A 259,620-nucleotide genomic window follows, 5' to 3' on the forward strand; every position below is an offset into this window, starting at 1 on the left:
TTTTCAATCGATACGCATTGTTACATTCTACTTGGATGGACAATCTTGAAATATGGTTTCAGTGTCTTTAGTTTTATTGGAAGATAATGAAGTGATGATGGAATTATAATGAGTTCCGTATCAAATGGGGAAGTAATAGGTCTATTGTGTCCCTGGCGATACTCACAGAAGGCCGTTAAATACTCCCTGAAACGAGTACTGTCTCTATGTTGTAGTAGGCCAAAAAGAAAATGGTGTTCTAGGAACCAGTTATACTTCCAACACCACTGAAGATGATTAATACTATTACAAAGAACTGGCAACTAATTGATGCTTTTGTAAATAGCTTAGCAAATGGGTATGTAAGGTCCCTGGCGATACTCGCATAAGGCCAAAAAGTTATACTTCCAACGCCACTGAAGATGATTAATACTATTACAAAGTATTGACAGCTATTTGATGCTCTTGAATGAGATTTGGTGCAAATAAGTGAAATATGGAAACATTAAAATATTTGTAGAATAATTTGGGTACTGACTTAACGATAAAACATATCAGATTTATCAAAGACCAGTAAAAGTCCATCCAAATAGTTTGTTTGTGTTAAGAAGTTTCACAGACTAAATCAGCTAGAATTTGAATTAAATATTTTTACAAAATAAATTACTAAATAAATACTACCAATTCAGACTAAATATAATACTATGAAAACAATATAAGAAACAAACAATATAAAACAATATAAATATTTTTATTTGTGTAAAATAAAAATATATAATATATATATACAATATATAACATTGTATAAAGATTTTGCAAAAAACTAATCCGTTCATCCCATCTCGTTTGCATTGGGTCTAGGTTAACTGCCTGTTAAGCAAAGGTTCTTGTCATTGAGAAGCGAATTTGTTTTAATCTTACCAATAATCTATATAAAACATTCAGACATTTCATTATAAATTTCTGCAAAATCGTCATGATTATATGTTGATCTATTATACTAAGCTATAGTTTTTAATCAGTTAAATTCTATGAGGCTTTGCATGACGGTGGATTATATCGAAATTGCCGATATATTTTTTTATTGTCATTATAATTATAGGGTATAACATCTTGAACTTAAGATCCATTCCTCTTTATGGGCTTAGAGTGGTTGTCCAATTCGTACTTTCTCAAAACGTAAAAGTATTTGTCATAATTTTCGAAATGTTAGGTTGTTGTTAAGTTAAATGTATTCATCCACAGATGATGGCACCCTGTACTGATGAAGTCCTTCGTTTATGCATTAGTTTAGGTTAGGTTAGCACTTCCACTTGGAGGCATATATTGCCCATTGTGATGCCCTCGCAACAATTTTGTCGGGAGAGGTGAGTTACTAACCTTTTCTATCTTCTATCTTTGTTAAACCATTTGGTTTTCCAGAGGAAGTTATGAAGATCTGATAAGTTTGCTTTCGTTATCTCTTCCAAGCTAGTGAAAAACCTATCCCCAAGACATTGAAGTCGCATTGTCTACAGTCCTGGACAGAAACACTGGAATCAATTTCTGAATAATTCACTTGTTGGAACTCGCCAACGATGAAGTAAGCAGTAAGCTCGTTTCTGCATTAGTGCAGGGTACCATCCCTGCAAATGCTTCGACTGAGGATGCAAGTAAAATAGGTAGAAACTCATGCAGATATCAATCGCATGGAAAATTTTATCATAACATTAAAAATAAATAGTTGATAATTAATATGAAATCGGAAAATCGTTTATTTATATTTTCATTTCTCACAGAAACTAATTTATACTATCTAAAAACCTTTTATCCGACCAACCTCTTAACCGAAAAAGAATATATGAAACATTTGCCTACACATTCAATTTGATTGCAATTCTTTTCCAATGCTCTTAAATTTTCATTTCTCAATCATTTATAGGGAAAAACGCTTCTAATATCCTTCGAACTCATTCCATTTTATCCTTTTCATCCATTTTTTTTATTGTTTTTAATAACGAAATCATAAATCCTTTCGTGCTGACATGTTGACATGGCAGCGTTAAAAAATTAAGTGAAAATAATAAGAAATGATGAATTTATTAACATAATCGACATTGACAACAGCATCACAAGTGGCAACCAACGCCATGGCAACAATTACAGTAACAACAACAGTGGCAACTGAACCGGGATTCGCTTCCGAGCACCCAGGACATGACAAAATGGCTTCGTTGATGCTTAACATTTTCCCTTGCCCTTATTAAATTTGTATTGAAGTCTGGCATGTTTTTAAGTGTAAAGTGGGCATCAGGACTGCTAAATATGGAGGGGTGTGAAGTTCGCTAGAAAACTCTTTTAATATTAATTTCATATTAATTAATATAACATTTGCGTCCTTTTGTATTCTCCGTATTCTCAATGTATTGTATCCCTGCCTATGTGAAGGTGGGGCTTGATGGACTGGGATTAATGACGTCTGCTTGAGAATGTATTAATATTTGTTAACATTGCTATTAACAATTGTTATTGTGCAATACTCATTACTTTCATCTGAAAATTCCAGTTATTAGTTTAAATTATGTGCTTAAAGGTCAACTGCATGAAGTTTCGACTGAAATTGATTCTCAATAAATGAGTGGGAATTTCGGTCCCACTCATTAAAGTAAAGGGACAGGTATTGCGGGGGGAAGGCTGGTTTGTTTAAGGCGCAAGGCTTGAACAGGGTTTTCAGGGAGGGTTTTAGGAATAGCGACATAGGGGAGAGCTCGTGGAGACGAGTGAGGTACCTATGGGCGAGTGACAAAAAGAGGGTGAAGTGCTTGCCGTCAGGCTGGTGCTTGTACTTAGTGCAATCTCGAAGAAGCTTCTGCTTAAATATGTGGATTCTTTTCATTTGGGCGGTAGAGATTGCATGCCAAATGGGAAAAGCGTAGGGGAGTAGGGAGCGAATTAGCTGATTATAGTAAAGCAGCTGGATGTGTCTTTGAAGTGCATTTTTGAGTTGAATATGTCTAAGCCGGGCGTTTCGTATGGCATAATCAACGTGGGGAATGAGGTTGTGTGGTAAAGATAGGACAATGCCAAATTATTTTAGCTTGGATATGATGGGTAATATGATATACGAATGGCATTATTCGATCATCGCAAGTATACTTTGTACTTTCAAATTTTTTGACACACATGTCTCATATTAGGTCACATTGCATTGCTTTAAGTGTTTGATTGCAAAAGGATATCGTAAATATTTTGAAACGAATTTTACAAATACTTTTAGGTTCTAACCAATAAATAATCCGCAGAAAAGTTTGGGTTTTATAAAAGAAATTAATGGTTTTTCATTTGCAAGATTGTTAGCTGCTAATTTAATTAAAATTCTTCCTTCAATAATAATTTTCTTCATACTGGTTGTTAAATCCAAGAATCGATTATGAATAAGGATGTGGAAGCGAAATGAATTTATTTGATCGGATTTAATGATTCCATCTTCCATCTCCATATACACACTCATTAAAATTTTCGCAGTGCTCGTTCATCATTGGATGGTGTTAAAAAATCGTAAAAATGACATAAAAATTTACTAGCGCAGTTTTTATGAGAAGAATATAAAGAAAAGTGCCAAAATATGCAGACTCCATGACTTGGGATAAGATGACTCAAGTCGGAAAAACAGAATGCATCAATTTCTGCGGTAAAATTGAATAAAGATTAAATAAATTTTAAATTAAATAAATCTTTAAAATAAAAACATGCTTAAAAGTGTTGAGCTCATTGTTTTTAAACGCAAGTTCTTAAAATTTAAATCTTAAAGTTACTAATTAGGTAGGACGATAACTAGAAAGAAGTAGAAGTAGAAATCTAGCACCAGAAAAAATCTATGTTGGCTATTTAAAGAAAGTATACAAATACTTAGTCATACCTTGTGATTATTTTGTTTTTCCTGGGGATATGACTTAAATATGCATTAGTTCCGCCTCTTACTATACAATATAATTAAAGATGACTAAATCATTTAGGCTGGTCAAACCAGTCAGACATTTCTGAACGAATATTTTTTGTTCGGTGATAGAAACTATTAAATTTTATAAAAGCTTTTAAGATAAAATTTTTCAAAACAGCTTTTGTAAACGAAAATGCTCTGTGGTTATTATGATTCTTCAATACAAAATAAGGTTTCTTAGTTGACTGATCTGATCATATTCTCACTTAAGCTCTTTGTTGACATTTGTGAGAGAAAGCTCTTTTGTGTAGAATAGAGCTTTTCAATAATTGTGGACAAATTTTGTGCTTTCTGTGCCGGTTTAATTATTCAGTTAGATTATTCTAAAAATGCTCGATTGAACAACAAAATTTAACAGATCGAGAGTAATTCTAGATTAAATCCAGATTTACCAATCCAAAACGCCATAAGTTGATCTGATATTGTAAGTGTAAGCACATTGGGTCAATACTAATGTACTGACTTGCCTCTTGCCGCATAAATATTGCATTTTTATTACTGTTCTAATGTATATTTTTATTTTTGGTTATACGTGATTCATTTGATCTTAAAACACGGATTTCATTTCTTTCATAAGGAATCCTTTCGTTGGCGCAGATCCTTTGGTTGGTTGGTTGCAGTGGCAGGCCATTAAATAACTTCCACCACATTACTCTCAAGAACCTTAGTATAGGATAGTATAGTAGAGACTAAATCCATTCCGCCGAATTTAGATAATTTAATAGGTCTTTCGTCTTCACCGATGAACAGTCTGATAAACTATCAAAGAAATAACTTCTTAAGAATCTATATCTTCTGGACTTAAAAGCCGGGCATTCACAGAAAAAATGTATTATGGTTTCTTTTTCCTGTGGGTTTCCACTACTTCTGTAGTAAGAATTATGAGGAATGCGCAGTTTCTCTGCATGGGTTCCTGTACACCAATGACTGGAGAGAACTACAGTAAGCCTGGCAGTGTTCACTCCGTTTCTTTTGATGAGTTCCGAGGATCTATTTGTATTATAGGTGGCCCATGTTAACCTGACATATCCTTGAATAGTGACAAAAACATTTGGAGAAGAATACATTGAAGCACAAATCAGAGATATCTTCAAACAAATACTTGCCGTCAATCACGTATGGTAATCAATGGTAATCATTGGATTAATAGTGCATTCTATGGTATACAGAAAATTCTGAATATCATATTTAGAGATAACCGTTCTAAACATAATAAATTTCCAATAATTTTTTAATTACTCACAAGTGTAGTTATTTTGTGAATTCATAGTCTTTGTCTCCCTTCCTGTATGAGAAATAATTAGTTTCACTTTAATAAAATAATAACTTTCTTAAATATTAAAAATGCCTTTCCTTCAAAAACTTGTGCAAATCTATCAATATATGAGTACCTACATATACGAGTACGTACATAAATCCTTGTAAGAAACGGACTTTACGCGTATACAGAAGCACTTAGAAGGCCCAGAGAGAAAAGTAATTAAAACTTCAGAACATAATTTCTTAATTATTATGATTTTTCCGACACTTCTCGTCCTTTCCTCGATAAACTTTTTACATTCACAAAGTTTTTGCTTTTCCAAACGATTTCGGCTCCAAGTCGAAACTATGTTTCAATGTAATATTTTTCTCAGTGCCAATAGAGGAACGTTGCAGATAGTCGCTTGGGTGTGAGTATATCGATAAATGTATAGCGTTGACATAAACGCACAATTTATAACAATCATCGAGATTCCAGAGCAATCGACCTTTGATACAATTTATTGCCAATTCAATTTATCAGAAATACAAATAAAAATTACGCACACATAATAAATTGTGAAGTGTAAGCCGGAATATAAATTACCTTCGACACCGAAATACAGATACGTACGGATGTGCGAGTATCTATGCATGAAGCCACCTCAATATGTCGTGCTCACTTATCTATCAGATGAACTTGAATGTGTTTTTATGGAGACGGGTCGGGACGATTGCCAAATGTGAGTGCCACAAAGTGGAGGGCAATTCTATTGAATTTTGTGTATTTTTTAATTTATCTTTTGTTGTGTTTTGCAGCTCAAAAAGGCGTAAATTATTTCGATACTTTACACAATATAAAAATATTTCTGGCCACTACATGAGAACCGTAGGTACACTCAGAAATATTGCAAAACAAAAAAATACAACAATAGTCCATATACTTACTTAGTTAGTAGACTTACTGAGACTAATAAAACTAATAATTCTTCTAGGGTATAGTAGTTATATTGTTACGAAGAGGACGGTAAAATCACAAGACGAGATAAGTGACTGATCTGTGGAACTTTCATGTCGTACCAATAATGTTTATTATTATAATTGTTAGAGGATGTGGCACTGCGACCGTCGAATCTACTGAGCCCCTTCTAGGTTTAGAGTAGGTCTCTTAACCCTGTTACGTTAGTAAAAAGTAGTATAAAACCGACTTTACGGACTTTTATTGCCTCCTCCGTAAGAATATACATTCCCAGGAGTCTTTTCCGTATGTGTATTAGCGCAGGCCAGTCTAACATCACATATGTGGTCGATTCCTCATTTTCTTCACAGAATCTGCAGTTTATATCCGTAAGTATACCCAGTATTGCAAGGTGGTATTTTCGTTTAAAGTGATGATTGTAAGTTTTTCTTTTGCTGGGTTTATACAATCCTGGTATCTCTTATTGTTATACCATAGGTACCAATAAGTGGCTTGGATTGTTTAATTCTAGGTATATTTCCTAGTAAACCTTTTTATTCCGGTTCTTTTTTATTTAAAGCAATAATCTTTATATTAAACAATATTATTTATTAAAACAATTACAATGAAAATCTTTTTTAAACCAAGACAGTGTGTCTCTACTTCTTATGCTTTGTATTACTCGTATTATAATTGTTGACCTAGATTTACCGTCGTCTAAGATGCTTTTAATAAGTCAGGTATCTTCATGATTTAAATAAGGCTGTCTTAGGCCTTAAGCTCTTCCTTTATTTTGATTAGCTCAGTGTTATCTTTTGAAAGGTAGTCTGTAAGATTAGAAAAATCCAAGGTATCCAAAGAATAAGAATTGTTTTGGTAGAGTTGGTTATTAGAAATACCAAAGTTACGAAACATTTTTAAACCAATTATGAGATGTCTTCTCAAATGTATACCATGAGAAAATGTTTTCTCTGCAAAAATATTGAAACCTTTTAAATATCAATTTCTCTTAAGAGTTTAATTTAGTTGTATGAGATTAATGGATAACCACGAGAAAATTTTTTATAAGAAATTTGTAGAAGTTAACATAACTGCTCATCACTTGTGACGATAAAGAGTTATATACAGCTATAATATGGAATTTATAACCATAAGAAAGATCTTATTCCTAAGATTTCGAAAAATTGATTTAAAATTAAATTATCTGTCAAATAAAGTAAAACGACTCTAAGCTGCCCAATACACCGACTAGTAAAATGTACCGCAACGAAATGAGACGTAATGAAAGGCAATATTACTTGAGAAAAACCAGATACTGTTCTGTAGTTGCCGTTTTTATCTCTTAATAAAGTAAAAAATATTTAATATTTTTAATAAATTAGGTGGTTAGCAAGTAATTTATATATGAAAATAAATAAACTATATAATAGAAAACAAGCAAACCATGTAGTTCGATTAGAAACTTTTGCATTGAGATAAGAGCTACTTCTACTTTCTTGGTGTTCTTGGTGCATTTCAAAGGTGATCAATTGGAAATTTTTTTGCACAATTGTTTGGTTTAGACGTGTGAGTACGTTCTGTTTTTTTTTTCTTAATAAAATCTGTATTAAATGTTATATATATATTATATAATATATTGGATATTAGGAATATTAAAAATTCTCCTGTTGAAGGCAAAACCGAATTTGCCGAAATACATATAGGAATATACAAATATGTTTTTTTTAATGTTTTATAAATCATTCTTTGGAAAAAAGGACTGATTATATTACAGGAAAGGATGTTGATTTACAATAATGACTTCCAAATGGTTAGCGACATAGATGCTGAAGTTTAATCCACGAACATAAGGGAAAAGAAATTCATTATTCTTATTATCAACGCGAATCCATTTTAGCAGTTGCAGAAATATTTATTATCTTAAATCATCATTAAGTCTGCTTTCTCGCTGCAATGTTCTCAGCAGCCGATAGACGAGGTCACATCCTGTTCAATATAATGGAGACAGAATATGTATAGCTACCTATATTTTGGGTTACTGGTGCTATTTGTTACAGATAAGAAGCAATTCACGATCACTTTCTGTAACTAATCAACTGAAAAGAGCTGAATCTAACTACAACAGAGAAATTAAAAATAATATATGTCTTTATGAGATGCCTGACTATAGGAGAATGTAGGATTGTAGTGTATTTTATTATTTTAAATAATTTAAGTGCAATAGAAAAATTTTAGCTAAAAACAACAAAAACTACATTGTCATCGGTTTCACTTTATATTCTCCCATGATAGACTTAATTCACCTGCTACACAGAACCCTTTCGGCTCAAACATTACCATTAAAAAAACTTACTTAAGCCTCATTATACTCTTCGAAAATGGAAATGCTTGCCTTCCGGCTTAAGCCAACAATGCTGTCATTAAGTCCAATATCGAAAATGCACAGCAAATACACCTTATCAATCTCTGCGTGTATACATGTATGTACGTCATACGTACTCGTATCTGGAAGCTAAATATACGTATCCACTGAGTGGCTTGGATTTTACTATTGAACTTTATTACTGCACTAAAGTGGAAAATTTTTATCAGTTCACCACTGTTTGCACGCCAGTAGCATTAAGCATAGTTTTTTCCCAATTTTTTTGTATCCATTAGACTGCCAGGTAGTGTCTGCTATCTAAGTACATATTTTTATGTACATATCTGTGCCCATTAATATTGCCACATTGCACAGATAAATTAACTTCCATTCGAGGCAGCAATCACTCGTGAACACTTCAAGTCTGCCTAATCCCAGCACACTCCGCCTAATGTGGAGCGTGGCATTATTGGTTTGGGTAGTTTTGAAATTTTCCTCGTGGGCCTATGTTTAGTACTCGCTTGGGCATTCGTCCACAAAGATCAGAGTTCATATGTGTATAACCAACTAGAGGGGTAGTGCGGCGTACTGCGTGCTGGTGTTTTTGTCTAACTTTACTGATAATGAACTAAAAAAGGTTTCAAACAAATTGAATTTTTTCATTGTGCCAAATGATGATGGATGATGATTTCTGGCCATGGCAAGTAGAACCAAACCGAAGCACAATGGAATTGTGCAGGTAATGAAAACAATAATTTACTGATAAATAAACAAGCGCAACGACATAAATCTTAATATATAGAAATGATAATAAATAGCAAAATGTAGGCAGTCTAAGTAATATAACAAAAATATCATTCAGGAATAAATAAAATACGAAAACTGAAGAATGAAAATAAAATTTATTATTTTTTAATTTAATTTAATATTTGTTAAGAAAAGAATAAAGATATAAATGAGTATCTACTGAAGCAAATAAATACTCAAATACATTCTTCATAGAGTTTTTGATGTTTCTCTAACTTCGTCCCAAACACCTCAACAAACTTAATATGCTCTTTGGATATTATGTATTGGATAGTAAAAATAATTGTGGTGCACGACTGTCTTTCTTAATATTATTAGATCATTTCAACATATATATATGTATGTAAAAAGAATAAATTACTAACGGAGGGGAGAGAGGAATACATTTATTTCACAAAGTAGGAAAATAAATTTGATCCAGATCTTCAATGGGAGAAGTAGTTATTAAATGATCCTATGCTACATTGTTCTATTAACTAAAGATAGTACGTTGATAATCTGGATGGTTGGGAATATACATATATTATGTTATTATAACTTTCTTCCGTTTATTTTCATATTAAAAACATTAAAAATATTTATAATATATAATAAGAAATGTACTTAGAGGTAATATTAAACGAAATACCGCAATTAGGCAAAGGAACTTAGGAATTGCATGAAGATCTCAAAAATATTTTTGAGCCCAAAAATTTAACCTAACATAAGAAGATTTTTTTATAAAAAAATGTTTTTAATCTTTTTGTTGTAAAAGAAAGTTTTTGTTTTTCCACAGTGACAAACTTCCATTTGTTTTCTGTTTTTAATGGAAAAATTCCTGAAGAAGTTGTCAAAAAGTTTTCAACTGCTTTAAACTTTCTTGTGAAACACGCACAGAATGTACTGGAGAGCAACGTTTCCTACGTTGACCTTATTTTTTAATAAATATTTTTTAATAAATATTACTTGAACAAACCAAGGAAAATATTGGCAGTGCTTGGAGACACATGAATGCATTTAAATGAAAACATATTCGCCTACACCTTTTCGCCATTCACTTACACACCCCCTGCATCCCCACCTACTCTTGCATAGTATCTAAGGAAAATTGTGGGTATTACGAAGGTATTTGATATTTCTGAAAGCAGAACATACCTAATGACATAAATAAAAAAAAATATTATGAATAGAAGCTACATGTGTGCATGTGCACACAATGCAAAGCACATGCATTTACATGCATTTACTTGCAAATGCATGCACATGCAAGCACATATGCCAAGTGCCTGAATCACATTTCACGGTGTTGTTTTTGCTAAAAACTGTTCTATTATTGCAAAATTGTTTGCATTCCGGTTGTCCTTTCAGATTTTCTGCAAACTGAAGTTCAACAACATTGCTCTGCTCTATATGTGTGTGTTATATTTGTATTTGTCAAGGCAACATTCGGAAGGAGATAAACCAAAGATTGTCAATTCTGTAAGTAAACAGTGCAGCAGTGCATACTCTATCTTCGTACTAACCCTGAAGTAGCAATATTTTTAGTTTAGTATCGAATAAAATGCATAAAAAGTGACTGTAGCAGTTAGACCCAGCAGGGCACTCGTAGACCACTTCTCTGTCCGTGGAATGGGTCAACATTTGCAAAGCTGCAGAAAGACGGTTAAGGATGCTTGCGTGCTTGACCAAAAAAAATGTTGTGAAATATTTTGTCTTAATATTACTGAAAAATCGTATAAAGTTTCAATGTTTACTCCTTTTCTTTGGGGAGAAGAAGTTTTCAGAGGAGTTGTGTACACATTACAGTTGGGGTAAAAAGTATATTCACTTAAAGGATTTTTTTTTAAATCTGGAAAAATATGATTTATTAAAGCTGATGTTATTAAAGATTGTTGTTGAAAGAGGGTCGAGCGGAACAAAAATTCGAAATTGAAGCCAAAACGATGCAAGTTTTAAAAGAAAATGAAAAAATTTTGATGCACTTAAAGGAAAAAATTTAAGATTAAAGAAATTTTTGTAATACAAAAAGAGTAATAGAAAACTTAAAAAACTCCTTTTAAATTGAAATTATACATGAATCTCTTCTGTGAAATCTTCTTTTTTTCAACTTGCAACTAACTCTCGCTTAATCTCTGAATTCTTTCCATAACTCTCACTTTCCATTGTATCAACTCTAGAGTTCAATAAGGTTCATTTACAGGTCTTAAAGTTGAGCAATCCATTGCAAGATCTTAAAGTTTTTGCATTTCTTAATAACTAGTTTTAATTGCCTAACTAAAGGTAACAAAATCGTACAGTAAACATGATCCGATAATTTCCTCATAGGTGAGACTTAACTTTTTGATGTAAAGTACTCAACTTTTTGTTAAAAGTCAAGCCCAAGAATTTCATTATATCACTCCATTTAATTCTAGCATTATAAATCGAGAGCATTATAGGATTCTAAAGACGCTTACGAATTATGAAAATGGCTATTGTTTTATCACCATTTGAGTTTGATCTTCCATTTCTGAAAGAAATGAAAATATCTTGGCCATAAATATGCATCTGTAGAGATTTAGACATTTTAAATGTATCCACATCACAATACAGAATGCATGTGCTATACACAGATATCAAATTGAATTCCATCGAATGTCCTTGCTATAAAGCAAGTAAAGCATGAGAGAAAACGGAGAACCTTGCAGGACTCAAGTCTCTTTTAAACAGACGGAGGTATACAAGTAGCTTCTCATATTATATGTTACTAATCACACATTGTTGTCACTTTGTTCAGTAGTCAGTATAGAAGATACATGTATTCCACACTTCTCAAGAAGTTCATAAATAAATGTAAAGAACTTTCAGTATAGAGAGGATCGAATTCATTTCTAGTGCTTCAGTATTTAGTTCTTGAAGTTTCTCATATCGTATGACGGCACATTATTGCCACTTCTTTGCTCTGTACTTAATAGTGCGAATACTTAAACATTTCTCTAGAATTGCATTAACAATTGTAAAGAGCTTTCAATCTAAAATGAATCGATTTCACTTCTAACGTTGAAATAATGGTAACATGATTGGTACATATAACGCATCGAAGTGAGCGAAGTGAGCGAAGTGAGCCTTCGAACACCTACTAATGGAGTCTGCACATATGGATGATCTGAACCCAAAAGGTTTAAAGTAGAAATAAATTTCATAATTACAGAAAATGGTTTCGAAATTTTTCGAAAGGGCTCACCCTGAACTAGTAAAGTAAATTGAAATAGAGACAGACTTCGAGGAGTGATGTACCACTTCAGATACATTTACCTACAAACAGTTCTCTAAATATTTCATAGATTTTTTTATATATATTTAGAACAAAACATTTTGATAGGTTAATAGTATTTTACCTATAGAGAATAGAGATATAAGTCTGTATTTTTTTTAAATACAAGAATGAGGGCTGATGAATTTTTAACTGATCAAGTATTATGTCATTTAAATTGGATAACCTGATTAGAATACTATCATTTACATACATTCTATACTGAGAATTTATATATATTTATTTTTATTTTTATTTTTTTTCAGTTCGATTGAAGCTGCACAGCATCAACCGCAAAATCGCAATTAAAATCAAAATATTCTGGTAAGTCTGTTAAACATTTAACCACTTAATGTACAGCCCATAATCCTGACAATATGTGTTCCCAAAAATATACTACGAGTATTTGAATGCTGAATGGAGACAAGTGCTGACCACAGTAGCCACATCAGAAAAATCCTCCCGATAATAGGTCGGACGCGTGCAATTAAACACAGAAGCAGAAGAAGACGGGATCAATGCAGCAAATTTGTGATTGCAAGTGAAGTATTTGCGGCATGAATTCGAATGAGGCCATGAGCCAGTGTGTAGTAGGCGGGCAAAGGCTGTACCATCGAAACTTTATCATTTTCGTAGAAAATTAGAAATCGTAATGCTGCACGTTGTAATTCAGTCAAAACGTGTAATCACTAATGAAGCACGACTAAGTAAACACAGGAAATCGATATCAACAAATGAACCGGAAAGGAAATGAAATACCCGACAAAAACAACAACTCCGGGAAACCGGAATAAGCTTCTTCTAGTCAATTTTGGAATTGCCAACCAAAAGTTTGAAATGTGTGTGTATGTGTGTGTATTGATTTTGGGGAGTTTGAAATCGTCTTGATTTATTGCCGCAACTTAATTAAAATCTAAACTCAAGTACTCGATGAAATTTTAAAATGAAATGAAATAATTGCCAGAAATGGGATTAATTAATCAAGGCTGGCGGAGAGCAATGAGAAGATTCGAAATAATTCTAATTAGAAATTAAATTTCAAATTTCTGAATCTTAAATCTGTGAGCAGTCCTATGAAGGTCACTGCTGGCAGACGTTTCGTTGAGGACTGGCTTCAGTTGAAGACGTTTAGTTTAAAATGTAGATAAACCGCGACAATTAACGGTGTTTTTAGTTAAAATTTTTATGTTAGCTAGAAAAAAAATTAACATGTTAAATACTTTTGATTATCTAGCTTCCAGTTCAATACTGCATACAAAAAAAATAAACATGGAATACCAGGTACCAGGTTCGTGCATCAATAATTCATTCATTTTATTCAGTTTTTATGTGCAATCATTTCGAAAATTCGTAAAAAATATTTATAAAATGAAAAGGACATGATGATACAATATGAAATGGACGAATATTTTACGCAATATTTTGTTGGAATTGCACAAGGTCAGCCAATAAATTGTTTCACAAGGATATGTCAAATTTCCATAATTGATCCAAATGACATTGGTAAAAAATTTATATCCTGCGTGTGCGTTGAACTGACGGTGTCCATTATTACACGCTCTGACATTTATCTTACATAAAATACCTATTTGTTTCTGAATTTTAATAACGCATTTAAGTAATTCGCACTTAATACTTTAATCCGCAAAATGCGTCGCAGAACAAATTTCGAGGCACTTAATTGAATGATATCAAAGGACGATTGAGTTGGCAAGGTTTATCCTTGTACATATCCTTGTACATTATTTTAATGCTCAAACACAACATGTTAAACACGGCAAATGAACGGTTAAATAAATATTTAATAATTCCATTTTAAAAGTAATTTCTTTTAATTATCATTAAATGAAAGATTAAAAAATTTAATTTAATTTGCATATCCGGCCACAACTCACAACCGAAACCCAAGTCAATCTGCGGTCTGTCAAAGTTGTAGTCGTAGAAACACCGGCTGCTGTGCTACAAATTTGGCATTACATCAAGTTTGCTGAACCGGAAAATGACTAAAAAAAAAATTTTTAATATTGTCAAGTGTTCAGTTTTGGCAATATTATTCATTTCTGAAAATTAAAATGACAATTTTGACTAAAGGATTTTAACATATCCAACGTAACCCCGAACCAGACTGTATTCAAACATTGGTTCGAACTAAGAGACATAAAATGATCATTCAGATAAACGAGAACATGAAATGTGAAGCTTATATCTGACAATTTTATACTATCTTAAAAATCTCTTTAAATTTAAATACCTCAAATGCTGTGCTACAAAGTAGTTCTGAACCGCTTCAGTAATGGATTGTCCGAGTTTTAAGTATAATGAGACTAAACCATGAACGAAATCATAATGGTTTTGAAAATCCTGTCTGAAGACGCGAATGTGGAGACTTAATCAGCTAGTGCTTGAGCTCAACCATTGACTCTAAACATTAAATCCATTAATCGCATTTCAAACCCGCTAAATACTTTTTATGCGAAGACTAAATCAGCTGGTTCTAGAGTGTACTTAAATTTATAAAATCTCAATACTCTTATCATTAGATTCCCTAATCACTGATACATAAACATTTTAAAGTGTCAGTCACAGCATCATTTTCAGGTTCAGTGTTTATCAATTTTGTACTTTGCAAACACGAGTGCTCTATTCACAAGGAGTGAAAGATGATCCATTAACTACCAATGTACTTTCAGAAATACTAAACAAGTATGGTTGATGGACTGTTGCTGAGACTGCGCTTATCTGTTTGGACCATAAATGGTAGTGAGTGTATAAATGTTCTACTTGCAGTCACAGACATCATTTTCAGGTTCAGTGTTTATCAATTTTGTACTTTGCAAACACGATTTGTTGCGTTTCATTATTCACAAGGAGTGAAAGATGATCCATTAACTACCAATGTACTTTCAGAAATACTAAATAAGTATCCAGCTCTAAATATTTAAACTTGTTGAGGGAAACTGGAGCTCTCGGTTGCACTCCTATATTTCCGTAGTAGCCAATAAACCAAAATGGTTTGCTCAGTTTCTTTTAAATTTGTTATCCATTACCTCTAAAAAAATACTCTATAGAATTGCCGATATAGTAACCCTTATGGTTTTATTAAGAAGTAGTAGAATTTTTTTTTCTGTTGGTGATAGTAGCTTAAATAAATTCTTCTGTCGTTACACAGAATAAGTGATAAGTCTTTCCGATAAGTGATAAGCTTTACAATTACTTTTTAAAAAAATAATAACTATGATTAATCACTTATATTCTCTTTAAGGTCATTGTACCTATTAAAAACTATACGAGAGATGGTTACAACTAGAACTAAACTCAGTCTCTTGCCATCGAGTAGTGTACATGTATGTCGACCAAGCTCCAAGTTATTCACGCGTTAGAAGGAAGGAATACAGTCCTACAGTCAGTGAGATGGAAAGCGTTTTGATTTATATGAATTCAAATGAAAATTTCATAGTCAGTAGTACAAAGGTTAAAACTTGTTATTTTTTTGCTCCCGATGTTGTGGTTTACGTCCTCTGCATAATTTTTGTTCAAAATTAATGAAAATACTTTGGAACATTTTTGTTGGTTTCATTTTCAGACCAAAACTGCTTCTGGAACCGCAATGTGGAAAAACTTTGTTATTCTTTCTAATACGTAGATGGATACCTTTCGTACCCAAAACTCTCGTGGATGTGAATACACACACATGAGTGTGACTGTTGTGAACTGCACAGATTCGAGTCCGTAATAGTTTCATCCTGGCAAGTACAAAAGTTTTAATGAGCATTTATGCTTCTGAGCTATCGTGAAACTCAGTTTTTCGTAGCTTTTGTTTTCCATTTCGATGTGTTAATTTATTGAAATTACAGTAATGTTTACAAGTTCAGTTGATTTTCCATGAAATATGGATATTTTTCCATCATATCAAAATAGTGTGTGTTAGTGGTTAACTTCACTACGAAAGTTTTTCAACGAGCTTTCGACTAAAGTTACTTAATAAAGATAATTTTCGCAATTTTTTTTTTTTTTTTTTTAGTGGGCCATTACAGACGTGTGTCGTCCTTGGCCGCGTCGAGTAGCCTCCGCCAGTCAGCCCGATTAGTTGCTTTCTGAAGCCAGTTGGTAGTACCGAGCGTCCCCAAATCATTGGTCACCTGGTCCTTCCACCGAAGATGCAGACGTCCTCTACCGCGTTTTCCATCTGCTACCGAATCAAATACCTTTCTGCACTTTCTTCCATTCGCACGACATGATCTCCACTTAATTTTCGCAATTAAGTGGAGAAAATATTCTTTTAAATTTAATGAGAAGTGAATAATCAATCAATTCGTTAAATATGAATTATAAAAAAAATCCAAACAATTTTTCTTAATCCTTATACTGTATTATGTACTTTTATTTGATTTAGAATGTGCTTATAAAAAGTAAAATAAAAATAGAGTTTTTTCTACTTCATAATAATTTAGAATCAATTTTTGGTAAAGGTTCAATTTTAAGTGACTAATTTCATTTAATGATAAACCATCATGTTAACGAAATTATTGTAGTCGACCATGCCATCGCCAAAGAAATCAGCAAATCTCATCATATCTATTAGCTCTTCTTCAGTTAGGGGTTCGCCATAAGTCATCATAATATCTCGTAACTGAGCAACAGGCATATAACCACTTTCCTCCACGTCGAAATAACGAAAAGCTTCTTTGACCTCCGCCGCCCTGTTATTCATTTTGACTCTAAGCCATAAAAGCCTTAGGAAGGTGTCGCAGCTTATGTATACATGACCAAGGACTTCGACTTTTTCTATCATTATCTTCACATGAGGAATAGGAATTTTCAATTTGACAGCAAGAAACAGTTCTTGCAGTGAACTAGTTCTTATTTGGCCAGTTTCTTTTTCATCTATTAATTTAAACTGTTCGATGTAACCGGCAAGCTCTTCCTCTTCAAATTGGTGTTCTTCCAAATCATCGATGTTAGTTAGTAAATCCATATTTCAGTCTAAAGTTTATAATTAAGGAAAAGTGCAAGCGCTATAGTTCTAATTACAAAAAGAACTAAGAGAAAACGCTGCCAGAATTTTGTATTATTCGAATAGATGATATACTGTCGTAATTTTGATATCGGGATTAGGGTATAGATTTTGAATTATTTTATGTTTAAGCTTTTTTTTTAAATATATTAACTTTTTATTTTGATATATTATTTTGAAATCCTTAATTGCTCAGTTTAAATATATTTTTTTTAATATTACGTTGCAATATGATTTTGATAGGTCGGCGAAGTTTGAGCGGCCTCTTTTTGCAAGTCATTGCATCATAAAAGAACAACCATGCAACGATTTCAAATGATCTTAAAATGTCAAGTGTGTCCATTTGTGATGATTTGCGCTGACGTGGTATTTAATGATTGCTTTCCATTGCTGTTATTCGACCACGGCTTGAAGACTATGGGAATGTCCATCATAAAAATATTTCGGTTTTTTTATAATGGTTTTTATATATTTTTAATCCGGCTATAGGTTAAATAATTTAAAGTGTAATATTTTATTATACTCTATATTTGTTATACTCTATATTTCGACTCTGCTTGAGAGCCATCATCAGGATTACGATCTACGAAGATAATGAATTACTAACAAAAACGTACGTACCTACCTATAGCCGGATTAAAAAATATTTAAAACCATTATTTCGGAGATTGTTGCCAAAAATTTTCACTGTTTCACAAAGCACTCATCATTCACCATGTCTGAGGGATAATATACCCCACTTCATCACCATCGCAGTTTAGGCTTCACAGTCATCTGACGTTAACATGAACCAGAGTTTTGATGTGTTCAATAAAGCCAGTTTTTGTTTAATTCTGCAGGTTCACATTATAGCTGCCTTCTTTGAAGAGTTCAATTGGGTCAGTGTGTAGACGAAAATGTATGGGTATAATAAGATAAACAATAGCTGGTTTATGATTTCGTTCTAATATAAACACAGCAAGTGAATTTGTTAAGTACGGCTCAGTTGGATCAGTTGGTTAAGGAGCGCTGACTCTGAGCTTGAAATTTGGCAGGGCACGAGTTTTAATCTTGGTACTTGCAATGTTAAAAAAATTATTTACGAATAGTTAAATACAAAAACTATTTCCAAGATCACTGATGACGGGTATTTGGCAGTATTCGAAACAGCTGTATGGTTAGCCAAAAATTCAATTATTTAAAATAATATAAAATAAATTTTTGTTCTTGTAATTTACAACTGTTCGAAAAATCCTCTTTATAAACAATATAATATAATATAAAAACTTTAAATTGATCGGTGAGGGATTTGAACGATACTCATACTTATAATATAATAACATAAAAATATATATAATATAATATATAATAGGGATAATAATATAAAAAATAATTAGTCGATTTAGTAAAAATGTTAAATGAGTAACTTTCTATATTCCCCTATTCTTGCAGTTACATTTTAATGGCTTAATATTCCGCATGCATTGAACATACCCACATGGCCCACACTGGCGTGCCCACTGGTACATAATTGGCATGGGAAGAATGAAAGAAATGGAGCTTATAAAATTATTTTCGTATTTGTGTGTTGTGTGACACACTATCGGCGACAGCTGAGCCTGTGCATTGCTCAATTTCAGGAATTAGGCAAATTTATTACACTAATTTTGTGCTTTGCACTTCGTCTATTGACTCAATTTACACAAACGCACGGCCGCACCACCGCACACACACAAATTAATTGCCGGCTTCGCGCTGCATGCGATACAACCCCAAACTCGAATTGCCCAAGAAAAAGGAAAGGACTCATTCATTGGCGTGGGAGTTGCGGGTGCGAAGAACGGGTTTCACCATGTGTAGCAGCAGCAGCAGTTTTTTTATTTGCGACTCTGCTTTTGGTTTGATTTGATTTTGGCTTTGGCTTTGGCTTTGGTTTTTGGTTTTTGGTTTCAATGGTTATTCCTATTAATTTTGCATTTTGTTTCTGCTGTTGTTGTTGTGTTAGTTTTTGTTGTTAGTGTTTATTTACCTAAATAAACGTGAAAGTTTGTGAAAGGGAATGTGGGAATGAGTGGGAATGTGTGGGAAGGTGTGCGATATGCTGCATGCATAACGATTACTAAACTTGTTGTACTACTTCGACAATGGAGTTTTTATTACTGTTACTGCTGCTGTTATTGGTGTCAGTATTGGTGTTTTGTTGTTGTTGTTGACTTATTGGTTTGGTTGAAATTGTTGTTGCCTTTTATCACAGCTTCCCAGTTGGTCGCTTGCTCCGCTGACCTTCAGCACTGCTCAACACTATTCAACACTCAAACACTAACATATCAGTACATTTGTGTCTGAATGTGGTTAGGGCATGTGGTTGTATGTTTGTATGTGTGTGGGTGTGTAAGTATTGTGTTATTATTATTGCTGTTAAGCTCAACTAGGGCATCCTTAATTTGTTCTGCTATATTCCCTATGCAATGCGCGTCGCTCCTGTTGTTGTTTGTGTACGTGTACAGCTTCGCTTTTATTTTTCCCTTAGTAATTAACTCAGCACTTAAAGGGACTTAATTGTGGTTTTAATTTCAGGAAAAGAGCGCACAACAACAACAACAACAGCAACAACACCAACCACAATGAAAAAAACAATGCGAAATTGTTGTGTTTAGAATAGAATTTATTTTAAATTAACATTAATTTTTCCGACAAAACAATTTTGTATCTTTAAAATTGCGTTTCAATTTCATCTCAAGGAAGTTCACGTTACGTGATCTACGTAACGCTTATTGCGTGTTTCGTAAAACGTTGTTAACTACGTTTTGAAAAATGTATGAAATTTATTTATGCTGCAAAATAATTTTTCTGTTTAACAAATATTGTGTATTTTTCCATTATGTTTCATGGACAGTTTGCCGCTGTCATTTACCTTTCACACCCTGTCAGATTACTGCGAAAATTGTATTTTGGTCGGAATGCACGCACAGTGGGACAACTTAAGCAAAACCCTAACACAATGTATTGCACTTCTTTACTATGCAAAATGTGTTCATAAAATTTCACCTTTAGTTGAGCTAACCGGGGATCATAACAGTTATTGATTCAAGAGGTTTTTTCCGAACAGAAGTGAACTACAAGAACAAAAATTCATTTTTATATTATTTTAACTAATTAAATTTTTGGCTGACCATACAGTTGTTTTCAGTATTGCCAAATACTTATCATCAGTGGTCTTGCAAATAATTTTCGTGAATAATTTTTTTTGTGACTGCAAGTACCAGGAATCGAACTCGTGCCCTGCCAAATTTGACGCTTAGAGTCAGCACTCCTTAACCAATTGACCCAAAGCAGTATTTGACTTTTATGTTCGCACATTTTTCTGGAGTTTTTGTTAATTTGCTGTGAAAGTTTTATTAACAAATTCACGTGCTGTGTTTATATTAGATCGAAATCATAAACCAACTATAGAATAACTGAATTAATTAATTATATTATTTGTTTTTAATTGCTAAGTTTTAATACTATTCTGTTTGCCAGGTGTATGCGTAAGTTTTTTCGGTTTGTTTGGTAAAAAATATGTAATTTTTAAGATAATGCAATTTTTTTTGTATTTAAAATAATACACTTGGTATTTCAGAAATATTTTTTATAGAGAGTTTTCGAACAGTAATGAATTGTAACAAAAAATGTTTATTTAAATTAATTGAATTTTTAGCTGATCATACAGCTGTTTCGAGTATTGCAAAATAACTATTATCAACTGTCTTGAAGTTATTTCTTATAATTATTTATACCTGAATTATACCTAATTTTTTGATGCTGCATGTACCAAGGGTTTAACTCGTACCCTGTTAAAATTGAACCTTAGAGTCAGTGTTAATTGGCTAACCTAAAACCTTACTTAAATTTAATGTAGAAATAATTATTATTATTTATCTTTTACTTTTCCAGAAAGAAATATAATAACTTGTACATTTTACTTTTTATTTTAATATGCAATAATAAAAAAATGCTATAAAAACGAAGAACTTAAGAAAACCCATTATTTTTTAATAGAATGTATTTCGTATGAACATAGCCAGGAAGATAGGGGCGAGGGGACGCCACCAAATAACACTTTTTGTAATTCAAAATTATTTCAACTAAATTCATTCATTCAATCTAATAGAATTCTCCTAAATATTATTAACGCCCCATTGTACGTACATAATGTCAATATTTACTGAGATCTTCATATCTCGATAATTGCTGAAAATGAAATATGTTTTTTTTTACTTACATTAAAAGATGATAGAACACATATATGTAGCTACGTCAAAATTGGTTTAATTCTGTTGGCTCAAGGAATATAAAACTAAAATATAAAGTGGGAAAATTATAATACTTATAGTGGCACCTTCAATTTATAAAAACTTACACGTTCCCTTGTTCATTCTAAACATATTTTAATCACATATCTTATTTTTCATGTTGAGAATATTAAAGGTATCAAAAGCAGGGACTACATGAGCTTTAACCTATTTTAATGGTTCAACTACAGAAAATTCTGTAAATATAGTGTTACAACTAATATATAGAATAAGGTCTCTAATATGTTTGAGCCTTTTAGTTATAAATATTACATGAGTAAATTATAGATTCATTGCATTAAGATACTACTCATTTTCACCTATTTAATATACAATATATCTATATATATGTTCACTTACTGCTTTGTTCGTACTTAATGAATGCTCTAAGCTCATCTATTTTGTAATAAATTTATGTGCATCGTCAATCTTTCGCATTGTCTTGAACAAATCACCTCGGATATTCAGTCTCTGTTACAATTGTGCCGACTCAGCTATTTTTGCTCATATCCCACATCCAGTTTTCAGTACTGTTTGTCCATGAAGGCATTTGTTTGCAGATTTGCGATGATATGTGTTTAATGAAGAGTAAACATTGTGGATAAAATTATTAGTCAAAGATATAAATTCTAAATAAATGATTGCGGATAATCGCTTTGTACTTTAGTTTATCAAATTTAATAAGTACTAACTGGAAAAGATACTAAAAATACTAAAAGATACATTCTAAATAATATTCTATTCAGTTGGTTTTTAATTTTAAAGTATTGGAAAATGTAAAAAGACAAATTATTATAAAAATGTTTATTATATATCTTTGGAAAGCACATATATTGAAAAAAAATGGAATGGAGTCGATTCAATTATTCCTTGGTTTTATTACCTAACCTATAACCTAACTCCACTAGGAAACGGTGCTGCAACTGTTTGGAATCTCAATTTCATTTAAGAGAACTCAGAATGTTTGCTTCTGTGCCGAACTCTTTAAACTTTGATTAAAAAGTATTAGAAGTAGGTTATATATTTTGAGGAGAATTAGTATATTGAAATTGTTTTGTTAAAATTTTCCTTTATCTAAATGTAACTATTTATTTGGTTAATTTCTTTACTTGGTCTTTATAGAAGAAGAGACCAAGTTGTTTATCACTGAAAAGGATATAATAGTTAGTTGGATCTTAAGTGACTTAAAGTTTATTCTTACCATATAGTTTGAGGAACTGTTATTTATAAATGAAGATAGAACATGAAGTTCTAACTTGTGGTTTATGTTAATTATTGGGTTATTTAAAATTCAAAATTAAAATAAAGTACACAATATAGTATGGAGTATCAGTTTTATAAAATATATTGAATTTATAGAGCTACTACAATAAAAATATTTACTTAAAAATTCAACTGTGCCACAGGATACTGTCAACAACAGTTGCTGAGACTAAGTTGGGACTAAGATCCTCAAAATAAAACCATACAAACCTTAAAGAAATAATTGATCACAAAAATAATTACTTTCGACTCGTATTATGAAATTAATTATTAGTACAATATTATGAATTATGTGTTATGTTAATCGCATGATGTGGTAATAATTTTTGAGAAGTATTACGTTATGACAAAAAAAATCTACAAGGATTGAATTTCAAAAAATATAAGACAATTTCAATTGGGCGTCATAATTTAATAAATAAAAATAAACAAAGTTGGCGACAAAAATTTAAAAAAATCAATATCCCAAAATTCAACTCTTAAAAATTCATTTAAAATTATAAACTACAGAACGAAGTTCAGAATTTGTTCATTGTGTATTGAACATAATCATATATTTTGATACTGAATTAGTGATTTTGCACGCTTAATCGGGCTAAGTTGCTTAGTAAAAGCCTGTTTTGATTAATCGTTTGCGAACTGATCATATACCATTGGTTAGCAAAATGTCGGAACGTTTGACCAAAGATCAGTTAGACGCTTTTAAGGTAGGAATGCGGCAGAATGACCAGAATGGGTCTGGCGTAATAGCAACGAGTGATATTCCCACAGTCATTGCGGCTCTTGGGTACACTATTCCGGAGTCTGAAATAGCCAGCATTCTTTACGAACTCGATCCTGATGAAAGTGGTGTTGTAAATATGAATAGTTTTTTTGGTATGGTTTCTGAAAAACTCGCATCTCATACAACACTTGAACAAGTCAAAATGCTGTTCAACAGCATGGATAGAAATGGACATGGATATATATCAGTCGATGAGTTGCGTTTCATAACTCAAGCTATTGGTGTTAACGTTACGGATAGCGAAATCAAATTAATGGTCGAAACTCTAGATATTGACGGAGATGGTAAAGTGAACTTTGATGAGTTCGCCACACTTTTTAAACACATATAACCCATCCAAGTCTACAATTTAAAAAGACAGCAGACCACTTAACACCAATAAGTATAAAAACTGTTTAGAATTATTCAAACTTAAACACTTCTACTAAAGTCTATTATTTTACTTAATAGGGTCTGGTAATAACCAATAACGCATACAAAAAAACTGATATACACCAGCAAAGCCAAGCAAAGCCAAGTAAAAAAAATCAAGCACCACTAGCACAACGTTATCTAACTAAAGAAAACAAGTATTCCTATTCTTACAAAAAGCTACACCAAACTCTAGCCAGAAAACATCTTTAAAAACTAACCTAAAAACTAATTGAAAATTTATATGAAGAGCAAAAAAATAAAAAAATATATTTTTATAATTTGGCAAATTAAAGTTAAAAATTTATTAAATGTCAAAATATAATAAATAAAATAAACGTTAAAATTCTAAAATGTAAACAATTCAGTGTTGTATTTTAGAAGCTCTCAAGCTCACACAACTAAAGCTTTCTTCCGCATGAAATGGCTCGAAAAGTTTTTGTTCGTAATGAAAAAGTTTTGCTGAAGTTTTTTGCGAAAGTTCCGGTTTCACCTGATAACCAAACCACCGTAACCGAGAAAGCTTTCTATTGCTTTCTAGAGCAGTTCAATTTTATTTTCAATTTTAATTATCTTTGCAATTTTTGACATTAAATAAGAATACGACGCACTAAATAATAATGGACGGTGGTCCCATTAGGTAAGTTGCTGTTTATATTTTGATGTTTGCATCACGCAAGATGGCGTTGCGCTGGTTAATGTGTTTGTCACAGCACTTCCTCCTCAATAAGCACCTAATACTGTGGTGAAACCCGTCGTGCTTTATTTTAATGAATTTGCTGATGGTCTTGCTCAGCAAAAGTTACTGTGCGTACTTTATTGCTATGTCGTCGTTATAGTTGGGTTGTTTAATAACTCCAAGAATGACGGTTCTGTTGTCTGCTCATTGTCTGCTCATGTTGAGATGGGTCTTAATTGTTGCAATCTACGAAATTGGTTCAAATATTTTCCTGATTGAGTGGATCACCGTTATCGACGAAAAATTCGCCAGGTAATCGTAACACGGTGCCATAAACTAGTTCTGCTGCTGACGTGGCCATGACTTCTTTAATGCTGACTTATGGGCCCATAGAACTGATCGAAGTAACTGCAACCATGTTTGTTGGAGTCTGGCCATGAGAGCTGTTTTAAGCGTGCGATGGAATCGTTTTATCTGGATTATCTGGATTATCTGGATGTGCTGCTGGATGGTAAGAGAGAGCTCGAAACAAATACGCTTTAAACTAGGTGCCTTGATTGGTAAATAGTTTAGTTGCACCGAAGCATGAAACCCAGGTGGCAAAGAAACTTGCTGCCACTGTATCTGCTGCCATATCTTTGAGAGGTGTTACTTCCGGTCATCGACTGCATCTACCGGTCATTGTTAGAGCATATCAAATCGTTGATTTGTTTCTCGAAAGAACATTGAAGTTGGTTTAGTGTGTTTGTTGACCTTTGCTCTTTGACAGCATTGACAAAGACGAACCTATGACTTCACATCTTTACGAATTGATGGCTGAAGTTAAAACCAATAAAAATAATGCAGCTGAGAGTGGGAGATATGGTAATAAACTGGGAGGATAGCATAAAATATCTAGGCATCAAGGTGGACAAACGATTCACATGGCTTAAAAATGTTCAACTGAAAAGAATTAACTGTGCCAAAATTCTTCATCACCTCCAACCGCTATTCAAAACTGAAAATCTCAATTCTAAGAACAGGAAGCTGCTACATAATCAAATAATTCGACAGCCACTTCTATATGGATGTATAGCGTTTAGCAAGGCCTCACACACTACCATTCACCAGCTAAAAATTGCACAAAGCCAGAGTCTGAGAAGATTTTTCAAGGTACTGTGGTACATTAGGACGAATGACAATCTCAGGGACCGCAAGATTGATCCGATCAAAAAATACATCTATAAGGGCTCTATCCCTTATAGAGCCCAGAAATTATTTACGGAAACTGACAAGCTTAACAACACCGCGTTATCGAATCTCAGAATAATTACACGCTCCTCGGAGAGGTATGCAGAGCTGAGGTCAGTTATTGCTTAGTCCGATGAAGTGATAAACAATAATCCAGTTAAGGTTTTGAAAGGGGTTATAAAGAAACTATGCAGTTGATAGAGAGTAAAAATGCTTAAGTGACTCAACTAGCCTCAACATAATAATTAAACTGCTCACATATATTTTTATTATTATAATTTTTAATTTTTTATTGGCGTTCAGTGCTAGGCTCAGTAGTTGCAAAGATAATTAAAATTGAAAATAAAATTGAACTGCTCTAGAAAGCAATAGAAAGCTTTCTCGGTTACGGTGGTTTGGTTATCAGGTGAAACCGGAACTTTCGCAAAAAACTTCAGCAAAACTTTTTCATTACGAACAAAAACTTTTCGAGCCATTTCATGGGGAAGAAAGCTTTAGTAGCGTGAGCTTGAGAGCTTTTAAAATACAACACTGAATTGTTCACATTTTAGAATTTTAACGTTTATTTTATTTATTATATTTTGACATTTAATAAATTTTTAACTTTAATTTGCCAAATTATAAAAATATATTTTTTTATTTTTTTGCTCTTCATATAAATTTTCAATTAGTTTTTAACTTAGTTTTTAAAGATGTTTTCTGGCTAGAGTGTGGATACTAGGAATGATTGAAACCCTTTCTGGTGTAGCTTTTTGTAAGAATAGGAATGCTTGTTTTCTTCAGTTAGATAACGTTGTGTTAGTGGTGCTGGATTTTTTAACTTGGCTTTGCTTGGCTTTGCTGGTGTATATCAGTTTTTTTGTATGCGTTATTGGTTATTACCAGACCCTATTAAATAAAATAATAGACTTTAGTAGTAGTGTTTAAGTTTGAATAATTCTAAACAGTTTTTATACTTACTGGTGTTAAGTGGTCTGCTGTCTTTTTAAATTGTGGACTTGGATGGGTTATATTAATTATAGGAAGGTTTACATGCGTTTAAATAGTGTGGAAAATTCCTCAAAGCTTACCTTACCGTCACCATCCACGTCCAAGATTTGAACCATTTCGTTGATTTTTTCGTCACTTATATCAAAACCAGTGATCTCAGCTACGCGACGCATCTCTTGCGGTGTTAAATAGCCGTCCTTATTGGTGTCTAAAATATCAAATAGCTTTTGTATCTGTTCGACCCGCGCGTAGCTCTGAAACTTAGCTATGGCCATAGAAAGGAAAGTATGCATTTCAATGAGACCACTGTTATCAGGATCTATTTCGTGAAGAGCGTTGGTTAGTACCTCGTCAGGTACGTCATATCCTAAAGTCACTAAAAAGGCTGCTACGTCTTTAGTAGCAATTGTGCCAGTCCCATTCTCTTGATATTGCTCCACAGCGATTTTAAAAGCATCTAATTGGTCTTTGGTCAAATCAGTCGGCATTTTAAAAATTTCTATAGAACCCGTTCTCAAATGATTACAAAAAACAGTTGCTTATACAAAGCAATTCAGCCGTGGAGATAGTATTCTGATTTCTAAAACGAAAGTACAATTAAAGACGAGTTATTAAAATATATATGACAATATATTTATGCGATGAACAAACTCTGATGTTCGTTCTGTAGTTTATAATTTCAAATAAAAATTTTAAGAGTTGAATTTAGGGATATTGTTTTTTTTAAATTTTTGTCGCCAACTTTGTTTATTTTTATTTATTAAATTCTGATGTTTTATTTTTTTTTTTCGTTTTTACTATTTTTTAAAATTTTCTTCGTTTCTAAAATTATCAGTTTATGGAAAGAACACACAAACCGAGACTCTAAATCACTGAAATCTCATGCCGGCGAGACTATTACGAACATTATAGCATAGTGACTATAATTGAATAGAATATACTTTATATGCATGAGTCCGTATCTAAGAATCTAAGTACTACTCTACACAAATGTTTTATATGTTTCTATAAAATATAAGTCTAATGGTTTGTAACTTCAGCTATTCGCGTTTGTTAGTTGATTGGTTGCAGCATCAGTTCAGCAGATATCGTTCTACTACCTACAAAAAGCGACAACCCGACACTTTAGGACTACCTGCTGAAAACCCTGATGGATAAGACGCTAAACTTCAGTGCATTAGACATATTGCTTCAGACATACCAATCGATCTCTTAGCTGGAGAAAGGAAACAAAGTTGGGCAACGGCACAAAACAACTAAAACAACGAAGCTGGAGAAGCTAGAAGAGAAACCCTACAGCTTTGGCATGAACGATGGGGTACAGAGACACGTGGCAGATGGACAGTAAAATTGATTCCTGACATGAATGCATGAAAGAGCAGAAAATTTGGCAAAAATAAACTACTACACAACCCAAATGCTGTTACGGCATGGTTATTTTCGTAAATACGTTCAACAGCTGCCAGTTGTATATTCAGTGCTGCTGACGAAGACGATGCCAACCACATGTTTTTCCACTGCTCACAGTGGCGCAGTGAAAGGTCTGCGCTCAAGTGTAATGTCAGAGCATGCACTGCAGAAAATATTGTAAATAAAATGCTGCAAAGCGAAGATGCTTAGGACGCTGTCATGAGATGCGCCGACGCAGGCTATAAGCAAGCAAAAAGTATTGCAAGAAGCCAAGAAAAACAGATATCTCCCCAAAGTAATATGAAAGTGGTCCCAAAAAGGTCTCCCTGATGAAGAGGTATGTTGAGATGCCATCATCACAATGGGTTACACACTCCAAAAAAGAAATGTATGTCCAAAAAATATTATATATATATTTTATTAAATATTAAATATTTGTACAGAGAGTTCGTTTTTTGAACCGGATATTTACTATATCTGATATAATTATTTTAGATATGATGTGTTAAAGATTTTCGGGAACTTAATTACAACTCACTTCCATTGTTATCCTAATTGTTGAAATAATATGTGTTAATTTAATATCAATATGTTAGTTAATTTTATTTAAATCATTTTTGGATTATAAGTTATAGTCGTTGAAACGTACAGGAGCTCAGATGCTCTCTACAGAATTGAGTTCAGACGAATCGTCGACTCAGTAATAACTTTCATGATAACTCCATTGTGTTATTACAGAAATGTGAGCTAAATGTTAAATTTTTACTTAAATAATTAATAATAATTAAATTATTTGGCATATTTGCAATACCAAATATTTATATAGGTATATTTGTTATATTATATATATAGGTATATATATATATATATAGGTATATATATATATAGGTATATATATATATATTATATGTATAAAATATTAAGTTTACGGTTTACTTAACGTAACTGAAATGCACTTCATTTCTTTATAAATTTTGCTTTCGTCATGACATTTATTGAATTATCAAATTAAATTCCCCACCAATAATTGTGATTGTTTGTTGTTTTTAAATTGACAGCAATTTAATTGAATTGCTACTGGAATAAGTAACTATTTTACATATTTAAGCACATTTGTCGAGATAAAATGCCTCGAAGTTGTCAACAACTTGCGAGTCGCTGACGTCCGGAGACGTCCGGAGACGTGCGATCATCGTCGCATTTTACTTGGAGCATAAAATGCAATGCGAAATTCCTCGGCTGGGTTTAATTTATTGACTGAGTTTCGTGTGAAATCGCAGTACTAAAATTGCAAGTGTCAATTTAGCAATTTAGCAACAATTAAACGTGGCAGAAAGTGATTACAGGCTACAATGTTAACCGCAATCGCGCGATCGCCGCGGGCAGTCGGCTACATTCGCCTGCGCTCAGCTACATTTCAGCGTATCTAGATACTTCAGTAGTCGAAGCGTGCAAAAAACGATTTGACATTTTTTTCTGTTTCCGTCATATATTGACTTTGTCGCTATTTTGTTTCATTCTAAATTTTTAATGAGTTTAACAACTTTTTAGTTTTTGCTGCTCAGAGCTCAGACTCACACTTTTTACGACTTCTACATCATTTCAAATGTCCGGAGACTCATAAAGCGCTTATTACGTTTTCAGTGGTCAGCAGATAACATTCGTGGGATAAATCAGTATAGATTTTTTTCCTAAATATTTTGTTAATTTTACATGAATTCATTAATTAGTAAACAATCGATGCATGCCGCTCCTGAACTATTGTGGCGCTCTGGGGTATGATTTTAATTAGCACATAAAATCTTAAATCAATTTTACAAGCTGTATGATCGAGCGGAAGTTAGACAGTTCAAGAAGTTCAAGAGGTGGAAAACAGGAAATAAATCCACTTAAGATACTAGGAAGATGGATACAAAACAATAGAAATCCCTACCAATCCCTTATAGTAAGCTAGAAACTAGACAAAAAAAGGTAAAAACCAGAAGTATAGAGAATATTCTCTTTAACAAACACTCTCTTGGCATAAATTAACAACCCTATTGCTCAGTCTCAGTTTTGATTTTGCACACCCTTTTTTCAAATATACAGTTTTCTTAACCAAAAAAAATTACTGACTCTTACGATATCTGTTTAATAGAGTTCTTAATTCTCCTCCCAAATCTGGCAGGCTCACAGCTGTTAATGACTTTATGATCCACGATCCAGTCTTTACAAATGTTTAAGCATTTTAGACCCATTACTTTAGGTGTCTATTTTTATTTGTTTTCCATTTTTGAATAAGAATTATGAAGCAAAATCCCAATATGATATCCATAATAATCCTTTGTGTGATGGAAAATTTTCGTAACTTTCAAGAAATTTCAGTAACTATCTACTTTAATTTATTTCCATTTCATCAAATAGGATCTGTGAAATAAAACATCGACATAATGTTCCTATCAATAATTCGCGTTAAAAATTGATTACATTTTTAGATACGAAATAAGAAAGGTTTTGGAATTCGTGGAACATTAGATGTAGTCTCTGGACAGAATTAATGTGCAAGACGGTATCTGCTTTAGGGAGGTTTAAATTTATCTACCCAATATGAGATTTAACTTATTAACGATATTATAATCATGGTTAGATTTTCTAAGACACAGTCTTTAAGTAGGTTCCAGCACTTTCTTACTTAAGATGTCCTTTGTAATTGCTCTGTCGATTTTGTGTGAAAATTGTGCAAAAGAGCCCTTATCTAATATTCTAACTGAAACTTCGTCTTTTATCAATTATAAATACCATATTTTACTACAAAAAAATAAAGTCTTATTTGACAGTTTCGTACATCAACGATGGTTGATTCACTCTGAAGTAGATCACTACAACGAAGACATAGTATTCCTTAATATATAATCTATCAGACTGCCCCTTTTTACATATTTATTTGTGAAGACAATAGTTTTCTATTCTCATCGGATGAGTAAACCTGTGAGCCTGCAGCTTAAGGACTTGGTTTAGGCATGTCAAAATCTCAACGAAGACAAGATAACACTTAATTTTTTTTTAATGTTTTTGTCAATATCAAGACATAAAATACCAAAGATATTGCGAAAAACTTTTCTTTTGCATACTAGTTGAATTAAGTGGAAATTTTACTAACTTTGCAGCAATTGACAATGATGATTCTTCATCAAAATCTCGGAAGTAATATAATTATCGTCATTTAAAGTGGTTCTAAGAAAAATGAATTTCAGGACAGTTTTAAAGGATTCAATACATAAGTACTTTATTATATTTCCATTTGACAGCCGAACCTATTTGTGTAGATTGCCACGTCGTTTTTCTTTCTTTCTTTCTTGCCTCAAGAGAAATTGAGGGTAAAATATATTATCAGATTAATATTGTTTTCATCCTAAAGTGAGATTTGTTCCCATTTATAATACCTTCAATGTACTTAACTATAATCGATAGTCTATGTATTATACGCAATCCTTCCACCTTCCACCTTCTACTTTATTTTATGTGAGTTTGAAAACAAATCCTGCGCTAATGCACATACGGAATAGGCTCCAGGAAATATATATTCCAATAAAACTCTGTAAAGTAGGTTCTGTACTTCTTTCATTGATGCAACATATTCCCTAACGATGATAAGAATAGGAAGCAAATCTAGTGCATATATCTCCATTTACTCCTTTCAATCAAGAAATCTTGGTGTGATTGCAATTTGATTTAATTCGTAACATTAACTTTTATAAACGTGAGGTAATAAAAATGAATTTTGATATAGTTAGACGAGTATTTTCATTCATTTGAAAAAAAAAATTTTTATTTTCGTGTAAGTCTGTAAAAAGAAAAGTACTTTGTGTGTTTTTGTTGTCCAAGACTTCAACCAAAACATCAATTACAATTCAGCACCTCTTGAACAAACATCCTCCTCAAATTGAACCCGTGCTTATGGTTTATTTGTAGTCGATGATTCCATTTAACTCATTATATCATTGTAGCCCGACTCTGAAGTGTAGTACTCGTGCGGCATTTCATCATCATCAGCCGCACTAACCAGCAAGGTAAACAAATCGTTCAGCGCGTATCTAAAATGTGCTAATGTATCGCATCTGTTTTTTGTTTAGCTATAAAATGCGAAGAACAGACTTTTAATTCTTCATCAGAACGCTTGTTTACATGATTAGAATACTTCACGGATGGAAATGAATCACGACAGTAGATGACACGAAGTAGTACTGTTAAATCGGTGCTTAAGGAATTTTAATGCAGACTATGCAAAACAGACCACCTATACGATTGAGAGGTGCGGAGTCTAGTACTGTCACAGAAGAAATATGTAAATTGAAATATCTATTCTGTGTTCGAATTCAGTTGAAATATGCAGATATGAATTCTGAAAGCAGATTTCGGGTTACTTGAGTTTTTTGTGACAATATTTATCGCATAAATTTGTTGAAATTCTTAAGAATAAAATAGGTGCACACTGAATTAAGTAATTCACGACATTAAAATGTGAATATACAACTTAGTAGTTTGCATCACCACAATAGATGGAGAAACTCTTTCAAATGGGTAAGACCTGATCAGGGCTTCGTTAACCATTGATAATAAAGATGCATATCTTCTATTATGTAAAAGCTTTCATCATCTACTGTTTTGTGCATTTGTAAGAGATTTATATACTTTCCCAGTGACTCGGACTACCCACATTATGGCACTAGAGAAGTCGCGCCTGCTACAAAGATGCCTAGAATGGAGATTTGTGTCGACCCAAATACGATAACAAGTTATTATGACGAATTATGTAAGATACCTATATAGGACAGACCTAAACGACCTCATATAGTACTCCGATTTGAACCATTAATGCATTAATTAGAAACTCTCTTACTTACACAATGATACTCAAATTGTAAATGGATCTCTAAGCGTCCTATTGTCTTCGTAATAATTTTTTTCTTGATCTCAGTATTTATTTGACTTTATTCTGTGTGTATGACATACTCCATATACATCTTATCAAATGACAATAAAGAAACATGTGGCATTATTATTCACAGATCCATCTGCAATACATTAGCTTATTTGTTTTTTTTTTTGCTTTTGGATATATGACTATATCAAATATAGTCCAAACAAATAAATAAGTATTTAATGCGCCAAACAATTAATATTTACTGTCTGTTCCACCTGATAACGCCGAACCCCTTGCTGTGCTAGGCGAACTCATAATTTTGATGCGTTCTGAATATAAAAATATTTATTCATCCATACTTAAGGCAAATATTTGGAGAGTCGTGGGTAATAAAATTATAACTTTGGTTATTGCGATCACTACAGTTTATATTATAAATTTTAATAGCATTTTATATTTGTTTGTTAATAAATAAAATAATTAATTGAAATTTGTATATATACATATATATTTGCGGTGAATCATTAGAAACTCAAGTCATCACACCGAAGAAATTGCTTGTTAGAAAATTTTTTTATTGTAGCTATAAAGCAATTAATAGATACATTAATTAATAAAGTAATTACGAATTTTATAAAGAGTTTCACAAATCATTTTGAATTTTAATTCCGCTATTTAATTATTATTATTATCGTTATTATGATAACGTTGGGAATATTATGCACCGCAAACTCTAGTGGACTTTTGTGCTAGTCCTAGTTGTCTTAACAGATCCTACTATTTTGAATTACTTTAACTTTGAATTAGTAAGATACATTCTGTAATAGTGTTTTGAAAAGGCTGATGCAATCCTGCAATAGTTGAAGTAAGACCAACACTCTGGTAGAAAGCAGCAGAGGCACTAAACATCCACTACATCGTTAGGGGCGAAAAAAATAGCTTTAAAACGAGAAGACCCAATGCAACTGATAATACTCCACAAACAACCTCCAGGCCTGGAATAACCAGACCAGTTAATGTTGAGTGTTTCGCATTATTGAAACAGAATTGTCCGCTTGAATGAAACGAGGGAAAGTAACTAAAATTTCCCAACAGAAAAGGAGTTGTGTTCCATAATGATAATGCCGTGCCATACACATCTGGGGCAAAGTGTCAAAACTTGATTGGGAAGTTTTGATGCGTAGATCATATAGTCCTTAGTAATCTGGCATACTTAGGTTAAATTGGCACAACCAACACACGTGTTTTGAATTCTGTAAATAATTCCCTCCATGTGCTGAGTCTTTTGGTAATCTTATGTGAAATAGTCTGACTAAATGCTAATTGGTTTGGTGCGTTTTTAGATTTGTTTTTACTTCTTCATTACTGTAGTGACCACATTTGTTGATACGTTAAGTTTGTTCCCCGAACTTCAAGGTTATAAGTTGTTAACATCTTTTCAAAAACGACACTCAGACTATGCCTCACTGTGCTGCATCTTTCACACACAAAGAATACATGATATGCGTCTTAAGCTATATAGCGTTTCTGCTATATATACAGTAGGGAACGTGTTGGATGGCTAGAGTATGGGGACGTGTATGTTTGAGAAGTCTTATGTAATAATTAAATTTGAACGCCTCTTCATTTGGAATAAGCTTTTGTTCTATTTCTTGGTTTGGAAAAACTATTAAAAATGAATTGTTGAAATAACTTACAAATAAAAGGTTTATTATTTCAAAGTTTAATAATTTACTGAAAATATGCTCTAATCAGTCATTTACAAAAATTATACTCTGTGGCCCCTTTTCCTGCTTTCTCGTTACGTACCTGCGCATATGTGATATGAATTATAGGAATATGGTACTTATGATAGTAGTTAAAGTTACATTTCTAGTTGTTCGGAATAAACATATTTTAATTATTATTTCATAAAGAGGTGTTTTTTCGAATAGTAGTGAATTACAACAACAAAAATTCATTTTATATTATTTTAATTAATTGAATTTTTGGCTGACCAAAAGCTGTTTCAAGTATTGCCTAATACCCATCATCTGTGGTCTTGCAAATAATTCTTGTATTTAATTATTCGTGAATAGTTTTTGGAGATTGCAAGTACCAACAATCGCACTTGTGCCCTGCCAAATGCGAAGTTCAGAGTCAGCACTTCTTAACCAACTGACCCAAAGCCTTGACTTTTATGTTCGCACATTTTTCTGGAGCTTTTTGTTAATTTGCTGTGAAAGTTTTATTAGCAAATGCACTTGCTGTGTTTATATTAGAACAAAAGCATAACCAGCAGCATTATTTCATATAAAAATTGTTAAAATTATTAAACAAAATAATAAACATTTTTTCCTAAAATGCTTAACTGCTAATTTTTGCTCTATAAAATCTGTTCCTTTTTTGCTGTCACTGCAATTCGGGGCTTACAGTTCGGCATTAATGGTCGCTGGTCGTTTGATATTGGTTTGCGTCATCATAGCAGTTAACATATATGCACCTATGAAGTCATGAGTAGTGGTACCGATGTGTACCGAAGCTTGCGATGTGTAGTGCCTTGAAACAATTCCTGATTGCCCAACTGGCGAATTACCTAATTGCAAAAAATAATAGTGGAGAAGAAGGAATGAAAAAGTGTGCTGTGAATACTGCTCTCACTTCCCCAATGAAAGGCAGCGTTTAGCGTTCAGCATTTAGCATTCAGCGACCAGCGACCGCAAAACGATTTGAGTACATCCAAATGGTTTTGCTGCTTTTGCTGCTTTTGCTGCTTTTGCATTAAAATGAAATGGCAGCAACGATCAGTCTGTGCTCGCGAGTCACTGTGTCGAGGTGGAGTGAGTAAACGGTTGTTTGATTAGTTGGTTCTATAAATTGTTCTCGTGTTTAAAAATTTGTTTTAAAAGATTTGAATTAATTAATTTCAATTTGTTTATTCTGAATTGCGTGCTAAATTATTAAATGTCTTAACAAAAATAAATTGAATCAAACGAAATCCCAAAGGTTTGAGCTTTATATATTTTTATTTCTTATACGCAATCACAAAAATCAAAAATCAAGAAGATTAAGTGAAAGAAATAAAATCGCTTTAGCGTTCCAAAAAGTGGTAGAAAGGAGTACAACAAAAAAAACAAAAAAAAAACAAAAAAAAAAGGTAAGGAATACGAAATCAAAAAGAAATAAATACGTGCTTTTAACAAAAATTATTAAAATCAAATCGAGAATTAAATAAAAACACATTTACAAAAATTCACACTTCGTAAGTGAAACAAATTGCATTGCAAATTACAATAATTAAATAATTTCGGAATAGTTTGTAATTATTATTCTGTTGTCTTCACAAATGCAACACATGCAGAGCTGAGTTAACTAAAAAAAGCGGTTCCGTAATGGAGTTAATACCACCAACGTAAGTTTGTTAGTTTGCTCTACAAAAGTACATACGAAATTCATATACATATTGCCTTTGTAATTATGTAAAATAAAAAAATCCACTCCATGTCGAAGCGTGTGTCTTAAAGGTGAACAAAATAGTTCAGTTCAGCTTTAATAAATAAAAAATAATAATAATAATTTTAATAAATAAAATTCAAAAGTAAAAAGTTTGTAAAATAAGATTTACTTCAAGTCAGTGTTCAACTAAACTTTTACCCAAAAACTCTTTCCAAAAAAACAAAAAAAATAAAAAAAACCAAAAACGGTTTTAATTTCAATGCCACTGTTAGTTTTTTGTTTTTTTTATGCCCCAAATGTTGTAAATTAGCAACAACAACACAAACAACAACAACAACTTAATACACTAATTAACCAGCAAATACATCACTACAACAACAACACTAATACTGAGCTTCAAAAGCATAAGAAATTTGTGCTTTGTTTTCTTTTGGTTATAAACAAAAATAAAAACAATAACAATAACAAAAACAAAAATAAAAATAAAATCTTCAAAATTGAGCCAGCAAAAGAAGTAGCAGCGGTGAGAACAACAACAGCAACGAGAAATAAGCGCAAAGGTAAGTACAAGTACAAAAGCAATGTCTGAAGACATTTCTTAACGTAGCTGTAATTTCTAATGACTTTTTATTTTAAAAACTTTTCATCAAAAACTGATTCTCATCCTCACTGTTGTCTATTCATATATGTATATGTATGTGTGTGTGTGTTTGTGTTATTGGTGCTTTTTCGCTTTTTGGATGTTTGAATGTTTGTATGCTAAGTTTTAAGTTTAAAAAAGTACACAAAAATCGTCGTCTGTTCACAAGAATTCAGAGCCGTAAGCAGAGATATACGCTACACACAAACAATATAAATATCAGCTCATTTTTTCTTTTTGGAATATGCAAAAACAAAACAAATGACAAGTACAATTACAACAATAATTTTAAACAGAATAAGAACAACAATAACAATAAAAAAATGACTAGTTTCCATGTCAGTTTTCATGTGAGGAATTTATGAGAATGAGACACGAGTAAATATGTATTTATGTATGTCGGAATGTGCAGCAAATTAAAGGTAAAGTTGATAAGGTTGAAATAAATGGCAGACATACATATGAGTAACGTGTAAATAAGAATATGTATATATTTATGAAATATATATTTTAAAATAAATATATATGTAATATAATCTTTATATATACACATATCTATAACAAAAGAAAAATATAAAGAAATCTTTTTGCTATGTTAATCGCATTCTCAAATGGTGTACTTTGAAAAAAGGGTTCTCTTGTCGGCACTAGAAATTCTATTTAAGGAAAAAAAAATACAATACAAAACTGTTCCATGTCTCTGGAACCAAGCAATATGTACTTACTTATAGCATAGAGATAACAACACTCCTTTACAATGGCGAAATCTACTTGATTTCGCCATTGTCTCAAATTACAGTCCCATAAAAACCATTATATTGTCAAATATTGATATAGTGAAGTATCAGTTCAGATTTTCATTTTCTCCCAGTACTTTCAGTGAGAAATAGCAGATTATCTTCTATCGTTCAAAAACACTTTGTTGGTCTAGACACCCATAAAGCAGATAATAAAAAAGGAATTTCAAAAGGGAACGCATTGGTCAAGATATAATTGGTTTAAAGTACCAATTATCTTTTTCTCCAAGTACTTTCAGTAAGAAATAGCAGATTATCTTCTATCGTTCTATCGTACAGTTTGTTGGTCTAGACACCCATAAAGCAGATAATAAAAAAGGAATTTCAAAAAGGAACGCATTGGTCATGATATAACTAAGTTAAAGAAGTGTGAAAGAAGAGGCGATTGTTTGGGAACAAGATTGGTTGAACAAGAGGGATGACTTAAGTTTCTTGCAAATTTCTGCTTATCTTTTTTCAAAGAGTCCTACATTGTTTCACTATTTATATTAGGATTTTTATTTCAATTAAGTAACAAAAATGTTAATAAATGTTGTTCTATCTAACATGGGCCTAATGGGCCCATTACGTTACGTCAAAACTAAATTTTTATTACTTTCAATGTAAATTAAAGAACTGAGATTAAGAATAAAACCAATTGTCGCTTTAAATTTGGTCATGAGAGCCGAGACTATCTTTCAAAGTCGTGTTGTATGTATATACCTATGTATATATTTCATTTAAAATTTGGACATAACAAAAAACCCACAAAATTTTGTGCACCATATAGACCATTGCTGCTTAGAGTTTAAAGAACACTAAACTCTACAGGTTCTTTACAATAACTCCAAAAAGTGCAAAGGTTTTTAAACTCTGTTTATCAAATTTTGCAGCTCTTTTTCTAAAGAGAAAAAATCTGTCTAATATTAAACACCTGAACAATAAAATAATTTTTACATCTGTTTGCATAGGAAAGCTTAAGAAGTCGGTTAAATCTAACTTCCTTTAAGTGTAGCTTTAACAAAAAACAAATTTTGTTTAGATTTCCCAAATTTTATTTAAGCGGTACTACTTTTATTAAAATAAACGAGACAGCAGTTAGGCGTTAGGTCATTACCTTTCACTTCAATTAGATGTTTGGACTTAAAACTTAAACACATTAATTATTAGATTTTCAAGAAATATTGAACCAAAATTACTTAATATTGTATTCTTGTTCTTTGGGGTCTTATTGCTTTTTGTAATAATTTTATCTCGAAAATGTCATCAAATTCGGTACCACTATATTTAGCTCGTCCTAAAAGCATTTACTGCTTTAGTGTGTCTAACTTTTAGAACAACTAATTCTGTTATGCTGACCTTTTCTTCAGGGTTGAGTAATTCAATTGACATGTTAATGTGATCAGTGAAGGCTTTTTAAACAGAATTGGATCCGTGTCGTTTCAGGATTCGCAAGTCTTGTATACTGTATGCCTGATTATTATAAATAATGCCATAAAATTTTTTGCTTAGTCTAAGTTAGTGCCACGTACCTTTCTAAAAAATAAATTTACAAGATCTACAACATCCTTCATTGTTGAGTTTTCACACTATATAATGTCAGTCGTTATAAAAAGTTTTTGATTTGGCCTTCGTTCGCTAGCTAGAGCTAATAATGGAGTTACAAAAAGATAGCATTCGTTATACTAAATCATCATTGAATTATTGAATACTTTTATGTTTGTTTATTTTTATTCTAGTAATTGAGTTATTAGTTTTTAATATTCAAATGAAAAGTGGTACATATTAAATTATGCAAAGTTATTTCATTGCTTAGATATATCTTAAAATTATAGAGATAACATAACTAGTATGTGTGAAAGGTATTAAGATTTTAGTTTTCTTGGAGCTCCTTTATATAAGGAATTATTAGGAATTTATATAAATATATTATCAGAAATAAACATATATGTGCCCATATGCATATATGTATGTCAAAATTTCTGTAGCGTAAAAAAGAAAAATCAGATCCTATAAAATAATTATTTACATATATTCTTAATCTGTTTGGCATCATAAATCACTCTAGAATAATACATCTGCCTATCTGATTTAACGTGAACTAGTTTCTAAGTTTTTCTTTAGATAAATAAATTCCACACAGGTTTTTGGAGTGTGTTGAGCAAGATATGGATTGCTTATAGATGAATTAAAATAAAGTAAATGATAATGTTTCTGATAATGTTTTAAATATATAGTTGAAATTTTATTTGGGTTAGTTCAGATTTATATATGTATATATATATATATGGAATAAGCTAAAGTTTTTTTTATCGGGTAACTATTGTTCTATTTGACACTATTGTTTATGTCTTGGTTCATGTTAAAAATGTATTCCCCTCATGTACAATATTTTTCGCATGGTTAAGGAACCATTCCTGATATTTACAGACTATGCAACGACTTGTGCTATTTTTTATACAAAATCCATACAATATTTATATAAAAATACACGTATGCTAGAGGTTCGATAATAGTGAGAATGTAGTGAAATGGAAAATGTCGAACGGGTACTTTAGTGTGTATGTGTTGAATTTTGAAGAGCAGTTCATATAGAGTATTTTAGAGACAATTTCTGTTTATGCTGTTTTAAAGTAATATTCATAGATGATAGATGCACATCTCAAAAGCTATGTGATTTTATGTGTTTAGACTTTTATACTAAATGAGAGTGATGCCGATTGATGCTTGTATGCTTTATTATATATGGCTATGTGCATTGTAGATGAAAATTTCCCAAGACACCAAATACAATACTTATTGTCACAAATTCTGCACCTCTGCATCGTGAGTCGAGATGCATGCAATGTCACATCAAAGTAAAATGCAGTAATTTTATTCATTAAAGATCCGCAACAATCCCAGACAGATATAGATACTTTAGTGAATTGCTATTGTACCGCTTGTGTCGTAGTAAGAATAAAAATCTTTCGCTGATCAGTTTATCTATCTCTCCATCTGTCTATTTGTCTGTTCATCTGTCTATTTGAATTTTTTTTTTTTTTGGTTTTGTCTATTATTTTTGTACAATAATTTTAAATAAATGGCGCAATAAATATTTCAGCTATGGAGTTAGAGTAGGTGTGCAGTCTGGAAAGCTTACTTGAAAAGAATAACAGATACAATTCGCATTGACAATATGCATATGTATACCTATGTACATATACATTATAATGAATGTATGTAAAGGTAAATGATTGTAAAATTTCTCACATGATGATATAAATTTTGCAATTCAAATGCTTTCAGCGATTGTTTCTCGCACGGTTTGGTTTTGGTTAGCGTTGATCGCTCCATGTTGCTTAGCTCGTCTAAAGGTTAGCGCCATAAATTAAGAAGAATCTATAAATCATTGCAATTAACTTTCTAAAATTATTTTTTGTTGTTTTTGTTGTTTTTGTTGTTTTTGTTTTTCTAAATGTGTGAAAAAAAGGAATTAAATATGCTAACTCGCTACTCACTTCCGACTTTGATATTGAAAAAAAAACACGATTTTACTTCCTCCAAAGCACCTTCAAAAGCCGAAGCCGTCCATAGGTGCAAGTATTTTCCCATTCGACATATAAATATCTGAAGTTGTTTTTTTCGTTATTATGATTTTTTTTTACTTAATATTCACACAACAAAATTTATGTAACTCGTGAAAAAATTGCTTGTTTATTCGTATCTGCGCGCTTCAGAACGTGTTAAGAATTTTAATTATTGTATTTCGAACTGCTCGTGCATCTCAACTCTAGCAAATTAAAATTGTGGAAAATAATGCATTTTAAGTCTAATTGCCTGTAATTAGTTAAGCCATAAATTGTTTGCAATTAGATAAGAAATTACTTAGTTTTCTGATAATTAATTTTTGAAGTTTTTTTTTATATTTTTATTTTTCACTTTTTTTTTCGCAATTTGAACAAATGCAAAATTTAATTTTTGCCAATTTTACTGCAGTTTTACTACACTGCTAAGTGAAAACAAAAATACACAAAAGAGAAAAAAGACATGAAGATTGCTAGCACAAAATTGTGAAAAGATTGTAGCGCCTCAGTTAAACTAATTGCAAAACATTTAAAGTGCAAAACTTGTAGCGAAATTGCCCCGATGATTACCACATTTTGGTTTCTAAGACTATCTGCAGTTGTTTTTAATTTTTGAAAGCAACAAAACCAAAAAAATAAAGTCCACATTTCCATATCTTACAAAGTGATTGCGATGGTCAGCGCTTTACCTCTAGAGAGCAGCTAATCGACAGATACAGAAACTGATACTGAAGAGTTGAACAAGTAGGAGAACGGATCGCTTTAAAGTTGTCTTGATGTAAGAGATTATATACCGTAGAGCAATTGAATTCGACATAACAGATCCTTATATTACAGGTTTAAAGGAATTGGACAATCTAAAGATAACCGCAAAACAATAAGATTCAAAATAACAGATCATTGTATTCAAGATTTTTACAAGTTGGAAAATCTTTGGATCAACAGTTGTGTCGAAAAAAAAGAGATCCTATACCGTAATATAATTAAAGTTGACGTCATAGATAGTTGTGGGTTGGAAAATCGTGAGATCAAAAGTTGTAGCAAAGAAGAAGATTCTCTATCAAAGAATGGTTAATAGGCGACACAGAGTTTGTATATTGATTTAAGTTGGAAATAATTGGAGCAAAGGTTGTGAAGAGAAAATAGATTAATTATCAGAGAACAATTAGTTGACGCTACAAAGGCTTATATTGAAGACTTAAGTAAGGTGAAAAATGATTGGAACAAAAATTATGTCATTAAAAAAGTTTTACCATCAGAACAGCTATTTGACGACACAGTCGTGGTTGTGGAGTTGGACAAGAAGCCAAAGACAAGTTTTTATTATTTATTTAAATAGAAATTGACAATAATTTTGGGAATCTTAAAAAACTGACATGTATGCCAATGAGTTAGGGTATTCATATTTATCAATGATTTTCTTTGAAGATGGTTTAGTGCAGTTGCAGAAGATGAGTGTCGAACATGAGGATTTGCATGCGTCTGGAGTCTTTCTCTCGAAATTAAGGTGTATATTGATAAATAACTTCTTCAAGAGTTAGTAGATTTAGATCTTTGTAAAGGTTTTTGTTTTTGACATACCATACAGCGCACATAACTTGTCGGAGAATTTTATTTTGTACTCTCTGGATGTTTTCTCTGTTTGTGTTACACGCTAAACATCACAGTTCTATACCATAGGTCCAAATTGGCTTTAATATTAATTTGTAAATTAACAATTGGTTATCGAGACTGAGTTTAGAATTGTGATTTAGAAGATTTATGTAATTGGCATTTTTTGGCTTCAATATGACTTGTTGTCCACGTGAGTCTTCTATCTAAACGATATTTTCGCAGATATTTCACAGAATGTGATTGAGTTATGTCCACATTATTGATTTTAATTGACAAAAACAAGTTGGAGCTTAAAGAAGACAATATTGGAAAATATTAGTAACAATGTGAAGTATTATATTATTTTTAAGAATTTTTTGACGTCTTCTAATATATTATTTCAATCGACTATGTGTCGGAAAATTCTAACATATTTTACACAGAAATACTACTAGCTATTGATCGGTTCCCTAACAAGATACGTCAATAGCAATATATGAAGTAAACTTATTTTAGACTTAGTTTTCTTAAGCGGCTACTGCCGGGATTATTAATTTGTCTAGTTAAGATAATAGTACTATTAATAGAATGTAACTTATATCAAAAATGTATATCAAAAAGTGGGGATTGGAAACATATAAGAGAGATAAGAGTTAAGAGAGATGATTGTTTATGAGAATGTAGTTAAATGAAATAGGTAAGTGGATGCTGTATGGCAAGTATAACTGCCGCTATATTATTTTAAGTCTCTCAGAAAAATATACATTAAAATATTATATAGAATACGATCATTTTCAGAACCATTTGTCAATGCGTTTATGATTTTTGGAAATACTTTTTGGATTTAATTGTATGTACATTATTTTTTATAATGCAATTACCCGGTTTTGAACTAAGACGGTGCCTACTGACTCAAGACTTCGATAGGGAAGTCTGTCAAGTTCTAACTATGATATGGTTTTTTGACATCCTTTTTCGTGTTATATAAGACTAAAGCATGAACCAAAATTATACAATAATTGAAATAATTATTTATAGCAGTTCTATTCCCTTTATGTAGACATTGTTTTTATATATATTTTTTAATTTTTTGTATATAAATTCTTATTTAGGTGCCTAATAATACGGAGAAGTTGTACTAGTATTATGTATAAACAATATATTTTTTCAAATATGAGGAAGAATTTGTAGGTTCTAAGCAGCAGTAAATTATAATAATTAATTATTTTTAATTAATTAATTCACTACCGCTTTAGTCTGTAAGACTTAATGTGGTGATTAGTCTTTAAGACTTCCAGTTGTAGTTTTTATTATGCAGTAGTAACAGAGACATTATTTACAGAGCTGCCAGAATGTACTGTAGAAATAAATATAAGCAATAAACATGCGAGTATATCTCGGGGAGTAACAGCTAGATAAGTAGAAGATGTTCGGTCACGAGTATTTATAATTGTAATGCGAGAGATGAATTTATCGTTTGTTTTGTTCTTATATAAAAAATTCTATATATTTAAACAGGTTTTAATTTATGTGAAGTTATAAATCATATTTTTTTGTTTCAACATTTGAGAACTCTCTACAGCAGTTCAATAAACTTACATTTTTGTTTACATATCAGAAACAAGTGGAACGCGTACTTGATCAATTCAGTTTCATTTATTTTAACAAAAGATAAATAAAGTATATAAACATATATATATATAATTATATATTTTTACTTATATATCTAATACAATACAATATTTGAATTTCCAAAGTCTTGACCTTGTCTGAAATTTCGTTAAAATAAAAATTATGAAACATAAAATGTCTGAATGGATTATAAATTATATTTTAAATATTTATTTAATTATTTTTTATACATTACACTTGTCATATTAATTATAATTTTTAGATGTCTTTGCTTGAGTAGAATTTCCTTCTATATGGAAATTTCTCTCAAAACAGTGAGCATTTTTTACACTATTGATGTTCTCGTTTCACTAGTTTTCGATCGAAAAAAAAATTTAAATACACTCCAAAAAATTCAAAATTCAAAATATTGTTTAATTCCATAGAAATTTTGAATGTTGGTTCCAGTTTTATAATGAAAAAGTCACCAGACAATATTTGTCTTTCTTTCTTTCTTTCCGGTTCTCTTAAAGCAAGTCAAGCACAATAAAGCAAGTATATTGAACCCTTAAAATATTTTCACAAACCTTAAATCAATATGACAGACACACCTCTTCATTGTACCGAATAACCGATTTCAACTTCCGGTTAACGTCGGAAGTTAGCTTTGCTTTGGAAATCTCACCTTAAGCGACGCTTCCAAGTAAATAAGAAATGACGACATCCAACAGAACAGAATTTGCCAAATTCAATAAATAAAGAAAACGGAATTGGCTTCACTCATAGCATCTCCACTCGATGATTCATGCCCGGAATGACGAATTCTCTATGGAGTCTACATTGTTTTTTGTGTTCGAAATTTTTATTTTTTATTTTTTATTTTTTTTTGTTTTTGGTTTTTTGTTTTTCAAAATGTGATCATCACACAAGTATCTCTTTCAGATCATATATCGTTTACGTGAACAGAAAATTTCTTTTCAATGTTTGCTCGATTTTATTATAAAAAGATTAAGTGCCAAACAATCCATTTCCTTACTTTCGATCTAATATAAAATGTATTTAATTTACGGCTTTGATGTGCTAATTCCGAGTTCGCGTGCCCTCCGCACAAAGGTTCTTTCAGTCTGTTTTATATGCTAAACGATCATCTGCTGTTAGAGCAAACAAAAGAATGTATCGTATTTAAGCTCAATTAGCAGCTGAAAAGACGTCAGAGCTTAGCGTGTAAGTTTCCATTTAAATTTTATGAGTTCAGAGTAGTGTTACTTGCTGGTAGCGAAATATTCCATTAGAAAGTCTGCTTTATCGGCTTAGTTAAAAAGAATGTTATTACTAAGGGTTCCTCAGTCTAGATAAACCCTCTTTTTTATATCTATACGTGTTTAGGTAAATAATAGCCCATCTATATAGATCTTTGGTATAATTTTTTCTATTTTAATCGAAACTAAGTACGCCATTTGCTTACTTATTTATTATACGACTTAAAAAGCATTCGATTACATAGTAAGAATTGCAATATAGGTATTACTGAAGTTATTTAAATGTCTGACTAAACTCAAAATAAAACTATGATTTACTCTATGACTATCTTAATGAAATAAGAATATCATAATCTTACGTGGACAAGTTTGCAGAAACAACAAATAGATATTAAAAATTGAGAAAAGGCCAAAATTTGTATAGTGTTTCTTAGAATTGATTAGATATAACTACCTATGTCAGTGTTAATAAACGTTTCTTTCAACATCGTTGAAGTATTCTCATTCTCTCTTAATACAGAAATCAATCAAATATAATTACCGAAATCATGAATATATAGTTGTTGAATTAACAACATATTATGTTAAGAATATCAAATTATCATAGAGCATTACCTTTATTCCATTATTTCGTAGCCAAGCCTCGAAAAGGCAAGTCGTATAACAAATACTTGAGATTAATCAATTCATTTTACTTCTTTCAGCTTCAGCTTTAACCTCTGTGTTAACAGCCAAAAATGTGTATATACAACCAATACATCGTGGTATGTATATATAAACGCTACAAACATGAAACAGTTTAAAAATACATATATCTATATTATATTTATTGATCCGGATGTGTTAGTTGTGATTTTTGAATATCGTAGAAAACTGTATTATAGTATTATAGTAAACTAATGAAAATTTTTGGTATATATATTATCAGGGATAAACTGAGAAACACACCCTGGTGGAATATGGGGGTCTTGGTACAAAGTTTAAACACAACTTTTAGTTTATCACAAGAATATAAAACTTAAAACAGTATTTCTTTTATTTTTTGTAGAAATTGATAATATACTAAATATAGCTCTTAAATAGATAAAGGTTAGATCTTTTCTATCCCGTCTGTTATAGTGCAAATTGCATATTCAACATTTTTTTTTCAAAATATTTTTAATTATAAGTTGTGCAGTAGGAATCGTGTGTCTAACAAAGCTATACCTATATGTACATGTAAATATAAATTTAAATCATTTATTTCTTGAAGTACACTATGTGTATATATTTATATGTTATAACTATAATTGTAAATATGTATAAATATATTATAATAACAATTATATATACATAAGTATATAACAAAAGTATAATGTCATGTCAGTGTCGACAATCAGTGTTTTCCATCAAACTCGTGGTTAAATCACATACTTCTCCAATCAGCTGATCTTCTAATCTCTCCAATTTAAACGTTCAATTCTGATTGCTATTAAGCAATCAGTCCTCGTGCTCACTGTTTGATATAAAACAGTTGTTATTGAATCATAATTAATATTAATTAATGAGCAGAAATAACAAATCATCGCACTTCTACTCCTAATAAGCTCCTAATAATTGCAGAGTAACCAATTCAATTCTTATCTGTTGGCGGGGAAGACTTGCTTATAGAAAAATTTACAGTTCTCATTGTTTTGGGCAACCTTGGAAACTGATAAGTACAAGAGAAATTATATGTAGTACTCATACCTTGGTAAATCTGTCTATTTGCGCTCATTGTATACTCACATCCACACTCCCACTCCCACTCCCACTTCCACTTCCACTCTCAGTCCCATTCCCATTCCTATTCCCATTTCCATCACCCAATTACAATCACAGTCACAGTCACAGTAGCGAGATTGAATGATGGAAACTTAAAACAAATATTTTCATTGTTGTTTACGAGTATTGCGCGATTGCTGTTGTCTCCACTGCTTAGTCGTTCAGTTCTTATCTTGGCGTCTATAGTGGGGGGTATGGTGCAGCATTACACACCAGCCCATGATAAGATTGGAAGTGACTGTTGGTGCGATGATGGCATGGGTGCGTAAGTTGTGTTTTGTTGGTGTTGCAACAACTGTTTTCTTTACCGAAAAAAAGAAATGAAATGAAATGCTTTTATCTGCACTCTTTGTATTTGTAAACCACTGCTGACTTTATGTGTCAACCGTTCACTTTGCGGTTTTATAGAAAAAAAATAAAAAAATTAATTTTTTATCAATAATTGTTTGCCTTTTATGTTTTAACTTCCATTCATTCAAAGTGTTTTTTTCCTTCTTCTTATGTCTTCTTTTTTTCTCTCTTTCCCTCTACTCAAAGTACACCCATAGCTGACAATAGTGAGAAGTCAATATAGCTGGGAGCTGGGGGACCCATAATTGCTTTATTGCGTAAAATAATTTTCTTTATTGCGGGATGGCGTATTCGATTTTATGATGGCTTTTTATTAATTAATTATGATAATAAATTAATTGAAAAAGCATAAATTGTAAAAAACAAAATTTTTTTGCAAAATTATATAAACAAAAATAAATAAACGATAATGATTACAACAACAAGAGCAAATTAAATTAACTTGTTTATTCTTCCGATTATCGGTTGAGGTTCCCCATAACTAATCTTGTAGCTTAAATATGTAAATACATACGTTTATGAAAGTAATGTATCTTGTAGTTTCCCACCTGAACTCGCCTCTATGTCTGCCGTTAGCTGTTATACAGCAGCTCTCAGTGCTTCTAATTAATAATTTCCTATTGAAGTTTGCATATTTATGAGGCAAAACTCCTTAATGAGGTGCTAAATCATATGTTAATGAATTCAAAGGAATTGATTTATGCCTGTTTAACAAACTACATAAAATTTATGCATGTTTTTCGAGATACAAGATACTTTGATATTTAGGTATATGTGCTGTGACGATTTTTGAGTTTGCCATTACGATTTCGTTTCTCAAAATAAAGTATAGTTTACATACAAAATCTATTTACTCATACATATATAATAAATATTAAATATACATTTTTATCTATTTGTGAGCAGTTAATTCTTAAAATGCTCGTGATTCAGTTAAATTTAATAAGAATTGGCTTTATCTTGTATTAGGTTGGTCAAAAAGTATTCCACCTTTTTAAGTCAAAATTAAAAAATTTCTTCTTTAAACAGTTTTATTAATAAACTTTTTTTTAATTGAATGGAGTTAATCATATACGACAACATATTTGGCGGTAAGTAGGTTGAATTAACTAACTATAAAGAATCATGTTAAAAGATGAAGAAAAAGACTGTAAGGCACAGAAAGAAATATACAAATTGAAAAAGACATAATATGTCATACATAACATATCGCCTGAAGAATGACTAGTTTAATTATGAAGAGGCAAATAATTGTAGAGCTAGATCTAGAGAAATCTGAAGCAGCACCTTAGAAAATTTAAGGTGCTGCTTCATATTTATATATTAAACATAACCTGAATTTTAGCAATTCCACTAAATAGACTGATGAAAATCACATTATTGCAGGCAAGACATCTCAAATCTAATAAGAAAAAATAAAATGAAGGTGATGTGTTTAGAATATGTTTTTAATATAGAATCTTCATCAGTCTATAAACCAAGCGAACCGGACATGATTCACGTTAAACATTCAATATACTAAGTATTTAAGGAAAGAGTCGAAAATTAAAAAGAAAACTTTTATTAAAATAAATAAAAGAAGTTGAATTATACAGTTTTTTTTGTTTACTTATTTATTATATTTAATTAGATTGGATTTAAAAAGTTATGTTTTATTGATATAGGTTCAAAATTGTAATTCTCTAAGTAAGTCTATGCTTTGTTTTTGATTTAAGCTGTTTTGCTTGCACTAATGCCATCTTCATGAGTCCATTTAACTATCATTGAAAGTCAATTATTTAAGGCCAGAAAAGTCACTCCGATATAAATAGATCTATTTTGCATCTATTGCATATAAAACAAGTTATATATTGCTTAAATACAGGTTATATAGTATTCTAATCAGTAGGAGCACTGATATATTGGAATACATAAATCTAGATGTAGCTCTGCATTTATTTATTTCTTCATAATTAATCTAATCATTCTTCAGTCAATTTGATATATGTTACATATATTTTTCAACAAATCATTTTTGCTGTGTTCTAGTCTTATTAGCCAATAATCTTTCGTTTTTCATCTTTTAATCTGATTCTTTATCAATTCTTTATCAATTGATTTATTTTATTCAACCGCTAGTATATTGTGGTGTATGATAAGCTTAATTAAGGTACATCCAATAGACAGGATAATAGTGAGTGGGCCAATACAACCTCAGCAGTACATAGTCAATCTACTCCAAATGCGGAACCTCTGACTTGATACATAGAAGCAAATTAGAGATTTCTGCGTTAATATCTGTTTTTACAGGATACTTAATCATAGGACGGCATGGAGCTAGACTCGGTCTACCTTGTGGTATTACCTGCAACGCATCTCTATCCTCTATCAACGAAGAAAGGATACCAGAACACACAACAGATGTCTATATCCAGACCTGGCCAGAACCATGCTTAGGTTTTTGGGGGTTCCCTTCTTTAACAAACTCGAGTATTAGAATTGGCCAGACTTTCGCCTTTACAACTAGAAATGACTTTTGGCTGGTTCGAGAAATTGTCTATTCAAAACGGTTTTATTAGCTAATTGAGGAGGATTCGTTCCTCCCTCCACTTCAACTAACTAACTATCTTATCTTTAAAAACTATTTGTTTAAAATTAGACCAATAAATCTAAAGATACACTAATTATCAAAACAAACATTGAAGAGTTGGTGCTGATTGATCAGGAAACTATTTTACTTAATTAAAAAGAAAAATATGAACAATTATTATTTTGAAATAAGTTTTCAAATATTAATTGAATGTAAGAGATCAATTAAAAATATTATTTAAATTTTTTCTTTAATGTATTTGTTTATTAAAATTAAAAAAAAGGTAGCAATTGTCGAACTCGTCTTACGTGTTTTGAATAAAAAATAAAAAATATTAAATTGCAAATAATTTTATTGTCTTTTTTTTTAATATTTAAAAAAATTATTTTGAGGTTAATGTCATTAAAATGCACACAGCAAACTTTTTTAAACAAAATAAAACACTTAAAATGCTAAGACTGTAAAGAAATGGACTTATACTGTTGTAAGTTTAACGAAGTTGACATCTATTAAAAAAAATTGTAGGGCTTTAAGTGTCTTGACGTTTTAGACAAAAATTTTGATGAATTTAGAAACTATATATTCACACTATAGTTCTTTGATTCTCAGTATAGTTCTGAATTTTTCTTTCAGAAAGTAAATAAACGATTCCACAGAAACTGCAGTAAAGGCATTAAAATTATGTTAAAAATAAAGTAGAAAAGCTTTTATTGGACAAATCTATAGCATGTAGGAAATATATTGTGCTATGCGGTTAGCTTCACCAGGTTCGTCCACCTTATGGTTCCAAAAGCAAACGTAAAGACTCTTTGGTTTGGGATTTTGATTAAAATTTTATTTCAAATACACTGTTTCTATCAGATCTTTTCAATTGATGGGACTGAACACTGAACACTTCTGAGGTTATTTTCAATGATTTGTCAACACATTACTGGCAATAACCCGGTCATAAATTGATAAATGGTAGTAAACATATTTTAAAGCTTCTAAAGGAGATATTGTATGGCTTGTGGCACATTTGGGTTGAGACCACTTATCTACCACATCTAAGTTCTCAGTTTAATATTATTTGCTAGCCTTTTTGATCTCCAGGATCTAGTAAATGGATAGATTACTTGGTAAAATTTTTGCACACTACCCTAGGTTCGAAAGAATATTTGTAACGAGAAAGAGTGTTCAAAACAATGAGAGATGTTCCGCATTTTACTTGAAATGAGATATAAGAGAATTTGCCCTAGACAGGACTTAAATTAGTAAATTATAATGCTATAATGGATCGTTTTATTTCCATCCTAGTTGTTATAATGCCGATTGAGTTTTTACATGATTATCGAAGTCCCTTTAGACGACCCCGTATGTTTCCACTTGCTTCTAATATAGTATATGCATGAAATATTATACAACATGTCATATATTTTAAGCAAGTTGATAATATCCTCTTTTACGGAGAAAACAAAAAAAATATGTTTGTTTTATTCTCTAGTTGGTAGTCAGTTTGAGTATATTATTCTTATAATACCCCACTGATATATATACATATATTATTCCGTATACTTTCCTTATGAGTTAAATCGAAGCAGTCGAAAAATCAAGATCTCTTTTCATATATTTCCTATTCAACAATATGTATTGTTGCTGAGTATAAAGAGAGTGATGAACTGTCGATCAAGTGTAAAAGAGAAAGCAGTTGCTATATGGATTGAAAACAGGGCTAAGCATTTACTTTTTTGGAAAAATATATCTTTCAGTTTCATTGAATTATGATCGTCTCTAAGGTTTTATTAGTCAACCATATCATCTGTAACCTTGCTCCTGGTTCTGTTTTAATAGTGTATGAGCTATTTTTGTGTTTTAAAAACTCATCAAAACCTTGATCTAAAGATTTTAATTGGTTTTACTCTTTCGAAACTACTAGCTACTATTTTTTCTAACATAATCTGTATTTAATATTTGCTAACTTATTAATTTCTTGTTTATGAGTATTAAAGGAAAACGTACAAGACGTATGTAAGCAGTTCATATTCTGGAAAGTATGGATGGGTTTTTGTGATATGATAAGATGATCTGATGTGTTATTTCTTCGTTTGTTAAGGGGTTAGTGGTATTCACAACGTTCATTTCTTTAAAATTTGTAGACTATTGTAATATTTGTAGTATTCTATCAGTGAATATGACATAACAATATGATATGATACGATACGGTGATTTAATGTATCCAGTTCTCGTTCATTTCAGGTTTATTGGTATTTTAAGATTATTTGTCTTTTAATGTCCACTCTTTATTACAAATCCACTCTTTATTACTAGAAGTCTATACTATAGTATGTCAGTAGTCCAACTTTACCCAAGTATGTTCTTTAAAATTTTCAAAAGATATGATAATTTAACATACTATCCTCTTTATTAGTTGGTGGTTAGTGATATTTAGTCCTTTTTTCTGAAGTTTGTAGTCTATCTCATTAGTTAATATCTCCAAGTATTTTCTTTAAAAATGTCTGAATTCTTAACTATAGTGAATGAAGATATATGTATGATGCGAATATTTGATATGTCAACTTGGAAATAGTCCAAATTTCTCCCGACCATTTCCTTCTTAATTTATAGAAGAAATGAGGTTATATTAATAGATACAATAATTTAATACGTCAACTTCTTGGTCAATTACTGTTTAGTGATATTTAATCATTTTCTTTTTTTTTTTTTTTTTTTGTAATTTAACGTCAGTTATGACGTTAGTGAATATTTTACTCAATTGAAAGTATTGAATTTTTAATATTAGACAATAATATTATTTATTAATATTATTTTAATTAATTGAATTTTTTGGCTGAATATACGTACAGCTGTCTCAAGTATTGGCAAAAACTCAGCATCAGTGGTCTTGGAATTATTTCTTATATTTAATTATTCGTAAATAATTTTTTGAGACTGCAAGTACCAAGGGTTGAACTTGTACCCTGCGAGACTTGAGTTTATTATTGATAGTCTTAAAAATAAGCCAATGGCCTACATTTACCTGTATTTTTTTTTTAATTCTTGAAAGAGTTGAAGCTATAATTTATCACACCATGATATGTACACTTTTTGATCACTTGATCGTTAGTGATATTTTTTTTTCTGAAATATGTAGTCTTTTGTTTGTAGTATGAAAAGCATAGCAATATTTTTTGAATATTCTCAAGTATTTCCTTTTAAATTCTTAACAGCGAGTAGAACTATATGATATGATATGATGACTAGACAAGTCGAGGAGTTGTTTTTCTTAAATCTAATTATATTCATTACTAAAACATTAATCGATTCTATCTCTAGTCCTTATAGTTTTCGATTTATAACAAATTAAGTGAGACATTTCCTTAGAACTTTGGCTATATGATATAATGTCTTAACATGTTATTTCATATTCACTTAGCGAGATCATGGTACTTTATGGTTATTCAAGTGCTACAAGTTTTTCTCCTAACGTTTATAGTCTGTCGTCTATAGTACTGAATTTTCTTAAGTATATCCCAAATCATTTGCATTAGTGAATCCTCTAGATCTTCTTCACATCATTAACTAGATCTGGATTTAGTTGTTTGTGCTTGTAACCGTCTGATACTACAGTTTGTAGTACTATATATTTAGTAAATCAGTTGTCTATCTCTCTTATCTCAAGTAGCCTAGATGCCAACCATTCGTTTGTAGGGTGTGTCGAATGTTTCGTCATGAATCAGCGATACTATGCGAAATGTTTACGTTCCGAATATTTTTATTGAAGTCGTTTTTAATTGTTTCCATGCCTGAGTTTCGCATTCGCTTGTCGCTGTGAATTTATAACGACTTTCGATCGATTCATCTTTTCATGTTGTCGCCACGAAATCCATGTTCACCTTTTTTTCTCAAAAATGAAAAAACACATTTTTTTGTTTTCTGTTTCAATTCATTTAATGAATTTAACAAGTTGATTTAAAATAATTTTTTGGTTTTTTTATTGGGTTTTGCCTTTGAGTTTTACTGAAGATTTTGAAATTCATATTTTGTCATACAATTTAGTCGTAAATTTATTTGGCAAACGTGAGGGTGCAATTATACTTGCCCAGCAAAAAGCCAGCCCTGCTTTCGTGCAGAAAAGTTCTCGAAAAAAAAGTCTTCGGTGTTTCTTGTAAGCAAAATTGTCTCTGAGAAAGTTTCGAAAAAGCGTAGAAGAAATTTCGTTCTTTAAAAAAATATTTTACCAATATTTTCTTATTCAATAAAAAAGTGTAAAGTTTTATTAATTACTGAATCGAGTGTCCGCGGAGGAGAGCACGTAATTAAATTCCCGAAAGTTCAGTAAGTTAATTCACCATGCATTTTACTCACGTCATGGCTACGTAATATTCCCGAATTCAAGCTGCGCAATTAAAAAATAAATTTGTTAACATTTTTTTATGATTAAACTAAAAGTTTAATTACATTTAATCAAATAATAATTAATAACAACAAACACAACGATGATAAGCACAATTGGTGGTTTACACAAAAAATGTGGATTTCAGATAAGAAATTCAATTTGTAAGCTCTTTGGGACTTTGATAAGCCCTGCTTGACTATACTTAGCTCACTGGCTAAATGCATTCCGAAGTGCACCAAATCTAAAGCTGATAAACAATCAAATGAGCTTGCTTGCCTAACTTATTCCCGCGAATTCGTTTTTTTTTCTATTCTCAATGTGCAATTTTTTGTTAATTCTAAAAGCTGCAATTGTTAAAAATTAAAAAAAAAAAAATTATATATAGAATCAAACTTCCATAACTCGAAGTACAATTTTGCAAAGAAAAGGCCTCGAAAATATATATAGTTCAAGTTATAGAAAATTTGAGTTATAGAAGTTCGAGCTATGTAAGTTTGAATGTATTTTAATACTTGAACTATGACGTCATACATACTCTTAAATTATTATGTTGAAGACCTAGCGCTGTGGTTTTGTGGTTTTCGTAATCGACTCAATCAGAGATACTATATGCCACAATCTATCTTAACTATTTTTTAGAGTTTTGTGGTGATTATGTTTTAATTTCAGAGCGATTACCCGTATTTAAATCACAGCAATTATGAATTGGAATCTTAGACTACAAGTTCTGCATGGAGGCATTGGTTTGAAGATTGAATTTTGTTGAAACATTAAACCAAAAGTATTACGAAAACAAGCCAAAATGTTGAGGAATCTGACCTGTGAACTGGTTCATGCAAATTCTGTCTACATTGGTATCATTCTTGAATCAAATTTACTGTTAAGATGATCAATATATTGAACCAAACAACTCCAGATACATAGGTACTCTTTTCACTTGTGACGTCTAATTAAAGTCAAAAATATTATTAATGTGAATGTGTTTATATTAACTCATCAATTTTTGGAATAACTCTATATTGTTGATGTCACAGCCATGTTCAATGGTATAGTTACTTTGATTAAGCACAAACGTTTAAATATTACAAACAGTTACAATGCTTACATACGTTCTAAAATATTTTACAAGAATTTTGGTATCAATTCATTACTGTAGACGAAATTTGGATCCCTTGTTTCTAGGTGTGTCTAGGTGTTTCTAGTTTTGTAACTTTTAAGAAAGTTATAAAACTGTCATGTGCGTCAATTTTTATTACAGATGTATTAGGTCATGACTTTAAATTTAAATACATATTTTTATATGCAATATTTCTATTGCAGAACATCTGTGTATTTTGTCGCTATAGTTAACGCGTTACTACTATGTACATAGCTAGACGAAACAGTAGAGATCGAATACTTCTCAATTGGCTACAAAACCAATTATTCTACATTCCTCAGAGCTTTGATAAGAGAGTTGTATATCTTAAAACCAGCTTGGACATATCATAGATTAAATTTACCAATGGTGCACTTATATACTTAAGCCAAGATCTGAATAACCATCAATAGTGACCCCGCATATAATCTGGTGTCTCTTCCTAATACCACCAGATTATGTGTTGTGCCACATAGTTACTTGAGATATCTCTATCCTCTTGCACTAGTAGTTGGGATGTCGTTGGATTTTGATGATTTCACACATCTTCTATAAAGGTTGTTTTACAGAGTACTGATATTAATAATTTGCAAGAGGTGCCACCTATACATCTAATGAAATCTAATCCAAACCACGATATTTCTACACTTCATAGGTCAACATATTACAATAATGGAAAATTTGTATTTGTAATTCTCAGTGATCAGATATAAATCAAATTTAAGTTGTTAACGGATTTTCCGCTAATTAAAAGCTTTAAAACTTGCATTTGGTTCCCCTTGCTATTAATTTTAAATCCTATCCATAAGAAATCTCTGCACTCCAAATTGCTAGAGAGTAGTGGTGGCGCCAGAGTAGTGGTTGATACCGCACGCCAAATGAACGCTTCACACGCTTTCAACATGAAAAAGTTACAGCATTTTAATTTATAAACAACAACAAAATGAAATAATAAACAAAAAAGAAAAAAAATAAAAATGAAGAATATAAGTAACTGCAACTGCAACTACAGCAACTTTGATTACGGGAACAAAAGCGGTACATGCGTTTAATATAAATTGTAGGCAAACGTCAGAGCTGCAAAACGCCAGAGGCGCTTTCAAGTTGAAAAATCTAGCACTGCTGTCAGAGCGTTAATTTATTTTAATTTATTTTAATTAAAAAGCATTTTATTTTTATACATGCTTTTAGTGCATTTAAAATAAAAATGCATAAAATCATAATGTACACAGTATACGAGCGTCAGCACGATCGCATACACGTGCAAGCATACAGGCATGACAGCATGGCGCACCGTCACCGTTACCGTCTCTAGATGATCAGTAGTCTCAGTAGCGATCTCTAGCGGACATTGCTTTTGTATTATTTTTTTCTTTTGTCAAGCAACTTTTCTTTTCTTTTTTTCATCTTTTTTTTTAATTTATTGGATTAAGTTTTTTGCGTAAGTTTTTAATATATACAACTAAAGTGAGTTTAAAGTCAAAATCACACTGATAACGGTTCGATAAGATACAATAAGAAAAAATATGATAATAAATTAGTCGGACTAAAATGAATGCCAAGGTAAGCCACAAATATGAAATATGGCTCTTATCAAGCAACAAGAAATGGAACTCGTTTTGAGTTGTCCACATAGAATTAGTTTGTTGTACGGAATAAAAAAATTGAGAAGTTTAGAGCATTCGCAGTCTACTCAAGGCCATCCAATTGCAGTGTGTCTTCAGTCTTGAGTCTTCAGTAATCAGAAAAAAGTGTAGGATTGCAGTGAAACCCCATTTGTTGAATGAGTGGGACAATGCCGTATGTAGATGCAATTTATTAATTTTTATTCATTAAGTATAAAGAGTAGTAGTCCGGGAGTAGTCCGTAGCGAGGTTGTATAATATCTGAATGTTGTTTTTTCATTTAGGATAATTCCTTTTGAAACTTTTTGACTTAAATGATGCCTAGGCTTTTTTTTATTTATTTATATAAATTTTTAAAAAATAATAATATAAATATTATTTTACTACTGAGAGAGTACAGCTCCCAGGACTATCAGCAATTCTAAGTTTTTTCAATGTCTATAACATAGCATATATTTATAATTATTTTGTTGTACAGTAAAATTTTCATCTCAGTTTGGCAGGTCAAAAAATATTTCTATACTTTATTGCTCTATTGCTTTAGCAGCATTTCGAATAATAAATAATGTTTCTCGTCTAAGTAGTTATCTTCTTTTGTATTGAGTTTTCAAAACACTTAAAAATAAAGGTGCATTTAGTATGGGTCAGAAAAAGGATTATGGAGCAGAAACTCTTTTATTGGATTGCTTAAATGTGTTCAAATAACAATGCTTTCGATATGGGTCATAAGGTAGAATCCATCTAGTGTAAAAGCTACTGTAGTTTTATGACAGCATGCGAATAATGGCCTTTCTTTCGGTTAGGGTCAGGTGTAGTATAAAATAGCTGTTGTTCACAGTGTTTTCTATCAGTTTTTCTATCAATCTTTTTAATATTTTATTTTGAACTTTTGTTATCAATGCATTTATCAATAAACAATTCTGTTTATTATTATTATTATAATATATTATTTTCTATTTAAAATGCATCAGAGCTCAAAACATATAATAATGTATTATCTCACCTATTATTTTTAGCACTTTTCAGATAGCAGTTTCTGCCTCGTTCTTTGATATTTTGCAGTCATTTTTTTATTTTTAGTTTTTTCCACATATATTCTTGGTTAAAAATCGTCTATGTGCAATTTGTAATATTTTAAAAAATTTAACTCTGTTTCCTTTTCAAATATATTTTCCATATGAAATACACGATATGAACTGGATCCTCTGTTTTTTCAACTTAAATTCATTACCCATAAAGCTTTTCGACGTATTATTTAATGCATTATTGACCCAACATTGGTGTCGTCCGTGGAATGCTTCTAAACCTTCATTGATTCATCGATCTTTAAGCTTTAATAGAACTTCAGGTTTCAAATTATTTCACTTTAAACAACATTTTCTATAATTCAAGTAAATTTAATATTTAAATCAAGAATCGTGCTGAGGTTTTAAAATTTGATGATGTTAACTCAGATCGTAATAGATATATTAATATTTAGTCACAGCTATCTAACAACGAACATTGCTTTATGTATGTGAAATTGTTATTATATGTGCATATTAGTGCTAATATATTGTAGATTTGTGCGTTATGTCAGCACAAATTTCAAGCCAATATTTTTTAATAATATTGTACGCTTTCATTTGCGTATGCAATAGATGATGCTACAGGAACAAATGTTATTGGAGATGCTGAAAACTTTTAATAGGTTGATGTCTGATACATTAAATCCCTGAAAAATGTGCAAACATCATATCGAGTACGCCGATTTCCTATAAACATAACGGCGGATCGATTTGATCGACAGAAATATTTCAACAAAAGTGAGCCAGCAACTACAAAAAAGAAAAAGAAAAAGGAATATCGTGTAAAACACTTTGTTTTTAAATACCAAAACCACTACTCAAACTTGGTTTTTTATTTTAGCTTATACTTCACCTAGATACGTTTTATTAATCCCGTTTGCGTCTAAATGAAACTAGAATTAAGGAATGGGTATCCAATTAATACAAAACTGGACAACCGTTAATTTTGACACGAAATTCAGAACTCAAATTATTTTTTTTTTATTTTAAGTTAATACTTCTTCTAATACTATATAATTATAAAATGTATTCATAACTGAACTGATATTTTATTGGTGAAGAAACTTTCTACAATATGCAATCATCTTTGCCCTTAATTATCATGCATAACCCATCGACTCACGCACTTCTCAGATGCCTTCCTTTTCGTTGAGATCTTTTTTCTGGCATTATTATTATTTCCCTCCATTGAGATAGTCTATACTTTTTAGTAGAAAGTGAAAGTGTGTCACCCAGTTAGTTGTTCCAGATCAATGGTTCCGAACCGGCGGTAGAGGTGATGGTTAAAATGGCCCGTGAATTAAATTTAACAGCTATGGATACAAAGCTAATAGTTTGTCCCCTGAAACCTCACATATTTCCAATTAATTATATACATTTTGTAACCTTTATAATACACCTATGTACATATAACATACTATTCATTATACTTTATACCATAGATGCATAGAGCATATTAAAATAATATTATAGTTTAATGTTCATAAACTTTGTGGTTAGTCCCTAGAAAAAACAAAAATATTATAGGGGTCCTTCGTTAAAAAAAGGTTGGGAACCATGTCCATATGTGCTTACTTTCTTTCCACAGCATAAAAATGCTTTGGACTTATTAGCACCCATTTTAATAAAATTTAGTAATATTTGTAATGTTATTTTATTTTTATTAATTATAATTTTAATTATATTACTTTCAATCATGGTCAGTGACTTTTTAACGTACACAAGATTTCGTTTAAATAAAATTTGCTACACACCCTACTACATAATTCCCAATACTTTATTTAAATAATTTAGTGTACCAATAAACTTATAAGGGGTACATATTAGTCTGTGTGTAGGGGGGGGGACTTAAATCCATTCATTAATTTCCGCACCTTTTAAAAAAATGCTGGCTTGCTTACTTAGCGATTTTGCCTTTTGACAACATTTTTTTCTCGTCGTTCCACAAAGATTCGTACTCGCTATACTTCGCTCCGCTACTTCAAATCAGCACCGAGCATCTATCTTATTAATATGCAGTGTGGAAAAAACCAGTCAAAACTACTTGTTCTGTTCATGGGTGAACATTTACATTTTTCCTCTTTCTAGATTATTATTTTTTTGTTTTTCACTATAATTACTTATTTATTTATTCTATTATCATGTTCTTTTTACTTAATGTGTCTGCCTGAAAATCGTCATTTTGCATTAATTAACGGCGCCATTTACCGCAATTCCTCTCTGTACTTTCGTTGACTGTCTTGTCTGGTTGTTGTACCTTTCAAGCGAATATGGAGTTCCCCAAAATCACAAAATTTCACAAAATTTCTTACTATAATGCTATTGTTAACTTTTTCATATTTCATCCATTCTTTCATTAATTTGATTTTTTTTCTTTTGGGCCATCGCACAACCTATATTCATATCGGTGTATCTTTGTACAATTCATGAACATAATGTGAAAATGGTAACGCTAAGTAAAAGGAAACGAAGAACTCCAAATAAAGATATAACATTGTTTATATAGTCTTAAGATTGTGAGGTCGCTAGAACCTTATGGCCTAGTTTGAACAAAAATAAAACGAAAAGCTATTTAGGTTTCAGCAAACCTGTAAGTCATGTACTTACTGGAGTACTACGGGCCTTGCTCAAAGAGTGGCGAGTTCCAACAAGTGAATTATATAGGAGTTGCCAAGATGAAGAGGAGGTAGAATCTATCAAAGACTTCCTGTGTCTCTGTTAAGGACTGCAGACAAGGCAACTTCAATGTATTGGGAATCACTTTTTCACTGGTTTGGAAGAAATGACGAAAACAAACTTATCAGATCTCCTCAACTTCCTCTGGAAAACCAAATGGTTTAACAAGGACAGTACACGAAGTTAACAAAGGTTTAGCAACTTTGAGGGCATCACAATGGGCTATATATGCCTCTGCGTGGAAGTGCTGATAACTGTCAGCACGCACCTTCTGAACCTAACCTAACCTTATATACACTTGAAGTTCAAAGATTCTTTGTTTCAAGAATCAATATACATATACAACATATAAAAAGTATATACTTTTAATATATATTAACATAATGAATGCTTTCTTGTTCCAAGACTTAAAAATAAATAAATAAATTATGTGAATGAGTGATAAGGTCATTTTTAATATTTACTAAGACATTAGATATTAAATTAAAATCTGTCAAAAAAAAACTCCTTCATTCTCTAGTTCAATAATATACAAATATTCGATACTTTTTGAACTGAAAGTATATAAACAAACAAAAAATACAAAATCATGTCTTCACGTTCAAATATAACCAAAACGAGAAATAGTCAAATTGTACATTGTTTGTGTGGTTTTTGAGTGCTTATCGATGAACATTGTTTTGCACGTTGTTTATCAAAACGAAAAACTTTGTGAAATTTTATAGTAAATGGGATAAGAAAACAAATATCCACACATTTTTATGCCCTACTCTTCTTTATTTTAAGGTTATTTGTGTTGTAGTTCATATTGTTGGTTTGGTTAGAAAGATCTTGCTGTTAACATAGATTGACAAAATGAGCTAAGTGAGTAAATTTGCTGCCAATCACTGCTAATGTCGCCAGCATGAATTATTTTTTATTGCGATATATAAGCATGGATAAGCCATATTTTATGTTTACATTCTATGAAAAAATCGATAGTCAGCTAAATAGATGGTAACTGGTAAAAACCATCCAAATCGATTAAAAATACAACAGTCGGCTTCGCACAGTATAGTATAAATAGAGTATTTCTGGAAGGGAAAAATGTCAACTTAATGGTGTTGATTGGATACAGGAGAAAAGCACAATAAAAGTGCTCTAACAGAAAGAGAAAAACTGCTCTTCCATCAGGATAAGGCACCCGTATCGCAACGCAACAGAAATGATGATCAAATTAAGTAAAGTGAATTTTAAGTAACTTCCATAGCATTTTTCAAATCAGTTTACAAAATCTTTTTTGTGTCAAATCACAAACCATTCAGATCACCAGATGTGTAGTTATGGGTAGCTAATGCGGCCCATATAAAAGGAAGACAAATATATTGTATATAATTAATAATAATTTTCTTGTGTTTTTTTTTAGATCACAAATTAATATAAATGCGAAATCAATCAGTTTGACGAGAACATATAGGATGAACAAGGATAGAATTACCCAAAAAACAGTTAGAAAACTGATAGGTCCTGGAAAATAATAATATAACTAATTCTAACGTTAAATAGATAAACACTTACGATTTGGCGTGCACCTTTCTTCATTTTTAATATAAAGTTCAGAATAAATATGTTAAATTGGAATAACCTGATAGGAAAAAAAGTACCAATAGTTTTTTTGAAGATTTGCATTCATTAGATTTGAAAAAATTTCATGCGAAATTAGCTGCTTTATCATTCGCATATATAAGATTTAGAGTCATTTATTCTAGGAATTTTGGATTACAGAGAATCCTAAGGCTTTTTACCAGCAAAAAAAAATGTTGAAATAATAAATTAAATATACAAATAATAATCACCTATTTTAACTGAATACATAAATTAATTTATAAATGATTTTTAATTTAAATACTAGACCATTTTAATCTTTTCCTTTACTGTAAGCTTCAAGTAAACCATTTTTTATTGTTTAATCCAAAGAAAATATTTTTTAATTAAATTGCAAATAAAATTAATTTTATAATTTGTTTCTGTATTTATAATAATATTTTCAACTATTTTATATATTAAGATAATTTCTGTTTTTTTTTTTGAAACAGTCAAACATATTTTTTGCGAATCTACAGCTGCAGATCTATTCTTCGTAAGTTTCGTCAAATGTTATCACAACAACTAACTTTACGAATATCCAAAATACGAAAATCGTCAAGATATTTGTAAAATATATTCATTTTTCCATATTTCTTACTGAAAACTGTTTTCTTAACTGACGAGGCAGATCATGATTCTTATTAAACCATTCAGTATGAACGCAATGGTCTGAAGTAATTTTTTTTGAAGTACTTGAACTATTTGTTTAATGGACATGGGGGCGGTTTTCCGTACTTCAAAGCAATATCTCCGCGTACGTTTTTAGATACCGATTATACGTATATGTAGATTACAGACTTGTCTGAGACAAATGTCTTTGGATGTATGGTATGAAGTTGGGTTTCCTATACTAGCAAATTTTGAAAGTATGGTGTTAAACTCTCCTAACGAACAGTCCTGTTGAACAGGCCTGAGGGTAAATAAATAGTTATTCTAAGATCAAGTTATTCTCAGATCAAATTATTCTCAGATCAAGTTATTCTCAGATCAAGTTATTCTAAGATTTTTTTTCTACCATATTGTTGATATTGTCGTTGTTGTCGTCATTGGGTTTTTTTATTCTCTTTTTTTTATGTTTTTACAATATATTACTATATAGTATATACATTTAAGAAGTATAAGCACATTTTTTTTTGCAAATGCGAAAACCAATGCAAATGCGAGAATTAATGCAAATGCGAGAATTAATGCAAATGCAAAAACAAAGAACAACAAATTTGCAACGTAAACTATGTTGTCTTGTTTATGATAAGACTTTAGTTACATGTGTATATGTTAATGAAGACGTGTAAGTAAACCAGTGATATTTTTAGTGCTTCATTTTATAGATCTTCTAATATCATGATCATTTATAAAAGCCCAATGTATACAAGTTTTAATTGTTCCACGGCACTTTTGTGAAGCATTCTAAGTATTATTTCAGTGAACGATTCCCTTTTACATTTTATTTTCTTACAATACACGTTAAATCACTAAATGAAATAGTAATATTGAATAATTAATTTATGACAGAGTTTTGTGATTTGTTATATTGAACGTCTAATGTAGAAAACTATCCATTAGATAGTGAGTCCACGAACATTGTAAGTTATATATCAATTTACTTTGAAGAAGATAATAAGTAAATCATTATTATTTTATTTCATCATTATTATTACTATCGAAATACTATACTTATGTACCTTGATTCAAATGGTTTATATCTCTGACGGATTTGTTTCATTCTTGAGTCTGTCCTCAAGAAGAATAAAGCTATTGCTATGTAAGTTTGAGTACTCGAAATGGATTCTGAAAAACCAATTTGTCTTCGGTCTCCGAAAAACATATTAGGACGTTTTAGGATGATACCTTGCGATCGCTGCTCAGTGGAATGGCTCCATCTGTCCCAGAGGGGATAATTAAATGTCTTACCCTGTCTTAATACATTAGTAAATGATGTTAAGCTTAAGCTTTTTTTTAAGATATTATCAATATTTTTTTTGAGATCTCTCCAGGTTTAACAATTGTTAAGACAAGTCAAAATCATTTGAAACTGTTTTAAAAAAAAAACATTTGTGCTTTGTTTGTTGTCTTCGAAGAGTGCTGACGAAATTGTTGCATGGTGAAATTTTGCAATGGAGTCAAAACGTGAGCGCCATGGCGTGTGAGTGTCGTGTACCGCTCAACGTGATCAAAACAAAAAATTGTTGCAAAAAACATGAAAAAGTTGATTGAAGTTAGAAAAATGAGGTCAACAAAGCGGAAAAGAGTAGACAGAAATTACAACAAATTATACATTAAGTTTCATGTCTGAATTTGCAAAATTTAATAATTAATTTTTTATGCTTACGATTTTTTTGAAAATTAACATTTAAGCAATTTTTTGTAATTATATACATAAATTTTTTTCCAAATTTTAAACAAAATTTTAATATCTTTTGTAGGTTTTGTATATAAGTTAAGGCGTCACACTGGCTTCACCCAATAATACGGCACCGCCCGTGCTGTGGCGCGCGCGTCGCAAAGTCGGTAAGTTTTGAACTAGGTTCAGTGAACTTAGCACAAATTATATTAGAAAAATATAAAACAACTTCGAAACCAAAACACAAATAAATAAACAACATAAACAACATAACCCGAAAGTGTTTAATAGTTTCGAAAGAATAAAACTATCCAAACTATCAAAACTATCGAAACTATCAAAGCCATCAAAAAATGTTCAGCTAAATTAGAGGCCAATTTCGTTTTGGTGGCGTATGAGAAGAGCACAATAAAGAAGTGAATTAATGTAATTTCATGTATTATTAAGCAGTATTTTTATGGGTTCTTATACGCATAAGTGTAGACATTTTCATGTATCTTTGCGAGTATACGTATGTCCAAGCATTTCTACAAATTTATTTGACTTCTTGCAACCGAACTAAGCATAAATGTTTGCTGGTTTCCACTTCAAAAAGGTTGCTGCCTTTTGTTTTTAAACCTATGACGCTACAACGAAACGAAACGGCATCTTAAATTGCTGAGATACTTTCAATTCTTAAAAGACTTGAATAAAATATTTTGACATGAAATTCAAGTTTGCTATATCTCGATTCATCTGATGAGATATTTGGCCCTAACATAGAAAAATATAGAAGAAGGAAATGTAAGATACTCTTAAGGCAAAAACTCTATATCAGCTCTATAAAAAATTTATTTCCTTTTACAATCATTCAAATGGTACTAACATTTTTTTGTTGGTGACCATTAGTTCTTTTATTTCAATACTAACATTAACTTTATGAATTTTTTCTCTGCACCCGGTTCTATAAATATATTTCCCTATATCTTGTTTTAAAATGTTTCAATTAATAACTAACTTTCTAACTTCGGACAAATGGTATTTATCTGTGTTGATAGCAGTAAAGAACCCCGGTTCTCCATAAGAATCAGTTCCCTATGCAAAATTTAAAACAGTTCAGTTTACTTATCAATCCATTGGTTTATTTTTATATCATTATTGAGAGTTTTATATGACTCTGATATTTCCTTTTTTAAAGAACGTAGTTCATATTGAAGTTCAATTTTTTAAGCTCTATAAGGTCTGGTTTCATAAACTAAGAAATATTGATTTGATAAGTGATTTTGGTTATATATAGTGCTTTTTAAAAAGGTTTTTTGAATTTATATAAATTCAAAAATTATATTTCGTTTTTTTTTTATATAGTGTGATTTTATATTGCTAACTTCGTTATCAGGGCAGGGTATAACAACTAATTTTATATAATATGTACTATAAAATAGTATGTAAAATGAGTTCAAAATTGATTAAATTAAAAACTCAGTATTATTGAAAATTAAACAAACTGTATATAGTTCAGTCACTGAGGTTTAAGATTGTACAATTGCCAATTTTCACATAAAATATACCAAGAATATATAGACGCCCCATCTATTTATTAATCGTAGTTTGTGTAATTGATGCAAAAATTGGATGCACCAAATGCTACTAGTGTGCGATTGTTTTTGTTACTGTAAAGAGTATAAAGAATATAAAACACTTGAATCCAATATTTATGAAACATGTTGTATCGAGATAAAGAATAGTAAAAAATATTTATAAAAATTCGTTGTTAAATCGCCGCACTCAGAAAATAGGAGTCTTCACATATTCTTAAATAGCCCTAACTTCAGGTTAGGAGTCTCGCTAGGAAGTACCCAAAAAATCTGATAGGTTGTGGTGTTTCATTCTCTTTTCTAATAATAATTATAATAATAATAATATACTGTTGTGAATGGAATGTGTGCCAGTTGGCTTCACGTATAAATTATATACTGTTTAGATATATATAAATAAATATAGATTAAATTTTTATTAAAGTAAAAGCTTTAATAAGCTTTTTGAAAATATTGTAATGTTCAGTGAAAGAAACAGAATACACATAAAAAAACAGTTTGTAAAAAATAAAAAAACTCCCGTTTTGATATCTTATAAGATATATTGTATGTTAAATGAAATTAGGATTTGATAACATATTTTATCTTGAAGATCATATGGAATTTCTGTCACCAGCACAGATTAAAAGCTCTTCTCCAATTTTTGTTCTGGACTTTGTTCACAAAGTTTTAAAGGTCTTTGTGTTATTATGTTAAAAGTGAATTTGATAAAATAGGACTCTTCTGGGCGCAATATCGAGTGTTAGTCTATTTCACGACCATAGTTTTAATAATAATAATAATTGTCTTGCAGATTTGCAGCTCAAATTCTGTTCTCCTACACCCAACTAAAACATCGAAATGTTCATCTAAGCGGGTTCGCACACATTATAGACACATAAGCTGCAATCAGGAGTAAACATTGTGATTGTGTAAATTCTCGTACTTTGGATTTCATATTAAAATGCAAATTAAATGCGTTTTTCATTCATCACTCAATCACGAATGTCCTTTGCTTGTCCATTTCGAACACATGCGAAAGGTTAACATCCCTTCAATTATAGTAAACAAAAATGCACGCAAACACACACCGACACCAATAGAAATGAAAGAAGGAAGACCAAAAATATTTACTAAATCGTACATTATCCCTTATCCTTTATCCTTTTTCGTTTTTCTCCAACTTTTTGTTTTGCATTTGTTCTAGAGTGCAACTGTGATTTTAAGCTTTGACATTTGTTTTATGGCATTAAAATGTGAACGACTTAGGACCCATCACCAAGGATCACAGAGTGGACACACAAAGGCAATTTCCAAAGTAGCCGTCATGACATTTAAAGCATTTCATACAAATTTAACTTTATTATCCTTAATCTGTTATTTTATTATTGTTTTTTTTTCTTGTTTGTCCATCCTTAGAATATTGGCTGTGATTTATATTTTATTATCCTTGTAAAATACAAAAGCCGTTATGGTGGGAAAAGTTTTTTTATTATCGATGGATTGTTATACATTTTATATGTTCAACTTTCCATTCTCCATTCTTTATTAATCCGTAAATATATAAATGAAATGAAAGTAACGAAATTAGTTTCATAAGTAACTTGTATTAATAAAGGACTTTTTGAGGATTATGTGAAGTTCAATTTAATGCTGCGTGGGACCTGAGTCCTTGTTCAGTGTAATTGTTTAATATTTATTGTCTAAGGTAGTTTCATGTGAAATAAATGCGTAAGTATAGAAAGTACTTAACATAAAATATGAAGTACTGAAGGCTTCCATCTGCTGATGTCCTTACAACAGAGAGGAGAAAAACACATCACTTCTTGTGAAGAAATGTGTTTTACACTGAAGAAAATTGTGTTGCTGCTGTCTGGTAAAATCATACTTGAGACTTTCTGAAACTTTTCAGCTACTTTTCAGCTACTTTTCAGCTACTTTTCGGCACTGAGAAGCAAGTAATTCATTTAAATTATTAATTTTTCGAGCTAAGAAGCATCAAAACCGAAGCTGACTGACATTGGCACTCCAACGCCGTAGTGCTTTCCCGTCTTATGCGAATATCCTTACAGGAATGTGTCTGCTGTGTACAGTGTTATTGTGCACGGTATGGCTTAAAAATATCCTTTTTCACATGCCATAATTGTGTTGCTTTAATTAGCTTCATGTTGCAGCATCCTTAGCTTTGTTGAAGAACTGCGGAGAAATTGTGAAGATTTGCGGATGAATGAATGAATGGTTGGATAAAAAGACTTTTTGGAGAGGACGGATGGAAACGATGTTAATGTTGATGAGTTTTGAGATACTTATAATCATTTAAGCTTATTTCCTTATGTATTCCCGCACTCCTTGGCCACAGTTATTGCCACTTGAAATTGTTTAATGTAAGGCAGTGTTTCATGCATTATGAAAATTTGTATCCAAACGAGAGGCAAAACCTTTTAAGTAATTTAAATCATGAAAAATTCAGAGGTGAGTCTTGATGTATTAAATCAAGCCTTCGAAATTAATTTCCTATGCACATGTGAACATTTCTAAGCATTTGCAGTGTGGAAATTTATAAATTATCAGATTGCATGAGGCTACAGAAGAGGGAGTTCTTCAAACTGTCTTCACATTGGCTGATAATGAATGTATTACTTTAATCTCTACTTTGTTGCTTGCCATCTTTTGGGATGGTAGCATATGGTATGAAATATATTAAATTAATTATTTAAAAATGTATGAAAGAATATTTCATTAAAATGAACGAGAAGACAACTCTAAAGATGATTAAAAATTGCGTTTTGATGAAGTCGTAAGGTGTTTTTAAAGTTGATGGTGTTTCGAAGATTCGAATGAAAAGAAAATAATTAAAATTGGTTTCGCGAGAGTTTCTATATCTCACACAATCACATCAAAAATCAATTATTCAATAAATTTTTTAGATATTCTTATTTAAATATGTTTTTCGTTATCATAAAATCAACAGATCTGTTAAAGGATCCAGAAATAAACTGGTATCCCTAACTTTTTAGTATAGTTAAAATGGAGCCATAAAGCTAATAATTGCTAATTGGTTCGATTTGTAATGCTTTATAAATTCTACACTACAAGTCAAAACTAGATATACAGATTCTTCAATCAAACCATTAAATCAGTACATAGAGCCTCCAAGCCGAACGCCTTCAGACATTTATGCTGCTAGAACATAGCTAGATTATAATATTAACGTTATCTTATGTTCACTGCGTGTATTCTGCGCTTTAAAATTTTACTTCGTTCCTGTAAGAACTGTCCCTCCTTGAATCCTTAGAGAATTTATCATATAACGTTTATAGTTTAAGATGTAAAATAGACCGTTTTAATCACAGTGCGTTCAAATGCTTCTTAATAATAGCTATGAAAATAAATAAAAAAAATTAGTTACTTTAGGTATTAATTCTTAGTATGTACAACAGCTATTTCGAAATCTATTCGAAAACTTATTCACAGATTTCGTGTATTTATTTCACATACTCTGTTGCATGGACGCGTACAGCTAACAACTATTATCCGTTGTCCGGTTGAAAGAAGTTAATTTCTTTCAATTAATTAATGATACAGTGAGACACATATATAGTCTTTTCATGATTTAGGTAAATTTGGGTTTCTTCTAGATATCTGTATCTGTCTCTCAATAACAGATTTAAGTTTGAAAATTGAGATTTTGAAGAGTTAATATAAATTTTTATTCCAAGAGTACCGAATTAAATGTTTTGAGTAAACGAATGAATAGATAAATGTTTAGACAATCCTTTCCACATTCTCCTTCTTCCCTCTCACAAAGAAGTTAAAACCAACGTGCAGAAAATTAACCGTTTTGAAAAACTCTTATTTTAGACAGGAAAAATGGAAAATTTGGAAAAAGATCTCTGAGACGAAAATATTTATCTATTAATTCCTAGCATTTTACTGTAAACATAAAATTAGTGTCTCCAGAAATAAAAAATTTTTTTATTAATCCTATAAAACTTCAATTCGTGGAAGCTGTTGTGGTTATCAGCTTAGCAGCTCAAAAGATAATTTAGTGTCGCTCAGTTAACCAAACTGTTAGTCTTAGAAAAATATTTCATTATACGGGGGAAAGAGAGTACAACAAGAGTGGTCCTTAGGAAAGTTTTCAATTTTACTTACGGTAGGTATATTACTAATTTCCAATTTTTAAAAGCTTCAGTAAAACCAATGCTAACTTTTATTTGGCTCATATTTCAGCAACTCTTACTGTGAGAATTCTCAAAAGACTTCTTCAATTATTTGACTATTCTCCTATATTCATCAGACAAGACCCTCAGTAACTCCTTTGTGTTTTTCCAGTTCAACTTTAACTTACAGGATTAAACTTTTCGTAAAATAAGCCTCTATATCATCGTTATATATAGACATAGATATAGTACCTTTATATTATATAGGTTAGGGATGGTAAAGAAGTTGGTACAACAAAAGAAATATTATGTAGTAATAAAAATATGATTCCTTTCTATGTTCATCTCAAAACTTTTCGAACATAAATGATAATAAGTTAATATCGTTTATATAAATAAAAAATAAAAAAAAGCAAGTTAAAAACAATCCAAATAAAATTTTCCATTTGCACTATTAAATCATGAAGTCGAAAGAAAAAAAATTTATTAGAATAAGTAAAACAGACTGAAGCTTAACTGGACAAGTTTCCTCTTATTTATATAAAAAAATGAAATTGTACGTTTATAAATAATACCTGTTTTAGAGCTTTATTTTGTCTAATGACATGCATATAATTCTCATTAGGTATAGTTGTGTTTTTTTATAAATAATGTCTGAAGTTAACGTATACAGTTTGAGAATATTTTTAATATAAAATGTCCATTTCCTAATCCAATAAGATTGAGCTGTAAGTTTGGATAAATAACTTATTTATAACGCAAAAAGTACTGTTCGCAATGCCTAGGAAGCAATGATTCTCTTTAAGTTACTTTTAAGTGTTCTTCCCAAGCCACTAGTACAGCTTACAATTGCTGACTTTACATTTTATGCAATCTTAAGTATAAAATCATAAAAATGCTGACTTAACATGGGGAAATATAATATACAAAATATTTTCTTCTGGTTGTTGTTGTTGCATACGACGTTGCAACTAAAGGTCATTATGCATAACTCTTGTGGAATAAGTTGAAAACTATATATTGATTATACTATACAACGAAAGAGTCGAAAGCTAAAAATAAGAAAATTAATTGGAATAAGTAGCACAAACTGAAGCTATTTTTAAGCTTGTTAATTTCACTCAGTCCCCCTTCAGCTACAGGACCATGTGGCACATCACCGAAAGTAACTGATATACTTTTTTCAATTATGGTTCTCAGTTAATCAAATGTATCAGGTTTTTTCATGTTTTAGGTTTAATTGAGATTCGAAGACTTTAATTGATGCTCAAATTCCATCAAAGGAATTATATCTTCCATAAAAGCTAGAAATAAATTATTTCACACTATTTATATTTTTTTACCTTTCCCTTTTTGTCAAGGGAGCGTTATTTGGTGTATTAACAGTGATTTGTAAATTGAGTATTTCTGAAAAAATGGAATTAACACTACAAAAACTGATATGCGTAATGCAAGATTACTAAATATTCGTAGTGTATTCGAATTACTAGAGAGTACATTAAAATTACTAGAATGCATCAAACACAAATTTCTGAATATTCGGAGTGTTTTTGAATTATTGAAAATTCGGACTAGCAAAGATCTACTGTATTTAAAGACGGCCAATGGGCAAAATGACAAACACAGCTGAAGTGTCAGGGTTGAACTTTGCAACATTATTATTAATATTATTATTAATATTATTATTAATATTATTATTAATGTTATTATTGATGTTATTATTATATTATTATTAATATTTTTATTAATATTTTTATTAATATTATTATTAATGTTATTATTAATATTATTTTTAATATTATTATTCATATTTTTATTAATATTATTACTAATAAATGATTAATATTATTATTAATATTATTATTCATATTTTTATTTATATTATTACTAATATTATTACTAATATTATTCTTAATATTATTATTAATGTATTATTGTTGCTGGTATAGCTGCGCTTTCTTTATAGTGACAAAGAATTATTATAGTTATTAATATTATTAATATTAATAATATTATTATTAATATTATTATTAATATTGTTATTAATATTTTTATTAATATTTTTATTAATATTATTATTAATATTATTATTAATATTGTTATAAATACTTTTATTAATATTATTATTAATATTAGTATTAATATTATTATAAATAATTTTATTAATATTATTATTAATATTTTTATTAATATTATTATTAATTTTTTTATTAATATTTTCATTAATATTATTATTAATATTTTTATTGATATTATTAATATTATTATTAATATTATTTATATCAATATTGACTAAATAAAGGCTTTTCAAACACTCTGCGTAAATAAACTTCGAAGTAAATATTGCAATTATACTGACATATTTAAATTGAATGTTGGAACTACAAATAAATGTCTGTAAATACAGTATTTTTAATAATTAGAAAATTGCGTTTATTGTCAAGTTTCTTTTTTTTTGGTTAAGTAAAAATATATGATTAATCATTTTTAATTATTATGTGTATAGTGATTACTATATTTTTTATTTATTATTGCCTTGTTTTCATTAATATTTTCAATTGCTTTGGCAAATAATTGTATGATAAATGTCTAGAGAGAAGAACTTCTTAACAAATACGCAAATGTTTTTATTTACAATAGTTTCTTTTACTGCCTTGCGGTTTGTCCCTTTCGTTCTCATTTCGTTCCTATTGTGCGATCGGTTAAGTGTTGTCTTTGGCCGTCACGCAATGTTCCCTTGTCTTAAGTTGCCACTCAAAAGCTGCCAATAGCACTTAACAGTAATTTGCTTCGTATTGGTAAACGACTGACCGAACCATTAAAATGTCACGCAATGCAAACACGAGACTAAAAGTATCGTGCCAGCAGCAGTTCGTAGTCTTACTAGGCACTGATAGAGGCATAAATAAATTTTCCGACAAACGAGAATAACTAAAATACTTAAAAAATAAATTATTTCATTTAAGTGTGGTATGAGTGTGCAGACATTTGCAGGTAAAATTGCTAAGACTGACTGAGTCTATCAATTTAAATGCTGTCAGTTTTGTTTGCAATAGTTTCCGTTTCCGTTTCCGATTCACACTCAAATACCCTCCTCATACACAGACAAACCAACAACACACATTGACACATCGAAAATGTTGCACAAATTAATAAAATAAACAAGCGAAAAGCGAATATTTTAGCCGGTATCGCGGCACTAACAACTACATTCACGCAACACAAGCAATAATTTTGTTATTGTGTTTATATTATATTTTCTCTTACTTGTATTTGTTATTTTTTTTTCGCCTTAGCTCTTGAGTGTGATTGGTGCTTTGAGTGAAGCTTTTAAACAAATCCTATTACAATTATCACAAAAAAAACGATAATGTCCAACAACAACAACAGATAAAAACTTTAAACTTAACAAACTAGCGGCATTTATCATATCTTCTTCTTCTTCTTTTTCTTCTATACTCTATGTCAGTATAGCTTGTCTATCTGCCTGTCTGTCTGTCTGTCTGTCTGTCTGTTTGTCTGTTTAGATTGTTAAAAAAAAAGCTTTTCATTGCGAAAGTTTGTTGACTGCTCGAGCTCTAACAAATTGAAAGTTATAAACCAAAAGTCACAATATCTGTTTTGTTCTTATTATCTTTCTTATTGTCTGTCTGTCCGTAAGCTTGTTTCATTATCGAATGTTCAATAATGAGTGCTACTCACACTCAATGCAAACGTATGAGTAACTTTTGTTTTGCTGCTATACCGGAAGCCATCATGCGGTGTTTTTCCTAACTTAAACGTGACTTTGAGTTGATTAACGGCATTTTTATTCTTTTTTATTTCATTCCGTTGCAGTTTTGCTCGTCGTATTCCTGATAGCTAGTGTATGTGAATGTGTGTTTGTGAGTGTGCATGCTGAACTCACTAAACGAACAGCTGTTTGCTAAGCTCATTTGTGTAACTGAAGTGCACGTTGCGGTGCTTTAGTGCACTTAGAGTACACTAAGTTTTTACTCTAGTTGTTGTTTTTGTTTATGAAAGCGCCGTTTTAATTGTTCTTTTTTTTGCTGTTGTCAATTTTAATTATTTAATTTTTGTTTTTGATTTATTGACTTGCGGTTAATAAAAATTTCAATAAAAAAAAATCATTAAATGCACTTCAAAATCAATATTAACATTTATAATTTATAATTTTTATTTTTATTTTATTTTCGATTCTCTTACTGCGTGAACTTTACGGTTTGCTCTCATTGAAGGTCCATATTGTTCATGAACGCACCCATAGTTCCACTTTTTATTTCCGGTGTGCATTCACTTTAGAGGTGTAATGCAAATTACTTTACAAAGTTTGCAAAACATTTTAGTGTTCATTAAAAGTCAATTTTCAACTCAAATTTAAAGCAACAACGTTTTAACAGCGATAATTTGCTAATCCAGATAATATGAGTTATTGATTTTAAACTTAATATTTAATACTTAGTGCAATATAGACAATAGAATAAAGAGGATAACGTATATATAGTTTTAGTAATATTAATTTGTGTTAGATCGTGATCCTGATGATGACTCTCAAAGAGAGTTGAAATATAGAGTATAATAAAAAATATTAAGCGAGTTTGAATAAATTGAGATAAAGTAAATTGAAATTTCCTAGAGATTTTTTGCACTGAACTTATGTAAATATTTATTTATTTATTTATTGCTCTTATTGATTATTTTTGGTTAATAGTTTTCAAATTTATTCATTTAACATAATTTAACTAATTTTTATCTAATTCACCGAAAGAATTTACTATTTCTCTCAATTTACCATCAATTTACTTGAATTCGCACATGGCCTAAACGTTGAATTATTTAACAAAAAAGTGACTTACAGCCGAATTAAAAAATATATAAAAACCATTATAAATATTTAATATTTAAGCAAAAACTGAGATACTCCTGCCGTACAGTGTAGTAGAATTGAAATTAGACTAGAGATATTCAATTAAAATATATAGTTTTATATATATAGTTTCTGAGCTATGTTTTGTTTTTGAGTTCAATTAATTGGCTTACCGGATCGTGTCTAAATTAAGCTCTAAAAATTGTCACAGCAAATTGTCATAGAAAAATAAAATTTGGTGTGTGTAGGTATACTAATCTATAACTATGGTTTAGTAGGTGTATATGAGTACTTTACTTTTAGATTCAAAAAGTTTCGTGATATTACGCCTGCTACAATATCTCCAACACAAAATGTTTATAAAAAAATTTTTAAAAAATATTACAACTAAAAAAAAACTGAAGTGATCCGCGCATTGATTCTTAAGTTATTTGCAATTTTACGAAGCTTTAGCAAAACTCAGTTTTTGTATTAGTTTTTGTTTTTTTAAATATTGTTATTAATTGCATGTAAAAAAAATTCTCAAATTTAATTGAGATTAAAAATTAAAAGTAATACATCTGTCGAATCGAAAACCATAATTGAAAAAAAGGACATCGGATACTTTCGGATAAGTGCCATATAGTCTTGCAGTTAAAGGGAGGACTGAGTAATATTTACAAGTTTAAAAATAATTTTTGTTTACAACCGTTAAATTCTCTTTTTTGATATAGAAATAATAACAATCTTATCAACTTGATATCACAGGTGTTTTTAATGGCTTTGTTCAGAATTTCGCCTAGAGTTCGAATGAACAGGACACGTGACAGAATACATCCTTGTCGAACTCCAATTTCAACTCGTAAAACATGAGAGAGTGCGTTTTTGTGTACGACCTTGCATTTTATATTCTTATATAGTTGTTTGATGAGATTTATGTTTTTGTAAGCATACCCCTTCTCTGTAGCACATACCAAACAAATATACTTTTTTAGTCTAAGAAAACTGCATATATGGAAAATGAAAACTCACGACATTGTTCAAAGATGACTCTCAGGGTATTTAAAAGATCTACGTTTAAAAATAAACGAAGAATTTCATTTTCTTATTTAAATTAAACTTTTTCAATATAAAATATAGACTGTTCTACTTTTATTACAATACAATTTTTCATTCTTAGCTTTCGACTCTCTTGTTTGATAGTATAATCAATATTTACTTTTATATTTCTCTAATATTTATAATAAAATAATGTATATATTTTATATGTATATATGTATAGTTTTATACAAATATAAAAATATCTGTTACAAAAAATTCATAGATATGGTAAATAGTTAATAGTTTGTGTACTATATACACGGGGTGAATAGCATTAAAGTTATTATTTTATTTTTATAACATATTTATTTCACTTTAATTAACAAATAGATAAGTTCCATGTTTTGGATAATGTTATCGTATAGGAACCATACAAAACAATTTTATATTAAAATTAAATTACAACATATTGTATTAATTTGGTGTTTATTTGCATATTTATATTTATATTTATATTAAGTGAGAATTATAATTTACGCGTCCAAATACACTTAAAAAATTTGGAAAAAAAAGATTAAAATTTGTTCTGTTTATATTTATATATATAGAAAAAGTATTTATTTAGTTTATATTTTTTTTATTATTGTTTCTAATATATACAAAAGAAAGCAGGAACTTGACTTTATAAAAATTGACGAAAACGGACTTTTGCGAAAATTCTTTTAGATAAAAAAGTAGGGGAAATCTTTAACTTCCCACACTTAGTAAAGATTTAAGTCAAGTGAAATTTCAGCATTTGCAGTTAGACAGTATAGTGATGGCTGTGGATGTCATGTTTGTTATGCCATAGTGAAAGCTAAATTCCGTTTTTTGGATTTTGACATAAAATCATGTCTTATAATTAAAAAACCATGTCATTTAAATGGTCAGGTAGATAACGTCTGTGGACCTTAAAAAGCATGTCTGAGTAACCATCGGTTTAAATTTAATGAAGTTTGTGAATAAAGATATATTTATTGCATATGTGAAGAAGCTAAAATTTAAAAAAGATGGTGTTATTATAGAAATGTCTTCAAAAAGATCACATAGTAAAATCTTTTCCAGTAACTTTCCCAGCAACAAGATATGAGAACAACCACTTAGTATATGAAGAAATCGGCAAAAAGGTATCAGCAAAAAACCGATAGAAACCAACTATTATAGGTATAATCAGTTTATATATTATTCCAAACTCTATTCTTAATTAATTAACTTAATTTCATTCTATATATCGCTTTAGATATCTTTAATTTCTGAGATCAGTAACAATCAAAGATATAGAAAGATATAGATATGGCACTGAAATTAAAGGAGATTTTCGTAACAGAAATATACTGAAATAAACTTAGTGCTACATATACCTTTTCAGGTCTCTTATATTTGTGTTTATATCAGCTACATTTTAAGCAGTTATTTTTTGCGTGTCACTTAGATATGGTATCGCAATTATTAGAAATATCCACACCAGATTTATTCCTCATCATTAGTTGCAATTGAGGGATAAACTTTAGGATCATTTCTGGTGACAAAGGTATGTATAACAAATAAAGATATAAGATATTAAAAACAAAGTCTTGTTTGAAAGACACACCCACAATATATTTATTTCTTTTTTATTCACAGTTGAAAAATAAGAAAAAGTACATACTATAGTATGAAGAACAAGTACTTCTGTTAGCCACTGTACTTATTCCACTTGTTTGTTAATTTCAATCGTTCCTCATTTCCTTATTTATTTTTCGATTATAATTCTTAAAAAGCCTTAAGTGTGTAGGGCTTAGTGGGGTATAAAATTAATACCCCACAAGGAGATTGAAAGTAATAGATTATTAATTTTAATATAATATATAGTGACTTTGTATATTAATTTTCCATAATGTTTATCGTTTCTACAAGTTATTAGTATTGGGAGGTACGAATAGAGAGCAGACATGGTTTTAAAATATCTACGATGAATAGAGAGTGAAGATATTAACAAGAAGATTTTGTTTAGAAGAGATAATATATCATAAAAGGAAATGAAAGCGATCGAAAATCAAAAGATTTATTTTGTTTCGTTATTTTGTTTTCTTGGTGAGGTGTAGTATCGAACCTTCTTCATCGATATAATTTGCATAAAAGAACTCGTAAACGAATAGAATAATTAAAAATTTTATTAATCAAAATTCATTATTGTGCGTAATTTTCTAATTAACCTCAGCAAATTAAATATTTTTTAATGTATCTTTTATATCTGTTACTAATTTATAATGATCCAAGCTAACTAATCAGACTACAGCTATCTAAACAATTCGATCAGCACTACAGTCTGGCAACATTTGGTGACTTCTTATTATTTGATTGGAAATAAAAATAAAAACGGTAAATGTAATATAAAAACAAACACAAGAAAGATACGAAGTTCATTAATCGACAACAAAATAAAACAACACAATAAAAGTATCTTAAGCAAATGCATTCAAAAAAAAAAAGAAAAACAAAAAATAAAAAACACACAACTAAAACACAAACAGAAGCAAAACGAAATGAAACGAAAAAAAAAACTAAATCAAACGGCTAAGTAAGAAGTGCGGCGAATATATTTCAATTGAAATATTTTGAGCGCATTTCACAGATACATTTGAGCAAAGTGCAACACCAACAATTTGAGTTACTTATATCGTTGCTGCTATCAGCAACTACTACGACAATAACAACAACAACAACAACAACAACAATTAAATAAATTCATAATGAATTTAAGTACGTACAAATAAAGACGAAACGAGCACAGATATGCAGATATTTCGCCGTAGCTTCGTAGTTATGGCATGCCGCTATATTCGCCGCCTTATAACGTTCAACAACAACAACAACAAGAACAAGAAGAAGAAGATAGTAAAAGCAAAAAGTTGAAATGAAATAAAAACAAAAACAAAAAAAGAAAAAGAAAAAATAATGTTAAAAAACATGAGAATCAAAAAGGAAGGAACAGAAAAAAAAAATACAAAATACGAAATACAAAATACAAAACTCAAATTCGCTTGTGTATGTTTTCGCAGCAGTTCGCAGATACGACGAGATACTTTTTTGTACTGTTTTACTGTTGCTTGTGTCGATTGTACTAAGTTACAATTCAGTATCGCTGAGATATTCGACGTGGTCGGTACGAAATTTTCCAAACTTCATTGGGATTCGTTGAGATAAAATGATTTGAAATATTCATTTGAACGAACGAAATCAGACAAATTGAAAACAATTCAAAATTTTGTTGATAAAAGTGTTTGTGTGATTTGAAGTTATTTCGGTTTTTGAATTTGTATCTTGCGGTTTTTGTAGTTGTTTTTTTTTTTTCGTTTTTGACAAAACAAAAGAATATTTTTTATTGAAATGCAAGCAAAAATATTTTGAAATAAATTTGAAAAATGCGTGCCCGCCATAAATGCAGTGAAAGAAATTGTTGATGTCGAATTGAGATACGAGATACGAGTAGTAAATCCACTAAAATTAATAAATTAATAAAAGTAAAGTATGATTCTGGCTACAAAATTGACAAGGAATTGTGCACAACTAAATAAAAATGATTTGCTTATAAGGAATTTCTTAAGATACTTTTATGTTTTCGATTAAAAAATTTTCAAAATTTACGAAATTTTTTTGAAATTCTCTCACAATGATCTTTGTTCTTTCGCATATTTAGTAGATGCTAGCAAAAGTAAAGATACAAATAATAAATTATTATTTCGTGTGGAAATGTGTAAATTTGTTGTTTAAGCAACAGCAACAACAACAACAACTGACAACAGACAACATAAATTAATATTTTTATTATTAATAATTATTGAAAAAAAAAAAAATAATAATAATAATAACAAATAAATAAATAAAAATAAAAGAATGGAAGATTTAAGAGTGAGTGTGTGTTGGCTAAGGAAAATTCAACATTAATCCGCTAAAAATAAATGCAAATAATATTAACGAATTGTGTAACGAAAACGTAAGCAACAATAAAATTAATATAAAACATAATAGACAGAAATAAGTAAAAAAAATTCTGTAGTAAAAATACCATATATACATTAGAGAATAATAAAAGAAATAATAATAATAAAATGTTGCTTTAATTAAAAAAAAGAACAAAAAAAATTTTTTTTTTTTTAGAAAATATTGATATGAAAATTCTATGAAAATACATAAAAGGCATGATATATACATGTGTGCGAATCGCATCTACTAGTACTAGTATCTGTAAGATACAAACAAATATTAAAACCAAACCAAACTTCTACTACTTGACTCAATTGAGTTCAGCTGAACTCGAACTCATCATCTCAGAGTTTGCAAACTCAGAAGTGTTTGAGCTCACCGTGCAAAACTCGTAGATCACTGATCTCCGGTGATCACTAATCACTGATCTCCAATCTCCAATCACATCACACCGCTCACCACATTTCTCATGGCTCATTTTTTTGTTTTTTTTTTATGTTCCGCGGCGACATTAAATGCATTTTTGTGCATTTCGCTTTATAAAGTTGTTGTTGTTATTATTATTTTTGTTGTTTGTATTTTCTATAATTTTACAGCTGCTTTTTATGTTTCTGTTGTTTTTATTATTTTTCTGGTTGTTGTTGTTGTTTTTGTTGCTATAGTACTACCTATACTCCGTATAAATTTTTTTTATATCTGTTTTTGTTTTCTTCTTATTTGGTCATACAACATTTTTTACGACTTTATCTGTTATTTCTTTATGTATTTTGTACTTGTATTTTTATTTACTTTTTTTTTTGTGTTTCCCTGTTTGTATACTTTTTCTCTAGTATTTTTATTTTCATATAAATTTTTTTTTATTTTGCACACGATCACGTTTTTTCTGTACTTTTCTATGCTCTTCATGCTCTACACATTGTTCGCCCTAATTGCTTTGAGTACTTTTGTTTTCCAATTTGGCTACTACTAGCCTCTACGAGTATTTGCCTACAGAGTTCTTCTTTTTACATCATTCTTTTCTTCGCAAGTTTATTGTTGTTTTTTGTTTTTTGTTTCTCTTTTTTCACTTTCTAGTTTGAATTTTCGTTTTTGTTTTTTTCCTTTTTTTTTTAATTACCCTGAATTTAATTAAATACTAAATAAACATTTTAACAGCTAATAACAGCCTTGTCAGGAACTCTCTCTCTCACTCACTCTTCCACAGCTCTCGACTTGTACATACAATCCATTGGGTATTTTCGCCCTTAAAAAAGAATTGAGTTGAGGCACGTGCACATTTTCTTCAACATTGAATTTTTTTTTTTGTTTTTTTTTGTGACTCCATTGTTGTAATTTGTGTGAACATCACCATTCAATTAAACAGCTGTTCCAATCCTATGTGTTTCTTTGATCTTGTCGACAGGATGTTAGAAAGCGTTCTGTAGTATCATATGCCTACATACCGTCTGTAGTCCAGAATGCATTTTCGCCTTTAGAGTAGTTTTCGTAGTAGTACGAGTATAATTGATAATTGATAGCTGTTGTTGGTGAACAGGTGTAACAACTTGGTTGGATAGATAGATTATATATTATCGATAGATAGATTGAGCTAATGCATATTTAGTTGATTGAATACAAGTCGTAAGTCTAATAATCATACATAAAGGGTAACAGTTTCCAATGTATAAATTACTATTAAATTAAACAGAATAGTATTGACATTTAACAATTAAAAAAAAAAAATATGATTAATTAATTCAATTATTCTATTCAATTATTGGTTTAGGATTTCGTTCTTATATAAACACAGCAAATGAATTTGTTAATAAGACTTTCACAGCAAATTAACAAAAACTCCAGAGCGCTGATTCTGAGCTTTAAATTTGGTAGGGCACAAGTTCGAATCCTGGTACCTGTAGTGTCAAAAAATTATTTACGAATAATTAAATACAAGAATTATTTCCAAGACCACTGTAATGGGTATTTGGCAATACTCGAAACAGCTGTATGGTCAGCCTAAAATTCAATTAATTAAATAATAAATAATATAAATTAAATTTTGTTGTTGTAGTTCACTACTGTTTGAAAAAGCTCTTTTAAACTAATTGTAATATTTTATAAAGCATATTAAAGTGATACAAAATGGTTCATAGTGAAAAATATAACTGCAGTTATATTTATTTTGATTGATTAAATGAATTTTTCGCTGACCACGGATCCATTATCAGTGGTTTTAATATCAACAATACACTTAAAAACCAATCATAATAAAAATTTGATTATTACTATACAGTATTAGTAGTTCTTACAACTGTAATATTTTCGAAGATCACTGATATTGACAGACGTTTGACAATATCGATTAACACTAGTTTTTAAACAACCAATATATTCAAAGACCTCTATAGATAGAGGTTTGGCGGTATTTGCAGCTGTTCTATGGTCAGTTCAAAAGTTCTCACAGTTAATAATAAAGTTAATGTAGTAAATATTGATTTTAATATACAATGTTTAAAGTGCTAAATATAAAAAATTTAAATTAATATAATAATATCTAAGTAACTATTTTTATAAAAAAAAAACTGTAATCTTATAAATGTCATAGTGATACTTTTATTTAAAAATGTTTATTTTTTTGTACATTCCGTGTACAAAGCATTTATAATTATAACAAAAAATAAACAAAAAAGAGCTTTCAGTCAATTAGTAGTTTTGTCCTATTGAGTCTAGCCCTTTACCTTTACCTCCATGACTAAGGAAGTTTAAGGAAATCTGTAATTTCTGGTTTTATGGGCACAAACTACTCGAAAAGACTTTTTCAAAGTGAGCCATGGTTCGGTTGGTACTGTGTTTACGTATAAGGCAACGTTGTGATATCAATATAACTAGTCTTACGAATAAACATAGACATTTAACTACTAATTATTCATACAAATTCATTGAAATTAAATAAACAGGATATCCAAGATTTTGCTTTAATTAAAACATAAGTAGACTAATTATCACAATTTGGCTCAGTAGTTTTATATTTAGGTTTAGGGTCTAAACTTTCTGAGTTCATTTATAGGCTAATATACAATGTATTCCATATGATTATATATGTTAAGCATTATTCAAAACAGCTTCCCCACTATAAAACATATTCTAAACCAGTATGTATCTATATAACACTTTATGTATTTGTACATATATAGTCCATATTTTGGTTTTGATTTACCAACTGTAGAATATATATTACGTGATTCAAATATTTTATAAGTTGTGGTCGAAACATTTTATTACAAATTTCTTGAAATTCGTTTTGAAATTTCAATAATGGAATTTAATTTAATTTATGTTTTTAAAGTATCATCAGCATCACGATCTAACACAAATTAATATTACTAAAACTATATCTACGTCATTCTCTTTATTCTTTTGTCTATATTGTCTAATTGCATAATCTATTATGTTAAATTGTGATCCTGATCATGACTCTGAAGGTAAATCGAAATATAGAATATATTTTTGAGTTTTTATTTAATGTGTAATATAATAAGTCATAAAAAATATCAAGTAAACAAACAAACAGAAGTCTAGACTTTTCTTTACGGGTCTTGTAACTACATAAACACACATATTATTCAATTTTTATTAGAAATAGTATAGTATTTTATAATAAATTTTTAATCATATAAACAAAAACATTTTGTCATTATTTTTTATAATTTTTTTTTTTAATGTTTTTTTTTTAAATTTGTTTTTTTATATACATATGTATTATCTATTTATACCTCTGTAAAATTGTAGGCTTCTTTTTCTTTTACTTATATGTGTAGATAATATTGAATAAATTTGCAACAAAAACGACGTTGTCATGTAGATGACTTTTTTTTGTTAATTGGAGTCTAATATAAACTACTTAGTATGAGTTCGTAACATAGTATTTTAAAAAATCTATGATTTCACTGAATTTTTAGTCTGAATCTTACTGTTTTTTGCTCACTTTATTAAAAGTTAGTTGTAATTAATACAGTCGTATACAGTCGTATTATAATATATATTATTTGAAATGTGTTTTGTAAGTTATATGTCAGTTACATAGCCACAATTTTATTTCCTACATTACGCAAGACATTAGTCACTTTATCATCTGAAGTACTTAATATTTTGAAATACAATTCAATTTTGTGGTCTTAAGCCGCGATATCAGACAAAGTAAGTTTGAAATCCGTTTGACGGCTGCCTCTTGAATTATTGGTTATAAAAAATTGCTACAAATTATATTGACAATAGGGGCAGGGCTCTTTATCAGTACAAATAACACCAACTAGCAAACCACCTATTACATCGTTAATGTAGAAATATATAGGTATGTGTAACCAGCGAGTACTTGTGTTTTGTATATTTGTATATTTGTGTAAATATGTGGTAAGCTTTGTATGTATGTACATATGTGACAATACCTACATTTCAATAGATTAAATATCATTTATTTAATAAGTTTTTGTAATACGCAGAATTAAACTGAAAGTTTATTAAAAGAAAATGAAATCATAGTATGAATACAAAAATTAATAGTAAAATGCTTTTAATTAAGTATTTAATAAATATTTATAAAATAAACAAATTATTACATTGAAAATATTTTACTCATGCTTCATATCTGAAAATAATTATAGCGATAAAATGTTAATTTAATTTTTTTTGTAGGAGAGTTTTGAGTACAGTTTTATATGGAGTATCTAAGAACTGATCTAAATTAATTAATGTTAATGTTGCTATCAAATATATCTAAACTATAAAAAAGATTATGTTGTATGATTATTTAATTTTGAATGGAATTAGAAACCGATTCTGAACTGGTTTTGAATCGTTTAGAAATCCTCTGATTTTTTGATGTTACTGAAACGAACCACTCATCGAATCATTAGCCTTACAATTTTTAAACCCAAGGCAAATGCTAGATAATCAACCGGGTCTTAAGCCAGTTTAGATTATCGAACCGCTGAAGAAATTTATATGGAGAACCGAGTTGTTATCCTTTAGAATATTTCTGTATATCTCATTAAAGATGTGTGTAATAACGAATTACATATAGAATTATGATTAATAATGTTTCGTACTTTGTTTATAAAGATCTGCATATCTTTCTTCTTAATCAGCATTTCAGCATTTCCTTTTGTTTTTTGTTTAATAATATTAAGAGTTTACAGATTTCCTCGACATAGTGTTCTTCATGTTAAAACCTTCCGGATTACTTATTTGCTTGCATTATTTACATCTGTGATTATAATAATTAATAATAAGGAGACGTAGACAGGGATTTTGAAGAAACCTCGTAGTTAATATAGAGTAAAAGTGTTCAAGTGCACTAACTTAACTAGCTGTAAGATAATAAATAAAGATTTTGTTCTTTGCAAATATAATAAGGAACCTCATTCTTGAATATGCCTTGTGATTGGATGTCTTCGCAGTGTTATGTGATCTAAAATCATTTTTTAATATTCATTATCTATTTTTACTGGCAATGCAAATTACAACAAACATTAAAATTGATTTCGAGTTCAAGCGATATTTATTATATTTGCAAATTGAATTATATTGAAGGAGCTTAACACTGCAAAATGTTCTTATATCTATCTATTTTACTCATTAGTCTTTATAGACAATGAACTTCTTAATCAACTTAATATTTATATACTAAAAATTGCAATAACAATAATAATAACAGCTATGGACTGAAGTAAAATTAGAAAAAAAGAAGGAAAGGAAAAAAAATAATATATATAGAAAACCGCCCAGAGAACAATATCAATATTAAAAATATTAACCTTGAATAATAATAATTTTTTATTCCATCGATTTAAAGGAAATGTAATCCCTTTAATTATTATTATAGGTAATAATCGTTGTAGAGAAAGGTGAGGGTTACGTCGTCTTTTAAAGACATTAAAACATTTGTAATGATCTTCACAATGAGGATTTTACACTTTTTATGCAAAGAATTATCACCTGATAATTACAGTTCTGAATGCAAATCCATATATGTATACTATCTATACTAATCACATGTCCGGGTATGGATGGTACCTCCTATAGTGTTCTCGATATGGAAATTCTTAAAATGTTTTGTTACTACCATCTTTGTAACAAAAACAAATAATCCTCAGTCGTAACTCAAAACTATTAAAGTTGTTAAATAAAATTTAAAATATGTGACTAAAATTGAAATTGCTAAAATTAATTCTGCTGGAATTGTAAATTTGCTGGAATTTGAGTCAAATCTTACTTCTTACTGAGCACTTCTCGGATTAAGAAAAGTGTGATTAAAATTTTTATGCACTTTTTTATGTTTTGCTAATTGACAGCAAAAAAGAAAATCGAAAGATGATCTCAGCTCACCGGTCTCAAGCGAACGAAACTCGTCTATTGATGCATAAAAGAATTTCTACAAAAAACTTTTAGCTACAAATTATTTTTTTATTCTTTGCTTTTCGCAATAAAACTGACAGACATTCCCTGGCACTTAAGTTTTATGATCAACATTGCATTTTTGAAATGCAATAAAATGCATACAGACAACAGTCAAGAAAATAATTATTAGGAAATTGATGAATGTTTAAAAGTCCAAACCAAAATTATTGCAAAAGAAAATTTAGTTATAAAAGTTATCTTATCGTATTTATACGATTGAACTAACAAAGGTACTTTCTCAAAAACCGTATCAATATATGACGAGTATAAATTAATACTCTTTACAAGTCTTCTGTTTCTTTTCATTACTGGGGAGTAGCCATTAAGGGGTTTGGGAATTTTTTTATTTCTCAACCTTGTTGATTCAGTGTTCTATGACTTACTCTATTCCATAGGTACACAATTATTTTAGAATGTTTAAGAATATGCTTGTTCCCTTGAGTGTAGAATACGAATAATTAGCATAAGTCTATTTAGAAATAAGTTTAAATAAAGACAGCTTAACTGGTTGTCTCTTGTATACATATGTCTCTTGTCTCTTGAAATTGTTCAAGAACTGTTGAATAAGGAATAGTTTATAAATTCTTTATTTTTTTCATTTGATACATCAACTCAATATTTGAGGTCTTTAATCAGTACAGTAATCTATTTAAATAATAAACTTAGTTATAATTAAACGTATTAACTTCTTTCATATAGATATTTGAAGTGATTTAATATGTTTAATTAATGCATTTTCGCAAACTTACTTCAGCGGGAAGTGTCATAGTATACAATATACATATAACTCTAACGAAATAATGTAAGGCAAGCAAACCAAAGATGCTAGAAAGTATTCGTTACTACTATTTTTCACTGATTTTAAAATAATTTTTAGAGCATGCATCACCTATTCATCTGTTTGAAGTCAAAGCTCTAGAGGGAAGATTTCGTCTTCATATTGAGCAAAATGTAGTACTTCATAAGTATATAATACTTACAAAATATGCTCTTAATTCTAATTTACTCACTGATCCCGCTTTCACACAAAAGCACACACTTATTCGAAAACTATTCGTTTGCTTAAAACTGAGAAATGTATACATATAATAGAAGCAACAAAATAGTAGATTCTTTTGTAGATGAATATAATCATCAACTCTTTTAAAGAATATTCGAATGTTATTCGAATATGGTGTTGGATCAAATCAAAATGAAATGTTTGAGTTTTGATTCGGTCTTGCAGAAATAAAATTTTTTTCTTTTGCATATCTCGGCAATCGCATTTAATGACATTTAATTATGACATATTTTTTCTTAATATTGTAAGGTACGCTTTTATTGTTTAAAGCCTCAGTTCGAGATAATCAGTTAATAACGAATTCTTATTATACTAAAAAGCTGAAGTCAAATCTACATTCTCTATTAACAAGACAGATCCTTTTCTTCGAAAATAGGGTATTATTTCTACCTAGTGCTTGTGCTGTAACCTTAAAATAGTTATGAAACTGTACAAAGTGTCCAACCCGTATTGCTGCAATACTTTTACAGAAGCTTAGAGCCTAAGAGTAATATTTGGTCTAATAGAGACTATAAACTTGACACTGAATGATTTTGTCGTGCTTAAATCTTAATACAATAATTTCCAATATTCAAGTGAAAGGTATATAGTTTGTGAAGCTCTCTGATTTTTATTTGATAAATATTCAATACAATTTGATGACTATCCAATACTATGCAATTGATGACTATACAGTACAGTTTGATATTTTTTTAATTAACTCGTCAGTGGTATCACTTTTTGGTTTTTCTTAATTAAGTTGGTACGACTCTGTTCGATGCCAGTCACATACATTTTTATTATTGTGTATATAATGTTGCAGAGTCTTTTAGTTAACTTTTAGATAACCTTACAATGGCATTTTTTTTATATATAAACACTAAATCATAGCGAAATATTTAAATTCTCCCAAAAACTTTAAGTCGGTCGAAGAAAAATATATTATTGATATTTTCTGTATTGCACTCAAATCATTCTTCTTACAATCATACTTTTCATGATTTATTTCGAGCTCTCGAGATACTTCCAATGAAAGTCAGTATGGATTTATTTTTGGTTACTGAAGTTCTTTGAATAAAAGTCATATCACTACATAAATAAAATAATTTAAAGTTAACAGTAAAATAATCATTATAATTTTAAGAAGATAAATAAAGTTTTTTAGTGATTATTTGTTATTTTTCTTATAAAACTTTTTCCGGATTGGGTTAACGTAAAAATTGGTTACCTCTGGTTACCGCTTAACAAAGCTGCCTATAGTTTAGGTTCCATAATTCTTAACAAGTTCCTCGCAGTGAACACAAAATTCTGAGCCATTGCTTTCATGCGGAAAATTTCGCAAGATTTTTTACGAGTATCTTAAAGTTTTATATAAAAAATTAATGAGTTCAACTAAAACTCGCTTTACGCAGTTTGTCAAATACTCTGTTGGGTATAAAAAAAATAAAGTGCACACTTAGTATAAGTTAGTTAGTAAACCTCATCGATCCATACATATAGTTCACACACACACACACACACATATATAGATGTGTAGATAGATAGAGAGATATAAATTTAATACTTATAAAGAAAAATTACTAAAGTGTTCGATATGCGCGAGCGAATTTGTTGTACTGCGTTTTAAATAAATATTTTGTTTGTAAACAATAAAATTAAACAAAAATAATGAGAAATACTTCATGTATCAATTCGAGGTACTTTTCCATGTTCACAGTAATTATAGGTTTTTTCCTTTGGCTCAGTACTGAAAATATAACTATCCGTAGTGCTTTGTGAGTTTGTCGTAGAAGTATCTGTTCTGTTGTGCTCTATTCTGTTCTGTTCTGTACTGTTTGCCCTGCTTTGTTATTACTGGCATTGTCATCATTCGTTGTTACGTATTAGCAGTGCTCGTTTGAACTTTATTACCAATGCTTTCAGTACGATTGAGTTGGTAAATTAAATTCAGATAAACAAGAGGAAAAATATTCTTATTTTTGTATATAATTTGACACTGAAATATACTTTTGTCCTAGCAAAGTCACGCAATTTTGCAATTGATTTTGTTTAGCAAATAGAATAGTATTTTTTATGAATTTATTCAAATTTGTCATTAGGTCACTAATTTCTAAGTTTGACAATTTCGTATTAGTTATAATATATATGAAAAAGAAAAATATCAAAGCTTAATATAAAAATATTAACTAAACAATATAACAAACTAATTAGAAATTATACTAAGTAAGAAGGAAGTCAATTTTGTTTTCTATTGACAGATCCAGAAAGAACTCGACCGCAAGCCAATATAATGAAGTTATAATATATTTTGCTGTTAAACTTCCTTATGTGGTATATAAATGTGGTAAAATAAATAATAGTACAGTCGGTAGAAAAGAGAAGGAAAATAATCCTGCAAGAGTACAAGAAAACCATTAGAATATTATTAGTATCATCCTAAGCGTAATAGTCTTTAAACAACCTAAGCGCGTCATACATTCTCAACATTTGCTAAACAAACTTATCTTGTAAAAAAAATGATAAAAAACACCTATTAGTTTATCACTGAATGCGATTACGGTACTATCTAGCAAAGCTAAGCTTGATTTCAGAGAACAGTTCTTATTTTTTGTGTAATTAAAGTTGTGTGATTTCATGAGGTTCAGTGCTCAACTTTCATCCGAAAACAAAACTGACAATAGCTAGGTTATTTAAAAATAAATAATAAACAGGCGCGGATCTAAAGAGTCGTAATGAAAATTGACACAATAAAATATATATTACACATTGTTTGCGTATTATAGTATTATAGTATTATTTTCAATATCAATCTATGGCGTAGCTAAGATTGCGACAAGGGGGATAAAATAGAAAAAATTTTTATTAACAAAGTTTTCGCAGAAGATCAAATTGTCAGGAAAGAGATCTATCTCTTTATCCCCTCCACTGGATACGCCATTTCAGGCGTTTTTGTTGAAAAAAGTTATAAAAAATTGTCGCAACACAAGATAAATATTATTAAATATTTAATGTTATTAAATATGAAAACAGAAAAAAATAGAACTTTTGAGCTAAACGAGGTTTTCTTAAGCAAAACTGACTTCAGTGCGAATTAAGTCAGTACTGAGACTTCAGTTCCGACTTTAAAATCGGCCCTGAGAGTTTTTGACTAAAGTAGTTCTTTTCGATAAACTTTCCTTTTACACTGTTTTAAGAAGGGGTGTGTTACCCATACAATTATTTTTTTTTTTGTTTTAGAACAAAAAATCATGTCTTGAACTTAACTAGTTTCTGTTAGAAAGACCCTGTACGTTACATAGTTTCATAATAGCTATATAGTTTTCAAAGTATCAAATAATAAGCGGTAATAAAATAGTATTGAAATATCATTAAAATAATTGACGAACGATAAAAATACTACTAAAGTTAAATACAGTAATTAATTATAAATATATATAGATATGAATAAATGACATTTAATTAATTCTAGTAGTTTTCTAATGTGTTTTGTTTAGAAGTATATTTTAGAAGTATTCACTATTACATGCAAGAAAATTTATGTGAAATATCTTAATTAAAAAACGAACAAAAAATATCTGAAGTTATTACTTATACAAATGTATACGTATTTTGGTAAGAAGAAAAAACAAAAAAAAACTATTCAAGGTTATAAATCATCTACGAAAAATATTTTAACCCAATTTTCTAATGAGCACTTTAAGATACGAGTAGCGTTCGACTGAGAGGCATAGAGGCATAGAGCGTCACAGCACCATCGCAAATAAGCGATGGTGCAAAGTGAGCGGCGGGAATGCCTTAGCGGAAAGATAAAAAAATATATACAATAAAATAATCAAATATTGTATCAATAAAACCAAACAATAAATAATATTTTGGCCTAGTCTGATGACCATATTTACAATTTGGTCGTGTAATACAACTCGCCCCGCACTGCCTTCTGGCCCACTCGCTGAATTTTTATCTTAATTACGACTATGTGTGACGCACAGTGAAGTGAATTTATTTGCTGTTGTGCTTATAAATTTTAGATTTTATTTTATTTTATATTTATTTTCATTTTTATATATAGTTTATATCATTTTTAATATTGTATCTAAATATTTACCGCTTATTGTTGTTCTTATTGTTGTTATTGTTACTGATGTTACTGTTGCTGATGATGTTGTTGTAGTTGTTGTAGTTGTAGTTGTTGTGATTGTTGTGATTGTTGTGTTTGTTGGAATAAACGACAGCACTCATATATTATGTTATTTTTCATGTGACCCCGGGAATGAGTGTTGGAAGATAGAAGACACTGACATATCTAATAGACCGTTCGTCTAGCAGTTAGTCTTTTAGTATAAGCGGACAATCGACAATCGACAATCGTAAATTGTAAATCGCAAATTGAATATAAAAAAATATCCAAGAAAAAGAAAAAAAATAATCTGAAATTACACCAATCAGAATTTTAATGAATCTGCGCACCACAAACACAGAACTAAGCACATATTTTTGGCAGTGTATCTGTGAGCTTGTATGGACGAGTGGATACTATGTTTACTATATAGTAAATTCAAAATTACTGCTTGCTTGTTCATATGAGGCATAGATACAAATATGCTTAATTCATTAATTTATTTATTGATATAATTCACAGAGTAGTTTTGAGGCATGAACAAATCCAGACGTGAAGTCAAACAAAACTACAAACAAACAAACCAAAACCAGAGAGCAAACGCCAAATTGATTTTCTAAAATATGAGACTTTAAAAAATGACTTTTTTGCTTCCCGATAAGATTTATTAGTTGATTGCTTTATTCAATGGAGTGTGTAGGTCGTGTATGTATCTATGATACATTAAACTGAAAGTTTTGCAAAGTAAATTTATTACACTTCAGTTAATATTATACGAGTACAGCTATACTCTAAAAGTTTTCACAAATCTTAATTAATTAACTTAATTTTTAATTTTTTTTTTTTTTTTTTTTTTTTTTTTTTTTTTTTATTTATTAACGATTCTTCAAATAAAGACAAAAATCGTTTTAATATTGCACCTAGTACAAATAACAAAAAAAAGGTACTAATAAGCAATTTTATTTGAATATTTAATGTAAAAAAAAAATGAAGCTATTTTGCTACTCGCTGTCCATTAAGTCTGCCACTGTTTTCCTTTTTAGCCGTCTAGATACTGCAACCACCTGGAGAAGACTGGATGCTGTAACGTTGACATGTGTTTTCAATCGCTGTTTGTGAGCAATGGCACACCTTTTTGCCACGACGTCGACTGTTGGTATGTCAAGGTCACGGTGGAGATCACTGTTTCTAATGTAATATGGAGCATTTACGATGCATCGTAGTACTTTATTTTGAAAGCGCTGGATAGTTGCAATGTATTTCTTGCTGGCACAACCCCAGAACTGTATGCCATAACTCCAAGCCGGCTTTAGTATTTGATTGTAGACCATTAGTTTGTTGTGGATTGCCAGTTTAGAGCGCCTGCCTATGAGGTGATAAAATTTCTTTAGTTTTAGGTCAAGCTCTTCTCGTTTTTTCTTAACATGCGCTTTCCAGCGCAGCTTGGCGTCAAGCGTAATGCCCAGATATTTGGCTTCGTTGGCGTGTGGAATTTTTGTGGCATCGATATGAATTGGAATATGGTTATAATTTCTCAATGAGAAGACTATATGTACTGATTTTTCCTTATTGAGCTTAATTCTCCATTTTTTTGCCCATGAAGCAATTTGATTGACTGTGTGTTGCAGATTAGCCGTCGCGTCTTCTATATTGTTTTCGATTGCTAGAACCGCAGTATCGTCTGCAAATGTTGCTGTAACTAGTTGGTTTGCAGAGGGTAAGTCGTGTGTATACAGAAGATATAGAATGGGCCCAAGAATGCTCCCCTGCGGGACGCCTGCGCTAATCTTCTTTAGTGCTGAATGTGCATCTTCATATTTAACACTGAAGTACCTGTCGTTTAGATACGATGATAGCAGCTTACAGTATTGTATGGGCAATAATGATTTAAGTTTATGGAGTAATCCTTCATGCCAAACCTTATCGAAGGCTTGTGATACATCTAAGAACACGGCACAACACACTTTCTTCTCTTGCATCGCCGATTCAATGGCATTTACGACTACATGTATTTGGTCGATGGTTGAATGGTTTTTTCTGAAGCCGAATTGATGATCCGGAATTAAGCGTCTTCTCTCGATTATTGGTGATAAACGCGCTAGTAGTAGTTTTTCAAAAAGCTTCGATAGGGTTGGCAATAGAGATATTGGCCTATATGAGGATACATCATTGGGAGACTTCCCTGGTTTGGGTATCATAATTACCTCAGCGAATTTCCAAAAAATGGGTACATGTTTCAAACGGAGGCACGAATTAATTAAGTCGCATAGGTAGATGATGCAGTTATTGGGTAAGTTCCGAAGAACTTCAGCCGTTATTAAGTCAAAACCAGGAGATTTTTTGAGTTTCATTGTCAAAATTTGTTTTCTCACTTCTTCCGTAGTGACTGGAACAATTGCAGCGTCGCCTTCGGGCCAATTTGTACTTGTCCCAATAACATCTTGGCCTTCATTTGGACTGAAGGTTTTCTCTAGGTGTTCAGCAAACAGGTTCGCCTTTTGAGAATTTGTTTTAGCCCAGTGAGTTTCGTTTATTTTTACTGGGGCAGACTGCTGCATTGGTCTGTTAAATGATTTAGCAGCTTTCCACAAAGAGTATTCATTTTTTTTGTCTGCCGTGAGGCCCATCAGAAAACTATTAAAGGTATTATTTTTGTATGATTTGATGGATGTGCGTAACTTTTTAGTTGCTCGGTTTAGTTGCGATTTAATTAACGGACATCTTGTTGCTTGCCAACGTTTTCGCAATTTTCGCTTCTCCGTAATCTTTTTTGTGATGAAGGGTGGGTATTTTTTACCATGTAAAGTTTGGAGTTTTGGTGTTGGTGTACTGTTCCACGCTGCCATCTGTAATTGCTGAGTGAAATGAAGTACTGCGTCATCTAGTTGCTCGCTGTTAACAATATGATCAAACTTGTGCAAATGTACAAGCTGAAGCTGAAAATATTTCCAGTCGGTAAATTTATTTGCTAACTTGAGTGTGTTCTGGTTTATTGTTGGATTTTGTGAAACTATCAGCAGCACTGGTGAGTGGTCAGAGCTAAAGTCGAAGCCTTCTGAGATGGTTAGGTGAGATGCTGGAATATTTTTGTAGACAAAGAAGTCTATTAGGTCTGGAACTTTGCTAGTATCCGACGGCCAGTACGTTGGTTTACCTGTTGAAATTGAATTACAAGCTGCGAGTTGCATGGCTTTGTACATTTCTCTTCCTTTGGTTGTATTAAGTCTTGAGCCCCAAAACGTATTTTTTGCATTGAAGTCTCCTCCAATTATAAAGCGGCCTTGAAACCGGTTAAAGAGAGATAAGTAGTCTGCACACTTCAACTGATGCCTGGGAGGACTATATAATGCAGTTACGACCAGCGGCTGATTAAAGGTTTCCACGGAAACAGAAGTAGCTTGAAATTCGATTGTGCTATATTGTTCTAGTAAGTGATGTTTTATCGAGTTTCTAATTATGACAGCGCTGCCACCCCTAGCGCAATTATCAGGATGTATGGTATGGTATAGAATATAGTTTTTAAACGTTATGTGCGATTGCTTAGTAAAATGAGTTTCAGCGATTAAACCGATATCAATGTTTTCGCTATTTAATACGACTTCGAGTTCATTTTTATGTTTTGTTAAGCCATTCGCATTCCATAAGAATAGTTTCAAACGATTAGTCATAATCTAAAAATTGCATTTTTTATTTTTTTAATCTTATTACTATTTTTTCACACTCAGCTTTACTAATAATAGTAATAAAATATTTACTATCTTTTTGTATTTGCTATAGTATAAAATACTATAAACAAAAACCCTCTGCTATACCTATCAACTGTGTCTGTATTATATAGCATTGCTACTTCCTTATCTAGTATTACTTTCAGATGTTCTTTTGTGTAGTGTATATCAGTGCGTCATGTTTTCTTAGTATTATTGCTCTGGAAACTCTAATTTCCTCATTGTAGAATCTGCACATAATGCAATAAAGAATCGCTTTTTTTATCAGAACCTATAACTTTTACTTAGCTTACCGACCTTAAATAGAAGCGAATACCTTCCTTCAGAATATAGATATATACAGTGCTATGCTCCAATTAGGTGCAGAAGTCTGTGTTGTTTATTTATTTATCCACTCAATGTATCTTCTCTTAAGTTATTTCTATTTTTATTTACTAGATATGCCAACTGCCAACTGTTGTTCTTTTAAGGGAGAGAACTGGCTGGAAAGGATAACGATATTCCAAATAATTATAAAAATTAATTTGATTTTAGTACCGCTCGAAATGATCGAAACTGTAGGCATACCCAATAGAATAGTTTCTTCCATCTATAGTATTCTTGGTTTTAAACTTACGTATAACATTTAACGATTTGTCAGTATATTTTCTGGTCAGACTGTATATTTTTATCTAGTTCTGTTTGTTGATGTGAAAATATTTACAGACGCCTATTGCTATTGCAATTGATGAGCTAATATATATCTACATAGATTATATATGAATAAGGACTTGATTATTTAACTGTAAATCATTTTTGTACGTACGGTTTCTTCATCTTTCTAGATATTGCAATCGCTGATAAACAGGAGGTTTATGAATTGTTTCTTTGCATATAATTTTTTACTATGGATACCTTTATAAAAATTTTTTATATTATACGAGTACATTATAAAGTATTAGAAATACTATGCTTTCTGTTTTTTTTTTGACACATGTTTAAAGGTCAATGTAGATTTTCTAGATTCATTTATATTAGCAATAAGTTTGTTCATTTTATGTTAAAATGCAATGATCTCTGTTAGTAAGGAAAAGGAAACAGTAGAAAATGCTATATAAATTTTTTTCAAGAATCCAATTTACTTATAGATTACTATTGATCCTTATTTGAATGTCAATATTTTTATACAACTAATGACGGAAAATCTTGTATTTTCAATAACAAACCAATTTAACATATTTTGATATTTAATTATTTATTTAAAATAAAAATATATAAAAAGTAAATAAATATTTATATTCATTTAAGAAAATAAAATATTTCCATTGGTTAAATTAAATAATATTTAACTTCTATAAAAAAAAAAATTAAAAAATTAAAATTTACTGTTCATTATATATAATATTATATCATATTATTGTAATTCAGTATTAAATACATTAACTAATTTACAAAAAAAAAAAAATTAAGTTAAGAGAAAGAGTAGCTATAAATATTTTTTTTAAATAAATATTGAGTAATATTGCCATTTAATAGCATCAGATGGAATGGTCTATCAGTGATTATAAACTGCAAAGAAATACAATATATGGCATAATTGCTGACTGACATTCAAGAAATGGTATTTCTGAAGATATTATTTATGCTTTAGTTATGTACATCATCTATTCGTCATTTGTAAGACGAGTAAAATATAATGCCCGGATTACAATTTTAAGCAGACGTTATTGTTGATGAACAAAAATTCAAGAGATGTCTCTAGATTTACGGTAGTCATAACTGTCTTCTATGTTGGAAACACCTTATAATATTGACTAGTACAGTTTCATTCAATTAAGAGCAAACAAAACAATTTTGCTGTGCAGAGTACACAGCCTCAAGGTAAACTGCTCTTCAACAATTTTGTAGAACTGGCAGAAGGTAACATTAATAACATACAGAGTTTCTTAAATACAAAACAAAAAACATTTGAACTATTGGTGGCATAAGGACTTGATATCGTGCAAACGGCGTGCAAATGCTACTCACTGGACTGGATTCACATACTGAGTCACCACTTGAACCACCCAACTAACAAAAAAAAAAAGTAGTGTGTGAAATCTTAAATTTTTACAGACATTTACTAATTATGGGTTCTCCAATTGTATTGCCCTATGAAGTCTTATTACTTTTATTGGTGAAGGTATGCGGTTACACTATATCTTATTTAAATGACCCTCAGACCTGAACTACCCATGGGTGGTTCTTTAATCGTGGTTTTATATAGATATCCTTTTTATCTTTTTTTATTCTTAATTATCCTACTTATTATCTTTTCAACTGTTTTTCTAGTTTGAACGTTGTTCCATTATTTAAAGCTGCTAGGCTGGTGTATTCATACAATTATTTTGTCTATGCTTACTACTTTCTTCAAGTTCTTTCCCATGAATTACCACTACTTTTGTTACTAACAGTTTCGAAACAACTTCTTCGTTACTCTGCGGCGATATAAAATTAATTTACACGTCGCCAATCATAATTTTTAATTTAAATATTAAAAAAAAATTAACATTAAAAATAAATAATAATAATGCAAATCACGCTTAAATGCTAAATTCTGATGGCAGTAAAAAAATCAGATTTATGGCTACTTGTAATTTTGTTATATATTGTATCTTTATATATATATTTATTTTTTTGGTAATAAATAAATAATAAAATGGATATCATCATGACTACTATTGCACGACATTCTATAAAATTTCTTATGTATGTGTATGATAACATATATGTATACACAAATTAAAAAATGTATTGTCTAATATAATTAGTTCAGTTATTAATGAGTGAGTGACTAAGCATATTTTTTAATTTTTTAATCTACTAATATTAATTTGGAAAGATCAGATAAATGGCACTCTACTTAAAACAGAAACATTCTTCTACTTTTAATTATGATGTGTTATATTGAAAATATTTCTATCTCCTTCAAGATATAGTCGATATATAATCGACCATACTTCTTTTTATTGCTTCTGGCTTCTAAAAGTATCTATGAAATATGTTTGTGTCGTATAAAACCGTGTCGTATATAAAATAATGCGTTCTATTGACTTATTAAATCAGATTTTATGATATGGACCACACAATGTTCTTTCATCACTTCGTAATTAGTGCTAAATATACTAACTAATCCGGTTGTCTTACACCTCCAGTAAAGTTTTCATGCCCCACACGCGAACCTTTGAGTCGTGAAGATAACATTTATGTGACGCTTGACATCGTGCTTGAAGCTGGTGAACAACTAGTACTGAACTGTGTAATAACCGGTAAAGTGATTAATTATTTTTTATCTTCAAATTTGGTTTTCTATGAACAAAAATGCATTTCTTGAGGTACAATTGTTTTTATTTGGAATTTTACTTTTAAATCATAATCACAAAAAAATGTTAAATATTCATAAGCATCAGTTCCCTTGACTACGGAGCATAGGACCTAATTCCAGATATTATATGATATAAATTCTTCTTTTATTATTTAGATATGTTATTGCAGTAAAATTTATTTATCTTTTTATAACTAAATTTTATTGAATTAGCTAGAATTTGTAATTAAGTTGTATGATTCGTTTGTTCATTTGACCTCCTTTAATAAAAAAATTATGAAACAGGTATTAACTAACCAATTGAAATAAATATTAAACTGTAATTAATTTAAAAGTATCTATTTAATATATTTCGAAAAAAAAATTAAATTAACTTGCATAGCTTTTTCTAAGTCGAATGAGTTGAGTATCAAAAAAGTATTATGAAAAGTGTTGATTATTTTAGTTTTTATTCAAATTAGTTTTCCTTGCAGTCAAAACAACGTTCTGTAGATTTTTCAAAACATATATACTCATTGGACGAAATCATCCTTGTTATATCAATCGGAATTATTCAGATAACCTAAATAGTATCGAAATGATACCGTTTTAAATTTCAGTTTACGGAATAGCAGATCACTTTGTATATAAGTGATCCAATATAAAATGTCAAGACACAGAGAAATATTCGACTGCCATCATCCCCCCACTAAGAATTGTTACAAAAACACTTTCATCGAATCTGAGACAGACAATGTACTTGACAAAATATTAAATGAATTATTGTTGATGACTTCGATGAATCCATGCGTTTATGATTGCTACCATGCTATTAAGATGAGATCGGATTTAAATAGGATTAGCTATATAATTTTGTCTACGTCTCAATTGTTGCACATAATTATGTTCAGAATGAAGTTTATGTCGACTATACAAAGAAACTATGTTCTTATATGTTTAGTTGGAGACAATTAAATATTTTTGTTATACCTGTGAAAGTTGTAATTGATCTAGATTATTTATAATTATAAAATTAATTAATTGCAATAATACTTTTATGTCTTTTTTAGTAGCATTTTATTGTAGATAACTAGACATTAATAAAAAAACAAAATAAAAAATTTAGTTATTTATTATTAATATTATTATTTTTTTTTTTGGTTATTTTTGTTTTTTTGTCACACTGACGCCATCTATCTCGATACAGTAGAGTCTAGCGCATCAACAATTTTAACAAAATGAATCCAAAAAGTAGTCAAGTTTAATATCTTAAGCGATTTAATTTGAAGAAACATATATAAGATTGATAGATAAAAGATTTTTTTTATTAGTGTTTAATAGGTATAATAGGTTTCCTAATGAAGTACTGAATATATCATCAGAAGTAAGTAACTTATAAATACAAACTAGCGCATATAAATAGTAGATATTTACGTTCATAGTAAATTTAAACATTTTAATATACTTAGAAGCAGTAACTTTTTTCTTATCGTTAAAAAAATTTCATCTCATCTCTTTATTTGCTTCTTTTAACATTAATTTTTTAAATAGTATTCTTCTTTCTTACGAGCAAAATTCAGTTCAAAATTACGCCTAATTTTGAATTAATTTCATTAAAATAATTTTAAAAAAAATTATAGAAATTTTTTCGAGCACTCAAATTATGCTAATTAATAGCTAAGCATGCGCCTTTAGTGTGATAAAAAAATATCTCATAAATTGTTTTTAATTTTTTTCTTTTTCTCTTGCTGATCATGCTTTCTGTTAGATTAACAAAAAAATTTTAGAAGAAATCAGCATAATTTAAGAAAGAAACACTAGTTGGAGGAGGAAGAGAGCAGCACTAGCAACAAATAAAACCGTAAAAATTGTGCAAATATTTATCTTGCACGTGCTGCCATTGATAAAGCTTTTCAGATACATTTTTTGCGATACACTACAGTTACTACAGTTACTTTGGCTGTTAATTTCAAGCTTAACGTTTTAGAAGCCAATGGCTAAGCAATTTCGACTCGAACAGAGTTGCAAATTAACACGCAGATTCTGTTTGGGTAGCTGCCGGCATCGCCGCTTTGAACGCCAGTCAAGAGACGGCGAAGTGAGAAAAATGTAAATAAATTTAAATTGAGAAAAATTAAATAAAATTAAGTGAAATAAAATAAAATATAAACAAAATAAATTTAAATGCAAAGATAGTCGCTCAGTGTTGCGATAACACATTTGTTTCGTTTTAAGAGCGATGATATTTTCTCGTATCTTCATAATATCTTTTAAGTATCTTTTTTTTCTTTTTTTTCTTTTTTTCTTTTTTTTTTTTTGAAGTTTTAAAGTAACTTAAAACTGGTACGAAATTCTTAGAAAACCAAGATGGAGCTTAAAACCGATTTATTTATAATCTACGCAACAGTAAGTATTTAAATAAAATTTTATTTAAAAATCTTACAAAGATCAAACGAATATTCTATATACCTAAATCATGCGAAAAGCGCGTATAAAAGATGAGCTGGTAGCATTGTACTGTGTTACCAAGCGAGGCTTGAACCCTATTTGTTCCTAAGTATTTTTACATCAGTTGAGTGTTCTGCGTTGGCACAAAGCTATCATTGTAAAAAGGTTTTAGGCGAAAAAACCTTTTTTTTCTTATTAAGTTTTTGCTAAAATTTTGAAATCTCTCGGCAAGGTTTCTGTATAATTTATGCTCTACCATGATACCAAACGGAAAAACTGTCTTCTTGATCCTTGACAACATAATCTAAAGATAATAGAAACGACTACTCGGTTCTAAAATAGTTTTGTGTCCATATTTTAGTACTAATGTTAATTAGACATCTGATAATTAAACGTTCGAAGTATTAGAGAAACTGTTATGTTTGAAAATAAGATTGCAAAAAAACAAAAATAAGTGTTAGTTTTAGTTTTTGCCAAAGAGGCTATTGAACTAAAACTCTTAGAAACAACACTAATAAAAGTACACTTTTACAAATTTATACATATTTATATTCATATTTATCTATACGCAAATAAAACTGTTACTAAATCGTATTATTATTAATTTAGTTGCCAACAAAAACACTCCAACGAAACATATTTCTAGGGAATTTTTCCATGGCTCTATTGAGTCTACTGCTCAATCAGTCCATGTACGTACTAAAGTATTATTGGAATCGTAGAATGATTGTTTGTATTGATTCCCATTGATTTAATAATACATGCTCTAATAAATAGTTACTGTTGTGTACTTGGAAAATATTAATTTCAGTTCTACGTAAATAGTGATGAATCTACTATTCAACTCTAGACTGTCATCATCTGTAATATAACTTAAGATAATATAGTTGTCCAAATAGCTCATAAATTAAAAAAATGGCGCATAAGTAGTGTTTTGTTAGCACACCTCAAGAGATAAGACTAGTTATAAATTTTTTTGAGCTGTCGTCCAGATTCGTTAGCTAGATAATTCTTGACTAAGTTCAAAGTCTTGCACAGGAGCCATTTAATTGGTTGTTTCCGTTCTCTTCGTCTTGCTGTTTCTTGATAGCTCAAGGTGATGCTTAAGTTCTTGACAAGAGCATTGATAGGGCAGTGATTTATCAATATCGTCCACTGTACTACCACTACGTTACTGTTATTAATATATAAGTTTTCTCTTAAATTGTTACGATTCACACTTTCTTTCTCAACCATCCCAAATTCTTCATATTAGGATTGTAAAACCGAAGGTTATGTTTTTTTTTTTTATTCTGACCTTAGTATTTTTCGTTTAACCTAATATTGACTTTACAACAGTGCATATTTGTAAATTATATTTGTATTTAGCGGAGGTTTTGAGTAAACATTACTCATACGCTATGTGCAATTAAAGATTTTTGTCCTCTGGTGAAGAAAAACAAAAAAAAAATATTTGACAAAATTTCATTTGTGTATGGAATTGGAAATTTTCATCCATAGACAGAGCCAAAGCCAGAGCGCGAGTCAGTGCCACTGCTAAAGCCAAGGGCAAATGCAGTTTGGATGAATTTGCAACCATGTTTCACTTCAGGATCTCAGGAATTTTGTGTGAAAATGTTGGCACCAATAATTTTATTGAAAATTCTTCCCTCATGCAAAGTTGCAATTTAATACTTTTTGTTGTTAATGTTATTGCATTTCGCCTCGAGTTTCTTCCCCTCCCTTCCACATGCAACTTTTTATGATATCCTCTTCCCAATCATAAAAAGTGTGGAAATTTATATGACGTAAGTAGAATGTATAAATTTTTTGCATAATTTATTTGCAACAAAACAAAAGTACACCAACCCACTGATATGTGCACCCTGTCACATTCCGGTCGTTCAGACATATCTTCGCAGCGTTACGGGCTACTGTATAGTATCTTCTCACAATCACCATTGCTGTCGCTGTGGTCTTCGACGTCGACGTTGTCGTCGTTGTCGTCGTTGGTCGTCGCCGTATTCGTCGCCGTCATGCACTATAAATAAACTATTGTGTAAATCGTGTGTGTAATCCTTTCATTATTATATCATGTTTTGCATCTCTTGGCTTGTCTGTTTGCGTTGGCTCTTGTATATCACTTTTTATGTGCTTTGCGATGCTCGTCAAAAATATTTCAAGAGTGCAAACATTTGTTTGACAATCAAGTATGAAAAGAGGGGAAAAAATCAAAAAGTGCCTGAAAATAAATAAAAAAAAAATTTTTTTACTCACAAATGAAAAATGTGAACGAAATTGAATTGAACGAATTGAAAATGAAAACTCAAATTTTTGGCTTGTCATGCCAAAAACTTGTAAAACAGACAAATCTAAAAAATTTCATAAATGCATTCATACGTTTCACTTTAAGTTGAAATATTTTTTTTTTTTTGCTATAAAATGTAAAAAATTGGAATTGTTTGCTTAAATTTTTTATGCCTTCACTAAAATTTTGGGGTTTGTATTATTTGCGACACATTGTGAATTTAAGTGCTTGATAGTCGCACTTTAACGAACAAAGTTGACATTATATGTGATTGATAGTTTTCATAATATTTCACAATAACTTCAAGAGCCAAGACAAAATTTTGATCACACTCGGATTATGAGCATCATAATATAATATCACTATATCACCATCACCATTTATATTTAGTTGAACTGATGGTTAAATGTTTTGCAATACAAACCAGTTTGTTTATCCAAGTTCAATTGCATTAATCAAATTCGCTGCACTGAAGTTACTGGAAATTTATTTCTCCATGAAATTTTTCTTTAATGGAGCATTAAATTAAAATATGAAGATGTGGCATTGATGCACATTTAAAGTTATCTATTTTCAACTATCGATTTAGTTCCCATTTTGAACTGATTTTTGGGGTACAGAACTAACTCTGTCATACAAACTAAAAAAAAACTAGAGAATCAGTTAAGAATTCTTTAGAATAAAAACAATTGTTCGCTTCTGTATATTCTTATTGTGATTCTTTATTCAATTTATAACACTTTTTCATCTAAAATGTTAGTAATTTATCTACATTTTAACTCAACTTTTTATAACTATTTATATTTTTCCAGTTGAAAATAAAAATTCTATTGAAATCCCTTCCATAATTTGAATATATAGAAAAATAATAATATAATAAACTTTAATAGAAAAGCAGTACATGATTCTAATTCTAATCTATTTTCATTTTTGTTCCTTTTTTAAAGTTCTATAATTTTGTAATAATGTATATTATTTTTATTTCGTATATTCGATTTGTTAGCATTCATCAGGTGGTAAAGTCACTAATATGTACTAGTAGCACATATTCTCTGTATCAATGGAATTCTTAATTTTTTACATTTACAGTTTGCTTAAAACTATCCACTTTGGTTAAGTTAGGTTATTCCAGCGATCCTAAGGATCCCTTTAGACTTGTTTTGTAATTATTATAAAAAACTCAAGGAACCACTTAGTACTAAGAGCCCATTGTGTTAGCGTTGTAAAATAATCATTTTGAGCCTTTGTTACTTACGTTAGATTAGAGTGTCAGTCTTATCTACTAAAGCCCAACTGATAGACGTTGTGCATTAAACCTTAAAAAAAGGTTTAAAAAAAGTAAACTACCGAAGTAGTCAGTGCAATGGCCTCTTTTATTTGGAAAGGCCGGATCTCCGGTCCATGTCTGAAAAGGTAACAATTTAAGCAGGTCAATAAGAAAAAAGTCGCAAAGAATCTTGAGATTTTACTAACCAAGAATATGCGCTGACAGCATATGGTGAAGCTGTATTTCTTTGTTTGCACAAGAACATTCATGACAAAAGCCATAGGGAAAACTAAATCTTATTGTTTGTCTTCTCAATAGTATAATGTTATGCTAACAGTAATGGGTGAGTTTCGCTGCAGCTCAGACAGGTGACTAGTGTGTTTCTTTTCCAATTCAAAATATTTATATCTTGTGATATGTCAAAAATCTTTAACTACAAAGAATTTTTTGAACTAATTTACCTTATTTCATGCTCGCTTTCTCATTTATTCACTTATTTACTAACTTATTCACTCATTTACCTACTTATTTACTTAATTAGTTCAGCGTGCAAATGAGAATTGTGCTTATACGCGTCCAGTAACCTACTCCAGTCGGCTCGATCAATATCTTGCTGTCGTCTATTGGTAGTACTGATTGCCTTCATATCCTTCTCTACCTGGTTCTTCCACCGAAGCTGCGAATGCCTGAAGTAAAACTATCTTCTTATTTTCATTTGAAATAAATTAAACTTGGTCTAATTCTACTTAACTAACGTTTTATCTTAAACCTTGGTCCAATTTTACTTCTTGCATGATGTCTCTCATTCGGTTTCATTCGTTAGATAGTAGATAGTATATTTCTATCTATATAGTTTCATTACTTCTCGCGCGCTTTCTCTCTGTATTGTTCTCCATTTTTCTTTCATTTATTATTTTCCTTTTTCCTTTATCTCTATCATTTAATATACAAAACTCTCCTGCCCATATGTTTTTATTATGAAAGTTTAATTGTTTTTTTTTAAGAAATATTTCCTTCTCAAAATATAGTTATATAGTATAGTGACGCAGTACCGATTTGAATTGTTTATTTTTGTCATTTCATGAACATTACAAATTTACGTATATCGTAAAAAACTGATGTCTTCGGGAGCCGCAAAAAAAATGTTCCCCGAAATTCTTATGCAAAATGAAATCGAATTTTGGCCATAAAAATTTTCAGTTCACTGAAACGTACGTCAGAGTTTTCTTTAAGATACGTGAAGTAAAATCAAATAATTTTTTATAGTTTATTTATGTAAAATAAAATTTGTATTTTTTCTGATGCTAATGAAGGCAAATTCTGTGACGTATTTACTTAACATATTTGTATGTGAATGTGATCATGATCAGTTAACACCTTTGCGCATCGGAGGCAGTACAAAACGTTTTAGCTCACACAGACTGTACAAAACTTGCTAATATTTTCAAATAGCAAAGTCTGCAGATATAATTTTCTTTTCTTTTTTTTTTGAGTAATTTTTCCACTTTCGCAAAGAAGAGTTAATTTCTATTTACATTCTTCAATAATAAACAAAGACATTTTAAACGTTTAGATTCAGTATTTCAAAAAATTATTTCAAAATTTATAATATTAAAATAAATTATTGCAAAATAGTTTATACTGTCACATTCTTTATGTATAATTTGTAAATTTATGTGAAATGTAAAAATGATTAATTAATGCATCATTATTTCGTTCATGTGTGCATAATTAACGGCCGTCGGTGCGTATGAGTGACATGAAACTCTCAAAAAGCATAAACAAATCATTTTTTTCAGAACTTTCTTCATAGTTACCTAAAGTACGTAATAAATAAATTAATTTAAAATAATCGAAATGACTTAATATCAATAATGAAAGCTCGGTTCAGTGCTTTTATTATGCAATTATTTGTCATAAATGAACAGTAGCAAAACAAATAGAGCAAGTCTAAACCCTTACTCATCCCCAGCAATGGCAAATGCTTATAAATATTATAAAAATGCTTGTCGCCACATTAAGCAGCACAATAAATGTGTCCCATAAAACTCATAACTAACCAAGGAAAAAATTCAAATGAAATTTTATCGCAAACGAGCGAATGTTATGGAAAATCAGTTAATAATGTGTGTTCATGGGAAGAGTGACAGTGACTGCATTGCTTGCCAAACCCACCCATCATTGCAATGTGATTGAACCCATCCCAAAAAGTCTATATAAGAGAATTATATGTAACCAAAACAACCGCTAAGACAGCAGCGCACCCAAGCCATTGTAAGTCAGCTTATTGCAATGCTCAGGAGCATGCCGGGTATGGAGGGAAGATACTCATTCACGCGGTTAGAACTATTAAAATTGTATTTGTTATGAAGCTATCAAAACTATGACAAACCAAAGACGACCAATAGATTAACACTACAGTACGTAGGGTGTTTTGAAAGTTTTGCACCAGAACATGAAATAGATATTTCAAACCTTAAATATTTTTTTTTTTGGTTTTATTAATGATGTTGCTTTTATTCAAATTATTTTAAATAATTTTTTTCATTGCCCGATTTCAAATGCTTATGAAAATAAACAAAAACATTTATCTATGATTTTTGTATTTTTGTATTTCATTTTAAATTATATTCAAATTTTTGTAATTGGCTGTAGCTTGAAATAATTAGAATATGTTTACATTACTGTATAAATTAAAAATTGTTATTAACAACAATTTACAAAGCAAAAAAATTATTGTAACAAGACAGAGCATCGTCGTCACATACTTCGGGAGATATATAGAAATAGCTAAATTACACGAATTACGACTCAAAATTTTTAAATTCTTTAATTTATTTTTAGAAACAGCTTCGATAATATTAACAGTTACAAATCTACCAATGTTGTTTTGTATTAACAGTTCTAACAGACTCCAAGATATATTTAAACCTTCTTATTTACTAGATCTAAATTCCTAGTGCATTCGTTTTGTAGGGAGAGCGAAATTAAAAGACACTTGAAAGATTTTTTCACAAAAATTTAGAGACGCTAAAGTAGTTGGACCAACGTTTGTAGAAGTGTGTCAAATAAAGAAGAGAACATATACAGCCAAAAATTGAACTTTGACAAAAAAATTTAAACATTCCTTTCTGTGGCAAGCACAAAACTTTCCGAACACCCTTCGTATGGTATTATGGTTCTTTCAATGATATTATGTTACAGTTTATATTGCGTTTAAAAAGGTCTGTTCATAAAAATTCTCTCGTACTCCTCGTATTATTCAACTTTGATCATTTATAAAACTTGTGTTCTATCCTCCAGTAGTGTTTTTTTAATATAGTAATTTTTCAAAACAATTCCTAATAATATTATAAATATACTACTTACGTTTATGATAAAGGATGCTGAATCTGTTTCCTTAAACTTACACAGTGTTCAAGCATGAACATGTATTATTTTATTATATTATTATTATTAGTTTATTATTATAAGTCTGTTATCGTCTTAATTCCCAGAATTATGAACTAAGAAAAAATGTGCGTAAAAAATACCCTATATTAATATAGCAAACGTAATATTTTTAAATATCTAATTATCTTTATCTAATTATGATAATATATTTGTAAAGACAATAGAAAGAAAAATCCCAAGTGCCGGGACTTTAGTCCTTTTTTTTAACTTTTTTTGAAATGTAATTAAAAATTATACAGTTCACTTAAATTAGCAATAACAGACAATATATTATTTTAACATTGATAGTAAAATTAGTTAAATTAGCTTTAAGGTAATTTTGTATAAGTGCAGAACAATTTTTAAAATAAAATCAGTAGTTTCAAAATACTCACTCGATGTACTTTAATAATTTAATAGTACACACAGATAAGATAAATAGTTTTAGTACCATATAAGAAATACACAGGATTTAGCAAATGTTAAAAAAACTATCGTATAAACTTCTGTCATATTACAAATTTGAAAGAAATGTGTTAGTTATCGTTTATGATATAGTTTTTCACATGAAAATATTATCATCTTCGTTGGAAAAACTATCATAAAATCTGTGTATCGCATATTTATTCCTTAACTTAGAAAAAACCATAACAAATTCTATAAAAATCGTTATCGGTAGTTTGGAATACTATAACAAAATCAATGTATCAGATTTTTATCATTATATCGGAAATGCAATAATAAAATGATCGCAAATTCGATGGAATTCTTTGCCGATAGTTATCGTTTTTCTATCGTTTTCGCTATAGTTTTTGTTATAAAAATATCACATTCGATAAAAAGCCTATCGCAAAAACGATGTATCACAAATTCGATTAATATCGTTATCGATAGTTATCGTTTTTGCTGCAGTTTTTCTTATGAAACGAACTGCCGGAGCTGTGTTGATTGTGTATTTGTATGTTTGCTTTACAGTAATTGTTGTTGTGATCTTTAGTTGTTCGATTAAATTCGATTAATTTTATACCAAGAGAAAAAAATGCAACTATGTAAGTTTTAAACATTTTATTTTCTTTTTCAAAATGTATTTTTTTCCTTTTGTAATTATTTCTATAAAGATTGCAGCCTCCTTTTTTGCTACTTTCGTCTAAAGACTTATTCATGAACTAAAATGAATGAATGATTTACCCCTCCATTATTCGCCCGCCCACGTCTCACTACTGCTGCATTATAAGTAATTCATTAAAGTATATAAGCGTTTTTAATATTTTCGCTCAATTGTAAAAAATTAATACTGATAATCTTTATTACAGAATTTGTTTTAATTATTTTTAATTCTATTTTTTTTTTATATTTTTCTTTTTTTTTTTTTGTAGCAATGAGTTGTTGTTGTGAATGCGCTTTAATTCATGCACTGTTCAGTTGCCATTATGCCATTATGGTCTTTGGTATCTGTTCTTGCCTTGGTAATTATTCGTTCCGCTTTGGTTATTTTTTTTTGTGTTCATATTCTAGTTTTTAATTGTATTGTTTTTGTGTTCTTCTTGTTTCTTGTTTTTCGTCTCTTATATCATACTTGTTTTTGTTGTTATTTTTAATAAAAGCCACTACATAAGCTTTTCAATACTTTCCATCCATAGTTCATTGACTGCAATTCATTGTACGGGGCGTGCGCATCTCTTAATTGTTGTTCTTGCTGTTGCTGTTATTTGAGTAATTAAATTAAATAAAGAAGGCGCACATTGTCTGATTATTGTAACAACAACAACAACAACACTGCTGATGATCACCACCAATGTTGACAATAATACTAACATTGATGATATTTAAATGATTGTTGTTGTTATTATTGTTATTAATAGTTGTAGTTGTGAACACGAGCGGAAAGCTTCCTTTATTGCCAAATGCATTAAACATTATTTACATTACCGCCACTGTTGCCACTGTTGTCACTCTTGCCACTGTTTACATAAAAGATTTCTGTGTTATATACGTTTGAAATTAAAATAATTTGTTTTTCATTCATAAATAGCATATAATGTATATATAGTTTACGTATTATATAAATAAAAAAAGTTAAAATTTTTTTAATGCATTTTAATCTTCATATTTTAACAATTTCTGATTGAGACGCTCATAAAAATAATTTGGTGGATTTGACCAGGTTTTAATTAAATCTCAGGTCAAAAGATTCGTACTCGACGGATCATGTTGGTTCAACCACATACCAATTTTTCTACCAAAATGATCGGGTAAATTAAACTACACAGTATGTGGTTAGAGCATATTTTTCTGAGTGGAATTTTGTTCGCTATTAGGCATTGATCCATTGGGGGGCTGTATAAAGTCCCTGTAGTCTTCGTAACATTGTTGTTACATTTTGTATTTTGTTTGATTAATTTTTATTATTATTCTAATAATAATATCAACCATAATTTTTTTATCCTTCTTTTTATCCCTATCAAAATATTTTCATATCTTTTTTCCTTGTTGCCTGATTGTGCATATTTTTACAGAAACAACAAAATGTGTTGTTGTAATTTACCAAATTCACAAAGTTCGCATGTTAATTGAAATGCCTGCTGCATATAAAGTCGATGGCATAATTGAATTCTACTGCTTGCGGTGCTGGGTCATGCACTCATACGTCTCCTCTCCCAACTGCGCTTTAACTGTTGTCTATCTGTTCATTTGCAGAACTGCCGGTTGTCGATGAATCAGCAGAATCATGCATACCAAAACTCAAACTCTGTTATGTGTACGTCTTAATTGCAATTAGGTCTGTTATCGATACAAGTTTCTCAGCCAACCATGCAAGCAGCCAAGCATGCCATCATGGAACTCTTACCTTACCTCCTCTTACTGCTCTGCGCATTGACGTCATGATTATGTGCACATGTTGTTTATAATTATCAACAATAGTTGCAACAACAACAGCAATAATACCAGTGGGGCCCTTAAACAATAGCGCTAGCAAAAATTCAAGCAACAACAAATCGCAATGCTTTACTGTTGGCTTATGTGTGTGTGTGTGTGTGTGTTTGATGCATTGATTGATTGTTTGATAGATTGATAGATTGACTCACTGCAAGCAAGTTATGTGCACAAGCAACTGCCTGCCATTGCCTGACAAACATGTTCCAATTTCATTGTCGTTTGTTTTTCTTGCTAGTGCTTTTGTTTTTCTCACTCGGATTTGGATTGTAATTAAAATTTAAAAAAATTTTCTATTATCTGTAATGGAACAAGTATAGTGTAGTAGTGGACCCTCACAACCGCACCCACATACATCCTAACACACTTTTGTCCACACCCTCATACATAACACGTGCCTGTTTGTGTATTGCGAACTCCTCTCTTGTCTGTCTAATGTTAGCATTGCTTTGATGTGGTGGTTTCCCAATGCAATTATAATTAACAGTGCTGTTGGCTTATTGTTGCTGTACGCACACACATTAACTCATGTAAATGTGTGCATTTTCGCTCTTTTAATTTTTCGTCTAATGCAAATGTGTCTACAATTGTTGGATTGCAACATATGCTGGCTATGCTGGCTATGCTGGCAACATTTGGTAACATTTTTACACGTTAGTGGTTTGCTGCGCTTCGGTTTGTTTTGGTGTGCTTTGCGATGCTGCAACGCATGCTGCACTTTCCTACGCTTTCCGCTTTTGCAACGCACCCCATAAATTATTTGTGACAACATTTTGCAATTTGGCAACATTGACACATACATCCAGACTCCAGGCGCTCTAATGAATGCTATTAAGTGGTATTATTGCCTAAATGATGATTTGATTGCGAATTGGTTGATTCAATAAAACATCGATACAAAGTGTATAGGGGGAGGAAACACACACAGTATGCCACAAACCGCAACACTCAATCATTCTCAATCAAATACATTTTTAATAGTTTAAGACGTTATCTTACTTTTGCAATTACACTGAGGTTTCTATTTTGACTTAACAAACCTCTTAGTTATATAAAGTTTTAAGACTTGCATTGGCTTTTTTTTTTTTGATTTGTCAACGAGGTATACAGGCTTCAACCCACTAAAATCACCACAATGTCCGACGGTTTTCCTCTCAGGATCACCCATTTGTATTTTGTCAGGAGGCTGTCCAGAGCACGAAGCTTAAACATCTATTTTTGTTTGCAGCCGATATGTTTTCATATGTCATTATTCCATTTGAGCCACTGCAATTGTTCTTTTTGGAAATGCTCTCCCCGGTTATGCGAGCTGTGATAGAGCTTTCCGCTGCTCTTCGAAAGGTCTAAAGTGCCGCTTAATTTGAATTGCAAACGTTTTTACTGTATAGAAGATGTACACTGTATAGAAGATGGTACATGCAGTAGAGCCTCCACAAGTTATGAACTTTGTATTGCTTCTATTTATAATTCAAAATCAGTTTTAGCTTTCCAAATAAAATCAAAATAGTTACTTAAAGATGCTAATTAATTTTCTACTTATGCTCTTCAACATTCTACTCCCATTTCTTCTCTGACATCACTTTATTTAGGAGCTTTCAAATATTTATCACATACGCTTTTTAAATAAATAATCTTATGATAACGTATAGAAGCACACGCCTCTGAACCACTTGAGTACTTGAGTTCTTAAAAACTCAACGGCAACATTTAGCCAAAAATAAATACGTTTCTTCGCATGTCCTGAAATATCTTGAAGCACATCCTGGCGCTATAATTTGCATTTTAGTTGCTCAAGAGTGCTTAATGTGCCTGCTTGGCGTATGGGACACACGCTTCGAGTTATTTCCGTAAATTGACAGAATTGACAGAATTGTCACATTTAAACTGGTATCAACTGGTATCAATGACACTTAAAAGGGGTGTGGCGCGCCAACAATATCGAAATCAATTACTTATTGTGCCGCTGATGGTGGTCTTAACGCGTTTCTTACTACCAAAAAATAAATACAAGTACAATAAATAAAAAAATAATCCGAAGTATTTTTAACCTGACAACAAAAATTGACGTCAACAGAAAATTTACAGTATTTTTCTTCATTTTCTCATCAATTATTTTTTATTTCAATTTCGTGCTTTTCTGTTTACTTTATTACACGAGTTTAGATACATTTTTGTTTTTGCTTTATGTGTTCGAAACATTTTAACTTAAATTAAATTAAGTTTAAGTAAAAAGTTCAGTATGCAAATAGCTTGAGATTTTATGGAATTTTTGCTTTATAAGCTGCTTTATCTCGAATTCTTCTTAACATAGCTTAATTGTCAATATTTCCACATTTCTATTTTAACGCCAGTACCAGCTTACGCGAATCCAACTGCATGTGTGCAGTATCTGTATTTCGATTGATATTGCGTGCGTGTATATAGCTCTATAGATACTTGTACTTCTACTTATACTTCTCACTGCAGCACATGAATGAAATATAGAAATTTCTCCGTCAAATTACTTTATGGTGTATTTCCATAATAAGTTTTTCGAATAATTTTAGTTTTTACTGTGAAAAGCAATTCGATATTTCTGAGCATTTGCATTTACTCATAGTCGCTTCTGAGTAAAATACATTAATTGCAATAATTTGATCTGAATTCATTTGCCAATAAGCACACGCGTTACAGCGACCTCCAAATATAGAATCATCGAGTTTTCATATGAATTTAATTACTTCGAAATGTGTGTAAAATTTCTCCTCACAATATCTGAAATTCGTTCTGCGAAATCTCTATTTGTCACCGAAGCACTGATATTTATAGATTTGTAAGCGATTCCAATAAGCAGTATTTCTCAGATAGAATTTCAATTACGTTAAAAGCATTTGTGTTGCATTAAAGCGATACATTGAAGCAATCACTTGTGTCAATTATTTATTTGCTTTGTTGTAAAACAGAAATTGTTCCATAAACAATAAAAAATAAACAATTACTAAAATTTGTAAAACAAATTATCAATATTGTTAAGCGGCTGAAGACGAAGATTTTTTCCCTACTTGGATACAGAGTAGCCCAATTGAACTGCAACATTTTAGAATACTGTTCTTAGTTTTTAATTCGAAATTTAACTTAATTCAACCTACAGATAATATGTTCAAGTTGAAAAATAATTGCGTTTTTAGAACTCATTTCGAATTCTCTATCTCATTGTCTTTGGTACGGATCGAAAACGAATCTAAGCCTGCGTAATATTCAACCTTTCACAAGGTAGGACTGCAGCGAAAGTCTATGTTTCTATGCAGTGCTTCTCTATTTATGGTCGTCAAGCAGGTTTTTATCTAGTTAATACAAAGGTTTAGTATAATCTTTCCTCCATTATTAATTTATCCGGGTTTTTCCTCATGTTTTTTATTGAAATTTTCAGTTGCCTACTTTACCAGAATACTTTCCAACATATTTTTTTACATAAGAGATTTTGAAGTTACCTTAGGATTTTACAAAATTTTAACGAAATTTCAGTGAACACTGGTTTCCATAAAACATCTAAATAAAGAGACAAAACTAAAATATATAAAATCAAAAGTAGGTTATTATTAACTTCAAAATGTTTACAGAAGAAGGTAATCTTAACTTTCACAAAAAATAAAATTTATTAAAATAAATAAATAAATAAAATAAAGTTTATAAAAAAAAAAATAAAGAAAAAGAAAAAAGGACGATATAAAAAAATTTATTCATTATATTATCTTTCAATAAAAAAATAAAAACTAAAAACAAAAAAATTCGATTTTAACAGACTAAAGTTTATTATTATATTTAAAAATATTTAATTTTAATTACACGATAATAAATTTGGTCTATCAAACTTTCCAATTCCCGCTATTGCAGGTAGTAAGTACATCGTTAATCAGTAAAATTTTCTATCTCCATCTCATATTTGAGCTAACTCTTTGTTTTATATCAATCAGGTTCCATTTAAAAGTTGAACGATAAATGTTTCTCCATAATATATAACCTATTCACCACTTTAAATATGTCCGGATTTGCTTTCCTTTTTTTCTGCTTCTTTTTTAGCGTTACATATTAGTGTGACTAGTTTCCTCCTGACTTAGTATAAACATTGTCTTCGCTTTAAATTTCTTTTTGAGAACAGTTTTGGAAACTTCTTACTTAAATCTTATTTAAAGAAAATCTGATTTTCCCACATCAAAATTAACCCTATATTAATTGAATAAATCTTTTTTTGAATTTTGTACTTAAAGTGATTAGCATTATTAGGAAAAATCTCTATTAATCTACTTACTATATGTTCTATTAAGTTTTTGCACTTCAGTGTTGACTACAAATGATTTGTTTTAGTTAAACTCAAACTTCTCTAGCAATTATTTCTATTCTCTTTTTCTGTTGATTAAAAAGTTTATAAATAAAAGAAATAATAAACGAACTCATTTTTGTGAGTCACTACAAAAATAAAATTCATAAAGTACAATTTATGACTAAAGTACAATTTTGCTATTTGTATCGATACGCGATACATATATGATTTATAATTCTCATTTAATTGAAATGAAAATTTCTATATTATTCGATAGCATGACTAAACTGATTGCTTATTTTTAATACAAATTATGCATGTAGAAGTAATAAAGAACTGGTAATCATACGAACTCTTTTAAAGAATTTCTTTTTGTTTTGTAATTTAACTGAAAGTAAAATAAATGCTAAAAATAAAACTTTACTTTTGCAACAGAAATTGAGGTTTTATATTTGATTTTATTTTTATATAAAATATATATATATTTTGTATAAAATAAAGTCATATTTTCATATAAAATATATATATTTCGTATAAAATAAAATTATATTTTTTTATGATTTAAATATTTATTTAAATCACTTTTTTTTGTGATTGTCTTTGTTTATTATTTGTTTTTGTTTATTGTTTTTTTTTTATTATATTTTTCTATTTTTTTTTTTTATTATATTTTTCTATTTTTTTTTTTTTTTGTTATTTTTTTTCTATTTTTTTTTATTGTTTTTTTTTTTACTGTTTTTTTATTGTTTTTTTATTTTTTTTTTTTTTTTTTTTTTTTTTTTTTTTATTTTTTTTTTTTATTTTTTTTTATTTTTTTTTATTTGTATTTATTGTTTTTGTTTTTACATCTTGTTTACTACAGTACAATCATCAAAGATATCATTTAAGATATTTATGTAGTTTTTAACTCAAGTTCCTACATGTGCTAGAGTACAGAAAGACCTAGATAGATTTCCTTAAGAAAAAGTTGTACTTTTCCTGTGATATTGTCTGCCTACTTCTTCCAGCTTGGTCTATAACTTTAATACAAAAGTTATTGAAAAGTTCAAGTAAGAACCCTAAAACTATTTGCAGTAGTGTTACACCCACCCTCTCAAAACCTACATATTATCTATAACGACTGTACAATATCATAAATTTTTATTTCCTTTTCTTCTTTACAATTGTGTACTTGTTCCAAATATGTTAAGACCAATGTACGCTTATCGCTGCTGCAATCAAATGTGGTATGAAGTACGTTCGAGCCGGTCTTGACCGACTTACACAATTCTCTACTGTATTCACTTCTCTTAGTTTAATCGCTTTCAGACATTTATACTTAATAATTTAGTAAATAAATAATAAATCTTATTAACACAATGCTTGCTGCTCGTGTTTTCAATTACAATTACTAATAAAAAGCAACAGAGCCAACAACAACAACAACAGCAATTAGAACAAAAACAAGAGACAAAATAAAATTACTTAAGCTTAGGCGTCTCTCATTCATACACATTCCTCTGCCTCTTGTATATCTTAATAATTTCTTATCAATTTTTAAATATGACGATGCTCGGTATAACAGTGTGTGCGTGTGTATGTGTGTGTGTGTCGTGTGCGTATTATGTCCATGCACCTATTGTATTCGCTTGCGGTCGTTGCGAATTTATGCTCGTCGGCCTGCTGCATAATCGCGAGTCTGCGGTTTGAGTTACATTATTTCTGTTGGTTTACACTTTGCATTATTGCTTTTGTGGTTATTCATGTTTTTTATTATTATAGTTGGTTGGTATGCTTGTTGTTGTTATTATCTGCTACTAAAGCTTATCACAACACTGTGAAAAAATGTTTGTTTGTTTTGTATGCGGTTTTTTATTTGCACAATTTCGGTTCCCTGCACACCGCACCAGCTATACCTAACGTTTTATTCCTTGATTATTATATATTACGCAAAAAAAAAACATTTACTAAAATTATTCAAACAAAAAAGGTTGAATAAAACGAAACAACAACAAAGAATAACATAGAAAAATAATAAACAAACAAAGTCAAACATTTTACTTTTTAATTTACAGTAAATATAAAAGCAAAACATTTTGTTTCTGTTTTTTCTGTTGTTGTTCTTGTGTTTTTATGTTTTTAATTTGTATATTTTTCTAATGGCAATCCTAAAGTGTAGGGTACCAGCAGTTTAGTTTGTGTGAGGACGAAACAGGAGGTGTGATTGATGGGTGTTGGTAAATACATTTTCTTGAGGTCATATATTTCTTTATGCGATCAGTATGAGAAGAAAAATATGTTGTACTCAAAAACAAGATCTAACAAGATCAGAAAAAGATAAGACGTTATCGATAGACTCAATAGATCAAATGAGTGTTACGTTTGTATTGATGAGATTGATTATCATATTTTCTGATGAAAAGAAATCCTTAATTCATTAACAAGCCTAGTTTGTTTGTCGAGTTTAAATAACAAAAAAGTCGGCTATACAAAAATTAAGGCATTTCAAGTACGCAGGCAACACTATCTGTTAAGGTTTAGACTAAATTAATGGTCTATGATCACTGTTGATATTTTTGGTGTCAAATTGAATATCTACTGTGATCAAGTTTTGGATGGCACTATGAACCAGTTAGACGTCAAGTAGATGTTTCAACAAAATTCTGCCTTTCTGCCATGTAAGACAAAATCAAAGAAAATTATAACATCTTTAAATTTTTATAATAAGAGGATGGACGATGGATGTAAAAAATCTTCTCCATACTTTATCTCAAAACAACCGTAAATCCTTACTATTTGTAACAACGAAAAAAATAAACTTTATTATGTTATATAACAACCTAATAATAAAGTCATATACAGCATTTGTGTGTGTAAACTGATTGCTGAAGCTCATCCTGTTAACAACATAATATTTTGCAGATATCGTATGTTAGATATTTTAAGATGCTTATATAATTTTTACTTATTTTACTTTGCTTGCCACTGTGTTTCGGTACTTCAAGTTCCACTTACCCATTCTATAGTAAACTATAATCAATGCTACAAGCCTCTTAGTAGGATTTTGTTTCAGCATCCACTTCAGTTTCTTAAGTTTTATGTGCACAAAAGTGCATTGTTAGATTTTTATATACAAACCAAGCAGAAATAATGGCAGCAAATACCTTGTATTTTATCAGTATCTGGGGAAAGTACTATTTTCTAACGAGATTTTTTTTTATGAACAAATACACATTAGGCCAATAACCCCTCTTTACCCCTTATCTTTTTGTAGCGACAGTGATACTTGATATCATACTTGATGAAATCTATCTGCAGAGCGTACAGTACTACAGTTCTATAAATCAATTTTTCATCATTACTGCTTTTTTTGAAGTTTCTTTCATTTTTTGTTGTTGTCTAAAATGTACTTAGGATATTTACTATCTTGTATCCAGTTTTACCGTTATTCTCATATATATATTTCATATATATATATACATATATTTATTTTATCTATTGTTCTTTTTTATTTTTCATTCACATTTTTGACCAAAGTCTAACGATTTACAAATAAATTTATATCCTTCAGATTAAGTATCTCTTAATTATTTTTGTGGTTTTTTCTTTTTGTATTTATATTTTTATCTGTTATTTACGTTTTTATTTTTGTTTTATATTGCTTATATCATCTTTCACATAATTTTATTTATAGTGATATCTTTTTCTGTACTTTAATTTAGCTTAAATTAATCAGCTGTGAATTTTAATCTATTAGTTTCTCTTTTAATGCTTTCCTTTACATTAATTTGTATATGTTTTTCATTTAGCTCTCTATAATTCTATAATTCTCTCTCTGCCTCTTACTCTATTCGTATCCCAACTGTGTTCTCTCTTACTCTCCCTTTTTTTTCCTTTTCTCTTCTTTCATTTATTTCTATTTTTCATCTCAGTTTTTCATATTTCTTTTGTCCTCCCTCTTCTCACGCTCCTCTTCCCTTTCTCTTTTTTACTCTTTCATTTTTCTTTTCTTTTTAAATTTTCTTCTTCCTCCTCTCCTCTTTCTATCTTCCACCTCTCTTCCCTCTCCTCTACCTTCTTTCTTTCCTCTCTCTTTGTCACTCTCTATTTCTTTTTTCTTTCTTTTTTCATTCTCTCTTTCTTTCTTTTTCCATCTATCTTTCTTCCTCTTTCTTTTTTCATTAATCTTTTATTCTCTTTTATTCTTTTATTTTTCTTCTTTTTTCTACTCTCACCCTTCGCTTTTTCTTTCGCTTTTCCTTTGTCTATCTCTCTTCTTCTATCTCTCATTTTTTACCCCTTATGTATTCATTTCTTTTTCTCTGTACATATATCTCTATTCTTTTATTTTTTTTTGCTTTTCGTCTTCTTTTGTTTTTAAGTTTCTAGTTATATCGCTCTTTCTATTTTTTTACTTTGTTTACTTTTATTTATTACTTTAATTTTCAGTGTCCTTTTTGAATCCCTATTTTTTATTCCTATTGAATTTATTTATTGTATTTGGTTTTTATATTTGCTTCACATTTCTTTTGTTTTATCTATTTAATTGGGTTTTTTTTCAATTTACCTATTATGTTTTTTTTTTCTTGTTTTCTGTTTTCTTTTCACCATTTAATATTATTTAAATAATATTATAATATTAAATAATATCTGGCTTGGTCCTCGTTTTTCACTTTTTCTACTTATCTGCCTTTGTTCTTTTTATCTCATCTTTAATTCACCAACATATTTTTCTTTATTTTTGTACTTTTTGTCTCAAAATTTCGTGGTAATTTACTCTAGTATATTAAGAAAAGAGCTCTTCTTTTTTCCTACTGGGTTTGCAGTATTTTGTTTTCATTACAGTATTCGATATATGAGTCTTTACTACAGAATAACACATTTGGGGTAGTGGGTAAATGAAAAGAAACAAAGTTGGTGAATAATCTCTTTTGAACCGCATGGAGATTTAAATTTTTTAATTTTCCTTCATTATTGACAGATTCTCTAATAATTCGAATAAAATTTTACTGCTTAATTGAAAAATTCTTTTCTTCGACAAAAAAAAAATAAAAATACGAAAACAAATGTGACCATAAAACATAAAGCATTTCGTATAGGTATGTTACGAAAAGGACCTCATAGTCTCTTGAATCATACATTGAATTTGTTAGAATTTATTTACTAATTTAATATGAAAATGTAGAAGGCAACGTACACCCAAATAGCAACTTTTCGATTAGTAACAATAAAAATCTTATGTGAGCTCTCCATGTCCGTCTGAATATCAATAACATTATTTGCTCAATTTCGCCATACCCAAACCAGTTGCCATCTGACAAAGTGGAGATTAGCGTTAATATTTCCGAAAACATCAAGTAAGACAAAGAAAAATGCCATGGCAGTAAGAAATTCTGCAAAATTTCTTATTGACAGGCTTTTCACATACGCAAGAACAAGCAAAATTTGTGTTACGCGTGGCAAATTGAAATACAAATAATAAAAAAAATACAAAATATAATAAAAAAAAATAGAGAAAAGTGAAAATAAAATTGAAATTATTCATCTTCACTGACCAATTCAATAGAATACCATGCCAAACAATCCAAACAATCCAAATCATAGCAACACAAGTGGACGCCATCCGAGCGCAACTCATTTGAAATTTCATATTTGATACAAGCGAAAAATTACTTGGGAGCTGGGAGCTGGGAGCACGGCGACGGGGAGCTGAACTGAGCTATACGGACACGCAGTGCTAAGTTTCAGTTTCTTCAGCTTTCACTGAGGTTCTTATAGTATATGTGCCTGCTGCAATCTGTTAGAGGAGCGTGTTCAAAATTACCAATGACAGACGTGATCCAACTACAAAGTGCGCCTTAAGCAGCTCAGTTCAGCTCAGTTCAGCTCAATTCAGTTTTGCTCAGCTCGACTTTGGCTAATAAATTTTCTTACACAAAGAAAAATGCTGAAATTTAAGTACTGAAAATATAAAAAATATGCTGACAGGCGATGAGGAATGGTGCTTGAGCATTCCTTCCCAACGGAAGTCATTCTTTTGTGTGCCTGTATGTGCAAGAACGTTACAGTGCATGTGTTCACATGTATCCTTTAAGGAATTTCTCTTCTGTTCCGTTTGCAGTATGCAACGCGCATTTTTATTTGCAGCAGCCAAGTTGCCTGCATAATTTATGAAGAACAAGTGATTTAAAATGATCCCCCGGGCAAAATTTTTCGGTACTCTATGCTTAATACCAACTTTCGAACTACATTCTTTAGTGCCTTTTGACATTATGGTGAATAGGAGTATGATATGAGATGAAGATGAAGATTGTATTTTGTTTGCTTTATGGAAAATGTTAGAAATTTTATGGTGCTAATTAGGGTTTTTGGGAAGCGTAGAGGACAAAGTGAAAGTGCTTGTGGAAAATTATAAAATTTTGAATTTTACTCTTGTGTATAATACCATAAAAATATTATAAAGTACACTACTTTTAATCTACTACATACCTTCTTAATAATCCATAAGTGTATTGTATTAGTCCCACTTCAGCCGTATTTTTGACATTTTTACAAAAGGAAAAAAGTAATTAGATATAGAATAATATTTGAATTATAACAAAAGTATAATTTAAAAAATAGTCTTTTTGTCAAACTACTATATAATTTGTTTGTATTTTATTGGGTTTAGATTGATATCAAGATAGATGTATTGTTTATAAGAGATTATATCATTATTTTATTGGATTAACATTAATAGAAAGAGACATTTATCAACTATTATTGATTATAGAGAGCATAAGTATCAATTAAAGTTGAATTTTAACTAACTAATAGTCTGGAAAGTGTACACAGAAGCTTTAAAAATTTTATATTATTCAATTAAGGTTTAGACAACCATAATAGACGATATGATATTATAGTAGATTATTGTTAATAAAAAGATGTGTGTATCAACTATTAGTGATCATATAGTACATAACTATCGTTAAAAATTGAACTCTACTGAACCAAAGTTGAAGTATGTACATATAATTTCTTAAAAATTGTTTTTTTATTGAGTTAAGATTTGCAGAATCAAAATGTATCACTTATCAGAAGTCATTTCTTAAAAACTGTTTTTTTATTGAGTTAAGATTTGCAGAATCAAAATGTATCACTTATCAGAAGTCATACATACGATTGTATTATTGGATTAGTACAAATAAAATGAAGAATATATTAACTATCAAGGATAATTTGGTAGAGAAGACTTATTAGAATTTGGAGTATAATGACTAGAAATCTTAAATATCGTACATAAAAAAAATACTAAGAACTTGGGCAATATTATTACGAGAATGTGGTTAGATATATCTTTTAGTTGTGTAGACAAAAGTTAAAGAAAAAGAAATGTGTAACGACTATAAGAGATTATTAAGTACATTACTTGGATGTCTAGTGCGTTCTTACTTAAAAGAATATATTAAAATATAATACTAAAATCAATCAAAAATTTATTGATTTAAACGCACAACACAAGTACTTACAATATAAAGTAATTCTTCTTTATATTGGATCAATCATGTTTATCCGATGCTGCATAAACCTCATATATCAGTTTGATTATATAAATAAAAAGTAAGAATGTGCGATAAAATGTCTATGTCTATTAACTATTTAAGGAATTTTTTTTTTCTTTTAGTTTTGTTTGCGAGAAACTCTAAAATATATTATATAAACTCATAAGGACATAAGGACATAATTGAACTTTTCTTGTACTCCCATATTTGTGATGCGTTTCAATTTTCATACAATAAATCTCCTACTAAAAATTACTCTACTACAACTGCTAATAATATACTTGGCATATAATGTATTAAACAATGCAAGTATTTTAATCTTAGAGATAATAATTTTAAAAATCACATGCTTCTCACTGCATTGTCTGTATAATTAAACAAATAATATAAAAGTTTTATTATTTATTTAATTAAATTAATTTTCCTATTCTTCGTAATACACGAGATGTTTTACCCTCACCCCAGCGCTTACATCTTTATTTTAGATACACGTTCTTGGCACGCCGTCAGTGATTCAGATATTCAAAATTTTGTGCAAATAATTTAAACAATTAAATAGCAACCTTAAAGTAATAAACTCTACCTCAAAACAACATAAAGATACTCTTTTTAAATGACAGTACAAACAACTAACTGTGATTACTTGAACTCTTAAAGTTGCTCCAATTACTGATGATATGTTAAAAACAATAGGTTGGAGAGAGATTGTTGGGCATTTCTTTTTATCAGTCCACATATGTTTGACTGTATTTATTGGAATTTATAAAAATCCTGCGCCACTGCTTGTTATCTTGATAAAGAATGCATGGCTTTTTCTTCTACAATTCGGAATGCTTTTTTTAAACCAATCACATCTAATCAAATTACCGACTCTTTCAATTATTTCTAGAGTTTTTGTAGTAAATGGGAACTAAAACATTTTGTTCATAGCCGGTATTCAAAATCATTGTCCCTGCCACCGAATGAAAGATATTTCTTGCATTATAGTGATCACTTCTCGAACAAATAATAATTCCAATGCTAGAACATGACATACGTAAAAACGTATCTGCTTATTCTCAAAGTGAATCAATTAATGGAGGATGGATTTATTTTAAGTAGAAATATTTTAACACCTCTTTCGGGATTACAATTTAATAATTACTGGAATTCTTTAGTCTTTCTTCTTTCTTTCTTGTTTAGCTTGATTATTATTCTGCATTCTTTAATGTGTTTTTATTAAATTTTATTTTATTGTTTTATTATTTATGTTTTTAGGTATTTTTCATCAATTCCCAAAGTAGCCTAATATCGAAATTGCTTCTAATTCCTCTAGAAATGTACAGAAAAGTGTGTCCCTTCTTTTTAGAATGACACACAAAAATTTATCATCTACAAATGTGGAATTGCAACATGACGTATGAGTGACATTTTATTTCATTTTACTCACACGTGCCAGCAATTTGCTGCTGCTACTAAACTCGCATGCTCGTTTGCGAGAATAGTAACATGCGATTTGTGTTGGCATATGATGGATTAGAAACGATTTTGCTTAATGTGATTGTTTAAATGCTTTTCGTTTCACTTTGTGTTTCTAATTGAAAAGACAAAATGGCAAAAACTCTAAATGCATTATCCGCTTTAAGAAAAGTAGGTTAGAAATGATCAAATAAAATGTTTGTAAATAAGAAAAATAGTAAGTGGATTCCCCATGGGTAAAGTGGGTGTGTTTCCGGTTGTAGATATTTCGGTTTTAGATATTTAATGTTTTTGAAATTTTAATTAAAATTGAATGTCATGTGGATATAGTCAAAAAGAAAAATTGTTGTAGCACAGTAAACTCCTTACCTATCGCTGTTAGATAAATTCATATAGTTTACAGATTTTATTAAAGCAGCTTTACACGATTTCATCAATTCTTCAACATATAGGCGTGAATCGTTCTTGGCCGCGTCGAGTAGCCTCCGCCAGTCAGCCCTAAGCGGACGTCCTCTACAGCGTTTTCCACCTGCCGGTAACCGGAGCACTTCTTCAACATAGGAGTCTTGTAAAAAAATTCACTTTTTGTATAGAATACACTAATGTTCAACAGTTTTCTTAAGTGGTTCCTGGTGAAAGTGACAAATTAAGTCAAATGCATAGATGTTAGACAATGAAATAATAGGTACACTGATAGACGTAAGAAGTTTGGTACTGTTCTTTATTGAACTTGGCAAAATGTTTATTTATCTGTACTATGTTTTGATCCAATCATGTTGCCTATGTAATTGTTTTATATCGTATGTAGGTGTGTAATTCAGATATTATTATGTGTTTAAAAAGCGTATTATCAGATCTAGCCAACTCATCGGGTATGCAATTTATTACTCTGTTTGTGTCGCAATGTGAAATCGGTGAAAATTCAGTTTAGATAATGGTTTTATAGCAGTTTATACTAAAGGTAACCTATTATTCTCTGAAATATTACTGAAGGACATGAAGAAACAGCTGTAAATTATGTAAAGAAAATATTGCAGTATATTCATTCATTTACACTGCATGCATTGCATTCAGCGTTTGTCGGTTAGATTATTTTCTCTATGCGTTCTCATCAAGTCTTGAATTCGCACACCTGGAAATGTGCGTTAAAATTTATACAAAAATTAATATAGGTATGTTTATGTAATGTTTAAAAGTGCAAGCAACTCAATCACCTGCATCCTGTTAGGCCTTTAAAGTGCTTAAAACTTTTCAAATCACAGAGATTTAAGTGGCATACTACAGCGCAATTTCAAGCTGAAATTAACACATTAAAGTTGCAAGTTCACCTTGTGAACTTGTAAACGCAAGCAGTTCTTCAGCATCCGATTATCAAAGATTTTCTAAGATTTTCTTGGATTTTCTGAGAGTTTCGTGTAATATTATTATTGTGGAAATTCAAGTAAAAGTCGAAGTTTTAATAAAGTCCTTGATGATGCTCGCGTTGTTGTTTTAAGCTAAATACTTTTTGAAATTTTCGTATTCAAACTTTTGTGTGCCTTAATTCTTTATGTACTGCTCCTCAACGCATCTCAACACCGTCGAAGAATATCTCGACAACGAAACTTTGCCAGCTTAACTAACAGTAACGATGTGTTCATGTGAGTTCGTAGCTCCATGCATAAATGCAAACTTGCAGATACATAACACAAAAAAAAAGAGAAGAAAACTCAACTCATATCTACTCTACTTCATGCTTCTTTGCTGTTAAACGTTCATTCGCATTATGCCAAGTTATGTGTGAAAAGTAACTTGAAACTGAAAACTTAAAGAATTTCAAAAGGAAAACTTTTTCATACTTTCCTTCTATCTGCTATCTGCCTGCTACCTGTTACCTGTGTGAAGTGCCCGGCTTCAGTATACCTGGAGCCCATGGAAAGTATCTACTTAAGAAGCTGTTGTCAAATAAAGACTTCTATAGCTACATAAAGTTAAGCAAAAACTGTTTGTATTATTCTTCGATTGCTTTCAATTGGTTTTGAGTGTGTTTTTAATAGTTTTAAAAATGTTTCCAAAAATGCCAGCAGGCAGACAAAGAGAGGAGGGAAAATCTTAGCATTTTGCCAACTGAACAATTCACATAAAGTAAAGTTCTTGCCAACAGTCTCACCTTGCAAACTAGAAAGAAATGCAAAATGAATGAATTTATAGGAATTGAAGTGTAACTACAAGAGTAGAGTAGACGCATTCATTCTATAGATACGAATTTAACAATCACAAATGGTAAAATTTTGAAGTTATCTATCTGAGGTTATTGATCGGGCGTTAAACGTTTATGTGGTACGCGATATTCAATAAATATGAATAGGTGGCACTTTGCACTTCCCTTAATATAAATTTTGTATCTTATTTCAATTATTTTTTATTAATTAATATTTTATTTAATTTTGTAAAAATCAAAAACAAGCCTAAAATTAACTTTGTCGAAATTTAAGTACCCTTCGCACAGTTTCGTGATGAATCTACTAAAGAAAGTTTTTTAAATAACAAATGCAAGTTAAGAAATACAGGGTACTCGTATTTATTAATTTAGGAGACGAATTCAATAAACGAAATAAACGAAAACTGAAAAAGTGTACAGACGAGACAGACGAGAATTTAATTAATATTTTATGCTCTCTTGTTCCGGTCTTCTAATATAACACCTTAGACGGTCTTGCAATGATTTAGACTTTCGTTGATTTATTATGGATTACAAATAAAAAAAAACTATCAAGTTATACAGACATACTGAAAATATAGATGAATATATAATAATAGAATACTTAAGGAAAGCTAAAGTAGTAATTGGCCAATTGATGATTGACAGATGAGTTAAATTAAAATTTTACGTTCTCTGCAGCGTCTCGGCTTATAAACATCTATCTTATCTTAGAGTAATAAAGATGTTCAGTCAATAACATCCTTTATAAGGCTCAGAAGAAGCTTAAATAGAGGAGTACTATACATCTATTTATTGTATTTAAACAAAATAAATAGTAAACAGAAAGTTAGGCAAACATAAAATCAGATGTACAGACAGAACGATAAGAGTTTGTCCGGCACTGATGTAGAAATGAAAGAAGTACCTAGTTGGGTATTTCATATCCGTTGAAATAAAAAGCTGTTGGACTTCGAAAAATAGTTTAAGTCCATCAATGAAGCACAATATGTCTGTAGATCGCAGTATAAATTTCCCAAACACAATGGGAATAATATTTATTGTCAGATGTTTAGACAGATATACATATAGAATAACAGACATAAATAAGACATAAATAAATATAGAAATAAATGGACAAAGAAGCACAATGGCATGCAGGCAAATAGACGTACGGACTGAAAGATATATATATGTATATGTAGGCTATCCGATAAGTAAATAAATAAATATGCGATAAGTCAGGCAAATGTCAAAAATACAAAGTACTACTATATATCCATACTATATATAGGTATGTACGCATACTAACTAACAATTAGATAGATGTATTTGAATATGAGTATAGAAAAACATATAGAGAAACACAGATATATACCTGGGCAGATGGAGAAATAGAAATAAATAGACATCACTTAATCTTTTGATGAATTCATTGAACTGATCAGAAACATGTAAACTGTATTAAGTCTCCCATATCATCTTTACTTCGTTGAAAATATCTCGGCAAATTTATTTTTCTTAGAATGTTCGTGTGTAAAGGGTATAAGAAAACTAAAACAACATTGTGCTATTTTTATGTAAACAGACATTGACAATGGCCATGACAAATGCCGGTTGTTTTATTGGGGTCTGGCACTTTGTTGGCTCAATGTACTCTAGCTACTGTAGTAACTAAATACAATTTCAAAAAAAAATTGTTTTGTTTTTTGCATTTTATTTTTATAATTTTCTCGCAATTTGTGTTTTGTAATTTATTTATGTTTTTTTTTTGTTTTAAACTTATTTTTGCAAATATTTTTTTATCTATTTTTTCTCTATTGAACCATAAAAAAGGTAACGTCATGCTTTAATGTTTGTTTGTTCTGCTTATTTTTATGGCTAAAGATACCGAAGAATGAAAGTACATAAACCAAAAAAGGTCAGGCCGTTGTTTATACTATCTCACTTTATAGTTCAGTATAGCAGAAAAATCGCTGATAACTGCTCCGAGTCAACAGCAGCGTATAGCATTTAAGCAGCTTAAAAGGTGTCCAGACAGCAATTTTTTTGTATTTTCTGACCAATTTAATAAAATTTTCTACGGTTCAGTTTTTTTTTTCTTTATTTTTTTCGGTATTTAGGTTTCTTTCACTTTATTTTAAGGTAAACATCATGTAAATGGACATTAGTAACACTTTGGGAATTCCAAATAGAGTAAAAAAAATAAAACCAACAGCAACACCAACAATAACAAAAACAACAAATTGTCAACAATGATAAAATATATTGAGTACAAAAAAAAAATAAAAATAAAATTATCGCATGCTACAAGTGTTTTCTTCTGCGAAATGTTCGAGAAACTACTTTACTTTATTGAAACTTAGCACAGAATGAGAGGCTTTTACTTTTATTTTTAAGTACATCATAAAGTACATTGTTCTTAAGTAAAGTATTTATTTTCTATTTACTTTTATTTTGTTATTTGTTATTATTTTGCAATTTCTTGGAATGGTATTATTTATATTGTAACAGTTGGTATAATTTCTTGGAACGAACACAAATCTGGGATTTCAAAATTTTCATAGAAAATCTACAACATAAGTTAACTTTAGACGGATATATATTGTTGTGGGTGTAGGATGGTGTAAGATGCCGTTCAGAGTTTGTATACTGTACATTAGGTTGAATTGAATGAATATGGAAAATTTAATTATTGATAGAGAAAAGACTTAGTAAGGTTTGTTTAAGCACCAGTTAAAGTTCAAACAAAACACAGTTAAAGTTCAAAAAAATGTGAAACACATTTAACAGAAGTCGAAATTAATAAACATTTTTCAAATTTTCAAAAGGAAAAGACATCTTTCTGTGGAAAATTTGAGGTTTTTGTATAAAATTTCTCCCTTACAGTTCTTTAGTTACAGATATATTATTCTAAAACGTGTATATAAGTTAAAGATTCTTTTTGTTAATTAATATTAATATTAATAGTTTTATTTAATAAGATTTAATCGATGTTGCTTTTTTGGAAGCTGAAGCAGGAGAGACCGAGTCCACTTTTGCGAAGTTGGGAGCTACCGAAGCCAAACGGGACTTTTCCAGACAAACAAGTGGATGTCCCGTTTGGTAGCAACCATGCGTTCGAACAATATCGCATGATTGCTACGTTAATAAAACTAAGCACAGGGCCGGATTTGGGGTACGCGGGAGTTAACTTATATAAAGTCACAAATCAATCTACTTGCTTAACTTTACTGCAACTACCTATAGAGTTGTTTATTAAAGAAATACAAGAGCGTTTCAGGGTTTTTGGTACTTATCATCTATGGGTCTTAAAGTATTACAATTACAATTTTCTCATTTTTCTTTCACAAAAGCATAAAGTCAGCTCATTAAAATCAATGGAAATTATTTAAAATTAGGTTATATATAATTTCTTTCTCTAAGTAAGTGTAGAATTGCAACATTTCCACAATAAATAAAATAAAAAAAAAATTCGGAATTTTTAAAAATCGTTCGTGCATTACGGCAGCCAAAATTTATCGGTCTTAAAGCAAATATAAAAATTTAATTAACAGTTTTCGTTCATAAAATAAAAAAAAATATTTTGTTTGGAAAATATTAAATTTTACTACTCGTACCATCTCATATCTCCTTTGCTTGGTAGTATATATATATATATATATATATATATACATTTTTTTTTTTATTTCTCTTCGTTTTAAGAAAATATAAAAAATTTCTTGGAAAAGTATTTAATTGCAGTTTGTGCACCCGTGCTTTGTTTATATCAAAAAAAAAAATCCTTATATATTTTTTTTGATGTTTTTTTCCCATTGAACTTGCAGCAAGAAAAGCAAACCAACTGCACCAGTGACAAAAACAACAACAACAACAACCACAACAGTAGGGAGAACTTACACAGTAGCAAGCAAATACAATAATAAACTTCCACTGATACTGATTTTATATTAAAGTATGAATATGCAACGAACGTGCTACCAATGAAGTCAACAATGCCAACCCGAACGGAACGCACTGCTCCTCCTACAACGAAAATGCAATTGGTACCGCAGCTATGTTTGCTTATGAAACACTACAAGCCAAGCCAAGCCAAGCCAAGCCAAGTCACACACGATGTGTGTAACTGCACAACGTTATTCTGCTCTGCTTCGTTTTGCGCTGCCATAATTTGATTAGAATAAATTTTTTACTTTGTTGAGCTTTGCTGCCTCTGCTTTTGCCTCTGCCTCGGCCTTAGCCTCTGCGTAAGCTTCTGCTGGCGCAACAGCTTTGTATTGCTTTTCTTTTCCTTTGGCATTTTTATTCTTTTTATGAATTTACATTAGCCAATGATGCCCTGCTTTTGTGGGTGTTTTGGGGTAAAAAGAGTTGTTAACAAGAATTTGTGAAGGAGATAAGATGCTTTCACTTTCATGAGCGCTTGCATATGAATGCACCATAAACAGCTCCATTTTAAGCTACATGTTTTGTATTTGCTTATAAAATAATGAATATATTTATTCAGTGTTGTTGTTGTCACTATTCAAAATCGTTTAATACATCCTTTATTTAGGTGAAGTCAGTCAAGCCACATTTCTTTCTCTGTATTTCATAGAGTGACACCCAATTGAAATCTATTCGATTGATTAAAAGCATTCACTGATTTAGTGAAGCCATATAACGCACTGTCCAACCAACAATACAACTTTCCACAATACATTTTATTAGTCTCTATAATCACTAAATGCAGAGAGGTTGAAGCATGCTAGCCACTGCCTATCCACTTATAACGGAATTAGGCAACATATCCCCAAAAGACGTTCTTAACTGCTACTCGTCTATGGAACTAAAGTGGGCATGTCACAATAATCCTCAAAGGATGCAGTGACGTGGTGACAAGTTCCCAACCCGTGTTTTTTTAAATCTAACAATCTGATATATACAAGGTGAGATGAAAAAACTGCAACAAAGTAAAACGCCATAATTTTTTCATTTTTTTTAAATTTTATTGAATGAAAGCAAAAAATGTCGGAAATAACATCAAATTTGAGAATCGGTTTAGAATTGTTCGAATTGGCCACCTTTGGCACGAACTATGGCCTTCAAACGGCCAATGAAACCATCACACGCTGCCCGAAAGTGGCTCTGTGGTATTTTGTCCCATTCTCGGCGAAGCGCTTGCTTGAGATGATCGACACTTTGGTATTTTTTAGTGCCAACCTTGCTTTCCAAAATACCCCAGGCACAATAGTCCAACGGATTGGCATCCGGAGATTTTGGTGGCCATTGTGCGGTGGAAATGAAGCGAGGAACCTCATTTCTTAACCATTCTTGGGTGGCGCGTGCTGAGTGCGATAGTGCTGAGTCCTGTTGGAATGTTCAAGGTCTGCGGCCGAAATGTTTGCGTGCCCAGGGCTTCAGAACTCCCTCCAAAATATTTTCGCGATAGATTTGCGCATTGATTTTGACCCCACGGTCGATGAATACGAGCGGCGAGCGACCATCGGCTGTTATGGCGGCCCACACCATCACCATGGCCGGCTTTTGAGTTGTGGTGGCCAACAGAAGTTGCAAATTTTCAGCTGACCTCTCTGGCAAGTAAACACGATCATTTTGTTTGTTTACAAACTGCTGGATAACGAATGGTTTCTCATCGGAGAAAACCAAATTCGGCAGTTCACCACTTTCGGCCAAGCGAAGCAACTCTTTAGCTTTTTCGAGTCTAACTTTTTTTTGCGCATCAGTAAGAACTTGCACTTTTTGGAACTTCAATGGCTTTAGTCCAAGCTCATTTTTCAATATTTGCCGAATGGCATATTGCGATATGTACAGCTCACGAGCCATTTTTCGTCCACTGCGACGCGGATTTCGTTCGATTCGCTTCTTCACTTTTCGAACCATTTCTGCCGATGTTGCTGTTTTTTTTCGTCCACTTCCTTGACGTCGGGCTACGCTACCAGTACCATGGTAACGAGCGATGATACGAGACACAAAAGATTTATTCACTTTTAAATGCTGGAGGGCTCTAACGATAGCCACTTGTGGTTTTCCAGCCAAATGCAAAGCAATCACACTATCACGCTTGAATTCCATCACAAATAACTTTTTTTCTGAAAAATTCCCACCAAAATGCTTTTGTGCGCTTGTAAACAATATAATGAGCTGTCACTAGAATAAATCTGACAGCTGTGGGACGAGCGGTTTAGAAATGACAGCAGTCTGAAGTTGGTTGCAGTTTTTTCATCTCACCTTGTAGATGAAAACCACATGGAAAATTTGAAATGAATTCAAAAATTTTAATTGTGAAAAATTACAAAAAGAAAATTTTTATACATAAATAATTGATTGAACATATCACTGATTAAAACTCCATACTGGTTATGCATTATTCAACCGATTCTCTATTCAAAACGGATTAGAGTAGCTCGCTCTCTTGCATTTTCATCTACCTACATATAACTGGGCGCCATAAAAATTTTCCAACTTCTCCCGATTTCCGGTACACATAGTTTTCTTGCTATTTCGCTACCCATAACTGGGTATCATAATATGTTAACTTGCATCTACCACTGAAATTAGAAAAGCTGTATAATATGGTGTGCTTTTTTAGCCTTTAAGATACTCGTATTTCAATAAAAATAAATAATAAAATTTATAATTCAATCTTTGCTATTACGAAATTCACATAAAAACTTTAAAATGCTCTATTTCCTTTTTATTTTTCTGTCACAACGATTTTCGAGCTAAAGTTTATAAGAAATATTTGTTGAAATAAGATACTTTTGCTTATAAAGATTCGAATGAGTGCCCATAAAAGCAGCAATACAATTAGAAAATCTTTGTAAAATTTCCATTTCCCAGTTCTAGGATCCTAAAGGCCGCAAAACAACTTTCAAAGTTTTTACAACTTTAATCATAAAAACACACTAAATCCGCATCATGACAGAAATGTCATGAAGCTGGAAAAAATGCACAAGCCACATAAAAAAAATAAACAAACCATTTCTTGAAACAAAGAAGAGATCATAGAGAAATGCTGCAAATCCTTATAGCACTTTAGCTTTTTCATTGACTGATGATGATTACAATTACAGTGACGGCGACGACGACGACGATGACGACGGCGATGACGACGACGACGGTGACAATAATAACTATGGTAAAGACAATGATAATGGGATTGCAGAGGGAAAACTAGATCTGTGGGGTAGGTCGTTCAGGATGACTTCCATCGCAGGTTGCAAGTTTAAATTTGTTTGTGACAATTTAATATCAATCTTAGTGCAGAGGGTAAGCATTCCACATTCCGTATTCGGGGTATTCAACATTTACATTTGTTGAATTACAATTTAAGCCCGGTAGGATATGCGGAACGCACGTGCCCGGAAGTACGTAAACAATGGAACGGGAAATTCTCATGAAATACCGTTAATCAAACAAGATACGTCTAGCAATCGTAGTGAAAGATACGAGTACTTCGTGAAACTACAAACAATGCAAAACACACAATCCAAAATAAAAATCAAATAAAAGAATTAATCAAAAATAAATAAAAAGTGAAAATCCAAAAAGAAATTTTGCGAAGCAACTACGAAAAGAAGAAGAACGTGTGCAACACGTGAGATGAATTTCAGAAATATTTCAAGTTTCAAAAAAATATAATTAAAAAAAATTAAATTACGATAAATTAAAAAAAAAATTTTTTTTTTTAAATATTTAACCTAAATATAATTAATGAAATTTTAATAATTTTCGTAACTTATTTTGTTTTTAAATTTTATATTTATTTTACTAAATTTCCATCTCTCTCTCCTCTGCTCTTGGCAGTGCAATAAAAGCAATGAGAATGAATTATTACCGAAATTCAGCTCATAAAATAAAAAAGTCATAAATAATAAAGATACCAGACGCACCGAAAGAGAAACGCTTACCAGACCAACAGCAGCAAAATCTAACCATATACCTACATATATCTATATGTATACATATAGAAGAAGACGAAGAACATAAAATCTATATTATTATGAAAGTGCTTAAAATTTTATTTAAAAAAAAATTTTTTATAAACGAAAAATATCATTCGAAAATATTAAAATTTCGAACAAGAATTTATGTTTACAACACTCATCAACACAAAGATACTTAATAGAGTTAGTAAAGATTTTATCCTTAAATTTAGTAAAACAAAACAAGCTAAGAAGAAGAGAAAAGTACTAAAATAAAACATTATTCGCATTTAAATATATAGAATAAACAAAATAAAATTAATATTATAAATTTTAAATCAAAGTGAAAACATTTTTAAAACAAAAATTAAATTCCTTAAAACGGAGGGTTTAACATTTGCATTGCTGGCGGCCCCCATGGGCCAGGCTGCAAGTATGTGCCGATTTCGGGGATGTCGCTATAAGAAGAATAAAGCAAGCAAGTCCAGTAGTTCGCCAGCGTCAGGTGAGATAAAAAAAAGTTATACAAACATATTACCGCTATATACAGCTCTGCTAAGATCTGAACTCCTTACTCGTATATTCGATAGAATATAAATAAAATAAAAGCAAACAGATATTTTAATATTCATATATATATATAGAAATAATTCTGTGTATTTATAAATTTTTTTTATTATTATAATGAATTAAATTGTTATATTTTCAAATATTTAAATGCTATTTATCTACTTATATTATGTTCAGAGAGTTACGGGAATTTTCAATTATACTGATAATTACCGCTCGACTGATTTAAGAAATTTTAAGCAGAGAAATTTAATTAACTAATTAATTTTAAAAGCTTGAAAAGTACTAACTACATCAATATATATTATATTGGAAATTATAAATGCCCGATACTTTTTGAACTGAACTTACATATTTACATATGTCTGATCTGCAAGTTCTATTTAAAAAGATTTAGATCTAACATTTAACGGAAATGATCTATATACTCCACTTGGACATAAAAGAAAGGTCTGCTGACAATAAAAGCAACTAACCAATATTTAATGGAGCGTTTCTATATTCTTTGTGGCTATTTATTTTTTAATGAAATTTCTATTTCACCAATTTCTTTAAGCTCTGTTAATTTTATTACATTCCATGAATATGTAAACTCTTCATTTAATTAAAATCATTGTCGCCCTCCTGACTAAGTTTTCTATTTTTTAGTAAAAAAACAATAATAACTAAGAGCTAAATCTTATAAACAAGGATGATGATCAAGATCAAGCACAATATGATATGGTGATGATCTGTGAAGTATGAGCTAATGTATTGCATTAATAGAAATATATTTTTCATTTGAAAATGGCAACATTAGTCATCAATGAAGGCACTTAATACCATATATTCGATAGTGTTGTGACCTTGTCCTTTTAAAAATATAGTAAAATAGTAAAAATTGTAGTCTTTCTCTTTTTAAGAGCTCCCTCATCTTTTTAAGGCACTGTTCTGATTATTTGATTATTGATTATTATTTGTCTGAAGTGTAGTGGTAGGCTCTTACTATGATATATGTGTGATCACTTAAAGATACTTTTTATTGAGTTACAAAGATAAATTATTGCTCTTTACACGTTTAAATTATCTTTCAATTAACTTTCTTCCTTAATTATGTTTTAATCAAAACCGAATTTGGTCTCCACACCCAATTAACTTCATAAAGTAAAACTGAAACAGTTTCAACCAAATCACATTTATGAGAATAATAAAAAATTTATAAATTTTCCATACCAAAACTATTCCCTATGGTCTCTTCATATTCAGTAGAGAAAAATCTCAATTCGAGTATATCTTATCTGTGCATGCATTCCCTTTTGTTTTGAGTTGCGTGTTTTACAATTTTTTTCTGTCTAGAGAGAAAATCCGTGTTGGCTTTTAAACAAGGCAGTATAGCAAAATATATTAAAATTCGAAAAATTTTTATATGTTTCTTTTTGGTGCAAAAAATTTACAATTGAGTTCCCATCACATTTCGCGATAGATTTCACGTATGCGTTTTTGCACCCGAGACACTCCTCGTCTGAGTTTGCAGCTGAGTTTTATGCGCATTTAAATGTCAGTAAAATTTATTGTTGGCAACACTTTGCCGCAGTGACAGGACCGCAATTTATCTTTATTTCGCTGAAAATTCAATAAAAATCACGATAAATAAGTGAGAGAAAATCAAAATAAAATGGCAAAATGAAAGTAACAAAAAAAAAAAAAAAATAAAAATAAATTGACTTTTGCGAGTAATTTTGCACGCAATTACTGTCGACTAATGGATCAGCGCACATTACTCACAGCACTGGGAATTTCAAAATTCAACTGCAATATAATGTGTATTTATAACATCTTATATGGATTAAGATACATTATACAATTACTAATATCTTACTTTGGCTATGATATTTAGGCCAACTCATGCTCCCGTCATCTATAAACAAACTATCCTTTTTCCTCAAAATAGAAAGACTTAATTAAAACATTCCATAAAATTCCATAACATAAATTCCCAATCTTCGTCGAATCTTTTAATTATTAAAATTAATGCCTTGAATGTTCTTTAATTTCCTTACATTTCTTCTTTTAATCTAAAAAGTGCCTCGTTGTTTTGTTATTTAATCTTTTGAAGTCAATTTGCATACAAGGAAGAAACTTTGTAGCGCCTGCAACTATGCAACATGAGCCATTAAAATCAAACAAGCATTACCATGCAACAATATTTATGCATATGTATATGAGTAGGATCTGTGTATCTATTACTTTAAGCACATAATTGTCTGCTTCTGTATTTGCTAGTATAAAATATACGAGAAACTGTCACTGATTGTTCTTATCTGTGTCTTTTGCAGTGACACAGAAGTACACAAACCCATAACTATGCATATAGAGAGGGGCAGCGACATTTTACAAACAGAAATCTATTTGCATACTCAGACAGACAATAACAATCAGAGATGCAGATACAGATATAGTTACAGATACATTGTAGATACAACTATCCTTGCATAAATTTGCATTTATAACTCAACATTTAATTTTATGATACTCTCTGAATGGCTCGGACATATTTTTAGCAAAAAAATTATACTTTTAACATCGTTGTTGACACATTCTAATTTTATTTTATTTTATTAAAATTATGTTATTATTATTACTATTATTCTAAATAATAATTATTATACTAATTATAATTATATTTTGGTTATAATTTTTAGGTTTGCATTTGCGCAGCATAGAGGAGCCCTCCGCGCAGCCGACACAGAACAGAATGACTGCGGAGCAGGGGGGCACAGGGTTCGGATCTGAAACAAGTTTATTAGGATCACGCACCGGTGTCCCCCTGCCATTGCAAAATGCTCACCCGCTATCACCACAAAAAGGCTATGATGCCGAATATGCACGCATGGAAGCGTGGATGGATGAGAATCAAGAATTTGTACAGGATTATTTTATAAGGTAAAAACGGAACCCTTCCCGGTTTGAAAAAAAAAAAAGATTCTTTTCTGTTTTTTATTCTTTGTTATTATTTATATTAATTCTTTTTTGCTTTTCTTTAATATTGAGTTAAGAGTCGTGTTTTGATGCCAGAAATTCAATCAATTATTATTTATTATTATTTATTATTATTTATATTTATTTTTTTTCTTTTTTTTAATTTTGAGTTGCGGGTCGTGTTTTGAAGCCAGAAACTCAATCAATTATTTCTTGCGCCCAAGTCTGAAAGCCGAATAAAAATTGAAGTTAGTAAATGAAGAGAATATGGGTTATGAATATGGTACTTTGTCTCAAATTTGTTAATTCCTTGAGAAAATCGGGGATAGAGCAATACAGAAAGAATGGACATAGTTCATGCTAATCTAGTATGTTGTTGTTTTAAATTTTCGAGACAAAATTAATATATCGGGTCTGTAATGATACTTTTTGTGGCCCTATGGTGTGGTACTCTGCATTAATCTTGATCATTCATATCAATAACTAGTATTAGAACAATTATATTGTGTTATCATTTCTTCGACAATAATTGTTTAATTTAATTCAAGTTAAATTAAATTAAATCTTAGTTGAATTTATATTAAATTAAATTACTTCCGTGATTATTTTCAATACTGATTAAATTTATATTTCTCAGTTTAGAAAGACTATTATTTTACAATAAAAATCTGTATTAATTAAATGAAATTATTAAAAATAAAATAAAATATATTGAATAAATTAATTTGAATGATATTAATTTGAATGAAACTAGTTAAATTAACAAAGTTAAATTAAAATAAATTTAATCATCGTTTGAGTTTTGTAATAGTTTTTTTTTTATATTGCAGCAAGTATATATCTTTAAGTATATAACTTTCACATACGCTAGAGTTTTCAGTATTTAAATAATAATTTTAAAAAAACATACAAAAACTTTTATAAAACACTTTACGCAATTTCGAACCTTCATGATGTCTTCTCAATCCATTAAACTAGAATAACTGATTGGGGCAAATATTCAATAGACGAAATGTTAATAAATGAATAATACTATTGGGTTTAATTTTTTTTTTAAATATTCAGGCTTTTTATAAGACGTTTCTGATCTGATTATGCTTTTCTCCAACACCCACTATCTCGATTAACATTGATATATTTCTTAGATAAAGCAGGAACTTGGTCTCTGAGATGTATTTCCAAAAAATACGATAAGGTATATTGAAATAGTATTTCAAACAACAATATCTTGTAATAATCTTATTTATTACAATATTCACTCCTTGCCTGTTTTTAAGCTATAAGTTAAAGATAATAACCAATGTTAATAAAAATTTAGTACGAAATATATTTCAAAAAGGATCATATCATAAATTCTTTCAAGGATTTTAGTTTGAATTAATTATTTTTTTTTTCGAATCTCAATGGTTAATCTTAGTTGCTTACTGATATCAACTTATACAGTTTATATATTTAAAAACTCAAAGAAGGAAGACTATTTTTTATCCTTGAAGTTAAATTTGCTGCACAAACAAAATTCATCTAAAAGGCGAAACATTTTCATGCGAGGGAATTAAAAGCAAACTCCCCTAACTTCCTTGGCGATATCCTAAAAAGTTGTACATTACAAAAGTTAAGCTCACACGAAATCGTAGTCACAAATTCAGTTAATCTGTGTAGTTTTATTTAACAAATGCACACCTAAATGACACTTGATACTCGATTGGTTGGTGTTTACAAGCATATAACCATGACACTTACCACTGAAATAACAGTAAAAACGGAAAACACGACCCAACAGAAATGTTAGGGAAATTTAAATAAAATATAAAAATGACTTCTCCGCATTGTTACGAACCTACAGTATGATATGAAGAAGCAGCAAAAGTCCGAGATTAAGAGAACATAAATTATGAAATGTATTTTCCGGCCTAGAACACTCCACCAATCCACCAATCCACCACTCTACCACTCTACCAAGAAATCTAGCTGCCACAAGCAGTACAAACACATGATGACACTTCAGCACATAACCACATTTTTGCTAATAAATGTTTGCCTTGCCATATGGACGCAGTGTAGGAGCGAAATTCAAAATTCGACATAGGAAAAAATCTAGAAAATAGAGAAAAGCGAGAAAAAGTAGTAAAGAAACAAACATTCAAAACTAAAATGACAGATAATAAATTTTCTTACGCATAACGCTCATCCATGTCCTTGTCCTTTTTGTATGCTGTGCTGTGCTGTGCTTTTATTGGTTTTAAGCGTCGGAATATTTGTTGGATTATGAGCACGCAAACCAAATAAAAGTCAAACAAAATTCCATAAAAAACAATCATTAAATGGATAACCTAGGATATGTTACTAGTCTGATACACGAGCATATATGTGTTATTATCATCTGACGTTCAATATACGCAGCTCAGCTTAGCTCAGCTCTCTTTGTATTCCTGCTTGAATATCAAAATACATGGGGTCTATTGTTTCATAGAAACTCGTAGTAGCAAACATTTAGTAAATGTTTGACCACCACATCAAACCACATCACATCACAACACACTACACCACATAACAGCACTTAAACTAACACACAATTGTGTCTAATATTGGGTCCTACACAAACATTACACACGCTTACACAGTAATGTATGGAACTTAATATGGAATTGCACCATCCCTTAGTTCAACCGGGCGAACAGAGGACATCCTTATGCAAATTAAATGAATCCGTTTAAGCTGCAGCGTTCTATTTCTAAATGATTTTACTGTCATAAAACACTTTGTGTAATATTATTGTTAATAATGTTGGGCGGTAGAGGGCGCGGCAATATTGTCCTTACCGCTAAGTTACTTAGCAATCGTATTACTGTTCAATGTTTCACACACAAATGCAATTTCAGCGCATGGATAAGACAGTCCGAAACATTGTTGGACTAGATTGTGGGGCGGACAAAGAGTTCACAAGTTGCATTAACACAACAAAGAGAAAAAATGGAAAAGACGTTGCAAGCGACAGTTGAACACTTTATGGAATAGTTAACGAGAGCTTCCCCCCATTTGACCGTTATTCGCGTCAGTGGCTTTCTATCCATTTGAGTAAAATTTCGTTAATAAAAATAAATTTTCATTCTTAGAGGCAACAACGTTTCTGCTTAGCTAACATTTGCGGGGGTTAAATAGACGCACACAATCAGGATATTGCGCGGACATGGAAGAATAGCGGCAGTGTCAGTCGGATTGAGTGAAGAAATCGACTCAAATAAAAACAAATAAAAAATAAATTGATTTAATAACTTTCTTAGCTATAATAAAATCTTTTAATAGACATTATCTAAAGTTGCGCTGCTTGTCTTGTTTAATGAGGTGAAATGTATTCGTTCGGTTCGGTTGGGAAAAGGACGAGAATGCAGTAAATTGTTTAAAGAGTGGGAAGAATATTTAAAATATATGGATTTAAATAAAAAGGAAGAGGATTTCTTTTAGCATATAATTTTATTGAAATGCTGCTAACTATAGATATTATGTATAATATATATTATATATACACAAGATAATTAAAAACATTACTGCAGTTGGGTCATCCCTACTGTCTCCACTTCACTTCACAGTAAAATATAGACACTGTTTTCAGTCTGTCTGAAGGTATATAAGACACATATGGAGATTGTAAACTGCACCTATTATAGGGTCTCATAACAAATAATATGGCGTGCGTGGTATTTATATTTAAAACTTGACTTTAAACTCATAATGCTAGCACAATAATAACTTTGCACATGCATTATCAGTACTACTGCTGAAGATTGCTAATAAGAGCAGATTAAACCCATGGAAAGATAGCGATTTCCAACGATGGGCTCTAAATGGGCAGCAGAGGAGTTGTAGTCTACTTCATGCAAATATTTTCTATTTCAGAAATAGCATTTCGCGTTACAATTAGACACAAAGGAAAAGAGACCTATAAAAATGATCCTTCCAAAATAAGCTTGATGTACAAAAAAGATACAATGAAATATATGTCGATTAATTTCATAGATCCTACAATTCCTTAAATGCTGGTTTAAAAGTATGAACCTGTCAAGGATCTCAACTATTTTGGCAGCTTGCAGATATATGCTTTTGGGATGTAGTAGACTATGATACTCTATAGGTCATTCATTTAACCTGTTCATCTATATGAGTAAGAAGTATGGACTCTATCGCAGAATAATAAAGTAAGACTGAAAGTATTCGAAACATTTTTATCGGATATTTAGTCAGAATTATATATAAACTAATAGATTGCTCATATCGCTGCAATAAAATGCAATCCTTTCGCTTAAGAAATGCTTGAAACTATAGTCAACTGAAGAAGATGTATCGATAGAATAATTTGTTGAGGCAGCATTAACCGCGCTTAAGCTGTGAGAATAATTATTGTACCTCCGTAACAGAATTGTTTAGGGATTAGTTTTATTTCAGAGTAGGATCCATAGTTATAGTATTCTCGTACTTTATTTTTAAAGTACGAGAATAATCAAGACACGTATGTAGCAGAGCTATCTAGAGTTAAAGACTAAAACCCGTGGCTTTCAAATAAATTAAGTATTTAAAAAGGGGCTTGGAATAAATATAAAGTCTTTGATAAAATACCAAATATATTTTTTTTTTTTTCAAATTAAAATTTTAGATCTACAAATGATTTGCAAATGACAAAACTTTTAGTGAGAGAAGTAACATTTTCTAACTTAATTCCCCACAATTTCTCATTTTCGAACTTCTGCCTTACGCAGCAGTCTGTTCCAGCCGTTTGTACTGCGTGCGAGAAATATTCTAAGTACTAACAAAAAAATATAAATATAATTATATAACTATTATATAAATAATAATTGCAATGGAATTAAATTCACTTTTCAGATTTGACTATGCCAATTTCATAAATCTAGTGTTGTAAGTGCTCCCTCAACGTAATCCCTTCAATTAGAGACATGGTTATTCCTTACATATTTTTTCTATGTTTGCCACATCAAACACTTTTTCACTAAAGCATTATCTTCCATTTTCACAATATGATTAACCCCGAGAAACCGCTGGATGTGAATTTAATAAAAAATATCACGGTCGTAAAGAAGTTAATATGGCACCTGGTTTATTTGGTTGCAGCACTCACCAACTCGTGGAAGACCAAAGATCTTATGAAGCCGTGAAAGAAATAATGATTCTACACCATATAGGAGCACAAATAGAATGAGCGACCTATGTACTACAATTTCTATTCATCGGGATAACATCTCATTGCCTATTAATTCTGTAGTAGTATTTATTGAAAATTACAATTTTGCGCCTTTTTTGGAGTAATTAAAACCTTTTGCATCTTCCACCTGTGAACACAGCTAAGCTTCAATGAGAATTCTGCGAGTAGTACCAGTAGAATATATTATATTATAGTCTTCTCCATTTCTACATTTTAGTTGTCCGCAGCCTGTGCCATCGATTACTATTCTAAACTTTATTTAATAAAGTTTATTTTATTTAAAATATCACATGACTGTTCAAATGACTGTTTACTTCCACTTATTGAAAACGGAATTAAAACAATCTTCATGGTAATACTTCATTCGGAACGGACATAGCTCACAAGTGATTTAGCAAAGACTTAAAGCTAATTCAACTCAAAGCTTATTGAGTTCAGTAATTTAATTTATTTTTATTTTATTAATGTTTTTTATAAATGAACACAAAAAATACCCCTGAGCCAAAAAAGAGCATAAAAATTTATTTTGCCATTTTCTTGAGATCCTTAAAATATTAGCAGAAATGCAAAACTTTCATTACCGAAACCATTATTGTGTTTAGTTGAAGTATCATAAACACTTAAACTATGACAAGCACTCGAGGATGATAAAATTCAATAAAGAGAAAATCAATAAAGTTCAAGGCTTGAATTTGCGTCTTCTATTACAAAAGGATAATTTAAAGAAAAAATGAAATAAATAATAAAATTTACAAATAAAATCTTTTTCATGACAGCATGACTTCAAAAATTTAATTTATATAGACTTACAAGTAGGAATAGAAAAACGGAAGAGCGAGGATAAACCTTATATTTTGTAAAAATATCTAGAAATAACATTCTCCGAAAAAAAAATCACGAAATATCACGGAAGATTGTTTTGTTGTAAATACATTTTTGTTTTGTTTATTAAATATTATTTTATTTAATTTTTTAAATCTTATTTTGCTTTTTGTTGTTTTTAATTCATGCAGGACATATGAATTTCAAAAGATTTAGAATTTATTAAAAACAAAATTCTAGGTATTATTGCCATTTCGTAAAAATTTCATTGATAAGCTATTTACCAGTGAAACCACAAAACGTGGAGCTAATAGATTCAAGATTCAAGATTTAAGATAATTTAAAATACGTTGAGTTTAGCAAATAATTTCTTGACGTGAATGTGTACTGGAAGTTTTCTACATATTTTTTAATTTAATTTTAATTTAAAAATATCCCCACATATCATAACATTAGATTAAAAAATATATTAAATGAACATTAGGTACTTAACCGCACGGGGCGGTACTTAGATCTTAGATCAATCATTGAATAATCACGAAGATTATGAGGAATACCCAAATTAGTCAGTGAGATGGACGGGACTTTGCAGAAACCCCCCTAGAGTAAAAGTTCCCAGATGCACTAACTCAGAAAAAGGCTCAACATAACATAACTAACGTTAGGCACATTAGGATACTTCAGCATCCACTCGAAAATTGATATTTATGACCCCAACTCATTTACGCAGAAGGTTTAATCGTTTTAGTTCGATTTGTGGCCCTACAAAAGTACCTTAGAAATTGGGTGTTAGTGTAAAGAAGAAATTTCGGACTAAAGTGCATCGGTAAACTACGATGACGCCACATTTTTGAGATTGTGAGATTATAGTAGTTGAAAAGTCATAAACTTATGCGAATGAACCTTAAACTAAATACCATCTGAGGCTGTACGAATGTTTTTAATATAACTTGTGCGTGATTGAAGCACTTCAAAACAAATAATCGCCCATTTTTTGTGAGAAAAATCATTTATGTGGTAAGAATGTACAGTGACAATTGTCTATTCCTGATCATTATCATGAAATTTCTTGATGTAGCTATTCCGGTCTGTCTGTGTGTCTGTCAGGCCTCTATGTTTATAGACAATTGTGTCTTGTTAAAGGAATATTTGCATGGGGACTGTATAGAAATCCACTTACTTCACGTTTATATTATTAGATATATACAGTTACAACAAATTTTATATCAAAACTAAAACAAATATAATTAAGTCAATCATAAATAATTAATATTTAATTTGTGCGTGTGTGTATGTGTGTGTGGGTGCTAAAAAAACTTAAGTTAACATTATATTTTCTTATTTTCTTTTCTTCATTATTATTTTGATGGAATTTTCTTTGAAATATAATCTTTTTTTTTTTTTTGTTTTGTTTACAGAAAAGCAACACGTCAAGTTGTTGACGCTTGGTTGGTCTCACATGCAACATCAGCCGGTAATGATGTGTCCGCCGGTTCACCCACACATGCAAACGGACAAAATTGCTCATCACGTGGTGGCTCTGGTGCCACTACACCAGTCAGGTAAGTCAACCAATTGGAAATTGCAGATTGCAATTACGAAGAAAAGAATTTTTTTATTGTAAAATTAATTCAAATGTTTTTGTGTGAATAAAATTTACACAATCCCAACAACAACAAATTGAATTTGTTATTGCGCCTACATTTCATTAAAAAATTTTATAGAAAAATCTTTTTTTTTTGTCATACATATTTATGAATTTCTTTTCTTATTTTATTTATATGAAAAGAATTTTTTTATTTTATTTCATTGAGTTTTTTGTTGGTGTAATCTTTTTAATGACTTAACGCTTGCCAAATGCTTGCCAAATGCTTGCCATCGTGGGTGTAAAATTCATTAGCTCATTTTTTGCGCCTTCATGCACAAAAATTGGTTCATATTCGTCGTCGTATTCGTATTTTTTGCTTCACTGTTGTCTGCTGTCTGTTGTTGCCCCGTAATTGTTTTATTTTTTGCTTCTTCTTCCTCTCCTCTCCAATACACATATAATTGTGTCAACCCACACACAACTGCGTCTGAGCTGACTGACACTCCCCCTCTTGTTCCCAACACCTCTCTAACACTTACTCCATGCTGGTGCTTACCACTATCGTGGCAACAGTAAATCTAACTTCGTCATGTTATTGAGATTTTATTGGTCCCGTTCATTGTTTTCGATTACAAGCAATAAACGTACGACATGCTCGTACCTCACCTCAACGTGGTGGTACGTTAGCCGTTAGACGTTAGAGTACAAACAATAAACACCATCAGCTGTGACGGCAGCAGCAACAAAAACAACAACAAAAATTGGTAACGATAGTTTCGGTAAATTTTGTTGACGAATTTTGCGCGTTGTGTCCATTACTAGAATTGCCGCAGATTTTGTGGGTTATGTTACTAACAGCATTCGTAGTTTCGCGTTTCGTTAAATACTTGCAACAGGTGACGACGACAAAAAACATTGCCGCCGCCAACAACAATTTACCACAGCATTACAAAATTGTTGTTGCTATGTTGTTAACGGCAAAATGAAATAAATGTAAACTTTAGCTTTACTACCAATTAACAGACAGTGGGGCAAACTTATCATTATAGTGAAAAAATAAAATATTTATAAATTTTGCAATTCACGAAGTATAAACAATAATATTAACAATTTATTGTTATCCATTATCCATTAAAGACATACAACACAATCTTGTTCGGAAAATATTCTAGACAGACTAAAAGAACCAATCACCAATCCTTCAATTGCCTATTAGCCGTGTATATCGGTATCATATTTACACATCACTTCATATTATATTTAACGAAAAATTTGGAAGATCAAATGGGATAAGTTCATTATTTCAAAAAGTAAAGTGCGATTTTATGAAACCTTTTATTTGTACTAGTACTCTTTATGTTGCAGATAGTCTGTATAGATTTTTCATGTATTCAGCTTCATATAAACTGAAGATATTTTTTGATGAATATAAATTGTAGTACTACATCTCATATCTACACGAGAATATAACCAATTATATATTTTTCGAATCAGAATATATATCTGATGTAACTCCGCAACTCTTATTTTTCCCTGATTAGTGTCATTGGTGGAAAGAGATATATCTGGTCCAAAAATGTCACCACCACTGCAACTCCTCTTACTTTTCCCTTGATTGGGTGTCATTAGTGGAAAGAGATCTTAAAAGGGAGGTTGTTTAAATGAATATTACATTTAATATTAACATAAGATAGTAATTTCTTACCAGTTCTTATATGTTACAAAAGTTCTTAAGTTTATAATGTACAAAAAAAAAAAAAGGATTATGAATTATGGTATTAGTCAGTCTTTATTCTTCTCAGCTTCTGATTATTCTTGACGCGATATATTTTAGAGTATAAATTATTTTGTTGGCTACTATGCATTTAATTATATATAATTTATGATTTTATTGTGTTTAAATCAAATTATTTGTGTTGCAAGGATGATGAAGGTAATACGCAATACTTCATTAAATTGATTCCACTATGAATATCTTTCTATACCAAAATATTGTAATATTCAAAACTAAATTAATATAAATATTTTTCGGTCGGAAAGTAAAGTCACTGATATATTCCTAAGGCTAACAAGAAGACGAAGACGAATGGAATGGATTGTTTATTTATAAGATATATAATTATATTAAAATCAAAGACATACCGTGTAGGAAAGATTTTCTATTTTTAACGTAAAACTTCCATTTAGTTGATGAGAATTAAATTTCTGTAGTCTGTAGTTTATGGTCTAGGTACAAAAATAATTTATAATTCAAATAATTTATAATTCGCATTTGGTTTAAATTATTACTAACTCGCCAATAATCTATTGCATTGTTTATTTTGATGCAATGTAGTAATAATGGGAGAAGTTTCTTGAAGTAGTGTTTTAAAATGCGATACTCCAGTACATAGTAAAGTACGAAATATGATAAAAATTATCAAAAATGATATTGAACATTTCGACCTTGTAAGACTGTGTTTTCATCAACTGTAAAAACTGTTAAACTTTTGGAAATGTATGAAAATTTTTATTACCTAATAATAATTTTATTACCTAATAATTTTTACCTAATTTACCCTAATCGAAATTCTGGCAAATACCAATATTCGCTGTTATACCGATATTATTTACTATTTCCCTTATTTTACCATTAATTTACTCGAAATCGCACACGGTCATTAATAAGACCGTGTGCCTTAAATTAAATTAAATTAATATTAATTATTAATTTAAATATTAATTTAACTAAATACACCTATGTATGGAGTCCTGTCGCTATATTTGCTAATTTAAGTATTTATTTTTTTAATATTTTCATATAAATATAAATAGGAACAATTATAAATAAATATTTTTTACTATATAAATACTATAAATATATTATCTATATTTATTTATGTATCTGTTTTTTTTTTCTCTTTATTTTATTAATAATGCCGGCTCGTTTGGTCTTCGTATGGAATCCCTACACAAATGGCACAAATGGGAACAATTAAACGTGTACAAACGTTTACAATAAACAAAATAATTATAAAAACTAAATAATTACAAAAACAACAACAACGCGCCATGTTGACAACAAAAAACTACACCGTCATTTATACTTTAATAATTGTTTTTGTTGTACTTTACATCGCACCTTTGCGCGAACATACACTTGTGCGAAAAACTGATATATATATTTATGCTCAACTACACACACACACACACACACATATATATATATATGTACTATTAATAAAAAATATGATGGTGTATATAGAAAAATATCTGCTCATGAATTTGAACGCGGTGGGCTGCTTAAGCCAATTGTCAACACCATTGATGGCACACCAACGTTTCTAAGCATAGGCACACAAAATGATTGCTCTACAAACAACAATCCTACCAGTAATGGCAGCGTAGGCGGTGGTGGTGGTGGTGTTGGCAACAGTCATCATCATCACCATCATCATCATAATCATCTGCACAATCATCAGACAGGGACGAGCAGTCACCATAATTACCATCGGCCGCAGCGTTTATCAAGGAACGAATTAAAACAATTGGACGAAAAGGAACTGATTTTTGAATTGGTAAGTGAACACTAAGCGAACACTAAGCGAACAATAAGCGAACACTACGCGAACACTACGCCAACAATATTGTAGTAGTAGTAGTGTATAGTGTATAGTGTTTATATATACTGATATATACTTAACTGTTATTATTAACTTGTAATTAAGAGTTGAGCTCTTGGAAAATTAATATTTACTCAAGACAAAGCAGCAGTTAATTAAGTTGCTAAAGTAAAAGATGAGGACGAAGAGGAAGATAAAGAAAAGAAGTTTGAAATTCTGAGAAATTCAATTTCTAACCCATTTTCTCTGTCTTCTTCTTCAGCAACTCAATTAATTGCTTAATACAAAACAAAATTTGAACTATCAATTTTCTTATTGTTTGATGATATTAATTACATCTTTCTTGTGTAGGTAAAGGACATCTGCAATGAATTGGAGGTGCGCACTTTATGTCACAAAATTCTACAAAACGTTTCAATATTGTTAAACGCTGATCGTGGTTCACTGTTTTTGGTACAAGGACGATGCAATAGCAGCGATGGACCTAAAAAGTATGTAAAGCAATTAATTAAATTAAATTTAAAAAAAAATTTGATTTCATTAAAAAAAAGCTGAGAAAATTTAATTAATTTTAATTTTTAAAATAAAAAACAACAAATCATTTTTGTTCTCCATTCACTTCATCCACTGCATCCACTATGTCCACGATGCGAGTCTTTGTGTTATGTTCCGCTGTTAGTAGCTCCAGTCACAATTGAACCTTTTGGCTCTTAATTTAAAGCGTCAAGGTCGTAAATGTGATTAATTAGCTGAAATTACGGAACAGCTCCGAGAGGACGAGAAATTGCGTTGTCCTGTGTTCTGTGTCCTGTGTCCTTTCGATTTGGTTTTGAAAAAACGAAACAAATTTTTCTCTATAATTTTTTTGTGTCAAGTTAAAATAAAAAAAAATTAATTTAAATTACAGCTTTTATTCTTGTATTTTTTAATTAAATTTGATGTGTGAGCATCCATTTGCCACTTAAAATTTACAAAATGAATAGTAAAAAATCTTTTAATTTTTATGAAAATAAAAAAAAACTTAAAAATATTATTTATCCGTTACTAGTTGAGTATTTTGCTATGAGAACATTTTTAGTTATATCAAAAAATAATCAAGACATTTAAGTATACATACATTGTTACATATATAACAAACATTAAATTTTATAATTAAAGTAATTAGTATAATGAGATTAGGAGAGAATCAGTAGGCAAGTGAAATAAAAAGAAAGTCAAGCATCAAGTCTGAAAAAGAGGTCAAGACCAAGATATAATACAATCATCAATTTATAGTATATATCAAAAATCTACCAGATAGGTAATTGTGTCATCCAATTATGTCATTGTGACGTCCAATAACTTTACTTCTTGTCATTGAAGCTATCAGACTGAAGAAAGTTGAAACATGATACCGAACGAACAATATCGATTTAAAGAAGAGAATACCACTTAATTACAACTAGTAAAAGTAAAATTATTAGCGGTAAATATTAATGTAATTATCCCGCTAGGCATTTTGATGAAGATATAAAAGCTTGTACTAATGATCATTGTCGTGGAGTCAAATAAAAGTCATATCTTCTCATAAAACAGTTTATATCTTTTCTTGTGAGTTTACAAAAAACACTCTACTGAACTCTATAAATGGCGAGAATACAGTACATTTGAAGACAGCAGAAAAAAATAATTATAATTTTGGCCATATATGTTAAATATAGATATGTTAAATGAGTGGTCAGTCCATTCCTGCAGATTTTTTAATACTAACTAACAGGTTTTTGCTTAACAAGAAATTCCATATTAAAATTGGAAATCTTCTGCCAACAATCAAGCGAGTGGAAGCGGTAGTTTCAAAAGGCTATAAGATATAGTACACAACTATCAATCAGAAAGGGTGAAAGTGCTTAGATTATCTTTTAGTTTTTCGCCTAGCAATTTATCTTTGTCATTTGCTTTCTTCTTCAAATAATTAAGAAAAAAATGCAATATCGACGGAAAATAAGGAGGCATCGCCTTTTTTTAGTAAATGATTTAATATACTGTACACTACCCAGTGTACCCAGTGTGATATTTAAGAAAAAAAAAATTATTTATTTTTTTAATATTTCAAACTAGTAATATTTTTTATATATTATAATATATATTATATAGTAATATTGAGTTTTAAAGTTTGTAGATTTAGTTTAGCTTTATGAAGGACAAAGCACACAGCCCACCTTTTTATTCTTCTCTTGTGTTCTGCTATTATTAGATAATAAATATACCTAGGATTTACCTCCTTAAATTTCAATCTTAACTAGCTTAATAAGAAATATTTTTACATGAGTAAAACAACAGATCTATAAACAAAGATTTGAAGATTAATATTGACCCTTTGATTCTTACTTAAAGAATCATTGATTAAAGTTTAAACAATGTGGTTTTGTTTTTTTATTTAGTTTCGTATAAAGTGAAAAGTAGGCCATAGTTAAAATGACCATTGAATATACTAAAATGTCAATAAAAGTGTTACTATAAAGCACAGACACTTTAGATATTAATCTTAAGAAATATAGGTAAATAAGAAATTTATTTTGAATCGAAGAATTGAAGATTCGATACTAGTTCCAACAGTTTAATATACTTAGAATTTAAAGAAATAATAATGCCATATCATCTATGTTTTTTTTTTAATAAATTAGCAGTTTGTTGTGTTGGGATTACCATAATTACCATCATATATGCCAATACACATTATGGCATTATGGCAAATCTAGCTCATATCTCTTAATTTAGTTATAGTTATGATGCTTTCATTATAACTTTGATTCTACTCTTATGCCGAGATATTTTGCGGTGTCCGAGTATATTATATCCAAGCCATCTTTTGTTATAGATTTGTGAAATTTACATATATACACTATCATTAGTTTTTAACAATCAATTTGTTTGGTTTTTCGAAGTGTTTTTCTAGATTTATATACTATTACTTACAAGCTGGAAAAGTTTTATTAGTTATAATTGAAATTTTTTTCTATTTAATGCTGCAATGCAGATTACATAGCTGAATATCCTAAGCATTATATACATTGTCCTTCTCCGCTTAATATATATATATATATATATATATAAATCGAAAGTAAACATCTTTTAGTTCAAAAAAAGACAAAAAATGCTTGGAGCACAAAATATTTCCACTTAAAGAAAAGCAAAAGTCATTTAGGAAAACTTTATTGGACGCTTGTTAAACTGATTTGGAAAATTTTTATGGCTTTGTTCTTGGTGACCATGAAAATTGCCATAAATTTTATTGCTTCCTGCAAAATGTAACAGTTTTTTTCATACTGTTTTCTTTTTTGTAGTCTCAGAGAAATCCAAGTATTAAAAAATGATTTAAGGCCCTTAGGAAACTACTTTTGCACCAAAGCACAAAGTTTACACAAAACTTTTTACAATAGAATTAACAAAGCAAAAATATAACAAAAATCAATCTATTACATTTCGTATTCCGTATTATTTCATTTGAGAAGTTTGTCAAACTTCCACTTACAATCTCAGTGGTTCTGGTAAAAATATATCTGGTAAAAAAGTATCTGTTAAAAAAAAAACTTTAGTTTTGTTCTAATTTTATTGTCCTTACACACCATAAAAATAATAATTAAGTATTAAAAATGAAATATCAATTACGTTCTCGTCTATAGTCGATACTGATGCTACCCCAAAAAGTAAATACCACTCACTCATGTTCTAATTAAATTTTCTACAAATCTATTTAACTTCCTCACCCATGTTTAAGTCTGGTTATCTTATTCTGAAAAGAATAACAGCCACAGAAAGGAAAATTTTGTTTGTTACCATATCCACCAAGTGGAAAATGTGATAGATAAGTTAGATACATTCATACTAGTTAGTCTAGTAAGTTTCCACATTGGCAGCTATTATTAAACGATCCTTATGCTAAAATTAAAAGGTTCTACTTATGGAGACTTCGAGTTAGAGAATTTTTTATTTTTTTTTCATTTTTGAAAGAAACTAGAACCACATTTTAAGATACTTATTTATTTCAGATCAAATACAGCACAGAAGTAATAGTGCACAAAAATATTCTGAAAGTAGGGTTTGGATTTTTTTTTTTGTTTTCTATTTTCAGTTAAAAGAGATTCCAATTTATTCCAAGCCTTACAGTGATCATCAGTTGTAGTGTCATTCGTTTGCAAATAAAAATTCAGAATTATGAATGAATTCTCTACTTCATTCTTGGAAGACTGATGAACAATTTCATTTACCGAACACTTATCATCACTTTCCGTTGCGCTTAGAATCGGACCCACTAATTGAGAGCTATAATGCTCAATAATATCGTCATCTGTAGGAAAGATTGATGTACAAATTTCGTCGTCAAGCTCAATATAATCGTTAAGAGTTTCATTGGAAGTTATTTTATTCACTTTAAACCACATTTGGTTTGGAAAAAGAGACTTCCCCTAACACTAAAATGGATTCATACTTAAAATAAAAATTCGACTAAAAGAATGCACTTTCCCATATTCCTATTGGTACGTGGCAATATTTTTATTCGAGTTATAGAGAAATTCGAGTTATAGAAGTTTGACTGTATTTGCACTGCAATGAGGCGGGTGTGAGAAACCAGTAGTGCTCTTCAAGCACACAATCTATCTTCGTATGTTTCTCCATTGTTCCAACTCCTAAATCTTTATTAACGTCGTATTTTATGATGTGTAAAATCATCATTGGAAATTATAGTTACCATAGTATATTATCATAGGTCATTATCATGTATATAACATAGGAGTGACCTGACCTTAATGAGTTAGGTATGTTGTTTAAATTTATTTAAGACAGTTTGATACAGTTTTCTTTATTATTGCAGCAATTTTTCAACTTGTCACAACCTATAGCATTACTTAGGTTCTCTTAAAAAACTACATGTTATATTATACAGTCACCTTAAAGCTACAATTTTTTGACTAGTTGTATGATAGGATTGCCATTTTTTTTTAATTTATACATTCTGAACACATTTGTTTTACATTTTTTTTTTTTTGCTAAGAATCTACAAGATCTAATTAATTAAAAATATTTTTTTCAGATGTCTAGTTTCAAAATTGTTTGATGTTTGTCCACGTAGTACAGTGGAAGAAATGGAACAACAGGAAGAGGTACGCGTTGCCTGGGGTACTGGAATAGCAGGTCATGTGGCAGAAAGTGGAGAGCCAGTAAACATACCAGACGCCTATCAGGTTTGTACAAAAAAGATATATTAATTTAGGTTAGGTTAGGTTATACCGGCGATGCCAGGGGGATCCACTTAGGCCTATAGGCTCATATTAATTTAAATTTACATCTTTATATATATTTATATATATATTTAAAATAATTTATTTAATTTAAAATTTATTAGTAAATATATTAGTAAATAAATATTGGTATTAAAATTTTCAAGAAGCAGTCACGTTTCACTTTAACTATCTACACACAACATGCAATGCTTAGAATCTACACACTATTACTTCTATTACTGATACTAGCTAGAAAAAGATGTATATATTCATCCGGATTTTTAATTTTAAGTCTTGTTTACATTATATTATAACTATACATACATTCATATTTTTGTATACATTATTATTATCATTATGCTTTGCTGAAAATGAAAAATATGACAGCTGGTTTATAATAAAAGTAATACCAAGCATCCATATAAGTTATTTAACTTCTAGGTTAAAATCAACTTGTAGACTTAATAAATGATTGTTCACAGTCTGCTAAAGGTCTACATTTGACAATAATATTTGTTAAAAGATTATTTTTTTTATAACATGGCATTCTTATTGAATTCGTCCCAAATTTCTTGTGGACATCCATCTGGCTTGTTACCATTTTCGACAGCCCAAAAGCATCCCAAAATTCCACCTTTCATTTTCTTGCTGTTCTGGCCTATTTTTGGATCTTCTGCAATATTCTGAGCTTCAATAGTGATGGCGTCGTCTTCGTATTGCAATTCTTCTTCGTTTTTCCTCAAAGCCTTCTCTTTCCACTCGTAACCAAACTCATACCTATAATCGCAAACTTCCTAAAATGTATTATATTATAAAAATTATCTTTTTTTTATTTAAATGAGCATACTAAATCTTTTGCAAACGGTTGCCTTGGGCTTATTATACTACTTCGTTTGCTCCAGGTGCCATAATATGATTGCTGTGGATCATCATAGAAATAAAAAAATTTAATACAAGGACCCCTTCTTTTTACACGTTTACATGAATCCTTTTTTACAGAAAACAAGGATTTTATTACTTCTGTCACACTTCCATATGGCCAATTATCATCACCAATACTAATAGCTTCTTGTTTGACTGGACTTTGTGTTATGACTTCCGTCTCATCAACCTAGCAATAAAAGTGATGATATTATTTAAATAATAATTTTGCATAAAGTAGCTAACTTACTTGTTCCTGTTCCTGACATGTAGCTGGGTTATTAGTTATACCTTCCAATTCGTGATCTGATGCCGTTTCTGTTTCTGATGGTAATATTACACTTCCATATGGCCAATTATCATCACCAATACTAATAGCTTCTTGTTTGACTGGACTTTGTGTTATGACTTCCGTCTCATCAACCAAGCAATAAAAGTGATGATATTATTTAAATAATAATTTTGCATAAAGTAGCTAACTTACTTGTTCCTGTTCCTGACATGTAGCTGGGTTATTAGTTATACCTTCCAATTCGTGATCTGATGCCGTTTCTGTTTCTGATGGTAATATTACACTTCCATATGGCCAATTATAATCACCAATACTAATAGCTTCTTGTTTGACTGGACTTTGTGTTATGACTTCCGTCTCATCAACCAAGCAATAAAAGTGATGATATTATTTAAATAATAATTTTGCATAAAGTAGCTAACTTACTTGGTCCTGTTCCTGACATGTAGCTGGGTTATTAGTTATACCTTCCAATTCGTGATCTGATGCCGTTTCTGTTTCTGATGGTAATATTACACTTCCATATGGCCAATTATCATCACCAATACTAATAGCTTCTTGTTTGACTGGACTTTGTGTTATGACTTCCGTCTCATCAACCAAGCAATAAAAGTGATGATATTATTTAAATAATAATTTTGCATAAAGTAGCTAACTTACTTGGTCCTGTTCCTGACATGTAGCTGGGTTATTAGTTATACCTTCCAATTCGTGATCTGATGCCGTTTCTGTTTCTGATGGTAATATTAAATGTAAATCCTCCGGCCACAACTTGTTGGATGTGTCGTCGGCCGAATCGCCATCAACCTAAAAATAAAAACAATAATTTCACTTGAATAATATTTTTACATGAAGTAGCTACTTGGTCTTGCTCTTGATGGTTTTGTAGATTCTCAACATCATTGCACGATTCATTCCCATACTTATGCATTTCGCGTGTGGCTTCGGCTGCTCCTTCAAACGTACCTACTGGTACAAACGGCAGTTTGGTTTGTACCCATATTTTTGCACCTATCGGTTTATTCCGATTAGTATTTAACTCGTTACGTTTCATTTTACGTTTTAGAATATTCGCAGCTCTTTTTGGATTAAATTCTCTGTCACAAACTTTGTTCCTATCGTCAAACTACGACCAAAGCGCGAAATCAAATAAAGTCACACATCGCAAGTATTGCCATATAAAACCATTTTTATGATGTTCCCTACCAAAGAACATCAGACAACGCATTAATGGTTAATTAATATATGCCACTTTAGGACTTTTTTATTGCAACAAATCCACATATTAAAAATATTCTAATATTTTATTGCAATTCTTAGTTGAACTAAAGCTAAAGTAAACTATAAAAAACTATAAAAAAATTTATATTTTTACCTTTATATGTGATGATGTGCTTAAACTTTAGATTTTTTATACGAGTTAGTTTATTTGCTAAAGTAAAGTTTAAGTGTTTACACTTTAATTTTCAAAATTAGTGAACTTAGCGAACTTAAAGAAATAAAAGCGTAAAAGTAAAACAATTTATTTTTTTAATTTGCTTTTCAATCTGATTCACTGTCATATTTCCTCATTGTCTTTGGTTTTTAGTTTCGTATACCAAAACTTCGGTTACGAAAAGCAGAAAACACAACAGCATTTGTTTGCCTCTGTTCGTAATTGGTGGGGAGCAAAGCTAGTTTTACGTGTACCCTTTAGAATAGCAGTAGGTACAACATCGGCGATGTTTGCTTGAATTAAATCAACATCCAGTGGTGTGAATAGGAACACCAGCACTTTTGGAAAATGCGTTGCTATGCACATTCCACTGGCGCATTCTACTTAACGGGATGCGGCACAGCAACGACAAATGCAGGCTGAAGTGAATATCAATAGAAAGGAACAATAACATAATAAGAAAAAACAGAACAAATCAGGTTTCAATTATTTTTTGGTGCGTCATTTGTTGTTGTTCGGCGGCCATTTTTAATGAAATGGAGTATAGCAAACTTTCGCTTAAAAATCTCTTGATGTGCGTTTCTCTAAATTAAAGGCTCAGTTATACGATAGGTAACGTAAGAAATTAATTCAAAGCGAAATGCACAACCAACCAAACCTGCGTATTTGACAGGAACGAATTAAACAAAAACGCTGAACTTTGTTTATTTCGTTCCTATCAAATACGCAGGTTTGGTTTGTTGTGCATTTCGCTTTGAATTAATTTCTTACGTTACGTATCGTCTAACTGAGTCTTAATGCATTGTCGTTCGTGTTGTGATCGTGTTTTTTTTTATTCACGTTTTTGTAGATGTTCTAGGTTTTCTTGATTTTCTAGGAATACACGTGTAATTGTATAAAACGAGATTAAGTGAAATTATTGCGTGAATTTTAATAAACATAATTTTTAGTTGAATCTAAATTTATTATTATACCAAATTACAATAAAATTAATTTAAAACAAATTGATTAATTAAAATTGTTTATTGTAACGTAAAAAGAAGTCAAGTTTTTCGGGAAGCCATACTTTTTTCAATTTTATGAACTGGACTACAACGGGCGTCTTTTCCACATCATAGAAAAGACGACTAGTTTTGAACCTATGCAGCGACGCCATGTCTGGATGCATTGGTTTGAATTAAGGTTGTGGCCTATATATTCGCGTACAAGTACAAGTGTCGTAAACATTATGTATTTGTTGTTATTATTAGAAATCTGTTAAAAAATTGTTAGTGTGACTCTTGGTAAATATGTCAAATATACTTATTAATATTTGTGATATGCAGTATGCTATAATGGACAGATTTTACCAATTAAACAAATCTCCTTACAATACAAATCTTATAGTGTATTTTATAGTGTATTTCGAATTGCCATGACGGCAATATGTGACCCAAAATTTATCGCATGAATTAAGTTTAAGTGGTCAGTCACACTTTTCTTAGTCTTGATTTAAAAAGTTACAAAAAAACTCTTATGACATATGGAATAAAAAATGTCGAACAACAAAAAGGATATTGGAATTTTCAGAACTTGACTTAAGTCTCGAAATAAGCGATAAGCCAGGAATATCTATTGCGAAAGTGTATTTGAAAATGTTAAAAATTTCAAGATCTATTGTTTTATGTAATTATATATGTATGTAGGTATATATTTATGTTAATGTGTGAGCGGCATTATCTGTTCTTCTCTGGAATTGAAAAATGATTAATAATTGTATATTATTAAATAAAGTAATTAAACTCTTTCCTTTCAGGATAAACGTTTCAATTGTGAAATTGACACATTGACTGGCTATCGAACAAAAGCGTTATTGTGCATGCCCATTAAGGACTCCTCAGGCGATGTAATTGGTGTGGCACAAGTCATTAATAAATTAAATGGTGAATGTTTCTCTGAAACAGATGAAAAGGTGTGCAAATATTAAATTAAAATATTTACTACATTATTTTAAAAAAATTAAGTATATTTTTTTTGATTTTGTTATGTTTAAAGCTTATTTTGATTTTGTTGACGTTTTCCTATCAGACATCTGGGTCTCTGACAATAACTAAATTAGTGCGGAACTTGATTTTAAAGATTAATTCCACTCCCTCGTTCTTAAAAAAATTAATTTTTTAAATATTTTTTAAAATTTTTTTTTTCACATTTTAGTTACGAGAAATATTTGAAAAATTTCTCTCTTTGAAAGAGAAAGGGATTTTGGGAGAGCTATACTTAGGGTAAAAATATTAATCTATTTTTAAACGGAACAAATTTATTGAAGAAATGAAATTGTGTCTTTTTCAAATGAATAATTTTTGAATAACCCTTTATCACTTCGATTTTCGAATTTTGACTATTTACAGTCGGACACTCAGATGTCTCGAAGAAAAACGATTTGGTGCACTCCAAGTGGAGCTCTGGACGTCAATACAAATGAAACAATTGACAATCCCAAATTTAACTAAACCTATTAAAAGATCAATAAAGAAACTTTTTTATCGCATAGAAGAATTATAACACATTTTAAGATCGGTGTCTGCTACTTTTTATATTATATAATTTGTTGTTGTTCAGCGGCCTTTCTCAATTAAACAGACTATATTATTTTATAATCTTCTTTATATTTTGTTTGTTTTTGTGATAGGTATTTGCTTCCTATTTACAATTCTGTGGCATCGGCTTACGCAATGCACAACTCTATGAGAAATCTCAATTGGAAGTTAAACGTAATCAAGTGCTGCTGGATCTAGCTCGAATGATATTCGAGGAGCAAAGCACCATTGAGCACATGGTATTCCGTATCCTAACACATATGCAAAGTCTTATACAATGCCAAAGAGTGCAAATATTGCTAGTACATGAAGCGTCCAAAGGTAGCTTCTCGCGTGTGTTCGATTTTGAAGCGAACGATTTGAGCAAAGAAGATTCCACATCACGTACAAGTCCGTATGAATCAAGATTTCCCATTAATATAGGTATAACTGGTTATGTGACTACAACGGGTGAGGTGAGTAATATATAACTGTAATTATAGTACTATACAATAACACTTTATTTATATATATATATATTTCGGTCTATCAGACTGTTAATATACCAAATGCTTATAAAGATGATCGCTTCGATCCAAGAGTTGATGACAATTCCACTTTTAAACACAAATCCATACTATGCATGGCTATTAAGAATTCATTGGGACAAATTATAGGTGTTATACAACTAATAAATAAATTTGATGATTTGGTAAGTTGCGCTAAGGTTTTATTAAAAATTAATATCTCTAAAAATTATTTCATTTTATTTTCCTTCTGCCTTCTTCTATAGAACTTTACCAAAAATGATGAAAACTTTGTTGAAGCATTCGCCATATTCTGCGGCATGGGCATACACAATACTCACATGTATGAGAAAGCTATTGTTGCTATGGCTAAGCAGAGTGTCACCTTGGAAGTATTAAGCTATCATGCATCCGCCACAATTGATGAGGCACATCGGCTGCGGGTGAGTTAAAATAACATTTATATGTGTTACCTTTTGAGGAATTTGCTGATTGATGGCATAATTAGACTTTTTTTGAACACCACTTGTCCATAAAAATGAATCATTGCTTGTCTTATTGTGTAAAAGTTCACAGGCAATCTCCTCTTCTTGGTTTTATAATTGTATTTTTATTCCAATTCTCTGCATGTGAAACCTTCACTTTTAATCTAAATACTTAGGGTTTCGTACTTACGAGAGCAGTTGTTCTAGCTTCTCTATTATTACATCCGGATTCGTTTTATTCACAGATATTTCAGATATTCAACGAATTCTAATGTATGAAAGTCACATTCTTCGCGATATATAAAATTCAAAGTACCATTGCGGAGTTATTCATCCGGAATGGCCGGAATAGGCAACCAACTCCAGCTCATGAATCCCAACCGGAACCTAAACAGCTAATCTGCTTTCAGGATTTCTAGAAAATGTACAATAACAAAAACAACATCTGTTATATTCGTTAAAGTGAAGAATGCTCTGTGAAGATATTTTTTTTCTTTTCTTGTTTTATACCTCTTAAGCACTGTTTCAAAAGAAAATAAATTACATGCTATTAACTAAAAACTAAATACCACCCAAAATCCTAATTTCAAAGAATGTTTAATTTAATGCTTAATTAATCCCTAATCACAAATCTATGCTAAAAATTATTTTTCTTGATTGTACGAAATCAGAAGCGACCAAGAAGGTTGAAGAGAAGGAATAAGAATCAGAAATATTTTTACGTTTAAATAAATGTTAAATACCGCCGTTTTTCTCTTATTCATATTTCCTTCCGGTTTGTTCTTTCCATACCGATAGATTTGTCAGGGGGGGAAGTTTAATTACTCTTACAGTCAAAAGTTAAACACATAATGTCAACAAATAAATTAGACACTGCCTTTTTGTTGGAAAGTATTTCAATATTTAATACATTCAAATTAAATACACAAAAAAAAAAAAAATTAAATTGTGTTCTTGACCATGAAAAACTGCACAAAGAGTCATTTACCGCACATCCTTTTGACCCACTCACAACTGCCAAAACTCACATTTATCTATATACTCCTTGCAGCCCAGATAGCGTTAAACATAATTTATATTAAAGTTATGTTACCCTTGTCCTTCTGTGCTCTCAACAGCAGCCCCTTCGTGTTTCACCCTAACAGCGTTTCCTTTATCTTTTCTTGCTTGTGAAGCCACACAATGGATATTGGTGAGGCTTTACCACAACCAAAATAACAATCCGATTATGTATTTCCATAGCATAATTGAGTCTAAAAATTTTCTTTACATTTTCTTTACAGTCATAATTCCTTATTAGGTCTTATTAGGCCTACACGGATTTCGTTGGCTTTTAGATGTTGGTCACACAATGGCAAAAGGTATTAGCAGCAACTAAAATTGTAGTTCCTTATTAAGCTGATTACGGTCATAATACCGCTGACAATGTTGATAAGCTTAGAGTTTAGTGTTTGGGTGACAAGTAGAAAGATTTATCGCTATTGACTTAACGTCACTTTAATGACTATAAATGCAAATAAGGTTACATCATTGATTCCTTGCCTCCTTATCTGCTTTGACCAGCTTCGTGCTCATTTAGTTAATTATAGTTGTGTTTAGAAAATTTACAAACTCTTTTTCTCGTCGTTATAGATGATATTAGCTTTTTAGTGATTGATACTGATAAAATCTTCCAAAAGAACTAGATAAATTGCGACCAAAACAGATGTTTTATGGCTAACCAAACAGAAGACATTTTGTCTGTTCAACGAAAGTCAAAAATAATTTTGTTAAGACTTATACTTATTGGGAAAGAAGAAGATGATGTGGGGAGGATAACAATACAAAACCATAAAGCTACTTATAAAGTCGCTGAATGAGAATGCTAACCGGAATTGTATTGACGTGTACATACGCAATATAGACCCGGTCTTAAAGTCGACCAAAGAAGAAGTTACAACACTTTTAGTCTAGTATTTACAGTTTAAAGACTAAATCTAAAAATTAAGATGTTCACATAGTATTTTAAAAAAGCTTCGTCCTCTTCGGGATAAAGACGGAATTGTGTAAACTCACTAAAACGTAGGTTACGTTATTATAAACGGAATGGTCTCCTAAGTAATTCGCGCTGGTACCTTGAAGTCGGCTGTGCGAGGTTTCGCCATATGTAGAAATAGTTTAAATATAATATTGTAATGATGTCTTAAATATGTATGTTAGTGGATTGATATCTAATAATAGCTGTAACCTATATGTGGTTACTTTGAAAACAGGAAAATTAATGAATTATGTGATCCTAGTAGCGGCTGGGTCTACATCCTAGATAGGGGAACATCTACATCCGTTGTTATTATAGTTAATTGTATTAACCAAAACAAAAATGAAATTAGCAGATCAACTTCGTTAGTAGTTTCAAACAGGATGAGCTGTTGAGTTGGTCGAACAGACCCAAGTAAATAAGGAGTAAAATATTTAAGTACGGGTATACGTGAGCTATTTAATCATTGTAAAGCTAGGAAACTTTAAAGCATTAGCTATGTTTATTTCTAATTCATAACAATTTGTCAATTTAAACATTAACTTTAATGATTAGTTGTCCGACTCCGGCACGCAGAACTGGATAGCGGAATCGTATTTTATGAGCATATCTGCAATTCCATTGCAAGCGATTTTTCTTTTTAAAACAACTACCGTGATAATCCTAATTGTGTTCCAAAAGCGATCGAGTCTACGACTAGAAGCCACTAAACTATTGCTCCTGGATCTATCCTAAAATGACTTATCGGGATTCTTGCTATGGGAATGAGACAGAAACTGTACTCCTCATCATGTGTCAGTATCTGTTACAGACTAGGATATCATCCTGCACGCAGCTGTTATCCTGCAAAGTAATGGACTTCTCCAAGTTTATAAACTTGTCAGGTCTTTCAATTGAAAGTGACTGCTGCCACAGCAATCCTTCAGGTTTATATATGAACAACGCTTTTCTGTGGTATCAAAACGAGCCTTTAATTGAGGTCAAGTGGGCTTTAGACACAAGGCGTCCACTCTAACTTAACCTAATATCCCATTTTTTACTAAACTTAAATAAATAAGACAAAAGATTATTGAACTATTACTTCATCCGTATTCTCTGCTGCTCTCCTTTTTCGTACACAAAATTATCTGTGATATATTTTCCACTCATTTCTGCAACGAGCATATCCATTGTACTTATTTATTTAACCAGCCCATCCAAGCACACACACTCGTTCTCATCTTCAACTTCATGCGCAAATATGCCTTTTTCTCTCTCTCTCTCTCTGCTTATACTTACTTCCTGCTTACTATGCTTTCTAGAATTTCGTAACTACTCAAGCCGTTGTTCTATAACAACAAGAATTTACACTTTTTTGCTCATAACACTCTTCTTGAAGAGTGTGTGGTTCGCTTACAATTACCGCTACGGCAAATCAACGGCAAATCGTAGTGCACCTTTGATGTCGGATTGACCTGAAACACTCTTCCACCCCACTTGCCTTTTATTGGTTGTGTTTATAATTTTTGCTGTTGTTCTTGAACAAAGACTGGCGGTTGCGGTTGTAAAAGTTAATTGCTGCCAGAACAAAGTTATTTAGCCAATTTCTGTTTACCGTGGTAGGGTGGCCATGGAAACGTGGCTTCTAACGTGAAGTCACAGATACTCGTACAAGTAAAATTGTTTGTTTATTGTTTTTCTTTTGAAATTGAAATTACGTTCAAATACTTGAAAAGGACAATTCTGTTAGCAAGATAAACTAGAAGCATAAATTATTTACGTAGCAGAGGAGGGCTAATTAATTTGAGTTAATATTTCACCTTAATTACTCCGCTTACACAGTTTATTTTTAGGGAAAATTTCCATGTTAAGCTGTTAAAAGGTACTGAAAGTTATTTTAGGAAAATGCTCAAATTGAGGTTTTAAAGTAGCCGACGATATATTTTTGCTTAATATTAAGTAAGTAATAATAAAAAAAAAAGTAAATATAACTTAAGATCTTATTTCTATAGTAAAGGTGGTTCTTAACAGAATTATCCAATACAATATTTTAGGGGTTAGCAAATCCTTCCTAATTTTTTACTTTTCGTTAAAAATTTGCTAAAGTACTTTATGTGCCTAGTGGGATTGCTTTAATAGTAAAAATACTGATAATTCTATTACTCTTTCTATATGTGTTACAAACTTTTCTAAATATCATTAATTTTAATCCTACATAGTTCAAAAACAATTAAGTCAAGTGTTAGAGGAAATATATTTAAATCGTTTGTGTCCACATTAAAAATTCATTGGTCTGGAGAAAGTCTAATAAATAAGAAATATAAAAAAACATTAATTATTTTGGTAATAAAATAGTGAAAAAATAGGTGGAAAATAATTTTTATGAATCAAGAATTTGGGATACAAATAGCAATCCTATTTATATTTAATCTAATCCCGTTCACAACTTCTATCTGAATTCTACTCTCTTGACAGGTATTAAACTAAAGAAGTTAACACCAAAATGTAGAAGCTAACCGGATTCCAGCAGCATATCAAATATTTAAAGTATATGTACCTATGCATATTTTTTATCTATCTGTTATACAGAATCTTTGTAGATCTTTAGGTCAGGTCACAGTAGTCATAATCGTTACAAAGTCATAAAATACGATATAAGGTATTTTTACTTGTCAAGCTTATGTAAAGCCACAACCTGAAAGCATTTGCAATAAATGCATTTTTACTTACTTTGCTTATAGATATTTTGACCGCAATATCCTTCAGACGTCCTTTATGTAGGCAATTAATTCACCGTATTAACTCCAACCTTTAGAATAGCAATATGTGACGAATGAAAATTTGTGTAGGTTTTACCCTCTGTATCTTAGCTCAGAAATTCGAACTTAACCCATTTCGAATTTTTACACTATTGTCACCTCAATGGGACTCACATTGTAATATTATTCAATAAATAGAATAATTGGCCCGTGCGAATAATTGGCCCATGTTACTCGTGGAGTAACATTAGCAAGAGTATATAAATCATGCAATAAATAATGCCTCTACAAATAGAATAATATTGAAATTTAGCAATTAAAAATAAAAATATAATTAATTAATTAAATTATTCTACAGTTGGTTTATGATTTCGTTCTAATATAAACACAGCAAGTGAATTTGTTGATAAAACTTTCACAGCAAATTAACAAAAAGCTCCAGAAAAATGTGCGAACATATAAGTCAAATACGGCTTTGGGTCAGTTGTTAAGGAGCGCTGACTGCTGACTCTGAGCTTTAAATTTGGCAGAGCATGAGTTCGAATCCTGATACTTGAAGTCTCAAAAAAAAATTATTTACGAATAATTAAATACAAGAATTATTTCCAAGACCACTGATGATAAGTATTTGGCAATACTCAAAACAGCTGTATCGTCAGCCAAAAATTCAATTAATTAAAATAATATAAAATGAATTTTTGTTCTTGTAGTTCACTTCTGTTCGGAAAAAATCTCTTTATAGAATAATTCATGCAATATAAAATAGCAGTCCAAAAAAACCTGGATCTATTTGAATATTTCGTTTATATTTACCACATCCGATTGCATTTTACATTCATAACAATTTTCAGTTTAACAGTATAACATTATAAAGTCGGTTTTGTTTTTAAGGATTTAAATTTTTTATTTCGTCTTCATTAAGAGATTTCCTGATTTTAGGAATTCCAATATTAGGAATTCTCCACATTTTGAGTTTTTTTTTTGAGAAGGGTGAGGAGCAGTTGGTCTTCTGAAAAAATGATTATGTACGGGCAGCAGACTTTGTCGCTCCCAGAACCAAAACATATTTCTCTAATTCTGCACTTTCAATATATAATCCTATTTTGAATGTAATTTATATTATTAATAAAACGCAGGCATAGCCGCGGATATATGCTAACATAAAATAAAGACAAACTACTATTTACTTTCTCTCTACAGGCGTTGCGTGTGCCTTCAGCAGCACATTTCCGTTTGCACGATTTCAAATTTGATGATATACATTTTGAAGACGACGATACGTTGAAAGTAAGCGCATTCTTCCAATAACATTAATTAACATTAACATAACACTCTCCACTTCATTCAGGCTTGTCTGCGGATGTTTTTGGATCTCGATTTTGTTGAGCGTTTCCACATAGATTACGAGGTGCTCTGCCGTTGGCTGTTGAGTGTTAAGAAGAATTATCGCAATGTTACTTATCACAATTGGCGACACGCCTTCAATGTAGCTCAGATGATGTTTGCTATCTTAACGGTTTGTAGAGTTTCTCTAATTTTCATTGAATAATAGATTTTTATTAATTAAGATTTATTTTCAAGTTCACTAAATTTCATATCGAATTAATTAACTAATTAACTTAGTTGTAGTTTTATTTGTTGTTGTTGCATTTCATTTAACAATTTTAAGTTAAAATTAGCACTTTTAATTAATCAAAGATTTCCCATCATGGACAGGCGACACAATGGTGGAAGATATTTGGCGAAATTGAATGTTTGGCTTTAATTATCGGCTGTTTGTGTCATGATTTGGATCATCGAGGGACCAATAATTCATTTCAAATTAAGTGAGTAACAGTGCTTGTATAGAACTAAATTCCTAATCTCACATGTAACCTCACTATTTAGAGCTTCTTCACCACTTGCGCAATTATATTCAACATCCACTATGGAACATCATCACTTCGATCAATGCCTGATGATTTTGAATAGTCCTGGAAATCAAATCTTAGGGAATCTCTCATCTGAAGATTATTGCCGTGTTATACATGTACTTGAGGATGCTATTCTGTCTACAGATTTGGCAGTCTACTTTAGGTATGTTATGTTTGTTTTGATTAGACTAATAATACCTTACGAATTGAAAAAAAATGTAATTATTATTTAATTTAGAAAACGTGGTCCATTTCTACAATCGGTGCAAGAGCAGCCCATGAGCTATTGGGTTGCTGATGAGCCCCGCGCTCTATTGCGTGCAATGAGCATGACAGTCTGTGATTTGTCGGCTATCACAAAGCCATGGGAAATTGAAAAACGTGTGGCCGATTTGGTAAGTTCGGAATTTTTCGAACAGGGCGATATGGAGAAGCAGGAACTTAACATAACGCCAATTGTAAGTAAACATATCTGAATAGAATTGATACATTGTAACTGAAATATTAACGTTTATTTTTTTTTAAGGATATCATGAATCGCGAAAAGGAGGATGAATTACCTATGATGCAAGTTGGCTTTATTGAATCTATTTGCTTGCCCATATATGAGGTAGGTTCATATCACTACACTGAAAAATAGGACTTAGTTTAAATGTTTTTTTCAATAAGAAAATTGTTAGAATTACTACTGAAAAATGGTTTCTGCTCTTAAAACATTATAAATAGCCTTTTCTATAGGCACAGATAAAGATAGATTTGACATTCTTAATGGCATGATTACGATTTTTAATGCTACATTTACGATATCCATCCGGGTCTACCATTTTGGTAAATTTGCCTATTCGAAACTTTTTTTACTACTCATGTGTTGAAATATCATAGATTGAGTTTACAGATGTTGTAAACTTATTACAGTGGCTAAACTAGGTGGCGCATTGTAAGTCGATATAGATTATATTTCTAGATGTTTCAAATTGTTTACAGTGACTGCAGTCGATAGCGCATCTTGTTCTTAGTCGTCACTATATGTTAAATAATTGCAGCTTTCTGGAAATTGTAATCATGCCCTCTTTCATTTTAAAAGATTTTATTATTTAGAATAATAAATTTTATTTTATTACAAAAATATCTTTATGTTTACCTTGCAGGCTTTTGCCCATCTCTCTGATAAGTTGGAACCTTTGGTAGAGGGAGTGCGTGATAATCGTGAGCACTGGATTGCATTAGCACAAGAAGTACAAAACAAATCTATATTACCCAATAACGATGATGAAACAATTGCAGATGAAACGCTAAATTCAGTCAGTTTAAGTGAAACAAACACTGAAGTGGCTACCAAAGTAAGTGCTCTTGAAACACAAGAGCAGTTCGTCGATACTATAAATATGAACAATGTTGCAGCAACAGAAAATGCCAAAGTAGATGAAAGCGTTATTGTTAGTGATAATGATGATTCCGAAGTAGAAGAACATCATTCCACTAGTTGTCATTCTTCGGAGTCCAGTCGTGCCTCCACACCACCGCCAACTGGCGACGAAGACAGCGCTCCCAATTCACCAGAGAAACTAGCAACACAGGCAAAACTAATAGCCGCAAATCTAAATAATCTAAATCAAAAGTCGCAAAAGACACGTACTTCCTGCAAATCCTGCGGTTACGTACGGTGCAATTATATGCGCAAAGCGTCATCTCTAAAGAATGCAAATGAATTGTATACACAAAACACACATAAGCTGCTTCAAGCCACGAAAAGTAGCCCAACCTATAGCAAAAGCACACCCTCAATGTCAGTATGTGGCACCGGAATTGGCCAACAGCAGCAGCAGCAGCAGCACCAAATGCAACAACAACACTCGCATCATCATCATCATCACCACCACCATCATCATCAACATCAACACAACACTCATTCTCATACGCATCATCATCACAGTCATGCTCATCATCATCTACACGTTGGCGGTAGCAGTGCAATCGGGGGCAGTGGCGGCATCGGAGGCATCGGAAGTGGTGCCACTGAAAGTGATAAAATACCAAAAATTGTTGGCAAATTGGGTAATCTCGACGGTATGCAGTACTACGCGAATGCAACCTCTTTTGGTGATGCCACAGCCACCAACGGCATCGGCTTCACACCCAATGGCCATATCAATTACCACCTCGCCGGTAATCTGTTGTCGCGCCGACACTCGATGACAAATGGACCAACACCCGCAACACTTACAACAGCTGCATCCATAACCGCTACACAGACGGCCATGTGTGATAAATGAATTACTACTATTTAAGTGCAGAAAATTTTTATTAGTTCGTTAGCTTAAGTAAGAGTCAAGAATCAGTAAAATTAAGGTTTCGCCTAGAACTTCACTGTGCACACTGTTCACTATAAAATATTCACTACTAATTTACATACTATTATATACTATTTATATTTTATTATAATTATTATGAGCAAAACAACAAATCAACAAAACAACAAATCAACAAAACAACAAAACATAAAGTCAATTGAAATGGGAAAACAATTTAATACAAAGAAATTAATTATATTGTAATAATTTTAGTTTATTTTACTATTTGTGTGGTTTAACGATTTTCGAGCACTGATTACGCTGTTCCAACAGTAAAAACACTATAAGAATTATTTAATATAATTAATTCAAATATCTATTTAAATGTAGTCTGTAAAATATTTATAAATAAATGTATAAAATGTATATGTATATCTATATCTATATCTATATCTATATATATAGGAATATGTGTATATAAATATCTATATATATGAAATGTAATATAAATATCTATATAATTGAATATGTATGTATAAATACTTATATATGATATGTATATATTATATTATATCTGTATTATATATTATATAAATATGTATATTTATATATTATTGATTATATATATATATTATATATGATATCTTAAATAAATTTATAAATATATTATATATATTATATCTTATCTGCATATATATATATATATGAATATATATTCTATATATATATATTATATATAATGGTATAAATATATGAATATGAATATGAATATGAATATGAATATGAATATGAATATGAATATGAATATGAATATGAATATGAATATGAATATGATATGAATATGAATATGAATATGAATATGAATATGAATATGAATATGAATATGAATATGAATATGAATATGAATATGAATATGAATATGAATATGATATGAATATGAATATGAATATGAATATGAATATGAATATGAATATGAATATGAATATGAATATGAATATGAATATGAATATGAATAATGAATATGAATATGAATAATGAATATGAATATGAATATGAATATGAATATGAATATGAATATGAATATGAATAAGAATATGAATATGAATATGAATATGAATATGTATATGTATATGTATATGTATATGTATATGTATATGTATATGTATATGTATATGTATATGCATATGTATATGTATATATATATATATATATGATATGTGAATATGTATATTTATATCTTATATATATATGTGCAGATATGCATGTATGTCTAAGTTAAAGTGTAAGTTTTGATTACTTAAGATCGGTCAGATATCCGATCGGAGCTTTTTTGGGAATTGTTTTGCAATGCAGTGCGCACGGACAGACGAAAAAAAAACAAAAAACAAAATAACAAAATTAATATTGAAATCAAGTGCTTAGTTAAATTGCTAAGAATAAATGCAGTATTTATTTATCAATAATTACTTTTTTAATTTTATTTTGTAAAAGTTAATTTAATTAGTTGCAATTTATAATAAATAATAGAACAATTAAAGTTTTAAAAGTTATCACTTAAAATATGCAGTTATGAATTCAGTCGAGCATGTGCCAGAGATGTTCAGCCTGTAACACATTAAGCACATTTGTTTTTGTTGTTGTTGTAGCCCGAACGGATTTATAAAGCAGATAACATTAGAGCACCTAAAAATTGAATACATGGATTAGGATGTGGATACGTTTCGGTATTGTGCGACGTAAGTGCATTATTAAGGAGGAAGATTGGATTGAGAAATGGATGGGATTTAAATTCAAGTCAATCTGGATCAATGCGGAGTGGGTCCAAAGATCGATTGAACTCGAGTTGTTTTTGTTTTTGCATTTGTGTGCAATTGTTTTTGTAATACCCTTTGCTATACGAATTCACAGAACTCAGACATAGAGTTTCGAGCAACCCAGAAAACAGTTTTTGATGGACACAACTGCTATACAAAAAAAAAACATTATCTTTGATTTAATATAGACTACATCGATCATTAACTGTAGTTTTTAAGGCTATATAACAAAAAAGAAGTATGACTGGATTAAAACATAAGCAAATCCGTAATTAAGTTAAGACAGGTTCTTGAAAACTAATTCCATTTACGATAAAAATTTTATTACGAGTGCAGATAGAGTCACTCTTATTTCGGATTTGAAAATGAATTATATTTAAAATTAACATCAATTTCTACGATTCGCTTTATGAAAACTTAACTGTTTCGGTATATCACCTAAAGATAAAACCTATATGACAATAACTTTTCGAGAGTATTTAAAATTCAAAAACTCTGACACGTTTAGTTATTATTGTTAAGAGGAATGATGCTATACTACCACGACTTTTAAGATCTTATAAGTTAATCCACATCATTTAAGACTATTGACAAATCTATCAATGTATCTTGGTTCAAGAACCCTGCCCACAATCGATTTAATGAAAGTCGAATGAAGGAACTGAACCTGTAACTACAAGGCACGAGCACATAAGATAAATGACAACACCTTTCTTCTTCGTTGCATCTCTTTCTCACTTCGTGTGAAGAAAACATCGATCGACACCTATTGCTTTAGAAATAAAATCAATGGAATCGAAATTCAGTCCTCTATACCGAATCAGTGTCATACTCGAAACCATCGTTGCAACTCAACAAGGTAATGAACTGGGTTGCGGCTGACAACTCTAGGGATTAAAAGCGTATCTTTGGAGCTTTGTCGATTTATAACTCTACCTCCTTGATGTAGTAAAGTTTCTTCAAATAAGCTCAAGCTTAGTTCAACTGTACCAGTCATTTTTTGATTCCCTATTCCACGTCATTTCTCTTCACTATTTCCTCTCATATCTTGCTTTCCTCTTATAATGCTTTCCATGTTCAGAAGTGCTGATATAACAGTATTAACAGCAACAGATAAGATGGGTTAAGGCTCGACTCTGCATTTCAAAGATTTCGCAGTCAACGTTTACAGACTTTTTCGATCACATCTTTGAAAGGTGATAGTTGAAGACAGCATGTCCGATTACTAAGCCATTTATTAATTTGAGTACATTTCTGTTGATTTTGAAAAAACCTGACAATATTCTTATTGTTGACTTGAATGAGCTGTTTGGTTTACCTTAGGACCTGAAAATTTGTCCGAGCCTTCTTAAGAAATTCGTATTCAATGTTTTTATGTATTTGGGAATCTGGAAAGTGGAAATACTGCAAAAAGTTTCGAATCTGGCTATGGGTCTGGGTTACTATATACACAAAATATCGGCCTTGTTGGTGAAAAATTAAATGTAAGTTTTAGATTCTTCCACCAATTTTTTTGAAAATAATAAAATCATTGGTTTTCACAACACATGTTAGCTTCTATATTCCTGGTATATTTTTAGGTTTCTCTCTTATTTACTCATTGAATAAATAGATTGTATGTAAAGTTTTATTGCCGTTGTAGTAATCTCACGAAACCCATAGATCAGAAAATATCAATGATTTACAAGACGAATACATGGGTTAGGATGAGGTGGGGATAGAGTGAAAGGAAAAGGTTTTCAACCAATATAATAGACGAAAAAAAATTATAGATTGGTGAAATTATTTATATTGCTTTTTCCATACAACTATTAAAGTACTTACATACGTCTACTTTCCTTCCATCTTTCATTTATTCTTCCTCAACTAAAAATTTCAGCCGCATGATTGCATAGTATCGATGGGAGCCTACTTTAAAGAGAATGGAATAGAAATTGAGGATGAAATAAAATACTTTTTGGAAAATTTAAAAATGTTTCCAACTTTTTCCTCATACTTTGCAGAAACCTAGTTCAATTTAATTTTGAATAAGATTAGGTTGAGGTACGACAACACAAAACATCAGGAACGCTATTCAAACATATATACCTGTGTTTTCGAATTTAAATATAATTTATTAATTAAACAACTGAATTAAAAATTTACACAAAAATTCAATAAAACTCATACATTAATATTGGTTTTACCAATTAGGGGAAACAATAAGTAAATAAATATTTAAAAAAATGGAAGCGGGGTTCGCCAATATGTGGTTCTAGAAGTTATTGTAAATAGGACACACTCGTGCCTGAGATTTTAATCGAACTTCTATTTATATATATTGTTTAAACTTTTCTATTAGATACCAACACAACATCATTATTCCCGTATTTTGAGTTACTTTTCCTTTAAACTGATGTGATGGGAAATTTTTGGACGATCTTAAACTGTCATGGGGAATTGTATATTTATATACACAATAGGTACAGGTATATTTTTCTCAACTAACTAGTCTTTTTACTGATACCTATGTTGAGTAAGAAGAATCTAAACAAGCTCTGAAAGCAAATTGGATATTTTAATTTATATCTTATAATTTTTTAGTTAAGAGGATTTTTAATATTTTACCATATTATAGTCTTAAGTATTAAGTTGTAGTCTTTTGAACTCAATAGACGATTTCATTTTCGTCATATGTTTCCATTGTCCATGAGTTATGAACTAAAATTTAAACCTAAAATAATGTTGACAGGATTGTCTGTTTTGAGAATAGATTAATTATACCATACTTCTTCTTATAGCGATGCTAGTATTTACTTTAGAGTTTCAAAAATATTTAGAATTATTGTTGTATTTGTTTTGGCACATAAATAAGCTTAAATGATTTGGGCATCTGTAGCTTTTATACCTACATCTAGCTGTTCTATTCTCGTCTTCTGCTATTATCCGATCATGCGATCACAGCGGATTCTGAATAAGAATTATATAAATTAGAAACATTCTTTCACGAGTAGTACAATATATCAATAACTTGAAGTATTTTAAAGACCCTTTAGGGTTTCTATATTCAATATTTTTCAGGTGAATCTTCCGATATTTTGTTTTAATATTGTTTGTTTGATTGTTTTTCTTTTTTTTTCAATTGATTGTTTAAAAGTAAGCCATATAAAGAAGTCGATATTCAATACGTTAACACATGATCAATAAAGTGCTACTTACAGCCACAAGAGTGCTCTATAGCTGATGCTAGAAATTGTTATTTCAATGTATATAAAATAGTAATGTTTAATAACAGAATTGATGGTCTTATGCCATATACAACAGTTTAATATATATACTTAGAATGAGATAGGAAATATGTTTATGTTATCACTGTCGTTAATAGTTTGTCTTTGTTGCTCAATTAAATTAATAAATACTGAATTCAGTTATGCATTTGGTACAATATGAATGGATTTTTTGGCGCTCAAAAATCGTCGATTAGTAATAAAAAAAATCCCTAGCTAATACTGTTAACATTTAAGTCAGTCCGGATCATATCGAAGCATGTTTCATCTGCAAAAAGAGTGCAACTAGCTCTTTGCGAAAAACACTCAATTTTCTTTAAAAACCGAATGAAAACTAGCAAAAAGTTAGCCAAGATTAGAAAGGTCGCGCCAAAGTCTTCTAAAAAAAAATTAATTATAATCGTTTTCTGCGGTAATCGTGGTGAGGAAAAATTGAAACTCCTTTTTTCGGCCCTATCACAATAAGTTATTCGCACAAAGAGGAAAGAGTTATGAGCAATCAATTTCAGATTTCTGCAAAATTCATCATTTCACACTGCATTGGTTTCTCGGGACCAATTTTGAAAAAACTCAACTCATATCATTCAACAATTGTGGTATTCGACTGATTTAGAACCGTGTCACTTCTGGCTATGCCCTAAGCTAAAAAGATCATTCCAAACATAGCGTTTCAACATGGTTGAGATAATTAAAATTGAATCGCTGCTCGTTTTGAAGGCCATTCCGAATCTTGACTTCAAAAATTATGTCGAAGGTACCCGAACATATAGCCAGGATTGGATAAAACGTTAACACCAGCGAACTATGTTGAGAGGAGACCTTGAAGAGAATGGATTAGATTTAAAAGAATTAATAAACGTTCTTTAAAGTAATTAATAGTTTCACCATATTTTTGGATCACAGTGTTATTATATTATAAAAATAAAAAAATGTTTGTTTATTAAAATATTGCGTAAATATTTTTTTATTTTGAAATGATTTAAAAGTTTATAAACATTTGTAAAATTACAATATTAATCGTATTATGAACTTCAAGTAACATAAATTAGGAGAAAATTTTTCAGTTTTCGTTATAGGATATATAAAAAATAATAAAAAATAAATACAATAATTATTTCAAAGGTTTAAGTGTAAAATTAGAAGCGAAAAACTTAATTACGCTAGAGAAAAGTGAAGAGTGCAACCTTTTCTTCTGTGAACTTTAAAACTAAGTTAATATCGAAAACATGGATTTAGAATGACTTCCAAAAACGTAGCACATCAGTGCACAAAATGGCAACTCTAGCACCTGAGTTGCCATGTAGCGTTGCCAAGCACAAACTGTCCACACATTTTCCAGCCAACGTATTTTTCGAAATTGCCAGTATCGACTGGTATGGAACAGATTTTTGCTGGCATAGTTGCATAGCCTTCTGGCCATCTGAATTACACGGGCCACGCAGTACTAACAACTAAGGAGTGCCGGTTCATGTATAAGAGCATATATTTAGCAAAGGAAGTAAATATATAAGTCTTTTGCATTGCAGAGTAAAGTTAACAAATAAAATTATCAAAAAAAAAATTATTTAACAAAATACGCGTGAAAATAAATTATAGGTCACGTATGCGCTATTTATGTTACTCTCTAGTATCTTTTATGTATATATATAAATATATTTGTATATGTATATATTGTAGGCTTAGTACATAAGTATAAATGGTGCAATAAATCATGCTATTAAAATATATAATAATAAAGAGAAATAGCCAAATATGAAATTAGAACGAAAAGTGGATAACTGCAGTAAAGGGTTAAGCTTTTGCACACCCTACAGACAGCATTATACAATATAAAAACGTACAACAACATAATTAAGAATTAAGTAGATTTTTATAAAATTAACCTATGGCGGACATTTTGATTTTTGTTGTTTTTTTTGCATTTTTTTAACAAGAAAAATAGTATTTGCTTGTTTTTTTTTTATTTTGTGTGTGATTCGCATTTGTTTCTTCCAATAAGACGCGCCTCTTCGCAGTGATACTTTGTAATGACGTTGACTCCAGTGCTTATAAAGATGCAATAAATGGAGTCAAATCGGGAAATTTAAATATATTCTGTGGTCGCGAACGTTGTACACGTGCTGGTGGTGAATTAAGGCGTGGTGGTTGTGCTTGATTGGAACGCGATTGTGAATTGAAGTTATTCTGTCCATTCAGATAGATACCGCATTGGGAGTTGCAGACTTCGTCGCGTAGGATAGCGTCTTTGGGCCATTGACGAATAAGTTGACCGCAATCAGTGATACGTAAAGAGGCACATTGAGCCTGTTAAAGAAGATGAAGTGGGGAAAAATTAAAACTTATGTTTGTTTTTCAGTGCTAAAACAAAACACTTACGCCCTCATTGGAGCACACACAGCTGGTGCAGGGTGAAGGGAATGCTGATTCTCCAACTCGTACATGTCGATTACCAATTTGACAGCCTTGAACATTTTCACGCCAAGCACTCAAGTCGATTTGTGGCATCGATTGGCAAGGTACGCGTGGATTGCTGTTAACGAGCAACAATCATTAATTTTTATGAAATGTAAAGTTTCCAAAATACTTACAGGAAGTTGCTTGGTAAGTCGAGTGCGGCACGTTGCATGTCACCGGGAACTTCTAAATTTTCGCAGATAATCTTAGCCAGTGTGGTTTTACGTATTTCAGCCAGTTGTGCTTCAGTAAACTTAACTTCGGGATTTTGATTCTCATACCTAAGGATGCAATGTTAAGAGTCATTAGCAAAAAAAGAAAAATTCAATCTTTTGACTCTCACATACCAAAAACGATCACATTTGCGAAGCTGTCTGAACTGAATACCAATAATGCAGGCCAATGTAGGACCTACTAAGCCACCTTGCAATGGTCTCTCAGTCATAGCACCTGGGAACAAATCGATGTCATCTACTGAAGCATAAATTTTCTTGAAACGGTTGATCACCTCATTGGGTATTTCGCGACTTAAGTCACTCCAGGTGGAAGCACGTTTCAAATTACAAAGAGCACGGTAATTGTTGTAAGATGGTATGCCGTGATCACGAGCTGTTGTTGGAGTATAGTGAATAATGTATACCAAATTCGATAAAAAAAAACTAAGATTATACACACCTCTTTGTACGTTCAAAGCGATTAAATCGATACCAGAGAATGGAGTTTTTCTGTCTTCAAATAAGTGATTTGTCACTTCACCGGTAATGAACTGATCCAGTGTTTCCATAGGTGTGGCCACTAAACCTCGCATGATTTCATCAATAATGCCAGGCTATAAGTAAAAATCAGAAATATTTATTTTTGAATACATTTTGAATATAGAAATTTTTATATAGAATAAAATAGGCACCTGCAGAAGTACGTCCATTTTGAAGAAACCATCACGCAACAATAGTGGTGGATCGACAGGTTGGTGTTGTGTACTCAAGCGTGGTATATGTGGACGTAAGAGTGAATGTCCAATACGGAAGGCAGCAGCTGCGAATTCATTGAACACAATCGGACTGCAGGATGGATTGTAATCCTTGTAATAGCCTTGGGGCAATAACTTAAGACCATATAAATTCACAGCATTCCAACTTAAAATACGTGGCAAAAACTCATTGAATGTGATGTGTTGTACTTGTGCCGTGACAATGCGACGGGTATGATGGTACAATTGTTCGCCATTCCAATGAGGGTTCACCCCACGTAAGCCCTCGACGATACGATTGTGCTCTCGTAAGAATGTGGTATGTATAGCAGTCAAGCCTGGCTGTTCAGATCCACGATCATCGCCAGCAATGAAGCAAAGACCATCACGTGATTTGCACTCTGGATGTGTAGCACTTTGTGGTAACAATTCCTTGCCACGTATCGGATGGATGGTCGAATTCAAGCGTCCTGAGAAGCCACGTAATTTATTAGCTACGCAAATATTTTGACCATAAATCATAGAAGCGTCCAAGAAGTGAGTATTTTGGTTGACCTGATCACGTGGGCCAAGTGTTTGCTGACCGGGCAATGATCTCATGGATGGGAAGCATAAGCGTTCGCCACTTGTTACGTTTACTTCAGGGAAGTAATAATCACCAGCTGGAACAGGGAATGGATTACACTCTGGATGCACTGTTTGACGTGAATCGCATGATCTGCAACTGGGAATAGATTCGTGGAAACCTTTGTGTATGGGTGTTAATGTTAAATCGTGATCCAAAAATTGTGCGAACTGCATAACCATAAGTGCATAACGTGTGTGCAAATTAGAAATATCTGGATGTATGAGTGTGGAAATAGAACGTGGATTAGGCAACGGTGCACCAGTGACACCTAGTAGTCTTGGCTTAGAGATAGCGTCTTCATATTGGGATGGCAGCAAACGTGAGAATGTGGACAGCGATTTGCCCCAGTTGGGGTTACGTAAGTTGTTGCAGTAACCAGTGAAAGTACGGAATGGTGTTGTTGTATCACAAGCGGTTGGTGGGTCATCACACTCATTATGTGGTGTCTTTCCATTGCTAGTACCAGCAAGTAAGGTAGTTATGTCAATTGTTTGTAAAGTCTCAGTTAACTCGTTACGATTGAATGCATTCAAGCTTCCGTCAAATGCTTGACGTTTACGACGAGAAATTGATGTGAGTGAGTTTAAGATCTCATTTGAAGTTAATTCGAACATTAAGGAGGAGTTTGCAAGCAACAACGCGTTGCGACTAGCTTTACTGAAAGAAGCAGCAACACCATCTGGAGACTTTGCACTGATGCCACCATCTAAAGAAAATTAAATGATTGGTTCAGTTAGGACCTTTGACAGATAAACGAAAGAAATTTAATCTTACTTGCACGCCATGACTCGTATTCAAACCGTTTACGATCTTCTAGTTCAGTTCTGGCACGTTCTATTGCCGCTTCAATGAGATCGGGGTTCAGTTCCTTAATAGCTTCTTTTACTTCAGGTTCCACTTCGACATGTTCAATAGGTTCTTCATCTTCGGCATTTGCATACCATGGACGCAAATCGAATTTTGGTATTTGGTCGCAATTAAGTAGAGAATTCCTGTTTGAGAACGAATTAGTCTTATTAATCTTATTCTCTTTGAATACGGGGATTTAAAAACTTACAAATAGTTGTCCTCTCTAATGAAAGCCTTGGATTGAGCCTGCTCAACTTGGCTAGAGGCACAAAGTAATCCAGATAAGCTCGTTTGACGTATGCTCTTCAATTGATCCAGAGTAAATGAGGAAGGTGGTATATCGTTTTCATACCAAAAGCGATCACTGCGTTTAAGATGCTCGAATTGAAGTTTCAGTAGGCAAGTTATAGTTGGACCGAAAAGTGAACCAACCGCTGGGTCTTCAAGCAAAGCACCAACCAACAAATCAATATCATCAGCAGTTCTATAAATTTAAATATATTTTATATATGGCACATAATTAAAGCTATATTTGAGATCAGCTTAAACTACTTGTTCCCAAAGTTTAAGAACTATACGCTTATTATTATCGAGGCAGTATGCAGCCATGGTAAAGTAATTGTAAAGAATACTTACTGGTATATATCTCTAAGACTTGTAATGTACTCCTCAGGTATTGTGGAAACTTTGGAAAGAGTATCGAAAGTAATATTGGCTACATCATTTGGGAATAATTGTTCGCATAGATCTAATGCATTGCGATACGAAGGTATGCCGTGGTCGCGACCGCGGTGTATAGCTAGAGCCAATTCAGTCCAACCGTCTTCAGTAGTTGCAGTTGGTATTAGTGATTTCTGTAGAGCGGCAACAGAAAGCAGTTGGGATGCAGACATGGAGTTTGAGATCTATTTAAATAAAAGTACTGTGTTAAAACCATTAAGATAATTTTAGTTAGCTAGCAAATACCATCTCTGGTGGATACATTGTCAGAAAAGCGGGCATTGCACTAAAGGCGAACTCATTGTATACACCACCGTGGTTCGAGCTTGAGTAGTTTGTGGAGTGCTTTTCAGGTGTAAGTCTACAAAAAAAAAGAAAACTATTTACTAAGCATTTTAATTTTGAATCGAGATACTCACCTTAAACCTTCTTTGGCAGTTGTTTCCTGACCCAGAACTAGTGGTAGGAACTCGTTATATGTAATGTGTTGAATTTGTGCGGTAACAATGCGTCTTGATTCCAAAAAGACATCTTCTTCAGACCAGTTCGGATTAATGTGCGCCAATTGTTCACCAATTTTGTTGTGTTCCTGTAGCAAAGCACGGTGTAGTGCCCCAGTTGCGCCGCGTACCTGACAATTTTTGCATGACTCGACCTTAACACCACCGCTAATAAAAGTACGTAGTTGTTGAAAGTCTCTAGTACTTGAGCCATAAAGGCCAGAACCATCTATATATCCAGAAACAACATTCATTTGTTCGCGTTGATCTGCAAATGAAAACGAAAAAAATAAAATACCTGCAAATACGTGGAATGTAAAGACACTTACGTTTATGACAGGTGTCAGCATTAAAACCGGGGGCAGAACGTTTATATTCTTTGCAATCAACTCCAGAACGTACATAGCACTGTTTCAGTTGATTGGGATCCTTAAATTCCGCTGGTGATTTGCAACATTTGTTGTCAATGGGCATTTGGCTAACTTCGTAGAGATCGCTGGCTAAAAGTTGACCCCAAGCTGGCAGCATGGCAGTGACATGTGGATGACGTACATTACCATCGACATGATGTTCCAATTGTTCAATAATAACAGCGGCAGCGGGCAGTGCATGTGTGCCATGTGAGGTGCGAGGTTGACTTATGCCATCAGCATAGTCGGTGGCCAATAGACGCAAGAAGGTGTCACCACGTGCGCCCCATTTACGATATGACACATTGTTACATTCGCCGGTCGGCAAACGATATTTACTCGGTGGGCAGACATCGTAGTTTGAATTCAAATCGGTTTCACCGCAATTGGTGAGTGTGTGCTCTTGCTCCAAACGCAAAGCAGCACGGGCATTCGCTTCTAGATCTTCCGGAATGCGCAATAAGAGACATGGTGAACAAAGGCACCTGAAAAAAGAAAGATAATCGATTATTAATTTAATTTTTTATGTATATGCTTTTTGATTTTTATTTATTTATTGGTTGAATGATCGATTGAACAGAAATTTCGGGAACCATTAAATGGGGTAGTAGACGTAGTAATAATTAATTAGAACTGGTAAAAAACAAAAAAAAAGTATTGGCGAATATATGTTATATACCAAAGTACCTTTCCTTCATATTTCACATATATTTTGCGGTCATCTCTAACCACGATTCATCAACGTACCCAGAAAGGGGTGGGAGTTAGAGACAAATTCCGTCCATGATAATATAATCTACAGATAACGGATTGCCTGAAAACTGCCAAAAATATATTTTCTAGTATAAACACACTTTTCTCTCCCACCTCTGTCACAGTCCTATCATGAGTTGCATTAAGAGCATGAAATCATTGGTCATCAGTCATTGGTTCTTAAGCATCCCTGTTATTGTTTTGAGTACTTAGATGTTATTTCTTTCCATTCTACATATTTTCCTTAGGTGGCTCTATCTATGAGTTCCACATGAAGAACATGAAATGCAATTTAAATAGAGCATTACTGTCACTGTTCTTTGTGCTGAGGTGTAATTTCTTCCTACGCTATATAAAATATATTAATTCTGCCTTGATTATACGAAGCCGTATGTTGAGAGTGATTAAGAGCTATGTATCACTTTTTTATATACTACCTATCTCTGTGTTTCGCTCAACACTTCTGGGTCATATCCCGGCAACTATCAGTTACAGATTTTACAATTTGTTAACAAGTCTATTTAAGTACTTCAGAATGATTATTGATGTATATTAATTTTTTTCATAGCCGAGAATCGGTCCTTGAAGGATTTTATTTTTAAGTTTTCATTGTTACTTCTACACAAAATATTTGACCCCGTTTTTATGCCCAATAAAGTCTATGTGTGTGCATGACATACACTGCAGTATCTCAGTATTTAAAATGTGGTTTATGGATTCATAGTGTGAATGTCAAGAAGTAGTTCATGTGATAGTATAAAGACATTATATATATATATATATATATAGCAGTATGAGTCATATCAGTTACTTTAATTGTAAATGAAGTAAGTGTTCTTTGCAAACAATTAATATACTTCATTGCTGAACTATATAACGACTAGCTTTTAACGATACGTTTAGAGTTGACGTATCTAATAACAGTATACTAGTAGGGGCCTCAGAAAATTATACATAAGTACAATAAATCCACATTAATGCTGGTAATGTTTTCTTCGATTTCTGCTGGTACCTTATCAGGGCCCATTTTCAGTAGCAACCACCAATTGTTTGGGCCGCCCACACGCATTTTCTTCCAAAATGCCAATTAGCATGAGTTTTTCGAGTCGAATTGGCTAGAAATGATGTGCTACATCGATATGCGCTTCTGCTGCGCTTTAACGAGGCGGTATATTGCGCAAGCTGTCATCGTGACGAAATCCCGACGTACTCATGCATGCGACAAGCCATGCGATGTGGCGCAAGTTTAATTGAACAGAATTGAATTAATGTCACTGCGACGCAGTTGCCGATCAATGTTGCAGTGTGGCAAGCTTCTCCGTATTATTTTTCTTCATTTTTGCAGTATCAGGTTTTTTATATTCATTTTTTTCAAATACTTTAAGTTTGTTTGCTGCTTGTTGAGTTACTAGAAAACCACTTAATTCTAGCTCAGCCCTTTACCCAACTGAAGGTTGCATGTTGCAACTTATAATTATGCAATAATGTTGCACAACTAATTCGCATTGAAACTGCATAACAACAACAACAACAACAACAACAACAACAACAACAACAACAACAATTACAAGTAAATAAAAAATAATTATTATAAGTTGTGTTTAACCAAAATTAAGGTCTTCTTTGTGTGTTGCTTAGAAAGAATTGTATTCGTTGATATCCATTAAATTCAAGTACATAAAAATACTAAAATAATTATAAACATATTAATGTTTATAGAAAAATGTATCTAATATTACAGATTTATATATAGCCACATATACGTAGAGTAGCAATTTTTTATGAGACTTTACACATACCAATGATAGATTGTTTATATGACAAAATCGTAATTGGGAGCCTAAAATGTTGTGAATAATGTAGGAACTTGAATTTCAGTAATACAGGATTCTTCTCTTCTATCATTTCAATACATTACCTTAGGGTAATGTAATCACTTATCAAAAAATTATATTTATCTAATCATAAACATAAATAAAAAGATGGAATTCCTATAGGATATGATATTTTTTAGATAGTCACACCTCATTGCAATTCTTCTCTGCATCAAGAAAATTATGAATCTATTCAGCCTTCTCAACACTAGATGGGGTTATGTAAATTTCTCTCGTTATTCGAAGGAATGTTTGATGTTCAATTTCTCTAATGTCTCCCAACTTGCTTATAGTATGATCCTATACGTTCTAGGCATGTCTGTGATAGTGTTTGTGATAGTGTAAGTTATAGACATAGAAATACTCGAATGTTTCCTAAGTGCCCAGTTTCTTGCATAAATTTCTATTGATGATTCTTAACTTAATCGCTGTCCGGAATCGCTGTCTACTTCTTACAAGTAGGCCTCTCACTTTGGAATCGTCATGTTTTAGTTGTAAGTATTAAACTCAAATGTTGACTGCAAAAAACATGTTTCGAAAACAGATTCGTCTGGAAGAGCGCAAGGTATGTGAAGACCAGATGTCTTTTTATAATTCCACTTTTTCTACTTTTATTGGATGATGTTTTTTCCAACATAATTTGGCAAATATTCAGCATTTTTTATGGCAGATTAATAGATTTTAGTTTTTTATTTATTTTGTGAGCAGTCGCCAATCGAAGTCGCGAGCTATTAACATCAAAACTCATGAAGCTTAAGAGACCAGCCGGAAAACTTCATTTCGCTTTTTTGGTCTTTTTTGTAAACATTTTTATTATTTTTTAATACTTTTTTGTGGTTCGTTGAGTGGCTCAAGAGGCGCTGAATAGTATTAAAAGTGAACTTAATTACTTTTTACGTAAATTTAATGTTCGTTAATAAAAAATAGAATGATTACGTCGCAAAAGTTACGTATTCCATTCAAGGTCAAAAGCCTGGCTCAAGTTGTAATTCTCTACCTTTTGGTGTTTTTTCAATTTATTGGCTTATACGACGCTGGCATACTTAAACTTCGCTGCTTCGCTGAGGTGCGTAATTCTTTCGGGTCTTAGGCATGATGATCTGCTTGAGTTGCTTACATTTCCGGCTTCTCACGACGCCTGTCAGCAATGTATTTTGTGTCATGTCAGCGCTGACAAGCTTTACCTTATTTGACGGAGTGGATATATACACAGATATGAAGTACATGGTACATGGTATTAAGATTTAAGTAGTACTTAAGCAGTCTTCTACTAACCCAAGTACCTACGAATTTCAAACATTGACGTATGGTTAAGTTCTTATATTTAGCAAATATTTTTTTTAATTTTATAACAATTGTTTTTTAATTAATCTTATTAAATTCTCTTCGGTTTCCTAAGAAAACACTTCAGTTCAATAAACTCGTTGATTGCTGGCGCCGCTGGCACTGAAACTGGCGTGGCCACTAGTGCTGACGGCGGATTTGCCATTGTCTGATGCACAAATGTGACTATTTGACATTAAAATTTATTACAAAATATTTGTGTTGCTTTATGTTAATCAATTTCCTGTATTTAATTAAAAACTAATTAATTTTAGCTTTACGTTAGCAAATCCCAGTTTGGCATTTCATATCGAATTTTTTATTTATTTAACTAAAAAATTCATAAAATTTGCAATTCTTGCGTTGAAGTCTTTTGTTAGGCAAATTTATTCATGGTATTTAGTCGATTTTGCGTTTATAATCTCTATATTTAAAAATTATCAATAATAAATTAAATTTCTTATTCTTCTTTTTTTAAATGACATAAATAAATAAGTATTATTTTTTATTTTTTTTTTTGCTTAGATTAACAAAAAAGAACAAAACAAACAAAACTAAAACTGATTTTTTTGTATTAATTTTGCTTTAATTTAAATGCAAGTTCGTCGCTTAAGTCTTTTGTTATATTGACTTTTATACGTTGATAAAGGCTGTTGAGGAAATTATAGAGATTGTATATAAATAAAAGCTTATAAAACGGTGTTTAAAATATAGATATCATTTCCGGTACAATTTTTCAATAACTGTATTCAAAATATTATTCTTTCTTTAATATTTAAATAAATTTTTATTAATCGAATTTATAGCTTCATCACATTTAAATTTTGTGTCGAATTTTATGTAGTATGTTATAAATAAACTTAAAGCGATTAAAGGACACATTATCACATAGCAATTTTATAACTCGGTACAGTCCTTTCTTCTTTGCTTTTGGAAGACTAATCTCATTCTAAATACAACAACACACGCGTTTTATTCTTAATATTCAAGAGATATAAAAGGTAAAACAAGAAATTCCGTAAAGATATATATTTATATATATTAAATACAAAATATATTTATATATATTAAATAAAATTAAATATTTTATAGTTAATAAATACAAGGTATAAGAATTCTTATATTGTAATTATTATATCGTATAATATTTGCTGAAGATTGTAACCAGACTAATATAAACCATTCAACTTATATATTGCAAAACTCTTAGAAGCTCTCTTTATTATAGGTAAACGTAGGACAAAATATTGGTCCTTTCATAACAGATTCTCTTCAATATTTCGAGATTACTAAACCATGTTCAAAGAAACACTGATACTACCAATGACATGGCACCTGATTCTTGAAGGCATCACTGCTCGCATCAGTGTCGTCACTTACTTTCTATACTCGATGTAAGGCTCCATAATATAATCAGCCAAGTCAGTATTCGTTTATCTACAAATTTATCTTATTTATTATCTATAAAGCTTCACTTGAAGCTTCTTAGTTTTGAAACTGACAGTCTAGTTGACCGATATCCGCCCAGGCAGGTAGATAAATAGACGGAACAATCGGTTGAACGTAGCTAAAACTATATAACTTGGCTACAAGTATATTGCATATCGTTATTGTATTATCTCTAACAACACAAAAAATACTAAACACAATACTTTTATTGACATTAGTACTTAGGGTGTGAAAATAACATAGATTAAAGATTATTTATAATTTATAATTTGTAATTATTTATATTGAATATATATATTCTTTAAATTATATTCAATAACTTTACCTGATACCATTTACTTTTTTTTATATTTTATTGTTAAAACTTTAAAATTCTTTCCGTGACTAAATGCATTATCAGACTCAAATCGTTTTTAATTTACTGGGTTTTTTTGTGTTATTTTAACTGAATTTTTTTCAAAGTATTTTTTTAAATAAATATTAAACAATTAAAATTTACTTAAAATAGTTCACATGATATATAGTTAATACTTTTAATTTCGTTTCTGGGTTTTTGGACTTAAAACATTAGCATATAGTTTGTTACGAGCGTCTCTTGAGGTTGACTATTTGTGACCGGATATGCTTCTTAAATACCGTACAACTATTTTATAAATTTATTTGGTTACAATTGGCATATGATGTTTAAATTATCACGAGTCAACTGATTTTTTATTATAAATAAAATATATATGCAGTCTTAATCCTCCACATCCCGCAAGGACATTGGTCTTCTGGTAGGGTTGATTACAGGGCACTGTAAGCTAGGGAACCATGCTAGAAGACTAGGTCTTCCTTTCAACCAAATCTGATGAGAGCGCATCTCATCTGTTGTGTTTTTGTCCAGCTCTTGCACGTCGGCGATTTAGTACTCTAGGGGCCCCCTTCCTTGAGGACATGGACCAGTTACAGGATCGGGCTTTAAATAGCATTGTATGCTTCGCAAAAGGTTCTAGGTGGTTTTAAACCCTGAGGTTTTTAGTATTTATATACGGCAACACAATGGGCCAATAGGCCTAAGTGGATCCACTAGGGATCACCGGTATAACCTAACCTAACCTAATCCTCCACATTTCACGGTTTTTAGCACACATTTTTCCGTTCTTAGAGACCAGTCACCTCAAATTAGGCCTTATCTATTCAAGCCCGCGAAGTAGGGTTCTTCACTCTATTACTCTTTTTATGTTTCTTCTTATGTCTTATGGGACTCAAGCGGCCCGCGGTTAGGCAAATTTTTCTTTGTTATATTTTGGTAACTACATTATTTTATTTTTATAGTATCCCAAATAAATAAATTAAAATATTTTAAGTAATTTATTACACGTCACATTAATTTGCTTAATTGAGGAAGATTTTAGTATATATTTCTTTGTACAACTGGTTCAAATAAGTATCCACTAATATATATAAATAAATAATAATAAATAACACAAATAATGCTGATATTGACAGATGTTGATAGAATTTAATAAAGAATTAATAAAACAATATATAAAAAACGAATTAATAAAACTAAATTTAATATTATCGCCGTATTTTTGCGGCCCTCCACCCTATTCAGCGCTTTGAATTGGTCCCGGATCTTATCTGGTCTGTGCAGTCTTGGATTAAATAATAGATTAAAAAATGAATCAAAAATTAAATTTTAAGAAATTTTAATATTTTTTCCTAATATTTTCACAGTCGCAGTGCAATAACTTTTGATTTAATCCTGTTTTGCTTGCTACTTATGGGTAACGCACCCTGTATAATATTTTATCTGCACAGAAAAATGCCGATTACAAGAAATAAACAAGCAAATAATTGCAAAAAAACTATAAAACTATAAAATACATTAAATAAACAATGAAGCAGCCAATTTTTTATTTTTTTTTGCTAATGTTTTTTGGTTGATTTTTAATACATACATACGTGTACATATCTACAAACATATAAATCGAAAATAAATATTTGTTTAGCTGCGCAAAGACGTCTCGGTTTTTTGCAGTGTAATTGTTATGAAATTAGCAACTGCATTTATGCTGGAATATTTGCTGAGTCGATTTTACTTATCGTTTTTTGTTCATTGTTTGTTGTTTATTGTGGCTCCTGATATTTATTTAACATCATTATTATTATCATTATTATCATTATTATCATTATTATTATTATTGTTTTTTATTGTGTGTTTTTGTTGGGAATTTGTTGATAAAATATGCAGGTAATACAAGCAAAATACTTTGAAAATATCAAATAAAAAATTATGAAAACACTAGATGGATTTTTTGAAAAAATTTAAATATTCAAAACGCTTTGTGATTTCAATAGGAAAAACGCATTTGCTTCCGTTTTGTACTTTAATTTTTTTTTTGTTTGTTTTTTTTTATTGTTGCAAAATTTCAGTTTTAATTGTTTTGTTTTTGCGATTAGGAAATACCTTTATCCGGCTTTTGAGAGAGGAACCAGACAAATTACTCAGCGCTTCACTGCAAGCGAAATGTGTGCCAGTGGCGATATCCGCTAACGTAAGCGGATACAAACCATTGACGAAACGAACCCTTCAAACAGAAGATAATTGATTGAAAAGTTCCATAAAATATAACTTCAGTAGTTAGAATCACATTAGAATTTTGTGGGCACAGTAACCAAATTCAATTGCCAAAATTTGTCTAATATTAACTCCATCAGAATTGATAAGACACAGACCTTAATCACAATGTTCCTTTCCTTACATCCATATTGAAGAACTTTAAGTATCTAACATAATTTAGTTCAGCTGACTTACTCAGGACCACATCTTCAGATGTGTTTTTCCAAACTCACAAAATAAATAAATTGCACCTCAGTTGGAGGTATATATATATATATACATATATATATATATACATATATATCGTCTTCGTCTTCGTATCGTAACGTCTTATGAAAGTGAATAATGTCTTTTAGACGTACTTTGTAAGTGTTAGAAAGAGTGTTATGAAAATAATAAAAAATAGTGAATGGTTTTAATTTTGAGAGTATCGTTTAGTGACAGAGTAGAGATCTGTAATACTTTTTACTTTCCTGTGATCCTGTGATCTATAACTTCGATAATTGCCGTCAAAGGTGACTCATACGGTTAGCTTTACCACCTATTATACAATGTTCTATTAGTGGCGTAATAATATTGAACAGCTAGAAGCGATCCTACCTAATCACTAGTTTCTTTATTACATGTTGGCGCCTTATGAAATATATGATTTGACATAAGGGTTCTCCATGTCTCTACGTATAACTAGTTCAAGCAACTCCAAAATAGTACTTAGATCTATTTTATAAAGTATAGTTTCTTCAGAGTCTATCTTATAAGGAGAGGTATTTCAGAAGATCTCTTGGAAGTATGTTCATAAGACCCAAAGATGTGGTCAAAGTGAGGGAAAGACTTGAACATATTTTTTATGCAGAACTCTGAAGATCGATATATAACAGTAAGCAAATTACCATACAGAATATTTATTTAGTCGTCTTTTTATACTGCTCAGTTTTCGAATAAGACGGTATATAGCCGTCTATATTTCTCTTCTTTTCATTTTTCTCTTTCTAATTTTTTTTTTCTGCTTTTTGGCTTTTTGCTTTACCATATTTTTTTTTTTGACTTTTAATGCCATTGCTCTTGTTGCTGTTGGCATTTAAATTGCAGCATTTGTGGTAAGATACTTTTTTCTCGTTTCGTCGGTGGTTTTTTGCCATTCAGCAGTCGACTGCTGTCATGCATAAATAATTAAGTATCTATAAATGCGATATTAAACAAATGTTTATTTGAACATATCCGTCACTTCACCCCTCCCTAGCACCAGTTAACCACACAACGGAGTGTATGTAAATGTTGGCAATTATTTCTGCATTTATCAGTCACTGTGTTACGCTCTTTGCCTGCATGAATTTTAACACTTAAACGTGTAATTATCTTCGAATTTAGGTAATTTTGTGTACTTAACTTTGTGGGTTTTTGTATTTTGACATACTTATATTTATCTATATGTGAGTGTGAGTATGTAAATATTATTATTATTATTATTGCCGTAATTTTATGTAAAGAAATGAAAACTTAAGTGGAATGAAATACCAAACATGCTGAGCTTAATAATGAAAAATGAATTTTCTGATCGAAATTAAAGAGCAGGACTTGGGTTTTCAGTAAGGACCTTACATCCTCACATCACATTTATTATGTTTTGATGTTTCCAAACGTTCAATTTCAAATATATTCTAATGATTGTCCGAATATCATAATGCTGGAACACTTCAACTTTGTAGTATAGATTAATAAGCAACTCTAAAAGGATATAAGACATTTTTTCAATATAATCTAAGACAAGCTTACATTCTGACTGATAAAAAAATAATTTTTTTTTAATGTAAGTATATAAAAATATATTTACCAAATAATTATATATATTCAATTCTTCGGTTTAATATTTTAGTTATTATTATATATATTTAGTTTATATTATTTTTTAATTAAATAAAAAAATGTTGAATTTAAAACATTTGTTGATATTCAGATATCTGAGTTGGTGAATCAGCACCTTTACTCTATTTTATCTGTGGACAGTTTTAAGTCACACTAAATACGGGGCTTTACAGGGCTTTATAATATGATGGATCTGATGTCTTTGTATCTGCCTGTGTTTATCAAATTTGGCTGTATTTTTAGGATACTGAGTGTTGGATTATTGTGACTGTTGTTAATTTTAATAATAAATTGACTTAAATATTATTTAAAGTTTATGTTTTTTTAGTGTACATTTACTTCTCATATAAGCCACAAAAAAAACAAATCTCATATTAGCTTTAGTATTTTATTAAACAGTCAATAAAAGACATTCAGTCGTCTTTTTAAATGCAAATCCAAATGCAAATTCGTAATTACAAAAAAAACCTTTAGAACTTTAGTAATATTTACAAATGCAAATTTAAGTCAGCAGCATTTTTAAAATATATTTAATTGCCTAATTTTCTTTTTATTTTGTTGTTCCTTTTATCGATAAGTCCATCTAAATGAACTTAAAATATTTCTCATTATCAAAGCCTCAAAGCCAATAAATTTTGACAAATTTGTTGTTACACATTTCAATAAATATAAATATATATTAATAATATTTATTTTTTGATTATGTATAGATAAAAAAACATATTATTTTAAAATTTTTTTGACATTATACCGAAATTTTTGTTGTGGCAACAAAAGACTTAAGCGACGAACTTGACGGCTTAAGCTCATTTTTATGGCGCTGCGTTCTTTTGTGCTCAGTTCAAAGCAAGGCTCTCACGTGCTCGTTGTTGAGTTTCATGAACCTTTTATTTATAATTTTTAAAAAATTTTAAGAAATGTTAAATTTAAATATAATTAATAAGGAATTTATTTTTTCTTCATTAATGTCTAATATATGGAAAATAAATGTTTAAATTATTTACTTTATACAATATAATAATGGACAAACACAAAAATAAATTTCAAGAGTCCTCAAAAAAAAAAAATACCCAAAACAATTTTGTTATAAAATTTTAATATATTTTTTGTTTTTTTTGTTGCTGAAAATTCGCTTGGAAGTCCGGTTCAGTCGGCTTTGAAGGTCGTTAGCAGTAACATCTAAAACCAATATTGATTACTGACGTGCGGCCCAACGCAATGTTGCTGCAAGCTGGTTACTGTGGGTTACAGACTCTCGCTGATATGGTGACTTATGTTGCATTGCAACAGCAATGGTAACAGCACCAACAACAACAACAACAGCACTTACGGCAGCTATAAAAATATTTGCAAATTCAGTTGCCATTTCGCATTATTTCCCAAAGTAAACAAACAGAAATGCCAAATACGACTGGCTGCGAAAGCGGTGCGCGCAACGCCTCTCTTGGTTTCGCTATTGCTCCAAAAAACTTGCTGCACTCCAATTATGTACTAGTACGGGTATCTATCTCATTTTGCTTAATCCGTTGAAGTATGTTTATAACTTGTATTTCGGTTTTATGACTAGTTCAAAGTAGCAGCTTTTAAGTTGCCAGACATTTGAACTTTTGGGGTTAAAGAGTTTGAGAAAACGTTTTGTGTTGCACAATCATTATGAAATGAATAAACTCGAGGCGAGCACTTTCAAATTTCTCAAATCAGATTGTGCAATAGCTTGGAGTATCCGAAAAGAAGTTGATTTGGCAGTATCCATAGGATGATACTCGCACTATACGTTGTCATTTCAGTTGCAAGCAACAACAAACTTACTGCGGCCTCTAACGGGATATTGTCAAATTTTCCAATAAATTCAAAAACTGCACTCACATGCACATGTGCTTCGATGCGAATTTAATTTACATCAAACTCACCAATTCACAAACTCACAGATCCACTATTGAAATGCAAAAAGACTACGTCAATAATACAATTTCTATGGAACCATCAACTGCAACTGCCAATTGCTTCGCAACGTTAGTTTCCCCCCATTTTACCTTTTTTACTCAAACAACGTGGCTGGCAATTGTGTAATCAGGTGATTAATAATTTTTTCCACAATTACTTAAGGCAAAAACTTTCAGTGGAAATGCATACCCACAGAGCAAATGCAATTTTTGCAAATCAATTAAGTTAACCTTGCACGCTACAAAGTTGTTAAAATAAGATAAACATCATGAAGTGAAAATGCTACAGTAAAGAACTGAAGGTAAATTAAAAGAAATTAATACAATTATAATATTAATTATAATTAATACAATTATAAAAGACCTAAAGTCCACAAAGCCTTCAAAAATTCATTGCTCAGTACAATTGATAAAATATAAATTATGTGGGCTTTCGTGTTTTATCACACCAGACATTCTAGGAAATCTTCATACAAAGGTTATGTGTGGAAACACCTGGTTTCTATGATAGATTAACTATTGTTTTTAAAGCGATATAATATGTTTTCTAACTTTACGATATATACCTGCAGTCATATTTCATTCAAATCAGAGTAGCGCCAACAAAAGAAAGATGATTTTAGGAAGAAGCTGTACGAAATTTGATGTTGTTCTTCAAGTAAAAGGAAATGAGTCGTAGATATATTTAGATAGATAGATAGACAGCTCATTGCTTTTATTTTTTCATTCATACACTCACAACAAGTTCGAAGATAATAATATATAATATGAACCTATGACTTTGATGTGAACGTTATCTATCGGTATATGTGATATCAGTTAAGTTGAGGAAAGGAAACAGTGATGATTATATCTCTTTATAGCCACGTAACCATAAATTACAAAGTCTATATGAACTTTCTTATCTAATGATAGTTATAAGAACAAAAAAAAAGCTAAGATGGATAGGGCACGAAATTGGAACAGATATAGTATATACATCACTGCACAAACACAATATGTACGGATAGTGAGAAAAAATTCGAACTCGAGGATATGTGGTAGACCATTATGCGGAATATCTAGATTTAAGATATTAAAGAATGCAAAGTCGAGACAAACATTGTCATTTTAATTCTAAATATACTTAAATATGTTAGTATACAACCATCCACTTTAATATTAAAACTGAATATAGTCTAAGAAAAACATTATCAACTAACTATTATTATTTATAACTATTATAATAAGATATATTTTAATATCACTTAAACACTGGCCTCTCAGATTATCTCCTGTGCAATAGATGTTAAAATAATGCAATATATTCTCTATATTAATTCAAAAACATAACGGGAGCCGAGAACAGTCCTGTTCCTTTTCATATTATATGGAATTAAAGAAAACCATTTAATATACTTCAGGCCATTAGAAGCCTAAACTACCTCAGAAATGATGCAAAGTATTCTCCTTAGAATAAAATAATAATGATGGTAATAATAATAATCAATAAATTAAAATCAATAGCTACAGAAAAATCATGACCTGTGGGTTTGATGCTTTAGTTGATCCGTTTTTTACTTTTTGCCGTGAAAACCGCCAATTTTCTTAATTCCATACTTCCCTGCAACAAAATTAGTCATAAATTTCCTCCTAAAGTATTTAACTTGTGTATGTGGGTGTAGAGTGTGGCGTCGTGCCACAAGTAACGAAGTATATATAATTATTATCAAAGTGAAGATAATTACGAAAAAAGTTGAAATAAAAAAAAGAATAATGAAAAAAAAAATCACATTACTCACATAATAATGTCACAAAATAAAAATGGTTGATTTGTATTGATGGGCAGAGGAGTGTGAGTGAAAAGAACACAGAAAAGTAGAACAAATAAAGAGGAAAATGTGTCAAGATTTCTGTCCCACGCACTTAAGTGCGATTCGTCGCTGCAATTTGCGACAAAATGTAGTTGAACGTTTTCAATATTTTCACCGCAGACATTGCCGTCAAAGTCTCCCGGAACTATGTCGTTTGTACTTTCATATATGTATGTCTCTATGAAAATACCAAATTTTGAATATTTATTTAGTCTACTAGTCTATAGTGACTGCTTTAAAACTTTGTTGTGATCACATATACATTAACAGAACTACAATTCGCCCATTTTAAGGTTCATAAGTCTCGAACCACAACCAAATAATGAAGGTAAAAGTATTTCCAGTAAGAATTATATTAAAAGTCACCCATTAAGTCATCTAATGACAATGAGATGAAAACAATGAGTTTTCATTTATAGGCAATATAATTTAAACATGATGAAAATTATAATTGTAAACAATTGATTATATAATGTATGATGTTTAATAATAAATATAAATATAGAATAGTTGATAATGCTTAAAAAAGTGCTGGATCTGAAACAATGACAATGACAATGAATATGTTGTATATGTTGAATATGTTGTATGAATATGTTGAGTAACGAATATTAACTCAATACCTTTGAAATTTAGTTCACATTAACATCTTATAAAAAAATGTAGTCAACAAAAATAAATATAAGGAATATATTCAAGATGTCAGCTGTTTCCAGTTTCTTCTGAGGTCTAATGATGTAGTTCGCTTAAATTATTGCCGCAAAGCAATCCCCTGAAGTAATATATATAATTCAGTTAAGTGAAGTGGATTTAAAGTTGAATCGCTTCAAGTCCAAACACATGAGAACTAACAATGATATCAATTTTATATTAAGCATCGAAAGTATCGATATTAAAGACGCGGAACACTTCAAATCCAATCCAATCCTTGTTAGTGAGTTAGCGATAGAAGAGACACTCTTTTCGAGATTGATATCGAAATTCAAAAAATTACCTTTGGCTAAAGGAACTTTGGAGAACAATAAAAGATACTTAGTTTCATAGAGGTTGTGTAGTTGTATAATATATTTAATTGACTTCATAACGTTCAATAATTAAAACAGTAATGAAAGTTTTGAACTTATCATGTTGTTGTTTTTCTAAACGAGATAGTTGTATTCTACTGTTCCTGGGGAATTCTATTTAATTCGTCTTTCTTACATACGCTAAAATTCGGAGGGAATCTTAGGCTTGGTCATCGATGATGTGAAGTTCTAGAATATAGATTTGTCTCTATCGAGAACCCTATATCATGATACGGTTTGTATTGCTTGTTTTTAAGTTTGATATGCAAATTGTTGGTCATAATAATAATATGTAGTAATATGTAGTACCTTCCGAAAGGTATTTAACATTCATTCTTATTCCTATGTGGAAATATTATTCTATTTGGCTGACTTTTATTATAGTCAGCAGTTGTTGTACCCTGTATTACAGTGTATTACTAACGCTTGACTGCAATTTTCTTGAGTTAATTGTGACTCGTGCCACGATTTCGGTTGGAAGCTAAACGTTTAACACTTCATTACACAATTCTTGCTTTATTTTTATGGCTGGCAACATGTAACAGAAGTGTTATTTAATATGTTGTAGTTGTTGTTGTTATTGTCGTTGGTATATGGTTAAGTGATGTATTTGCTACTGCATGAATGAATAACTGATAGCGAATCGATAAACAAATTATAATTTGTTAAGTTTAAAGTATTTTGCGTTAATGACAATATTTTATGAGCTTAAGTAAGCAAACTAGCCACAGAACAATAAAGGTGTGTTCAGTCGAAGCAATGGTAGTTACTTCCGCATTCAAGTGCTTCGAGTTTGCCAAAATAGAAGCAAAATTGCTCGCAGGCATTTTTGGGAATTTTTTTTCTTTTTTTTTTTTGTAATTGACAATTTATACCAAATGCATTTGGTGAATAAACTGTGAAATAGTGAAACACACCTCAAAATTTAGCAAAGTGATTTCGTTTGCAACGTTAATGACTTTGAGGCGATTGCTTTTGCTTATTTGCTAATATATGTAGGTAAACATATGTAAGTGTACATATTTGCCAATATTTAAATAAAAAAGTATATAATGAAAATTATTTGTTTTTGGACAAGAACATGAGACTAATAAATTATTCAAATAAATTTAATTAAACGTTTTTGTTGCTTATTGCATGTGCATGTTTTGCTGATAGCTTATTAAGGTAGAGAAATATATTGCAAAAAAAGAATTAAATTGTTTAGACTGGTCAAAGCAGTAGTAATCAACATATATGAATACAACTTAAGTTAGTAGACTTTAGAGAGATAATTAAATCGTAATTACTTTAAGCCATTTTAGCTAATCTAGGAAAAACATATTATTAATAAAAAACAAAACAAAAAAAGGCAATGTTTAAGTATTCACATTAAATTAATATTTTCACTCAAAGCTAAAATTAATAATTTAAAATACATATATATAAGATATATATATGTATAAATAAAATTAACTAATTTACCAGATATCTTTAACATAAACTGTTAACTGCAACGATTATGTAGGCAGAGCTTCTAAACAATGCGCTACATAAACATGCGTGTCATAACATAGTGTCACATAGCCGCTTACCTGTAATAAAAAAAACATACATACATATATTAAAAAAAATGGAAATAATTTAATTTTATTTAATTAATTATAAGTTACAATATTGTTATTAAATACAAAAACTTTAAGTTATTACTGCAGAAATGCAATGGGCATAGAAAAGACTTAAGAAACAAACTCGTTTGCAACGGTAATGTTAACAAGAATACACACTACACACTACACACCACACACCACACACCACAATGTAACCCAGAACAGCAACAAATTCCACCATAGCAATTATGCCTTAATGCCTGCCTTTTAACAATGTTTACTTTTGTTGTTGTTATGAATTGTAAACTCTAAACTGTTAATAACGCACCAGCAAGCGAAGTGTTAAGCTTATTTGTTTTTGCTAATACGTTTATTGCTTGTGTATTGCTGTTATTACCAGCGCATGCTTTTTGAGCAACAAGCTAACTTTTTATGCTGCTGTTAAATAAGAATTATTTTTTTTTACACTTCTTCACTTCTTAGTTATATTTATTTTTTAGTTGCAGATTATTGCAGATAAGCATTTTTAAATATATAATTTTTTTTTTTTTTATGAAAAATGTTATTAAATAATATTTGTAGCAATCATTACGCCCAATTCAACCTTCTAATGTGTAGTGCAGACAGCGTAAATGAAAACACCAAATTAGAAAAAAATGTAATAATGTATAATATACCAAAAACAAAAAAAGCAACAAAAAAAAATGATGAAAAAATTTAAGTATAAACTAGTTTTTACTGTTTAATTGCGGAAATCCTACAACAAAAACGAAAAAAAAATTATGCAAAACTCTATTAACGGTTTCTTTCAGAAACCGCAACAATTAAAAAAAGCAGCAACAACAATAAAATTAAAACTATTTTGCAGTAGCAGTGCAGCGACAGTGCAGTGGCAGCGCAATTACCAAATTAACACGCAAATCATGTGCACAAATTTTGCCTACATTAAGCGATGAGGGTCGGCTTCGGTTTTCACCACATACCATGTAAAAACGAGTCACATGACAGAAAGCAGCGAAAAGTTAGCAGATGTCTGTTGGCAGCAGTAACAACAGTAACTCAAAATGCTTAGTAACAACATAAAAAACAACAAAAATAATGCATAATTTTCAGAAGAAAAAAACAAAAAAAAATAAGACAAACTGTTTGAAGCCACTAAATAAATTCCATAAAATAATTAATGCATTAATAATAAAAATGTAAAATAACAACAAAATGCAGTTAAATTATTTTATTTTCTTTTAAGTGAATAGTAAGTAGCAATAACAACAATAACAGAAATAATTTGAAAAATAAAAAATGAAATATAAGTAAACACTTTTATTGATCATAATTACCTGCATTGCTGTTGCTTTAATGCATTTACTGCATATGTTGTTGACACACATATACCACACTAGCATGCTATTACAAACATGTAACATGCACACACACACACACACACGCACACACACACACATATATATATATATAAATAAAGTCACATGATAGCACAACAATCAAGTCCGTAAAAAATTTGAAATTTTTTGCCAATTTTTTATAGAAGATTATTTGAGTAATGTAAGTACAACAAAAAAATGTACGGTAGCAACGAAGTTACAGCGAAATAACAGCCACATAACAGCCACATAACAGCGAAGCAGCATTTACAGCAGTCCGTGTTTGCCGTGTTTGCTTGCAGCGCAAAGACACACAAATTTGTGAAATAAAAATTTTTTGATCTAAGGCGACAAATTTGTTTTTTTGCATAAATACTTTAATTTATTAAGATAATTAATACTATGTGTTTAAATAATTAAATTTATAAATTTAGTATAAATTTTATAAATTTGGTATAAATTTAGGTGTTAGTTATTATACGAACCGAACCCGGTGTTCTATAAAAGAGTAAACGTGTATACTCCTTTTGTTAAATATCTTTGATTAAATGTATTATACTTTAAAGTTAAAACTAAATTATTTTGATAAAATCAAATTTCATATTAAAATTTATTTTAATTTAATCAGTTATGATTAATAGGAACTATTGTATATAGTACAATAGTAGTTCTTTTTATTTATTTTTAATCAATTGAATTTTAGCTGATCATACAGTTATTATGGGTAAGTTTGAAGTGTAGTATCTATTCTTATCAGCTTAACATATGATAGATTCTTCATCGAAGGACAAGAAATGTTGAACTGATTTTTGGAATCAGACATAGTGTTTAGGGGTTTGCGCCACCTCTGTCGCGGATTGGCCTGGTATTGCACTACAGCTGGAATATACCGCAATAAAAAAAAAAACAGCTGTTTCGAGTATTGCAAAACACCATTCATCCAATGGTCTTAAAATTATTTGTACTATTTAATTATTCGTAAATAATTCAATAAAATTGAATTTTAAAAACACAATTTCATAGAAGTAATTCTACAGCAACTTTCGATTCCTATAAATTTATACCAGATATTCTAATCTACAAATATTTCTATTAAAGCACCTATCACTTTTTTTAATCTACAAATAAAAATAATTATTTAAACAGTTTTTTTTCTTTGAATTTCATTAAAATATATTATTTAAAATAGCTAATAAATAAATTCCTTTCAAAAAATAAACTTGTACTTTAAATTTTAATTAAAAATAGTAAATCAAATATTTGCAGTTAATCTTTATCTCAACAGAGAAAAACTGGACCTTTCATTTTTTTGTTTGGTTTTTATTAAACTCGTTTATGTGATATCGCTACCTCGATCTGCCATATACGAAATCGTAAAATTCCATTAAATTTGCTCAAAATTCGAAAGCCAAACAATTTATTTTATTTTTTTTTTGTTTTTTGTTTATCAAAAATTTTAAAACAATATACTTCTGATTTTTAATCTATAAACAGATAAGAAAGCAAAACAAATGAAAGTCAACTGTATTGCTTTGATCCTTTTTCCAGTAAGAAAATAATTAATTTTTGAAATTTTTTTCCTTTTTAAAGTATTAATTTCGCTATAACATTAAGTTGAAACTATCTTAATTAAGTTGACCAATGGACACCAAACATTGCACACAGAACCAATCCGTATAAATATATATTCATGAGTCATAAAAATAAAAGAAAATGAAAGCAATATGAAAGTTAGGGTTACCAAGTAAATAATTATACCTTTCTTAATGAGAAAAAATTATTAAAAGTCTGTGAGTTTGGGTGACCTCTTTTCCCGCCCACTACCCCGCACTACCTATTTACTATCTATAGTTCGTTGTTACTTTTTGGATGTGTACTCATATTTTTTGCATTTTCATGTTATTATTTTAAAATCTTCATACTTTCTCTTTCCGAATGTATACTGAATGTATACAATTTCTTAAAATAAATGATGAGACTCTCTTATGAGACTTAAAAACTGCACGTCCTTGTATCTCAACAACGCCTTATTAAACACGAACGCTGCACATTAGGAAAGTCTTAGTACCAACGCTTCAATACTCCCAACTTTTCAACAACACTTTGCAAGACATAGATAATATTTATGATGAAGATGCACAGTTTGCTCAATCCATTTCAATTACTTCCTAGCATCACTGATTCAGATTGCATCTCTCATAAGACCTTCATCACGTGCATAAGACTTTCGTGGCAGTTACTTATTGTCCGTTGGGATTGTTATATCAGCGACTTTGCATTTCTAGTCGTTGTGTGCTGAGTTAATTATAGTCTTTTTAATTATGATTTATGGTATCAAATCATGAAACATTTAAAATGGGTTTATTTATTAATTTGAATTTTTATAATGTTTTTCCTTGCTCGCTCCCAGGCATTTGCAATTCTCAAGCATGCAATTGCCGCCCATCTTACGCAATTGCTATTCATAAATATGCATAACTTAGTAGCGAGTGTGAGGGGGGCGTGGAAATAAAATAATACAGTAATGCTGATTCGGTTGCTATTATTAGCTGAGCAATTTAGCATTTAATTGCTCCAAGTCGGCTGATCTTTGAGTTATGCATACAGCAGAGTCTGGTAATTTCAGATATATTTTCCATAAGTCCAAGTACTAGTAATGAAACTTTTCTTCTTATAAAATTTAAGTTAATAAAATATCAATGTTTCATTCTGTCAGCTTTGATATTTATGAATTTATTAACAATTAATTCCACTCAAAGGCTTTAATATGACAAACGGAAGCTGTTAAACAGCATTGCCTTGCTATCAACTAACCACTTTGGTACATATGAGATAAAATATGATTTGTGACTTATGATGTTGTATTTGGATTAAATATGATTGTTTTATAATTAATGCTTTTACGATGAAATGGAAAAATATGAAGATTTGGCATGAATTGGCAAATTGACGAGATGTTGTATCTGTTCAACTTATAAATAATGGAAAAAAATTTAATTAATTAAAACAACCTGAGATCATTTTTTGTGCTTATGATGCACTCAAAAGAAAATTATAAAGTTTTATTGTTCATTAAAAAAACATTAATAAAAACATAATAAATATTAACATAATGAAAATTAATAATTGTACATATTTTAAAATGAAGTTTCCGACTTCCATGTCGAAATCTTCTCCTACTTTTGAAGTTTAAATTTTGCATTAAATTGCTATAGAAACAGATAAGTGTACCACAGCATTGAATAATAGCACTTGAATTAATTTATAAAATTGCCAAGAGATATAAAAAACTAGAAAAATTTCGGAAATTGTATATTAATGCATATATGTCATAAATTTATTTATTAAAACTTATAATTACTTCAAATAGTATCTGTGACTTCCTTTATTCAAGCAAAATAGCCATCTTGTATGCCTTCAGCAATTTAAGCATCATAAAGCAAGTGACATAGTAAGAAATGCTTATTTATGAGAGTGTAAATGTACTATAAACCCAGGTAGCGCTGGGAATCAAGTGATATTACACTGGAAACCTGCATACTGCGGGTTTGATGATAATAAAGTCGCAATACTACCTGAAGCCAACAAGGTGGGCCATAGCCAGTTTCTTAAGTCAGCAAAAATCACTTCAAAAGTCTTATCAAATCGGACTTCACCACTGGAGCTAACCACAGTTTTTTTCCCTGTAAAAAGCTCTTCTAAAATTACACAGAGAAGAGAAGAGCAAATATTTCCTAAATTTTAAAAGATCAGATTTAAAAGCAATGGTTGGATTGCTTAAGCTACACTTAGATATTTCGACAACTTTCGATGATACAGGATATTATGAGAGATACGGAAGCACTCTTATATATTCTTCGAAAATGTTCTGCTCTTATAAGATAAAAGGGAAGGATTTTTAACAGTGAATTTATCCACAAATCTGAGTAGTCAAACATCGAAATAGAAGAGGTTGTATAGTTAAAATAAAAGAAATTCTTTGGTAATTAAGAATAGGATAGGGTACAATAGTTTATCATTGGACGCACTGTCATGAACATTTGGTGTTCACGCCTTCCAGAATGCAATACAATAATTATGATGACAGAAATATACACAAGAATTAAAGAAGGAAGTTAAATGCTTTGTTATAAGCAGCACTCCAAACATTTCGGGAAGGAAAAATATAGATTTTATGCATTGTAGCATAACTATGAATAAGACTGCGGTTTTCCAGTATGATCGTGTTCCAAAACAAGTAGTTAGAAAGTTATATGAATCTTTTTTTTTAACCTTAAAGCTAGTTAATGTTCAGAAACTGATCAAATAGGTGTTAGCGTCAGTCTTAAAAGATGAAAGGAGCTTTTTGGCAAATCACATTTAAATTCAAAAAAAAAAATTAAATATTTATTGGCAGCTATCGATCGAATTCAGTTTACAGAAGAACAATTTTATTCTCCTTCACAACAATGCGTCTGTTCTCACAGTTTGAAAAACGATCACTAAGTTCTGTGTATCGAAGTACAAATTTTTGGAGTAGCTAATTTCCTAGCTATATTTCCTAGCCACTCCCAACTTTCGATTTTTATTACTCCTCAAACGGTTCATTTTTATATTGCAACTCTTAAACAGCTCACAATTTTTCCACCAAATGTTTAAGATGGATCGATGACGTCATTAAAAAATTGCTTGTGATTTATGAAACATGTGCTTAGTTGCTTCTTCATTATTGTTGATGGGTGCTTAGAATAAATAAATAAGTTATAATTTTTTCAAATCATAGTCTAAACCAATGCTCTCATATTAGACAGCTTTTGCATATCATTTATTATAATTGAAGAACCAGAGAAACCCAAGTGGTTTACATCATAAACATTTTTGGGGCTATGCCAGTACTTCGTACCAGTTAATTTAATTTCAATACCATTAAATAATAATTCAAAGCAATTAAGACATGTGACACACTTCGCTAGTAAAAATAAAAGTTCGTTTCCACATGGCGTATGAGTAACATTAATTGCACTGGAGCTCACGTAAAAGCTGGCGCAATATTAAAAATAACTAAAGTATACGCAACCGAAGACAAAAAAGATACTTCAATGAAATTAATTTTAATTTAATTTTACTTTCATTTTCAATTTTGTGCAAAAATCCAATGTGCAGCCAATGTGCAAAGCACGTTTGCGTCTTGCCTAAAAGGACGTAATGGATTACGTATTTCCTGCAAGCTGAGCTTAGAGCGCTATTCATCCGTAAATGGACTGCATAAAAGCTAATAGCGTTCCCTATATGGTTCGATACTTCATTTCGTATGCAAAATATTAAACAAAGTGCAAGGCCAACTGTACTACAGCAATTTTAATTTACAAATTCATTGGACATTCCAAGCGTCGTCAACTCATTTTATCGCCACACACAATTTTTAATAGCTAAAATTTTTACCTCTAATATTTCGCCGCACACTTTGCAGTGTACATCGCCGCACTACACTCCGTTGAGTGCTGAACTTGGTTGTTTGTATAATGGTCAAGTTTATACGTTGAACAATTAACGTTTCCACTGTAATGTATTATACAGTCCATATATATAGTATTTTATGGGTGCTATAATTCATATGTGAGATATTTTGTAGTGAGCATTGCCATCGGAATTAATTTTATTAAAATATTTTCTCAATATATTCCGCTGATTAACTGTCAAAGCAATGACGCCCTTGCAAGAGTTTGGTCTCCATAAATGATAGCAGCAAGCAATAATAGTAAGCGCCGAGGTAACCGAAACCTGGCTTAATAGGTGACTTTCAGGTTCTGAACGTTGTAAGTACGTATGCATATGATTAATATTCCTAACGCAAACGATACTGAGATGATGTAAATTGATTTTGACATAAAAGTTCTCGTTTGAAAGCAATATTCCAATTTGAGGAAATCAAATTTACACTAAAATAATTTAGATGAAATTAATAAAGGAAAACTTATTTAAAATATACATTTCACTTTATTTAATATTAGATTACATTGATGAAGTGGGAGGTACTATAAATCGCCACATAGTTAGTCTATTGTGCTATAAAAATCCAATAAAATCAGTGATGTTATGGACTTGCGATGCATACATGTGACAATGAGTCAAGAAAGTCCAAAATTTAACATCTTCAGTATATTACACCGTTGAACGTCCCATTGGAACTCCGAGGAATTCCACCAGTATCAGTTGAAATTATATGTTTGAACATATACCTCTGCTGATCTATGGGTCACAGCACCCTATTGGAATATGCAACTCCACATTGAATAATTGTAAATGAATACAATCATTCTACTCGCGTACATCACGACACTCTCATTAAGGAGTCAATTTCTAGTGATCAGGATAGGTGATTTTCACCTTCAATCCGGAGTCAGGTAAAGAATAATGTACTGGGAGTTCTTCAAGCGACGTATATAAATGATCAACAACTAATATTTAGCATTAATTGAAACAGCTGAACATCTTCTGTTTAGTTAAGGTCTTGCAAAAGATGTACCATGATCTACCATGTCTCGACTGCGTCAATAGTAGTGTCTATTAATATATTTTTTTAAGCTATTAATCTTATTAATTTTTATATCATTTTAAATGTTTAAAGTAAGATGAGAAATAATTTATTCAAAATGTTTGAAATAAATTATGTGAGAAAAACTTGTAAACTCTGTTTAGATATAAAGAATACTTAGTATTCTTTCAGTATTCTTAGTATTCTTAATATACTTAGTATTCTATACTAGCTGCACTCTAGTCCAACTTAATTATTGACAAACTTCATCAATAGCTAATTACCACAAAAAAAAACTGTCGCTTATAAACAATTAAAGCTGATATATGCCAGTATATATATATATATATTAAATATATATAATATATTAAATGTTATAGAATAAAGTCACACCAAACTTTTTGGCAATCTCTCAAGTCAAATGCATATAACCAAGCAGGCAAATATTAAGTTTAATTAAATATTAATTATTAAAATTAAAATTAAATATGGCAGCCTGCCAAACTGCAGTAAGGTTATGTACATCTGAGCAAAGGTGGCTGAAAACAATAATGAAGACAGTATGAAGACAATTTCCAAATTGATATGAGCTAAGTGGGGTTGAGTGAAGCTGAGGAACTACAAAAATTGGGAAAGTGCTAATTAGTTGACTTAAGTGTATTTCATGACTAAAACAGCAACGATCCAAAGTAGTTAACGAATTATGCATAAGGGAAAAAAATTCAAAAATAAAAATAAAAAGCAAATAAAATTTGAAAAGTATCTTTGTACTCATTTGTACAAAATCGTACTAATTTATGTTAATAAAGTGAAAGTTGCTCACGTTCGGCGAAGAGAAGAAATTATTAAAACTTTTTCAAACAAAAATTAATAAATAAATAAGTCCAAAAATATTAATGGGTTTGATTTTGGTATTTCAAAGTGGCGAGTTTACGAATCGTTTAAGATAGAAACGCAGTTCGAGGCAATACTCAACAAAAATATACTTTGGACTGCAGATGTCGCTTGCATTGGTGCGATTTGAGTCTGTTAGGGGCCGCATTTGAGGCGCATAATGTTACTAGTTGGCCGGGCAGATGGGTGGAGATGAACAGAAAATTTCAATTTTTTTTGGCATAAATTAAAAACATTTAAAATTTGTCATTGTTTGCGTTGGTTTTTGCCGTCCGACTGTCCAAAAGGCTGGTGCAAAGAGGTTGCAAGTTTTGGACGACATCGATGAAATGCAGATGCAGTTGAGATTAAAAATATTTCAAGTTTGCACAAATGAGATGCGTTATAAGTGTAAGATTTCAAGAACAGATACTTGAAGTGATAATAAGTGATCTTAAATAAATAATATAAGTCATCAAACCAAAAATATTTTCTTCAAATTTTGGATTATAGTGTACGCTTCTTGAAATTCTTAACATAGTTCGCAAAGATATTAACGTATCTTAAATAAAGACATTTGTTTACTGAGATATGTGTTCATGAAGACAAAGATATTGAATTATCAGTTCAATGCTCTTCTTCGTAAGTTCTATTCCTTTAAATCTATTCCAGGTCTAATTCTTTAAGCCATTGCTTTAGATGTCAACGTGTATATAATTATACTATGCTTTTCTTTGTAAGATATGTTCCTCTAAATCCATAATCTCATTCAAGAATAACTTCAATGTGTCCAATAATTTCTATGCTTCTCTTTGTGAGAGATATTTTATTAAGCACTTCACTTAAGCACTCAATCATGATTGATATCAACATAATTAATTATTCCCTGCACTTTGTAAGTTAAATTTGTTTAAGTTCCTGATTTAGGTCACGAAAAAGGTCAGCAAAATTATTTACTTCTTTCTTCTTTGTAAAGTTTGTTTTCTTAAATCACTAGATTTAGCTTATTCTATGCTCTTCTTCGTGAGATACGCTTCTTAAAGTCCTTGATTTAGATTAAATATAATATAAATATGTTTAATAACTTCTATGATCGTCTTTATAAGGCATATAGTGCCGTTGTAATATGATTTATACATTTTTTTGTTGTGTCAATTAAACAAAAAATGTAAGCGAAATTTAACTTTGTATGGAAGAGGAAACAAGGTAAACAGCACTTTCGATTTCTTCTTAAGTAATTAAGAGAAGAATTTGTGTCATGTAAAGTAAAATGAAAACATAAAAATTCCAACTTGACACAAAATCCCAAAAACAAATCGCAACTCATCTGTCATTTCACTTGAAATTTCCATAAACCAAAACGGTTAAGACAACAACCACAACGCGCGAGTTATTTAATTTCCATGGAGTACCCAAAAAACACGATCTCGACAGAATCACTGAAGACGCACCTTAAATGGCTTACAGATGCGTGCGATGAGATGAGATGCAAACCATGAGCTTTCGTATTGACCAAAGCATCGGACGGCGACGCGGGGTGAATGCTTCACCAAGCGCTCGAGATGATTTAAGCAAATTAAGTGAAATGTGTGAAAGTGAAGCGGAGATTTGTGTATTTAACATAAATAAATAAAATTATATTTACATAAAATCATGAAAAACAAGCAACAACCGACAGCCAAACAACAGCTAAGCGGCTTCAGTGAATAAAATAAAAAAAAAAAATTTTTTAATTTTAGCTTAAATTCCATTTGCGTATGCCAAACTACAAGTAAAAATATTTTATTTGTTTATTATTAAAAAAAAAAAAATAATTACTTATAGGGAATAAAATAAGAGAAGTCACTGAAATTGAAAAAAAACACAGTAGAGAAGTGACTTCACTAATAATTCATTTTAACTGCCCAATTTGTATCCGCAACTACAACATTTGATTTTTAATTTAAAACAATAAGTTTAAAAAAAAAAAAATTATAACTTATAAACAAATTAAAATACAAAACTGAAATTAATTCAGATCCAGACTCAATACATCAAGAGGCTTAATAATACATAAGCCATCCAAGTCTTGCCTGCGTCGGAAAGTCACTGCATTGCATTGCAAAAAATCCACATTAAAACAGTCCATACTGTCATCCGATGGATGTTGTCATTTCTTCCGGAAAAAATAAAAGCATCATCTAGTACAGCTGCATCATAGATCGGATCAGACTATAAACTTGTCCAAAACGCTCGCTGTACGCTTGTGGAAGGAAGTGACAAAAACGCATTTCTGGCTTGTTACACCACAAGTATGCGTTGTCATTTGTCTTCGCAGCGCTAAACCAGAAATCAGAAAAGCAAGTCCCACCGAAAGAAAACCTTTTGTAGCTCTCCAAAGCCGAAACTGTAAAAATTTCACTTTCATGTGCGGAATTAGGCGCCTCGAGATGCCGCGGCAGCTGCCAGCGCATTTCTATGATGCTGCGTGCGAGTTGCGTGTCACGCCGCTGCGTTGACTATATTTTACGGAATTTGCTTTCATGTACAAATATGTTTTTTTTTGTTTTAAAAAATTTAAACAATTTCAATTTCAAGTTTTTCAAGCCCTTGCAACATTTTATTTAGCAACAAGATTTTCAAATGAGCCGCGCTCGGCTATTTTAGTCCGCAGACCGGTAGACAGGTAGTACATAGAGACGAAATATCGGAAATCATGTTCCATTAGGCATTGTACGCAAATGCGTAATAAAACTGCGTCGGTCAGCATGAATTTCACTTTTCTTTGCAAACGTGTTTAGTGCGTATCTGAAGAGGAAGTACACACCAGCCGATCGTAGGCTGAGATACGAAAGAGCAGTAGATATTCAACATTTACGGAAACCAATTCATTTACTGCCAATTTTGTATGCGACCAAAACTACACCCGAAGACTTAGAAGGGAAATAGATAAAAGAGAGAACACAATTAGACAAAGTTCAAAAGGTTACTTGGTAGCTTTGAACATAGCTTTGAATAATAACATAGCTTTGAATAATAAACTTTTTAGATTTTCCACAGCAGAGGATATCACAACAATTCAAATATGCAGTTCATGAACCAAAGTGCCTTTAAATGTAAGATGGAAAGAATCACTGAGAACTGCGTATGTGAATGAGACGGAAGGACACAAAGCCAGATGTAAGGATCTCGATAAATGTTGCACAAAACAGAGAACTATATATGTACACATAATAATGATATTTTTACCTATATTATTCTGTTTTAATGGGAAAAGTCGATTCTATGCACCCATTCAGAAAGAAGAAGAGAAACGAAGAAATCTATACTGAAGTCATTTATCAGAGCTATCACAATGGAAAACTCTCATAGAGCCTTTCAATCTGAAGCGTTTGAAGGATTGTATACAATTAAATAAAAATAATTTAAGCATTTAAGCATATAATAATTTATAGAAATTCTAACCGAGCACTGCAGTTTAAACTTTGATCTTACAAAACTGTGAACTTACACTATTTAAACTTGCGGGTTTTATAGAGAAATGAATGAGACCTCGAAATACATACTAGAGATTTGCACAGCAGTGTTGTATAAACGAAAGAAGTAACTATATTTAACTCATATTGGATGTGATGTCGATCCAATACTTTAATTTATAGAGGAATAGTAAAAAAATATATATATAATGGAATACCTTTGTGGTGTTTAAGGGAAATAATGAAAGTATTAGTACTACAGTTTTCTTTATAGTGTCCGAAGTAGAGTACTGAGTATATATAATATTAAACACGTTTAGTCATAGTAGTAGAATAATATAAATATAACCGCTCTAAAGATTCCAAAATATTTCAACTATTTATACGATTTATAAAACACAGTAAGCGGTTTAATATCTAATAAGTAATTTCTCTGTGATTGTCTTAAAAAGCCCTATATATTTCATTCATTGTACAAACTCAACAGAAGAAACTGTATAAAGTATAATGACATTCAAACGTGTTCAATAATTACTAATTGTGAAAAATTGAAGGGTATTTGTTTGTCAAGCATTGCGTTTAACCACTCCTAGGTATGACTATATAAAGCTATAGTAATATTAAGCTATAGTAGTAGAAGTTCTAGGAAATATAGAGAGAGTACATCTCAACTTAAGACCAGAAAATATTTAAAATCCTTATACATTTTCCTTATACAAATTCAGACAATACATATATGGGTTAAACATGTCATAGTCCTTTATACCGTAGAACCAATTTTCTTATTGAATAACTTCTGAAAACTCTCACCTTTTAAACATTAATAATAACTTATCTCCTGATTATGAAGAGGTTATATTTTAGGTATTCAATATACAACCCACTTCCATGCAGGATCCAATTCTAAATTTGAAACTTGTAGTTTTCAACTGCGACTAATTGCGATTGCATTTAATTTCACTAAAACTTGAAATAGTGAAACCGAGACCAACGAAACGTCAATTCCCTTAATTTATTTCAACTACTAAGATGCCTTCCAACAATATTTCGATTGGTACAGTTGCCCCGAAATAAATAATATTGACACCTTACAAGCCTTTCACTAAACAATAAACAATAAGCAATAAACTTGAACTTAACCCTTTAGTGGTTTAATGGATTGTCAGCATTTTTCATGCTAAATGCTTTAACAAAGTGAACGTTTTATATGTGACGATTTTTTGTTCATTTCTTTTACTTCGACGAGTAAAAAATGCAAAATATTTTTAATTTATTTTTACAATTTTGACATACATCACTCTAGTAGTTCAGCTATGAAAAAGTGTTTCAATGAAGTGTTAAATGAGATCGAATCAAACTGTAGGAAGCACTTTACGACACGAGAGCAGCAGAAGTCAGCAGAAGTCAGCGAAGAAACGAACTGTGAAATTACTTAAGCGCAGATACTTGTATCTATTGTACAGTATCTATTGGTGTTTGGGTTTAAGTTTTGGCAATGAATGTTGGCTTCTCCATGCTCCATGCTCCATGCTCCATGCTCCACTGAAGAGTTTCAGCTTTTATTGATTAGAGCGAATTTTTTTTTTGTTTTAATTCCAAGGCCTCTTTAATGTCAGTCTAATTGTAAAAGTTGACTCAAGGCAACGGATGAACTAAAAGTGCAACTTTCAGTTGAATAAGTTTTTTGGATAATTTTTTTATTTTAATTTAATATACAATTAAAGTAATTAACTTAAGGTGCAGGTGAACAATTGCCGCTTTAGTACAATCTGTCTCTAAAATCAATCATAAAAATCGACATTATTCTCAGAGCTGCAGTTGAAATCTTCGTGATCTCTAAAGTATTACATAGTACTGATGTAAGATGAGTATTACATAGTACTTTGGTTATTTTGGGTTTAAATCATTTTTATAAAAAAAATTTTATAAACAAACTATATAAAAGGAAGGAAAATATTGAATTAAGTCTTAGAAACTAGGTACAGCGTAATAATAAACCTCACTGAATGTAGATAATACAGAGAGATGATCACTATTTACTTTGCAAATCTGTAAAACTATAAGATTCTACCAAAATGAGCGAAGAAGGCTTATAATTAATTTTCGAAGCTTCGTGCATAATATCGAAGAAAAGGGACAATAACCAATATATGGATATTTTGGGTTGTGATATATACAAATGAAATGATCATAAAAAGAAAAATAAGAATAAGACTACAATGTAGAGTATGAAAAATGGATTATCATATCTTTGTATATCACATAATCAGACGACGTGGAAAAGCTAAAATTGTTAATACTGCATTATTAGTGATAATTGTATAGCAATAGCAATGAAGATATATAAACCCAATAACTGTTGTCATATTGACAGATACACTGATAATAAACACCTTAACAGAAGGTTTAATTATCGAATGTAAAATTTTTCAATATGTAGACACCACGCCACAGTTTCGGAGACTTTTTTAATTAATATTTATGATTACAGTGTACTCTTTCACTCTTTCATAGTGGTTTTCTATTATTTCGGAACTCTCGAAAAATATACGGTCTTTCATTCTGTAAAATGGAATCGTAAAGACTATCTACTTTTCTAGAGACGTGGTCTGATAGTATCACTTCTAATAAATTAAGTCTTTTGCAATAGCAAAACGAATAACTCAAATTTACTAAAAAAAAATGTGAGACGGTGGCTAATAGATGTCATCGGCAATTGTCTGACATAAGATGAAGGTCTCTTAACCCTTAAGAACTTGTAGTGTAACACCATAAGGTACGAGTATAAAATTCCTAAAATATCAAACATATTAAAAGCGTTATAAATACCCTACACACTTCGTATCAAAAACATATTAATATTAATAACAATTTTGTTAGTCACTTGAAATGAAAAGAATTTACATAGGGACCAAGTATTGTTATTTAGACTCAGAAATAAACTGTTTTCGAAGTGTTCTCAAATTGTTCTCAAAGTGTTCTCATACTTTTATCAATCTAGTTTCAATCCACTTTCAACCTTCTCACAACCTTCTTACCATACTCTTCGCATTCGCAAAATAAACATGCCAACTCATATGTTTTTGCAACATATTAGAAACTCAAGGCCTCTCCTAAAAGTCGATCTCAAAGCATAGCACTGCTGCCAAGTGCGATTTGCCTTCAAAGTCATACTTAATATCGTTCTGCATATCTCAGCTGTGTATGTTCTGCCCCTGAGTTATTCGTAATGAGTAACGTCACAGAACGTAACGTTGCGCACTGCGCGCTACCCACAGTCAATCACGTAGCACCGAATCAATGCCGTTCCAAGCTGCAGCGTGCAGCTTAACTCTGCTTACATCATAAAATACAAGTTTAAGCGCGGATTTAAAAAAGTAATGCAAAATACTTTTTTTATTAATTTTAATACATTTTCTTGTTGTTGTTGTGCAAGAACAAACATGAAACGATAAAATATTGTAAAAAGCAATCTCATCGGAATGTGCTTGTCGGTTAGTTGCTTGGTTGTTAGGTTGTTAGGTTGTTAGGTTGGTTGTTGATTTGCTTGTTTGGCTGATGAAGGAAAAATAGAAATAGAATTTCAATTTGAATTTTTGCAGTCTGTCAGCGTTGCCCGCTTGCCCTTGTACCGATCAAAATCAAAATCAAACGCAAGCTGAGTGAGATTCAGATACACCGATTCAGCCTCAAGCTGAAGCGCAGGCTTAAGCTTAAAACGACGGATACAACAATGCAGTTGAGCAAATTGAGCACAAGTGCAAATTTGCATTATTTTGGCATTGTACTCTTAACATAGTTAGAGTGGCTGGTACAGATCTGAAGCAGGGCGCTGGTGGCCTTAAAAACTGTTTAGTTTAGTTCTACTTACATATTGGGGTGCTGAAATAAGTAACGTAATATCTTACTTATTTCAATGACTGCAATAACTGCAAAAACTGCAAAAACAAATTTCATTATCATTAGAGATAATATGGGATAACACTTAAGAGCTTATTTGTGCCCATGAACATGTGCCAAGTAAGAAAGCTCTCACATATAAATTGCAATTGCTCGGGTTCCCTATCCCTATATGCGTGTTTCACTCAAATGTCTGTTACGAAGACAAAAATACGTAAAGAATGTACAACTCAGACTTCTTCATAAGGAACCTTGAATCAAGAACTTCTAAAGTAAAAATGCAGCATGAATGTACGAGCCAGACTTCTTCATATGGAGCCTAAACCTTGTTATTTACATCCCAGCTCCGCAAGCAAAAATGCAGTCTGAACGCTCACCTAAGACTCATTGCTTAATAAGCTCCCGGAAGTTTTATTTGCACTTAATGGTTTCTAAGTGTTTATGGTAGCTTAGTCTTATATGCAAGTGAATGTAGCATTACCTGATTGTCTGAGTTATCGAAATGTCTCTTAAAGGAATTATTTTGAAAAGGCGTCTATTAAAAGTGAAAGTGACATGGCAGCCTTATTCTGCAAAACGTCATTGGGCTAACTATTATTCCAACAAAAGTAAGTGAGCTTCAGCCATTGTGCTACAGATTTACAGAACACAAGCTTGAACCTTCTACACAATGCATTCAAGTGCTTTTAGTGAGCACAAGTCTAGCACTGTAAGTTTTAAAGCATTCCCTCGATTACCCCACCCCATTCAGCAGTTATTGCCTGGAATAAGTCAAGTCTAAATATCCAATAGCGAATACTGAAGTCACAGCCAGAGTATCCACTAATTAAGTGGAAGAATTAAGAATTTCTTGAGACAAGAACATCTAAACGATTTGTCAAAGCCTCATTAGAAGTCAAAAATAACGGTTGCAATTAATTTGCATTTGACTTTCTCTACTTCAATAATAATGAAATATGAGAAAGCAGCAACGAGACAGCAAAAATTTAATAAAAATTAATTAAACAATATTATGTTAAATTTAGTATTTTGAAGGAAAAAGTTTTTTCTGTTATTTTAAACTTTTTATTGCAGCCTTGAACTCGCAAAAGATCAACGTCAAACACGTAAGAGGCGAGCAAGCAAATACGCGGACAAAACAAAACTTTTCGCCGGAACCGTAAAGGCCGTGCCGTGCGCTTGCCGAGTTTATTTCAGATTCCCGATTCGAGAAATTCTACTGAAAAAATTAAAAGAATCTAGTATCTTTTTTTTGTTTTGATTTTTTCTTAAGAATTTATTAGGCAAACATTTTTGGTACAAGTCAAACCTGCCCGCAAGCCTAATTAATTGATAAAATAGTTGAATCGTCCATACTAAGTCGTTCGCTAGCTAACTACTAGAACAGCGATGGCAAACCTGTGGCAGCTATAAAAATATTCGTTCCCCATTAGTATAATATTAGTATAGTATGTGGCCGTATGACAAGCGTGGTCATAAATCTGAAGAACTATATCTTTTTTTTTGTTTTTTGCAATAATTTTTACTGATAACAAGATTGCGGCACACTTAAGTTGAACAACAATAATTCTAATATTTAGCACGCACTGATAAGAAGGTTCGCCACCTCTGACTAACTAGGCTGACTAACCGACTGAATTTTGCTTTTTGAACGCCAAATTTTAAAAAAAATTTTTTTTTCAAATTTATTTGAAATATATTCGTTAGTACTTTTTTTTTGAAATTTCTAAAAACTGAAACAAAATCTGAGATTTGTTAAAAAAAATTTTTGACACATCCGCCTTAAGGCAATTAATTTTAGTAGTGGAGTTTTTTTTTGCAATTTGCTATTTGCGTACGTAAATGCAACTGAATATCAATAAAAAATGTTATTTAACAAATGAAAAAATTGTCATAAAATATTTTGTCTCTCTTTATTATTATTGAATATTGAATATTAAATATTTTTAAATATTTTTTCTTGATTGTTTGGAAGTCATTTTTTTGCTAGACTTGCGTTCAAGCGTTTAAGCGTTGAGCACGAGTTTTTCTGCTCGAGTGTTTGACAAACAAATTAAGTAAAGTGGAGTTTGATTTTGAAAAAGTAATAATTAAGTGAAAAAGCCTTAACGAAGTTATTTGCTTAATGAATAAATTAAATTTACCACTGACAAGCAATTTATTCATTTAGTGATCCAAGTTAAAGGTTGCAAGGCGAAGACTATCAAGCGGTCATGTTTCATAGGCTCATAAGTTTCCGTAACGGTCTTATGAAGTGGCCTTTATGATTCCATAATCTTTCATATGGAAGATATGTAAAATCACATGGCCTATACAGCTAAAGCAGAGATATTGTAAGGCTTTAACCACTCGAAGAAGGCCTTGGAAATGAAATTTACAAATTATTTTTCGTCCAAGCCAGCTACGGCCCACATATGCCTGAAGTCAGATTTATTTATTAAGAGTATATAATTATCTTCTCTATAAAGCATGTTTTTTTGTGCAATACAATATTACTTCGCTATAAAAATCAAATTTCTAAAGAAAACACTTAATAAAAACACTCAATAATGCAAACACGATTAAAAAGGTAAAAATCTCCTGTAGATTCATTCATATCCCATTCAACTATCCGAGGATATATAAGTTAATCATAGATGTATAGCCATTAGGGAAGCTATAGCTTGTTTAAATGTGGATTATATATTTGGCAGGAATATACACATACTATCAGAAAGTCAAGCTGCTTGAGATCAGTCCAATTTACTTCTAGGACGATTTTTGTCTGCTACACAACTCTAAACGAAATGTCGACGCAGCTTAATGTTTCTATAATATGGGTTCCCGCTCATAGGGATATTTTCGGCGATTGCACAGCACACGAGCTAGCTAGGAAGGATACTGCACGACCACACTCGGAACACCTAAATTATCTGAATATATCGCTAACATCATGCAAATTGTAACTGAGTTCTTTCTGTGCTGAAATTTCTAATAAAAGATGGAAAGACTTAAGGATATGCAGTCATCTGTATGCAATCTGGCCACGTTCCGATAAAAGGAAATCCAAAATTCTCATTATGATATCCCGTAGAGATATCAGTCTTTTGGTAGGTTTACTTACAGATCACTGTAATCTAGGAAAATCTGTCGTAGCTGTGGGGAAGACAACATGAGTGCCTCTCATCTACTATGTTTTTGCTCAGCTCATGCACGACGTCGACTCAACACTTTAAGAGCCCACTTTCTTGAGGAATTCAATCAATTACAAGACCTGGCACTAAATAGCATTTTAGGCTTCGCCAAAGGCTCTAGGTGGTTTTAAACCCTGAGTTTTTCCTATATATACGGTGACACAATGGGCCTAACCTAAGCATAGATGCTTAATAAAGTAAATTCCATACTTCATATATAGTTTTTGCTTCCTTCTACCGTTGTCTTAAGAAACCGTATCTATTTTTAATAAAATATTTGGGTGAAGGGCGTGCAAAAATGTAATTAGAAGTCTTGTTGTCGCACTTGAAAAAAGTAATAAAAATAAATTAAATAAAACTTACCACAAAAATCCTGTCAACGTCGTAAAATCGTATAAATTATTTATGAGCAATTCTATAAAAAAAGATGTTTAATTCAATTTAGCCATAATCGCTGCGGTTTAATTGAAAACTCATCAAAATTACTGACGAGACACGGGCAGAAGTGGCACATGGCCTACAAGTTGATAGCAAGTAGCACTGGACTTTAAAAGTTCTTGATTTATTAAATTATAAATATGCAAAAAAAGATAATAAATTTTTTTAAGTAATAGAACTACTGATCGTTTTGAAAAATAAAAATATAAGTCTAAGGGAAAAACCACTGTTATTTCCAAAGAAGTTTCAATGTCTCTAACATAAGAGCAATAATATTTAATATCGATAAATTACTTTTTAAGTAAATTAATAATTATTTTTAATTCAATATAAAATTAATTGAATTCTTACCTATAAAACAATATATAAAAATATAACTAAACCCAAAACTATATATAAGTTTCCAATATTATATTTATAAATTGTTGTAGGGCAAATTAATTTTATTTCAAATTTTTAATATTTTTATAATATTTAAATTTAACTATTTTAATTTTAATATTATTTTAATTTTAATTTTTTATACAGCCTACAGCATATGCATGATTTTTTAAATTTAATAATAGAAATTATTAAATTATTATTTTGCATTATATTTCATTTTGGCATATTTAACTCTATATTTTATTAATAAAGTAATTGTGTAATTAATTAGGTTTTGGAAAAATTTTAGAAAGAAAAGTCCATATTTTCTTTATAGATTTGAACTTTGTATTTTTTTTTACAAAGATTGTGTTTGTCATTTATAAAAATTTTATTTTATTGTTATAAACCAATTATATATTTGCTGAATCATTTATCATTTCACTTTAATTATTTATTTTCCATTAATTATTTCTTTTTTATTTTAATACAATTTTGACACACTTTTCACTAAAGTAATTAAGTTGTGCATTGAAAATACAACAGAGAATATGATTGCTCTATTAATTGAATTTATATCAATTACGAAATAAGTCTCCACACTCCACTCATGCAAGTAGTCAGTTCTCAAACTAAACTCGTATGTATAAGCATTCACTAAATTAAGCGAAAGAAAAATGAAAGAGAAAATGCACATAAAGAATTCCTTACGAATTGGCGAAGAGAGTTCCCTTTGACTTCGGAAATACACGAACTTAGAAGAAGCATTATAGACTTCTAAACTATTATCATACAAACCACCTTCTAATATTGTACTTAAAAGAATAAAATTGGCTTATTCAAAGTGGAGTAAGGAAAGAAATACTATATAAGTAGAGCATTGTAAACAATATATCTTCGGAAAGGTGATATTCAACAGAACACCGTTAATACAGTAATTCTGATTTGAAAGTTACAAGAAAAAGTTTCGCAATAATTTGCAATTAGGACTAAGTGCATATTTTGCAAGGAATATTTAAACTTACTAACTACAATGCTTAATGAACTGAGAATATATCACACACCCTCTTCAAAAGAGACATAACTCGTAATTTGTCAATTTTCAGAAAAGGCAAAACATGTTTTGTAGTGTCATGATATTCCTTACAAAAACAAAAAGATATAACTGTTTTTTTCGACAATTTGCTATAATAAAAACAAAGTGGAATTTTGCGTGTTGGTAAAATAACACCTTACTTGCTTATAGGTTAACTATAATTAGGGCTAAGTTCTTAAGTTCCTTACATAAACTCAAAATTGACGAATTTCGGGTTGTGCCTCTTTTGAAGAGGGTGTGCGATATATTCACGAAAGAGTCAGTAATCCAACTGATTCCATTGCTTGATTGCAGTACATAAATGTGTAAGAAGATAGATTAAACAAATAAACGATTTAACCTACCCACCAAATCATCAATTGTAATTAAATATAAAATTCAGTTTACACTGAAACATAAAAATAATTAGTGATTTTTTTAGAGTTTGACAACACTAATTCCAGTGGCAATAGTTTTGACAATTTATACTTTGCAACACATCAATTACAAAGCCAATCCCTTAGCTTCACTCATGCATGCAGTCAGTACTTTATTTACTTTAAATAAAAACAGTTAGAAGTCTTTGAGTGAAGGAAAGTAGTTTCGACATGCATTCATTATTGGCAAGTTTAAGTGGCAAGACTACAGATATCCTTCTGTTGTTCATAATTGACTATTTTTCATCGGTTTGCTACACTGAAAGTGGTTTAACTTTTAACAAATCCATCATTTATTGTTTGATAAATCTCAAATTAATGCAATTTCTGCCTTGCGATTTTGAAAATAAGCATTCTACATCCTATTCACACGGCACAAGTAATTTTAGTTTTGCTCGTTTGAATTGGCTTGCCTGTTTACACGGCAAGCTTGAGATTTATTTTGATTATGCTTCAATGGAACATTTAATCAATTTTTTGTTCTGTTTTTTAAGAAATAATATTGATATTTTTGCGTTATTTACATTTAAGTTATAGATTTCAATAAAACTTTCTAGAACAGTTATAACAATAATCTATTCACAACAAAAGCATTGTTGTTTATTGTGAGCAAAATCTTTGCACAAAGAAAAAATATATAAAACATCTGATTCATTTTAAATTCATTTTGTTGGTGTGAACACAATTATGTACGAACCTAATTAGTTTAATAGATCGGTATGCTTAAACATGGCTTCACAGTGCAGAAAAATTATGCTCTACAGTAAGAAGAGTGTCAAAACCAGGTCAAAATTCTAATTCCTAAAGAACTGTTTGCTTTACAAATCTAATTTTCATACTTGAAATAATGTTTACCCTCATACAAGAGTATCTGAATGGAAAAATCTGTCTTCTCTTCCTATAAAGCAACGTCAAAGCGATAAATAACTTTCGAAAAGTGAACAACTGCAGCAGTATTGACAACAGCAGCGGCACCATTTGCCTATCCAACAACGAGATTATGCAATCGCAAAATTCGTTCATATTAGCATAAATACAGACACAGTGAGTATCTTCTCACATACATTAAAATGTTGATAGATTAACACATGAAAAACCCAAGAGCCAAAAAGAAGCACTAATATTGGCACAACACACAATCAGCTAAAGTAAGAAACACTCAAGTGAAACATAGTACAGAGGCGTTAATGCATGAACAGCTTTGAATGCATAGGAAACTACCTTTACATAAATTAAAAGACATTACACAATTGCATAGATAAGTATCTATGTTACTACAAAAACAAATCACACACAAAAATTAACATTAAGAGTTACTAAACGAAGTTACTAATGTAACACAAGCGATCAGGGGAGCTGATAAACGAAAACAAGACGGTAAACAAATCGCTGAGTTGTGACCGAAGAAAGCCAGACAATACGCGATCCCATACAGCGCTATTTAAAAGCTATTCAAAACTGTACGAAACGATTCAAAACTCTTCGAAACTCTTCAATGCGATTCAATTCCATTCAAATTCGTTCAGCTGAGCTGAACTGAACTGAACTGATATCGCACATCGAATCGTATTCGATTCGCGTTAACTTTCTTCATTATCGTGTGAAAATGTGCAAATCGAATTTCAAGATTCATCGCTTTTAACAGTTTTAACAAGAATCGAAACATGAAAGATGAAAAATGGAATGAGTTAACTAAGAGGTGTACGAATATTGATCATGAAATGTTGAATTCGATCGATATCGTCAATATCAATGAAAGTCAAGTCAAATCTTCTGCTCCAGTAAAAGACAAAAAAAAAATACCAAAAAAAAAAAACAAAAAGTTATGTTGTAGAAATCGTTAGACAATATAGCCGTCCAAAATGAGATAAAAATTTATTTGTCTTTGTTATGAATTGTGAATTTTCAAGCAGTCACTTAATTTCTGTCCACGCTGGCCGGGCTAGTTCTTGGCAACAGTGAAAAATCGTTTGTTCATTAATTTCTTAATTTCGAGTTTGTTAATTAGATGAAGTTTATTTGCTCTGCTTTTATTTGGTTTACTTAATAAGTTGCTTAATTGTAACTAATTTGTTAATTAAATGCTAATAATTATTTAATTTTCGTTTGACTTGATTATTGCCCTAATGACTGCTCAAACGTGCAGTGGAGTTTAAATTACACAAAATTCCATAACAAGAAATTATTATATAAAAAAATTTATAACAGGTTTCACGTAATTTTTAATAATAAAATTTATTAGTTGAGAATCAGAGACATATACGGATAGATATACGGACAATTAAATTAGTTTAATAAGTACGTGTGAGTATACATTTATGTGTAATTCGCATATCAAATGCGTATCCGAATGGATTTGAATACGAAATGTAATTTCATTTTACAAGCCTTGGAAAAAAATTTAACAAATAAAATTTAATATTTTTAGAATATTATTAAGATTTAAAATAATATTGGCAACGCAGTCAAAATATGAAGAAATTAATAGTTTCTGGAAAATTTTGCGCATCGACCTGAAGATTTATTGTGCCCTTTCTATCGGATACCAATTTTCTCTAAAGTGCTGAGAAAGTTAAGTTCTCAATTCATGGAACGGTATATATCTGAATTTTATAATGTTTAATTTTTAATAATTTTACCAACATTTGAGAAAAATTTTCAATTAGAAAGCGTTACCCTTAAACCCTTAAATACATTTTGTATGAAACTAAAAAAAAAACTATCTTGTATAAAAATTGCATTTTATAGTTACGTTTTAAAAATATTCGGCAGAAATTGCCAGTTATGCATAATTTTTATATTTATAAAGCAAAAGTAACAGTTATTTGTGCGTTTTAAAATAAAAGGCACACAGAAAATAATTATTTTTGAGAACCTCTAGATTGATCCCATCAAAAAATACATAGAGGATAGAGCCCTGAAATTATTTACGAAAACTGACAGACTTACCAACACCGCGTTATCAAATCTCAGAATGGTTACAGACTCTTCGGGAAGGTTTGCAGATCTGAGCTCAATTATTGCTTAGTCTGATGAAGTGATAAACAATAATTCAGTCAAAGTGTAAAGAGGAGTTTTGAAAGTACCTCGAGTTAAGAAAGAGTAAAAGTGCTTAAGTGAACTGGCTCAAAACAGCTTCAACATAATAATAATAATTTAAAGCAAATTTAAATATTATTTTTTGAGTTTTATTTTAAAATATTCAAAAGTTATTAGAATGACAACTTAAATGATATGCTTAAATATGAGTTTGAACAACTTTTGTTGCTGCTTTTTTTCATAAAAAATTCTGAAAGAACTGTTATATTCTGTCCCTGTTATTTCTGACACATATCTACTTTTCACAACAAGTCACTATTTCACCGACGACAATGATATCTCTAAAACTAGAGCATTAAATTAAAATCTGTTCTCATTTACCATGAACTGTTCTCAGTTTCAGTTAAAAACGGAATTGTCATTTCTCTAATAAAGGTGCAGGATAATGCATTAACATTATCGAACTACAAAATAATTGGTTTATTTTAAATTTAGATTAGTGACTGAATTGACAAACTGCTTTCTACAATAGTACATAAGTTAGAGTGGTAGGAATAGTTCATGTCGGTGTAGACATAAGTCTATATCGACACTATCAAATCAAAAAATGCTGCTTACATGAAGTGCATTTATATATTTATTATTGTATATATAAGGTCTATTATGAGAAGCTTATTTGAAGAACTTTAAATAGGTTTGGTGTGAGAACAGAAAAAGTAAGCATTACAATCTAAGCCATCTTCTTCTATTATTTGTATAGACCAACTGAGATCTCATTAATTTAATTAGCATTATTAAATTTTTTTAGGTATCATGCTTGATATTATTTATCATTGTCTGTCCAAAACAAAGTTTTGGATAGGGTTCGATATCTGATGAAAGATGTTTAATGATTTCTATATAAGCGTTATTTTTAAATTTTCTGTTGATCATAAGAGTAGCACTTATGTGAACTTAAATGTAACATAAAATCCAGTGTCATATTCCACATATGGCCTCAAGGCAAAAGAAAAATATCTGCAACAATTAATGATTGAATATTCACAACGAGCGAGTGGTGCGTAATATGTATCAACTTGGTACATATAAAGGTCTGAGTTATGTATAAAATATATTTTGTTTTCATAAGTTATTAACAATATTCAAATATGTTTATTACCCAATCTCTGTTAGGTATACAAAAAGCTTATTATGTCATATAAATTAAATGGCTTCAATGCCCAAATGAATTCTAATCTTAATTTTTAATGTGGCTTTAATGTTTGTGTCAAGTCGCTAATTAAAAAAATTTCGATTTTATATTCAAATTTGCTTCAGTTATGCATTTTAGGAGTCGAAACCTTTGTGGTCATGGTCAGTGACATTTTATCATTTTATCTACATGAAATATTGTTATTTAAAAGCAATTTTATATATCTTTAAGCTAAACGCCGTAGTTTTCACTTAATACAGGGTGTCTTCTGTTATGTACAAAATCCACGTCATTATAAATTATAATATTTTTAAAAATGTTTATGTTTTTTTGTGCATGATAATTTAATTTTGTTAATTTTAATTACTGTATATATGAATAATCATATTACAAACATAAAACTTGAACATTGTAATTTAAAACATTAATTAAATACGTATTATGTAATTAATAAATTAATTGAATGAATGATTGATTATTCAATTGACTAAATAAATTGTATAAATTGTAATTTTAATGAGTTGCTTATATTTTATTTTTCACTCTGTGGCTTAATAAAAACTGTATATATTAAATATGTACACATTTATTAATAAACTTTTTCAATAGTACTTGAATATTATTACAAAACCTTTTGTTTTTAATAGCACTTTTTTCAAAGAACATTTGTAATTAAACCCGAATGAATAAAAAATTTTTAAAAAATAACAAAATATTGTAAAATTATCGTACATTTAATATGAAATGAAAATATTTAAAATATAAAAATATAAAATCAAATTTTTTAGTTAAAATTTTTGTTTTAAAATGAAAATAAAAAAAATAAACATTTCGTTTATTTTTGCCAACATCTTCAGAGGTATCTTAAATTTTTATGACATTTAATATATAAAATTAAAGCCATGAAAATTTTTTCGTAGAACTTATGAAAATTTCGTTATTAAAATATACTACAACTGACGACTATAACTATAAGTTGAATGTACTGTTTTTTCAGTTAATTATTTTCACAAACACTTATTAATGTGTTTTCCGTCACCCTAACACCCTGTAAATTGCACTGACAAGCCAATAATGACTGCATTAATGTTAAATTGTGAAAGGGTTCACGGGTCGTATGATTAACATTCCATGATTCAGTTATACTTACTTAATATTTTATTATAGTCAGCAATGACATATAGTATAATATGTATTACATATACCTATATTATATTTTACTTAATTTCCTCAATTTTTTTTCCTCGTCCCTCTCTTTCTCGCTACGCCTAGTTCTCATTCAATTAAGGTAACAGTGATTAGTAACATATTTTTCTTTAACATTTTATTTGAGGCAATGCTATGTTAGCTAATTTTCAGTGGTTACTTAAGTAGCAACAACAAAACGTTTTAAGCATTCACTGCAAAGACTTAACATTTCTTCCGCTTTTTTGCTTTTTTCTCTTTGATTTATTTGTTTTGCTTTCTTATTTGCTTATTTACTTGGCTTTTTTTCAATGTCTGCTTTTTAAGTTTATTTTTATAATTTGACTTGCATTTTTCTTTTTGCTTTTGTTTTTGTTTTCGTTTATTTTTCCACATTTCTATATATTTATACTTATTTATACAAACTGAAAGTGAAATTTATTGCCGCAGTTGTAATTGTTTAGTTTCCGTTCCCTCATTCCTCTATTTTTTTCCAGTTTTTTTTCTATTTGCTTTTTTTTTGCTGCCATTATCGTGCTTTTTGTATTTAAAGGTGTTATGCATGCATACTTTATTTATGCTGTTGTAGTTGTTGTTGTTAGTTTGCATGATGTTGTGTGCTGACATACTCGTACAGTCACTGCTGCTGCTGTGGCTGTATCTGCTGCTGCAGCTGCTATAGCTGCTGCTGCTGTTAAGTAGGTTGCGTTGGAATTGGCCAGCAGAGTTATTTAGTTGCCAAGAAGACAATATTTGAATGAAGCAAAATACAAGTATGTAAAGTAAACAGTTTACGCACAGATAAGGCCAACAAGCAAATGAAAGTGAAAAGATTATGTTAAAAGAGGAAGCAAAATGTTTCACACTCGCGTTGTTTTTTTTTAAATAAAAAAAATATATAATTTATGGAAATTTATAAATTTTACTGTGGCTTGATTTCATTTTTTCCAAGAACTTTTGCATAAAACACTGAATTAAATGGTAAAAGCTGTATAAAATTGCTGCTATGGAATGAATTGTTGCAAATCAAAAGGAAAATTTATTAAAAATGTTTAACTTAAAGATATAAAATAGTTTTTGCGGTTTTTAGACCAAAAAGAATATAATTAATATTTTTTGATAAAATATTTGAAATAAGAAAAAAAATTCTTATTAAAAAAAAATATTTTCGTAAAAATGGTTTTTACTTTTTAGTTTAAAAAATACTGAGCTTTTTCGAACAGTAGGGAACTACAACAACAAAAATTCATTTTATATTATTTTAAAAAATTGAATTATTAGCTTACTATTCAGCTGTTTCGAGTATTGCCAAATACCCATCATCAGTAGTATTGAAAATAATAATTCTCGTAAATAATTTTTTTTGTGATTGCAAGTACCAGGAAATGAACTCGTGCCCTGCTAAATTTGAAGCTCAGAGTCAGCGCTCCTTAGCTAACTGACCCAACCTACTGTGCGCACATATTTCTGGAGTTTTGTTAAGTTTTTATTAACAAATCTACTTGCTGTGTTTATATTAAAACGAAATCAACTGTAAAACCAACTGTAGTATAAGTGTATTAATTAATCATATTTTTAGTTTTAATTGTTATATATCAATACTATTCTATTTGTAGAGGCATTATTTGTATAAGAAATATTTAAATTAATTTTATTTTAAAATATTTTTTCTTTTTAATTTTTAGAAATATTTTCATTTCTGTTTATAAAAACAGTATTAAATTAAACGTAATTTTAAATGCAAATATGCAAATATTTTATATATGATTCACTAAAGATTTCGCCACAAAAGACCTGAATCATATGGTACCGATTTTCAATGTACATTAAATAATAATTGAACGCAATTACGATTCCAAATGCTTTAATTTTTAATCTTAAGACAGCGACATATTTTTAGCAAAAGTTAACATACGTTAACATACGTATGTTAAAGTGTTAAGTCTACTTAACATATATCAGTTCAAATGTAACAGCTCTTAGGTATATGCAAGCCGCGCAATATAATCAAGCACAAAACATAAAATAAAAGTTTTTTCTAAACAGTGACTGCAATGTTAATACATGTATGTATGTAATATGTAATATGTTTTAGCTTCACTTCCAACCTATAACTTAGTTGTTGATTTGTTGTTGCGTTAACCAAAATAGCGCATTCACTTATACAATCACTTATACAATATTTATAAATTTCAACTTATATTACTACGTAGCATACATGCTATTATAGTAGATAGGCAATGAAATATGTAGCATATAAGAAGTTATTCTTAACAGACCTAAAAACTAACATCAAAACTCTGTTATGGCATATGTTACCACAGTACCTCAAATACTACAAAAGAATAAAAATATATTATACCCCCATTTAGTTAGTTAGTTAGTTGTGGTGAATGGAGGAACGAGTCCTCCTTAATTAGCTAAAAAAGCCATTTTGAATCCATAAAATCTCGTCATAGTGGGTGGTAGAGAGAAGATCAAGCTGGTACCAGCCAGAGCCATTTATAATATCATACCCCTACTTTTAAAACTTTTCAAGATGTGCAGTAAGATTATTTTAAATTACTATTATCTGTTATCTATTATTATTTATTACTATTATAATTACTACTATACGAATTTTTTAATTTTTAACATCGAACATGTTTTTGCAGTGATTTTTTAAAGAAATTTTTATTCTTAACGGCACATTTCTTCTTCATTGCTGCTGTTATTATATATCTTATTATTCGTTCTTACTATATTTGGCTGCATAATGCACACATTTCAGTTAATAATAAAAAACAGTGATGTGAATACAAAAAGTATCTACAAAAAGACTAAAAAACATTAACAGTTCATACACAATTGGTTGAAGTTGCTGCGGTTATAAACTCGAAACAAATATTAATAACAACAACAAATTTGCAATAACAACCATGTCATATTATGATTACATTAAGTACAATTGGATTGGTATATATTGCTTATTTTGCTGTGTATATATCTATCGTAATTGTTATAAATTCATTTAAGTGAATTTATTCAAATGCAGTGCTTACTATTTTTACATGAATCAGACTATAAGAACTGCATGAATAGTTCCATATATAAACACATTGATTTACTCATGTCCGTCTATCTGTTTATTGGAAAAGTGATGTGTAATTTTTTGAATTTAAATGGCACAGTAACTTTTTTGGAACAGAGGTAGATTAAATTCACAATTAGATAACTTGTGTTAACTAGATAATAGAGTAAATTTGCAAAATAACTTAATATACAGTTAGGTTTGATTTTAAAATTAACAACAATCTAATGAGATACGATTAAATATAACAAGGTATCACAACAGCTGATTTCAAATATAGCTCACATTATTTTCTACAAAGTAGGTAAGTACGATAAGTTAAAATTAAGTAATATAGAAAAGAAAATACAGTTCCTTTATTTAACTATATTTTCAGATATTTGAGGAGTTTCTTTAAAACACATAACACATTATTCCGATTTCATTAAATTATATATTAATGATGTAAAATGCTATATAAATTGATAATTAGAAGATCAAATTTAAGATTTAATTGAAATATATATGGTATATTTTTTTAAATTCAAATAGTTTCATATTAAAATTAGTTATCATATACATTTAAGTAATGGTACAGATGTTAGCCTCTTAATGCTAAACTATGTTTCTTTATAATATATATCTCTATCAAATTTATTCTACAGTTATTGTAACATCAGTGACGAGCTAATTATTTGCAGTGCCTCCTCACATAATACGAGGGGTATTCGAAAACTGTGTGTCTGACATAATAAGCTATGCTTTGCGTAGCTATGCGTCTTCGCTTCACCCTACGATGTTTATAGATATAACCGCATGACACAGAAATACATCCATTATTCCATAAAGGACTCATCTAGATGACTCATCATCTAGATAATTTTATTTTCGATTTTATAAATTCTTCATGTTTTGTGATCCTCCAGAGCGGTCTAGACCATTTTAATGATTCAGGTACGAAGTCTTGAAAACAATTTTTTTCTTGCTTTAATTTTGTTTTACTTTTAGACTTATGTCTTATTACTGAAATATACTTTTTACAAAAAAAAAATCAAAAATATACGCAACTAGAAGATAATAATTACGATTGTAATCTCAAATCTCAAATCAAAAACAAAGCGATTACCTAATAGAAAAATTGTACAGAAAATCATGTTAAAAATTATTGGAAGCGTGGCGGGACATCACAGTTTTATGAATATTGCAATTTATTAAATTACATCAACTCGTCTCAAATTCCAGTCAAGATTGATATACAAAGCTTAGATAAATATCGCCCACATCGATCAATTTTAAAAAGACTGTATCAAAACTGCGTCAACGGTGGTTGGCGGATAATAACTTAGATAACACATAGAATTTGTTTTCTTTCAAACTGTTATTACTCTATAATATGATAACCGGAAAAAGGTTAGGTAGAACCTTAGATAGATAATTTGGAGATAATAAAGATAATATTTTGAGTTAATATTTTTTACACTATCCACTACCACCATTCACTATACTATTCACTATACTATATACTATTGACTTTGCGGACTTAAGAGTTCTACTACTCCTGACTTTTAAAAAAATGCAAACGTGAAGTAATGCTGTTTTCCTATGTTATATATAATATATGGTATTGTATTTTGTATTGAATTCAAATAACTTTTTTTAAAAACTCATTTAAAAAGAAAAAAATTAATTGAGAACTATTTTGGCAGGATCGCAATTTTAGATACTTTAGAGAGGCTCTACTAACCATATATATTATAATACAATAAGAATTAAGTGTTTACTTTATAATTGTTCTAACAGGATTACCAGATTGTAAACTGTGAAAGCTCTAGGAAACATAAACATTTTAATAACGAAAGTAATATAATCAAATCTGACTTCTTATTGACTATTATTTTCAATTGTTTGAATCAGTTACTCTATATATTATATAGCAACTCTGAACTCTCTGCTATGTAATACTCGTATTTAATCTCTTTATAGAGCAAGTCCATTTTTCAACATAATTTTTTGATATGTTAAGCCATAATTAACTGATATGGTTTAATAAATATAATAAATAAATAAATATTTATATAATTCGAGTTTGCATAAAACTATATTTTATTTTTAAATAAATTGCTGCTTAATTAATATCTGTATTTTTTGAACTATATATTCATTATGGTTAAAAACAATTTAGATAAAAATACGCAAAATCATATACTATGTTCACACAGCCAGATTTCCTTAATTTCGTTAAAATGAAATTAAGTTAATTTCGAAAGTGTTCTTACTGCCCCAAATTAAGGAAATCATATGGTTTTTATTTACAAATCAAATGTTGTTGTAGCTATAAAGGATGGCATTCAGTAGTTTTATTAGCTTTAGTGGATTCCAGGTGGTATGTGAATTATTGTTTTTCACTCTATTTCAAATTAATTACAGTCACAGTTTTATCTCTATATTCAGGCAACTGTCACTGACTTTTATTTTAAAAAAATTTCACATTTTCGTTATCTCAACTTTATCTTTTATCTTACGCATAGTTGCATTTGAAATGTCACTTCATTTCAACGAAATTAAGGCTATTTTTCTTAATTTTGTTGAAATCTGGAAAAAACAACTTAATTTCGCTGAAACAACGATGAAATTAAGATTTTTGCGAAATTAAGTTGTGTCTGAACAAAGCACTTATACGTCATATATATAGTCACTTGGTACTCACCATAATATAATTCCAAAGATGATATGTTGTCTTATCATTTTGATGTTGTTGTTGTAGTTTTTGTTGTTGTTTGCAGTTATTTAGTTCTTGTTGATTTTGTTTGTTTTGTTTTATTTTTGAAGGATTAGAATAGGAAGAAATTGTCCTTAAGGATAAATTAGAAGAGACTTAACGACTACCACAGCGGCGATTGTCAATATTTAACTTAGATTTACGGTTCGAATTTAATAATTTATTAAAATATAATTAAATAGTATTTTTTAAACTTATTTGGCACTTTATTGAATTTCTTTCTCTTATTTTTATTTTATTTTATTTTATTTTATTTTATATATATTTATACAATATTATTTATAAATTATTTTATTTTAATATATATATATATATGTGTGTATATATATATGTGTGTGTGTATTTATATTTGTACAGAATTTCTTGTTGTTGTTGTTAAGTTAATTAAATTATTTTTTTGTTTTTTTTTTTGAGGGATTATCAAATCACTTTTACTTTCAACCTTCTACCTTCTAACGGAGGGGGTGGTGTAGAGATGATAGGTGCAGAAGGTTTGAGATAATTGTCTTGCCAAATAGATAATAACCGATAAAAAGTTCTTTGTGTTTGATCCTTTCACCGATTAGCATAACGCTGGCAAACGATGGAGCATAATTCAAAACGAATCAAATATTTTAATAATTTTGTTATTGCGGAACAAAGCGAAGAAAGACAGTTTTCTGCTTGTTTGCGCGAATTTGTAAAAGGATTAAAGCCAAGATCGAAGAAAAAATCGCTTAGAAAAAACCGCACGACAAAAAATCGTTCGTTCACGAAACGGCGATTGTTTTTTTGTTGAGACAAAAATTTGAAGAAAAAAAAATACTTCGATGCGCGCACGCGTGCGTACACAAGCAGATGCTGTGAGCTTCTGCCAGATGCTTTGACTGAACGCGAACGCAAAAGTGCAAAGTTGAGTTGGATTTGGAATCGGAATTCGAATTCGATTTGTTTATTGAATTTTATATTTTTGATTTGCCTTAAACACGTCTGACTGAGTAAACTGAACTCTGTTACAGTCGCAGAACCAAGTGAACACGCGTCAAAGGCACTGACTGACTGGTACGTCTTGCGAGCTTGAACTGAAACTGGCAACTGAAGCAAAAATCCACTTTGTAAACATATAAAATAATAGCTGAATGCTGCTGTGAGTTGCTGTGAGTTGTGGTGAGTGAGCGTAACGTTGACGAGGATGACGACGTTGACGACGTTGACGCCGATGACGATGACGGCGCAATGACAGCGCCCGATGACGTTGACTCTTAACTAACAGCGAACGTTAAACGGTAAACGAAAGAGTTAAGCAGCGTACTCAGTGGTAGCGTCCGCGCCGACTGCACTGACTGCGCCACTATTGGTTGGTGGAAGAGGTGGAAGAAGCGTTTTTTTCTCACATAGAAATTTTGGAATTTGGGCAGCATCGAAAATGCTGGTATGCTCGGCTTACTCTAAAACCGGTAAGTAAATTCACAAGTTTTATTATTTATTATTAATTGTTAAGAGGAGCACAGGCGCACGCAAACGCAGTTGACGCAATTGCCACAATTGCTGCCATTGCTGCCATTGCTGCAATTGAATTGTTCTGCTGGTGACGCTGACGTTGCGATTAACATAGAAGTTTATGACTTAAATAACATATACGACTGTAATTCGTTGTTGTTGTTGTTGTTTTTACTATTGTGAGCTTTTGCTGTTAGTGCTAAGCACTATTTGTGCTAATTACGCTGTTGAGCGTCATCACAGATAACAGTGCTAAAAATCAAACCAGCTTAGGTCTGTTAATCGAACTCCAGCAGAGAACTTAACAGCGAACGTACCTATGTGTTGTGTCCGAATGGATGTGTTGTGTTGTGTTGTGTTGTATTGAAGCATGTGTTGTGTGTGCAAAAATTTTGTTGCACAAAACGTACTACTGCAACGTATGTATGCATGTGTGTATGTATGTATATTCTTTGCCTTAAAGGCAATGAATTAATTAGCAAAATATTTTTGCAACTTACCTACTAACGCCGCCGTATCGCTGTACTGTTGTACTGTTGTGGTGCTTGTGTACACGGTACAGTGTACACTGTACACGTCACAGTTTTGTATTAAAATATAAGATATATGTATAAAGATGTTGGTTGGTTGGTATACATATGTTATGTGTGATTGCTGCTTTTAATGAGCGGAGAAAGTGTATGAGCAGAACAGACCCAAAGCCCGAGCCAGAGCAGCACAAACTAAAGCTTAGCATCCAACAGGTTGGGCATGATTTAAGTTATGTGTTTACTGTTGTTGTTGTTGTTGTTACTGTATTTAATTGTTTTTGTTTTTGTTTTTGCTTTTCTTTGCCTTTACTAAAGATGCGCTGGGTGCTTAATATTTGTCGATTACCGTTAAAGTTTTCTTTAAATGTATTTGTTTTTTTTTTGTTTTTTTTTATTTTAAAAATGTTGATTTCGTCGTTCATTATTGTTGTTGTTGATGCTGCATGTATTGTTTGTGTTTACTTGCAATTTTGGTGCTGTTATAATATTGGCTGTTGCTGTTGCTGTTGTTGTTGGTTTTTATTTTTATTTCTTTCTTTTACATAAAGAAGATTTAACCAAAAAACATTAACGAAATTAAGCCAAACGAAATGAAAATCAGGGCAGCCATCAAATTTTTGTTGGTTGTTGTTGTTATTATTTTTTGTTTTTTATTTTTGGTAAACATATTTATTTAAATGGCTTTTTATTTAAATTTTTTTTCGTTTTAATTTTCTTTCACATGAATTTTTTGTTTTTAAGTTTTGTTTTTTGTTTTTTTAAATAAATTTTTATGATTTATTTTGTGAAAGGAGTCACGCGCTCATCATTTCATTTTAAAGACGCCACGCCACAATCAAGCGATTTGCTAAATATGTGCGTGCGTCCGGCGGTAAGCGCATTTGGAAGTTTGCAATTATTTGGCTAATATTTCTTTCATTTTATTTTATTTTTGTTTCTTTGACATTTTCATTAAATTTGTTTTTGCATTAAATATTTTCATTAATTTTTTGGTTTCGCAAAAATTGTGGCATTTACTTTTTGCGCCAACTGTCAATTCATCCTCTCCTTCGCTCCATAACTCACTGTCTTTTTTTTTTTTTCTTGAGATGTCATGCAGATGGATTAAGTTCCTAATTATGTTATTCCTACCTAATGATAATTTTACTTAAGCTACTGAGACCGTGTGCGAGTTCGAGTAAATCGAGGTAAAGTAAATTGAAATTTCCTAGGGATTTTTTGCACTGCACTTATGTAAAAATTTATTTACTTATTTATTTATTTATTTATTGCACTTATTTATTATTTTTGGTTAAAAGTTTTCAAACTTATCTATGAAACATCTTATAAAATGTATATATAATTTTAGCTTATTTACCTAATGTTGGTAAATTACAAAATTCGCTGCCATACCGACATAATTTACTATTTCTCTCAATTTACCATCAATTTACTCGAACTCGCACATGGCCTGTGTATTGCTGTTAAGTGTCACATATCGTCATATTGCTTTTTTATGAGGCCATAATGTCAGAAGGAAGGAAAGCCAGCAGATACAAAAAAATTGTATGGATTGGAAAAGGATTAAAGCAACCAATATATTTTTACAGTAATCTACGATATAATCTACGATATAATATTAGTGTTAAAAAGATTTCTTTAATATTATCTTATACAAAAACTAAAATAAGAAAGCATTTTACATCTATATGCTTTAAAGAAATAAATAATGGAAATTTATCAAACAATTATCGAACACAAAAAGACTTAAAGAAATCTGTAACTTAATTTGAAAGCGCAATTAAATAAAATATATCCGCATATTGTCATCTGAAAGTGAACAGATCAAGATCTTACCTATAAACTAAGAAACAATTATTCAATAAAATTTAAAACAACTAAAAGTTAACAGTAATGTAGTATGGTATTATTATTGATATGTTTGTGAGTATTGTAGGTTCTGTTCTGTCAGCAAACAAATTTTCTAGGGGTCTTGGGACCTCTGTCACGGTTAACAACTGTAATTTCGAAGTTGGAAAATAGTGTGTGTATTTGTAAATAACATCGTAAATGCCAAAAAAGACGTCGGCTGAGAAATTTAAAGAAGAATCACTCTTATCAACAAATGTTACTTCAGACTAAATAGGCAATTGAGTAATTAAGCCTACTTAGCCTCGACTTACTCGACAAACAAAAATCACGCTCTACAAGCCTCTTATCATATATGTCAGACTCTTTGGTGAATTCGGTCAAATTTGGTCAAATTCGGTAAATTTGAATACAACTTTAAGGTGACAATAATAATAGAATATAATATTACAAAGAAGCCTATAACAACGAAAGTATTCTAATCTTGAAGTTTTATTAAACATTTTTATGTCAGTGTTATTTTGAAATGCTCCCTCTCTTACTTATCTTAATACTTAAACTTAATAAGTAACGTTGTCTGCATCTTTACACAATGTCTGATATATACACCAAAGAAAGTGTGTCCTTTTTGTTACTTTTTTTCTTCTTCTTTATATTAGGAACCAGTAGAAATTTTAGCTGCCTGATTTTGTTTGATCTGCTCATAACTGATCATCTATAAGTTAATGGTATAACGATTTAAGCTTCCTTATGTACATGGATTCGATTCGAATTTTTTTCCGATCCTACCACCTTTTTTATTGGAGACAGAGTAAGTTTGTCTAATAGTTTGTTTCACATATTAATTCAATTGCATTTTTTTAAGTGACTAAAATTAACAAAGCATGAAGTAAGTAATAAAAAAAAAATTTTATATTAGATGCAATATAGATGTGTTTATTAGAAAATAGCCCAGCCAGTGCAAATTGGTAACTGCTATGCTAAATGTGAATCTGCGGTTATACTCTTTTTTTTAGAGACATTTCGAAAGGTAGTGAGTTACAACAACAATTTTCCTTTAATATTATTTAATTAATTGCATTTTCTCTTTATAGTGCTATAGTCTTTATGGTCTCATCATTCTCAAAATTATATTTTTTATATTTTTTTTATTTATTTATACCATTACTTATTTTTACAATTATTCTCTTTTCTAACAGAAAAGAATTGATATTTCAATCGGAACTTTAAAATTAAAACGAAACTCATAATATTTTGCAGTGAATACGGATTCGTTAAAGTTATCAAAAAGGTGTTACTACGAACCACAAATAGTGCTTTTTTTGTTTCCTTTTTTTGCAGTAGGTGGAAAGGTGGAAAGCATCGAACCCCCTAAAACCACCTCTAAGGAATGAATATGAAAGATTGCAGTCGCGTGCAGCGGATACAACCCCATTCCAGTTATCAAGAGAGAGAGAGAGAGAGGGAGAGATTAGAGAAAGAGGCTTAATACATAGCAGACTAGGTTCATCTAAGCCAGAAAGCACAGGCGTGAAGCAGGGAAATTGAATATTTGTGAAGGAGATAATAGATCTTAGAAAATGGGATTTCAAATTATATAAAAAATGCGCCAACGTTTTAAAGTTCTTTGTGGCAGATAATTATTTCAAGTCACATTTACATAAAATAATTTTTAACAATATAAATAATATAAAGTAATTGAAAATATTATCTGTTGTATCTCCATTTATTTTTTTTTACCAAGTTAGTTTTTAAAAGTATTTGTGTTTCTTCGAAAAGTTTTCGTACTTCATGTTACATCCATTTTGAAATGGTACGACGTTTCATAATTTTGAATATATTTCTGAACATTTTTTAACTTTAACGAATTTCTTTCTTTTATTGAGTTACATTTACATATGCATGTGGAGGGAAAAAATTGTTTATTGGCCTATGGAAGTAAATTGTATGTCTGAATACATATTTCATAATTCATAGAATACGAATTGAGGTTTCAGTTGTAGTTGTTTGAACTCTACCAGCAATTTCGTTTCCATTATATGTTTTTTTAAAAGGTTTAAATTCTCCCTACTCCGTCCCTATTCCACTTGGAAGAAGTATGATTTAGTATAAGTGCATTGTTACTTTTCCTAGCGCGTTCATAAGTAATTTGCTTCCAATTACATGGTCCATCAAAATAAAATGCAATACAGAATTCGTTAAATGGGTAGGGAAGGAGGTGAAACCCTATATTTTCTGGTAAAAAAAAAAATTTCGAAAGAAAAATAATTCGCCAAATCTACGGGTCAATCCAAATTGATACGAAAACCTAAACTGCTTAAAGACGAACAAATAATGAAATTGAAGAGCTATTAAAAAACGAAAATATAGTGAGATACATTAAGTCGCAAAGGCTACAATGGACATATGCTCATATAGTAAGAATGGAATCGAAGAGAAAGTAGAGCAGCACATACAACGCACACCCGACAACAAACAGGCACAGAAGTATGCCTAGAATAAAATGGGATGAAAATGTGTATGGTTATGCAAGAACGATTGGAGTACTGAGTTAGAAGAGAGTAGCAAAAGATCGGGAAGATGAATGCAGATCGTGAGGTGGGCAAAGGCTGACACTTGACAATAGTGGCAAATAAGAAGAAGAAGAAGATTGAAGTTTGATCCAGCACATGTGTCCAATTTTGATTCCACCAGGAAAATATTCACTTACGTCATCCATGAACAAAGCAATCAGCATAGGGCTTAAGACGCAGCCTTGCATCACATCGACATACATTTGGAACCATCTTGTTATGTACTATATCTTCGATCCCATACTGTTAATAATTCCACTATTGTAGTTATAGTACTTTTCCTGATATATGAAGAAAAATTTTTCTTCTATAATTTGTAACATTGCTCAGGACACCTGAAGTTATTTATTTATACAGCATTTTCTAATACATAATGAGCATAAAACGGCATAAATTGAGCCTAGGTATATTTTGAGAACTCAGCTGCAATTCTGATTTCATCTATAGCTCTATAATTATTTAAATACTGGAGCATTAATTAACTTACTTAACCGATATTTGAGCATCTAAGTCTTCATTTATTTCACACGGCAGAGCAGTGTTTAAGATATAGCTATCGTTTTTGAATTTTAACTGCTTTTCAAAATGCGCAGCTAAATGAAAATTTAAACGATTCTTTCCTTCAAATTCGTATTCCTTATCCTATCATTCTGCGCTGAGGTTTTTTAAGTAACTCTTGGACAAATGATTTTTTAAATATGATTTTTGAAGTCTTTAGGTTTCGGAACTACATGCAGTTTTTCACCGTAGCATTACCTATTTCTCTTAGATTTATGCTTTATTAAAAAATCTTTAACAATTTTTTCTCGAAAACAACTTAAACCTATATTTCACCACGGTGGATCATATTTCCTGCTGAGTCGAAAGGTATTTTATTAAACAATAAAGTGGGATTCTGGACTTGTTCGTTCGGTTGAATTATGTTTCGTGAGGATCAGTAGAAACTACCATATTATTAGCATATTGACAACTGATTTACCCAGATGGATCTTTCTACATTTTTGAAAGGTATTGAACTAACGGTATAACTAGAGTAAAATTCGAAATCATGTAATTCGACGAAGAACTCGACTATATCATTCGTTTATTAAGAACTCGACTTCTTTAAATATATTGAAAAGGAATCTTTCTTTACGCCTAGTGAGTTCAAGTTGAGTAATCACTCTTTAATCCTTCTGAAAATTTTTAAAGGTAATTTTCTAAAATTATGACTTGTATTTTGTTTTATGTAAGTTAAAAGTAAGGCGTATACAAAAGTCGATAATGCCACTTATAACCATAACAGTGCTCTACAGCAGATCCTAGCAATTGTGATTTCATGGTATATAAAATAGTAATGTTTAATAACAGAATTGATGGTCTGAGGCCAAATGAAGTATTTTAATATATGTACTTAACATGGAAAAGAAAATAGTTGTATATTTTCACTGTCGTTATTAATTATTAACTACAAGAATAAAAATTCATTTTATATTATTTTAATTAATTGAATTTAATTAATTTTAATTATTTGTTTCGAGTATTGCTAAATATCCATCATCAGTGGTCTTGGAAATAATGCTTGTATTTAATTATTCGTAAATAATTTTTTTTGTGACTGCAAGTACCTGAGATTGAACTCGTGCCCTGCAAAATTTGAAGCTCAGAGTCAGCGCTTCTGAACCAACTGACCCAAAAATGTATTTGCCTTACTATTCTGTTTGTAGTGGCATTATTTGTTACATGATTTATATATTATTTCTTATGTATAGAATCTAATCTCGGAACGTAATACTGAGAAAGTCATACTAATGGTACTCCACGAATATTTTAAGTATCTGGATTTGTGATAATTACGTAAATTCCAAAATACTTCCAATTACTTCAGTATACATCATATTAATATCTATCTGATAAAGTGAATTGATAAAGTTTCTTTAACTTAATAAAACTTACAAATAATAAAGAAATACATACTATTATGTACTAATACTAATAATACTCTTACTTAATACATAATACATAAAGAAAGGTCTATTGTAGCGTCTATTGTAAAGTAGATATAGTTTTCAATAATACTCACCTTTAACAGTAGAGATGTTCACAATCTTGAGTAAAGAGCTCAGTTATTTAATAACATAGTAGCAATACATAGTGTTGGCCTTCAACTGAAGGTCATTTTCGAAATTTCTATAAAGCTTGTTGATCTCACTGCAGCTCCCTTAGATTTTTGTCCTTCTCTAATTTATTCAGTTAATTTCGAGATCTCTTTTGAGATCTTTTGAGATAAAGTTTCAGGCGGTATTGTAATTTATTTATATCTTTTTACTTTTAAATATTCCAACAAGACTTGGAAGAAAGATAGAATCCTTTGCAATTTCAAACAACTGATATCAAATTAGTATTTGGGTTTTTTTAACGTTGAAATTATTTTTATCATCGAAAATATTTGTAGCTTCTACTGTTTTATTGTTGATTTCCAAAATACATAATATAATAAAATAGTTTGAATATTTGAAAAAACTATATTTTCTTATTAATTATTAATTTTCTGCTCGCTTATGTTGAAAGATTCAACTTTCTACGCTTTGGTGACTTGCATAAATACTCTGAGTTCAGCTTTTAATTTTGGTTCCTCTGAACGCTTAATAAGCATAATTGTGCAATAAAGGCCCTCTGAAAAGACATTTGGCAAGGTCTTGGAATTCAAGGCGCAGTCATTAAATTTATAACTGCCAACAATGCTCCGTTGAGCACTCCACTTTCCTGTGAACTGAGGTAAATTCGAGCAAGCTGATACAGACTTCATGACGTAGGGTTTATATAGGTTATTCATAAATTCGTGAGTGTTACTCTCCGGTAAGGCCAATAGTGTAGGACGAAAATCTGCACTATTTAGACTGTATTTATTGGCCTTCAAAATTTTGAAACTAATCTGAAAAAATCTGTATAAGTAAACGGAAAATCTGTGTATCTAATAGTTTTAGATGTACTTACTTTTAAATCCTTATCTGCGTACTTTGAAAAATTGACAAACCCCGACACTTTATGTAATTCCGTTGAGTCCTGGACTAAATTCACTTTAAAGTTTATGACTTCGGGATTGTCGTTCAGAATTTCCAGTTTTGGGAAGGTATAGAGAAATTTTTGTTTCGAACCTATTTTCAAATTATCACTGAGTCTTACCAATACTGTAAGTAATACAATAGAGGCAACTTTAAAAAAAAATTCTACCTTGCACCGCATTTTTTCGGAATTGAGACTGTTCGACAGTTGAGGTTCGCGTTATTTATGTGAAATTTCTACGTACTTTGCATGTTTCAGAATATTTATAACAATTTTATTTATTAATAATTAAAATGATCACAAAAATCTTTCTCACAATTGATTTATATTGCGATTCTTTGTTACTATGTATTTCCATTTGTTGAATTTAATTTAAATTTAATTAGAACCATACGATCTATGCGATCCATGCGATCCATACGATCCATGCGAATTCCGTGTTCGAAAAACAAAACTTTTGCTACTTTGTTTGAGGAACAGAACATGATTTTCATCAAAATTTGTTATGGACTGAATTTGTTTTTTAGTTAAACTTTTTATATAATGAATTTATTTTTTTCAGTCTATCTTATTTCAAATCTAATAGATTCACTACAAAAGTTTTATATTAATTGAAAGTGAACGCCTTAAAAATTAGCATCCCGGACGGACAGACGGAAAACTTAATAACTTCATTGAAACTCCAAAAAAATATTTATGCAAAAATATGTTAAACAATGTAAACATTTAGGAAAATAAAAAATAAAATAAACAAAAAAGTGAAAAATTAGCTTTAACTTCGTCGAAGGTTCAATCAATACCTTTCACACGTAAGCTTTATTTAATGTTAATTTATTTAGTTTTTTTTTCAGTTTTATGCTAAAATTTCAGTTCAATGTTTAATTAAATTTACAAACAAGTCTAAGCTCACTTAAGCCAGTTATTTTATATTCTATATATCACTACATGATATTTTCAAACGATTAATTTCATTTTCGGAATTCAACTGCTCGGGTTGTCAAAAGAACCTCTGTCCGGTTTCGGTTTTATGAAATTTCATTGGATTAATTCTATTGAAGAATAAATTGGTAACATACTATCCAATATAAGCCAAGAGCTGACCTCGAAATATGAATATATAATAAGAAAAATGTATGAATATAATTTACATAGACCAATTTATCCCGATTCACATAAATATTAACGTGCTTACTTCTTTATAAAACTGTTATTGATCTAAAGCCCTCAATGAGAGACATTCGCTTGATTAAGGAAAAGAATCGTATATGCGTTAATAATTAAATATACCACCAGCAGGCTCATCTCTGTTCTGCTGAAGAAGGACACCTCACCATAACTGTAGGGATGAACTAGCTCTTTAACCTGACGGTTACCTGGAATGTCGCGCCAGTAGCAACTTCTCTCGGCTGAAAATCATTTATTAATCAGAAACCTAGTTGTAGACCAACTTAATCCACAATATGACTCTGGTCCACAATTTTGAAATGCAGTTCCTGACCTCACAAGACTGTCCGCAAACTCAATATGAGATGTGAGCTTAGTAACACAAGAAATATTATCCCATCCGGTACTTGCGACAACTTAGATCATATTTGTTCAGCGATTTTTTTGTGTTATATATATGATATATTTAGTTGGAGACATATATTAGGGTTTTGGTAAGATTCATGAATGCTATTATTGATCATCACTGCCTTTTTATTTGCTTATAATTTCATAAAATTATGGATGGAAAAATAGAGCAATCTAATATGCAAATTGATCGATCTCTACGAGGATGGTGAAGAAACGTTTTTTGGAGTATATTAATGAGATAATTATTTTGACAAAACAATTCAAAATTTTCGATTTTCACCAGTGCCCATAACATTTAAGTCACCTCATTATAAAATCACTGCTATTTTATACGGGAAAAATATCATCACAAGCTGCTAAAAGAATTTAATTTTTTGCTATCAAAAGAGCATCGAAAGCTGGCTGCTGAAAATATGACTACCCAAGCTCCAATGGATTCCATCCTAAAAACACAATATAAGATCTAACGTTACAATCCAGCAATAGCTGGATAGCGCCTTAAAAACAAAACGAATTTCAAAATCAACCGTCAAACTCGGTCGACACGGTATACTGCAATTCAAATTGCCTTCAGAGAGACAAACAATGAAGGTGAAATACTACTTGGAGGAAATAAGATGTGTATTCTAAAATAATTTCTTTGGTGTTTTCCTACGTGGCTTTTTTCAATTATTCCGAATACTTTTCACACAGGACTTATTTGATAGTCTAAATCCTGAAAAGAAAACACTCTGCTAAGTTAATTCAATTCGTATCAGAATAGATATCAACAGTTTTTTTGATCAAAATGTGAATTAAAAAAAAAATACCAGAGGAAAGTAATTAAAAAGGTATGTCACGCCCTATCTATATACCAGTAGATATATATACATATCAATTTATATGACAGCCTTGACTGAAAAATCGATTTGTTATATACCTAATAAATGAGACATTAATGCGATCAACATCTTCAATGATAAACTTTCAAATATTATTAAGATATAGGGAATGTTCCAGTTAGTTAAAAAAATTAGTTAGAAGACCATGAAAGAGAGAAGCAGAAAGAGCACAAAGGCGTGTATCCGCTCCTAAAATTCTCGAGGTTGTCAGCTATATTATTGCATTTTGTTCTTCTGTATTCATACACTTAAAGCTCATGGAGACTTTTTTTAATGCGGAAAAAGTTAATTGATTATATATCTTTGAACACGTTTCTTAAAGAAATACTACAAGTCGATCCTTTTTTCTTTTCACAAAAGGTGACAAAAGGTACTGGTGAATACGAGTGATCTTGGCATTGTCGGAAAGGGTGGAGATGGTGCAGTGCTTGCCATTACACTTGTGCTTATAGTTGGTGCAAGTCGATCTTTATTCGCTTCACCTACTTATATATGATATGATTGTTTCCCTATCGTTTGAGTTTAAAACTTTCAAAGACAAAGTAGGCCTGAAATAATATTAAAAAATACCAAATAAATGATTTACTTTTATTTATCAAATTTTTTATATCCCTGACATTGGTTGTTTCAAAATTGCACAAGGAAAATATTCGATCAAATATTTCTGTTGAATAAATAAATATTTTGGTAGACACTAAATTGAAAATGGCTTACGAAAGGTCTAATCTAACCCAGCACGAAATGGAGAAGATTCAAATGGTTTTTGCTCAATTTGATAAGGACAGTGATGGTAGGCTCACCGAGTTGGAATTCAATACTTCAATGTATGTGCTTGGTGAGAACCTCAGTCATGAGGAACTACGTTCAATCTTAAATTCTTTCGATAAATCTGGCGAAGGTTTTATTGATATTGATCAGTTTATCTTGATAATGGAACAAAGGAAGCGTGACAATGAATCGTTATTAGAAATTGAGAAGGCGTTCAAGCTTTTTGACAAGGATAACAACGGTTTTATATCTATGCCTGAACTAAAACGTGGTATGACTTCTATTGGTGTTTATTATACTGAAGGCGAGCTTTGTGATATGCTATATGCGGCCGACACTGACAAAAATGGTAAAATTGATTTTCTAGAATTCGCTGAGAAGATAATGCCCGTCATAAGGTCTGTCAGGAACAGCGCCAACTCTCTCAAAAATCTCAAATAATTAATTTTATAGTGATTTTATAACGATTCAGCGACTGTTATGAAACAGGTCACAGCTATGGTCAATACGAAAAGGTCAAGAAACGAAGCATTCATCAAAGAATCAAATTTGACGATAAATATCGTCATATATGGAAGCGACTAAGAAGTGAACTTTTTTAAAAAGAAATTTATAAACCTGATGACTGATGACCAAGACTAGACTTATAAGAACAAAAAAAGGTATTTAATTGATGTCGAAAAAAATACTTTTAAATATTGTTATATTGGATATATTAATAAAATCCTTCTATTTCAGTTGCTGTTCGTTTTAGATGACTCTGCAGTTAAGAGCAAAATTAAAGTACAAAGTCGGCACTTATAAATTTTTATATATATGATATATTTTTAGTGATTTTTTTAACAAAATATTCTTTAAAATTTTCGTAAAAAATTTTATATTTTTAATGGAATTTTACTTAAAAACTCTTAAAATTAATTGTTATGTATTCTGGATTAAAATGGTCTCAATAAATGCATGTTGTGCCTTCGGATCATTGGCTTAAATCGATATAGTCGGTACAGAGAGAATTAAAAAAATACATATTTTGCGTAAAACATCAACATTAAACATTAATTAGATAATGTGGTAAATAGATATACATTAAGGCATAAAGGCAGAATATTTGTACTAATAAATATTTATTGCAAAATATATATTGTATATAATATATAAAATTTATTATTTTAAGTGTAGCATATATTAATAAAAAATTCAATTTGGCAGAATTTGTTTTATCACATTCAAAGTATACACTATTAAAAATTATATATAGTTCATATGACACTTATAGACATATGACATTGATTTATTGTCTTAATTTATCAAAGGTAGTAATTCCCCAAAAGCATCATTCAAAATTAAGAAACAAGAAAATCTAACCAAGATCAAAGAAAATGGAAGAAAAAGTCTATCTGTTTAAAGTTTGTTGTCGTTGTAAATCTATCTATTTAAGGTAGATATAAAATAGGGGTATATACATATATGTGAGGATATATGAAATAAATAAAATTATTGCGTGTACAAAGGATATGGCATGAGAAGCTTTACTAACTACTTCTATGTCTTGATATTTTGTGGGTTGAGTTCATTAAAGCTTCTATATTGTACATGCCCGGGAAATAATTCCTCCATCATTCATTTCCACAAATTTATTCAATAAAATTTATAACTTGTTTTGTTATAAACCAAAATTTCCTACTTTTAAGAAATGAACTTGCAAACCAACTTAGACTATATCTCAAGATAATTAAAATAAAAGTCTAATCCATCCAAACGAAGGACTAGGTAATCCTAAAATACTTATTCAGTGCGAATTACTTCGCAAACAAATTTTCATACATTTCCAAAAGTTTAACAATTTTTACAGCTGATAAAAACACAGTCTTACAAGGTCGAAATGTTCAATATTATTTTTGATCATTTTTATCATACTTCGTACATTACTATGTACTGGAGTAACGCATTTTGAAACACTACTTCAAGAAACTTCTCCCATTATTACTACATTGCATCAAAATAAACAATGCAATAGATTATTGGCGAGTTAGTAATAATTTAAACCAAATGCGAATTATAAATTATTTGAATTATAAATTATTTTTGTACCTAGACCGCAAACTACAGACTACAGAAATTTAATTCTCATCAACTAAATGGAAGTTTTACGTTAAAAATAGAAAATCTTTCCTACACGGTATGTCTTTGATTTTAATATAATTATATATCTTATAAATAAACAATCCATTCCATTCGTCTTCGTCTTCTTGTTAGCATTAGGAATATATCAGTGACTTTACTTTCCGACCGAAAAATATTTATATTAATTTAGTTTTGAATATTACAATATTTTGGTATAGAAAGATATTCATAGTGGAATCAATTTAATGAAGTAATGCGTATTGCCTTCATCATCCTTGCAACGCAAATAATTTAATTTATGGCAAACACAATAAAATCATAAATTATATATAATCAAATGCATAGTAGCCAACAAAATAATTTATACTCTAAAATATATCGCGTCAAGAATAATCAGAAGCTGAGAAGAATGAAGACTGACTAATACCATAATCCATAATCCTTTTTTTTCTTTTTGTACATTATAAACTTAAGAACTTTTGTAACATATAAGAACAGGTAAGAAATTACTGTCTAATATTAATATTAAATGTAATATTCATTTAAACAACCTCCCTTTTAAGATCTCTTTCCACTAATGACACCCAATCAAGGGAAAAATAAGAGGAGTTCCAGGGGTGGTGACATTTTTGGACCAGATATATCTCTTTCCACCAATGACACTAATCAGGGAAAAATAAGAGTTACAGAGTTACGCCAGATATATATTCTGATTCGAAAAATATATAATTGGTTATATTCTTGTGTAGATATGAGATGTAGTACTACAACTTATATTCATTAAAAAAATTTCTTCAGTTTATATGAAGCTGAATACATGAAAAATCTATACAAAGTATCTGCAACATAAAGAGTACTAGTACAAATAAAAGGTTTCATAAAATCGCTCTTTACTTTTTGAAATAATAAACTTGACCCATTTGATCATCCAAATTTTTCTTTAAATATAATATGAATACGGCTAATAGAGTTGACGAGCATTACAAGCAATTGAATGATTGGTGATTGATTCTTTAAGTCCGTCTACTTTCCTTATTTAATTATTATTAATACAGAAATTATGAAATGCAAACAACATTGGGTTGCATATCTTTAATTGATAACAATAAAATGTAGTATGTCCTTAATAAAATTTCCTTGGTATCACAGCGGGCACCACGTAGGCTTTGTACATAAGGCCGCTAACCTTTCTTGTATTATTAACTCAATATTACTAAAAAAATTTTATTTTAGATCAGGAAATGATTTTTTGGTTATAAAAATAAGAGATATATAAACAGCCTTAATAATAGGTGGCAGTGTACCAAATACTAAATATCCATGCCCGTCAACTAAATCGTCATATATGGCTACGGGGTGCTAAGATTTAGATGGACAGTATTAGATTTATGGGAGCATTACAAAAAATACCTTCAGTTTGTTATTTGAAAAAGTGGTATATTTTGGTCGTACTCTAAGGCACTCAGAAAAACACAATCCACTTCAATGCATCCTAGAATGCAGAATCGATGCGTTGTGGGGGTAGGAAAACTAAAAAACATTTTGAGATAGACAACAGACGGTTTTTCTTTTTTTTTGAGAGAAGTACTGTGGTTTCAGAATCTATGGCAATCGTTCGGAAAAATCACAAAATCGATGTTTGCAGGAATGCCACCTGTTATTAGAAGTAGAAGTTTTGACAAAAAATATAAATTTTTTTTTATAAGTTGTGTAAAAAATTTACGGAATGTCATTCAGACAGTAATTTTTCCCATTTTTTTTAATCTCCTTTTTTCTGATTAGGAACTACAAAACATATAACCTAAGAGTTGTCAGCGATGCAAATGAAGCAAATGTTAAAGGCACAACTAAAACGGACAACAATAACAAAAACAACAACAGTTGAAAATAAAATTTATAATGCGAAGCGATTTGAACGTGAACGTTCAACGTCGTCAGATACAAAACAAAATCGAGTTCGACATGTGAATTCGGAATCGTACCGAGCCGTACTGGATTGCGTTGAAACGTGTTGAACTGAGCCAAGTCAAGCCGAGCCGAGCCGAGCTAAGCTAAGCTGAGCTGAGCTGAGCTGAGCTGAGCTGAGTTGAGTTGACTTTAGTTGAAAGCAAAGGTTAAGTTTGATGAGATATGTTCGAATCCATTCCCATGTGTATCTGGCAGATACATCGACTGTCGTAGTAAAGTAACAATTTGTAAAACAAATGATCAATCGATCTTTATCTTCGGCTAATCAATCGTTAAGCAAACAAAATGTAAAATAGCTTTCAGCGAATCTTTCTGCCGCTGCAGTTGGTGTTGACAAGTGCTGAAATGCGTTGATTGTTGATGTTGTTGTTGTTGTTGTTGTGAATATTAATGCCCCTAATATTGCCTAAACATTTGGTGCCCGAATGCATTTGCATTATTGCGCAGTGTTGAGTGAGTTTACGAGGATTTCTTTCAACTGAAAACTGATTTCATCATTTGTGTTTCCAATGACAGAAAATAAATTAATTTTATTAATTTTATTAATTTTATACGCAAAGATTCGCTTTTAAATGTGATCAAGAATTTCAAAGTCATTCAAACCAATGGTGCATTGGAACGATGCACTAGTCTCAAATTAAAGATTTTATAGAGGTTTGTATTTTAATATGAAAAAACAAATAAAAAGCTCAATTGATGCCAAACCCCCTATTAACTCACCCTGTATGGGTGAGTAAAAGAACAAAACCCAAATTCAATATTATATATTTATATGTTTACTGTCGTAAACGTCATGTTTAGTTACTAGATGTCCAGATATCTACATGAATTGGTTGGACAAATCTTCTCTGTAGATCTCTTAGGTATGTAACTTGAATGTGAAAACCATTGGAATCAAAAATTTTAATTTCCTTTAATCCAAAATGAAATTCCGTTCAGTTAAAGGTTTCAGAAAATCTTGAAACGCCACGACCATGATTAAGCCATGTACAGTACTAATATCTGTCATAACCATAAACAATCACCACAATAAACTTGACTTATCAGGTGAATATTTTCGCTTAAAGTTCAAAGAATACTAAAACTAGTTTTATTATCATAAATCAGATTCCTGTGTCAGACACCCAATCCCACATTCAACTTAAAAAGAGAAGCTTTGACACCACCATACATTTAATAACAAGTTCAAAATTTTCGGGTTCCATAACTTGTATGTTCAAGAATATTTGCAGCTTATATAAGTTAGCATCCTCTAAGGAACAGGTTCTAGTATATATTATAAAGAAGTATTGATTTAACAGACGCATGACTAATCTTAACTTTAATAGCTGTTTGTATCCAGTATCTCCAAACACCCTTAAGATTTGTTATTGCCCATCGTCTCACCCACAACGTGCTGTTGAAACTCCACTGACTCGAGGACGGTGTACAAAATTTTATATCAGCCCCTTTTTAAAATAGAATAAAATAGAATTCATATCCACTCTTTAACAGTCGTAAAATATATTTTTCGATGACATCTCAAATTATTTTCTTCATATGATTTAAAATAACTGCTCGATTCTTCAAGTCTTACCAATAATAGAAGGCAGAATTTATAATATTATTACGCCTACATATCACGCATCAAGAAGTGATTCAATACATAAAATTTTGTATTAAAAGGAATACAATTATTATTATGGATCCAACTCCTTACATATTCTTTCGATACGAGTTTTATTTAGTGCTATTGTAGATCAAGTATAATCGTAGTAATTTTTGTTACTATTGTATTAGTGCTGTATTAAGGCATATTTTAAATAATAGGTAGTCTACAAATATTCCAAATATCATTAAAGTTAAAAATAAAGGAAAAGTGAAATATTGCAAGATAAAGAACAGCTTATGGTATGCGTATAAGACATAGTATATATATTTTCTATGCATTTAGAAAAATGCTATACTAATGTGCTATATGTGAATTTGTTGTAATGTATTATTATAATAATTTAATTTGTAATCTCATACATTTTTATTTTCTATCAATGGTGTTTTCTCAATTTCCATTGAAAAATATGCAGCAGTTTTTACCAGATGTACGTGAGATATTATATTTTTTACTCATATTATATGTTTGCATTCAGAAAATTTTCGAATGTCACTCCAATTATAAACACACTTCTAAACACTTAGCCGGATTTACTATGCAACAAAAAAAGCTAAGACTTCACGCTCTTCTATAACTTTTAACAACAACCAATTTGCTTCTCTGAAGTTTTTATATTTAAGCTGGAAGTAGTCGAATCATAAGCTAACATATGGGTAATGATTGGTACCGTTCAGTGCGTCAAGACCGCTAGTACTTTTTAGGAACTACTTATTTTTATTTACCCTATTTTTTGAATGAAGATATATTTTGTTCTTTACACTCTGTGATCATTTATGGCGTTTCTATTCACCAATGAGCTCTGGTCACCACGTAATTGAAAACATTGGAACTTGATTTGGAAGTCGTAGATTACTAATGGAATAACATCGTTGCCTATTTCTATAAAATAGTTTAAATTATATTTATACAACAGACTCCGTACTTCGTCTTTGGAAGACAGATATACATATTTACTTAAAACAAACCAATGCCTATTGTGAGAAAACGGCACTTGAACGTTTAAAGAAAAGAAATTTATGTGGAAGAAGATTCTTTAGCCCAGTTCATATCGGCTTACATAAAAATCACATCAGACTATTTCCTTACAAATTATTTCATTTGTTTGGTATAAGAATCGATGAGCCACAACTGGGCATCGGTGTATAACTCTGTCACTCCAAAGCAACCTAGCTTAACCTATGCCTGGGAATAAGTTTCTGTATTTATGATATTTTATTAGGAAATCACTAATCAAGATGTTTTGGTGATCGTAAGCAACTGTTATAATTATTGTATATTTCACATCATCCTCACCATAAAATTCTATTATGTCAGAATCGAAATGCATTAGGGATAATAGTAAGAGAATAAAAGACGATGAATAAAAAAAGCGCAAATAAAGCATAGGATTCGACGTTTATTGCTTTGAAGATTTTTATTTATTGATCTGAATAAAAAATATTTCTTACTTACCAAGACCTTAGTAGCTTATTAGAGAACGGCGTGATTGTGACATTAAATTCAATCAAATTTTAATAAGAGTTTTGACGTCGTTTTGATGAAAGAATCTAAATTCATCATATAAACCTTTTTTTTGAATAGAGAGGTATTTTGAATAGTAGTAAATTACAACAATAAATTTATTATTATATATTATTTAATTGAATTTATTGGCCGATCATACAGCTCTTTCAAGTTTGGCGTAATACCTATCATCAGTAACCTTGGAATTATTTCATATATTTTATTCGTAAAAAATTTTTTAAAACTACAAGTACCAAGGGTTGAACTCGTGCCCTGCCAAGTTTAAAGCTCAGAGTCAGCGCTCTTTAACCAACTGACCGAAAGTCTTATTTGACTTTTATATTCGCACATTTATTTGCTGTGAAAGTTTATTAACAAATTAACTTGCTGTGTTTATATTAGAACGAAATTATAAACCAGCTGTGGAATAATTGAATTAATTAATTAAAAATTTTTATTTTTAATTGTTAAATTTCAATACTATTTTCTTTGTAGAGGCATTATTTATTGCATGATTTATATATTCTTTCTTATGTATAGAACCTAATCTAGCAACCTAATTCGGAGAAAGTTATGCTAATGTTATTCCACGATTCGCTCAGACGACATTGAAAAGTTGAACGAATATTTCTATTCTATACACTTCTATAACTATTATTTCATAATAATTCTACATTAAATTGATTTTAACGTCCATTTTAACAAAAGTTCAAAAATTATTTAATATAATAATTTAATACAAGAAATAATTTGCAGACCACTGATAATGGGAATTTGGCAATACTCGAAACAGCTGTATTGACCATATTGGAAAAAAACTCAATTTATTAATAAATATAAAAAATTTTAATGTTGTGATTTATAATTTATTTAATATCCTGCTTTAGGTTGATTACACCCAATATATATACAACCATTATAAACTAATATACAACGCATTCTACTATCGCAAACCTCTTCCAGAACAAAAGTGCTCTTCATAATTTGGTTTCATGAGTCACGCAGAATTGAAACTGAAAACTATCATTTTTCCTAATTAATGCTAAATGCAATAAAAAATTAATTTAATTTATGTCTTTGTAAATGAAATTAATGTCAAGGATGTAGCTAGCAATTCAGTGTTTGCTGTCTATAAATTAAAGTCTAAGTCTAGTATCTGTCAATATGTAAGCCTACGTATCTAGATACTTGTATCTCAAACAAAGTACGGTATGGAGTGCTAATATAAAAGTAAATGAATTTCAAATTGTCACATCGAAGTGCCGTCGAGTTATTAATTATCGCGCTTGTAAGAAATTGAAGTCGTTTCTTTTTTAACACATTTTTACGGACTTATGATTAAACAAGCCCCAGCAACCATCACATGAATCGATTAACTCATGCGAAAGCAACCAAAAACAACACCGAAGTTCCTGTTAGAGTCACACTGAAATTTCAACATCTCGTTTGGCATCTATTCGCGCCATCACGTGCTGTTTTGCTTCTTTCAAAACAATAAAATAATTCCGAACAAGAAATATGTGAAAAATATAGTAATAAATAAATTAAATTAAATTAAATTAAATAAAAAAAAATTTGTAAATGGCAACAATAAAACTCCAACAACAACTTCAGTGTTGTTGTTGTTGGCCAAACTTATTTGGAATCGAGAGACATTAGTTGAACGTCTGAACGGAGCACCCGTCCAAGTGATAAAGCCAAATCAGCTGACGAAGGCTTTTTATGGATCTGGTGACAATGAAATATTTTTGATCTGCATAAACTTTGGAAAAAAATAATATTTATAATTATTATTTATGCAAAATTTAGTTGGCGTTTAACAATAATATGCGACGCGGCGGTCATATCCGGCATGGATACGACAAGTCAGCTGATATGCAATTATGCCAAAAACATTCAGAAAACTATAAATAAGTAGTTCGTTACGTAGGGTTCCCTTAGTTTCAGTACACTTATGGAATTCTTTCCGGTACACTAAAACGACTCTTGATATTAATGAAAAGTATTTGAATGAGTTCAAAAACTTTTCGGAATCATGAAAGCAGGCCATTTGTTTCATTCCGAACTATCTATACTAAATTAGAATTCGATATTAAATAGTCCAAATATACTCTTCTAATAATAATATTAACAAAAATTCAAAGACATTTATATAATACCAGTAACGATGTCACATCACGCCTAAGATATGGTTCAGTAGGAGCTCTAGAGATTTCAAGAAACTTTAGGTAATGATACGTATATTTTAGACTAAAAAACCACACTATTAGGCAATATCAGTTAGACAATTGAACCAGAGTTAGTTATAATATTTTTTCCATTTTCCCCTAATCAACAGCTGTGATGGTAGTCATTAAAAAGAGTCGATTGCCATGATTGCCCATTAGGCACTGTTGCGTTAATAAGGCAGTTGGATAATAAGAGTCGAACAATAACTATCAGTTCTTTTGTTATTTTTCGCTTGTAAGCGAATGACATTATATATGTAGTATGATATATTCGGTCTTCATATCAGCTTTAGTCTTCCAATTCAAAGTAATCTGATATAACTAAAGCTAAAAAGATATCCACATTTATTGTAGTTATTTTGTAAGTAATCGTGTGTAAGTTCAATATCCCAACAGTTACTAGAAAGAACCCCCTTACCTTATATATAATCTCACAAATGATTTAAATGTTTATTTTAAAAAAATCACACCCTTCAACTTATATAAAGAAATATATATCATCTATCTATGTGTATATGTCTGTCTATGAAGAGAGGCCAATATATCTTAACAAAATATTAGTTACTTTTTAAGTTTTTTTATTATTTTGTTAGAAAATGGATTCCTTGTTTTGGATATGTAATCATATTGAAATATATATAAACTAATTACTCATGAATGGATTATCAATGACATCAACCTGAATATATTCCAACCATTTTAGTCCCACAACATGCTACTACGGCTTCCTATTGGACGATGTTCAGCAATGTTGTTATTTTATTAAATTTGTTTGAGTAAATTCCGAAGTAGTCCAAAAAAAAATAGTTCATTGGGGTTATATTACATAATCTTGGCAGTCAGTGTACATCCTTATATTCCTTAAGTATACAGGGGTATTAAGGTTTTCTCACAATAAGTTTATGGTATTATTAGATATAATATTAATACCACTTATTGATCAAATCATCTCATTCATGTCACAAAATACATGTAATTGGAATATCAAATTTATTTAAAAGCACAGTCCAAACATATCCCCCGACATTAAATAAAAATATTAATATAAAAACTAATATTAAAATATTAATCTTTGATTTAATTGTTGGTACCTATCAAATTTATTTTCCTTCACAAGTTAGAGCTTAAATTGACTACTTAATATCTATTTTCTATTCTACTGTATTCTATTGCATATTACAAAAGCTTGTACAACAGTGAACGGACAAAAGATGGCGCTCGTAACGTTAGAGAGAAAACTTCTTCAGAAGGTTCGCGACAAAGCGTATCAATTGAATCAAATACTGTGACTGAGCTTCTTCGTCATATTGGCATGGTTATGACTTGTCCTGATGCAGGCTCTTGAGATGGTTCACAGTAGCTTTACTGGTTTGATCATGCTGCAGCTAGATACGTACTTGTTCAAGTATATGCTGGTAAAAAGCTGGGTAATTAGAGTGCCGTTTTGATTCCTTGTAGTTTTGGGTAGAAATGTTGAATATTAGAACCAATTGGAAGCATTGATAAATGAAAGTATCTGACCAATACCAATATTAAAAATATTGCCGAGTTTATAAAATAATAGCGCGCCCTTACACTTAATCTTGTGTAAGGGATTAAGTTATGTGTTCTGTTATCTTCTCCCGTATACATGTACAACAAGACAGGCCCTACCTAACTTTATGCCGTCCCATAGTCCACTGTCCCGTTAGAACAAACTGTGCAGAACACATCTGCATTTTTAGTGAAAGGATAATCTGAGTACAAACAGCTGACGACGAAATCGAGCTGATCGAGCTAGCTGGTAGATATTACTGGGCTTGTCCAATAATATGGACACGTCTCTAAAGGCCAACTTATCAACTTATCATGAAAATCAAAAAAATTTGGACTATCTTATAAAAGTCTTTAGAAAGTTCTTAATAACAGTATAATTCAAAAGTGAATGACTTCTCGTAACTGAGTTCTTTCTTAATAAGAATTATTATTAATAATTGATGTTTTTTTAGCAAATTTTTATAAAATCAATTTTGGATACTTAATGGAAGGTTTTTGTTTTTTTTTTTTGATAAACATTTAATCAAAACGGATTCACATGATTTCGGAGAGATGAAGATGAACCTACGACATTGTTGACTACAATTTAAATAAATTTTTTGTATAAATTTAATTTTTTTAACTTAGCTTCGCTGTTTTGGTTTTTGGACTTTTATCCAAAATGAAGAAGATGCTTACACCAAGTGGTACGAGCTTCCAAAATACTTAAGCACCCTAAAGCAACAGCAACAGAAACCAAACAAAAAAATCGATCGAGACGCTAGCAGAAATCAAACAAACAAAATACAAAATAAATATGAATTAAAATATTTACAGATGAATACAAGATCACTGATACAATGGCCAATATATATATAAAATACTATACATATATTATATATAAATATATATGTCAGATACGAAAATAATCGAAAATTCGTTACAACCGGTTTAAGTCGTACTTAAAAACGATCAATTCCAAGATGATGCGGTTTTGTGTTCGCTCTTGAAATATGAAAACAAATGCAAAGATAATAAGAAATTTCAGAGAAAGTATCCGGCTACGGCCACGGCTACAGCCACGGCTACGGCTAATAACAACAACAATAACAACAACACCACAAACAACATTTAAAATTAAAATGAGCCAGGTTAGATAGCAGCAGGCAGGCAGGCATGCAGCCTCCATGGTACCAGTGTCTCGCCTTGCATTCGAAGGGCCGAAAGCTCGGCTTACGAAATCTATCGCAACCTACGAAATTCAAATGAGAATTCTTTCTTTTCATTTTCATTGAATTTTCATAAATATTTGTGCATAAATTTAATTTTATTTATTTTTTTGTTTTCGTTTTTTGTCTTTTTGGTATTTATTAATTTTTTTTTTTTCTTTTTTAATTTTTATTATGCAATGCGCTTTGATTACCTAATTGAGAGGCCCTAAAATATTTATTGGCTCACTTTCGGTTTTTGTGAAAATTTTTAATTTATAATTTTTTCTGTTGCTACCGCTTATTGTTGTTGCTGTTGTTGTTGTTGCTGTTGTTGTTGTTGTTGTTGTTGTTACTACCGATTTTGCTGACGGCATATCGTGTTTTAACAACAACTCAAGAAATGCATTTAAAATTTGTTTAATTTTTTACGAGCGCATAAAATTGTTACTGAGCTGAGCGCTGCTCATTAATCTTCGAATTTTTTTCGAAATATTTTCGAATAATTTTTTTAGTTAGATTTTTTTATATTTTCAACCGGATGTAAGGTGCCATTTCTCAATTTTTAATTTAGACTGCCTGATTCTGTTTTCAATTGTAGCAAATTCTACAATTGTTGCTTGGATTGCCACGATTGCTCATTGTGTAATCGAAATTCAGACTCAGTAATCTTCTTAGGTCTATGCCCAGACGTTTATTGTTTATGGTTTCTCCATTTTGGCTGGAATTTCATCAGTTCGCGTTGACGGTAATTTGATTGATCCACAGAAAACGTGCCTAGTGTGGGTGGCGAACAACCATCGTCTGTCAAGATTCGTGATTTTCCTATTGTTGATTGTTGTGCTTGATTTGGAGTACAGACTTAATCAGCAGTAATGGCTGGAGTCATAATTTCGAAATAAGTTCAGTATGCCGTCTTGCTATTTGGGTGAAGAGGTGCAGGATTATAAAATTACTCTAAACTCTAAACTAAATTTAAGTTTGCATTACAAAGTCATATGACAAAAACAAAAAAAAGATCAAAAAAAAAGAAAACAGATGTCGAAAACTAATTTTGAATTGCATAATGGGCGTAGACGTATAATTGGGAATGGGAGCTATTCTGGTTTAAAGAAGTGAACGAAGTGCAATTATATTTCAGAAGATTTCACACCAATTTTAGATATTGGATTTAGAAACTGGCGTGAAGAGGTAACTTTCACAGACGTTGAATCTACACTTAAAATATGCAAAGAAATAGCTAATGCCAGACACTTAAATTATCTTATTTACTTGAAAATAAAACAGCAAAACAAAAATATTCTATTCTTTGGATCACACATCATTTGTTAGAAAATTATTTTTCAGGTCTTATAAATCAGAATAATAAAAAGAAACATCATCTTGAAGATCTGTATATTGCAAAATAGTCTGGCTCAACGTTTATGAGTCCAGATTATCTAATAGAAACGCATCAGTTTAGTATAATGCATCTGGGTAGTATCAAAAAATATCATATTTCCACCACAGAAACCCATCGATTAAGTGTTATAAATCAGGATAATTAAAAATAAATTCTCATTGTTTAGGGTCAAAATCATTTTATAGATATCTGTCAATTGGGTGAAATAAATGCAGATAGTAACAAAAAAAAAAACTTGTGCAAAGGTACAAATCAACTAATAAAAACCCATCGATTGGATGTTATAAGTCCAGATAAACAGAATATATTATCGTTAAAAGGCTCCAATCTTCTAATACACACCCATCAATGTGCGTTTCCGGAACAAGTGCGTCCGGAACAACGTATTCTAATCTCAGAAAATAATCAAAGAAATTCGTGGAATGTGATCTTCTTAGATAAAAGAGCTTCTATTATTCTCGCGCTATCTAATCACAGTATAAACTTAAAGCTCGTCAAACTGCAAAAAACTTAACTTAAACTTAATAAGTAACCAATGCACAATATTAATGATCTGGTTCACAGGACCCAAGGGTGTACAAGAAATTCAAATCACGGAGATGCGAATACTGACCTTATTCAAAGATGCTCAAAGCACATCGAAAATGTTATTATAAAATTAATAGAATATAAATCGAGAACCACAATGGGGTGCAAAAAATCGAAATCGACACGATTAAGCTACAATTTATAAAGAGGGAAGATCCTTCTAATTACAGCTTAAATCAAACTTGCAAACGCAGATAGGCATTTGTAGCAAAGAATGGGCTTTTTCCTTAACAAAAAGTGTTGATATTGCGGGAAAGAAAAAGAAACAACTGAGCAGACGTTATATTATGTACTGTTAATCATGTGACGAGACATTTTTGTATGATACTGTACACACCAATAAATCTAGCTAACATTCTACATATAGATATCAAGGTAACTTATATTGGTTTTGTGTTTTTAACGCTAATTAGAATAAAGACCTACCTCTACCCGCAACAAAACTTATCAAGTACTCAGACTATGTTCTCGGAAACTCACATTTAACTTTGAAAACTCTTCCAAATATCTTTCACAAGGTTACTAGATGGACGTACGGCTAAGTTGTAGTGAAATTCTAACGGAAACCAAATTGGTGCAATTAGCATTTGTCTTTGGAATTCATTGGACTTAATATTTCTTCCTTTAATTCACTCTCAAGATAATTAATGGATATGATGTAAATGAATATTCGAATAGGAATAGGAATAGTTTCGAGTTCTTTCAAAAAACTTGGATGATACCAATT

General features: G+C 30.6%; 8 protein-coding genes and 1 non-coding gene across 15 annotated transcripts; 4 read left to right on the forward strand and 5 right to left on the reverse strand.

Moving 5' to 3' along the window:
* Nucleotides 1-17,090: 17,090 nt before the first annotated feature.
* LOC119688188 (calmodulin-like) lies at nucleotides 17,091-17,570 on the reverse strand. Its single transcript, XM_038102872.1, has one exon. It carries the CDS (start codon nucleotides 17,568-17,570, stop codon nucleotides 17,091-17,093), a length of 480 nt encoding a protein of 159 aa, XP_037958800.1.
* Nucleotides 17,571-23,696: 6,126 nt separating this feature from the next.
* LOC119689863 (calmodulin-alpha-like) lies at nucleotides 23,697-24,656 on the forward strand. Of its 2 annotated transcripts, none has more exons than XR_005253503.1 (2): nucleotides 23,697-24,351; nucleotides 24,420-24,656. XR_005253503.1 is itself a non-coding variant. In XM_038104794.1 (2 exons), the coding sequence occupies exon 1, from the start codon at nucleotides 23,851-23,853 to the stop codon at nucleotides 24,298-24,300; it is 450 nt and encodes a 149-aa protein (XP_037960722.1). In that variant the 5' UTR covers nucleotides 23,697-23,850; the 3' UTR covers nucleotides 24,301-24,347; nucleotides 24,420-24,488. The 2 variants fall into 2 exon arrangements, 1 of the variants encoding a protein (XP_037960722.1); XM_038104794.1 differs by having other exon boundaries at nucleotides 23,697-24,347; nucleotides 24,420-24,488.
* Nucleotides 24,657-27,108: 2,452 nt separating this feature from the next.
* On the reverse strand, nucleotides 27,109-27,963 carry LOC119689359 (neo-calmodulin-like). The gene is made up of 2 exons (XM_038104177.1): nucleotides 27,250-27,963; nucleotides 27,109-27,177 (listed from the first exon to the last, which is right to left on the reverse strand). Exon 1 carries the CDS (start codon nucleotides 27,765-27,767, stop codon nucleotides 27,318-27,320), a length of 450 nt encoding a protein of 149 aa, XP_037960105.1. The 5' UTR covers nucleotides 27,768-27,963; the 3' UTR covers nucleotides 27,109-27,177; nucleotides 27,250-27,317.
* An 8,405-nt stretch (nucleotides 27,964-36,368) lies between these two features.
* On the forward strand, nucleotides 36,369-171,394 carry LOC119689341 (dual 3',5'-cyclic-AMP and -GMP phosphodiesterase 11). 5 transcript variants are annotated; one of them, XM_038104156.1, is made up of 19 exons: nucleotides 36,369-37,587; nucleotides 47,177-47,236; nucleotides 66,126-66,210; nucleotides 139,294-139,534; nucleotides 147,023-147,166; nucleotides 150,437-150,749; nucleotides 151,146-151,285; nucleotides 155,866-156,016; nucleotides 160,499-160,654; nucleotides 161,372-161,734; nucleotides 161,812-161,970; nucleotides 162,052-162,228; nucleotides 168,226-168,312; nucleotides 168,374-168,541; nucleotides 168,724-168,851; nucleotides 168,913-169,101; nucleotides 169,177-169,396; nucleotides 169,465-169,548; nucleotides 170,087-171,394. In XM_038104156.1, the coding sequence occupies exons 4-19, from the start codon at nucleotides 139,347-139,349 to the stop codon at nucleotides 171,209-171,211; spliced, it is 3,792 nt and encodes a 1,263-aa protein (XP_037960084.1). In that variant the 5' UTR covers nucleotides 36,369-37,587; nucleotides 47,177-47,236; nucleotides 66,126-66,210; nucleotides 139,294-139,346; the 3' UTR covers nucleotides 171,212-171,394. The 5 variants fall into 5 exon arrangements, with proteins under 5 accessions (XP_037960084.1, XP_037960083.1, XP_037960085.1 ...); XM_038104155.1 differs by lacking the exon at nucleotides 47,177-47,236; XM_038104157.1 differs by lacking the exons at nucleotides 47,177-47,236; nucleotides 66,126-66,210.
* On the reverse strand, nucleotides 156,422-158,416 carry LOC119689342. 2 transcript variants are annotated; one of them, XM_038104159.1, is made up of 7 exons: nucleotides 158,131-158,416; nucleotides 157,929-158,075; nucleotides 157,695-157,859; nucleotides 157,461-157,625; nucleotides 157,227-157,391; nucleotides 156,903-157,157; nucleotides 156,422-156,849 (listed from the first exon to the last, which is right to left on the reverse strand). In XM_038104159.1, the coding sequence occupies exons 1-7, from the start codon at nucleotides 158,320-158,322 to the stop codon at nucleotides 156,589-156,591; spliced, it is 1,350 nt and encodes a 449-aa protein (XP_037960087.1). In that variant the 5' UTR covers nucleotides 158,323-158,416; the 3' UTR covers nucleotides 156,422-156,588. The 2 variants fall into 2 exon arrangements, with proteins under 2 accessions (XP_037960087.1, XP_037960086.1); XM_038104158.1 differs by having other exon boundaries at nucleotides 156,903-157,166.
* Nucleotides 171,395-178,203: 6,809 nt separating the features above from the next.
* Nucleotides 178,204-232,188, reverse strand: LOC119689343. The gene is made up of 13 exons (XM_038104160.1): nucleotides 231,939-232,188; nucleotides 182,760-183,325; nucleotides 182,350-182,698; nucleotides 182,177-182,291; nucleotides 181,847-182,115; nucleotides 181,419-181,694; nucleotides 181,136-181,353; nucleotides 179,671-181,067; nucleotides 179,439-179,592; nucleotides 179,111-179,372; nucleotides 178,898-179,044; nucleotides 178,686-178,839; nucleotides 178,204-178,613 (listed from the first exon to the last, which is right to left on the reverse strand). The coding sequence occupies exons 1-13, from the start codon at nucleotides 231,974-231,976 to the stop codon at nucleotides 178,356-178,358; spliced, it is 4,203 nt and encodes a 1,400-aa protein (XP_037960088.1). The 5' UTR covers nucleotides 231,977-232,188; the 3' UTR covers nucleotides 178,204-178,355.
* LOC119662817 lies at nucleotides 201,238-201,436 on the forward strand. The gene has a single exon (XR_005250916.1). It is a non-coding gene; the product is annotated as a U2 spliceosomal RNA (small nuclear RNA).
* Nucleotides 232,189-240,865: 8,677 nt separating the features above from the next.
* LOC119662641 lies at nucleotides 240,866-241,665 on the reverse strand. Its single transcript, XM_038072303.1, has 2 exons — nucleotides 241,417-241,665; nucleotides 240,866-241,354 (listed from the first exon to the last, which is right to left on the reverse strand). The coding sequence occupies exons 1-2, from the start codon at nucleotides 241,663-241,665 to the stop codon at nucleotides 241,001-241,003; spliced, it is 603 nt and encodes a 200-aa protein (XP_037928231.1). The 3' UTR covers nucleotides 240,866-241,000.
* A 2,892-nt stretch (nucleotides 241,666-244,557) lies between these two features.
* On the forward strand, nucleotides 244,558-245,546 carry LOC119689618 (calmodulin-like). Its single transcript, XM_038104485.1, has 2 exons — nucleotides 244,558-245,371; nucleotides 245,448-245,546. Exon 1 carries the CDS (start codon nucleotides 244,647-244,649, stop codon nucleotides 245,148-245,150), a length of 504 nt encoding a protein of 167 aa, XP_037960413.1. The 5' UTR covers nucleotides 244,558-244,646; the 3' UTR covers nucleotides 245,151-245,371; nucleotides 245,448-245,546.
* Nucleotides 245,547-259,620: the final 14,074 nt, after the last annotated feature.

The sequence above is a fragment of the Teleopsis dalmanni genome, chromosome X (genome assembly GCF_002237135.1).
Source record: "Teleopsis dalmanni isolate 2A chromosome X, ASM223713v2, whole genome shotgun sequence".
Lineage (NCBI taxonomy): Eukaryota > Metazoa > Arthropoda > Insecta > Diptera > Diopsidae > Teleopsis > Teleopsis dalmanni.

What these genes read in the sequence shown, in the direction of transcription:
- LOC119689341 (XM_038104153.1), top strand. Translation starts at nt 136,460, where the DNA reads ATGGGCCAGGCTGCAAGTATGTGCCGATTTCGGGGATGTCGCTATAAG. An exon ending in GTACAGGATTATTTTATAAG is followed by an intron (nt 139,535 to 147,022) that starts GTAAAAACGGAA and finishes TTTTGTTTACAG; the next exon opens with AAAAGCAACACGTCAAGTTG. An exon ending in ATGTGACTACAACGGGTGAG is followed by an intron (nt 161,735 to 161,811) that starts GTGAGTAATATA and finishes TCGGTCTATCAG; the next exon opens with ACTGTTAATATACCAAATGC.
- LOC119662641 (XM_038072303.1), bottom strand. Translation starts at nt 241,665, where the DNA reads ATGCGGTGCAAGGTAGAATTTTTTTTTAAAGTTGCCTCTATTGTATTA. An exon ending in ACGCAGATAAGGATTTAAAA is followed by an intron (nt 241,355 to 241,416) that starts GTAAGTACATCT and finishes AGATTTTTTCAG; the next exon opens with ATTAGTTTCAAAATTTTGAA.
- LOC119689863 (XM_038104794.1), top strand. Translation starts at nt 23,851, where the DNA reads ATGTCGGAACGTTTGACCAAAGATCAGTTAGACGCTTTTAAGGTAGGA.
- LOC119689359 (XM_038104177.1), bottom strand. Translation starts at nt 27,767, where the DNA reads ATGCCGACTGATTTGACCAAAGACCAATTAGATGCTTTTAAAATCGCT.
- LOC119689618 (XM_038104485.1), top strand. Translation starts at nt 244,647, where the DNA reads ATGGCTTACGAAAGGTCTAATCTAACCCAGCACGAAATGGAGAAGATT.
- LOC119689342 (XM_038104158.1), bottom strand. Translation starts at nt 158,322, where the DNA reads ATGAAACGTAACGAGTTAAATACTAATCGGAATAAACCGATAGGTGCA. An exon ending in CATGTCAGGAACAGGACCAA is followed by an intron (nt 157,626 to 157,694) that starts GTAAGTTAGCTA and finishes TTGGTTGATGAG; the next exon opens with ACGGAAGTCATAACACAAAG. An exon ending in CATGTCAGGAACAGGAACAA is followed by an intron (nt 157,392 to 157,460) that starts GTAAGTTAGCTA and finishes TTGGTTGATGAG; the next exon opens with ACGGAAGTCATAACACAAAG.
- LOC119689343 (XM_038104160.1), bottom strand. Translation starts at nt 231,976, where the DNA reads ATGATAAGACAACATATCATCTTTGGAATTATATTATG. An exon ending in CAATGTATCCACCAGAGATG is followed by an intron (nt 182,116 to 182,176) that starts GTATTTGCTAGC and finishes TTATTTAAATAG; the next exon opens with ATCTCAAACTCCATGTCTGC. An exon ending in AGTCTTAGAGATATATACCA is followed by an intron (nt 181,695 to 181,846) that starts GTAAGTATTCTT and finishes TTAAATTTATAG; the next exon opens with AACTGCTGATGATATTGATT.
- LOC119688188 (XM_038102872.1), bottom strand. Translation starts at nt 17,570, where the DNA reads ATGGATTTACTAACTAACATCGATGATTTGGAAGAACACCAATTTGAA.